Raw genomic sequence first — 288,358 nt, 5'->3', positions numbered from 1 at the left:
TTTCACACATAAACTTATACATAACTTCTATTCTCACATTATCTCCCATTAATGCCTTTCATATGATGTATGTGAGAAAGTTTCAGGGAGACCATTTCCACTACTTTCCAATCATTATCATTACTATTACGCATTTTATTCTATACGAAAAAGAAAATTTATAATGTTAGCCAGAAAGAAATTCGATACTAAAATAAACAATATTCTGAAATGTATTTGAAAGATATATCATTGTTCCAATTTCCATTGTTCAATTTTTATTCTTTCACACGATGCCAAATAGTTTTTCAAAAAAAAAATATGAATATCTCTTTACCGGTAAAGGCATATCCATATTCCTTTCTTGCACGCAATGGTCAATAAGAAATAGTTCTTTAAATTTATGCCTGAGCATGTAAGCTCTAACGAATTCCCATGATTCCTCTTGCCAAAGAACTTAATTCACATTCAATTTATTATTATCGCATATCTTTTTTTTTTTCGCCTGCTCGTAGCACAAGTCACCTGCGCTCGGCAGCTGATATTCTTTGTTCTGTTAGAAAGTGGAGGAAATAAAATGAACTTTTCGTAAAAGGAATTCTTCTTTATTAAAGATAAAAGAAGAATATGCTAATGAATGGCTGGTATTACAGAAGAGAGAGAAATGCATTTCTTGATAATTAATGTAGCATGTGGTGTTCTTACGTATTCCATGGGGAATTTATAAAACCGATATCGAATCATTAAAGTTTATGGTTAATTTTTTTTTAATATTAAAGATTTATAAACAAGTGTGTACTTTCTCTTTTATTTTAAATCTAGATTTATTGAGTTACATTGAAAGTTTGAGTTAAAATATTGTGGTAAATTGCATTTGTTTGCTTTTTTTTTCTATATTTTATTTCCTGAAAACTTTCATTCCTTGTGTAAAATGAAAAAAGCGATACATTAATCGATATTTTATCATGTAAATAACCACTTTCTAGTTATTTGTATTAATTGAAAATATTTATGTAAAATTAAATTTTTATAAGTAGAAATTAAAGTGCTTATTCACAAATGCATATTATACACAGAAGTATTCTTTTGATTTTCTCTTTAAAAGCATGAAATACAATCAAGAAGTTTGAAAAAATTCTCTTTTAATTTAAGGTATACGGCAAGGTTAAAAAGATGCTTTTCCCAGAAAAATGCGAAATTTTTTATGATCTAAAAATAAAGTTCAAACTTCATGGATTCTAAAACAGATTTTGTCTTTAATATAATATGTAAGATAAAACCATAGATACAGTAGTTTCAATAGTATTTTAAGTCCCTCCGAATTCGAAAAACCTATATTAAAAGTTGTCTCTCTATGAACTTGACAGTTCAACAAACTTTCGACTAGACGAATGAAATTCGCTTTATGGTTTTTACGCCAAATTTGTTGATTTTAGTCAAATCTATAACGAAATCAATCTATAGGTAGTATCAGATAATACAAGTGAATATGATAAAATATGTAAAGAGCTAGATTATTAAAATTTGGTACAAACATTTATTATCTAAAGTATAGATTTTTTCAGATAAAGTATAGTAAGTTTCAGATTTTGTGCCAAATTAATCAAAGAATTAAAAGTTAACATTAACATGTATGACTCAAAAACATGCATAATTCAAAAATATAGATTTTTATATAAATGTTTAGTTTAGATATATTAATGTCCCACTTATATGCAACAATACTGTTGTTTTGGGATGGACCTCGTCATTTTAAATTGAAGTCAGATGACGAGGGCGGCACCTGAGATACCACCCCCTCTCCGAGTTTCCACATCATACCAGAGTGGGGGAGTTTGCCCGCGACGGATTTAGCTTGTACCACGGATCTTCGATAGAATCGGGTCTCGAACCTGAAGCCTTACTACTGTAAAATCTCGATCCAATAAAAAGTAGCGTTATGATCAAATTCTTTATTTACAGCTTTATTACATAAATTCACAGTTCATCATCTAGGTTAAATGAGTTCTAGGTTAAATGATTCTTATTCGACACAACAAGGATAGTTCCTCGAATTCTTTCGAAGAAACCTCCCTAGGAAACAGCTAGTCGACTCTTTAGCGTTCTCGCAAACAGGCCGTAGCTCCAGGGATCCACCGAATCTTCTCTGGTGGAATTCTCGTCGGACAATCCGCTCTCTGCCTCCTTCTCCACAATTCTTCTTCTCTTCCAATCTCCTCGCACTTTTATCCTGTTCCCACCCTCATTCACATCGGACCATTTTCCCGGTTATCCAATAGTCGTTCAGCAACTACTTCACTGGTCTACAGTCGACCGTGGGAATGCGTTGGGGAGCCACCCTTCACAATGTAAGGAATGCAGGTTTACATCTGTTTCCAATACAATGCAGGTGGGGTCCCTTATCTGGACTCGCACTAATTGCCCAGATGTTAAGACCCTATACCAAATTTCATATATCTAGCTCAAAGCATTTATTGGTTACTTTTGTTACAGACATGTTAGCAAATGGACAAACAGACAAAATGTGTTTTTCGAATTCAGGAAAGTCTAAAACGATTAGATTTGTCAAAATATAGAGTTTGAATATTTTGATAATTACAATACTTTTTTCTATATCTCGTATACGAAAAAATAAAAAAGTGAAAAATCAAAACATGCAGCCTTTATACACTACTCTAATCTCCCTGTATAGAGCTATCAAAAACTTTTTGTCCTACCTCGATGACATTTGAGAATGTATTTTCATCACTTAAATTGTTCAAAACTTGCTGCAGTATAGTACTATTGAAAACATTGACAAATTCCAATCTTCCAAATAAATTAACCCTTAACTGGGGAGGTGAAATTTTAGGACTTAACTGGGGAGGTACTGTCTACGAGACCGCATTTCATTTACACTCAAATTAAATTTTCTAATAATTGTATTAGTATGAAAAATCGTCAATATATTTTGCAGATATTTTTCTTGATATATAGATATGTTTTCGAAATTTTCCAAAATATGTTATCAATGGAAAATACATTTTCTTTTCAAATTTCATGTTACAATAAATAATATTCTTGAAAAAGCATATTACTTCTTACTTTTCCAATCATATTTATTTTTACAGTATATGAAGGTATATAGAAGACAATATAATGTAAAATTAAACAATTATATGAAAAATTTAAAAAAAAAATGACAATGGGTAAAATTGGCCCTTTTTTTATCGGTTTGCGTGACTTTCATAGCACGGTTTTCTAGAGCATTTTATATATAAAGGTTAAGAATTAGTATAAAAATCAACCTATACATTCTGTATATATATCCCTTGATATATTAATATATTTTTTAAAATACATTATCACTAGAAAAATGAATTATGTTTGAACATACATATCAAAATCAGTTGAATGCGAACTTTCATCGAAAAACTCTTCTGAACAATTATTCTTATCACTAAAATCACTTTCTGCTTCATTTAAAAGTGTCTGGAGCACTGCTTCATAATAGGATCAGTAAACTGGATGATATTTCGGGGGCCAAATTTTAGCGCCATCTGCTAAGCCTTGTTTATCACTGGGACACTAACAGGAAGATGCGGTCTTAGGGACCGCACTCGAAAAAATAACTGAATTATTTTTTAAAACATCCGCTGAAATCGGTTGAAAAAGTGCACGTGTATTCAAGGTCATAAAACAGGAAGCTACAGGGTCAATCCATTCAATTGAGCTAAAAATAGAATAGGGGTGACCGAAAATCCATCGCTAGCGGTCTCACAGACCACACGTCCCCAGTTAAGGGTTAAAACAGATCGATCTCCCAACTCCAACTATTGGTTCGATTTTGTTAATTTCATATTTATCTTACCACCATGCAAATGTACACGCCCACACACAGACACGAATACGCATACACATGCACGCACGCACATATAAGTATACACATACACACGCACGCACGCACAGACACAAACGATAATTTACAAGCACATAACTTCTTTTTTTATAAATGTATGTTTAAAAATAATCAACGTGTGTCTTCCAGATGTTGTGTCATTTCTTTGCCAGTTCAATAATGTTATTTGTATTTCATAAAATAAAAAATATCTCCACATTTACCATTCATCTGCTAAATATAATTTCTTCGCACGCAAATAAAGTCCTGGAAATAATAGCTTTTTTCCCCATTGGCAGATATAACTTTAATGATTTTTCTTAGATTTCTCTAAACCGAAACTTAATACTCTTTTAGTTTATTATTACCATCTTTGTTTTTATCTGCTCGTAGCACGGGTCACCTGCTTACGGCAGTTGATTTTCTTTGTTCCGTTGGAAAATGAAGGCGGTATACAGTGAAACTTTTACATAAAACGGGCCCTATTCTTTGCAAAGATAAAAAGAATATGTTAATGAAAGGCAGCAAGGCCCCATTGTGTAAGGAGGGCTCTTTCTTGATAACAAACAAAGAGGCATTGAGTTGTTGCGAATTCTTGAGGATTTCATAAAACCGATATTGAATCGGTAATCTTTATACTCAGTTATTGAATATTAATCATAGATAAAAAGGTGTTTTATTTTATTTTAATCTGATTTTTAGTCGGATTCATTGAAAGTCTGCATTTGAATATCGGGGAGATTAAATTTTTTCATCGCCTTTTTTCTTTAATACATCATTTTTTCCGAGAGGATTTTCTTTCTTACTGCAAAATAAAAGAGGTGAAAAAGCAAACGACAATGTGATCGATATATCTCCACTATCTGGCAACATAGTTACTTTGTATAAATTAAAAGAACTTATTTAACAAAAACTTTTGTTTACTGCCTTGAACAATACCTGAGATTTTGTACATATTTTTTTTTATATATATAATTTGGTGAATATATTTTGCAAGAAGGATTTATTTTCATGGAATTTATTTTGTTTCATTATAGAAGGTTTATTTAAGAACAAATAATTATTTCTTTTCTTCTTTATCTCTATATTAATAATGAATAAATTTTAAAAAAGAATATTTTTAACATTTAATAAATAAAAAATTAAGCGAGATTTTAGCATTATTCTCAAAAATATATTTGGAAAAAAAGTTTGTTATAACGCCTTATAATTCCTTTTATTAACGACATTTGAATTATCGAAAATATTTTTTTTCTAGAAATTTGGCAGTTTTTTTTAAAAATATGTTTATTTTCTCGCATATGAAGCAATGTGAAAATATTGTAATCACCGAAAAAAACTCATTAGAGAGATTTCGTTCTGTTACTTGCTCTAAGTAAACTCAACTGACTTACTTTAGATTTGCCTCTCCAGTTTCTATTGATTCCGCGACAGGGTAAAGAAGGTTCTGGAAGGATATCGCATCTTCGCTCCTAATCAGAAAATCACCAAAATTCTAATAATAATTTTCATTTTTGTCGTTACATGATCGCCGAAAAAAATAGGTTCTTTGACCCAGCATCCCGTTAGAGCTACCCGTAAAACTCCCTTCCTTAATATAGAACTAACTGCATAGGGAAGCAATGTATACAATTGTCTTAGCGTCCATTCATCATAATATTTATGATGAGTATTTTTTGGGGAGAAGAAAAAAATAAAAATTTTGCGATTCTTAAACAGATCTTTTTTCTAATATTATTAGCCATTACAATTAATTTCGTTATAAAAGTTATAAATCTTTTTCATCACGAAGTTAAGAGATGTCTGTTGATTTACAAATGTATTTTCTTTAGAATAAACTGACAATGAAATATCGAAACATTCATTTTTAAGTATATTCGATTGCTATCCCGATTAATAATATTTCAAACATACCGACTAGGGATTACAATACCAGTATACCGGGATACCGAATACCGGTATTTTGAGCCATTTGTACAATTTTGTAATACCGGTATTCACAAGTTTAAATACCAGTTTTTCGGTATTTACTAGAATTTTTTTAATTGTCTTCACTATATGTTCAGGGATTGCGAACATAGCAAAATAGTATACGGTTTTGTTTTTATGTCTCCCTAACGGGCGAAATTAATTAGCTAATCCAATCCAAAAAGCAATAATCGACTTAAACCTCTAAATTAATTTTTCAGATAGTGAATTCAACTTAATATCCAGAACTGCATCAGCTCTACTTCCAATAAAACTGACTATTGAGGCATTATGTCGGAGAGATTCTAATTTATTAACAGCTAATGCAACAATACACTTCATGTTGCAGTCACTAAAAGAACAGCACACATCACTATCTGAAGAATTATATATTACATTGAAAAATTGCACAGAAGACATGCATACCTAAATAGAAAATGTCTTATGGTATTTACATAATTATAATGATTTTAAAAATGAGAAAGAAGAAAAGAAAAGAACCAATTCAAATCTGATTAAGTTTAGAGTAACTTTTCTTAAATTTTTTATCCACAAACCTATCCACATTCAGAACAATTCGGCTCAAATATCGAAGATTATAATGCATTACTGTCGATAGTGAAAGGGAATTGTCTCTTGAATAAAAATTAGAATTAGCGATAAATAAAAACATTTCAACGAACCAAAATACAATACAGAAATCAGCTATATCCAAAACCATCCGACGAGAAATCGATTTATTTGAAGATGAGGGATTTAGAGGTAAATACTTGGAAAAAGTATATCGCGCATTGCTAACAGTACCATCAACTAGCGTAGATGCCGAAAGAGCGTTTTCGACAGCTGGTCATTTTTACACAAAATTACTTTTCAGGCTTAATGACAGTACAATGGATGCATTATGTTTTTTAAGATCACATTTCAAAAATTTGTAATAGCACCACAGACTAAATAGTGATATTTACACATTTTTTGTGATTTAAATAAATAAGATGTTTCTTTACTTTTTTGTGATTATATACCGTTATAATTTATAAGTTACAAATTATTTTTTGTGATATTTACACTCTCTAACAATACTGGCAAATAAAACAAAGAAACCCCTGTGTTTTCTTTCTTTTTCTAAAATTTCTAATACCGGTATTAAAACCGGTATCCCGGTATTAAGATTTAAAAAATACCGAATACCAGTATTGAAATTTTGGTCCGGTATTGCAAGTAGGAATACTATTCGAATACTATTCCTACTTTCTTTATATATTTCAAACATACCCATTATTATGCAAATATATATTTAACAAACCATAAATTTTACACCACAAGGATCAGAAGCTTTAAATCTTATTAATCTGGTAGACGTCTAATTCGCTAGTATGTATTAATTAATACTCGATTTAATATAAAGACATTGAAAAAGCACCTTCCCAGAATCAATGCGACAATACCGAATTCCAAAACAAGCCTCTCACTCAACTTCAAATTAACTTTGAACCGAAACCACACCACCTTAAATTACATCCCCTAAAGAAGTTTCCTCACATGTAGAAAGTATCTCTTTCATTGGCCCAGCGAAATGGGAAAGACACGCCAAGATTTTAATTCTGGTTCGGTTAATTTTATAATCTGTTTTCGCGCACACAATCCTAAAAGTGAATTCCGTGTTTCTCTAAAACTTAATAAATAGTTTTCGGACTTGTAATGAGAAGAGGTTCCATCCAATTATTGTATATCTGATTTGATGCCGAGAAAAGAGGTATAATTAATTTTCTGAATTAAAGACGGCTCAATGTCTTGCCCGAATTGTGTTGGAAATGGTATTTTAGAACGGTGTTTTAGCAGTTAAATGTATAGGATGAGTTGCCCCAAGAAGTAGTAGAATTTGAACGGGAAGAAAATGTGATTATTCTTTTCGGACAATCAAAATCTCAAACCGATACAAGATTTAATTCAGAAATTGTTACTTGTCGATTCTAACGCCAACTGAAAAGCGCCATGAAAAAATTTTGCCTACTTGGCGATTTCATTCGACAAACTATATAGAATGTGATTCGCACTTTCAAAATTTTTCATAATAAATAATAACGCACTCCTTGAGGATATTTTTATAACTTGGAGCATTTTTTTCTTGCCGCTTTTTGGTCGCCGTTAAAACCGAATGGTACCCAAACATTTATTGCGGTGTTCAAATTGATTGGTTTTGAAAGCAATAGCTCTAGAATAATTATGTCGTTCATTGGCGGGAAAGCAAGTAAAAAATCCTTCTTCCATAGAATTAATCATTGGCTGAACTAATTAAAAGGACTTGGATGAATTACTTAAAGAAAAATGTTAATCTCAGTATGTTAGATGTTGGTGAAATATATTCATAAAACATTGATTGAGGACAAAAAAAAGTCCATCAATGGCTTATGAATGACTGAATATATATTGACTGATTCATATATTGATATGAATGATTGATATATACGAATATGATATTTATGATCATATATAGCCGATTGAAATATTGATGTTTTATATGATTGATTTATGTGATTTTAACATGATAGCATTATTAAATTGTGATGTTTCAAAAGTTTTCAGTTGCTTCTATTTATTTGATAAATGAGTGCCTCTGACTGCCATTTGGTTCACGAGAACTTTGTCTACGTTTAATTTCAATTAAATCTTTTGTGCATGACTTCTTGTTTATGATTGCTCAACAAAATATTTTTAATGTTTCCGATTGGGCTGAAAAGATGTTTTTTTCCAGAAAAATGTGAAAATTCTTTTATGATCTGTAAATAATTAAGTCCAAACTTCATTTATTCTAAAACAAACTTTGTTTTTAATATTATGTAAGACAGAACTATAGATACAGTAGTTTCAATAATACACAACAAATAAAAATGAAATCGGGGACAGTGGTAATTTTAACCGAAAATGAGTAATATATTTTGTTTTTACGCTAAAATTAATATTTCTCCAAAAAATATTATACAACAAAAATACATACATAGTTTGCTTATTTTTCGCATCTCTATTAAAACAGCGTGAAAACTCGTTTTCAACATATTTGGATGAACTAATTTACAAGAACAATATCTAAACTCATTTTCTGAAGAATGAATATTTCACTAAATTGATTTACGGAAAACATGATATCTCAAAATAAATTCTATAAAATTTCCTGAAATTGGGCATGCATGTATTCAAATCCTTTTAGGGTGTGATAGACAGAAGATTTTAAAAGAGCTTCATTTAGACATGCTTTACAGATACTTTAAGTTCAAAAGATAGAAACATTTTGACAAAAAAAAACATTAACTGCAACTTCAAATGCTGATAATTTTTTTTATTTATTAAAAAATAATTTTTTATCTTGCGGTCTGTTACATTTTATGTAGTTTGAGCTATATATAACTGAAAAAAAAATATTTCCAATTTTTTTAATTTACTTTGTTTTTTCTTATACTAAAAATTTTGCTAAAATTTCATCAAATAAGCAGATTTTTTCAAAATCTAAAGGCAGTGAGTGTTTTTTTTTCTAATAGTGACCTTTCAAGTCTGTGTTAGCTATTTGGTGCAATAAAAAATGTGTATGTATCATTTTTTTTTAAAATTCGTCTCCGAACTTAGTCGGATACCTTAAGCATAAAATTGTGGCAGACATTAAAATCATGTTATCTCACACTTGATATGTTTAATACGTGCTTACACTTCTGTAATGGAATTGAATTTAATTTCATTCTATGAAGATAATGGAATCAAATTTCATTTCTTTCTATGAAGATAATGGAATCAAATTTCATTTCATTCTATGAAGACTATGGACTCAAATTTCATTTCATTCTATGAAGACTATGGAATCAAATTTCATTTCATTCTATGAAGACTATGGACTCAAATTTCATTTCATTCTATGAAAATTATGGAATCAAATTTCATTTCATTCTATGAAGACTATGGAATCAAATTTCATTTCATTCTATGAAGATAATGGAATCAAATTTCATTTCTTTCTATGAAGATAAGGGAATCAAATTTCATTTCATTCTACGAAGACTATGGAATCAAATTTCATTTCATTCTATGAAGACTATGGAATCAAATTTCATTTCATTCTATGAAGACTATGGAATCAAATTTCATTTCATTCTATGAAGACTATGGAATCAAATTTTTCATTCTATGAAGATAATGGAATCAAATTTCATTTCATTCTATGAAGACTATGGACTCAAATTTCATTTCATTCTATGAAGACTATGGAATCAAATTTTTCATTCTATGAAGATAATGGAATCAAATTTCATTTCATTCTATGAAGACTATGGACTCAAATTTCATTTCATTCTATGAAGACTATGGACTCAAATTTCATTTCATTCTATGAAAATTATGGAATCAAATTTCATTTCATTCTATGAAGACTATGGAATCAAATTTCATTTCATTCTATGAAGACTATGAACTCAAATTTCATTTCATTCTATGAAAATTATGGAATCAAATTTCATTTCATTCTATGAAGACTATGGAATCAAATTTCATTTCATTCTATGAAGATAATGGAATCAAATTTCATTTCTTTCTATGAAGATAAGGGAATCAAATTTCATTTCATTCTACGAAGACTATGGAATCAAATTTCATTTCATTCTATGAAGACTATGGAATCAAATTTCATTTCATTCTATGAAGACTATGGAATCAAATTTCATTTCATTCTATGAAGACTATGGAATCAAATTTCATTTCATTCTATGAAAATTATGGAATCAAATTTCATTTCATTCTATGAAGACTATGGAATCAAATTTCATTTCATTCTATGAAGATAATGGAATCAAATTTCATTTCTTTCTATGAAGATAAGGGAATCAAATTTCATTTCATTCTACGAAGACTATGGAATCAAATTTCATTTCATTCTACGAAGACTATGGAATCAAATTTCATTTCATTCTATGAAGACTATGGAATCAAATTTCATTTCATTCTATGAAGACTATGGAATCAAATTTTTCATTCTATGAAGATAATGGAATCAAATTTCATTTCTTTCTATGAAGATAATGGAATCAAATTTCATTTCATTCTATGAAGACTATGGACTCAAATTTCATTTCATTCTATGAAAATTATGGAATCAAATTTCATTTCATTCTACGAAGACTATGGAATCAAATTTCATTTCATTCTATGAAGACTATGGAATCAAATTTTTCATTCTATGAAGATAATGGAATCAAATTTCATTTCTTTCTATGAAGATAATGGAATCAAATTTCATTTCATTCTATGAAGACTATGGACTCAAATTTCATTTCATTCTATGAAAATTATGGAATCAAATTTCATTTCATTCTACGAAGACTATGGAATCAAATTTCATTTCATTCTATGAAGACTATGGAATCAAATTTTTCATTCTATGAAGATAATGGAATCAAATTTCATTTCTTTCTATGAAGATAATGGAATCAAATTTCATTTCATTTTATGGGGATAATGGAATCAAATTTCCATTCATTCTATGGAGATAATGGAATCAAATTTCCTTTCATTCTATTAAGATAATAGAATCTAATTTCATTCATTCTATGGGGATAATGGAATCTAATTTCATTCATTCTATGAAGATAATGGAATCAAATTTCATTATCATCATAGTGCTATTAGAAATTCAGTGCCAGAGTTATCTACTTCAAATTGCACGGTTTCTTTTTCAGTAATATATCACTTACTTTTTTTTCATGTAAACTACGCAGATAAAAATAGAGTCCTTCTTCTATAATTTCCAATAATGAAAGATGAATACATGATTAAAGGTTTGGTGAAATAATGAAAAAGGAATCACCTTAACTACAACAATGTTATCCATTGCCAAAAGTTATGCAAATTATATTTCTTTAAAAAAAATTGTCAAATTTCAGGAAATCTTTGTATGTTAATTAAAATATCATTAAAAAGCGATTTTTTTTAAATTTTAAGATGTATAAAAATCAGGTTTTATGCAAAAATAATTTCACGAGTTACTGTAGGTGAATTAAGAAGCCACGTCCTGCAGAGGGCCAATACACATAAATTTCTTATTATTAACTAGTCGACATTAAAGTCATGTTATTTTAATCGTTTTACATATGATCTGCTTATTGAATACATGAACCAAACATCATAACGCTGTTAAATACATAAATATTCAGTTAATTCCTCTTCTAAATTTCGTGATGTTATAACTTCACTTTTTTTTGTCTTGTAAACTGTGTAGATATAAAATAGAATTTTTAGCTTACTGCAATGGCGGTAAATCACGCGATTAAGTACTTAAAGAAATAATGAAACCGATTTGAATTTCACAGCAACAAGATAATCGATTTTTAAAAATTAGGAAATTTAAAAAAAATATTGTCAAAATTCACAAAAATTCGTACGATTATTAAATTAATACTTTATCAATAAATAAATAGTCAACGTTTAAATTTGGAAACGGTGTAAAATCAATATTTGTGCATAAAATTTGGAATTCCATATTCCACTGAAAGTCCGTAGTAACAGCACATCAAATATGACTTCCTGGGTCAAATGTCCTCCCACTAGTGTGGAGCTGAAATTTGGAGAGGTGTCGTCCTCGTCATCTGACCGAGGCTCAAAATTACAAAGTTCATCCCAAAATGACCCACGTGTTTGTTTCCAGACGGGTCGTTAACATAACTAAATTAACTAAACTTCTAATCTTCTATAACTATGTTTATCAGTCACACGTGGTATTCCTGGACTAAATCTTGGCTCATATGACATTTTATCATTTAATACACGACAAATCCTACTTTTAGAGGGATTTCAAAGTTTAGATATTTTCTTAATAGCCTTACTGAACAATTTCAAATTCAGAGTTTTACTCCCTTATTATTTAGCGAGTTGCAAAGCTATAGATACCTTGAAATGCAGGATAAAATTTCTTTTTTCACAACGTATTTATTAAGTTTCGATTAATCGCCATGATTACCGATAACATATATGCATAAAATTGCATTTGTCTGTAAACTTTTGGGTCAAATTATTTCTGTCTTCATTACGCTTTAAAAATTCGCATTAAATATGGGAGGTAGAATTGCTGTTTTGTCAATATAATAGCCACAGCATATCTTTACAGTGAGTTGCATAGAAATACATCATATGTACCAAAAATATAGGCTGGAATACAAGATTTAAAAAACTTTAGGGACAGAGTATTTACTTTCGTTGAGATATGATTTGGTTCATCAAAAGAGGTTCATATAACTATATTATGCTATTAATAAAGTTGGCGTGCGAATGATCGCCAAAGGCGGCTAGTTATATTTTAATTCTCTCTTGCTTGGAGTGCAATAAATGTAGATAAATAAATAAGATATTCTTTTCCATATATCTCATAAATGAAATTTATTCAATTAAAAAACTGAAAGAACTCTACTTGGAGTTGCCAGCATTTTCATCGATTCTTTTCTTAGAGAAGTTTTTATTGAATTCCTTTCTTTAATTTATGCAGCATAAATTATCGAAACAATTTCTTTATATTTAATCTGTTCTTTAATAATTAATTTATTCTCAATAGAAATTATCCAAATAATTTCTTTATATTTAATCTGTTCTTGATAATTAATTTGTTCTGAATTGAATTTATCCAAATAATTTCTTTATATTTACTCTGTTCTTCATAATTAATTTATTCTGAATAGAAATTATCGAAACAGTTTCTTTATATTTAATTTGTTCTTGATAATTAATTTGTTCTGAATAGAATTTATCGAAATAATTTCTTTATATTTAATCTGCCCTTCATAATTAATTTGTTTTGAATAGAAATTATCGAACGAATTTCTTTATATTTACTCTGTTCTAGACCATTAATTTGTTTTGAATAGAAATTATCGAACAAATTTCTTTATATTTACTCTGTTCTAGACCATTAATTTGTTTTGAATAGAAATTATCGAACAAATTTCTTTATATTTACTCTGTTCTAGACCATTAATTTGTTCTGAATAGAAATTATCCAAATAATTTCTTTATATTTACTCTGTTCTTCATATTTAATTTATTCTGAATAGAAATTATCGAAACAATTTCTTTATATTTAATCTGTTCTTGATAATTAATTTATTCTCAATAGAAATTATCGAAATAATTTCTTTATATTTAATCTGTTCTTGATAATTAATTTGTTCTGAATAGAAATTATCGAATGGGTAGATAATGGGTAGATATTAATCAAAATCTCGATTACTTCCTCTCATCTATCCCTTTGTGGAGATACAAAAGCCTCCGCACAACTGATAAAAACAAATAAATACAATGTCCCGAATATTAAATAGCAAGCTTTCAAAGTAAATTATAAACAAGGCAAAAAAAATAACACTTTTTTTTTATCACTCTTTGATATTCAAGAGCTGAAAGCAAACAATACCGATTCGATATCTGTAATATATATTCCTCAAAATTTCGCAGCAATTCAGTGATTTCACATTTATTATGAAATAAAACATTTTCTTCTTCAACAAAGCCTTGCTAGAGAGCATTAGTGCACTCTTATTTCATTTTTATCAAAGTACTAGTAAATAACATGTTCTTTTTAGAGTGAATCCCCCTCCCACCCTCAATATTAATGTGATATTAATTTGCAAGAAAAATAAGATGCGATAGAAAATGAAGCACTGTAAATACAACTTTGAATTTTTTAGGACTGCAGATCGGGTAAGAAATTTGTAAAAATTTATTTCCAATTATGCTTTGAGAGCAAATAGCAGATTGTTTTACAATATGCTATTATATTCAGAATGATGTTTATGAAAAATTCTGTAAAATATTTCAAAATGTTTGCATAAAATATTTTGAAATAAAATATATAGATGAAATCTGCTATCGCAAATTTCATGTTATCATGTGAGAATATTGGTATTTTTTAAGTCATTGTTTGACTTAACTAATTTAAATTATTAACCAGTTAAAACTGGTTACGCATGCTTCAATATTTAGAAAAGCGATGATTTTTTTTTATTATTATTATTATTTTTCCCCTTTCCATCTCTAGATTGTTCGAGCTCCAAACGTTTTTTTACCAGCTAGAAAAATTGAAAATGAAAGTTTAAAAAATTATATTATTTTTATCATTATAATATATACATTTCGATACCTCTTCTCATTGATTCGTATTGTTTCCCATTTTCTTCTTTGAACTTCTTTGAGAGATAACTTCTTACTTCTTATTGGCCAGACAAGAGAATCGGGAACATGGCGGACATTCGCTCCAAGTTGTAACTTTTTGTTTGCGATAAGTCGTCAAATGTGACAACATTCTTTATCATTTTCTAATAACCCTAAAAGCGAAAAATGGATTCCTCAAGAGCGATAAATTGCCAGTTTTCTGCCCGAGCATTTTGTGGTTTCAAAAACCTCAAACCAAAACAACATCATGTTTCCACATGATAAAAACATCTCAGAAACCAAAATATAACAATTAAATTCCAAATTTAAAAATAAATAGAAAAAAATCGAGGTTAAGAGGATGACTAAATAAAGCTGTAAATCGAAAACTTTCTAATTTAGGTATGTATCAAATGTTTTGCTTAAATCTTTGCTGATAGCTTAAGAAATATATTACTTAGGTCCTGAACTAAAAAATAGTCTGTATGTCTATCCAGTCATTAAATACATGGGCTCAACTTTTCAATTTGTTTTTCATAGTTTGAAGCCTTGAAACAACTATAGCTTGTTTATAAATGAATAGGGTGATTATTCTGTAGTTCAAGAACTGCAGAACATATTGTAAAATTATTCTACCAAGTATAACAAAAAATGTTCAATAGCTTTTAATTTATGAAATCTTTTGTGAGAAAATTCTAGAAAAATAAAATGTAGCATTTTAAATATGTAAAATAGAACTAATACGCATCTAATTCAAATATAAAAATCAGAAATTTCCCAAAGAAATAAAATTTAAACCATTTTATAAAAAAATATACTATTAGGAAATTAGTAATATAGAATAAAAAATAGTTGATATTTTCGCAAAAAATCAATTTTTCACCGTAATTACCTATACATTTATTAAACGACAAGTACTGGTAGATATTTTATCAAAAAAATATTTCTAATAAGCATAATATGTTAACTGAAAACGTTTAATGCAAAACTCGTTAAGCTATTTGCAATTGAATTACGCTACAGCTACTAAATTATACGAGTACTTACTTACCTTTAGGATAGAAGCTACTCACTAAGAAACGATTTCTTCTAAATTTTAATTAATAAATTCATTAATTACTGTCGGGGTTTCCGTACCTCATAACTTTCGAATAAAAAATATTACGCAAAAACAGATTGCGTATTCGTAAATTACAACTCAAAGAATTTTATTAATGATATTAAAGTGTAAAGCTTGCACAGTTTGCACTTTGTAGGCATTCAGCTGAAGGCGATTCTTTGAGTTGTACTTTACGAATAGATAATTCTTTGAGTTGTAATTTACGTAATGTAAATTACAACTTACATAAAAAAAATTTTTACGTAATGTATTCATAAATTACAACTGAAAGAATTATGTATTCGTAAATTACAACTCAAAGAATTATGAATACGTAAATTACAACTCAAAGAATTATGTATTCGTAAATTACAACTCAAAGAATTATGAATACGTAAATTACAACTCAAAGAATTATGTATTCGTAAATTACAACTCAAAGAATTATGAATACGCAAATTACAACTCAAAGAATTATGTATTCGTAAAGTACAACTCAAAGAATCGCCTTCAGCTGAATGCCTACAAAGTGCAAATTGTGCAAGCTTTACACTTTAATATCATTAATAAAATTCTTTGAGTTGTAATTTGCGAATACGTAATCTGTTTTTGCGTAATATTTTTTATTCGAAAGTTATGAGGTACGGAAACCCCGACAATAATTAATGAACACCCTGTATATAGGCATATTATTGCATAAAAATACTTCTCCAAAATTTTAAAATTTAAACCAGCGAATGTGGTCTTCCCAAAACTTTCTCCCAAACTTGCCATGCCAGAGAACGCCTTACATGGCATTGGCGTGTAATAGTTAAGAAATATTAACTCTTGATGTGAATTTAGCAATTTTACTGAATCTATCGTGTCATCTCTCGTATGCTATTTGGTGATTAATCCCTGCCATACAGTTAATAGTATCCGAAAATCCAATTTGTGCGTTGGAACAAACATGTATTTCAAAGAATAGAAACAAAAAAAATTGGCACAAAACTGCACTTGTAGTCACAAAATCCCAATGATATATTTCTGAAAGTACAGACGGACACACAATCGACTCGAAATTGGCTTTGGATAAAAAAAAACAGATATATATACTATAGATTTTAAATCCATGTACCGAGTTTACTTCAGTTTAGTTATATTAACGTCCCATTGTAAAGCAACACTAGGGCTTTTTTGGGACGGACCTCGTCATTTTGAACCGTGGTCAGATGACGAGGACGACACCTGAGCTGGCATTCCCCCTCTCCACGCCACACCACACCACACCAGTGGGAGGACGTTTGGCATGACGGATTTAACGTGCAACAGACCCCCTTACACGAACGGTTCTTCGGGGGAATCGGGTCTCGAACCTGAAACCCTACGGCTCACAAGCCGAGCCCTTACCACCAAGCCACCACGGCCACAATTCTGTGTAACGAATCTTATCTATCTAGCTCTCTCTTCGTTTTGTAGTTAATATGTTACCTTATATTCGAACAACGGACATCCACTGAACAGATTTTACTCAAAATTTGAGATAAATCTGCAAACTTCGTGTAAAGATCGTATGCTAAATTTCAAACTCAAATCATCATTTATCTTTGTCATAGACAAACAGACAGAAGGTATTTTTCCAAAAATGGGTTTTTCGAACTCAGGATGGTCTAAAATCATGGAAATACGTTAAAATCTTGAGTTCTAATTTTTTGATTGATTACTATACTTTCTATTAATTCCTTTAGAAAAATAATAGTCAATTAAGTCTATTTATCTAAAGAAATTAATAGTCTGTTAATTTCTTATTTTTCTTTGATATTGTTACGAATCTGTGAGGCGGCTTCCCAGCATAGCTGGTTCCATAGGAGGTCCCAGAGCTTGGTGACCATTTGGCGACTTTGGCGCCAAAATAGATTATACCCGAAACATCGAGAATTTTCCCGATCCGTCCAGTCGGAACGGAGTTACGCCTCGAACGTTCCTGATTGATTGAGAGGCTTCTAGCCCCGCCTACTGAGACCTATAAAAGGAAGCAGCCGCAGCTGCCAGAGTAGTCGTGGCACAATAGTGGTAGAGTAGTCGGAAGCGACCGAGTAGAGTCATCGGTATCGACAGAAAGTAGAGTCGTCGTGAATTGAGCAGTCGTGAACCAGTGGAGTCGACGGTGAAAAACTGGTCTTCCAGGGATAAGCGGAGCAGCGGCGGAGTCAAGCTAGTGCTGAACTAAGCTGTGCGCTACTGTCTGCAGTAGAGAGTCTTGTTGTATCCTGCTGTTGTATGCTGCACGTCTCGGCTGAAGATAATCGTCTTCTGTGCTGTATATAGCTGTCGTCCTTGTGCCGTCCTGTGTGTCTTCGTGTAAATAAACGTCGTTGTTTCATTTTCTACTGCCGCCTGCTGATTGAGTGTTCTCCACACCATATAACTTCCACTATCCAAACGAACCCGGAAATTTCGTAACAATATTAATTTTTTTGACGATTACTATACTTTCTCTATACTCGCATATAATAAAGTAAAAATCAGTGACGCCAATTTTATATGCACGCAATATTTCTATAAATTTTTCAAATTTAGACACAATTGGTGACATTACCGTAAACTCTTGCAATAAACTTTAATGTCATTACTTCACCAAATCTTACAACCACGTGCTTTCTCCAACGTAAATGATTATGACATAAAAAAAATGTGTTTCCTTTGAAATTCATTTTAAATCAGAAATGTATCTTTCGCTTATATTAGACAGATCCTTTTTTTTGGGGGGGGGGGGATGGGCACTAATATAAAAATCGTTACATGCAGAATTTAACGGTTGAATCAAGAAAGTCAGACGAGGGCTAGACAGCCATTAAGTCTAAAGCATTATATGCTACAATGTGTCGGTCTGAAGCTTTAAATTTTCTTTATTTGTTGAATTCTTTAGAAATTCTGTAGGGAAAACGATTAAAGCGATTAGTACGGCTGGATTCTTGAAAATTTATTTTCGAATAATCATATCTTAAGTATTTAATTTCTAACTGCTAAGTATTATAAATTTCTAATTTTTGAGACATCTGCGAATCATAGAGTTATAATGCATGGTTAAAAATGTTTCATAGTGATAGAATTTTAGTAGCAAATATACAAAGAAATATATATATCTAACATCTATTCCTTTCAATGTCCTACTTCTTTTTGGGTCTATTTTTGGACTTGTATATAAAATTCAAAATTTATACTTGCAAAATTTATATAAATTTATCAAACGCATCTTAAATATTTAACTCACATTAATTGATATTTGAAAGTATATCATTCACTTTAGAACAAAGACGAAATTTTTTTTATGAAAAATAATTGCATAAATAAATATAAATAAATAGGAATATGTAAATTGAAAATTCCTAGGTACTATAAATAATTAGGAAACCCAAAAAAACTTATCCCTTATCTTAGCCACTAGTCTGATTTCTTCAGTTTTTATTTTTATATTTTCATTTGGTACTTTTCCGATTCCGAGGGCCGTTGGCGAAAGTTAAATTATTTTCACGAAATCGCCAACAAAAAAAAGTCATAAAAAATCGCCAACAGTTTGGCAGGTTTTTATACAGTCTTCGAAAACTGAAAAGTACCTTTCATTTTGGACTCCTAACTACACCATCGATGGCCACATGCTGTCTTCCAGTCTTCATTATCGAAAAAAATTTGGAAAGCATTATCTCATTGTACATTGTGTATAACCAAAACCCTTATCAGAACCCCCCAGATGTTAATACTATGCCAATTTCGAATATTTTTTTTTTCTTGTGAATCTATAGGGTAATCAGTAAAGTCACCCTATATATTTACAAAAAGTCTTTTAAATTCAACAGATAGCCAGGGAATTAACGTGTACCTACAATAAAGGGACTGTACTGAATTTATTTAGACAGGTCACAACGCCCCTAGCGGCGAAATAAGGAAGTTACGAAAATCCGATAACTTTAAGCGAGCAAATCTTGTGTGTGTACATATATATTTACTTCGTGTATTTCGGAAATGGTTTTAAAGATTCGGGTCAAGTTATGTTGAGATAAGGTTTTGTTTTTTAAGTTCATCTATTTAGGTATCTTTCCTGAAGAAATGCGATTTTACACACAAAAATAACCATTTCTTTTATAACTAACTATTAGAGACTTATTCCATCTGCTCCCGCGCTGACGATGTCATCTAGCGCCATCTGGTAAATTTCTGCTGTACTTACTTTATTGCCATAGGATACCTCAAAAGTTTGATAGTACCTCAAAATTTTGTGAGATGGCCCTAAATGGCATTATCCGAATACGAATACATTCAACTCACATCCAATAGCAACAATGCAAATTTTATGTTAACCAATAAAATTGTCGTACAAGTAAAATAAACGAATTTTGGCAACAAATCAATATTGAATAAGTTTTTTGTTGATTAGACCAAGAAACTCATACTGTTTACTTATAATGTGTATTTGTAGCCAACGTGTGCAATTTAGAATGCCTAGAAAGCCTTTGAGAAAGCATTTTAACATGTTAAACTAATTGCATTCATGGTTTTCTTTTATTTAAATGACCAAAACCCCCGGGGGCACCTCGAAATGACGATGAGATGCTTCCGGCATGGTGGTTGGATCTCGCCACCCTGGAGGGTACACAAATAGGTGGAGGATCTGGCTCCTTCGGGGAGGGTTGTACCATGGCCGGTGATGGCCCTTAGAGCTCAACCGCAGTTCCCGCCAGTGTTGCTGTTGCGGCGGTCGGGTCATTCAGTCATTTTTCCGTGTGCCTACGTGTCGGATCGGAGGTCAGATGTATGACTTATTTAATTGATAAGTTCATATTTTGTCATTTAAATAAGTCATAAAAAAACATTTGGCATCTGTTAGTTTAGGATAAATAAAAATGGAGTGTTACACGATAGGAAAATATGTTAATGCAAGGCTTGACTTACATAAAAAATACATATTTCTTTAAATTGCTATATTTTTATTGAATTGTAAAATACTCAGGATAGAGTTATGTATGAAATAACATAAAAGGCAAATGGCGTCCGTGGCTTTGCTGGCACATACGCACTTTTTTATCGAAATTTTCCATGCCCATTTTGCACAAACATGGCTGATTTCGTTGATGCAGCTTTGAATTTTCTCCTTCAACGTACGCTTGCTTGTGGGCTCATTGGCGTAGTCTTTTGACTTCATAAAAAGAAATCCAATGGCGTTAAATGACACGATCTAAGGGGCCTGTTCTCCAAGTTTTGAACTGTGGCCTCCAGACTCAGTATTTTTGAAATATTGTTTAACAATGAAAACACGTTGTTCTATCGTGTAACGATCCATTTTTATTAACCATAAACTATTAGCTATCAAATGTTTTTTTAATACGTTTGCCAACATTTAAAATGCAGGAATGGTGGCAAATTCAAATCTTGCGTTCATTTTCGAATATACTTTACCATTCGAAGCTTCTTGCAAAAGATGCGTGTCTGCTGTCTCGGAGAACGTAAATCGCTCCGTCACTCAAAAATATTCTATAACACCAAAGTATCGTCTGAAGCTCATCTATTGCCCTTCAAACAAAGTAAAATTGTTTCACAGACGATTTGAAAATGCAAACTAAATAAACCTCCGTAACTATTCAATATTTTTCCTCCCAGAAATTCATCTTTATTTAAGTTACGTCATTAAACTTGTATATCGTCTGCTCTAAATTTATTACGTAAATAAAAAGTTTTTTTAATCATTTTTTTTTTTCAATATTTCTCGGGTCTTTTTTTTTTCGTCTACATTTTATATCTCCAACTTTATATTGAAATAAAAAAATGTTTCTTATATATGTATTTAACTTAACCTTAAAATTTAGTCCATGAATTCAGAGAACACCCTATATGTCATTTAGATGCAGAAAATAAATGTTTTTGTAAAGTGCTTATTTTCGTTGTTTTCATTCAAATTTCGGTAATGAAATTCATACATCGTTAAATAGCTACTCCCAAAATTTTTACTTCTCAACTTTCTATACATAACTCGATTACAAATTTATTTATTTATTTATTATTTCGTAGAAGATGCGGCTGAATTCAAAATTAAGTTGAAAATAAACTGCATATCATTGAATTAACATCAATATGTTTAGAACGTATCTCTCGTTCGTTTCCAATAGAAAAATACGATCGATATTCCCGATTTTCATTCTGATCGAGTTAATTTTGTAATTCTTTTGGCACACAGTCTCTGAAACATATTAAATACTTTTCAGATTTGTAATGAGAAGAGATTCCCTTCAATTATTATGCGTGTCTGAACTGATACATCTAAAAGAAGTATAATTAATTTTCTAAATTAAGAACTGAAATTTTTGTTCCTGTTTCGGACTTAATTCAGAAGTGTATTTTGAGTGACGTATTAACAGTCCTATTTAATACTCGACTATCTAATGAAGTGTAGTAGCAGTTAGAGAAATGCTTAAACAATGCGAAAAATTGAAGAAAAATTGCTTCTCACGTTTAAGATTTTGAAACGATGTAAAGGATTATTCTTAAAATTTAATGAGCTGCTCTATTAAATTGGTCCTGAAAGCAGATTTTTAAAGAATAATCACTTTCTTCTTAAGGACCCAAGAAATTTAAAGAATGTTTGAGAATTCATTTTCCCGTAGAATTAATTATCATCCAAATTAATGAACAAAATTGATTGAGTTATTTCGGATAAAATTATTAATTCACATATGTATGAAGTCTATTTTTCAAAAGGACAGAATAGAAATTTGTTATATTAACTATTTGTTGATATTTAGTTCAATTACATTAAAATGACGTTTTGAAACAACACTAAGGCTATTTTGGAAAGTTGTTATTTAGTGTGAATATAAATTAGGATAATTGTGATCCTATATAAATTGTGTAAGGTTTAATTTAAAGAACTGTGAATGTTAATTTAACCCTTAACTGGGGAGGTGAAATTTTAGGACTTAACTGGGGAGGTGCGGTCTACGAGACCGCTTTTCATTTCACTCAAATTAAATTTTCTAATGAATGTATTAGTATGAAAAACTGCCAATATATTTTGCAGATATTTTTCTTGATATATAGATATGTTTTAGAAATTTTTCAAAATATATTATCATTTAAAAAAGTAAGTGCGTTGGAGCATACATTTTCTTCTCAAATGACATGTTACAATAAATAATATTCTTGAAAAAGCATATTACTTTTTACTTTTTAAATCATATTTATTTTTACAGTATATGAAGGTACGTAGAAAACAATATAATGTAAAATTCAACAATTATATGAAAAATAAAAAATAAATGACAATGGGTAAAATTGACCCTTTTTTATCGGCTTGTGTGACTTTCATAGCACGGTTTTCTAGGAAATTTTAAATATACAGTTTAAGAACTAGTATAAAAATCAACCTATAAATTCTGTATATATATCTCTTGGTATAGTACTATATTTTATAAATTTAAAATACATTATCACTAGAAAAATTAATTATGTTTGAACATACATATCAGAATCAGTTGAATGCGAACTTTCATCGAAAAACTCTTCTGTACAATTTTCCTTATCACTCAAATCACTTTCTGCTTCATTTAAAAGTGTCTGGAGCACTGCTTCATAATGGATGATATTTCGGGGCCCAAGTTTTAGCGCCATCCGCTAAGCCTTGTTTATCACTGTGACACTAACAGGGAGATGCGGTCTTAGAGACAGCGCTCGAAAAAATTACTGAATTATTTTAAAAATCATCTGCTGAAATCCGTTGAAAAAGTGCACGTGTATTCAAGGTCATAAAACTGGAAGCTACAGGGTCAATCCATTCAATTGAACTAAAAATAGAATAGGGGTGAGAGAAAATCCATCGCTAGCGGTCTCACAGACCGCACGTCCCCAGTTAAGGGTTAATACAATGAAACCTCACTGAACGAACATAATATATTCCCAAATTTTACTCGTAATGGAAAAACTTTTTTTCCATAGGAATTCATGTAAAACAGGACAGGTTCATGTAATACCATTCAAAAAAAAAATTCACAACAAATTTACAATAATGCAATTTATTATATATATAATGCATGCTTTTGCTTACAATAAATTGTCCAAAGACATTTGTGTCTGACTATGCTTCAAAATTTGGTGAAAATAAAATACAGCATTATTGTTAAAGAATTTGTAGCGCGCTTAGTTACTGACTTATCAGTCATATTAGTGTGATACTTCTCAACATAAGACAAATAATTTCCCATGTTTTCAATATATTTTTTGTTTAATTGGAAAATTGTTATCCTGTTGCGCCCATTATTTCTTCCTCCCTGAGCAACTCTCCTCCGCAGCTTTTGGCTGTGACACAAAATGCAGCTCCATAAATTTTTCAGCAGTTCTGGTTACGTTCTTATGCCAGCTCATCATTGTAGTTTCTATTCATCATTAACGCCATGCTATTGACCAGAGACAAAATATCGACGATTAAGGATTGAAAGGCATGTACTCAAACCCTTCGGAGTTGCGTTCGTCAACGCTATCCGACCAAAACTTTTTCTATGTAGATATGAGAGTTTTTTTTTTGAAACACGCGCTGAACACTGACTAATGTAGGCCAGCATGTGCTGTCATGATGTTTCCTCGCAATTCTTCTGCGAAACATCGCTTGTTAAGACAGTCATTTTTTTAACATTTGGTTTTGCTCATAATGCTAATCACTTCTTAAGCGAGATTTGACTGTACGTTTGTTATGTGTAACTGGTGTTATCATAACTTGAAGACAATAACTATAGCGTTTCAAAACCATAAAATAATACTGCTTTCTATGCGAATGAAAGCGTTTATTGAATAAACATTTGTGTAGTGAAAAGGAAGAAGAAGCAAACCTTGGGCGTTCGTGAGCCTCAATGACTTTCCCCTTGATTCTGCTCGTAGTGACACAGTTTGGCTTGTTTTGTGACTCGTATTAAATTTGAGAAAACTGAGTATAGGTAACATTGATAAGATAATTTTTAGAATTGTAAAATTATGGAAAAATTCTATTTGTGTTTTAATAATTTGAAAAGATATAACTTAACAACTTCCCTCATTTGAAGTTGCTCAATAATTCAGAAGATATAGCGAAAAAACGCCAAAATTTCCCTTCATTTTTAAATAATAAGAATTCTAATTAAAAGCTCAAAAACTCGTTCCGAATTGCATATTCCCACCCCCAAAATATCCACCAATTGACACCAAATTTCGACACAGATTTCTCATTTTGATAATGCCAAATATCATATTTTATTTATCTAGATCACTGCGTTTTTCGATAATATTTTTTCACAACGAGTTTAGTTTAGTTTAGTTATATTAACGTCCCATTTAAAGCAACACTAGGGCTAATTGGGAACGGATCTCGCAATTTTGAACCTCGGTCAGATGACGAGGACGACACCTGATCTGGCACCCCCCTCTCCACAATACGTCACACCAGCGGGAGGACATTTGGTCATGACGAATTTAACGTGCAACAGACCCCCTTACATGACGGTTCTTCGGTGGAATCGAGACACGAACCTGAAACCCTCCGGTTCCGAAGATGAGACCTTACCACCAGACCACCTCGGTCCTCACAGAGGTACGAATATACAGAAAAGTAAATGAACACATCTTTCTAGGATTTGGTTTTAAATTTAATATACATCTAATATTCTCATAATAAAAACAAAATTGCAAAATATGTCCAATTTATCCTTATATTTATATGTAAAATTTTATCCTTATAAATTTATGCGTTTTTAAGTTTTCATATTCACATGCGCATGGAAAGACAGACAGACCCCCTTTTTGGATCTTCTCTCCAATAGATTTTGCCCAGCTTTTGGCAGAAACCCACAAATTCGTTGTCAGGATTACAAACTAAATTTCATCACTCTAGCTCAGGCTGAGGAAGGAAGTTTTTCATTTTATTCACAGTCAAACAGAAGAGTTCCGAAAGTTGGCTTTTCCTCACTTAAGGAAGTCTGAAACGTGTAGATTCGTCTAATTCGAATGTTTTGAATATTATAATGTTCTCTTTTAATGCACAGGTGGTCGCAGTGGCCTGGTGGTAAGGTCTCGGCTTCGGAACCGGAGGGTTCCAGGTTCAAGACCCGATTCCACCGAAAAACCGTCGTGTAAGGGGGTCTGTTGCACGTTAAATCCGTCCTGACCAAACGTCCTCCCGCTGGTGTGGTGTGGAGACGGGGGTGCCAGCTCAGGTGTCGTCCTCGTCATCTGACCGTGCTTCAAAATTACGAGGTCCGTCCCAAAATAACCCTAGTGTTGCTTCAAACGGGATGTTAATATAGCTAAACTAAACTAAACTTTTAAGGCACAGGGTGATTATAATTAAAGTGACCCTACTCAGACCACCAAAGAACCCATTTTGATACCGCCCAGGGTTCTTTACTAAATGTGTATTCATTCTTTACATGGGTCTAATAGAGAAAAGAAAATTGCATAATATTAATAGTGATAGTTTATATCTTGACTTCTAGATGGCGCTTTTCATGCAAAATGGGAGAAAGAAATTTTCAGGCTTTTTCTTTTTTTATCCTCCTTCGATAAAATTACAAGATTCTAAATTCTTCTAAATCCTTACAAGAATTAACTAAGTTTCTATTAATATGGTTATAGATGATGCATTTAATCGAAAATTAGAGCAATTTCTAATCGCATTAAAAACTTATTCTTAGCTAATGATATGTGACTATGTCCGGGAGGAAATTTTTTGAAAACCGCTCTGAAACAATTAGATTTTTGAATTCTTTGCTTCGTAAAAATTTTAAAAACATGTATGAAAACAAAATATACCAGTTAAATGACAAAAGTTTTTTTTAACCGGGAAAAAGAGCTCTTTATTGGTTAAAAAGCAGTATAAAGCAAAATCTTTTTTCTAGTGGTTCATGAAAAAATTGTTTAAAATTTTTCAGATAGCTTAATAAATATATTACTCAAATGCTGGACTAAAAAAAAAGCTTTGTTTTTAATTACTCTTTAAATATTGGAACTCGACTGATAAACAGCATAGATTTTTCAACTTTCCTTTTTTTCTTTTGTACTGAAAGGAATGGAAACAACTATAGAATATTTTCAAAAGGATAAATTACTTATTCTCTAAATCAGGAGCTGCAGAATATATTGAGAAATTATTTTACCAAACTTAAACAAAAAAAATTATGCATTACATTACAATTTGCAATATTTTTTTTTAAGAAATGCTACAAAAATTTAGATATAGAAAAAACTGCTTTTAAAGATGTAAAATGGCATTTAAACGTATATAAAAATCAATGTGACCTCCTAAAAAATGGACATAGAAAAAAATTCAAACAATTTTATAAAGGAAACTGTTTAAACATTAAAAAACTAAACTTAGAAAATTTCATATTTTTGCAAAGAGAAAAAAATCGACTTTTCAGTGTTATCACTTACCTTAACCCTTTAAAGGGCCATTTTTTTCTAGTTATATTTTGTTACAATATATTTAGGCTTAAAATTAGAATAAGAAAAGGGATTCATTTAGCTTATTAGATAAATTTAATTTGATTCATTAATTAATAATTAAGTAACAAATCAAGACATATCATTTTGTGTGAAATAAAGAACTGAAGCATCTAAGTTTCTGTCTTTCTAAAAAAATTGTCAGAACTTAATGATAACCTACATAAATTCATGCAAAGATTGATAAATTTGGTGGGAAGCATACTTCCCACGGTCTTAGCAAGGGTTAAAATAAAAGGAATTCGAGAATTTTCCTTCACATGTGTCTCTGATAGAACTTAATTTTCGATTCAAAACTTAAACACGAGTAAGAAAACACTCAGATCCCCTTCTGGTCATATATACAGTACACTCCCGTGTATCCGGCCTAATGTGGGGGAAGCATAGGGCGTATAACAAAAACACCGGATAAGCCAGAGTTCTATGAATTCATTTCTTTGCCCACCATACCAAAAGACACACGTTTTTATACCAAAACTCATTGTTATAACACGTATTTTCTCACTTCTTATTGAGTACTAAGCCCTCCATTTATCTCAATGTGAACGCAACTGTGGCCTGGTAAATCATAGAAGTAGTTGCCGGTAACGTGTTGCATTAAAATAGAAAGTTCTGTACTAGTAGTTTATATATGTTTATATACTACACTACAAGAATTTATTAAAGAAAAAGTAAGTTAAAAGACATTGTTACGAATCTGTGATGCGATTTTCCAGCATAGTTGGTTCCATAGGATGTCCCGGAGCTTGGCGACAAACTTGGCGACCATTTCGAGACGAATTTGGAGACTTTGTCGCCAAAATAGATTATACCCGAAACAGCGAGAATTTTCCCGAGCCGTCCAGTAGGAACCGAGTTACGCCTCGAACGTTCCTGATTGGTTGAGAGGTTTCTAGCCCCGCCTCCTGAGACATATAAAAGGAGTGGCCTCCAGCTGCCGAGCAGTGTGAACCAGTGGTGAATTGAGTAGTAGGAAGCGACAGAGAAGAGTAGTCGGGATCGACGGTGGATTGAGTCGCGAACCAGTGGAGTCGAAGAGTAGTCTTAAGCGAAAGAGTAGTCGTCGTAGTCGGAACCGACGATAAAGAACTGGCTTTCTAGAGATTAGCGGAGCAGCGACGGAGTGAAGCTCATGCTGAACTAAGTTGTGTGCTACTGTCGCAGTAGAGTCTGTTGTATGCTGTTGTATGCTGCACGTCTCGGCTGAAGATAATCGTCTTCTGTGCTGTATATAGTTGTTCGTCTTTGTGCTGTCCTGTGTGTCTTCGTGTAAATAAACGTCGTTGTTTTATTTTCTACTGCCACCTGCTGATTGAATGTTCTCCACACCATATAACTTCCACTATCCAAACGAACCAAGGAAATTTCGTAACAATATAAACTGCCCACATTTTAACATGAATTCTGTACACTTCGCTGTGGTATCTTAAAAAAACATTAAGCACAAAGCAAGAAAATTTTACGAATCCTGTGCGTACTGAGGAGTTATAATCAGGAACAGCGACAACAACTGAGGTCCGTTACACACTGACGAAACAATGAATTACGAGCAGAACGCTGCTCCTTTCCTGTCACAACTTGTATTTGCTCACGATACGTAGGAGGACCGTAGCAGACGCTCGCTGCCAATGCCTTGCCAATGTTGCTAATACAATGTCTTGCCTTACTCAAGTAATTACGGAAAAAAAACTATACCGGATAGTATTGAAACCGGATCATCGCGAGCCGGATACTCGGCAGCGCACTGTACTTTAGTAAAAGGAAAAGCATGCTTAAAATGTAATACAACTTCTTAAAGAGTTAATTTGTAATCAAAGATTTTAATTCAACAGCAAGACATTATAATCATTGAATTCTAATATCCCAACTCACTACTTTTTAATCAGCGCTATTATCTCACAAATACTTCGAAAATATTTAAACAGTTCTCTGTAATCCAGAAGAAACTATTCCAGAAGTTTCAATTTCCGGCTTCGATTATCGAAGACATCAGAAAACTTGCCAAAAACGATGTCGATGAACTTAATCGATATTCTCCAGTCTGAAAGCTAACTTCATGTTTCATTCTACGTGAGAAAACCACTTCGGAGCGCATTTAACTGTGGATCTGGTAAAATAGGGATTGCGGGGAAATTCGAAGCACCTGAAACCTTCATAAAAGATAATCGATATCGTTCATCGTTATCCGAACACATCGATATTCCCCCTCCCTCATTTTTTTTTAAATTGAAAGGAATAAATCATCGCTTTGCATCTTTCCTTGCCGATCAAAATGCCAATGGTAGTTTGATTTATGATCGCCAGGTGGCGGTTCACGATGTTTGAATTCGTGCAATGAAAGCTTACATGAGGTTATAGGAAAAGAATTCAAAAGATTTTTTTTTCATAAATATAACCTTAAAAATAATAATGATGAATAAAAAAATAATGCAAAATAAATTCAATAAAAAAAAACGTAGTAGAGTATATTTATAGTTTATTTAATTCAAAATACTGTAATTAATTTGTTAATAATACTTTTGCAAAACGATGTGTTCTTTAATACTGTCTTATCTCTACAAATAATAATTAACAGCAGTAGTCTTCCCAAAACTTTCTCGCATATACTCTAATAAAGGTGTTATCCCAGACAAGGACATAGCATTGGAGTACAGTAGTTACGAAAGATTAACTTTCAGCATGAATTTAGCATTTTTATTGAATCTATCGTGTGATCTTTGGCGAGTTATTTGAATATTAACCCATGACATATAGTTAATAGTATTCTAAAATTTAATGTGTGTTTCAGACACGCTATCTCAACTGATTGAAACAAAAATTGGACACGAAACTACATTTGCTGTCGCAAAATTCCATTTCAAATTTGATATATTTAGGTTATTGCATCTTTGAGTGAACACGTTTATGAATGCTGAGCCCGAAAGGCGGTCAATCCCTTGATGGATTAGTTTCAACATTGGATAAGTGTCTAGATTATAGATGTTAATTCTGTGCATCAAATTTTATATACCTGTCTCCTTTCGTTTTGTAATTATCGGGTAAAATTATATTCGAACGGCCAGACAGACAGACTTCTTCAGAGCGGATATTACTCAAAATTTGATAGAAATCTACAAATTTGGTACAAAGACCTATACCAAATTTTATCCATCTAGACCAAGACGTTTTTGAGTTCTTTGTCCCAGACAGACAGACGGATGGACATTTTCTAAAAAAAAGTATATAATGCAGTAAAAGTATAAGTCCCTATTTTCTCGCTAGAGGGCGTTGTAATCCATCTCAACAAATTTAGTATAAATCTCTTTACTACTTTATTCAAAGGGCTTAATAAAGAACTTTATCGATCACCCTGTATATCAAGAAAATTTTACAAAATATAACTAAATGAATGGGATGATTATTTACAAATTAATGTTTTCATAGTTTTTTCAGCAGGACATTTATTTATTAAACAACATAAAATGCAATTCTTTGTTCAGTTTAGAGTATTTTTAGCAAGAGTTATGTACGTATATCCAACAAATTAAAAGTTAAATGTTGACTGAATTATTATTATTAGACTGAACTGTGTCCATTCTAAATGAGAAGAATTTCAGGTCATTTTCCATTCCATTAATAATTAAGGACTATTATTCAAAAAGTATGAATTTTCATTATTTACTTTTAAAAAATTAAAAAACAAATACCATGTAATAAGCATAGCTAATTTCTGAAAACAAAGAATTTTCCATAAAGTTTTGAAAATATTTAAACAATTCTTCTATTGGAAAAACTATTCGAATAGTTTCAATGTCGACTTCGAATAGCTGATACCAGAAAACTGTGCCAAAAGCGATATCGATGGATTGAATCGATATTCCGCAAACTAAACTTCACCGTGACACTGACGCGTACGATCCAAGTGCGAAAATTCCTTTGCAGCGTATTTAACTACGTGTCTGGTAAAATATGGATCCCGTGAAAGCCGAGGCACCTAAAACCTCCATAATAGGTAATCGATTTCCCCTACCGTTATCTGAACATATCGGAATCCCTTCCCTCATTTTTAAATTTAAGCGAATAAATCATCGCTGTGGCATCAGCTCAATTGCCGATCAAATTGTCAATAAACTTTCTACCTCGTGGTGGTTAGATTCGCAACCACCAGGTAGCGCTTCAAGATGTTTGAACTCACGAGAGTAAGTTCTTATAAAACTATATACATGCAAATTTATCAGATTTATTGGTCGAAGAGAGGAGGCTATACATATTTCATGAGGAAATTTTCGGTACTGCCTTCAGCGTTTGAAATTTTTTTTTAAGATGAAAACAGATTTGTGATAAATCAAATTCAGTTGCCATTCACCAATAATGTAAAAATCTAATATTTGAGAGATTTTTTCATATCTCAAGAAAACGATGGCTATATAAAAAGCAGATGACTTAAAAGGGAAGAGAAATATATAACTTTAAAATGACAATTTTTTCCCCTAATTTTGAGTCGGAATCTATTTGTCGTCGTACGAATCATAATTAAAGTAGCTTCGTTAATTTTCTTATAATTTTATTCGCTTCTGAACTTATTACCATCCTATAAGATTATTATATTCTGAACAGATCTTATAAGGCTTATATTATTTATAGTCAGAAACATATTTTTAAATGACGCATATATTTCATTCAAATTCATAAATATATCCCTCGCTGTAATTCCAAATTTATGCCACATATACTCATTGTGATTTAGTATCTATTTTTAAATCCTTAAATATAGGCATATTTTTAGTCATAAAAATGCTCTGAATGATATTACAGAATAGCTCTATATTTCATTCAAAATATTTTATGTCTGAGTTAAATATAGAGCTGAAAAATTCTGAGACAAAAATTTTTATATAAGCCATTGGTCTTATTAGTCATTTTTAGTAAAATATTTTTGCCACATTAGTATTCAAAGAATATTTTTTCTTTTATGGCCAAAGTTGACCAGCTTATGAGCTTTGAATTTCCATCTTTTTGGCCAAGAAATGGCCATTTCGAAAGAACATGATACATTGACTCGCTGTTTTTCCTGGAAGAAACTATTGAAATGGTACTTAAATTATCTAAAATAATTATATTCAGTTTCATAACTTGGGCCTTTTGAACTCTTTCTTTACTTAAAACATTAGTGTTTAAAAATTATTTTACTAAATATGATTATTAGGGCGAGATATAAAATGATAGAATTTGTAAGTTTCTCAGCAGTTTATTTATTGACTTAAGTAACATATAGTAAAAATCTTTAGAATATTTATCTAACGAAAAGATATGTCTATCTCTATTTAGAAATTAGATATTGTTTTATGGTTAGAGTTACTACCTTATATATTTGTATGACATTTCAAAGCACACCTGTTATTGACTTAATGCTTTGAAAAATTTGTCGCAAACATGGACTGATTCGTTTATTACACTAATATATCATTTTAACCTTTTAATCGGTCGTTCTTATGCATCAGATGGGCATCATTTTATCACTTCTCAAACTTAGAAACTGAAATTACATCATTCAAAGATACAATAGCACGATACAAAAATTACAGAAAATTATAGATATCTCAAAAATTTAGTGGGTTCTTAATTAAGATTGTAATACAGCTCTTTCTAAAAATGGAAAATGTCATCTAATCACTGTATATAATCATCTATCACCGTCTGTGACGCTTAATGGAATTAGAAATATCCCCGCCTTTTTTATCTAAGCCATTATCGGATGCACGAGTCCCAACTTCTATTTGGGCATCTATTGGGTTGGCAACTAAGTAATTGCGGATTTCACTCATAGATGGCTTCAGTTGAATTTTTAGGTTTGCAGACGTAGTACAAATGTAAAACACATTTTGTTATTTGATAGTTGGCAATTCAGCTGTCAATCAGTAAAAAAAGTTTTTTGATCGGTTGCGTAGTTTTCGTTTGGCATTCGTTGAAAAATGGAAAATCAAAAGAAACATTTTCGTCATATTTTGCTTTTTTATTTCCGCAAAGGGAAAAACGCATCGCAAGCTCATAAAAAGCTATGTGCTGTTTATGGTGACGAAGCCTTAAAAGAACGGCAGTGTCAAAATTGGTTTGCCAAATTTCGTTCTGGTGATTTTTCACTCAAAGATGAAAAACGCTCTGGTCGTCCAGTTGAAGTGGATGACGACCTAATCAAAGCAATAATCGATTCGGATTGTCACAGTACAACACGTAAGATTGCAGAGAAGCTTCATGTATCACATACATGCATTGAAAATCACTTAAAACAACTTGGCTATGTTCAAAAACTCGATACATGGGTTCCTCACGAACTGAAAGAAACGCATTTAAAACAACGCATTAACAGCTGCAATTTGCTAAAGAAACCTAATGAAAATTATCCATTTTTAAAACGACTGATAACTGGCGATGAAAAATGGGTTGTTTACAATAATATCAAGTGGAAAAGATAGTGGAGCAGGCCAGGTGAACCAACTCAAACAATATCAAATGCTGATATTCATCAAAAGAAGGTTTTGTTATCAGTTTGGTGGGATTACAAAGGAATTGTCTACTTTGAACTCTTACCACCCAACCGAACGATCCATTCTGATGTCTACATTGAACAACTAACGAAATTAAACAATGCAGTTGTAGAAAAGCGGCCCGAATTGACAAATCGAAAAGGTGTTGTATTCCATCATGACAATGCAAGGCCACACACATCTTTGGTCACTCGGCAAAAACTATTGGAGCTTGGTTGGGATGTTTTGCCACATCCACCCTATAGTCCTGACCTTGCACCATCTGATTAATTTTTGTTTCGATCTTTACAAAACTCCTTGAATGGTAAAAATTTCAATAATGATGATGATGTCAAATCGTAACTGATTCAGTTATTTGCTAATAAAAACCAGAAGTTTTATGAAAGTGGGATTATGATGCTGCCTGAAAGATGGCAAAAGGTCATTGATCAAAATGGGCAATACATTACAGAATAAAATTATTTAGTTCCATGAAAAAATTGTCTTTGATTTTCTAAAAAAAATCCGCAATTACTTAGTTGACAACCCAATAGAATTTAAACAAGTTTTTTTTTCTAATTTAAAGTGACTTATTTGTCGGTGTATAAATACACCTAAGCGTGAAAAAATAAAAAAGACCAATAAGTTGAGTTCTGCAGTTTTTATTATTTATTTATTTTTAGCGAAATGTGAATGCGCGAGGATAGAACCTGGGACCTTGTGGTTCGCAGTCCAGTAACTAAATCAGGATACAAAATCGTTCGCTCTCATAGCGTAGTTGTTAACTGGATTATATGCTATTTATCACAGTACTCATTCGCGGCATGGGAACCAGTACTGTGGTTAATAGCATATAAGCCAGTTAACTCTTCTACCTGAACAATAGTTTTGGTATAATGATTTAGTTACTGGACTACGAACCACAAGGTCCCAGGTTCTATCCTACGCGCATCTCTTACCGCTTCATTGGTGACCTCGGGCAATGACCTTCAACCTTCATACAGCTGTTGTGGCGCCATCTACCCGCAACCAAAGTCGTCAGACTCACTTGACGCAGCAACCACTCACACACACACTCGCTATTAAACTGGGTACCGGCCCATTTAGACAACAGCTAATAACTCAATACATCACCACTCAACAGTAATATCGTTCGTCTCACTTCCGACTCACTGGAGGGAGAGTACTATGGTGAATTGCATATAAGCCAGTTAACTCTTCTACCCGAACGATCGTTTCAGTATAATGGTTTAGTTACTGGACTGCGAACCACAAGGTCCCAGGTTCTATCCTACGCGCATCTCTTACCGCTTCATTGGTGACCTCGGACAATGATCTTCAACCTTCATACAGCTGTTGTGGCGCCATCTACCCGCAACCAAAGTCGTCAGACTCACTTGACGCAGCAACCACTCACACACACACTCGCTATTAAACTGGGTACCGGCCCATTTAGACAACAGCTAATAACTCAATACATCACCACTCAACAGTAATATCGTTCGACTCACTGGAGGGAGAGTACTATGGTGAATAGCATATAAGCCAGTTAACAACTCTTGTACCCGAACGATCGTTTCGGTATAATGGTTTAGTTACTGGACTGCGAACCACAAGGACCCAGGTTCTGTCCTTAGCGGGTCTCTTACCGCTTCATATTCATTATATTCTCCCCTTTCGTAAAAAATTATGGGTAGAGAAATTCACATTAAAGAAAACAAAACTTCTAACATTATTATATAATTATATCTAAAATGTATGAGTGATTTAACTTTGTGGTTCACCCGCAGTTGATACGCCAACTATTTCCTCTGATAATTGGAATAACTGTATAGCGAAATACAATAGAAACTTCACCTCACTCGATTTCAATTCTCTTTGGAGAAATCAATGTCTTCTGACATATCTAATAGAGTAATTCCTTAGCACGGTCCGTTTTGTGTTTAATTCCGTCGTATAAAGTAGAGAATAGCATATGCATTTCGGACATATATTTTTTAATCGATTGAAGGCAAAACTACACAATTCTATAGTTTTGCATCAAAATTCCTGCCTCTAGACATTGTAGAAATGATTCTTTCTTTCAGTAAATCAGAGTTAAAAAGAAAATTTAATTTGAATTAAGTAACTAAGATGCGAAATATTGGAGACACATCGAGAGATTTGTTGATTACTTTCTCGTATACGTAGTTATACAATAAACATAGTAATCGTCAAAAAATTCGAACTCGAACTGAATCTCCACGTTTTAGATCTCCTTGAGTTCGAAAAACCCATTTTTTGAAAATGACCGTACGTCTGTATGACAAAAATAACCATACGCCTTGAGCTAGACGGATGCAATTTGGTATTCGGTCTTTATCTCAAAGTTGCAAATTTCCATCAAATTTTGAGTAAAATCTGTTCAAAAGAAGTCTGTCCTACTGCTCGAATATAAGTTAACAAGATCATTACAAAAGGAAAAGAGCTAGATTGAACTAATTTGGTACACATATTTAACATCTGCAGTATAGATACCTGTAAATTTTTAGCCGAATCCAACTACAGTTGACTGTCTGTCTGTCCGTATTTTGAGAATAAAGTAAATGGGATAATTCGAAAAACCAAATACTTAAATATATCAAATTCAATCAGAAATTTTGTGACTACAGTTGTAGTCCCATGTCAAATTTTTGTTTCATTCTGTTGAAAAAAACGTGTCTAAAGCCCTAATTCGATTTTCGGATGCTATTAACTGCTTGCAATGGATTAATCGCCAAATAACTCGCCAAGGTTGACAAGATAAATTCCATAATTCAAGCCAAAAGTTAATATTTCGCAACTATTGTACGCAAATGTCATGTAAGGCGTTCTCTGGAATGACAAGTTTATTAGATAGTATACGAGAAAGGTTTGGGGAGACCATTAATGCTGTGTTCAATTTGTGTCGAAACAAAAATCATCTGTGAAAAAAAAAATTAGTTTTCTTAGTATCCCAAAACTTACTTTTAATGTAACTCAACAAAAATCCGATTAAAATATAATAAAATATTTTATCCATTATTAATATCCTACAACAGAGTATAAAGATTCTAATTAAATGCCGATTTTATTAGAATTATCGAGAATTCAACGCATCCACATTTAATATCCAAAATATTCTCTTCTGCATTTGAGTCTTGCCGCTTTTCATTAACATATTTCTTATCTTTATTTATCAAAGAAAGGAGTCCATTCCATGCAAAGTTCCGTACTCTATTTTTTCCGCTTTTTAAAAGAACAAAGAAAATCGGCTGTCTTGCACAGGTGACTCGTGCTACGAGCAGAGGGGGGAAAAAGGGAAATACGATAATAATAATAAACTGATCGTAAATTGCGTTTTTTTTTGTTTTTTTTTCTGCTGAAGAAAAATCTAGAAATTTCTTTATAGCTCTTATAACAAGTAGGAAATAAACGACATTATTTACAAACTTGGTTTCATGCCCATTAAAAGCTGTAACTGTAGAAGATTTATTTTGCAGCTATTTTAAACAGAGAATATTATTGTATCGATGAAGTGTGCGGATAATAGTTTAAAAATATTTTTAATGTTACACATTGAATATCTTTTTCCGTACCACAACGAATACCTCTTTCTTACTTAAAAATGTAAATTGTTAAATTTGTAAACATAAACAACTGTGTGTGTGTGTGTGTGTGTGTGTGTGTGTGTGTGTGTGTGTGCGCGCGTGTGCGTGAGTTTAACTTTTCGTGTTTATTTTTACGATTACAGATTTTTATTATATTACATTATTATCGTGTAATATATAATTTCAGTTCACTTTGTGTGAAAAATATTTTAACTTATTTTCAAACATCGCATCTAAATAGATCCTCTCGGGCATCATTCAAGACGATGCTTCATTCCAACGTTTTTATTTATTTATTTTTTAAAACCTACAGAGTGATAAGAAGATGTAGATTACTTGTTCGGTGAAATTCAATTTTAAACAATTACATATGTTTATTTCTCGGAGTAATAAACATAATCCTTGTAATAAGTCAATAATTATGCATCGAATTACTTTTCAGAGCGCAAAAGATTAAGTTCAAAGTCAACACAACGATTATTGTATAACACTTCAATATTTGTTTGTAATTTTTAATACCTTTCTTAAACAGTGCGAATGACATAAATGGAGGTCACATCAGTTTTTGTTTTTCTCAAAAACTTCAGAAAGTGATAAAAAAAATAACTTACGAAAGCAGCGAAGTCCCAGGACGTTGCTAATAACAGCTGCTGAAGATGTTTGTAGTCGATATATTTATATGTCCTGAACTAAGTAGCGTCAGAACCAAACTTCTGAAAGGATTAAATCTTTAAGATTATAGTACTTCGCTTAGAACTAGCATCCAGATCATTTTTTTTTCGAAATCGATAAACTTCTTCGATTAATAATCTTCAATTAATAATTACTTAAAGTTTTTTCCTCGCCCTCCCCCCTAACAAACATATCATTCCCCTTCTTGTCGAATAAAAACTCTGAACGTTCAGTAATATCTTGAACTCCACGTGTGCTCAGAATTTTAGTTTCAGTTTCGTTATATTAATATTTCGTTTGGTAGCAATACGAAATTCAACATATTTAAACCATTGGGTTTTTGAGATATGGCGTTTACATGCTTTGAAAGTACAGACGGACAGACTTTTTATTATTATTATTATTATCTTTGTAACAGACAAACAGACATAAATCCAAGAATGTGTTTTTAGATTTCAGAGAAGTGTAAAATGCGAAAATGTGTCAATATCTCATACTTTTTTTTTGTTATTACAATACATTTTTTATGATCATATACAAGAAAATAAATGTTTTTTAAATGCCAAATTACAGAAAAAAAGTATTTATGATAGTGCAATTGTTGGTAATAGAAGGAATTTTAACAAGGTATGAAAGTCCAGTTTCGTCAACTATATTTTCGAGAACTTTCAGGGAATAACACTAACATCTCGCTTATTTTTTATTACCTAACAAGTTAACAAATATCTCTTAAAAAATCACTCCTATGGACATATTCCCAGTTTCCAAATTTGATAGTTCTAAGTCAAGCAGTCTAGTCTGTATCGCGCCGAAACACATACATGCACACGATTTTTAGTGTAGAGATAATGAAAAGAAATAATAATTTGTTTTTAAAAATATACCTCTGTGATAAAATAAAAAAAAATCCATCAAAATAATTGCTTAGTGCTAAATATACTCACTAAATTATAAAAAGAACTGAACACAATCTCAGGTATTGTTCAAAAGATTCTTTCTTCCATTAAATAAAGATTTTTATTAAATAAGTTCTTTTAATTTATACAGAGTAGCTATGTTGCCAGATAGTGGAGATATATCGATCGCATTATCGTTTGCTTTTTCTCTTCTTTAGCTTTGCAGAAAGGAAAAAGAATCCTCTACGAAAAATGATGTATTAAAAAAAAAAGGCGATGAAAAAATTTAATCTCCCCGATATTTAAATGCAGATTTTCAATGAATCCCGATAAAAATCAGATTAAAATAGAATAAAACACCTTTTATCTATGATTAATATTCAATAACTGAGTATAAAGATTACCGATTCAATATCGGTTTTATGAAATCCTCAAGAATTCGCAACAATTCAATGCCTCTTTTTTTATTATCAAGAAAAAGCTCTCCTTACACAATGGGGCCTTGCTGCCTTTCATTAACATATTCTTTTTATCCTTGTAAAGAATAGGGCCCGTTTTATGTAAAGTTTCGCTTTATACCGCCTTCATTTTCTAAGAGAACAAAGAAAACCAACTGCCGTAAGCAGGTGACTCGTGCTGCGAGCAGATAAAAACAATGTAATAATAAACTGAAAGAGAATTAGATTTTGGTTTAGAGAAATCTAAGGAAAATCACTAAAGTTATATCTGGCAGGGGAAAAAAATTCTATTATTTCCAGATCATGATATGCGTGCAAGAAAAATTATATTTAGCTGATGAAATGATAAATGTGGAAATATTATTAATTTATTTTATGAAATGCAAGTAACATTATTGAACTGGCAAAGAAACGACACAACATCTAGAATACACATGATGATTGTTTTTAAACATACATTCATAAAATGTTTTATGTTTGTAAATGTAAATGGTTGATTGATTGATTGATTGTGTGTGTGTGTGTGTGTGTGTGTGTGTGTGTGTGTGTGTGTGTGTGTGTGTGTGTGTGTGTGTGTGTGTGTGTGTGTGTGTGTGTGTGCATGCGAGTGAGTGTCTGTGCGGGCTTGAGGATATAAATATGAAATACAAACTAACGAAATTGAGCTAGTAGTTGGAGCTGGCTTCATTTAGAAGGTCGGAATTCGTCAATGCTTTCAACAGTACTGAACTGCAGCAAATTTTTCAAAATAGAAGTGATGAAAATAAACTCTCAAACGACATCGAAACAAGACAGAAAATTTTGATAGCTCTGAACAGGCATTATAATTGTGAAAAAACGCTGCATGTTTTAATTGGTGATTTTTTTTAATTTTATTTTCTAGCATAAAAGATATAGAGAAAAGCGAGTTCGCAAATTGTACAGACTAAGTCTATGGCAAAGGATACCGACGTGCTCTGATTGGTTTAAGCCTTGGCATCCTTTTGGCAATGTTTTGCACTCATAATAATCTAGTTTTCGCTTATTTGGCTCAAACCTTGTACCTTTCATTAGTTTTATGGAAGATACGAGGGAATATCAACACGATCTCATTTTTATTAATATAAATATTTTATCTAAATATTACTAGTAATACTACTAATACTAATTATTAATTATAATAAATATTACTAATAATACTAGTAATACAAGTAACTAATGTTGTTTATGCACAGAAGTATAAAAACTATATGAAAGTAATTATTCAACATATGATGCAGCAATTAAATAATTCTTATTTTTCTATTATTTTCGAGCCTTTATTAGTTAATTTATGCAGTCATTGAAACTTGTTGCTGAAAGTTTGTTACTTTCCCATCAACTACATATGGGGAGATGATTACTTAATGCCCAAACCGTATAAATATGTAAGCTTTAACGGAATATGTTATTTCGTAGCTAATTTTTTTAGTTATATCAAAATCATATTAAGAAGAAAAACACACACAAATATTTTTAATAAATTGTAATTTTTATATTTCCCGAATTTAGGTTTCAGGATTTGATATTTTCTGCTGTATATCTGTTCAAGATTAATATTACATGAAAACCGTAAAAAATAGGGGGGGGGGGAGATAAATTCACAAATTTTATTTATTTTTATAAAAACATATTTCGGTATGGCATCTTTTTGACAAAACATTGCCAAAAAGATGCCAAGGCTTAAACCAATCACAGCACGTCGGTATCCTTTGCCATAGACTTAGTCTTAGCAAACTAAGTCTATAGCAAAGACTTACAATTTACAACTCGCTAGAGAAAATATTATAGTCATCAAAAGAATTCGAACTCCAGATTTTGACTAATCTCCGCATTTTAGACTTCCCTCAGTTGGAAACACACATTTTTGGCATTATGTCTGTAAGATAAGTAAGAAACGCTTTGAGCTTAACGGATGAAATTTAAAATACGGTCGTTACACCAAATTCATAGATTTCTATGAAACTTAGTGCAAAATCTATTCAGTGGGTATCAGTCTGTACAACTTTTCGAACTTAATAGGATAACTACAAAACGAAGACAGCTAGATGGATAAAATTCGGTACATAGATTTAAAATCTATAGTGTAAACATCTATTAAATTTTGAGCCAAGTCGAACAAGATATTGATCGTCTGTCTTTCTGTACTTTCAAAAACATGTTAAAGCGATAACTGAAAAATGCAGTGACTTAGATATATCAAATGTGGTATGTTATTTTATAATTCTGTATCAAATTTGTGTTTAAACCGATATGGAAAAAACGCGTCTAAAAACATATTCGTTTTTCCGATATTATTAATCATATTTCAGGAATAAATTGCGAAAAAAACTCTTTAACGGTCGCATGATAGATTCAGTAAAAACCATTAATTCATGCCAAAAGTTAATATTTCGTAACTAATACAAAATGTTCTCTGGTAAAACATCTTTAACTGAAAGTATGCGAGAAAGTTTTGCGGAGACCTCTCCCTTTGGTTCAGAATATAAATTTCAATTTTATATATCAGTCTCTACAGAAGTTATACGTGTGCTCTCGTTTCTACACATCCTAAAGCTTCAACTTTGGAGTGGATTCAAAGATCTGCCAAAATCCTTTTGATTGAGGTTGGAAAAAGAAAGTAAACTTGGGTTGTTCACAATCATTTCCCACATGGAACTGTGGTGAAAGCTTATAAGCCAGATAACAGCTACGAGACATGAGTATTACTTTTGCCTTGGGGTCTTGTTACTCGGCTGCGAACCACAAGGTTCCAGGTTCTATCCTCGCTCATTCCAATTTGCCACATTGGTGACCCGGACGTGATGAACCTTCAACCTTCGTACAGCTGTTGTGGCGCCATCTACCCACAGCAACCCAAAGTCATCAGACTCACTTGGCGCAACCACTCATCCACACACGCTCGCCATAACGCGTGGCGCTTCTCAAATGGGTACAGACGCATTAGACTCAACAACAGCTAAATACATCACCACTCAACAGCCATATCGTTCGTCTCACTGGAGGGAGGGTACTGTGGTGAAAGCTTATAAGCCAGATAACAGCTACGAGTCATGAGTATTACTTTTGTCTAATGGTCTTGTTATTCGGCTGCGAACCACAAGGTCCCAGGTTCTATCCTCGCTCATTCCAATTCGTCACAGAACCAACACTTCACTATTTCTCTCAATGATACCATGCAAAAGAGTGCAATTTAGTTTGCACAAGTAAGATTAGAGCTACTGCTGCACTGCCTAAGCATTTGGAGAAACTGAATGACAATCATCATGATAGCACTGAGGTTGAGTAACAATAGCCATCACCAGCAATGATGTAACCTAACCGTAGAAAGAACGTCTCGTCATTAGAGTAGAGGCAATTCTACTCCACATCTTACATTAGGGAAGCGAGAACCAATCCTCATAAGAGGAATTTCTAACCCTTCATACCTGGTGTGACCCTCCCAATGTAGTAGTTTGAAGCAGTAAGTCAGCCATCTGACTCTTAGACCCGCCACGAAGGCACATGGATTTAAACCATAAAACTGAATGACCGGACCGCCGCAACAACAACATTGGCGGGAACTGTGTTTGAGTCCTAGGGGCCGTCACCGGTCACGGTACAACCATCCCTTAAGGAAGTACGTCCCGTCATCGATGGGAGGAGTCAGATCCCCCACCTATTTGCGTACCCTCCAGGGTGGCGAGATCCAACCACCATGCTGGAAGCATCTCATCCTCATTTCGAGGTGCCCCCTGGTGGGTAGTTTGAAGAAGTAAAAGAGCTAGTATCGTCTGTTCTACACATAACTATTATTACAAAAGGTAATAGTATGCCAGTTCTCTAGAGGATGGCATTAGCTTTACAAACAGCTAATCAAAAAACTGAAACCAATAATAGAAGGGAAGTGGTAATTTCAGAAGATGGCTTAAAAGAAAATGATAGTGAACTAATTGATATTGGTAATTATGACATAACATCAATATCTGAAAAACTGAGATTGATCTAAAAAATATTTTAGTATTTAATAATATTTTTGATGTGTTGAACAATAAATGCAAAAATGAATGTTTTCCGATCTATATTATCATGCAATTCACTACAAAGGATTTCGTTTCGTCTTTTCTTTTGTTAAATCTTAATAGCATATTTTTTCCCTTCAAAATATATAAAGCAAATTCCTGGAATAATAACAAAAATATATTAAAGAAATAAAAAAATATGTGTATAATGACTGGTAATTTTCTTCATCTTAATTCAAGTTTTAGAAGCAAAACTTTGAAACAGAACTGAGAACTTAATTTCAATTAATATGGTAGGTTTTGGAATTCATTTTATTCTGAATTTCAAGCTCGATTTTTGAATAATACTGCAGGTTTTTTAAAAATATTGTTATATTTACTTATTTAAAAAATATATAAATAACATTTCTTACATCTAAGTTGTGCAAAGAGATTAGATTCATTTAGTAGGGGGGGGGGAGGACTGAATATGTTCATTCTCTCCAGTTTTATCATTACTTAATTCCCACTATTGGGCTAAATTTCAAATATATATTTTATTTACGAGAATAGATAAAATTTTACAGTCCATATCAATTTAAGATCATGGATGCCCAGCTTCTATCTTAATAATCCCAATATAGTTAGCTTATAAATAATAAATTTAATATCAAATAAAACTGAATAAAAATAATGAATCTATATCATTTCAAAAATCTTTCAATTTCATATATAAGAGTAATATTCAACAAAAAAAAAATCTATAAATCTAATTGTATCCATACACACATGCGCAAACAAAAACACTCACCATAACAAAGAGATAATTTTTTTTATTAAATGCATCCCTCTAGGGACATGCAAATGTACACTTTTATATAAATTTAAATATAACATTATTACAGATACAATACAGTTATAAAAATTATATTCTTAGAATTTTTACAATCAGCTGCAAAAGTTTAGACATTGTTCTCAAGTATTACAGGAAGAGATAGAATTTTATAATTAAAGCACCATGTTTCATGGCATGTAAATTACTCAGCATTTTGTGTTGCGGAGAAAATAAAAACTGAAAGTTTCATACCATTACACTATATAAACAACTTATAAAATAATCAAAGAAGCTTATAAGATTAATAAACGTTTTGTATTAAAATTATAAAACAGATACTTATGTTCTAATTAAATAATATAAGTACAAAAATTAAAACTATATAGTATTTAATAATTAAAACATAAAATACAGCACAACATTTTAATATTATTAAAAACTCAAATCTATTATCCACATTTAAAATATACAAATATATTATAGAAAAATTTTATTTTTCACAAAACATTTTAATATCATTTATTTGAACATTTATATAAAATAAAATGTTTTATATATATATAAACTCTGATATTGCTTATTTCTATTTAATAATAGTGCAAATTTTCCTTCAAATTTGAAATGAACAAATTTTTACAGTAATCAAAATGAATAATCCAGTGAATTATTTTATATCTTAGAAAAAATATAACCTGATTTTAAATGAAAATATACATTAATCTTTATAATACCAAAATATAATATTCGATTGTCTTTCATACCAAAGTGAAATCAATCATTAATTAATTTTAAATTAACGAAATCAGAAATTAATTATTATTGATTAACATTTATAGTGTTAATATACTTGAATACAAGTTTTCATTATTTCCAAGAACTAAAAATAGTATACTGAAAAAAAAAGTTTATCTATACCTATAATTTCTTGAACATATTTCACTTTCTGTTTGTTACAAATACAAAAAAGTTGATTAATTACAAGAAAAATAAAATATGCTCTTTACGAGTTACAATACTATCTACAATATAAGGCACAGAATGGCATTCTATTTACAAATATCTGTTTTTAATTAAAGTATTATTGTATTAGAAAACATCATACAGGGACAGAGATATGTGATAGAATACGTATATGAAGGAGTTGATTGTTTCATACTCGCATCAAAGAGAGTATATTTTGATTTCAAAAATAATTGTTCGAAAAAGTAAATGTATATTCAAAGCTGTGTAACTCATGTCTCTAAAAATTAACATATTATGAATATTAAATAGCAATTATAATTGAAAATAGTGATTTTCTTTTACCAGCAAGAATTAATAGCATTATGGACATCAAAGAAATACAATCAAACTTATAAATAGCAATGAAATTGTTTTTATCAGCAAAATATCATATATCATTTTGAATATAAAATAAATGCATCAGAACAGCTGTGCTGTGTGTGAAATAAAATGCTTGTTAAAATAAGTCATTCTGAAATCACGGATATTTTTTTTCAAGCCTGATTAAGTCATGCATTCTTCTCTTTTTAGAATGAGAGTTAAAATATTATATAATACTAACAGTTTAACAAAGTATACCTTTTTAATTTGAATGTTTTGGAAATCTTATTTTTTTAATCAACATTTTAAATGTTTAAAAAAATTAGCTCAAAAAATCTTTAAAATATCACATATGTAAAAACTGTTTCAAAAAAATTTAGTTAAGCAATATATCAAAATAATTAAAATTCTTCTGTATTATATTAAACTTCCGCAGATTTATTTCAGTTACTGTATAGTAAATTACAATTCATAATTAAGTATGTTTCTCATTAAAAAAAATTACATTCAAAATTTGGAAATTACAGGAGATAAGAAACAATTATTAAATTATAAACATTACAACAATGAAATTGCTGGGACAATACAAGAAAATTAAAGCATTAATATACCTTTCTGAGAATTTATCTGATATAGATTTTGTTCTCTTCAAAAAACATTCAGTGTTGTGATTCATATATATAAATATCCAAAAAATTTCAATAAAACTTCACTGGTGAATAAATTCTTCACCGAAGCTTCCACTGCTTAAGATATTTAATCATTCATTCATTCATTCATATTCAGAATATAAGAAAGTAAAATATTAACAAAATTAATTTGGATATTTTGTGTTTTAAAAGAATTAGTTAAATGTTCAAAATATTTTAAACATGTAATACATAACAAAACATGAAACTTAAAAAGTATTTAATAAAACAAAACTCATAAAACATGGCTAAAAAGACCGAGTTAACTTCAAGACACAAAAGCACAAAGTAAAACTATTAAAAAAGCACTCAGTCATTTTGTGATTAAAAAAAAAAACTCAGTACAGCTACAATCCTTCAAGAGAGAAATATAAAGTGGGCTATCGAACAGTTTTGAGTTGGCAGTACTTCATATATATCACATTTTCTTATTCTCTGTGGATTTATTGGCTTCACAAAAAGCCCAGGAATAAAATGACATTTCCTCGACAACTTATAAAAAGTTAATGTTCATCACAGCAAGTAAAATGCTAACATCATTCACAATATGGCAGGTTATTAAAATTCCTCATTTAAGTTGAAGTTCCATATTAGCAGCACATGGTATACAACAAATATTTTTGTCCAGTTTGTTGAAGTATAAACTTCTATAAAGAATAGCTGCCTTTTTAATTGCATAGCAAATTTGTTGAAAAGACACACAACCATTGTTGTTGTGTTTTCACCCATACTGATGTAAAGCTCTTTACATGTATTCTTTTTCATGTGTAGGTGCTGGCTCATAACCAGGCTTTTTCCTCTTGAAAAATCCACACTGAAAAGGAAAACAAGTAATGTTAGCTAGTGGATTCTATATTAATCTGGTAATTTATTTTAATTATTATTTTGTAACTCTTCTTAAAAAAGCTAATTTCTGGTTAACTTTTTGAGATGTTCACAACATATAAAGTAAAACTGTAAAATAAATTAATGAAAAATTCAAAATGTAAAAACAGTAAATTGAATTAATCAATGCTTTTCAATCAAACAATATTTAATTCTTATATATAAATAACCCTCCATCAGATGAAATTATAAAATATAAAAATTATAAATACTAAATACAGATTATGAATTACTAAATATCAAGATAAAAATCATAGAACAACTGAAAGGTAAAAGATTATAAATAAGTCTCAAATTATTTTTTGTAATTGCATCTTAACTTTTAAATAATGTAAATTTTTTAAATACCTGAAAGAAGAAAAATAATATTACTGCATTTCTATAAATACAGATTTTTTTAATATAATTTATTTAGCATAAAAATTAAAACTATAGTATAATGTAAAAGTTAAAATCTATACATAAGTATAAACTAAGGTCTATTATCACATATTAACTTTCAAAATCCAAATAAATTTATCACAGAAAGATAGCAATATTTTTTAATATATTGTTACAAACGGAATTTTTTAAATAAATATACCATTCACAAAATAAAATTGAAAAAAAATTGTATTATTTTCAAAAAAATAATAATTCAAAGATGAAAAATGGCAAATAAGCCGAAATATAATTGTTATAGCTTGTTTACTTACAGAAGTCAAATATAATTTTAAATTTCAAACTGCACCAAAATTTGGTGTTATATTTTCTAAGTAATAATCAAATCAAAGTCAGACTCCAATGCAAGTTTTCAGGATGCTTAAGTATAAAGTTATTAGTCAGAAAAATAGTTCAAAAAATGCAGAATTATGCAAAAATAATTTTAATATAAAATCCAATATGGATAAATATTAAGCTATATTTAACACCAATGTTTAAATGAATGATAGTCTAAATTATAATTGACATCATGTAAAAGAAATGACAAGAGCAGCTCCACCTGATTTTTCATGCTATATTAAACAATAAAAAGTTACACTAGCCATGCAATTAAAGTTATTGTGGAATATAATAATAATAAATTTAATTTAAATTTTTCAATATATTGTATCTGGTAATATGTCCCCTTTTATTCCCTATATAAATATCAGATTATTGTTACATATTGTTTCACATTAAAATAACTAGATACAAGTTACAGCCAGATTTTGACAGTCAGTCGGATTCCATTCTTGTAAATGTATTGGTCAGTATTCATTTTTACTAATGAAAAAAAACCATAATGATGAAGTTAATAAAGGTTTTGATGATCAAGATGATTGCAGTGAGAATAAAGAATAAAAATCCTGTAACCCCCCCCCCAAAAAAAATCCTCTAAAAGGTGGCATGGGTGCTATAATAATAAAAATTTGAAGCAAGACTTCATAACAAAATAAAAAAAGCAAATGCCTTTCCATCAATCAGAAAGTTTGGGAAAACATCATATGCTTGTTATATTTTATTTTGCTTACTTAGATTTTGTTCAATTTTTGCAGTTTTTGATATTTCTCGATGAATTACAATTAATAAATAATATTGCAACTAATACATTAAATTATATAGAATTAAATTCTATTTGTTATCTATGGACATATTTTCATAATTCCCTTTTTTATGTCAAGGTTTTTTTAATTACATAACACTGTTTTAATGAATTAATTGCCTCGTGAATGCTATCAGCTTTCAAAATAAAGTTTAATTTAATTTTAAAATAAATGACATAAATAATTCTAATTATCTATTTGTAGCGTAAAATTAAACATGTTTTTAACAAAAATTAACTCGTTATTACACAATTTTTCATAATTAAATTGCATCAGAATGTGTTAAATATCAATAAATATGAAATCAGGTATTTGTGAATGAGATGTAAACACTTATGCAAATGTATGAAACTTCAGAACCATAAGATCAAAAGACAATAAAAATGAACACAAAATTGCTATAATGCTTTAAATGCAGATAATAATTACTACATATAAAGAAAAGAAAGCTGTTGTACATCGAAAAATAAACATTTTTTAAAAATAAGCCCCCCAATACACTTTCTGGTCTGATCTTATTTTCAAGGACACACAGTTTAATATAGATCAAGTTCACCTAATTCTATTTGTTATGTGGGGCTATATTTCCATAATCAGGTGTTCTATTTGTCCTTTTTATGTCAGTTTTTTTCCCATTATATTAGTATTTTTAAATGAACTTTTGTTATTAATGCTGTCAATTTTCAGAATAAAAGCAACGTTAGTTTTAATCGTATTTAAGTGACATGAATGGAATGAGTGCATAAAAAGGAAACTTGAAGTAAGTAAAAAATTAATATTCATACCTTCCACAAAATGATAATGAGTATAATAAGTAAAAGAATTCCAGCACAAGCAGCAAGTATGATGATCCATAAAGCTACTTCCTCAGTTTTCTGATACAAAGCGATATCCGGATATGCTTTTGTTTCAGCCTAAAAGAAATAGGGGAAAAGTTCAAAAATGAAAAAGAATTTTTAATTCTTGTAAAATTAAATGCCTTTAATTCATTGCTAACAATGGATATTAATTGTAATTATTTTTATCACTAATAATCCATTATGAGAACTGTTGACAAGATATTTGCAATATAAACTAAAATTAGTACACCAAAATAATTATCATTTTTTTCTCTTCATATTTAAATGAAATATATGTGCTTATAAGCCTTGATGCTAATATTAATTCCAAATAAATTTAAAGAATAAAATTTGAAACGTAATGCTATTAATAATAAATTCTTTTTAATCAATTGAAATACTTAAATTTAAAAAAACCAATAAAAATGTATTTTCAAAAATCAAATAAAATGTATTGTATTATTAAGATTTTTGGGCATTATATTTAAGCTTAAAGAATAAATATTATTTTAAAAGACCTAATTGTGACCGTGCTAACATTCGTAAAAATGTTTTATAATCATTTTTAGAATAGCCAACTTCAGAATAAAACTGAAAAAAATGTAATCATGTAAAAGTACTGTTTAAAAAAAAAGTTAATTTCATTAAAATGTCATTTAAAAATGAAAAACAAAATTCCCTTCTTAAATACTGTGAAAGGATGCTTAAATCTGCATATAAAAGCAAAAAAATTGACAAAAGCTACGAATTTTAAAGTCACCATTTTGCAATCATTTTGAAAATATTCTGAAAATAAATTTTAGAGCAGAACTGCATTTACCAATAAAAATTAACAAATAATAAAACTGCTTAAATTTGTCAATTACATGTCAAGGAGATTTACAAATGGATTACAAATAGTATAAAAGAAAAATCAAAAACAATTTCTCAAAATATTTTTAAACAGAAAATCTAATGGATTAACTGAGGAATAATTTTTTAACTATTCGTCTTTTATGACTTATTGTTAATGTGATAGATGAATGCAAATACTTATTAAAGATACAACTTCATTAAAATTCACTAATTATCTGATTGAGACCTCAACTAATCAATCTCAAACATATACACACAAACAAACACACTATATATATATATATATATATATATATATATATATATATATATATATATATATATATATATATATATATATATATAACCAATCTAAAGTAAGAAAAAGTTTGAAAACGAAACTAAAATGAAAACGAAACAAAACAGTTTCGAAATCGCAACTAAAATTTATTACCTATTTAAACTAAAACCAAAAAGGAACTTCATAGTATTTAGAGAGCGCAATTGCAGCTACTTCTAAAACACAGATGAATTGATACAAAAGTATTAGAATCAAGTTAATAGGAAAAACAAAAATCAAATAAAAATTAAACCAAAAAAATTATTAAAAAAATATTAAAAAAGAATCCGGCCTGAAGACTTTTTCAAGGGTCACCCTCAGGCAGGGATTCAAATAAAGGGATTTTTTCTGTGAGGACATACAGACATAAACCTAATAATGATTCCTCGTGACCCGAAAATCCCCTGAAATTATGCTCAAGAGATATACCATTTTAACAGAAAGAAAATACAAAATAACAAATTAGAAAAAAACCACAAAGTAAAAATACAATAAAAACAATAACAATAAAAACAAAAACAGCATTAAAATTAAAATTAAAATTAAAAACGAAAAGGCCAGAACATACCAACAGTGAAGGAAACTTTAAACAATCGATTGTGATTTCCTGTTTTTAAAAGTTAACGGTAAATTATGTAAACAGAGGTAGGCACCCAGCGCCATCTATTGAGTGATCCAATATGCAAGTAAAATTGCAAGAAAAAAATGCAAGAAAAAAATAATTAAATATAATTTAATAAACGGGTGGAGATATATTGATGACCTACTTTTGATTAACTTCGACAATACTAATATTATTACTAATTGCTATCCAAAAGATTTAATTCTAAAAGATACAAATATAAATCAACTTGAGGCTACCTTTCTGGATTTAAAAATCGAAATTGCTAATGATAAAACAATAGTTGGTATATACGATAAAAGGGATGATTTCAACTTTAAAATAACAAAACTATGTAACTACCATTCCAATCTAAACTCTAAAATTTTCAAAAATCTAATTTTCTCACAAGTTAACAGGATCAAAAGGGTTTGCAATAATAAAAATTCTTATATTGAAGCATCAAATATCCTCCTTAAAAATTTAATTAAAAATGATTTTCCTAGAAATTACTGTAATGTCAATTTTTTAATTAAACAAGGTATGGTTTGGGATTAATCTTTTGGCTTCAATAAAAATAGAACTTTACTTGCATATTGGATCACTCAATAGATGGCGCTGGGTGCCTACCTCTGTTTACATAATTTACCGTTAACTTTTAAAAACAGGAAATCACAATCGATTGTTTAAAGTTTCCTTCACTGTTGGTATGTTCTGGCCTTTTCGTTTTTAATTTTAATTTTAATTTTAATGCTGTTTTTGTTTTTATTGTTATTGTTTTTATTGTATTTTTACTTTGTGGTTTTTTTTCTAATTTGTTATTTTGTATTTTCTTTCTGTTAAAATGGTATATCTCTTGAGCATAATTTCAGGGGATTTTCGGGTCACGAGGAATCATTATTAGGCTTATGTCTGTATGTCCTCACAGAAAAAATCCCTTTATTTGAATCCCTGTCTGAGGGTGACCCTTGAAAAAGTCTTCAGGCCGGATTCTTTTTTAATATTTTTTTAATAATTTTTTTGGTTTAATTTTTATTTGATTTTTGTTTTTCCTATTAACTTGATTCTAATACTTTTGTATATATATATATATATATATATATAATCCATAAAAATTCATAATTTCTAAAATCAATAATTTAATGAATTAATTGATTTCAAAATAGTTGACTTTTGGATATTATTTAGAAAAATTAAATGTAAGTAAAAAACTACATTTTTCAATACTAAAACATTAATAAAAGAAACTTAAAATAATCTTACTGAAGCATAATCATTTGCCTCATCTGTTTGTCGAATATCCTCTGAAATGCCTCGAATGTGAGCTTTAGAACTGACTGTCACCCAGTCCACAGATGGATAATCCTAAAATAAAAATAACAAATTATTCAAATACTCAAAAAGATTAAAGCAAATTCTATGATATGAAACAGCATTCAAAAGAAATTACGAACCGCAACAAAGGTACTATTCCAAAGTCTAGCCTTAATCCTCACAATGGCTGTACTGCCTCTTTCTATACTTCGGAAGTAACACTCAAACTGAAAGCACTTTGCAGTACCTTTCTCACAATCCTAAAAAAAAATTGACAAAAAGATAACTTCAGAAAACCTCAAAACAGATAGTTGAAATTCAATTTTTATTTCTCAATGTGAAAAGAAATAAATTTATTTAATAACTCAGCAACAACATTTATTGTTAAAAAAAAATTTTAACGTTACATCAAATTTGTTTAAATTTTCTTTCTCTCACAATCATTTTTAAAAATGGAAAATTTTCCATGGACTCATAAAATGCAAAATATAAAAAATGTATGTTAATTCATTAAAAATTGAATAAAATTTAATTGAAAGAGGATGTTCCACCCCTATTTGGATTTGTCTGAAGTATTCATAGATGTCTACATTATAGATGTAGTTATCATCATATATTCAAACAACTACACAGACAGAATTCCTAAGAACGGATTTTGCTCAAAATTTGACAGAAATCTACAAATTTGGCATAAACACCATATACAAAAATTTCATCAAACTAGATTAAAGCATTTTGGAGTTAAATTTGTAGTAGATAGAGGTGAACAAACATAATGTCAAAAATGTGCTTCTCGAAATTGGGTCAGGTATATAATGAGATTTCTTAAAATCTTGATTTTGAAATCTTCTCTATATTTCATTGAAAGTAAAAATTGACCTTACCATTGCTTATTTCAACATGTAAGGTTCACATTTATGTTTAATGTTATTATTTCTGTATTCATAGATACTGTGTGGCAACAGCAGTTTGTTATTATTAGTTTTGCTACTTGTATTTGATATCACACAAGAAATGTTCTTGTCTCTTTAATATTAATTAAATTTTTATTCTGTAAACTGTGCCTTTCCATTCTTAAGATAATACTCTTAGAATATTACCACCTCTTATAAACACAGTCTAAGAATAAGTAATCAAAAGTGTAGATGAAAGTAATGTATTCAATAGAATTCTTTGAACCTGTTATCCTTACTTTTAAACAAACATCAAAACTCATAAATTCAAATGCAGACTTTTTTTGTGTTTATTACCAATAAATATAATCAGGTTGTATTCTCAATTCTACAAATTTAAGAAAAAAAAAATTCCTCCAATATCCAACACATTATTATCAGGGATTAATACATACATACATACACTTATTTAACAGGAAGGAAAAAATTAATAGTCTTAGTGCAAAAAAAACCTTAAAAATGTCAAAACATACTTTTGTATAAATAACTTTGTTTGAGTGTATTGGTATGTTATAGGACTCTTACGACATTAAACCTTGTGTGAGTATAAACATCCAAAGTCATTAAAGGGTTACATGTTTGGCACTATCAATAAATTTTTACAATGAAATTCAAAGCTAAGTTATTTACCAAATTGACAACTTTTACAATTTTGCCTTCCATTCTTAATTCTTGAGGTTCTACTCCTCGTTTTATTCTTTTGCGATAAGAACTGGCTGAAGCTAAACGCAATTCTTCAGGATGCCTCTGAAAAAAGAATAAAAAGAAATGAACAAAAGAAAGTTTCTAATGAATAATGTTTATACACACTTATTTATCAGCATCAATAAATTACATAAAGCAAGTTACTTACTTGAAGTTTTAATGGATTTAACTGAGCAGGATCTAATTCACAATAACCATTGCCAATAATCTGAATAAATAAAAATAAGACATATTTTCATTTGTCACACTTATCATTTTCAATAAAATGACATTCCAGAAAAAAAAATTGAAAGTTTAATTTAGATGTATTGACATGCTGTTTTGAAGTAAAAATTAGAATAATTTCAGAAACAAAAAGAAAAATTGCATTCAAGTGCAATTCCATAGTCTGTGTTAAATTTTATATATATATATATATATATATATATATATATATATATATATATATATATATATATATATATATATATGGTCCAGCACCTGGAGAAGGCAGCAAGGAATTAAGCTTTAAGTGTTTCAATATATATCAGAATCTGAAGAGATTATATGCACATAAATGAACAATATAAAATATAAATTACCTCTGGATTTTCAACAATATATAGCAACCATTTTCCATGTTCATATGTTCCAATAGCTTCATATGGCCAAGACACAACCACTTCAACACCCGTGGCCAACCACGGCCCATGATTAATAATCTATAGATAAACAGTAAATGTAACATAAAAATCGTACTACCATTTAATTAAATAAACTGAAACTTATGAACCAATCATTTTGAAATTAATTAATTAATTTGACCAAAAAATATTTTATTCAAAAATATTGACAGCCATTTTAAATTATGATGAAATAGAATTTTGGAGTTTTTACTTTTTAAATATATATCAATGAAGTAAAAACTTTAATTGCCCTTCTTTTAGAATTAAAGGCAAAAAGGCAAGAATTTGAGAAAGTCAAAATTAAGACCAAAACTCAAATTAACTAAATTTAATTAATAATTAATTGACCAAACTCAATTAATAATTAATTAAAAATAATCAATTTTAAAACTCAAATTAAATCATTTTATAAGATTTTACAACATTTAATTTATGAAATAAAATACAGAAAAAAAAATGATTTTATACAGCATAAAAATTTTATTGCTGAAATAATTTCTATATAATACTATAATAAGCATGAAAACTAGCTTGGTAATATGGTATTAAGGATGACAGATCTCTTAATATCTTTTTCAGAATTGGCAATGATCCATAAAAGACAATAACAAATTTTATTTTATCTTGTAAATAAAAAAGATAAAGAGATTATCTTTTAAATAAAATAAGGAATCAATTTTGGTAAAACGAAATTTATAATATTTGACTAATATTCACCTTTATATTATATTTGTGTGCCAATAAATCAGCATAACACTCTGTCTACTAATTTTTGTAGTGCCAACAAGTGGATAAATAATGTAACCCTTTAGTACATTCTTGAGAGTATTAAAATAAAGAGCAACGGAGATACAGTAAAAGAGTCTGTGTTTAATTTAATTTATATATGTGACTGAGTTTAAAAAATATGCTAATGTGTGCCAAATCAATATTAATAAATAAAAAGCATTTTTCATTTAACAAAGAAATTCTTTAATGTGATATAAATAGATAAATTGCACATTTATGTTAAATTTTAAAAAAATTATTTCACATCAAACATTTTTTAACTATCTATTTATTATTTATTCTTTTGCTACAAAGTTGGCTAATCAATTAAAAATTCAAATATTTACTAAAGAAGTAAAAATTAATCCTTCAAATGCATCCAATTACACTTTTAAATTATCCAAATTTACAAAGAATCCCCCCCCTTATTTTTATAGGGTAACTAATCTGCTTTCTTAAAAATTTCCATTATTGTTTATTCATAAACACAATTATAATATTTGACATCTAAATCCATTGCAACTCAAATAAAAGGAAATATTAAAAATTATTATTCATAAATAATAATTTTAAATAACTAATGTATTTAATATGTAATTATAATGTAATTATATATATATATATAATGTAATTATTATATAACAGATAAAAATTTAAATAAATAATGTATATTCATCTTATTCGACAATATCTCGCTGTTTTTACAGCAGAAAGCCACATTATGCACGGTATTTTATATCATGCAATTGATCATAATTACTTGCAAAATGAAAATTTTTTGTCATTAATGAAATTCTATAAAACCACTAACTTCAGTGAGTGGCAAATTAAGTTGCCATTATATAAAAAGTATGAGTAACTAAGTTAAATTAACCCATTAATGCCCAGCATCTTGAATGAATACAGTTGTATTTCACTTACATGTTAAGCTGTTCCTTTTGTTTTCCATATTGTTCCTTTTTTTTGTTTGCTAACAGGTCATTATGTATTCTCAAATTCCTAAGCAACTTTCAACAGGAAAACACCAACATTTTAATTGATTTTTAAATTTCATTATTTAATTTTTTTAACTTTTTTAAAGTAATGCAAGGAAATTAAAAATTATCTCCCCCCCCCTCCAATACTTTACAGCATTTTTACCATCATTTTACCACAATTTTACATTTATTCTTTTATCTATAAAAAGAAAGGTGCTGATTTTCTACTGCATTTTCACTTATCCTTTTTCAAAAATTATTTAAGTTGATAAATTTTCTATTGCACTCATCACAATTCTAATGTTCGTTAAATGATTTTAAAGAATTATGATGATATATATATACTTTAAATTAATTTAGATGTTAACAAGTTAATAACTCCATTTTGAGGCTAAAAGAGATATTTTGGGACTTTTTACATCATTTCAAACCATGAGCAAGAACTGAGTGAGAAAAAAAACAACATTCTTTCTTCTAAAGTTCCACAACACGCTCGAATTAGAATATGTACAGAGGCAAAATCCCATTAACATAAGTTTCCGAACATTTCCATTGTACAGAAAAAATTACAAATCAAAAGTAAAGACAGGTTATAGCAAAAAACATTACCTCATAAATGTGGACAACTTCATTGCCAACATCATCAACATATACAGGAACTTTACTTGAATCACCACCATAAAATGCTTGTTCAGGTTGAGATGCTCTAGGGGGGAGAAAAAATTAAGTCATTCAAGACAATCAAAGCAAATGATTGCTATTTGCTGAAGTGTTTGCGATATTCACATCATTATGTGTGACAATAAACACACAAATTCAAAGATAATGACATTCTCTGTAAATTATGCAGAATTTCACAGTATCATAGGACTAATCTATTTGGCCTCTAATCAACCTTGCAAAAAGTATTATGTGGATTGTACCAAGATTGATAAGGTAGGGTATAGGTAGAAAGTTGAGGCAATAATGACATTTAAAATAATATGATTTAACAGGTAGATTGGTAGATTTACTGAGTAAAATAGAACTAATGAAAAGTATTCTATGACGGTTTTTAATAAAATAAGCCACAGGCCATAAAATAGATTTCAGTTTCAGTTTTTTTAAAAATATGTACAATAAAAAAATTTCTTCTTTTCAGTTATACATTCAATTTTGTGTATAACTTTTTCATCTATATATTTTATTAAAACATCTTTCGAGAATATGCCACTTATATTATACCTAATTACAAAATGTTCTAAATCTATGTTGGGGATGCAAGAAGGTAGTTTTCCAGTCAGGATCACAGAGGTAAAAAATTAATAACAGTGACACATGCGGTAGGGAAAAGAATGCAAGATCACCTTATTACCCCTTATAAGATAAATTCATCAAGACTTCCTATCCTTTATAGGATAGTCTGTTAGATTTCTAATCACCCTAAAAAAATATCTTGTCTTACTGCAACATGACGTGATGATAGAGATGATTACTGCTAAAGCAAGAGTAAATAACTGACAGAAATTTTCAGATATCATTTTTAATAAATAATTGAAAGGACATGGGGAGGATTTTATTTTCTCTGATAAAATCTTCCATAGGAAAAAAAAAAAATCTTGGAATTTGCTAATCTAAAGGTAAAGAAACGAAAACCAAAATGACATATGGAGGCTGAAAGGCAAGTTAACACAGCAACATAAGAGCTAGTTTTTATCTGAGAATTGAGAAATAAGCAAAAAAGTGGTGAGAAAAAAGATGATTAAACCATTCCATAAATGTATATAAGCATACAATAAAAGCAGAAAAGGAAAGACGCTGCTAAAATTAGAATAAGTCAAACTAATCAATGAATTTGTTTTTGACATTAAGAGTTAATATTTCTATTATTTTTGTGGCACTGTCCATAACTTGTTGTATATTTATGTCATAATTATTCAATAACACTGTAGATTTAAAATTATATTATTGCAATGAACCCTAAGCAAGAACAAATATTTGTATGTTCCATTCTCCATTAAGACAACCAAACAAATGCAAAATAAATAAATAATATTTACCCTCTGATTTCAAGTTCGGCTAACTTAACAATACTTGCTTCAATTACAGTATCATCTCGAGTTTCAGCATTTTCGTCTACACTTGTACTGAAATTGACAAATTCAAACATGAATAAAAATATATAATTTACACTTTTACAAAAATTAATATAAATATAAAAGCATTTTTAAGATTTATTTTTACTTACGTATTTACTTTAACACTCATCTTAAGACTTCTTTCATCCGCAGCAACATCTTTGGGATTAAACCTGATAAGCAGTTCAACCTGAAAATATTTTAATAAATTAGGAGTATATACACTAAATTTCGACAATTTTTTAGTCCAAGCTACTCGAATTGAATAAGCAGTTCCTGAAAACATGACATGAAATTTAATTCAGAACTGGAAGGTCTAAACAATTTAAATATGTTAAAAACTTTTTTTATTTTTATTTTAAAGTACCGAACTCGGCTAACTAAAAAATGCCACATATCTTTTATTGTATGTATAAATAGTCTTGGTTGTTAAAAGTATGGCAATAAAAGAATTTTTAATGTACTTCACAACCATTACAATTGCCAACCATTACAATTGTGATCTTGATATCACAACATTTATCCTACAGGAAAAATCAGGATTAAATATACAAATAGATTTTAATATTACCTCACTAGCTTTCAAAGGGTTTCCAAGTTCACATTTTGTAACTGTTGAATTGAAAGGAACACATTCAATTTGATCACCTTTCTAAGAAAATATAAAATTTTCTAAATTAGAACATATAAAAATTGTAAAAATATTAGAAACAATATGTTTAAACAGGTCAAGAATGTTTTATTATGAAAGCCTTTAGAAAGAGATTTATTGGATTGAAATTTACTCACCACAACTCTCTTTCCCACATAGCTTAGGCTGACAGGATGGAACACATACAACATAGCATCATAAGCAGGCTCTTTGGAATTAGTAACTTTTACAGATAAAGCTAACTGTTTTTCACCCAAATACAAAATAGGTTTGCCTTGTTCGTCTCTATTAAAAAAAATCCCCAAGATAAAGTTCAAATATTAGCATAAAAATAATACATGCAATAAGAAATACACAAAAATATGTATTAATGAATTCTAAAAAATTTGAAATAATGAATATTGTTTTTCTCAATGTGTTTCTATTAATCATCCAATGGCAAGTTATATTTGATTGCCATTTATATCATAGCAATATTTTCAAACAGGCTCAATAACAATTGCAAAGAAGTAAATTGCTATTTATTACTTATAATAGCAATTTACTGCTTTGCAATTATAGAAGCAATAGAAAATTTTACATTTTAGTAAAAATACTTTAAACTTGTTCGACCAATAAGATCTTTTTGGGGTAAAAAAATTTTCTAAACTCTAAAGTTCATAAATAAATAAGGAAATTAAAAATAAAAACAAGTTAAAAACAATTATTAAACATATTTTACCAAATTTTTAAGCTACTATGGCCTTCTAGATTACTTTTAACTTATTAATACTGTAGAATTAAAAAAAATGGCTATGAGGAAGCTCCAATGATCCCATTATCTAGAGATAATTCCCCTTCAGATTGAAATCATAGTTTATAAAAGCTTGATATAAGTTAATCTAAAAGAGGTTAATCTCAAATTTGATTCAATGCTAAATTCACAAGGATTATGTAATCAAGTTTCTTGCTTTGCTATCACATATTTTTATGGTAAGTCTATATACAACATTTTTTTCAGGTTCAACAACACAAATGGCAATCAAATTAATATAACTAAAAAATAATTTTTACTTTCTGATCTGTTTTCTTTTTTCAGTCCCCCTCCCGTTATCCTGTTTCCCGTTTCATTTTCTTAATTAAAGTATACCAAAATAAGATTTTCGAACATTTTTGTTCTGTTAATTGAGTAATATTTTTGGGGTGAGTCTGTTTTTACATTTATATGAACTACCATCTTTTTCTTTAATCACTTTTAAAAATGAATTTAAATGAAATTCAACAAAACTTTTATAAATTAATTAACTTCCTTTAAGATACAATTATGTCCATGATTTCATATATATATATATATATATAAAGTAAAAAGTACAATAAAAAATTTCTTAATATAATTAATTCCAAACAATTAATAAAATTATCCACAATTTATCATACAACAATTAACAATCTCACGGAAATAAAAGTCATTTCTAAAAATTATTACTTTATTTTTACCTTTTTAAATTGATGTCAACAACAACATCTAAGGCACTTTCACAAATATCATTGACTCCACAATCTTTTAAGAATTTTGCCTACAATGAAAATTTCAAATTTAATGGAAAATTCAAATAAATGCATAACAAGTTAAAAAAAGCAAAATATTTCAAAAACATCCCAATTACATAATATTTAAAATTACATTACCTCAAAGATTCTTGAAGCTTCTTTTTGATTCAGAATTGGATACACATTTACATCTGGCAGTACATCACCTGGTATTGGCTGAATTGGATCTTTTTGGATAAGTGAATAGGTCAGTTTAAACTGGACAGGATTTTGTATATCACTCTTATCCTATAAAACATTAATATTATCAAATGAGATGATGCTAAAACTTAAAATTAAAATATCTATAAAATTATTAAAACTTTCTTTTTAATTTTTTTTTTTTTAATTCTCTAACTAAATATTAGTAACAAATTAAAATAAAATGCTTGTTTTGATTTATTTCTATCCCATATACACAATCAAAGCAAAATAAAATCTTTAATCTATTAACCCTTAACTGGGGAGGTGAAAATTTAGGACTTAACTGAGGAGGTGCGGTCTATGAGACCGAATTTCATTTACATTCAAATTAAATTTTCTAATAATTGTATTAATATGAAAAACTGCCAATATATTTTGCAGATATTTTTCTTGATATATAGATATGTTTCAGAAATTTTTCAAAATATATTATCATTGAAAAAAGTAATTGCGGTGAAAGACACGTTTTCTTCTCAAATGACATGTTAAAATAAATAATATTCTTGAAAAAGCATATTACTTTTTACTTTTTAAATCATATTTATTTTTACAGTATATGAAGGTATATAGAAGACAATATAATGTAAAATTCAACAATTATATAAAAAATAAAAAAAAATGACAATGGGTAAAATTGGCCCTTTTTTTATCGTTTGTGTGATTTGTGTGATCATTGACGATTTCTAGGGCATTTTAAACATACAGGTTAAGAAACTAGTATAAAAATCAACCTATAAATTCTGTATATATATCTCTTGGTATATTAATATATTTTATAAAATTTTCAAAATACATTATCACTAGAAAAATTAACTATGTTTGAACATACATATCAAAATCAGTTGAATGCGAACTTTCATCGAAGAGCTCTTCTGTACAATTTTCCTTATCACTAAAATCGCTTTATTCTTCATTTAAAAGTGTCTGGAGCACTGCTTCATAATAGGATCAATAAACTGGATGATATTTTGGGGCCCAAGTTTTAGCACCATCTTCTAAGCCTTGTCTATCACTGGGACACTAACAGGGAGATGCGGTCTTAGAGACCGGGCTCAAAGAGATAACTGAATTATTTTAAAAAGCATCTGCTGAAATCGGTTGAAAAAGTGCACGTGTATTGAAGGTCACGAAACAGGAAGCTACAGGGTCAATCCATTCAATTGAGCTAAAAATAGAATAGGGGTGACAGAAAATCCATCGCTAGTGGTCTCACAGACCACACATCCCCAGTTAAGGGTTAATATATAATTCATGAGATGAAGAAAAAAAATTAAAACAAAATTTTACATCAACTAAATGATGCAAAAAAAATAATAATAATAAATAACAGCAAACTATAGGAGAGGAAAAAAGATTATTATAAAACAAGTTTATTAATTAGTAAATAGATTTTTAAAAAACTGCAAATAGTATTTTACTATTTGGTTTTTGAAACACTTCAAATTTTAAATGGTTTATATTCTGAGATTTAAGGGGGAAAAAACAAAAACATTTAAGTTAAATAGACATAAATGAAATTCAAACTCATTCATACTTTTAAATACACAACTTCTTCAGAACAATGTTTTCTATTGAAAGAGCTGCCCTTCATTGTAACTTCTTTCTCAACTATATTTGGTGTGTCACTGTCCAAAGAAGATTTAAAGCGAACTCTATAATACTTTCTTCCAGTGAAAGTTTCAGCTTCAATTTTGTATTTCAGTTTTAGAGCATCAAATGTTGATAGTGAGGTAGAATTGAACTGAAAGCATGCCTCAAAGGAGAAGCTAAATAAAAGACAAAATACTATATCAATAAAACATCTAATAAAAATGGTTACTTTTCTATTAAAGAAGACCCAGTTACCACTATCATTTGTTCACAAGAAAGTTATCACTAAGATTTAATATAGAAAATAAAAATAATAATTTGAATAACTTAAATATATAATTTGAAGAGTCTTTAATCAATAATAAAAAAGTTCATGCCAATTAATATTGTTAGAATCTTGAATATAAACAAATTGTATCATCAAAAATGTAAAATAATGATTTTTGACCAATCTGTATTTTTTAAACATTCTTGAATACCTTCCTTTTAAAAAAATTGTATATCCTATAAAACAATAACCCACAAGTTAATACATAAATCATGAAATTTGATATGCAGTTTTTAAATGAAAATTGAAGATAGCCATCAAATTTTTTATGGAAATTTTGAAGGGATGTCACCCATGATAACTCAAAAATGAAACAATTTGATAAATGAAATTTGGCATGTGAATTTATATATTAATACTCTAAATGTAGATGTAGATATTAGACTATAAATCCATTAAAGAGGAGCTTGCATGTTTATTTTTCTGTATCCACATATGTAAACACAGTAATTAATAATATAACAAATATAATAAATAAAACTGAATATGTGGTCTTACCATATAAGAAAAACAGAGCTAATAAGAAAATTAATAGTTTTTAAACAAGCACATATCAAAGTAAGCATTCAATTAATTTATGGAAAGTCCAATATAAGACTAAATTCAGACTTAACTTCATGAAGAAATTAAATTTTTTAAAAAAGTTTCAGGTTGTGTAATCAAGCAATAATCAAATTAAAGAGAGAACACTCCTTTGGTTCTAGTAGTAAGAAATAAATAAGTGTTAGCTTTGTTAACACTTATATATTTAACCAATGTTAAATTTGATTACAAATAATTTAGTCTGAATTGAGTCTAATATAGGGTTAGTGTCAGAAAAAAAAAAAGATATACAAGGTGTTTGTTTTAATTGCGATTCAATATCTAAATCCTTATACATGGGCATCCTTATACATCCTTATACTTCCTTTTTGAAAAATGTTTTATATATAAAGAATTATATTTTATAATCTTTGATTCAGTAAAAGTACTGCATATAAGAGCTATGAATTCAAAACTTTTATGCAATCCTCAGCCTTATAAATCAGATTTAGTAAAACATTCTTGACACACCAATATTTTAAATAACAGAATTTCCACTCTTCTGAGATTACAATTGTGTTATGAAGTTTGAATATTATTATTTTAGATAGTTTCATGCCACTTCAATGATTGCCAGTATAAAAATAATCTTTTCCACCGAATTTGTTTTTGTTTTTTTAGGTGACAACTGTTTGGTCTAAAATAATGAAATTTCAAAGCTTTATAACTCTTCTAATTTTGATTGCAGAAGGGTAGAATTATTTTCTTATTATATTTGATATGACAAATAGGACTAAAAGAATGCATAAAAGTTCAAAAACTTTTCAGTAGCACATTTATTTACTGAAACAATGTAAGATATAATTCATCTTATCATTTAAAGAATATATATCTTTAATAAGCTAGAAATTGCTTTGGGGTTAAAATTGGAGTGAACATCTTGTAAGTAAAATATACTGAATGCATAAAAATATACAAATATTGTTTCTGCTTACCAAACACCAGGAGCATTTCTATCTTTTTCACATCCTTTTTTGTCAGGATCAATGCTTGACAATTGACCTTTAACTGAAGTAGCAATATCCAACACAGGACGTGATCTAAGAGTGAAAATATGAAAAATAATAAATAAAATGTATGTAAAATAAAAAAATCTTTGAAAGTTAAGAAATTTAGTTACTTGATATTTGATATAAAAATTCGATTATTCATATTCAAAATTACGATATTTCAGTATTCACTTTTGAAGTATTAAATCAATAAACAAAAAGAAAAACAATACTTAACAAAAAAAATACTGATACTTTCACAAAAACACTATGATAACTAATTAAAAGAAATGATAAACAGCTGCCTAGAATAAATGATTGAGGAAACTGCAGGACAGTTTAATTAAAAATATTATTAACTTAGTTACCAAATAAATATTCTGAACCAAATTAATTATAAAAAAATATTCATATTACTATATGTAATTAATTACTTGTTCCAATATTAATTTAATCATTTAACTTGCTTGATTATCACTTTACAGAACTTTCAAAACAATTTTAATGTTATTTTGTAACATTTACGTTTGAAAAAAACATTTTCAGCAAATTTAATGTTGTTGTTTTTTTCAATCTACTATAAGTGCTTTTATTTATAAGTACAAAAAATCATTAACTAATAGTCGTGATTAATTTGTCAAGAATTTTATAAGTTATTTTTTCATGGTATACTTATTAAAAAATATGCAAAAATATTTCCACAGAGTTATTAAAATAAAAAAATAAATATAACCAATAACATGTCAAATTATAATGCCTTGAAATGTGAAGCTATAATTGACCAATTCTAAAAAAAGGGTCTTCAAAATGTCACTCCCTATGGCCAAAAAGCATCTATATACATACCTGATTAAAACTCTTAAATAGCATTGATCTAATGTTTTTGAAAAGTATAATTTGATATTTGATATCTCTGAAGGGGTAGGGCAATCCTACCCAAATAATACAAATTATTCTGGAACTAAGTCATAAGTTTTACAAGGCATTTTACACTATTGAGACACTGAACAATATAATGAAAATATTGCAAAAGTAGCAAAATCATCAGCTTTGAGCTATTAAAGTATTTTTCCAAAAGAAAGAACAAATTGAAGAAAGCTCTTCAACTCTCTTACCATGAACTGACATAAAAATAAATTCTATTTTGATAAATGATATCACTTTTATAATGCAGAATTAAAATCCAATCTACAGTCCAGATTTCATGAAAAGAAATCCAATTTTCGTTAATTATTTCCAAAAGCAAAGTGAGTATAGGACATTTACAAGTTTTAAAAGGTGAGGCAGGAGTTTAATGACCTCACAAGAATTCTTCTGATTTTGATGGAAAGAATTTATTATTACAAATTCTGAGGATAAATAAGGCAAATTTCACTAAGAATATCTGAAATGAATGAATTGAGCAAAAATACAAATAGATCATTCAGTGACTAATTTCTCAGTTGGAAATAACAGATTAATTTCAAAACTACATGGGATTTCATTAGAATTCACAATTTTGTAAGAAACGTCAGGGGAAAAAAACATATTTCTATCAGGGTGGGTAAAAATGAATTATAACTAAAATCTAAATTTGAGATAATCCTGTAGAAATATAAATTTATATTTTAGAAATTTGTGTTCACAGAATAAAAAAACTTCGAATATTAACAAACCAGTGAAACATTAATTAATTATTGATGTGAAATTTAAAACAACAAATATTTTGTCACAGAACAGAATGACTCAACAGTTTGAAAATAACATAGCAGATAACTGAATCAGCATATGATGAATAAATTAAGTTTTAAATAAATACTATACCTTAACAAAACAACAGAGTTGCTTTCATAACATCCAACCAACAGATCAGGATATCCATTGCCATCCATATCCATTCTTCCATTCAGAGAGTAACCAAAAGTTACTAAATTACTTGCCTTATTGATGTTTTCTGGTTGTATAACCTGCAGGGGAAAAAATCCTTTTAACAAACTGATATTCAAATGCAAATAGTGAAAAAAAAATACAAAACCAAATAAAATATTTAAAATATTATAAAAATCCTTCCTAAGTGTTAAAATTTGTTATTTTCTATAATTCATTATATCGTACACAGAGCAAATAAGCAGTTTCATAAATAACTGGCAACAATAATCAGCGATTTCTCAAGTTGATATTATGGGAAAAATTTACACAATAAATCGTCACACCTGTTTAAAACGCTTAACATATTTAAAAGGCACCATATAGTTTCAAATGGAAGAAAATTATATTCTGTGCAATAAACTCAATATTTAAATGAAAAATTGTTTAATTTCATGAATATTTTTTTTTACAGCACTAAAATGCACGGAACTGTATATTTTAATTCATATAATAAGGATATGGATGCTTGTGATTTTAAATGTCTAACAATGTGGTTTGACATTAAATAAACTTGTATTGAAAACAAATATGGAATTGTGTATAAAGTTTAATTATCATATTGAAAATTATTAAAAACTGTGCAACATATATTATTATATAAGTAAATTATTAATAAATATTTATCAACAAGCAAACTAATCAAAAATTTCACATAATGTACATTTTCAAAATGAAATTGTTGCAATGATATAACAGAAATGCCATTATTTTAAAGTGTATTAATACTAACAATTAGAACTGCAGCCTTTTTTATACAACGTCATAAGCAACTTACTTGAGAGGGCGTAAGTACAAGACCTTCTTCTGATCCTGAATATATGTATACAGCCCCACCACCTTCCTCATAAGGTGCCCCAACAGCAAGATCTAAGAACGTAAACAATAAGACATTAATATCTAACAATTCTTCATAAGTTATATCAATTTGTAAAATCTCAATGGCCTTGATTTCATTTAAGATGTTATTGAATTTAATTAAATAAGCATTGCCTTTATGTATGACAAAAAAAAATCATCAGATTCCAATTATTAACAAAGAAAAAGAGTAGCTGAATATGTTATTAATGGCTGCACTTATAATTCCGTCTAGCTAAAGAGAAATGCCAACGGATTTTAAACAAGTTTTTAGACATAAAAATAGGATATTTTACAAAATTATTTCCAAGAAATTTTTTCATGCACCAGAAATGATAATATCCTATCAATAAGTGCAATTAGTTAATATGGCTTAATAAATATATGAATTCATAAGCTATAGATTTATAAACACTTCTAATTTTGTATAGATTCAATAATTAATTTCTTTCTCTTTTATACATTTCATATATATTTTCATGTATGTATATAATGTATTTCATGCTTGTATTTATATTGTACATGTTGATTATTTCCAATGTATTAAGAAATTTATTTATTCCTTTCCATTTATAATGATTTGCTTTTTCTTGTTTTTCTTTATTGTTACATAATGTTATTTGTATTTAATAATATTACTATCATTATTACCTATTTAATATACCTAAAAATTGTAATATAATAAAAAATTATACATATCACAAAACTATGTTAAAAGCTTCATATATCATGCAAATTACGTTTATAAAAACAAGCAAGCTAGATGGCTAAGGAAGACACAATTTTTACTGCAAACAGACATCACTTTGATGTCTTTGATATTATTAGATCCTTTCCACCTGTCTGTATTTAATGACGAAAAATCCTATTGAGCTTTTTACAAATATTGCGGGAGGCATGAGTAGTGTCAAAATCAACAGACTTTATTGCAAATAGAAACAAAAGGAAATTTTACAAAAAGAAATATCATTGCTTATCATAATCATAAAAACCATAATTTATTTAAATATTCTACAGTAAATTTTAAAAAAATGCAATAAAACAAACATCAAGCACTTTTTCACAAAACAAAAGCATTCTTAAAAATTACTTTGAAAAACAATTTAAAATATTTAAAAATAAGAATTTGCATTCAAAAAATTTAAAAATTATAAATATTCGTTTTAGTAATACAAAAAAATTAGTCTTTTTTTCAAAGCCTTTAATTCATAAATAAGTTTTCTGTCATTTCTCTGTTTTTCAGAAATATTATTTGAATAATTATAGTTTCGCTTGAGTTGGAATTTGTAAATCTGTCAAGCAATTGTCCGAATTTAAAATACAAGAAAAAATATTATACCTGGAAATCCATCTTGATTTAAGTCACCAGCATTCTCAACAGCAAAGCCAAATCGAGATTCTGACTTCCCAGTGATTTTAATAGGCTCTGTATTTTCACTAATACCCTAAAATGAAAAATATTTTTGATTACATCAAATTCTAATTCCATTTAAAAAAAAAAAAAAAAACTCCAATCTCTTGTAATCTTACCTTAGCAGAATTCATATAAATATAAATTGCACCACCCTTGCCTTTGTCAAAATAAAAGGGAGCCCCTACAACAAGATCCAGAAATCTAGAGAGGGAGAAAGTAAATATAGTTTTATTGAGAAAAAAAAATCATGTTTATGATTTTTATGCAAGCAAATTTAATGGTCTAACAAGAATGGCACAAACAAGGTGTATGGCCAGAGAACAAAACTAAACAAAGGGGAAAATAAACAGATTTTCAACAGAAAGTGATAACAAATATGAGTATCATATTTAAGAACAAAGAGGGGGAGTTGATATTTCCTTCGACTGTTATTTTCAATAGATATGCACAATCTTGGAACAAATACATGATCAATTAATTAAAAAAAAACAATTTCAGCAATGCATTTCTTCCAAAATAAAAGTATAATTCATATTTTTGTACCATAAATATTCTTTTATTTACCAATTTATAAGCTAGTTGTGTTAGTAATCATTATATTTTGTTTAAAAAATATTATAAAATGCATTAAAAAATAATTTTGATATTTCTAAAACAATTTTAAATATTAGCCACCTTTTTATCCATCTAATCACATTTTAATCTAACATATTGAAAGAACAGAATTTACTTACAAATTCATATGCATAGAAAATAGAATTCATCGAAGCATACAACTTTTTTAATAAAATACATATTTGAACTGTATAACAAATATAAATATATTACAGAGATAGAATGTATGCAAAAATGTATGGGGGAAAGTTCATACAATATAACTAAAAATGCACAGCTGTTTTATGCAGAAAATGTTTCATTTTTGTAAAGAGAATGAATATTTTTAAAACAAAGTAATACAGGATCACAATTAATTAGACAAATATCTGAAATAAATGTTCTAAATGAAAAAAAAAAGAAGAAAAAAAAAGGTATTAGTATTTACTGTGAGAATTTTTGAAATACACTAAAACTTTTCTTGATTTCTATTTCATAAAATGTATCTAAATTGTAACCATAAATATTAAGCATATTATATAAGTTATTTTTTGTATGTTCTTCATTTCACTGCTTGAAAAAAAATTAATAAAAATAATTACATATAAGCTAAAAAAGTTGTCTTTGAATAAATAGAAGTATAAGATCTGCAATGTTATTTTCACAACTTACTTATATATTTTTGAAAATTTCAACTCATAAATTCACGTACAAATTATAAAAATTAATTTTATAAAAAAAATGTATTAAATTTAATTCATTAATCTATCGAATAAATACAGTAAGAAGAAATAGCAAAATTATCTTTCTACAAAAGGAAGTAAAATAACACATATTCTCACCCATCGCTATTAATATCAATGGAGGTAAGGGAATAACCAAAGGAAGAAGCAAATTTTTCTCCATTTAATATCAGTTGCACTACAAAAGTTACATCAGGCTTATTTTTTGCAAAAAACACAACCTGTCCAGTTCCATTCGATCTTGGGGCGCCTCCTACAAAACTTCGTGCTCCATTGAAAAACACACCGGATGTTACAGACATGCCTAAAATGTATTTAGAGAAAATATTAAAACTGATTTATATTATCACTCCTAACTAACAAAATATTAGAAGCCATTTTTAAAATCTATTTATTGTAATTTATATGGAACAAAATATTTTGACTAATCTGTGCCTTTCAGACTAAGGGTAGGCAGTAGAATGTATTTAAAGAAATTTTTAATTAAAATTGCAGTTTTTAATCAAAAAATAAACAAATATTAATAAAAAAATTTCAAGCAAATAAAAATAAATATTTTACAAATTAAATATAAAAGCAAACAGTTTTAATACTTGACTAGAAACACAAGGCATTTCCATAAGAATCTGCAACTCCAATAGAAGTGGCTTTAAAGAGTCAAACTGTGATATGGTGAACTGACTTCCTATTAGAATCATAAGAAATTCTCATCGATTGAGATTCTTAAAGTTACCAAATAAGAAAATGTTGTAGTTTTCTTAAAATACTTTGAGCATTTAGCGATGTGGGATGCGCGAGGATAGAACCTGGAACCTTGTAACTAAACCACGATACAAAAGCGTACGCTCGTGTAGTGTAGTTGTTAACTGGCTTTATGCTATTCACCACAGTACTCTCCCTCCAGTGAGTCGGAGGTGAGACGAACGATATGGCTGTTGAATGATGTATCGAGTTATTAGCTGTTGTCTAATGGGCCTGTACCCTATTTGAGTAGCGCCAAGCATTATGACGAGCGTGTGTGAGTGAGTGGTAGCTGCGTCAAGTGAGTCTGACAACTTTGGGTTGTTGCGGCTATTTTGTGTTGCTACGTCAAGTGAGTCTGACGACTTTGGTTGCAGGTAGATGGCGCCACAACAGCTGTACGAAGGTTAAGGGTTTATTGTTCAAGGTCACCAATGAAGCGATATGTGAGGCGCGAAGGATAGAATCTGGGATGTTGTGGTTCACAGTCCAGTAACTAAACCATGATAAAAAAGCGTACACTCATGTAACGCAGTTGTTAACTGGCTTATATGCTATTCACCACAAGCACAACAAGCTCATGTTATTATAGTCTGCTGTTCTTTTCAATGCTACATGGTCTTTAAATTTGCTACTACATAACATGCTCTTTAAATTCATAGCTTTCTTTCCTTCTTTCTCAGTCAGTCTTGTGCTTCATTATTTCAAGGCATACTAACTAATGCCCTTTAGTATTTCACCATTTCAGTTACCATAATACTTCAGGAAGATAATTATTACATTATAACAGCTTCTTTTCAATTTAAATAAACAAAAATCATTGGGGGAGGGGGAGAGGAAAAAAGAAAATTATGTTTTTAAGTAGTACTTCAAATATGAATTTACGGTATAATTTTCAAAACTAACAGCACATATATATATAAAAAAATCTCACCTAAATAGCTGTATTTATCTACAGGTGAAGTTTCTTCTAAAAGAGGTCCAAAATACCATCTCTTGTCATCTTTTATTTTAAATGATACAGTATTTGTAAAAATTGTGCCCCTCCATGTAAAAGGGCCAGGTGTGCCAATAACAATAGTATTGTCCTAAAAATGAAAAATAAATTTTTATATTAATAAAGAGAATGCAATAAGAAAAAAGATTGCTCATAAAATTATTTAATGTTTTTTGAATAACAAAATAAATATATCTTTACATTTGCAACTTTCTTGAGTACAGTTATGCTCTTCCTAAAATACATTTGAAAATTTACTAAAAAAATATCTAAATAATTTTTACATAGAACTTCTTTGGGAAAGTTAGTAGTTCATATCTGAAAGGTGTACGTCATCAAAAATGTGTACAATAACAAACAAAAAAAAAATCATTCATTAAAAATATATATATATATATATATGAATACTTCATCACATCTTAATCAAAAGAATAATTTGTATTCATCAATTTAAATGATTTATAAGAATGAGTAATTGGGAGAACACAATAAATTTACATTATAAGAAAACATTAAATTTATATTGTTACAAATCTGTAATTTTGCTACCCGGCCCGAATAGTGTCATCGTAAGAAAGACAATTGTACGATCTGTCCTGTGCATGTTGAGTGGGTGCCGCGTCAATAACCTCGGAGCTTGGCGACAAATTTGGCGAACATTTGGCGGCTTGGCGATGAATTTGGCGAGTTTGGCGACTAAATGGATCATACTGGAAAGTTCGAGAAGCTTCACGATCCATCCAGTAGAAACTAAGATACACCCAGGTATGCCCTGATTGGTCTGAAGATTCGAGCCCCACCTCCCGGAGCTATAAAAGACGGCGGGCACTCTGAAGTTGTGTGGATAGTGAGAAGTCGTGTGTATCGTAAAAAGTTGTGTGTGAGATGGGTCGGAGTCGCCGACAGGTAAAGAAACTGGAGGATTAGACAGCAAGCAAGCTGCTAAACTTACAATTAAATGCGCTGAGTAATTACAATTGAGTGGCGGTATTTGTTGTAGAAGAAAAAATTTTGTAACAATATATTTTTGGCTACATAGCTAAAATACAGATTTGTTTTAGATCCATCTTTAATACACTTGCCTAATAAGGTAGGAGCTTAAATACAAACCACAAACCGAAATTTAATTGGGAAAAAAAAAAAATTTCGAAGATTTTATAGCTTACAGCAACCAACTATTTGCTAGTGATAACTATTTTCATGATTAAAATTTGATTACATTCACCAATGGCATTTGTTCGTGTTAATGTTTGCCAATGTCATATGTTAATACCTAAATATCAAAAGATGGCTGCTTTCCAATACAAAAATCCTCAGAATTTTTGTACATGTACTAGTTGTTTTGTGTGAAGAAAGATGATTACCAAAAGAGAGGAAAATTATTACTCACAAAAATAGAGGAAAGGTGACCGATAGAAGAGGATATGTTTATCTTTATCAATATATAAAAACTTTACAGAAATTTAAAATTTAAAAAAATATAGATCAATTCCAAAAGAAAATTATCACTGGGAAAAGAATAGCTAAAAAAAATCCAAAGGTGATAAATGTAGTTTCTGAAATGAAGAGTAAAAGGGATGCTAGTCTTGAAAAATACCATGAAGTCAACATTAAAAAGTATTATCGGAAGAAAACTAAGGGGAAAAAAATGCAACACAAAATCCAGTTATGAATATCCCTGTCTATTTAAAATTCAATGAAACAATACATCGAATTTTAAAATTCATACACATTCTTTTATTTTTCCCCACATAAAATTTAACAATTAAGCTTACCTCAGTTATCAAACCACTTGTTCCCGCTTGGCAATATCCATACTGTTCATGTGCCTTGTTGACGGGTCGGTTTTGACACGGTTGCCATGTTCTACCAAAATCTCTCAAGTTCTGTTTGAGTGAATAGCAAATGCCCTGACCCCATTGATAATCATCCCCCGCTAAAATGTAACGATGAGCACAAGCCTGAAAATAAAATTTATAAAAATTAATATCAATAAGATATTTAAATCTCTGCAAAGGGATGGCATACGAAAAGATTGAACTAAAGTATGCATGACATATGAACACTTTACTGGGAGTAACTAAATGTCCCAATTAATTCTTGAGCATTAAAGAATACAGTCAAAAAGTAACATTTTATTTTTCTCAAATCATGAATTATTAGATATATAAAACCTACATTTGTTATCTTTTTCATATTTTGTTTTATAATAACTTAAAGAATAACTATATTATGATAAATTACAGAACATTCAAGGAAAACTTGAATGCTGATTGATTCTGTGTAGATTTACATATGATTTCATTAGCTCTCATGTAATCAATATAACTTTAAAATTTCCGACACTATATTCCTTAGAACACTTTAGTGGTAAATGTCGTCCTAATAATCCAAGAATTAACTGAGAACCAAGTGTCTATATCAGAATGTCTCAATGATCAAAATAACTTTTCAACTGTTTGCAAATGAAAATATTAGTATAGTAGTTCCTAAATTAACTTAACTCAATTAAATTAGATTAGCTAAATAAAAAAATTAACAAATAATTGTTCATTAAAAAATTAAATATTTAAAAATCAAAAGTTCAGTAAATTTGTGAAAAGATATAGCAAACAAGTTAATCTTTAAAAAATTTTCAAAAGTATACTTTTTACAATGCCAATGCAATTGTTTCAAATAAGTATGTATACATTTATGTTTTGCTTAAATGCTTTAAATCATTTGCAGTCATATTAAATTTGTTACTTTGAAGCAAATTTCAGCACTTTTCAAAATTTTTTATTTATTTATTGCTTTTTGCTTTTATTTTTAAGTAGCTAAAATATCAATTACTTAACTAATTACATTCATCCTATCCAGATCTAACTGATATTCTATTAGATAAAAAAATTAAAACACAGAAATGTTAAAGAAGGGATAATTGACTGCATAGACTATGCGGTCAAAAATGTCTGAATCCAAATATTCATCTAAGATTAAGCATTAACTAACTTAGATTTCATGTGATTACATGAACATGAACAATTTTTTACAGCAAGGATACTTTTCAATAATGAATAACTAAAGATTAATAATAATTATTATATTTTCATCATATTTTTAGTAAAATAGAAAAATTAGTTTTAAAAAATGAAATCAAATATAAATTAAATCTTTCTAACAAACTTAACAGCAATTAGGGCAGATTTATCTACATCTCAACAAACCGAAAATAAAAGGGCAAATATTAAGACTAATAATTTTTAAAAAAAATTCTACAATAATATCCCCTAAAATTCTGATATCTGAACTAATAAAAAAAGATAAATGTGTTGGCGCTCTACAAACCTATTCCGACCATTTGACTTATTCCAACAATAAGATACATTGTTTTCATAAATTCAAACCATTTTACTTCATTAAATATTTAATCATATGATTTTATTCTATTGTTTGAAAAACTAAAGAAAAAGGGTTATGGTTAATATCTGTATACTTCACATGACAAACAAAAGAGGAAAGTTACGATATCGCAAAATTTGGAAGATAGATTCGTCTATCTATCGTCACATTTATATTTTTAATACATTTATGATGTTATGGGATTGGACTCAATTAGTAAGGTTTACATTCACAATAAACAAATGTCAGTCAATTAAAATAACAGGGCTTTAGTATTTGGCAGTTTGACAGAATCAAGGACAAGAATTTATATACAAGTGATTAAACTAAAATTAAATATTATCAATATTCTTGAGAAATTAGCTAATTGTTTAATTATAATAAAATTATTATTCTGGCAAAACAAAAACCTTAGGTTAGATCTCCTATCAACCAAAGAAAAGTTTAATTAACAAATTTTCTATATAGAACGCTATAAATACTCAAATATTTAAATGCTTTGTTTTTGTGTATATGTGCAACTAAATGAAGAGATATCATTTATATATCTATATTTTGAAGAAATTTGGCAATTCTATATAAATTTTTCAACCTATAAAAATCATATTATAACATTTATAAAAAAAATTTCATTTTCATAGAATCTGTGAATTTAAACCAATTTTCATAGTTAAAAGCAAAATGCATAAAAACTAAGAATAATTTCAAACAGTAAAAAGGCTGCTTTTTAGTAATTTGCAGCTTATATGTATACAAATAATTTTTTTTTATAAATAAACACTAATTTTCATTTATCAAAAGTTGTTTTTTCTCTGACTGCATAAGAAAGTTCTAAAAGCACATTTTAATATTCCTTCTCACCATCACATAGCCTCCTGGTCCTCCACTTGAAACTGTGACACCCAGCCATTGGTCGTCTTTTATTGCTCTACTATTAAGACTATTAAATTCTGGAAAATAAAAGAACAATTGACTTTATTTATTTAAAAGTTATTAAAAACACAAGTTACATCACAAATACAGAAATCACATATATAACAAGAAAATTCTAAAGTTATTGTATCTAAGGAGATTAGTAGAATAATTTTTGATACTCAATGAATGATGAATTGATAAATACATTTTAATAAAACAGAACAATTTACAAATCTACATTTTTTTTTTTTTTTTTTTTTTTGCCAGATTAGAAGATTTTTTTTTTTTTTTAATAATTTAGTCATTTATAAGTATTTCTCATAAATATTGCTATCTATAGAAAAAAAAAATCATGGACTGAAATAACTAAGCTTCAAAACATAATAATGGTTGAATCTAACAAATTAATAATTGAAAAGATTGATTAATAGGTATAAAAAATACTATGAGTTGTTCTTCATGATAATTTATTTATTCTGAAACAAAATGGCATGAAAAAGTAGGGAAGATTTTACCTGTATTTTGATCTATTGGTAGTTGTTTACAATCTACAATATAATCTCTGAAAGTAGACAGGGGACAGCTAAAAACAGCACCAGAACTGTTATAAGAACCACTCCTTGCTTTAGGAGCTCCAATTACAAGCCTACAATAAAAATATAAATATTAGTAAATTATTTTACTACCTACTATAAATCTTTAAAAAACTCACCATCGATTAATGCTAAATAAAAATAATTAAGATGCTTATTAGATAGAACACCAATAATTTACTACTTCTATGTATGATTCATGCAGAAAAGTAGTTTTAATATATGTATTATCTTTCTTTGGAAATTGTCACAGAAATGAATTAAATTTTTAGACAATAATATAAACATTGTAGAAAAAAAAAACATTTTATTCAGTGCTTTTACTATTTATTTTTATATGCACTATATCAAACTTTTATACAGTGCATGCATTTTTGGTGTTTAATAAATAAGTCTAATAGCTTAAGAGTAGCCTATTGAAGTGATACTTGGAAAATGTGTTGCTGTGAAAGAATTTTTTTTAAAAAAATACTTCTCTAAACTATGAACTGTAATAAAAAGAATGTTATTCCATTTTTTATGTTTAAATTATTTAAACAAATTGGTTTGGTTTCCCATTTTTTGTCAAAGTCAAAATGATGTCGAATTCCTGAATACGTAACAAAAAATTTTATTTTTCAAATAAAATCTCATTAAGATTAAAAAATTTTTTACAAACCTTATACAAGGAATTAATCATAAGAAATTATAATCAATTTATTTTAATTTAAACCCCTTTCTAATTTCTTCAATAAAAGAATGAACTTTTGTATCCTCATTACCTAACATTTGAGCATTTTTATAACAATGAATGCTTTAGCTCATTAGTTCATATATATGGACAAATTTCATTAATATGGCACCATCATATTATGTGTGAAATGAATGCCTTTCAACAATAAAGGGAAGCATTTTGAAATAGCAAAATTGAAAAAAAAAGGGGGAGCGGGCTAAGTCATGTAAATAAGAGAAACGTAAACATAGATTCGCATTATTTTCTATTAGTCCATACTATGGTAGATATGTTTTACTAGAATACTCAACATTTGCAAAAAAATAAATAAATATTTTTAAAAAACAAAACGATTATGAAATGTAACCCATTTTTCAAAATATGAAAATTATAATTAAGAATTATTTTCTGCAACGAGAAAAAGAATTTGTTTCGGATTTTATTTGTCAAATGGATCGAAACACACCTACTTCCGCTGTGAAATTATACGTATCAATAAACGTCATCTGTTTTTGTTTATTTCTTGAGTTGGTGATTTTTTTTTTTCCCATAAATGTTTTATCTTACTTCCGATTCTTTATAATAGTTTAAAATTCATTTTTTAAAAGCAAACGAAAACTATTGGCGCTAATCTTTCGAAAATATCATTGCCAGTTTTTAATAAGGGTTTTGAGAAAAGAAATATTTTTTTATTCGAATATTCATTTTGAAATAAACAAATTATTCAAGGAGAGTAGATATAGAAAATAAAACTAATATTATTCAAGAAAATGAATTGTAGTTATAATTCATTTTATTTCAATTATAACTAAAAATAAATTTTCTATACTAAAAGAATGATTTTAATTACACAAGAAACAATCATTTTAGCTCGTGCCGCCATCTCGTGACAAACTTATCAAACAAGTTTGTAAAAAAAAAATCCTAACAAGCGGTAATGGCTCCATCTGTTATTTAGAATATCTTTGAATGATTTCAAAATACATAATTAAATATATGACAATATAATATATAATTGAAATAATCTTTAATAATTATGCTATTCTATTTTATTGAAAAGTGTCTACTAAGAGGTTTAGTTAATACACAAAAGCATGATTGGGCAAATAATCAAATCCCAATATGTGAAGAAATTCTACATTTCAATATTAAAAATAAAATTTTACGAGTAATTACAATAAAATAAGAATAAAGCTATAATAAATATATTATTCATTATGGCTTGTATCTCACGAAATAACTCTCAAATTGTGATAGATGATAACTAAATTAAACAATATATATAAAGATAAAGTTAAAAGAATTAGCCCTTAAACATATGTTTTTAATTGATGTATGGACTGAACAAGCAACAGTTTAACAGAACTTATTCGAACTATATTTAAAAACGTATTGCAAAATAGATCAAGAACTCTCATTTAATTCTGGGTAATCTAAATTTATTATTATTTACAAAAATATAGAATAGATGCAAGAAAATGACAAAGAGCCTAAAAAACCAAGACAAAAAAAAAAGAACGAAGATTTTTATAAAGAAAAGTTCATCATTAATGGATAAACTAGTGAGTTATTTATTGAAAATAAAGAACATTATTTAAACAGTACATAATATCCTACCCCCCTCCAAAGTCAGATTTCGTGGGAAAATCTAATTTTCCCGCCTATTTTTAGATTCTTAAAAGTTTGCAGTTATTTAAAGAAGATTTTAACAGTTTCAATTTTCTCAATTTTTTTAAATTTATTTATTTTCCACATTTGAAATATCGTTGAAAATATTCTGATGAAAATCGTTTCGCGAAATTCTTTTTCACTTAAAAAAAATCTCAAGGGAAAAAAATGATTTAACGTACAGGACTGCCATGAAATAAAGTTTCCGGTTTGAAGACATCTACAGTTAAAACTAATGAGCAGCATGAAAGAAAAATTCATTTGTAGAGTATAAATAGATAGGACATAAATCAAGCGGATGAAAAAAAACTTAGTGCCAAAAGGAGCTGACAAGAGAGTTTTTTTCCGTTTTTGGAATTTATTATTAATCAGTAATTAGAACGAATACTCGAAATATCAGCTATTCAAATTTTCATTAACTGCTCAAAGGATATGAATGACATATGATATGAAACTAACAGAAAATAAGCTTTTATTAATCAACTTTAGGCAATGGTGGATAACTTTACTGGAGGATAATGGTGGTCAACTTTAGGCAACGAGGTAAGTTAGCTGCTTAGGGCCACTGGGTTGAAAGGGGGATGCAAGCATGCCAGTTAAAGAATTTTATTTTTCTAGTTGCCAAATGAATAAGATTGCAAAAATACAAAGTATATCAATTAGGAAACATTAAGATAAAAGTAACACTTTATCAAGTATAATTAGTCAAGTACATAGATATTGTATGCGTGTGTATATGTAGCATTATATTTATCAACTGGTAAGGTATGTGTTTATATGAAAGAGAGGTTCCATTATGTTCCCTTTAAATTATTAGAACCTTTATAAATACCGAAAATCTGCTTCAATAATTTTGTATACAAACGTAGAAGTCGAATTAACTGGTGTCTTGACATATATTTTTTTTAATTTTATTTTTACCAAGTCAATAAAATGCAAAAATGTTATATTAAAATAAAATATACGAACATTGCACTGAAATGTGAAACTAGATCAATTTATTAAAACTTTGCACTCAGAAAAGTGATCTGATGCATGATTATTCACTTAATGTATTTATTGCTCCGAAAATATTAAAAATTTGGCTTTATCCTATTCAATAGTTTTAGCTTTTAGCTGTATCTGCTTTACAAAAAGGAAAAAAAAAAATTATGACCACCTCGTACGTTAATACAACATATTTTAGATAAAACGCGTTTTAATAATATTTTCCATTAAAAAACTTCGATTTTATTTTTTGCAATCCATCTAATCTACTTTCTTGCATTAGTTCTATCACTACGGACTATTATTCGTTAACACAATAACACGACACCAGAAAAATCTAACACCCAATTAATTTTTTTTACAATTTTCCAAAATTATGTTTAAATATCACTTTACTGAAACAGGTCTTTTCAGCGTATTTCCGGAAATAACTCAAATATCTGAGCAAAAAAGCGATTCTTTACGATCAAGACGCAAAAAAATTACTCAACCAATTTAGAGATGCCGCAATATATTCATCACTTTCGTCTTTTCCGGTGACGACTCGTCTACTTCCGCTCGAATGATTAAACATCGCTGCATGAATTCATCTTCACGTAAATATGATTAACATTTCGGATCCAAGTCTTTTTTTTTTTCATTTAATCATTATTACAGATATATATATATAATAATTTTTAGGGTATAATAAGCATTAAAAAGTTAGATTGTCAGAATATTTATTCTATATTATTGACAATTAAACAGTACTATGTTTCATTTTGTATTTACAAATTTGATATAAAATCCATATACAATTTCATCCTGTTAGCTTAAACCGTTTTTTAATTATCGTTTTCACAAGCAGACATAATGTGAAAAAATATTTTTTCGAATCCATGGATGTGTGAAACGTTGAGATTTGTTAAAATATCCAGGTCGAATTTTTTGACGATTATAGTACTTTCTCTTTGGGTACTTCATGCGCAAGAAAATAAAAATGAAAATTAAGATATCTCAATATATCGATATAAGTTTAACTCGAATAAATCCAATAAATAATATAAAACTCGTTTTAAACCTTAAAAAAATCAGTTCCAAGAAAATATCCTGTTATTAATATTCAGAAACTTTTCTTCATTTCGTCAACAATTCTTAATCGGATAATGATAAAAGATAAGATAAAAGACAAAAGAAAAAAGAAATTTATCAAATATGTACGCAGTACCAGTTCATGTAACATAGCTGTGTTAGTCTTGCTATATATTGTTCATTGTCCACTTATGCCTTTTGGCATGATTTTTATTTTTACTTAATTTTCAATAATTTAATTTTTACAAAAATAAAAAATAAAAAAAAATATTTGATTTGTTGCAGCTTCACAAAGAAAGTGCAACAAAGAAATCATTAATTTTTAGCTAATTATAATTAAAAGTTAAACCAAAATAGATTTTTTTCATTTTTCTCCTTTATAAAGATTTATTCATTCATTGCAGAATAATAAGGAATAATAAAGGTAAAAGGTAAATAATTAATTCTTATATCTATTAATGTTACTTTCATATCTATTAAGAAAAAAATTACACAACAAAAACTACAATATTTTGCAATAATTTTTTTCATTTATAACTAATTATATTACATGTATTTCTTACAATCAAATTGTGGGGTAGAAGAAAATAAATTTCTGCAGCCAAAAAGCGCCCTTTTAACATTTTCCAAAAAAAGGAGCACTGCTTTTATGATAGTAACTTCTCTTCACAACAGCAGAACGAATATGTAAAGAAACGATTACATTTCAATACTGCACATGCGCAGAGACAGAAATCTGTACTGCTCCGAATCGCAGTACTCGAAGAATTCTTCTCAGTCTACGAATTAGAGGTATTCTCTTCTCTTCTGTTTTTCCGACTACTGATAAAATGGAAAGTGTTAGATATTGATGGATTTAAATATCGCATACAAAGTTGCATAAATTGATGTTTATATGTATACAGGGCAAAAAGTTGCTGTAATTCCAGATTATAGTTTCACTCACTTCATTTTATAAATTTCAAACTTCAGTTTAAAAAAATTAAGAAAAAATGATAAATGTCACTATATTCTTTTTCACACCTCTACAAAGTAAAATGGCAATAAAAAAATAGTCAATCAAACATTTATATTAACTACTAACCATCAATCAAAAAATAAAAATTGAATAAAACATAAATAGTTTTGGCAATATTAAAAAATATAAGATTTTATTTATTTATTTATTTTGCTAGAAGCGATTTTTGTCTAGAAAGCAATACTTACACATATATAACCTACAAATGCGCAAGCTGCAACAAGATTTTAGCGGTATTCTTTTGATTCCCAAAGAACTAGCTAATTTAATACTTTCTTCCAGTGAATTCTAAATTATATCGTACAGATTTCAATAACGAAAAATGACTCTTAATAGAAAAAATATGCAATTACCTTCATGGGTAACTCCAACATGCGGAGAATCTCACATAAAAAAAAAATGGAATTCTTACGGGCGCTTTCGTTAAGTGTATTATACAAGATTACCGACTTCCTACTTGTTGCTGAGTGGGGGAAAAGATAAAATGAATTCTTTATGTTCAGAAAGAGATTGTTTTAGCTGTCTGAAGAAAATCAGTTCCGTGGTAGATAATCTTAGCGCTTAAGGTTTGTTTCATCACTGTCAACTCAACGAATGATTCATTCTGGAAATGGCATTCTTCAAAGTTGTTCTTAAAGTAGAAGTCGATATTCTTGGAAAACGAACACAAAATTTTAATAAATTATTTTTTTAATATGAAGTTTCGAGTTATGCTTATTACTAGAAGAAATGAAATATTAATTAAAATTATTTTCGTAATTTTAATCATGAAAAATTATTGTAAAAAATGTTTATGAATGTAATTTTTCTAAACGATTTAAAATGATAATTGGTAATGTTAAATTAAAACAATTATCAAAATATTATCTATATGTTTCGTTTTTAAAAAATAAGTTTTATTTGGATTAAATTCAATGGTTTTAAAATAAATTCTACTTCCTAGTTCAATGACAAAAAAAAAAAAAATCTTTAAAAAAATAATGATCTGATCTTTCCGTTATTAACGAACAATTCCAAAAGTTCTGTAGAGAATTTTCAGCTTTATTTACCTAACTAGCCGCCTTTGGCGACCAGCCGGTTCGCCAATCTTGATGTTCGTTTAAATTTTAATAATTAAATATTTTACGCAATTCCTACTTTAATAGCTTCTTCATCAAAATATTTTGAAACTTCAAATTTTGATAGCCATATCATTCACTCATAATATTATAAAGGCCTTCAGTCATAACGTAATATGTATCTCTCTAATTTTCTGTTAGCTCTCGTAGAATTTATGCTTTAAATTAAAGTGGAAAGAATAAATCTGCAATTAATATAATATTTTTTACTGAAACAAAGCATTTTTTTAATAATATGATTACTGATAACAGAGTCACCGAGCCTTTAAACTTTATGGGCACTAAAGAATACCTTTCTTAATTTATGTTATATCTCAAGAATATGTTAACAAAATTTTCTACAGATTCATCATGAACAGATCGATTCATTAACAATGTTTAATTTTAAATGCATCAAACACTAAGAAAATAAAATGAATCGTTTAAAATAATCGGTCGAAAACAGGTTTTAAAAAAACTACTTAAAAAACGATGTACTTAAAACTATAAGCATACACAAAAATATATATAACTAACATAAATACAATTTAATTACAAAAGCATGCAATTAACCTAAAAATAATTTGAATCAAGACACAAGGACACAAGGAAAAAAATTTGGAGCGCCGGCCGTTGATAATATTGTCAACCATCAGAACACAATGCGCATGCGTGAATTTTCTTCGCCAGTTACGTTAACGCAAATGCGTGAATTTTTCTACGCCAGTTGGGGTAACGCTATGCAGATTAGACATTTTTAATTTCCTTTATTCTGTGTTATTTTAATTCAAAAGTACTTCAGAATGAATCTGAAAGATCGATTAATTAACAATGTTTAATTTTAAATGCATCAAACATTAAGAAAATAAACAGAATCGTTTGAAATAATCGGCCGAAAAATGTTAACCTTAGCCTCATTACTGTTGGGAAAAAAACCCGAAGCCTTATTCATTTGGCGTTGGGGAAAATGAAAAAGATTTTTTTGGAGGGAAAGTTAGTTTTTAATTAATAATTAAAATTCTAGTTAAAATTTCAAAAAAAGGGACCCCAGGTGCACATTTCCGACCTCCAAGGTATACACCTACCAAATTTGGTAGCTGTAGGTCAAATGGTCTTTTCTGTAGAGCGCCAACACACACACACATTGAGCTTTATATATAAGTATAGATTAATGGGAATAAATTATTTTGAATTAAATAAAATTTCAATATGAAGCTTTTTAATAGACATCTCGAATTAAACGCATTTTCAAATAAGATCAGAAACGCATTCAAGAAAAATACAAAAAAATGCACATATTTAAAGAATGATAAAAATTCGTAACCCTTTAGAACACGAATGTGCAACATGGTACGCTAATTGACGAAGCTTATGGAAATGGACAAAGTTCATATCAATATATGAAGAAAAATGTTTTTTTTTAAAGGAAGAAGAGATAAAGAAATAGTACAATAAAAAAATTTTAACATTAATTTATTATTTTTCTTTCAAGCTGATAATTTACTTTGTGTATATTATGATGAAATCATTCTGTGCATACTCAACGTTAGGAATCAATGCTTCAGGAGCCAAATAAATAATTTTAAATTATAACAAGAGAGTATGGTCTCCCCAAAATTTTCTCGCATACTCTCTAAAAAGACGCATTTTTGTTTCAGACACGTTTTGCCCAACCAACTAAAACCAAAATTAGACATAGAACTACAATTGCAGTCACAAAATCACATGCCAAATTTGATATATTTAACGCATTGTGTTTTTGAATTATAGCAGTTACATGCTTATGAAAATACACACCAACAGATGGTCAACTCCTAGTTGGATTTGGATACTGTTAATGCTAAATTGGAGTAACGAATTTAATTCATCTACTTCTCTTCGTTTTGCAATTATTGTGTTAACTTACATTCGAACAGCGAACAGCCAGACTTTTTTTGAATAGATTTTACACAAAATTTGAAAATTCTACAAATTTGGTGCAAAAACCGTCTAACAAATTTCATCTGTCTAGCTCCAAATTTTTTTGATTATCTTTGTCACAGACAAGACTGACATAATGCCCAAAAATGTGTATTTTGAACTCAAGGAGTTCTAAAACGCGGAGATTCGTCAAAATTTCGAATTCGAATTTGTATTGAAGACCATACTATCTTTATATTTCATATACGATAAAGTAATAATTAAAACTAAATCAAAATACCATTTAACACAAATTATTTCCTTGAACAAAATAAAAAAAGAGAGAGTTCTGAAGATCAAATTCGGAATAAATCTAAGATTAACACACAAAAACCAGGATTGTTCCAGCTAGTCCAGGATATCAAGTAATTTTCGATAAAAGGAAACAATTTACGGCAAAAGATCGTAGTATAAACTTATTATCGTGACAGAGATATTGCGATCGAAACTCAGCTGTTCGAAAAAAAATAACCAAAAGGGAATTCAGTATTTTCGAACATAGGGCGGAGAATACGACTTTGCAACATACCAATCAACAGCGCGTGGGAGGAGTTAAAGGGATATCAAATAACAATCAAAATATCGTGAAGAAAGTGTTCACTCTAAGTTCAGCTGAAAACCTATAATTTTATACCAGTAATGTCTTCATTTCATACCAAACATAAATCTACTAGAATTTGAATCTCCATATTTAGGTGTGTAATGTCTTTATTACTCAGTTGAAATGTGCGGTAAGATAACAAAATATAAAAAGTAGAACATTCCTATTTATGACATATAAAATTTATCAAAACTTTATCTGCCTCCACTTGTTTACAGTTTGGCGATCAGAGCAAAACAAGTTTTCAGTGGTATGCAAGTAAACCTTTTTACATGATTATTAATGCAAATGATATGACTGTGGTTTAATGTCCACGGCGTCCTTTGGATTTTGAAATCTGAACACAAATATGAAAAACGATCCATAATTTTTAAAAATAAGTTGATAAATAACTAACATTTATAAGTAGGTAGGGTAGTTGATATCAAAATAAAAGTAAATAGATTAACTAGATTTATTTTCTAAAGAAAATACACCTTGGTTGAGTTCGCATGCATTATTTTTTCAAAAGAATTCTTATTTAAATCTTGAATTATATTTAGTCAGATAGGTAAATGAAAGTTCTGATAATACTCTAATAAAGTTGAGATTAAATGAAAAAAAAAGCAGAAAAATTTCGATGTATATTTGAAATAATTTGCAGTATAAGAGAAATAACAAATTGGTCAACTTTTTTTTAAAGTGTTGTCGCATATAAAAACGTCAAAAAGGAATTTTCAAATATGAATCAAGTATACAGTAATTGTAAGTCCTTGACTAGTAAACAACTCCTATATTTTAACATTTTGCTCAGAATTCAAATAAAATATCCTGATTTTTTGCTAATAAACAAATAATTTACATTAATTAACTAAAATAAAATTTAGAAAAACTTTAAATTATATCTAAAGTTGTATGAAAGTCATTATGACTATGCATGTTTCATATATCTTCCATAACAACTGTTTTCAACCAAACTATGCTTACTAATTATTAGATTTAAAAGAGAGAATATTATCAACTCTTCAAAATGCAGAAATTAATTAAATATTTAATTAATTAGAAATTAATTTTTTTTCTGCAGTAACTTCAGAGCAAAATATCCCACAAGATTAGATCTTATTTTAATACCATTTAAGAATGTAAAATCTAATTTTATTTCGATGATATTTATTTCATTTCCTTGCAGTTGTTCCATTAATTTTTATTATGTTTCAATATTTAATAAATAACTGAATACAATGCAGACGATTTTGAAATAACGAAATTTATAAGCACTCCGAAACTACAGATAATGATAAAATTTTGAACTAATCTAACTTTTTTTATATATATTTGTCTTTTTTTTATAGATATTGTTGGCAACAATTTTTAATGTTTTTTTTTATTGGTTTTAAAAGAATTCTAAAGTTTATTTCATTACACTATTAAAAACTACTGCTGTTAAAAGAAAGTTGCAGACAATAAAAGCATTTTTTATATTATAATATCTTACACAAAAGTAATTTTTACATTGAAAATTTTACACATAGAAGTATATATCGAGTGTATCATGTAATATAGAATATAGTCCCCATAATTTATAACATAATGTTAGCACAGTATATGATTTTTTTGAAAATTTATGCTATAATTAAGTTTGTACACATTTAAGGGAATATAAAATGAGCAAACATCCCGAAATAATTGAGATAATCTAGTTTTTAACTTTTTATCCCATCGTGGCTCGTCGCTCGACCCTCAGCCACAACCTCCCTCATTAATGTTGAAAAAATCAGATAATTTGAGCTACCAAACCACCTGGTAATATTTTACCAAACGAGAAATTTTAATCCAAAATTTGTTTTGGAACCAGATACAGATTGTACAATAGTTTTATAATCTAAAAATATATATATATATAAACTATAGAAGCTATTGAGTTTTTCTAAAAACCACTACTGTTCACAATGCCACCTTGCACTGGTTGACAACATTTTCACGCCTAGTTCTCCATGTTTACACTAGACTTACACTCTCAGGGCATAAATCGCGAAATCTTCAGACACCTCACCCACCAACGCACTGATTTAGTGACTTTGTAGCGCTGCCGTCCTTTTTTTAGGAGACTCGAGACCAGTCTCCGAGCTTTTTCGAAGGCACCTCAGGTTTTTATGGGCTGCTAGACTTCCGTGGAGGTGTTACGATTGCTATTATCATTGGCTCCGTGCCCGATCAGGCGTTCAGGAGGCAAAGTGAGCCTTTTTTGTAGATGCTTCTTTTGACAATGGTGAGAACTAATGGATACTGAAAGACAGGGAATGCTGTCTTCACCAGACCTGATATCAAACTAATAGGAACAGAAAAGCACCGCTTGTATTCCTTTGATTAAATAAAACCACGCATAAATGACATAATGAAAAACAGAAATTTTAATAAACAAATTTTGATATCCCGGTGTCTCTCCGGATTAAAATACTTCCATATCTAATATCTGTAATGTACAGGGTGATTCATAAAGTTTTCTCTTAATTACCAAAAATTACTAAGAAAGAACCAGGAATATAATACGGTAACATTTTTTTATCGTTGAACAGTAGTGTTAGTATATATATTTTTTAAGTCCAATTAATGCTGAAATAATGATTTTACATTTGATTATTATATTAAAAAATGGTGTCAACGATGGAAAAAGTTCAATGCGTTCTACGGTTTCATGCATTTAAATTGGTAATTACTGTTTAATGTCAATTTTGGCTTATATAAAGGACAGAAACATTTGCAACGACAATTGAAGAAATCAATACAATTAATTACAGATGCTCTATCTAGAGTGATAGTCAAAGTGAAGAACAATACGTGGCTAAAGCAAGATTACAGTCTTGCCTTTCTTCGAGCTACTTTCTTCACATTGGAAATTACTGATATATGTGGACATATTTAAAATTATATATAAATAGAATAGGTCTATTTAAAAATGTTTCAAAAATATACGGGAACAAACATACAACATATTGCAATTTTTTATAAAAGTTTTTGATAATCAGAAAAAGATTGTGTGTCCACTCTATATATGTAGTTTTTATATAAAATATTATAATACACAAAAACTTTTATCGACTTTTTGATAATTAAAATGAGAACATCAAAAAAACAAAAAAAAACAGACGATTTTTTAAAAATCGCCGATAATTAATTTTCTTCTTAAGTTATTAGAATTTGTTATAAAAGTACTTCAAATTTTGTTCACAAATATTACATAAGAAAGATTTAAATGAATGTTTCTGGCAACTGATAAAATTATTAAATTTATCATTGATTAAAAATATGAATTTAAACAAAGCAAATAGTTGTTTCTGATTTAAAATGTTAAGCATCTGCTTTAAAATTTTTCATTTAGTACTATCTTAACATAAAATCATTAAAAAATATCATCCAATGATATTTTGAAAAAATAAAACAGAAGTATCAGTAAAATAAAGATAGAGTAATTCGTAATTTCACCGTTTCCTAGCAACGGAGAATCTTTAAACTTTCTTATTTCAAAATCGTCATTATATATTCAATTGCCTATTAAATTTTGAAAAATAAAAATTGTAGGGGAAATATGCTCGGAGATGAAACTGCTATTATTAAAAAATAAAATTTTAAAGAGTTATAAGCCTTACGTGAAACTTGCTATATGATATACTATAAATTTTATATCGTACAATTTACAATAATTATATTTTGAAATCATTAAAGCATTTTTGTGAGAAAAGACGTCATGGCAGGAAACAACAATTCTTCATATTTTAGATGAACAAGTTTAACATATAACTATAATATCACAAGAAATTTTGTGCTTGAAAAACCTTATAACTTTAAACAAGCAATTCTTGTGTGTATATAAAGTGTATCTCGGAAACAGCTCTAATGATTTGAATCAAATTTTACATTTATATAAGGAATTGCTTTTTAAGTTCATCTATATAGGCGTTTTTCTTGAAAAAACGCAATTTAATACAAAAAAAAAATTTTAATAACTAAATATTATTATGTGGCTATACATGACCTGCATAAGCGTACCAGAAACAGAGTAGTGGTTAGGCTTAGGACTCGCATGCATTTTTCTCATGTTCGATCCCGCGTTTGCAATTCAATTAGAGTTCTATTTTAATTTTTAAACACAAATAATAAATTTTTATGAGCTCAGTCTCTCAGATATTAATAATAAAAAAGGAAATTCCTAAATTAAATAAGGAAATAGATATTATGTATTGAATTTTTATAGAAAAATCATACACCCGTGAATTTTGAGTTCTTAATTTTTATGGTATAACAGTTTACAATAGCAGAAACCATATAAAAAGATACATTTAATAGTTTCATTTCTATAATTAGAAGCCCTATAAAATTCCGTATCAGAAAATCACCAATAAAAAACACTTTTAATCTGAATATTTTTTAATATTAGAACAAATAAAAGAATCACAGCCATAAATAAATGGAAAGAATAAAAATAAAATTTTTTAATAAAAGAGAAATTCTTAAAATATAAATTACAATTTTTAGCTGATTCCTTTTATAAAAAAATCAATTCTAAAGTTAGCTAAACGTTATCATATAGTTTACAATTCATTGCATTTGAATGAACCACTTTCCTCTTAATAGTAAACAGCGCTTTATGTATGTTAAGGTTAAGCAATAAAAAAAACCTGTTAGTTCTTTACGTAAATTCATGGTTTCTTAACCACATTACGTAACTCAGCGACGAACATATGATTCACAGTTGACTTACTTTCTCAAAAAAGCACACAACTTTTTTGTCTTTGTTTGATTCAGCTTAGAAACCTTACATATTTCAATCAACGTAACCCATATTACTAAATCTTGTAAATACACGCTCAAGAAAAATTTAGTCACACACGAAATTTAGAACACAAAATTATGTTGGTAAACAAATAATTTTGTTTCATTTTAAGAGCCAGCGAACGAAAAAAATTAAAAAAAAAAAAATCATTTCGACGTAATGTAAGAACAAAAAAGAAAGCAAAAAAAAAGAACCGTTGAATTGTGACAAGCACCTGTGACAGTTTTTCATGAGAACGAACTCGAATACAACCATTTACTTCACGAATAAATGAAAGACAGAATTGCTGGATAGATCGTATTTTTAAACAGAAATAAAAAATAAAGAAAATGGAATAAAAAATAAAAAAGAGCGGGAAAATGTGAGACCACATGCTGGCTTCAATAACAATCAGTAGGACAGTGATGTCAAGTTCGATTTTTTTATTTCTACTATGTTTGGCTAAGGCACCATGCCAACTTTACTTCCGCATATTAAGTTCAAAGAAAAGAACTGAATGGATTTCGTTTTTATTCTTTTTTATAGAATATTTTTTTTAAAAAAAAGAGATTATCGTTTGCGGAGAATAAAAATATTGAAAGACGAATCCCCGCAAAAAGATAATAAGGGAATCGCCATCCTATAAAAAAATAATCATTTCAACAGCAGGGTTATGGGAGAGAAAATTGAATCAACCAAAAAAAAAAAAAAATGCAGATAAAAAAAATTCAAAATAAGTGGTTTTATAGCAAATTAGAATCGTTCAGAATGTGGAGATTCGTCAAAAATATTTTTTTATTTATTTATTTATTTATTTTTTTTTGACGATTGCACAATTTTTTCTGTTTTTCGTATACGAGATAGTAAAAACACATAATTTCAAGCTACTTTCAGCTATTAAGCTACTAAAACACAATATGATTTTGTAATTCCAACGTCACATTAAAAATTTCATTCCAGAATCAATTAAAAGTTGAATACATTCTAAAGTCGATGATACCAAATTCATAAATATAGAATTCAAAACTAGCTGGGTTCTAAAGTATATCATAAAAATGTAACAGATTTTGGCTTTTTATACATAGAATTACATTTCTCAAAATATATAACTCTCCTATGCATTATGAAATTGAATTATTGATATATGAAACGAAATGCGAAAAAACACTATTAAAACAATAAATGGATAAAACATAATTTAATTACATTTTTTACACCGTTCTTTTAAATAAAAATTATTGGCAGACGATTACTATTACCCGTAGACAAAGTCCTTGATATTAGGCAATTTAAAACATAATCTACTTTAAATTCTCTAAATGCTATAAATAAAAAACTATTCATATAAAAAATCAATACCTTTTTACAATAATCTAAAAAAAATCGTTAAAGCACCATAAAAAAATTAAACCGATTTAAATGTTATAAAGAAAAAAAAATTCCTAAATATTCATCGAAAATGAATTATGAATACAATAAAATTTTGAATTTAACATAATATTTCTTTACGATCTTTACTTTACGATTTTGTTAACCTACGAAATTCTGATAATAAAATATCTTTTTCAACGTTTTGGTACATTTATAAAAACAGTTAATGTGATTAAAGGGTGTCATTTTATTACTTTCTCGTGTACGAAGTATAGAGAAAGTATTGTAACCGTCAACAAATTCGAACCCGAGATGTTGACGAACTGCACGTTTTAGATCTCCATGAGTTCAAAGAACACATTTTTAGAAAATGTTCGTCTATCTGTCTGTGGCAAGAATAACAAAAGAATGCATTGAGCTAGATTGTTGAAATTTGGAATAGGGTCCTTATACCAAATTTGTATATTTCTATCATATTTTGAGCGAAGTCCATTCACAAGAAATGTCTGCTTCACTGCCCGAGTATAGGATAACACCAGAACTACAAAACGAAGAGATCCAGTTGGAAAAAAATTGATACAAAGCTTTAACATCTAAATGGTAGATATGTAGCACATTTGGAAGTAAATCCGTCTATATTTTTCAAAAGCATTTAAAAGTGATTATTTAAAAATGCAATGATGTAAATATTAAAATTTAATATGTGGTTTTGTCACTACAATTGGAGTTCTATATCCAATTTTAGTTTCAATCGATTGGGAGGGGGAGCGTTTGAAACAGAAATTCGATTTTCGGTTCTATTAACAGCAAATCCAGGAATAAATCGTTAAGGATGAGAGGACAAATTCAGTAAAAGTGCTAATTTCACATCAAAGATCAATATTTTGAATCTATTCTTCACCAATTACAAGCTAGACATGAATGGCCTTACATAAGGTCCTAAATTTTATGCAAGGTGAAAGAAATAACACCTTATTAGAGAATATGCGAGAAAGTTTTCAGGAGACAACTCCCGCTGATATTTTAATTGTTATTATATTAAAAGAATTCCTCTCTTCTTCTTTTTAAATAATTAGTTTCGAGAATTCTATGTTTTACTTCTCTCTTTTTCTTCTTTTTTGTCATTTCGAGATACTTACTGAGGGCGCACCCCACAATTTTAGAATTTGCAGACATCATCAGCTTTCTTTTTTGAAAATGTATTTACTTTTTATTAGTCACAGTACAAAACCACAACGAAACCACTGAATGAAGTCATCATCGGCACTCCCTAACCCCTCCCCCCCCGCAAACAAACAGATCCAAAACAACCCATTAAATCACATTTAACCATCCCATTTATTCTGCTCCACAGAAAGTACCAAAACCCCCTTTAACTTACGGCCCATATGGGCATCTCCCCCCAGTTAGGACACATAAACACTTGAGATTCAAGCAGGGAAGATGAGGATCTTTCAGGAAGTGAAAGTTCGACGGAAAAAGAACATTAGTGCCTCCACTAAATCACCTCCACAACGCAGGAAGATTCTATTTATATAATCGAGAAAAATATGCATCAATTTCTGGTGTTCCATAAATGTAGGGATCTCTAGTTCGCGGGCGCCGAGTGCGATTTTCTGCTGGATTAGTCCAAGCTATTCTGACATCAATGACACTGCTTACCTATACACATAAACAAGCAGACGGAAGGACGAATTTTGTGTTGTTTTTGCAGAGATCTGGTGTAGATCTAAGCTTATGTGTTGGCGTATGGTTTCTTGGTGGGGTTCGTGGTCGGTGCTTTGACTGCTATATTTATTTCGTTGAACGGAATAGTTGGAAAACGGAACATGGAATTCGTTATAAATGGACCATTGTAAATGTGCCAGTGTTACGTTGATTTCAATGGCGAAAGATGGCGCTCTTGGAAAAATAAATTTGTCATTGTTATAAATTATAAAAATAATTCGTTTAATTTCTCCTTATAATATCGTTAGTTGATTTAAAAGGATAATTAGAAATGATAAAGAAGTAACTCAGTACTTAGATTTAAATTAGTATTAGAATAAAGAAGTACTCAGATTTTTATTTCATACACTTTTTATATTTATGCTTTTTATATTTATTTCGCTTTCTAGTATATGAAGTATAGGGAAAAGATTATAATTGTCAAAATTCGAAAAATATAATTTTTCTATCAATCTTTGACAAACATAACTCTAAAACACAAAACGTATACGAAAAATGATAGACGGATAAAATTTGGTATACAGACTTTGCACCATTTGTGGATTTCTATCAAATTTTGAGAAGAAGCAGCTCAGAGGAAGTAAACGAATGACGATTACAATGCAGCAATCATCAAAATAAAAATGGCGGAAAAGTCGCCATTTCACATTCATTAAATTTTTTGTGTAAGAATTGTACCACCAGTATAGTTAAATGTGAAATAAGTGGTAAAAATATTACAGTTTCTAAAATTATGTTGCAGATATCACTAAATACACAATGCGCTAGAATATCATGACGAACGATGAAAAGATACACAAAAGCAAATAGCTGAGATGGAGCAAGAAGATAATAAATCTAGTTAGAACAACATGACCTCCTTTCAAGACTGTTTATTCAATGAATTCCAATGGGATTTCTTAGAGTAAGATAGGACCTTTAGAAAATAGTCACTTTTTTAAAAACCCCAAAAACATTTGAACAAAGAGATACCATCCAGAAAAACAACACTATACATCATTATACTAGCCTTACATCAGTCAGAACGATTCTACAAATGTCAATTCAACATTTTTCTGGCCCAATCTAAACGAATTAAAGAGAAAAAGAATTCGTAAAATCTGCTAAGAAAGCAATACGATACGATTTGAAAGCCTACTCGGACTGATATACCGAACACAAATAAGACGGTTAATTGAGTTCTAAGATTGGCTGCACTTCGCGAAGAATTTCCACAATTAAAGATCTTTAAAAAAAACCCGAAGTTCATCCAATAGCAACAATTAACATTCTATACCAAGTTTAGATAGGATTAGAAATAAATATCCAAGTAGCATGTTCCGCTATTGGAGAGATTAAGTAGACATTTATTGGTTCTTAGTTCAGTCAGGACGAATCTATAAATCGCAATGTAACTACCTTTTAATCCAATACAGAGCAGTTAGAGAGACGAACAATTCGTAGAATTTTCTATAAAAAGCTACCGTTCATTTCAAGATCTCTAGACAAGCACTTTTCGATGATTGTACTTCGCTAAGGACGTCTTCCCCGTGATCTGGGCGTCCTGGGTTCGAGTCCCGGTTTGGGCATGGTTGTTCTCCCGTTGTTCTATCTGTGAGATGTGTGAATGTGCCCTCCTGTAAAAAGGGGTTGTGCAAGCGAATGAGTGATGCGTGAGTAGCAAAGTCGTACTCTTGGCCCTAGTTGGAGCTACTATAAAAACAAAAGACGCTCCCCCACAGGCTTAAAATCGCTGTCTTCGTAACAGCGGGCTTGTCCATGGCAAGTGCCATAAGAAACGACAACAACAAACTTTGCTAAGAAATGGTATTCAGCAAGATAAGCAGTTATTGAGTCTCCTAATTCGGCGAATAAGCTGCGTTCATCCTATTGCTAAAGTAAATAAACATCTCCTCTTTTCATCTTTCCTCTCACCCCTTTTTTGGTGAAATAGACGCCTCCTGACGCATGCACAAAAGCCAGGAGGAAATCCGAATCCGAGAATGAATAGGATATAATATGTTTACAAAACCTCTATTGAAGCCTATTTGAAGAAAGATACTGAGCACGGTTAATTTAGTTCTGAAGTTTGATAAGTTTCACAAAGAATATACACAAAATTCTAAAACAAGCAGGGCTGGTCTCCCTAAAACTTTCTCGTATACTTTCTATTAAATGTCATGCTAGAGATTGGTTTAAAATAATAAAGAATTAAATTAGCGAGACTAGTTTCCTCAGAGTTTTCTAGCTTACTCTCTTATAAAGTTATCACCCCAGAGAGCACCTTACATGGTATTGGCCTACAATAGTTACGAAATATTAGCTTTTGGCGTGAATTTAGCATTTTTATTGAATCTACTGTGACATTGTTGGCGAAATATTTGGCATTTAATCCCTAGCATACGTTATTAGTATCCAACAATTGAATTCGAAATTTAGACACGCTTTTATTAACCGATTGAAACGAAAATTTGACACAAAACTGCACTTGTAGTCACAAAATCCCGTACCAAATTTGATATACTTAAGTCTTTGCGTCTTTGAATTATCGCGTTTACATGCTTCTGAAAGTACAGACCGACAGACAGTCAACTCGTGATTGGATTTGGCTCAATATTTGACAGGTGTTTACACTATAAATGTTGAATTTGTGTACGGAATTTTATGTATCTGGTTTTCTTCACTTTATATATATATGTGTGTGTGTGTGCGTGCGCGTATAAAGTTATAACTTCGAATGTAACTTACCGTGTTTATATTCGAACAGCGGGACCGACAGACATATTTTGCTCAAAATTTGATAGAAATCTGCAAATTTTGTGTAAAGACCATATGCTAAACTGCAACAATCTAGCTCAAAGCCCTTTTTAGTTATCTTTGTCATAGACAGATAGACGGATATTTTCCAAAATGTTTTTCGATCTCAAGGTGGTTTAAAACGTGGAGATATATCAAAACCTTGAGTTGAAAGTTTTTGACGATTACTATACTTTTTGTATACTACATATATTAGAAAGTAAAAACCTAGTGAAATGGATCGAATAACAATCATTATTACTTTAATACAATCGTCTTTGTATGTATCTTAATTTTTAAACCAAATTTAAAACCAGTATAACCAGGAAAGAAAGAAAAGAAGGAAAAAAAAGAGAGAAAAAAACACCTTTATTGCCATGAAAAATTGTACTCATGGTTTTAATATAATATGCGCGAACTAAGCAAAGACAAGCGAAAATAATACCACCAAAATTTAAACAACGATAGAATTTCACAACATGGCAACAGCATAGGCAATAAGTTTGGAAAACCTCCAGGACCTCATCGGGATTAAAAACGGAATTATTCCCCTGAAGAACAGACTACAAAACACGCACACGCGCTCCAAGGCGCCTATTAAGCAATAAAAAAGAGATGAGGACAGCGGTGATCTCTCTAAAAAAGCACCGGGCAAAACGCACCTTTTTAGCGGAGGGACCTCATTTAATCGTCCTCCAGTATCATTAAGTGGGATCCCAGAACGCAAAAGGTTGCGGGCACCGCCCAAATACCGCAGGAGGCAAAGTTAAGCAGCTCAAAGGGAGTCCTTGTTAGTTAAATTTGCTTAAACTAGGAAACCGCAGGGTGTCTCTAGGTGGAAAGATTCGCTTTCTTTAGACAAACCATCGCCTGATTTCAGTTAATGCCTTCTCGGTGGGTTTTGGTGAAATTTATAAGACATATCGCATGTTATGTTGTTAAAAATCTGGATTTGAAATTTACAGAAAAGTTATCTTGGATATTTTACATAATGAATATAATTACAAAATACAGATATTACATAATGAGCATAGTTACATAATACAGTTATTTAAAAATGACTTAGTTGTAGAATAGTTATTACAGAATGGACATAGTTACACAGAATACAGTTATTAAGAATCGACTTAGTTACAGAATACAGTTATTACATAATGGACATGGTTACAGACTACAGTTATTACAGAATGACTTAGTTACAGAATACAGTTATTACATAATGGACTTAGTTACAGAATACAGTTATTACAGAATGGACATAGTTACAGAATAGTTATTACAGAATGGACATAGTTACAGAATACAGTTATTACAGAATGATTTACTTACAGAATACAGTTATTACAGAATGGACATAGTTACAGAATAGTTATTACAGAATGGACATAGTTACAGAATACAGTTATTACAGAATGATTTACTTACAGAATACAGTTATTACAGAATGGACTTAGTTACAGAATACAGTTATTACAGAATGATTTACTTACAGAATACAGTTATTACAGAATGACTTACTTACAGAATAGTTATTACAGAATGGACATAGTTACACAGAATACAGTTATTACATAATAGACATGGTTACAGAATACAGTTATTACAGAATGGACATAGTTACACAGAATACAATTGTTACATAATGGACATGGTTACAGAATACAGTTATTACAGAATGACTTAGTTACAGAATACAGTTATTACAGAATGGACATAGTTACAGAATAGTTATTACAGAATGGACATGGATTACAGAATGACTTACTTACAGAATAGTTATTACAGAATGGACATAGTTACACAGAATACAGTTATTAGATAATAGACATGGTTACAGAATACAGTTATTACAGAATGGACATAGTTACAGAATAGTTATTACAGAATGGACATGGATTACAGAATGACTTACTTACAGAATAGTTATTACAGAATGGACATAGTTACACAGAATACAGTTATTAGATAATAGACATGGTTACAGAATACAGTTATTACAGAATGGACATAGTTACACAGAATACAATTGTTACATAATGGACATGGTTACAGAATACAGTTATTACAGAATGACTTAGTTACAGAATACAGTTATTACAGAATGGACATAGTTACAGAATAGTTATTACAGAATGGACATGGTTACAGAATAGACATATCGTTTCCGCAAATATCCGTGCTTAGTATCTTCTCAAATTATCTTGTCCATCTGTATTGATGAGCTTGCCAGAAAATTGCATTGCATTATGCAAATAATAGAATAAGATATTTACATTATTTTTTTTTACGAAATTAATTATATAAATTCCTAGTCAATCCACAACCAATATTTTGTAATATGAATTTTGAGTTATATGCCCATTTTTAAAATCAGTTTCGAAATCCCGGTAGTAGAATACAAAAATCATCTTTAAGAAAATCAGATAAGTCGTCATTTCCAAGTGTCCAGAATACAGGATTAACCTTAAGATACAATAACACGCGACAGGGGGGAAAGTAGATATAAATGTCGCAGATGTCATTCTTACGAGGTTCACAGAGATCACACATTAAAGCGCTTATGTCACTTTTCAAAAAGAAATATCATAAAGTGGGGAAAAAATGATGCCATTCCCTGGATGTCACTTACCTTCATTACGAGCTTGCGCAGTGGTCCCATGGCAGAATCCGGATTTAGAATGAGGGGGGGGGTTGTGGATTCGAGATAAGATTCCATAAAAACTCATTGCTCAAAGAATCAAGCCCAAAACAATGTTGAATTTCGAAGTTAGTGAATTAAATTTACCATCTGAATTTTCATACACACGCTTTCACCATGTGATCCGGCGTCATGCAAAATTTTCAAAAACTGACAATGCTGAAAAACTGGCAAAACAGGATGCAGTTACATTTATATCTTTTTTAACGAGCACCTCTCATACGGAGTGATTCGCATACCAAGCAAAACAAAATGTAAAAAAAGTACTCTTTTAATGAGCGATGTTTTGCAAAACGAGTGAAGAAGAGACACGGCGATATCATAACCTGAAATGATTTGAATGAATCTCTATTGAGTATTTGTTTGAAGAGAAACCTTATATATACATGGAAGAAATTTTGGTCGGTTTGCATGGTCGAACGAGACTCCGAGGGGGGTTGAGCAAAGATCTGGAACTTCAATAGAAGAAAGTGCATCACTAGCCATGATTATGGAGCTAGAGGTGCATAACAACAACATCGATGATCTGCTAGAAAAACGTATCCAGGAATTACCTAAAAGTTGTAAAGAATATAAGGAAATTGTATTCTTTTTTTCTTTTCTTTTCTTTCTTTTTTTCCATAAATCAGGCTTCAGAATTTTTTTAAAAAAATAGTTCCAACAATATACAGAGAAATGTATTAATACATGCAATGTTTTTTTTCACAACCTGATCTTGGATACTGATTAGATCAACCTCCTGGCTCTTTTTTTTTTTTCTTTCCCAAATTCAAATCTATTTCAGATAATTGATAACAAAAATCAAAATTCTGTGCAAATAAATTACACTAAAAATAAAATTTTAAAAAAATCTTTGGACACCATTTTAAAATTCATGAAAAATAAATAATTTATTCTTTCCAAGTTAATTCTTTTTTTATGAAATCTGCGATTATATTTATTTATTAATTTCTACTCTGAAAATCTGAAAAAAAGGGGGAGAAAGACCCCCTTGTAATTTTACAGGAAACTATGACGGTTATTTAAGATTATTTCCAAATGGGCCCCGCGCCTCCTAAAGCTGGCCCTAGTCACCCAGGAAAAAGTTCAAGAAGCCCTGGGCAGCATAATCACCTCCTTAAAATAGAAGCCGAGACTGTTATTATCATTAAAGACTGTGAAATATATCAAGATAAAAATCATAACACGTCATATTTTCATAGGATCCTGCCTGTCAACAGGGTCGAGATCCTATCAGGACCAAAAAGGTGGGGAGGGAGGGGGTGCAGTGAAATTAGGTGGGATGGAGAACTCCCTGCTGGAACGAATCTAGATTTTATGATCGTGCTCTAACAGCAACTCCACCCCGGTGATACGGGATAAAAGATAATGTTCTACGCGCACTCTCAAACGCGTGCCGACAGACCCTCTTAATAGTGTATCTGTTGAGAGACTCTAAGGACAGAAAGACTCTGTCGGTTCTTTCTCGCCTTGCGTTCATCCGAACAAATAAAAGCTGCGAGTTCAGTCGCGAAAAGGAAGAATAATTAAATAAATAGAATAGAACTTCTTGTAAAAGAAGATAAGTGTAATCGAGAAAGGATGTAAGGCTGATTTGCAAATGAACTGAGGTCACATATCCTTAATGTTGTTAAAAGCCCTTAATAAAATTCAAGTAGCATCTAGAGTAAATATTAGCTCAAACTTAGCTGCCTAACCCTTTGCACTAGGAAAAGTAATTCGATGCATAATTATTCACCTAAATACAAGAACTGATATACTGCTCCGAAAAATAAATGCACATAATTGTGTTACGTTGAATTCCCCCGAAAAATGTATTTACTTCTTCTTACCATTCTGTAAGTATTTTTAATAAAATATACCCAAGGGGGGGACATTTCAGAAACAAGGCATGGTGGTTGGTTCTCGCAACCCTGGTGAATACAGAAATGTTGGGGGTCGGTTACCTCCTATCGATGACGGGCCGTAGTTTCTACGGGAAAGGTTGTACCGTGGGTGGTCATGGCCTTTAGGACTCAACAATAGTTCCCGCCAATGTTGTTGTCCCGATCGTCCAGCCATTCAGATTTTTTCGTATGCCTTTGGCCGGTTACGGTTAACAATTAAAACAAATAAATAAATAAAACATCAAAATGACGCAATATCCTCAATGGGGGAAATCTGAGGATAACCATCTGAGTGCAAAGAGTTAAATTTCCTGTTAATCACTCAAAATAAAATAAAGGAAATTATGGCTATTTTTTACCTTCTTAATGAACAGAAAATGTATAACACAGTTAAAACAACACGGCTTTACTGTCTGACATTTTACCATTATCATAGACATAAAATTATATCTAAAGGATTTAACTGAAATTAAATATAAACAATATTTTCGGAACCAGGCAGGTCGCCAAAGGCAACTAGTTTTAAATAAAATTAAATCAAGCTTTTTCTTTAGATAATTATACTGGAACTCAAACAAAACATCACAATTAACATCAACGAACTCATTTAAATCCATGACCGATTTTACTGACTTTTACCGGTCTGGGAAAAACAAGTGTCTTTAACCTTATAAGGTGCGATGCGAATCAACGGTTACGATTGACATCTCATAATTCATCTGAGAAGATGATTGCCGGTTTGTCAGCAATGATGAACAAGCAGAAAATGTTGGGAGATGGCAGCGGCTTGTTTCAACTGAAGACCCGAACGATATTCAAAGGATGATTTTATTTGAGGATTGTGCGTTCCAGTAGCCTTCACCTAAAGAACAGGTGCTAACTTATTCTTAAGCAAACGAGGCCACACCCTGGGACCGACGCCACGAAAAACACTGACTTCTCCTTCGGTAAATATAAGATTAGGAACTGCGGTTACAGTTAGTTGCTCGGAGCATGGTAATTTCAAGTTTGTCATTTTTGCGATTAGTTCCTTATTTAAGGAAAAATTTAAGGAAAAAAAAAGAAGCCTTAAAAAATCATACGAGTGACAAATTTATGATTTTTTTTAGTAATGTTATTTTTTTTTGTTTGATCTTTCTAAATGCATTTTTGATTTAAAAAACAAATTAAAATAATACGTGTTTTTTTTTAATTTCTTTTATATTTTTCTGCAAACAACCATTTTTTTCTGGTATTAACTTTTTCTCCTCTTAAAAAATTATACAGCAAGAATAAATTTCAGGTACAAAATTTAAATTTTCAGACAATATAATATTTTAATTTAAATGAATATTTAATAGCTCAAGCGTAACTTCTAATCTAATGTAAAAAATAGCTCACTCAGTTAAGATAGTTTCATTTAAAACGTATATGATTCAAAATTTAAATTCGAATTTTTTAAAAAAATGAATATAATTTATATACTTAGTTTTGACTTGAATTAAATAAACTTAATATGCCAATCATATTGTTAAAAATGAAAATGTTTCAAGGAAATGTGCTTTTTGATACTTTTTGGTCTTGTTATTATATCATGAGTAATAGCTAAAAAGAAATATATGAAAAAATTATGACACCTCGTTTGTTTGTAATAATACTGAATAAACGACAACTCAAATAGAGACTTTAATAAATGGAATTTGCTTTCATTTGTTTAATTTTAAATTTTATAACAATATAATTTATACTTCAATCTGGTAAATAATTGTTTTGATTATTTTGCTTATGTAAATATATTTCAATTTTTAAACTAATGCATGAGGTAAAAAAAAATTGTCTTAAAATATTCCACTGAATTAAAGTTACTTAACATCAAAGTTAATGACTCCGAATAAAAAGATGTCCCAGACTAATTCAAATCTGAATAATATGTCTCAAACTATATCATTTTTCTACTTTTAATTAAATAATTCTTATCGTGTTTTTTTGAAAAAGCTTTAATTTGGTTTAATTTTTAGGAATTAGCTACTGGGGGGAAAAAATTCCTTTTTTTAACTTTTTAACAAAACATAGTATTTAAAAACCACAAATTTAGAAATATTTTTCAGAACTCCTAGGGTATTCTAAATTGAAGTTAGAAAATCCGTTTGCTTTGTTTCATTTATCTTTGAATTATGATGGAATCAATTTTCTATTCACTTTCATTTTAAATAAAACAATTAAAAACCAACCAGAACAAATGGTACTGATTCGAATTTTTTTACGAGCATGTTCTGAACCTTTAGAGTAAAAACATTAAGCTAGAACTCTTTTTTTTTTTTTTTTTTCCGATTCCAAATTTCTAAGATATAAACGCTGATATAATAATTTTTTCAAATGCTTTAAAGAAAACAATATATATTTCTTAAATCTGTTCTTTTATGGATTTTTAATCTCTTGAATTTGCAAACATTTCATTTAAATCAAGTCATTTAAAATGGAAGAATCAAATAACCAAATAAAAGTTTTAAAATCTACTGAAGTTATGCGGGATTCTTCCCGAATACTTTTCATAAATTAAAGAAAAATAAACAAAACAACCTATGTTTTATAAGATAAATTAAAAATCGTTCAAAGAAATAACGAATTGACTTTTGAATGATTTGAAACAACAAAATGGCAACAGAACAGAAAATCTCTTACTATACATGAAATATGCTTCGTACAAACGAACGATATTATCCTTTCTCGCTTTTCTAAGTAAAATAAATGAGTATGTCACCGAAACCTTGATAAGATATGTGTTAAAATTTACTAACCGGAAACACACGAAACAACCCTCACTTTTCTCAAATCGAAACCAGCACCTCCACCGGCGGCAACATGACGAAGAAGCAACCAAAAATAAAAAAACCAAATCATTTTGGAGTAAGAAACATGGAACGTGACAACCAGTTCGGGTAAAGAGAGGAAGGAGTGGGTGAAAAAAAGAACATGGACGCCCTGAAAAATATCGTCTGCGTAAAAATGTCATTTTTTCAACCATATTCGTGCTTCCAACTAAATCATTAAAAATTTATTGCATCTAGTTTTGGAGAAAATAATCTTTTGGTGAAATTTCGTTTGTGATATAAAGAAACAGATATCGCTTACGATTTGATTTTTGTCACAGAATGCAGCATTCCAAAGGCGGCACCGAGCCGTGGGCTATTTGTGGTCGCAAAGAGATAAAAGAAGTAATATTATTCTTTCTTTTCACCGGCTGTAGTTTTCCTGGGGATTGCTCAACCTGAACTTTCGCAGAACCGCAGATTTTAAGCCACAAAGGAAAGGAGGGGTTAGTTGTTGCCATTAAAAAGTTAGATGGATGTTAAAGACTAAAAATAATTCCATTCCGAGGGCACCAAAGAGCAGAACCTGCGCAGAATCTAGATTTCGAATGTGGGCGATTTGTGTAAAGAAATGAAACCATTACCTAATTCCTAAAACACTCAACAGAACAAATTAAATTTCGGACTAGATAAAACTAAATGAGATTCCTACAGGTGTTTTATATCGCTGTACAATATGAAAGGAATACTAATGGTGAAATAGTATTCGCTATTTAATACAATGTAATTTCAAATGAGAAAAGTTTATTAAATTGAATTGTTACATTATACAATATAATGAGAAACTTAATTAAATCTCTTCAGAAAATAATTCACATAAAGAATACTGCTATCATTTGAATTGCAATCCACAATTAAAAATTAAAACAGCCTATGTATTTTACATTTGGAACATTACTAAAAATGGTTCTAAGACACTTAAGTCCGCAATCGTTATCAAAAACACATTTTTACATTCATTTAATTGAATTTCTAAACAAAAAATAATTGCATCACATAACTAATAACGTTCTATGATACAGAAGTTCGCAATCGTTTTTTTAAATTTGTTTGTATTCGTTTCAATCATTCTAATATCATTTCTTATTTTTACACCAAATGCAGGCCAAATAAAGCTTTCATTAGATTCTACGAATCTTAAATCATAACAAAATATGGGGTAAAACGCAATTAAAGTATATTTTCTCCACAAATAAACAGCAATTAGCAAATGACGTTATCATGAGTGATTTATATTTTAATTGCTTTTCATATATAACTGGTATATAGGAACCTGAAAATTCATCTCTTTATAGCCATTTTCCCCTTGGTTTCATCAAAAATCATTTCTTTATAGCCATTGGTTTTAAGACAAAAGATGAAATTAATTTATCAGATCCATCAAATGATTAAAAGCTGTAATAAGCAAATTCATATTCAGCTACAAATCACACACACATACATATTATACATACATTATATATATATATATATATATATATATATATATATATATATATATATATATATATATATATATATATATATATAATTATAACATATTTACATATTATACATACATATATAAACACATATTTTATTAAAGTCTACCATGAAATTAGTTCTGAAATATTAAATAAGATTTTAATTCTAGTAACAGAATTTCAAAAAATAGAATTATGAGTTTTATGAAATTATGAGTTTTATTTCTAAGAGTTTATAAAATAATATATTGCATAATGTTATGAAAACAAGTAATCAGAATTCAATATATCAGAATTCAATTTTCCTCCACAGTTTATATTATAACCCATAAATAATACTATTTCAAGAGTAAGTTTAAAAAATGCATATAACATAGTTAAAGATACAGTGAACTTTTGATTTCATTTATACTTAAAGTTTACTATACTGGATTCTAAGGTTTCATTTATCAGCAAGTTAAGATTTATTATAGGGTTATCTATCCTTAACAGATATTGATTTTAAAAAATGTAATTAAAAATTACGTTTATTCGAATTACAAAAACTCAAATTATTAAAAAAAGCGATATTATTGATGATATTATTTATTTCAACAAATAATATCATCAGTAATATAGTTGAAATTATGTCAATAAAATTTTAAATGCTAATCGTATTCTGAAAACACATTGATACTTTTTCTCAAAATTGAAAGACCATACTTCATTTAAATCAAAATTAGAAAACGTCATTTTCAACCCACTTCCTTTGAAACATTGTAAATTCTGAATTACTAAAAAAGATTCACGACTATAAATGCAGACATGAAACAAGTTTGGTACAGTGGTTTGTTATTGGTTGGTCCGAAAGTTCAGACCTTGACCACTGGAGAGAAATGTGACGCAGCTTAGCGGCTAAGAAAGTATAAAGCAGAAAAAAAAGACAAATAAAAAAATATAAAAAATCTGCGACATTTTAATAGTTCAGAAAGGGGCCTTCCTAATTTTGGGAGTGATATTGGAACCTAAACTAAAGAATTGATTGGACAAAGTTAAAGTTATGATAATGTAATCGTTATTAAATCTCGAAAAGAATTGAAAGCCATTGCAACTAAGATGTTGAAGTGTCTTTAAACTTGAACCTCATTGAACAGAAAATAATTAATTTTTAACATGCAGATCACTGAAATTATATATATATATATATATATATATATATATATATATATATATATATATATATATATATATATATATATATATATATATATATTTGAACTCTATTTGAACTAAGAAAACAAAGAAAAATCTAACATGGAAAAAAGAAATTTAAAGTTGTAATAAACAATTGTATTTCATTTGCTATCATAATTAAAGTTTAAATTCTTTCCTAAAAGATTAAAAGTACAATTTTGAAATTTTGACATAATGACTAGAAATGTAAAAATAATGAAATAAAAATCGATATATTAGCTATTTTTGGGGGTACTATGTTTCCTATATTTTTAAAATTAAAACACTTTCAAACAGGTTACAGTCGATTTTTTTAATACAGAAATGAACCCATAAAATAATAGTTTAGATATATCAAAGAATATTAACTGTGATATACATTATCTAAAAACATTCGAAAATATTTGACAATTTTTATACCGGAAAAAAAATTTAAAGAATCATTTGAAAATTTATTGACATCAAAAAGTAACTGGCTAAATTTCTGAAATCAAAAATTTCATATAATAATAAACAATGCACATTCAATTTTTTGTACAGAAAAAAAATACAATCTTCGTGGCCAGAAGCATAAAATGAGAATAGTATCTTATCAAAATCCATCTAAAATCTCAGAATATCATCTGAAAATCAACTCAAAAATTAGAACTAAAAAAGATCATCCTTTCACTCAGCTTGTAACCACTTTCTAATCTTTCAAAAATAAACAAAATGAACACAACTTATGACATTATTAAATCTCATTCATGACCAACAACATAAGCTGCAACCGAAATCTGAATCTAAAGAGCAAGAAAAGAATCAACACCTCTTCTTCAATCAGAGAGAACGCCTCCTCCATATTAGTTAACTCTTCAATTATTCATGCGGCTTGCCACTTGCTGCCCCCAGGGCTACATATGGAATCGTTCGAAGTTGGCGTCAGACAGGTCAGAATACGTAACGAATTGCGAGAAATACTCGAGCTACGTTTTATGTCCACATATGGAATTAGCTCACTTGTCTGCTGCTGCTGTCAGATATTTTTTTTTTTTTTAATATCGCTGTTATTATTCTCTACATTACTTGTAACCGCCGTGGAAGAAAAGTGGCAAAACATGGCGGAGTTCTTGTTCTCTCTCTTTTTTTTTTTTTTTTGAACTCTATTCTGATCTGGCGACAACAAAGGCGTTAATCAGCTGTTCTTAACGATGGAGCAGGTGATACTTTTCGTGTTCGTTTGGAAATTCTGTGTAAATTCTTCATTACGGTTGCCAAAATTTGAGTGACATATATGCTTGTTCGGTCCATAAAGCAGAATCAGATTTTTTTTTTTTTTTTTTTTCACTTTTGGGAAAGCTGTAATTATTTAAACGTGGACTAGCTGTAAATATGTATATATTCCAATTCCTAGATTTCTGTGATAAAAGTATTATTTAAACATTCTTTTTATTTATTTTCTTCTAATATTATAATAACAAAGGCACTAATCAGTGGTTCTTGACAACGTCATAATGAATTCTAATATTACAGATTAAGATCCGAAAGAAGATTATTCTTTTTAAATAAGTCTGTGTTTGGCTTGCATGTCGTCTGTGAACAAAATTAAAACTCTCACTTTCCTTTGAACTTTGTAATAAACGAAGTATATATAGAGATAATAATCTAATCGTTAAAAAAACTGACTCCGCATTCTAGAACTCTTTGAATTTGGAGAAAAAATCATAGAACTCTTTGAATTTGGAGAAAAAATCATATTTCGAATTCTCTATATTTCGATAATTCAAAAACGAAACACACTGAAAAGTTAGATAAAAATCTACGAGGGTTTTACAACGAAATTATAGATATACATCAAATTTTGAATGAAATTCATCAAGGAACAATCTGTTATAATAATATGACTAATAGTAAGAAAAGTAATTAGATATAAATGCGATAAATTTTTAAATCATGCTAAGCAGCTATGTTTTTTTAAAACTTAGGAATGCGTTTTTTTCTGTTGTTTATCACTAATAAATTAATTTGAAATTAATATCCTAACAAAGCAAATTAACCAGTGATATTCTAAGACTTAACACTGATGTGGGTAACCATTTGAACAGTGTAATATGAAATTTTTATAACAAAAAAGAGTAGAGGTGGTTTTTTTTAAAAAAAGATTCTAACAATCTTGAAAGATATTAAAATCAAAATAAAGCCAAAATTTGTTACAATTTTAAAATTGATACAACCAAATGCTTTAAAAGAAAGACATTTTTTTTTAAAAAAAATTTAGTTTTAAAGGAATGGTAACTCTTGTTTGGTTGTATAACCAATGAGAATATTTATTTTTTGGAAACAGATAATTAATCATGGCACTTTTTTTGCATGTAAAAATAATAATAGTTCAAGCATCTTATGGTATTCCAGTTTACATCAATATAAATAATGAGCTTTTCAAATCTTTCACATACATACAGTAATTAATTAAAACCTGGTTATTTTCTAACTTTTCTATAACAAGTCTTATAAACACTTGCAAAAAGTGTTGCCATTTGTTTGGAATATTTTTTATTCCTTTCAGTGGTTCTATTGAATCGAATAAGCAGCTTATTATAATCAAGAACATTTTTATTAATATACAAGTTCTAATTTTCAAAACAGTCCCACATGAATACATTTCACATACTGCTTTATTATATCGTGATCATTATGCTTACAATCCAGTATAAAAAAGTTAAAGAAACGCTCCATGGAAGATTAAAATAAAAAAAAAAAGTCATAAAATGAGTTCTCGGAAGTTTTGATTGGCAGATAGCGAAATCAAGGAGTGTCAATGAGGATATGACTGTTTGGTCTAGGTGCTCAATTGAGAAAATTGCTTCCTGTCAGTTTTTTATAGTTGTTACTGTAAGCATAGTTTAATTCAACCTCAACTGGGTGTGAAAATGGTTGATAAGAACAACACGAATTTAAATCTAGGATGGATTAATCTGCATCTACACAGAACATTAAAATAATTTCAACCAAAATTACAAATAAATCCATTTATAAAGTCTAACCTAAAATATCTGTAAATATGAATTAAGTTCATTTCAGAAAGTTTTTTAGATGTTCTTAATAAAAATAAATTATAATATACGAATTGAAAAGGCATGATTAACATAGTGGATTATTTTTTAACAATTTTTGATTATTTCAAATTACTATCCCCATTATTAGGATTTCTTCAACGAGATAGACATGTTTCAAATGAGGTCGCGAAATGTAAGTTTTTATTGTAGCAAGAATTTTATTAATTTATGAGTCATTTATTTATTAATTTATGAGTAAAATAGTATCTACGTACGTTAAAAAAGTTCAATGAAATATCGGCACACATAAAGAAATTTCCACGCCGTATATTTCTTTTTAACTAAAAAAAAAGTTAATACTTTTCTAATTGAACATTTATTTTCCGGATTGTTATAAAATTACACGTTAAAATTAAAAACAGTGAAATCTTTATAGGACAAAACGGTCTAAAAAAAGAGAATTTACATGATTTGTTTCATACCATTTACCTTCCAATCTTATACTTCATTTTTTCTTTTTCTTTCTTTTAAAAGAGCTGGGGAAGTATAAAACTGAATACATCAAAGTAAAATAATGTAAAATGATTTAAACCATGAGGAAAAACATAAAACATTTGTTTCTTTTTTCCAATTTAAAATTGCAGCAGCTTTTGTAATCTTATTTATTTCCCATTGACAGATTTTTTTTATGATTTTCAGGAGAAAGTCAGCATTATAAACACAAGTCGAATCAACGTTTTATTATTATTATATTATGAATGGTCTATCACAATCAAAATAGAGAGAATTTCAAACGACGGGAATTGAAATGCTAAGATTTGAAACAGGATCAATTCTGCTTCAATGACACTTAATATCATATCCTTTTAAAATCAATATCCATTAAACGACTTGCTTTTCTTTCTCGTTCTGTTCAGAACAATTCATTTTTTATTTGATTCATAGTTTTAATGATAAATTTTATCTTTCTTCTAACTTTTATTAAAAATTCAATTAATTCTTTCGGTTTTCTTTTTTAATTCTCAACTCTTAGAAATTTATTAATTATTTAAAATTTGTCTCAGAACAATTCATTTTTTATTTGATTCATAGTTTTAATGATAAATTTTATCTTTCTTCTAACTTTCATTAAAAATTCAATTAATTCTTTCGGTGTTTATTTTAATTCTCAACTCTTTGAAATTTATTCATTATTGTTTCCTGTGTACAAAAGATAATTATTTAAAATTTGTCTCAGAACAATTCATTTTTTATTTGATTCATAGTTTTAATGATAAATTTTATTTTTCTTCTAACTTTCATTAAAAATTCAATTAATTCTTTCGGTGTTTATTTTAATTCTCAACTCTTTGAAATTTATTCATTATTGTTTCCTGTGTACAAAAGATAATTATTTAAAATTTGTCTCAGAACAATTCATTTTTTATTTGATTCATAGTTTTAATGATAAATTTTATCTTTCTTCTAACTTTCATTAAAAATTCAATTAATTCTTTCGGTGTTTATTTTAATTCTCAACTCTTTGAAATTTATTCATTATTGTTTCCTGTGTACAAAAGATAATTATTTAAAATTTGTCTCAGAACAATTCATTTTTTATTTGATTCATAGTTTTAATGATAAATTTTATCTTTCTTCTAACTTTCATTAAAAATTCAATTAATTCTTTCGGTGTTTATTTTAATTCTCAACTCTTTGAAATTTATTCATTATTGTTTCCTGTGTACAAAAGATAATTATTTAAAATTTGTCTCAGAACAATTCATTTTTTATTTGATTCATAGTTTTAATGAAAAATTTTATCTTTTTTCTAAGTTTCATTAAAAATTCAATTAATTCTTTCGGTTTTTTAAATTCTCAACTTATTGAAATATATTTTCAATATTGTTTCCTGTGTACAAAAGACAATTATTTAAAATCTGTTTCATTCAAAATATTTTTGTTTTCTTTGAATGAGTAACATTAAATTCCTGTGTGTTTAGTGTTTTTTTAGATTTATTTTTATTTATAATAGTTAGTATGTTATTTAGTATTTATAATAGTTAATAGTTACCAAAAAATATGTTCGTCGATGCTTTGTAGAACCTTTTTATGCCCGAAAGAGCACATTCCATATCACGATGTAGGTTTATTTTTCTTCAGATTTTCCATGTCGCTACTCATAATAATTCAAGTCAAGTCTTTTCTAATCTCTATTAACTGAAGTCAAGTTTAAACTAAGAACATTTCTATATGACAATTATCTTTCTCTTTTTTATTATAACAGTGAATAAACGAACAATAATCTTAACACGTTTAAGAGAAATGTAAATACAGTTTCATAGTACAACATAAAATATTAGTTGGGTAACATATAATCAGCATTTGCTACTAGTCCCCACTTTTGTCGATGAGTTAGTTCAACGGGAATATGGAATGATATGTATTTTATTTAATCTCATATGAATAACTTGATGTTCATGATTCACTCAACAAAAGAAGGATTTGCATTATAAAATCTATCCCCAGTGGTAAGTGATTGGGTAATCTATTTCATAATTGCAAGCTGCCTTTTACGGTGATGTAAACTTACTTTCTGATTCCTTATGTAAACTGTTCAGATAATTAGCAGAATTTTCCTTCCTTAGCTTAAATGTTTGATGAAACAATGAAAATGGTTTGAATTTCATGGCAATAATATAATCTAGTGTTGAAAATTATGCAAAAGATATTTTTAAAAAATTTTCAGAATTCAAGGGAAAAATTGCATGGCAATTATATTTTTTACAATTTTAAAATGGAGGGAAAACTCAAATTTGTGGTGTAGTTGTTTTTGGAACTTTGTTAACTAACCAAAACTGAAATGTTTAAAAAATTCGTGAAACATATTCACGAAATCTTGAAAAACCAAAGCATCATGTGAATACAAAACTGAATGCGTTTTAAATAACGGTGTGGCGTGTATTAAGTGACATGTTGGACTCATTAATAAGGAATATTCTATAGTGAGTACGACAGGAACTAGAATACCATATAGTCATTTGTCGTATCACTGCAGAGGGCACACATAGAACAGATATAGAAGAAATAATTGTAGTTTCATAATAAATTCGATTTATCAAAATAAATTCATTACATTAATCATAATTATGCTTTATTTTATTCCATTCATTATAAATCGCCCTGTATTTTCTCCATGCTAAAATGCAATTCGACTAGATTAATATTCTATTAATATACAAAATAGTTGAGGGGAAAATGCGCCCCCTTTTTCCATTTTTAATGATACCATTAGAAAGAGCTACCGACATCATTACGCTCGTATTCTAAAACGTGTTAAAGAACCATTAACACTGCCACTTTGTCGAATCTCTCTTCTTTCGAAAAAATAAAACAGCAACTCGCAGAGTAATGCCCCATCATGAAAATGAAACATTAGACGCTCAGCTGCCGAAAGTTGGCGCGCACAGGTGTGTGAATTGAATAAATGATAAATAAAATAAATGAAAACGGGGAATCATTGTCAAGTCGGTTGGCCATAACCCAGGAAATGAAGCAGATTATTAGCGCGGGATGAAAATAGACTGCGGCAATGTGGGAGGTTTTTGGGCGAAAAAAAATAAAAAGAGAAAGAGATTAGAAGTGAAGGGAAGATACTCTGACAGAAAAGGATGAACGTGTAATTCCGTGGAAGAAAATTCATTCATCATTTTCTCTTAGTTCTGGTGTCTTTGAAACTAGCAAAAAAGGAGTAGGGAATTTATGTTCTTTTGTTTTTGAGTGGTGTTGCTGATTTGTGTCAGTCAAACCTAATTTGTCACAGGATCTCGTGGGGGATTGAATAGATGAGAGAAGGTTAAAAGAGGATTTTAGTTGACTGTGACAAAGAACATTTAATTTTAGTATTGTGAATAGTACATTAACAAATATAAATAATTCAAGTGAACATCGGTTTATTTTTTAAGATAATAAATCAAATAAATAAATTTTAATATGAATAAAATCATCAAGCAACTGAGCCGAATTCAACCACATTTTTATGCTTATTATTTAAGACATTGTGAGATACTGTCAATTTTTCGAAAAGCAATAATTAATTAAAAATTCAATTTATTAGAAATTAACCGAGTTTCGCAGTAATTTCGGGGCATATCTAAAAATCCAGAATCTTACCAGATTAATAACTATTTAATTTCTTTTTCCAGCGACTATTTCTGAAATGATTATTATTTTTTCAATATTTAACAAATATTTGAATAATCGCAGACGATTTTGAGATAAGGAAATTTGTTGATACTCCGCTGCTGGCAACAGTAATACTTTGAGCAACTCCAGCTATATTTTACGATATTTCTGATTAATTTTTAAAAATATTTCCGGGCATTATTTTTTCCTATATCCGCATAATCTGTTTCTCTCTTTTTAATAAATTTCTCAAAATCAATTTCATGCATAACCTGAAGTAATATTTTTAAAGAACATGAATATATATAATGAACTGTTGGCAGAACACATTAACAGAATTCTAGGTGAGAGCCAAAGAAACATTTAAATGCAGACAATTGGAATTTATATAAAAAAAACCTACTGAATCAGTTTGTTTTTATGTGTTTCAATATTGGAAAATAAATTATTTAATTAATTATCTTCAAATTTTAATTAAAATCTTTCTAATATTTCAATACTTATAAACAAAATTTGAACGACTTATATAGCAAATATTAATTATTTATGCAGATTAGCTACTGGTGGTTTTAAAAAATCGTCTGGTTCAATTATATTCTCATTCTAACAAAAAAAAATGTTTTATAAAAAGGATCTTGTGTAGTACAATACTTTGCATAAAAGTAGTTTCTTTAAAAAAATAATAAATGGGAAAATATTTTAAATCCAAGCAGTATGTCAGCTAATTATTAAATAATTTCTCACAAACATTTATTTTCTTATGATAAGATTGATAAAGATATATTGTTTGCTTTACGTAGTGGAATCAGTTATCATTTCAAGTCTTTTTTACTTTTTCACAAATTATATGTAAGAGAAAGTATTATAATTTGCGAAATATTTATACACATTTTTTGATATACCTCAATGTTTTAGTTATTTTTAAGTCTGGGACAAACATTTTTTGGAATTATATCTAAATCATGTAAAATGGATGAAAGATGGCTTATAGATTTCGCATCAAACTGTCAATTATTATGAAATTCTGAACTAACCCATCTATAAGAAACCTGTGCCCATCCTTGAGCAGGTGTGCACTAAAATTATTGATATATATTAAAAAATGCAGAAATTATATAAATGAAATCTGATATTTAATTCAAAATTGTATATTTATATAACATTTTTGGATAAATCGGTCGTAGAGAAAAATCCAAAATGCAAATTTCTTACCCCTTTTTAAACTACGAAGCTAAACTTTAAATGCATTCTTAAGTATACATTAAATTCGAACAGAGTGCATACCGATTGCTTAAATTCCATCTTATTCGCAACCTTTTTTTAACAGAAAGTTAACAAAAATAAGAAAATTCAAATAACAGAATCAGTTAAGTAACTCATTGCATAAAAATAGTTATTTTAATGCAATGGCAAACTCGACTGAGAAGTTTTTTCAGGTCCAATCTTGTGGCTTAAGCCTTGGATACCAAAACTACTTTCTCTTACTAATTTGACTAAATATCGTTGACTTTTGTTTATCAATTGCACTTGAGATTTGCGTTTCCTGGATTCTATGTTTGACATCCTGCCAAAAGACCTACTTAAATGCAATCAGAAACATAAACTTCCGCTCATTCAAGCATTCATTTTAGCTAAATATTTTGTATTTCGCTTTTAACAGCGTGGTTTGAGCCATTGGTTTGGCATTTCTTTATTTTCTTTAACCTTGCTAAGTATTGAAAGAAAAATTAAACAATTAAGAATTCTGACAATTTAGGAATTTCTTTCGAAGTTTTGAGATTTGAATAGAACCAAAAGAATAAATTGACACAGTAGGCAATTTCCTATGGGCAAAGAGACTTCGAGATATTTTTTTTTCCAACACTTTGAAAATTATTTAATTTAATTATAAAGGTTGTGAAATCGAATCTATCCAAATTAAAATCAAGTATTATTTAAATTTCAGAATATTATTTCAGTAACATTCACAATTTTTAAGTTTTATATTACAAAATGTGAATACCACGAGAGCTCAGATTTGTATTTTCAGTTTCTCATATAAGAGTCATGTGCTTCGTGGACCTTGAATAAGACAGAGAACGCTTTGCATAGCATTGGCGTACAATAGTTAATCTTAAATGTGAATTTAGAATTTTTACTGAATCTATCCTGCAATTCTTGGCGTATTTTTTGGCGATAAATCCCTGGTAAGTATCCGAAAAATCGAATTTGTGTTTTAGACGAGTTTTTCCCAGTCGATTGAAATCAAAATTTGAAACGAAACTATACTTGTAGTCAAAAAGTCAAATACCAAATTTGATATATTTAAGTTATTGCGTTTTTTAGTTATCACGTTTACATCTTTCTGAAAGTACAGACAGACAGACGTTCAATTTCTAGTTGGATATGGCTCCAAATTTAATAAATGTCCACACTATAGATGTTGAGTTTGGGTACCGAATTTTACTTACATAGCTCCTTCTATTTTGTAGTTATTGAGTGAACTTATATTCGAACATCTGGAAAGACAGACCTCCTTTGAATGGATGTTGCTCAAAATTCCTACAAACTAAGTGTAAACACAGCATACCAAATTTCGTCCGTCTTTCGTCCGGTCTAAAACGTGGAAATTCATCAAAATCTTGAGTCTGAATTACTTTGCCTTCTCTGTACTAAATATACGACAAGACCAAAAATCTCGGCATACTTTTCACAAATTGTTGTTTGTTTCTTATGGCACTTGCCACTGACAAGCCCGCTGTTACGAAGACAGCGATTTAAGCCTGAGGGGGAACGTCTCTTATTTTTTATAGCAGCGCCAACTAGGGCCAAGAGTACGACTTTGCTACTCACGCATCACTCATTCGCTTGCACAACCCCTTTTTACAGGAGGGCACATTCACACATCTCACAGATAGAACAACAGGAAGAACAACCATGCCCAAACCGGGACTCGAACCCGGGACGCCCAGATCACGGGGAAGACGCACTACCCCTATGCCAGGACGCCGGCTCTATTTTGTAGTTATTGAGTTAACTTATATTCGAACATCTGGACAGACAGACCTCCTTTGAAAGGATTTTGATCAAAATTCGATAGAAACTTACAAATTAAGTGTAAACACCGCATACCAAATTTCATCAGCCTTGCTTAAAGTGTTTATGAGTTATCTATCTCACAAACAAATAGATAGATAGAGTGTTTTTCAAACTGAGGGAGGTCTAAAACATGGAAATTAATCAAAATCTTGAGTTCGAATTTTTTTATGATTACTATGCCTTCTCTGTACTATATATAGGAGAAGGTCAAAAAGCTCGGCATATTTTTCACAAATAAAATTAAGGATCATAGTATAGAGTTCTTTTTGTATTCTAATCCTGATGATGCCACAGAAAGAAAAAAAATCATAGTGATGAAGCATCTAATAACGAAACGAAGACAAAGAAATCAAATAAACAAATAAACAGAGGCGAAATTCGGGCAGTGAAAGATCAGTCACGGTCCCACGTCCCCGCCTTCAATTATCTGCTGATCAGAGCACCGCGTTCGGTCTCACAAATTGATGATTATCATGTTCCAAATTATAAATTATGTTCCTAATATGGACGCCGTTGTTTTAGCGTCACGCACAATGGATCATGAATCAGAACTCTCCGTGACCCTTCCGCTCTTTCTCAGCTACTGGGAGAAAAAAAAAATGAGTTAACTTTCAAACCCATGCAGATGTTTCGGAACGTAAGTTTTTCCTTGGTGAGAACGTGCAATTTTTATTTATTTATTTTTCATTTTCCCAACTTTACGCCTCTTTTGTTTTGAAATATGGAAAATAAAATTTAAGAAGCTTGATTTTCTAAACTTCAATTCGAAATTCTGATTGAAAAATGGTGGAAATAATGGAAATTTCCAAAAACAATTGAGAAACAAAAAATAAATTCAGATAATTGTAAAATAAAATAAATTCAAAAATATTTAATAAAATTTTAAAAAATTAAAAAGCATTTAACTAACGTTTTAAAAATTAAAAAAAAATATTAAAATAATTTTTTTAAAAAAATTCAAATAGTTAAATATCTATTGGTTAAATAGCCTCAATAACAACCATTATGATGCCAATAAATAAATAATATATTTCTTCATAAGGCTGATTGATCCAAATTAATTGCAATCGAACGTGCACGTTTTATTTATTTATTTATCGTTTTTTCCAACTTTTCGTCTTTTTTGTTTTGAAATATGGAAAATAAAATTAAGAAGCTTGATTTTCTAAACTTCAATTCGAAATTCTGATTGAAAAATGGTGGAAATAATGGAAATTTCCAAAAACAATTGAAAAACAAAAAATAAATTCAGATAATTGTAAAATAAAATAAATTCAAAAATATTTAATAAAATTTTAAAAAAATTAAAAAGCATTTAACTAACGTTTTAAAAATTAAAAAAAAAATATTAAAATAATTTTTAAAAAAAAATTCAAATAGTTAAATATCTATTGGTTAAATAGCCTCAATAACAACCATTATGATGCCAATAAATAAATAATATATTTCTTCATAAGGCTGATTGATCAAAATTAATTGCAATCGAACGTGCACGTTTTATTTATTTATTTATCGTTTTTTCCAACTTTTCGTCTTTTTTGTTTTAAAATACGGAAAAAAAAAATTAAAAACTTAATTTTCTAAACTTTAATTCGAAATTCTGATTGAAAAATGGTAGAAATAATGGAAATTTCCAAAAACAATTGAAAAACAAAAAATAAATTCAGATAATTGTAAAATAAAATAAATTCAAAAATATTTAATAAAATTTTAAAAAATTAAAAAGCATTTAACTAACGTTTTAAAAATTAAAAAAAAATATTAAAATAATTTTTTTAAAAAATTCAAATAGTTAAATATCTATTGGTTAAATAGACTCAATAACAACCATTATGATGCCAATAAATAAATAATATATTTCTTCATAAGGTTGATTGATCCAAATTAATTGCAATCGAACGTGCACGTTTTATTTATTTATTTATCGTTTTTTCCAACTTTTCGTCTTTTTTGTTTTCAAATATAGAAAATAAAATTAAGAAGCTTGATTTTCTAAACTTCAATTCGAAATTCTGATTGAAAAATGGTGGAAATAATGGAAATTTCCAAAAACAATTGAAAAACAAAAAATAAATTCAGATAATTGTAAAATAAAATAAATTCAAAAATATGTAATAAAATTTTAAAAAATTAAAAAGCATTTAACTAAAGTTTTAAAAATTAAAAAAAAAATATTAAAATATTTTTTTTTAAAAATTCAAATAGTTAAATATCTATTGGTTAAATAGACTCAATAACAACCATTATGATGCCAATAAATAAATAATATATTTCTTCATAAGGCTGATTGATCCAAATTAATTGCAATCGAACGTGCACGTTTTATTTATTTATTTATCGTTTTTTCCAACTTTTCGTCTTTTTTGTTTTGAAATATGGAAAATAAAATTAAGAAGCTTGATTTTCTAAACTTCAATTCGAAATTCTGATTGAAAAATGGTGGAAATAATGGAAATTTCCAAAAACAATTGAAAAACAAAAAATAAATTCAGAAAATTGTAAAATAAAATAAATTCAAAAATATTTAATAAAATTTTAAAAATTAAAAAGCACTTAACTAGCGTTTTAAAAATTAAAAAATATTAAAATAATTTTAAAAAAATTCAAAATAGTTAAATATCTATTGGTTAAATAGCCTCAATAACAACCATTTTGATGCCAATAAATAATATATTTCTTCATAAGGCTGATTGATCCAAATTAATTGCAATCGAACGTGCACGTTTTATTTATTTATTTATTTATCGTTTTTTCCAACTTTTCATCTTTTTTGTTTTGAAATATGGAAAATAAAATTTAAAAACTTGATTTTCTATGCTTTAATCCGAGATTCTGATTGCAAAGTGGTGGAAGTATTGGAAATTTCCAAAATTAATTGATAAACAAAAAAATAAATTCGGAACATTGTAAAATAAAAAAAATAAAATAAATTCAAAAATATGAAATAAAATTTTAAAAAAGAAAACACTTGAATAAAGTTTTAAAAAAATATATAAATTTAATTTTTATTGGTCAAATAACAAGAATAATAATTATTACGACACCAATAAATAAATATGTCTTCATTAGACTGATTGATCCAAGTTGATTGCAGTCGGGCGATTTATTCCACACATAATAAAATTTGGAAATAAAAGAATTTTTCACATGCTAAAGGATTAAAAGTGTCGAATGTTTTAAATGCCTAGCAAGAAAATGTTTAGAATGAAAATTCTTTAAAAATTACTGTTCCGTCTTTATTATTTGAGATGTCTTTTCCCCTTTCTAACTAGTTGCTATGGAAACCAGCGCATGCGCAGTTTTTCTAGAACTTTGATACGTTTATTATTATCATTAGCCATTCAGATTTGTAATATCTAATTACAGATGTAACGGTGAATATCTTTGTGTTCTTGTTGCTCGTGTTCGTCAACAAATGTCATTCTGTGTTTAATTACATCGTTGATTCTGAAGAGTTTGAAAACAGATTTTAGATGTTAGATCATAGATAATTAAAACCACTGAACCACATAATATATTTAAGAATGATACGACTGCATTTAGAATTATTTGATGAAAGATCTGACGTCATAGACATCAACAATTACTTTTTCTAAAAATTAAAAGGGCTAAAAATATTAAAAGTCAAAAGCGAAAATGTTGAGAATAAAATTTCTTGAAATGCTAAATTTTTAAAGATTAAATTTATTGAGAACTCTCAATGTTAAATGTTTTACGACGAAAATTTTGTGAATAAGAATACTTATGGAACTAACTTGTATAAAGATTAAATCGATTAAGAAGTCTAAATTTTTTCTACGTCCATAGGCCAAAAGCAAAAATGTTAGGGAATCGGGGGGGGGAGGGGGGCATAAGAACGTTTTTTTAATGATCTCGTTGAATTATTTAGAAAATTTGCAAGCACTTTTTACATTTACCATATTATAAATATTTTAATTTGAAAAATAATTTTAGAATTTTATCATTTTTCAATTTTATCCTGATATTTAATCTGTTTATTATTGAACAGATTAATAAGTAAAAAGCGAAGCAATCTGTAATATTTAAAATTCTAATCCAGGACAATTTTTCAACCAGAGCTAAACAGTTAAGAATCGGAATCGATCTTGTTAATTCACTTTGAACTATAGATAAATAATTAGATACTTCTTACTTCTAAAGTAATTAAGTAATTAGATAATTACGTTTAAAATAAATAAGTAATTACATTAATTACTCCTAAAGTAATCAGTAATTAAATTATTAATTCACTGTTAGAAAAAATTACATACATTTTTTAAATGTTAAGCTGTCTAAAACAAAATAAATTGAAAATGAAATGAAATTACTTTTAAAGACAGGTCATTTCCGTGAAATGAAAATAATTAACAACAAATGGCATGAGCTTAACATCATGAAATAATTAATTTTTAATAATTAATTATTTTATGATTTATAACAATATTTATTTGATTGTTTATTTATTTTTGCTATTATCCTTTATAACCCTTTTCTTATTCACTTAAATACGACACGTTGAATACACACTTGTAGAAAATACTGGATTTAAAGTTCAGAAAGTCTAATGACTTTCGTAGAAAAGATTATAATGTTTTTTTTTTTTTTTTTTTTTTTGAATGAAGAAACTTTTTGGCTATTATGCATAACGCCATCACTCAAGCAGCTTCTTACCTACATATTAAATAAAAAAAATAAAAAAAATACAAACAGTTGCTTTGTACACGACAAATTGGAACAAACTACTACGGTAGCTGTTGCATTCATTCATAAAATTCAACAAGTTACTCTAAGTAACAAAATACCCACCATCGACTGGAACATGCAAATTTTACAACCCCAAATTTATTTCTCAGACAAATAGAACGCAGCAGTACGAAACACTGAGCAACTGCAAGCTTAATTGTTCCCGCATGTCAAGAACTAGACACTTGGAAGCAGAGTCAGCAAAAATCGCCTGCTCTGATCTCCCCTCAGCCCCCATCTGTTTTTCGCTGACAGACTCTTTAGCACGACGTGGTGACGTTATGTGCTAATTCGAGCATTCGAACGTTATGGAAGAGAGAGCGCAAGGGCAGTGCACACGTGGTAAATCAGTCGCATTTTTTTTCTCTTTCGTTCGCTCGCTCAAGTGGATGGAGTAATCCCACTTTTAAGATCACTGACATAACTGAGATTTTTCTGCTACAGAATCCTCCTCCCCCTTCCTTTCCTATTTGACTAAAAGTTTGATTGCAAGAAAACTGGTCCTAAGATGGCCTCATAATCTCTTTTAAGCGGGAGTTGTCGTTTTCAATATGGTTTGACATAACGAGTGCAGTATAAAGTAGCCAAGAGTGACTCTTAAAATTCCTTATATTTTTGACTGCATCCCTCAATTTTCCCCATCTATTTCATTCACTTTAGTTTAGTTTAGTTATATTAACGTCCCGTTTCAAAGCAACACTAGGGATATCCAGGGACGGACCTCGTAATTTTGAGCCCCTGTCAGATGACGAGGACGACACTTGAGCTGGTACTTCCCCCTCTCCAAACTTCCACACCACACAAGCGGGAGGACGTTTAGCCCCGACGGATTTAATGTGTTTTCTTTGCTTAAGAAATTTATAGGTTTTTAGAAAAAAAATTTACATTTTTTTTACTGGTATGCTTCATTCATTAACGAAATTTTGAAATAAAAATGTCATCATTTTGATTTTTCTTTGTTTTAATAATTTGTTGTCTAAGTAATGAGTAAAATTGGAAAGTATATATTTTTTCTGATATTTTAATATATTTTTAAAAAAATTCATATATGTCTGTCAACATTTTAATGACATTTTATGGATTTTCAATAATTTTCTAAAACAATTTTAAATATAACTTTTTTTCGGAATGCTTACTGTAGCGCTAGTAGGTAATTTCTAATTCTATAATCAATAAATTAATTCTATAATTAATAAATCTATAAATTCTATAATCAATTAAAATTCTATAATCAATAAATTAATTCTATAATTAATAAATCAATAAATTTTATTAAAAACAGGAGAAGATATGATACAAACAATCACAATTCGGGATTATCTTGGCTTTATCATTCTGAATGTAAGATAGCTTTATTTAAACAAATAATTATATTTTATCTCACGTCCTGAATCGAAGATTTAAAACGTACGTGAAAGGAAAGTAATTCCAAATACGATACTAAATAACTTTTCTTTCAACAAAAAAATCAACAAGAACATAAAAAAAAACTTTAAAAAAAAGTAGAAATAAAAAAAAGGTGCAGTGAGAAAAGAAAAGTTGTATTAGCCGCATGACAAAACTACTTTTAAACAAAGTTGATGTTCTGAGCAAACCGACGAAAGCATTAAGAACAAACCGAAAACACAGAATTCCTTTGTTCCCACCGTTGCGAAGTGTCATAATAAGGAATTTCATTGCCATCTCAAACTCCTATCTCATCCGAGGAAATCGTTTGGAGTGGCCACCTGACAATAATGATGCCATTTAAGTGCTCCAAACTTCTTGGCGAAAAAAGCTAGCTTATGGGTTAGACGGATATATTTATGACAGAAAAAAAAAAAGAAGTATCCAAGTGTTTATTTTTTTATGATGTATCATAGCAGCTATTTCTAGATGTGGATTAAAGAATACGTTCTACAAACCTAGAATGTTAACGGAAATTGGAAGGTAGCTTTTAATGAGGATCGTAAATTTGCTTCACCAATATTTCTGGATTGTGAGTTGTTCACGTAGAATCAAAGAAACGTAGATAATAAATCAGCAGTTTATTACTTTGTTATTTATTGCCATGGTACGAGATTATTTCGTTCAAAGAATGTTCATCAGATTAGAAAACTTCGCAGAATAAAAAAAAAAGTTGATTTGTGACTAAGTAGCAATTTCTAAATTCTTGACTCCCATTACACCACCAAAGAGAAGAAAAAAATTAATAAAGTTAAGCCATATTCAGCAATAGTCAAAAAATATAGTACATTTCCGAGTATCCGGTTCGAGACTATCCGGCCTAGTTTTTCAAAAACTAAAAACTGTAAGTTTGGACTCGTATCTCAGGATTACTTTGTCACATCTGTGCAATCATCAACCAGTGAAAAATAAAATCAGTTAGAGTCCATTTTCTTATGAATTAGGCCTACGATTAATGTTTTGTTTATGTTTCCTGCATTTAAGTTCGGCATTATAGAATTTATGTTAAAATGCGAACAGTTTATATGCTTTAATTTACTTTTTCTTTAATAAGTTCTTGAAACCTGCAGTACAGAATATAAACTATCAGTACAGAGTCTTCCATTTTAACTCGACACGTTATATCAACGATTTCTATGATTCACCGGCCGCGTTCACATTGTATGTGGCTTGAGATAAATGGAGGTCTTAGTACTCAATAAGAAGTGAGAAAATACGTATTATAACAGTGAGTTTTGGCATAAAAACTTAGTCTTCTGGTATTGGTAGGCAAAGAAATTAGTTTATAGAACTCCGACCTATTTGGCTTTATCCGGCCTGCCCTTCCACCACATTAGGCCGGATACTCGGGAGTTACAGTACATATCAACATTCTCTGAAGCTTAACATACATAAATAAATAAAATATATTAAATTAATAAAATACTAAATTTATTAAATTCGTAACCTCGCTCATTGAAAATATTTAATTAATTTTTTAAAAATTAAATGGAACGGTAACAATTTATATAAAAAAATTATTCTTTAAATTACACATTCAAAAATGGCAAACGGAAAAGTTACAAAAATGTAATTAATTTGAAAATAACATATTAATATTGAAATTTATTAACTAATACGAAAAATTGATAAATGGTTTCTTTTTACAAAAATAACAAGGTTTAAAATGGTCGTTCAGTAAATAGTTATCATCCATTATGAATTCAAATGAAAATACATTTCTTTATGAATACGAATTCTTTACGAATTTCTTTACGAACTACTTTTTCTCCCTCTCTCTCTCTCTAGCTTTAGTTTGAAAACGATAAATAATCAGAAGGATTTTTTCCTTATTTCCTTTCTTCAATGAAACGATTTTTTTTTTTTTTTTGCTTTTTTTGTAAGAATTTATTTCAGTGAGCAAAAGCTCAGTTTTACCTCATAATCAAACGCAAATAATTAATTTTCCTCATAAATGAATAAATTTGAACGTCAAAACATGTTCGGATAAACTATTACAGTCAGCTAGCTGGTTTTGTTTCGAAAGTAATGAAAAAGGTCAAGGTTCTTTAAGAGGAAAAACTCGGATTTTTATACATTTCTGTTGTCGACTAACCAAATATCAAATCGAGAAGTTCTATGGATTTCCGAAACAAATAATAAAATATTTTATATTAATTTTTGATTGTTTGTTATTTAGATGCCGTTGAATTTCATTAGGTATATTTGCTAAATCAAATGTTTGCAAGGGCAAAGTAGTAAAATGCAATTTCATACTTCGTCACAATTAAAGGGAAAATGCAAATGCGCATGATATACGGAGGGTAAAAAAAGTATTAGCAATTGCATCTTAATGGGCGTATTTAAAATAATGCATTCCTAATCGCAAATTAAAGTTAAATTATATATTAGACTGCATTTTGTTAGGAATTTACTTTAAAATTTATTTATTTGTACTATGAGTTTACCTACTAAGAATAAAAATAGGCAAAACGAATGTAAAAAAAAAAAGTATTGGCAAAGTGCCAAGAATTGTCGTATTGAAAGCACGTGATTTTAGGAAAGAATATTTTCCTAAAATCATGTTGATCTGTTGATTAGACGATCTGTTGAACTTCTGAGTCGTTTTTATTCAACGCTGGTTAAAATGTCTACAAAATCGAAAGATTTGGATGTGAGTATAAAAAACAACATTATCCGTCTTAGAAATTATGGCTTAACATATCGCGAAATTGGAAATCGACTGCAAATTAGTTTATTCACTGTCAGAAGTGTCGTCAAAAAGTTTCATGAAACAGGATCAACAGAGAATAAGGTCAGAACTGGGCGGCTTCGAATATTTTCCAAAAGGGAAAAGCTTGACATTATCAGAGAAATAAAAAAGAACCCAAAAATAAGTACGTCTCAGTTGGCCCAACAAGTGGCAAATACTTCTCAAAAAATATTTAGTGTCCAGACAATTCGAAATGTTTTACATGAAAGTGGCTATTATGGAAGAGCAGCTAGAAAGAAGCCTTTCATTTCTGAAAAAAAACAGGAAACTTAGACTGGACTTCTCAAAAACTAATATTGGTCGTCCAGACGAATTTTGGAATAAAGTCATATTTTCGGATGAATCGAAATTCAATATTTTTGGAAGTGATAGAAGACGATATGTATGGAGAAAGCCGAATTTTGAATTTGAAACACGAAATGTAACAGCTACTGTGAAACACGGAGGGGGGAGCGTCTTGGTGAGGAGCTGTATGGCAGCGAATGGAGTCTGTAATTTGCATTTTATTGAAGGTAAAATGACAGCACTTACGTACATCGAAATATTGCGCTATAATTTAAAGGCGAGTGCTCAAAAACTTGGGTTGAAAACGTCGTTTGTGTTTCAGCAAGACAACGACTCCTAGCATACAGCGTATAAAACACGGGAATGGTTACTCGACAATGCACCTCGCCAGTTACAAACACCACCTCAGTCTCCGGACCTTAACCCAATCGAAAATGTATGGCACCAATTGGATTTAGTTGTCAGGAAACACAAAATATCATCTAAAGAGAATCTGAAAAGTATACTCCTCCAAGAATGGCAAAATATGCACAGTGATACCAGGAAAACGTTGGTTTTGTCAATGAAGAATAGATTACAAGCAATCATTAAGGTATGCATACAAAGTATTGAATATGACCTGTATTTATCTACACTTAGCTGTTTCATTTTGCCAATACTTTTTTGACAAGCTTATTGCCGTTTTTGCTCCATTTTATTTTTGAAAACCTTATTAAAATGAAACTTTCATTTTATTTTGATTTTTTACTGTCTTTATATTTCATTATATTATGCTTAAATTATCAGATATTTTCTGAGTTAAATATTATGTTTTGATATAAGAAATTTCCAATATTTTTTTTACCCACTGTAAATCAATAACTGCATGTTATACAGTATGATAGTGGAATATGTGCATATCTCCTTCCATTTTATGTTCGCTATGACGTGGTTCTGACTGACCCAGCGGGGGGGGGGGAGCAAAAAAATATTTATTTGGGTTTTAGCTGTTCTAATGCAAACATGGAACACGACTGCTGTAGGGGCACATTTTTTTGATTTTCTACTAAATAATCATGAGGTATCAAAGTGTTTCGTCATAGAGATGCTTTTTTCTCTTTCCAGCTGTGGTTGTCATGGAAACCGGCACGTGCGCGTTTTTTCTAGAACTTTAATATGTTTTTTTTTTCCTTAGTTATTCAGATTTTTAATGCCTAATTAAAGATGTAACGGTGAATATTTTCGTATTCGTGTTTGTCAATAGATGCTAGTCTGTATTCAATGATGTATTTGATTCTTGAGAGTTAAAAAATAGATTTTAGATCATAAATAATTAAAATCGCTGAACCACATAATAGATTTTGAACGGCGCGATTGCATTTAGAATTATTTGGTGAAAACTCTGGCGCCATAGACATCAATACTAAGTATGAACTGAAAAAAATTCGATAGAAAAATTACAGGTCAATATCATTTATCTTATTATTTTCTTTTCGACATAAAGTCTTTCCAACATACCAATTTACAAATTCATTAGTAAACATAAAAAATAAAAGGGAAATAATAAATTTTAATGTAAAATTCACTGAAAAATATTATAAATTCTAAGAATTATAAAATACCTTATATTAGGATTATTTCAAAAATACTCGCGGAATGGAGCATTCAGAAGTAATGTGAAAATCGTATCAAATGAATTAGACGAAAATTAATTGCGTTGTTTTCTCTACTCCCTAATTTGATGACATTTTCTAAAATTGTTGTTGCACTAACTTAATTCTGCAGATGTTCATTTGAAATATCCAAAGATTACTAAATTTGGGATGTTTTTTACATTGCCATTTCATTTCATTTCAAGTAATTTTTATTTCGGTTTATAAAGTTAATAAAAGATTTGATGTTAGATTATAAACTGAAAATATAATAATTCGATTCGCAAACGGATATAAATAAAAACTGATAAAAAATTTTTAAATTAAAATTTTATAATGTAAGGGCTATTAATATAATACAAAAAACATGCAGCAAAAATTAAACAACTATTTCAAACAGAAAAAGAATTGTTCTTATTGTTGTTTAAATTGAGAAAGCCCATTTTATATGTAGCAGACTGTATTAATTTCGTTTAAAATAGTATTTCAGATTATAGTTTAAAAATAAGTAGTACATAATTGAGCAATTTCTGTTTCTGTAGAGAAAAACTTATCTTTTATTTAAAATTAAAACGTTTTAATCTAGGTCTTTTTTAAATATTTTTGCGAAAAGTATTTGCCATTTTGTATAACGCCTTGAAACGTTTCTGAAAACATGTAAAACGTTTAAATAAAATAGTTGTTCCCTATTTTGCCAAAGAATTTAATGGAATGCATGAAATTATTTCCTCGCTAGTAACATTTTCATTTCTTTCCTCATTTTATAAATATCGCGAAAACTCCAACAGAACAGTAAACCACAAAAATAGTATTTCGCGTACATAAAATTCGCTAAATCTACAACATATAATTTGCACCAAAAAAGCCACTTTGGAGCCGAAAAGGAGTAATAAAATCCTGCAACTAATTGACTATATCAACAACCTTGATTTTCATACAGTAAAAATTCTAAAAAAAGTTTTTTGATGCGTCATCAAATTCTACGTCGAATTCCGCATAAAATTCTTTCTTCTATGATACGCTTCATTACGAGTAGACATTCGTAATTACATGTAGCTTCTCTGATTACATCAGAACAGGTGGTTTAATAAGAATCTATGCAAACAAGAACAGCTGCTAATAACTGAAATTCTGTGCAGTGAATAGGAATACTAGAGGACATTACATTCTGTTCAATTCAAATGAGAAATTAAAAGATAAAACATTACTCGAAACGTTGAATGATTGTTTTTATAATATTAACACAAAAATTGATAAGTTCTTAAGCAGATTTTAAATTTTAGATGAAATAAGGATGGATAACTCTGCACTGTGATTCTTTGTCCAAGATTAAATAACGAATTTTAATGCAAAATAATATCCTGGATAATAATGTCAAATTTAATTCAAAAGTAAATAGCTTTTATAAAAATAATGTAGAATAAATATACAAAGATGCTAAAATCTAAAAATCTGTTAAAGGAACTTAAATTTCAAAGAAGTATTTTAACATAAAAAAAAATATAAATAATTGACTAATTATTAGTTTTATTTAGCAAAAAAAAAAAAAAAAAACCCGCGGCATTGGCCAATTTAAAACGATCTCAATATTCTCTCTAATAAAGGTATTATCCAAGATAACACCTTGCATGCTATTGACGTAAAATAGTAAAGAAATATTTTTTGGCGAGAATGTAGCATTTTTACTGAATCTATCGGGTTATCCTAGGTGATTTTTTTGAGAATTAATTTCTAGCAAGAGGTTAAAAGAATATGAAATTCGAATTCGGGTTTCAGACCCGTTCTTCCCAACTGATGGAAGCAAAAATTTTCCCCAAAAACTACACTTGTAATAAAAATTTTAACAAAAATCATTTTTTTTTGTTGAGATTTTAGTTTGAAATGTAACATTAGGGGCGATAGGCTCCCAACGATCACTTATCTAGGAATCATTAGTTTTCAAATGATATAAAAGTTGACGACAGCAGATCAGTAGTTAGGGCTGTGAGATTGGTTCTTTGATTTTCCAATAATTTTAAATATATAGATACTTTTTAGTTTTTAAACATATTTAGTAACTCATTTCTGTAAATATATGGGATCTCGTAATTAACTTTTTCTGAAATTCCTTACCAGATTACTATAAAATGGTAACAAAATTGAACTAAAATTAATTACCTAAGAATTAAATACTATTAAAATATTGAATTGTCGTCAGAAAGATACAATTTTTGTAACTCTAAAGCACCTGACACTGAGTAAAAAATTTATAACTAAATACACTGTCATAAAAAATGAGGGAAAAAAATATGTTTTCTCGCAATTTCAATATATTCAAAAATATGCAAAATAAATATGCATTCTTGATATAAAAAAATTAAATTAACCTTCAGACAGTAAATTTATTTGTTTTCTCTACGAATTCATCAACTTTCCTCGTCGATTTTTGCTGTCAATTTTAGTGTATATTTAATTTAACCTTAAAGCCGTGCCTCTAACCTTATGCTGTCCCATTACAGTACAAAATAATTCAATTGAATGCATTACCGAGTAAGTTTCACAACCACCAGCACGTGAAGAACAATAAAAACGTGCCTCCCTTCAAAGAAAGGCAAGCGAACAAACAAACATGGTAGAATTTTTATCAGCACCTCACCCGGGGACGTCGCGAACAATAAGATAAGTCGCCACTTTTCGCGTAAACCACGTACACTAAGCAAACGAAGTTATCTCCCGGCCTTATCGTCTTGAATTTTATGGGCAGATGAGAAAAATTTGAAAGATAGTCACACTTTTCTATATTTACCGGTTACTTCTGGGAAGCATCTTGTCGTGAAGTTGCTTTACGACGCATGCGTAGGTGATAATGGAAATCTTCGAAAAGTGTGTGGGGTGGTGGAGGGAGTGGTGACTATGAGGTGAATGATTTTCAGTCCTTTGGGGGTAATAAAATAATAACAGAAATAAAATTTTAAAAAAACCGAAAAAATGTGCTAAAATTTCAGAAAAAAAAATGTTTGTCGAAAAAGAAAGAAGATAATGCGCTTATTCTTCGTACAAAAAATAAAATATTCTTAAAATTAACCCTTTCGCCATCCTCTCCTTTGATACGGCACTCCACCCCAACACCGTGCACGAAGCACATAATCGCCATCCTCTCCTGTCCGCGAAAACGTCTTGCAAGCGGTCTTCTGTTTTTCGACGCATCAGAATAAACAAAAATAAAAACTCAAATAAGTAAACATTTACAAAGCGTTTTAAACGTTTAAAAGTTTTAAAATGCAAAAGAATGCTTGAAGCGTTGCGGCCGCCCTAAAGAAGTTTCACTTGAATGTGCCTGACGCGTTACGGATGACGAAGAGGTTAAAGAAATATATGCAATTATTTTTTTTAATCGGACCAAGATGGTATCAAAGCAAAGTCTAAGCTTCATGATTGGAGAGCCATGGATCCAAAATTCAAACCTATGGAAGAACCGATGCATATATGAACTAGATGCGCAATGCCGACGTCCTGGTCTAGGAGTAGCGCGTCTTCCCCGTGATCTGGGTGTCCCGCGTTCGAGTCCTGGTTCGGGTATGGTTATTCTTTACCCTGTGTTCTATCTGTGAAAGAGCCCCCCCCCCCCCAACTGTAAAGCCGCATTCCTACGATCTGTGTATCTGCAGACATGGCACACTTTCTCCTGTGTTCTCTTCTCTTGCTGTTTTCCGGGGTTCTTTGATGTCTTTGGACGCGATCCGGAGTTTCCAGCAAATTGTCGGTAAACTGGACAGACATCAAAGAACCCCGGAAAAGCGCAAGAGATGGGAAACAGGGGAAATTGTGCCGTTCAGCAGACGCACAGGTCGTATGAACGCGGCGGATAGATACGTCATTACTGGCCGCTTGATTCCCCCCATACAGTCAATTTTAATTTCCCCAATTTTATTCTTCAATTAATTTGTCCACTTTGAATGCATAGCTAATCAATCAGATCTCTCTACAGTTATCCTATAATTTAAAATAATATTTTCATTTTGTGTAATAAGATGAAGTTCATCCAAGTTGGTTGACAGTATTAAATTAATATTCTTAGCATCATGTGTGTGGGGGGGGGGAGGTATGTGATGGTTCCTCCACTTAAATGTTCAGAGCTTCAAGAAACGACGCTACGGCATTTTTAACAAGAACAAGAGTACATTTATTTTATACAACAAGAACCAAGAAGTTGAAGTAGCTCTTTCGAGCTGCGAAAGAAATATTAAGTTTTTGCCGGGCAAATTGCATAGTGGGTAGTGAAATAGCAGTACAATTTTTTTTTATTTACAGTATGGGGTCTTACATACACTATTATGATTCAATAAACAGTAATTTTCTGTAATTACAAAATTATTGATTTGTTGTTTTTTATTTAAAAAATCAATTAACTGCTTCTTTTTTCATATTAAAACGTTTTTTAAACTGCGATTGATTTTTAACTACATTCCCGGCTAAACAATTGAGCTTACTGTCGTGATTTTTCTCATAATAATTTTTAATCAGCAAAATATACCATCGTTAAAAATTCAACATAATTTTATACCCACGCGCATGACGTGCCGGAAAGTAAACAAAAACACTGCAAAACTCCAAATGCTGAACAATGCTATTACCCTTATTACATTATTAATCAAAGAGAAAAACAGAAAATAATCTAATCTTCAACCACGATCCAGCCACCCCCCTAGTGGTTCCCAACAGCCTACCACAATCGCCCAATGGCTTGTGAAGCATAAAAGGTGCGATTCGACCGCTCAACTCTCAAGGGGTCCCCAGCCATCAATCCACCTAATGGACAGGAATGCAATTTGTTATTTTCTAAATTTACGGAGAATAATTTATTCCTTGTAGGACCACCAGCCCTGCTAGGGCACACGCCCAGGCAGCAGACAAGCTGAGCATAAAACTTTATCGACGCAACTTTCTACTCGTGTTAGGGGTCGGCGCAGTTTTTTTTTTTAACTGACAGTTTTACGATAAGGTCATTTGGACAGTTCAAGCCATAAATGTGGCTAACCACTAAGTATGGGTGAGTTATATTTGAGGCTAAATTTGGTAGAAAATAGCTTAGTTTTGATTTACATCAGAGATCCTTAAATCATAGTGCCTGCCTAGAGTGAGAACTGTGGAATGGCTATGATTAGAACAAGAGAGACATCTAAAACCAGACTATATGATTATCAATAAAAATTATGGACAAAATATTAAATGTAATTAAATTCTTCCGAAAAAATTTCGGTTAATTGAATTTCAGAGCAAAACAATAAACAAGTCGACACGAATGGTCTCTCGACAATTTTCACAAACTCTCTAATAAAGGTGTTCCGTTCCCATTGTATGAAATAGTGGACCTTAGGCAAGGTCATTAACGCCATTAGTACTCATATTTTTATTTTCAAAGCCCAGCATATGTAACGATTTGTGTTTTATCGTATCGTAATGATAAGTAAATATATATTTTTGACACCTTTTTGCCGACCAATTGAAACAAAAATTTGTAATTTCATTTATTTGTGAAGTTGGATTTTTAAGTCACCTCGTTTATACGTATACGAATGTACAGACCGACAGACAATCAACCCCCTCCTTCACGGATTTCGTTCAAAATGTAATATGGATCAATATATTAGATGATAAAACTGTGCAGTAAATGTTAATGATTTAGCCTTTTGTGTTTTGTAATGTTTACTTGCACTAAGAACACATGTGACAAACTTCTGCGATTCGATTTCCTTCAAAATTTGATAGGTCTATAAAACACACCTAACCAATTTTATCTGTCTAACTCAAAAGACGTTCTTCAGTTATCATGTTCACAGAGAGACAGACAGACATTATTCCAAAAATATGTTTTTTCGAACTCAAAGATTCTAAAACGCAAAGATTCGCCAAAAACTCGAGGTCCGAATTTTTTCAGTTTTCAATTTGTAAAAAAAAAAAAAAAAATGATTTGTTAAAAATTAAATTTAGAACAATTTATTATTAGAATATGAAATAGCTAAATAGATCAAAACAACACTTCTTTATTTACGAATTACAATTCTGCTCTTTAAACTGGAAGGAAAACGATTAACAGGAAATCAAAAGACTAATTATATTCTTGCAACAAGAACGTTTCAACACTCTTTTCAGAACAAAGATCAAACCATCACGAACAACATGGAGAGAGCAATATGATACCATTACTAAACTGCTCCATTCACAAACAAACTCGCTACAAAGCAGACATTACAAAGAAGTGCGTAACTGTAACTTTATTTCAGTAATCTTATCCGAATCGCCAATGAAACTGAAATTCTGATAAGAATTCTCATACATTATGCATAAACGGGAAAGCAGGCGACTTTAGATACACAATCGGAACTGTTGACCGCTTCTAGAGGATATTGACAGCAGTTTTGACAACTCAGAATGGCAATTGGAATGAATGACGGGGAAATAAATTCGCCCTCAGTTCGATCTGATTCCTAGTATCGTCTGCTAAACGGAAGAAGGAGGGGTCCTAAAATTACAGTTAGGGACCCAAAAAGGGAGGGTAGCAGATGGTAAAAAGGGATATTAAGGTCTGAGGACAAGTAGAGAGAGGATGTGGTGAATAAAATTTTGTCCTGCTCCGGTCCATTCTTTTGGATTTTTTTTATTTTTTATTCCCTAAATAGAAATGCTTTCTACTTTTATTCATTACTTTCTAAGTAGCATTATGGGAAAATTGCACTTTTTTTTTTTTTTTGAACGGAGAAAAAAATATATAACTTAATATTACGTTAAAGATTTTCGAGTGAAATCCAGTTTAAAGACCTTTCATTACGCATATATATTGGAATCTTTCTCCTTTCTCATCAAATGTTACGACTACCTGCTGACAATGGTTTAACAAAATTAAGTTTCGTCATATTGCTTTTTTTTTCCTGAAGAAATTTATATGTAAAATTACAGTTATTTATGTATGGAAGTTCATTTTCAAAAATTAAGTATTATTAAAGTGCCCTGATTACTTAAATATATCAATACAACAAGCTGTAAATATTAAGGTGGGTATATTCAATCTAGAAAAACAAATAAATAAATGGACACTTTATTTTGATACTAATAGGAGCTTAAGTATAACAAACTAATAATAATCAAGGGAATTATATTAGTGAACTGCAATTATGTATCAAAAATGGTAGTCATATTTTGTGTATTGATAAGAAATAGAATAAGCCAACAACCCTGAATTTTTTTTTTTTTTTTTTTTTTTTTTTTTTTGTCGTGTGACTATTTTAAGCCAAATTTTTCGCAGTAACATCCGAGGGTAAAGACCCCTGAGCACCCGAGGGCGGAATTCTGACTTCTAGCTCAAATGAAGATAGCACACACACACTCGCTTGCACACCCCCTTTTTACAAGGGGGCTCATTCACACACCTCAGAGAGAGAACACAAGGAAGAGAACAACCTCGAACCCGGGACGCCTACATCACGGGGAAGACGCCCTACCCCTAGGCCAGTTCGCCGACTGCTTATTTCTATATTTATACCAATAACTATATGCGTGCCTATCAAGCCGCTACAAATTTAAATATAAATATATGTATTCTCATTAATATTTATTCGAATGGCCAAAATGACCCCTTCGGTAAAATCAAGAGATATATTTAAACTGATTCTAATTTAACACCTTTTATAGATATTTTATGAAATAAAATTTCATATTTAAAAATTATACAATTAATTTCATTGAGTTATTTTAATATAATCAGATACAAGGAAACGTGTATCACGACATTTAGTTGAGATACAGTACATTGCCGAGTATACGGTCTATTGTGGTGGAAAGTCTGGCCGGATAACAAAGAAAAAAAAACTGGATAGGCCGGAGTTTATGAATTCATTTCTTTGTCCACCAATAACAGAAGGTCAAAACTCACCAAATTCATTATTTTATACCCAAACGCACAGTTATAATATTGTTACGAATCTGTAATGCTGCTTCCCATTCCTGCATAGTTGGTTCCACCATCGGAAAGAATGTTTTAGTCATCTGTACTGGACGGAGTCCAGTGTCGCGTCGGAGGTTCCAGAGCTTGGCGACCATTTGGTGACTTGGCGACGAATTTGGCGACAAAATAGATTATACCTGAAACATCGAGAATTTTCCCGACCCGTCCAGTAGGAACCGAGATACGCCTCGAACGTTCCTGATTGGTTGAGAGGCGTCTAATCCCGCCTCCTGAAACCTATAAAAGGAAGCGGCCGCAGCTGCTAGGACAGAGTAGTCGGAACCGACGGTAAGGAGCTGGCCTTCCAGAGATAAGCGGAACAGCGACGAAGTGAAGCTAGTGCTGAACTAAGCTGTGTGCTACTGTCTGTAGTAGAGTCTGTTGTATGCTGCTGTGTATGCTGTTTTATGCTGTACGTCTCGGCTGAAGATAATCGTCTTCTGTGCTGTATATAGTTGTCGTCTTTGTGCTGTCCTGTGTGTCTTCGTGTAAATAAACGTCGTTGTTTTATTTTCTACTGCCGCCTGGTGATTGAGCGTTCTTCACACCATATAACCCCCACTATCCAAACGAACCCCGGAAATTTCGTAACAATATTTTCTCACTTTTTATTGTGTACTAAGCCCTGCATTTATCTTAATGTGAACGCAGCAGCGGCCCGGTGACTCACAGAAACAATTGCCGGAACGTGTCGAGTTAAAATAGAAGGTTCTGTACTGGTGGTTTATGTATATTTATATGATGCACTGCACGTTTCAAGAATTTAAGAAAAAAAATAAGTTAAAGAATGTAAATTGTTTACATTTTAACATAAATTCTGTAATGCCAAATTTAATTACAGGAAACATAAACAAAACAGTAAAAATCGTAGGTCTAATTCTTAAGAAAAAACCGATTCTGTCTCAAACCGATTTTTTTTTTCACTGATAAATGATTACACAGATATGAAAAGGTAACCCCAAGTAAAAGTCCTTAATAGATGACTTAATAAACGCCTTGCCTTCCTCATTTAATTACGATGAAAGTGAACTAGGCCGGATAATACGGAAGTCGGATAGTCGAGAACCGAGTACTCGGAAGTATACTGTACTGCCATTCATATCTTTCAACGAACTGTTACGTTGATTTGTCAGAAAAATAAAAATATGTCCTAATGAAAATTTTCACACCCACCGGTAACACACAGCATTCGAAGGTTACGCCACCACGCATGGAATACACATTTGGCCACCCCCGCGACTGTCCTCCCCTTAACAAAAGACCGAACCAATCAAGCAATAATTTACGGTCACCGCATCAATCGGAAGCGGCCGCCGGGGAATCTCAAACCCCAGCGGTCATTACCGGACAACAGTTGCAGGACGAAGTCAATTCATCCCCGAAGAGTGCGAATTTCTTTCGGGGGAGGTTGTTAAGGGACGCCCCAATCGATAGGGGTCGTTACTCATCCGAAGAAGGGGGCTGCGCTCTTGTACCGGGACGGGTCCACGTCATGCTAAATTTCCGGAGTGACGAGAAGTTTTGATGTCCTGTTTGCGGAGATGGTGCTTCAGATGTGATGGATGTTCCCCGAGTTTGTTTTTTAGCAATATATTGTAATGTGACACAATTAGTATAGAAACAGGAGAGAAAACAAAAGTCTCTCTTTCTCTTTATATATATGTGTGTGTGTAATGATATTTTAAAATCTAATTTAAACTTAATTAATATCCAGATTTTTATCTTAATTTAACATATTAACTTAATTCTAAAATATTCTGTTATTTCCTGATCCAATTCCACCTTTTTTTATTTAATTAATGCTACACCAGCTCTGTAAAACTACTTTAATCAGCCTTTTCAGAGGCTCCGAGAGAAGCGATAAAAATCTGTCATGCTTTACAAATCCTTTTAAAAATACCTATCCTTCCCTTTCCGATGTCTACACGTGTCGGAGAAATCCCTATCAGAATCTCACGGTATAAAATCACTGGGGGGAAAATTTCGGTCTCTTTCGCTCTTCTCTTCTGTCGTGCATTCACGCATCTCTTCGTTTCTTTCTTCTACATAATTTATGCCTCTTAGAATGGAATAATTTATGTTCAAGCAAAAAGCGATGAGGTACGTCAATCTACAGCGCGACGCAAGATCGAAGAGAGGAAAGAGTGAATGATTATATACTGTGAGATTCTGATTGAGATTTCTTTACACGTATCGATTTAGGTAAAGGAATTATAGGGATCTTTTACAAGAATATGTTTAAATCGATAAATTTTTATCCCTTCTTTGAGAACCGCTGATTTAAGCATTTTTACAGAGCTTTTGTAGCTTTAATTAATTTAAAAAAAAAGTGGAATTGGATCAGGAAATAAGAGACAATTTTAAAATGAAGATAATATGGGTTAAATTAAGATAAAAATTAGGGATTTAATTAAAAGTATCTGATTAGGTTCGAAGACGAATTTTTAAAAAATGATACATAAACATTTTTTATTGTACCAAATAGCTAAAACAGACTTGAAAATTCAATATTAGAAGGGGGGGGGGGAATACTCTCATTAGCTTTAGTTTTCGAAAAAAGAAAAAAAAAAAGCTTATTTAACGGAAATTTTCAATGCTATTAAAAAAAATAAGTTAAAAAATAATTGAAATATTTTATTTTTATTTCACCTATATATAGCTTAAACTATATCAAACATAACAGACCACAAGATAAAAATAATTTTAATAAATAAAAATTTCATAAGCATTTGAAATTGCCGTTAATGTTTTTTTTTTTTTTTTTTTTTTTTTTTTTTTGTTAAAATTTGTCTACGTTTTGAACTTAAAGTGTCTGTAAAACATGTCTAAATGAAGTTACCTTAAAATCCGCAGCATATCACATCCTCAAAGGTTTTGGATATATGCATACTAAATTTCATGAAATTTTATTGAATTGATTTTGAGATATCATGTTTACATCAAAAAGTGAGCAAATGAGTAGTACTTATTTCTGAGTTTACATCAGAAAGTGAGTTTAGATGTTGTACTTGGACACTTTTACGTTAGTCGGTCGCAAGCGAAAAATCGCCAAATAATATAGAATTCTGCCAACTTTCTTATGCCAAATTCGCGTCTGGTTCACAATTGGCGACATTTGAGCGCGGCTAACGGAAAAGTACCTGTACTTGTAAATTAGTTCATCCAAATGGACTGGAAACAAATGTAATTTCTACACTTTTTTAACACAAATGTCAATAATAAGCAAACTACAGCTGTGTATGTAGAGAGTTAACCCTTTCACCGTCCTCGCCTGTCCGCGAAAATTTCTGTTTTACCTCTGCTTTTCGCCGCATTAAAACAAACAAAAATAATAACTCAAACAAATAGATATTTACAAAGCGTTTTAAACGTTTTAAAATGTAGAACGCTTGAAGCTCGTTACGGCCGCCCTGCAGATTGGTTTGGTTTGGTTATATTAACGTCTCGTTTGTAGCAAAACTAGGGCTATTTTGGGACGGACCTCGTCATTTTGAACCGCGGTCAGATGACGAGGACGACACCTGAGCTGGCAACCCCCTCTCCACACCACACCACACCAGCGGGAGGACGTTTGGTTATGACGGATTTAACGTGCAAGAGACCCCCTTACACGACGGTTCTTCGGTGGAATCGGCTCACGAACCTGAAACCCTCCGGTTCCGAAGCCGAGACCTTACCACCAGGCCACCACGGCTCGGGCACCCTGCAGGAGTTTCACTTGAAAGCGCTAGACGCGTTCCGGTAGACGAAGAGGACATTATAAACATATCAAGTATTATTTTGGATAATTTTACGGTAAAAATAAAATAAATCCCTCATTTTCAATTAAAAATACCAAATTCTAATTTCATCTTTATTTATTGTGTATTAATGAAATCACTGTATCTACACTTCTATCTTACATATATTTTTTAAAAAGTCTGTTTTAGAATCTACGAAGCTTGGACTTTATTTTCAGATCATAAAAAGAATTTCGAATTTTTCTGGAAAAAGCATTTTTAGAACCTAGTCGGATACCTTAAATTTAAATTATATTAAGAGATATCATTACATACATACATACACACACACACACACACACACACACACACACACACACATGCATATATATATGTAATGATATTTTAAACACTAATTTCAATTTAATTAATTTCCAAGGTTTTATCTTCATTTAGCCCATAGTAACTTCATTCTAAAATATTCTCTTATTTCGTGATCTAATTCCACTTTCTGCATTTAATTAATTCAAGAGAAGCTTTGTAAAATTGCTGAATCGGCTAAAAGCCTAACTTTCCCACACTCCGCGTGAAGGGCTAGAAAAATGTCCAATAAGCACATTATGTTTTAAAAGATCCCTGCGTTTCCCCTGCCTTGTCGACGCGTGTAGTGAAATCCCTATCGAAATCTTAATAATATATTAGCACTGTAAAGAAATATTTTCCCTATCAAAATCTCAGGTTATATAAGAGCAGAAATAAAATGTCCAAGAGCTTTTTCCTCATTTTCCTTTCGGTGTCGTTCTGTGTTGTGTGTTGCTCGTCGCTCATCGCTTGTACATATGCCTGCTTCTTCAAAATTAAATAAAGCGACGTCATGAAATCAAAAGTCTCTTCACTGTCTTCGAAACTGCATTCTGCTTCACATAATATATATAACAATTTTCGGAATCCTGTCGGCTCTTTAATATGTAACATTATTTTATGTGAAGTAGGATGCAGTTTGAAGACAATGAAGATATTTTTAACATTTTTAAATTCTTTTTAATCCATCGGGAAAGCATAATTATTTACAAGAAGGCGCGGACATCGCACGTCCGCCAAAAAGCGTTGCAAAAGCAGAAGTAGGGAAGAAGGGCGAAATAAATTATCCCTCGCCTTATATAACCTTAGATTTTGATAGGGAAAATATTTCTACACAGTGCTAATATATTAAGATTCTGATAGGGATTTCTGACGCATGTCAATCACGTGTAAGGGAAACACAGGGATCTTTTAAGAAAGAATGTGCTTACTGGACATTTTTACCCCTTCACGCCGAGCGTGTGAAAAGTATCGGCGTTTAGCCAATTCAGCAATTTTATAAAGCTTCTCTTGAATGAATTAAGTAGAGAAAGTGGAATAGGATCACGAAATAAGAGAATGAACTTAATATGGGCTAAATTAAGATAAAATCTTGGAAATTAATTAAATTGAAATTAAAAGTTTAAAATATCATTACATATATATATATATATATATATATATATATATATATATATATATATATATATATATATATATATATATATATATATATATATATATATATATATATGTAATATTATTTGTTGTGAAGTATGATGCAGTTTGAAGACAATGAAGATACTTTTAATTTTGTGACGTCGTTTTATTTCATTTTGAAGCAGCAAGCATATGTACAAGCGACGAGCACACAGAACGACACAGAAAGGAATGAGGAAAAAACTCTTGGACATTTTATCCCTGGTCTTATATAACCTATGATTTTGATAGGGAAAATATTTCTTCACAGTGCTAATGTATTATGAGATTTCGATAGGGATTTTCATTACACGGGTGGACAAGGTAGGGGAAACACAGGGAGATTTTAAAAAAGAATTTGCTTGATCAGCGGTATGTTATCTCTTCACGCGTAGTGTGGGAAAGTTAGATTTTAGCTGATTCAACAATTTAACAAAGCTTCTCTTGAATTAATTAAGTAGAGACAGTGGAATTAGATCACGAAATAAGAGAATATTTTAGAATGAAGTTACTATGGGCTAAATTAAGATGAAGTTACTATGAAAATTAATTAAATTGAAATTAAAGTTAAAATATCTTTATATATATATATATATATATATATATATATATATATATATATATATATATATATATATATATATATATATATATATATATATATCAAAAATAATGTAAAATAACAGTAGTGCATATACCAAATTTTGAGAAATCCTGTATTTCAAACTATCAAAGCCTCTAACCAATTCTTTTTTTCGGGGAGAGGGAGGATTATTACCATTACTTTGTGACGAAGTGACCATTTCCTTTCATTGAGCATTGATTGCCTTAAATACCGTCCCCGCTTCTGAGTCAGGGCGGAAACAAGGAGGGGGTGGGCTGCTCAAACACTCCCTTTCACCCCGTCTATCACGCAAAATGGACCCTCTGATTTACCCAAATGGTGTAAATGAGTGAACGTGTCAAAAAAGGAAAGATGACTAGGCATATCAGGCTTCCAAAAGTAATTTTTTTGCATTTCTTTAATTATTCTTTTTGAAAAATAGCCAAGTTGTCATTATAGGACAATACTACTTGACTGCACAAGACATGTATCATCGCTCAGTTATATAAATCTTGATAAGATTTTAGTTCATATATTTATAATATTTTATGATCCTAAGCATAAGTAAATGATGTATAAGATAATGATTAAATAACAGAAAAGTATCTTCGACACCAGTTTTCTTTTCAAGAATAATCATTTAATGAACAAAACGCTCATATAAGGAACACCGAAAATGTAAATGTGATCTCTCCTGGTGCTCATGGCCTTTTCCAAAGTACATTAATTTTAGTGGAGGAGGGGGATGACACTTTTTAGAGATCATGCGAGAAAGTTTTTGAGAAATTATTAATCGTAAGAAAAACCGTTGTAAGATCTGTCCTGTGCGTGCTGAGCTTGGCGATCATTTGGAGACTTGGCAACGAATTTGGCGAGTCTTACGATGACACTAGTCGTGCTGGTAAGCAAAATTACAGGTTTGTAACAATATATTGAAAGTATTGTAATCGTTGAAAAATTCTAACTCGAGACTTTGATGAATCTCTAAATTTCAGACCTCCTTGAGTTCAAAAAACACATTTTTGGCATTATGTCTGTTAGTCTGTCCATCCGTTTGCGACAAAGATAACTCAAAAACACCTTGAGTTAGACAGACGGAATGTGGTATATAATCTTTCCACCACATCTGCAGATTTTTAACAAATTTTGAACAAAATCTATTCAGAGAAAGTCCAACTGTTCGCATATTAGTTAATACATTAACTCCAAAACGAACAGAGCTAGATGGATAAAATGCAGTACACAGATATAATATCTATATTGTAGACATCTATTCAAATTCTGAACAAAATCCAACAAGAGTTTGAACGTCTGTCTGTCTGTACTTCCAGAAGCATGTCAGCGCGATAACTCAAAAACGCAGTGACTTAAATGATCAAATTTTGGTATATGATTTTGCAACTTCAAGTATTGTTTTGCATCAAATGTTTGTTTCAGTGGGTAGGGCAGAACGCGTGCAAATTCCAAAATCAATTTTAGGATACTATTAACCCCATGTCAAGAATTAATCGCCGAATGAATCACCCGATAGATTCAGTAAAAACGCTGGCTTCATATCAAAGTTTAATATTTCGTAATATTAAATAATATTTATAATTTATAATAAATTAATTTTACGTAATATAATTTAATATTTCGTAATATTCGCAATTTTGGTTCTTTGTCAATTTATTTATTTTTGAAAAACATGTCTAAAACACTAATTCAACTTTATTAAAGAATGCGAGAGAAAGTTTTCGGGAGACCACACCCGTTGTGGGAATTTTGTTGTTGTTGTTGTTGGTATTGTTATAAAGCATGAATAAACAGATAGTGATTTCATTTTTAAAAGTCCAGATTCAAAACTGCAAGAAAAAAAGAAAGAAAAAAAAGTGTGGGGGGGACCCATTTAAATTTTTCTTGATGTATATATTTCTTATACATGAAAATAAAAAGGTCATATTTGAAAGTGCAGCGTACCCATCTGTCAGGTAAGTTAAAAAAGCAGCTCCAAATAACAAAGTACCTAAAACGAATTCCATAAAAAAAAAAAAAAATGGCCAATTTCTATTATCAGATGCAGGAAAGGCGCGTAATACCACTCAACATGATGGATCCGAAACGTAAGAAGGTGAATCCTGACAAGAATTCAGGGGTCAGACGCGGAAGGTGAGATAAAACGTTATCTGTAATGAAGTCATGCCCGCTATCTTCCAGTCCACTCGAAATGGTGCTTCAGGTGGAAAAAATGATAAAAGGCATCCGCTCTTTGTTCAGGAAATGTATGTTGCTCATTTTTTAAGAATATGTCAAAAAAGCATGCAAGCTAGTGGGAGTGGTTTCTACAAAACTTTCTCGCATTACTCTCTAATAAACGTGTCATGCCAGAGAACGACTTTAAGACACTTTCATACAACAATTACGTTAGACTACGCACTTGTCAAAAGGAAAAAAGAAAAAAAAAAGGAAAAGGAAAAAAGAAAAGAAAAGAAGAAGCACATTCTGAATTGCAACAAATTTAGGGGGAAAAAAACAACAACTTAAGATTAATATTCTGAAATTTTAAACGATATTTTAAATTAATATCAATAAGTTCGAATACAATAATCTTGTAAATCAAATAAAACATAAATTTATGTTAGCACACAAGAACACTGTACTTAAGATTAATGTTTTGAAATTTTAAATGTTATTTTATATCAATATCAATAAATTCGAATGCAACGATCTTGCAATTTAAATAAAAACACAATTATTTTTTTAGTAGATAAAAATATTGTACCAAAAATTTTTCTCCTCTCAAAAAAATAAATAATAATAAGCTCTTGAAAATACTACATATGCGAAAGCTCACACAAAGGGACAAAATGAAATATTAAAATTGAAAGTAAATTTTTTTAAGGAATGTTAAATTTTCTCTAATTTAAAATGACAAAAAAAAAATTAGAGAAACTATTGAAAATTTTGAAAAATATCAGACTTTTTAGTTTAATTCCTTCTGGTACAAATAATTATTTATGATAAAGAAAATTTTTTAAATAATTTTAAAATACTTCATATCTATTTTTTTTCATTTATTATCTATTCGTATTCAAAGCATGCTATCCTCTAGGTCTCATCAAATCCTTATCTGTTTTAATTAAAAGTGGCAGGCAGTAGTGAAAAGCACGTTATTCCGATGAGATCAAATTATATGAAAGACCCAGTAAAGAAGAAATAAAAATATTTTACAACCGAATTGATATTCCAAGAAATTTATTTTCTAAGGGCATATATAAAAACTAACTCGTAAACGAATTAAAAATATTGCAAAAATAAATCTTTTGTGTTGAGTATTTATTTGTATTTTAAACCAAAATTGTACAGAAAACAGCGAAATATACAAATATCTAATCGTTTACGTTTCTGGCATTATGTCCATGAATATTCAGAAAGATTTATTTATTTAGGTCGGAAAGAAATTTCCAGCAAAATAAAGTCAGAAGAATATACATACAAACAACAAAATTTGTTATTGTTTGTTAAACAATACTAATGACATTCGTAGAAATTTATCGTTTGCTTTTCTGATAAAAGACATTCTCGCAAGTTAACGGGATAAAGCGTATTTATTCCGCTGAAAGATATATTGGATTGATGCCAGATTCACAGAAAATGATTGATTCATATATTTATTAATCGTTTGCTAACATAATCTGTTTTTGAAAGTCTTACGAATTGAAAAGAATTTAAATAATAACAACATTTTTTTAAAAAGTCTATTTTCGTAATCATGCCATTATAATGTTATCACTACAATTAAAAGCTATAATATTAATTGCATGTAAGTACTTTATTACATAATTTTGAACACAATATTTTCATTTAAACTCTTTTTACTTTTTGGACTAGAAAATATTTCTGCATCTACAACTGGATTATATAAATTAATAAAAATAGTCAACTAAAACTAGCCTACATGTAACTAATATTCCTGGATCACGCCTTTTATTTCGTTGAAAAAGTTTTCGAAATTTTAAAACAATCACATTTGAAAAGGCACTTTTGTTAGTTGTGTTCTTCGCCATTTTTTCTAAAAATGCAGTATTTAATATTAAATATTGAATGAAAGTTATCAAAGAATTTAGTAAATATCTAATTTATACTATTTAGCTGATACATACAATAATCCTATCAAATTAAATCGCTTTGATTTTCATAAGATTCCATCTATCATTTTAACTACCATATTTGGTATGCTAATTTTTACAGAAAATATTCATTTGTAGTTTAAACAGATAGAACGAAAAAACAGAACAGAAAAAACGTAGTTATGTCAAAAAAATGTTAACAAAGTATTTAATCCAATAATAAAGGCAATAAAAAAATTCTAACTTGTTTTTGAAAAAAAAATGAAAAAAAAAATTACGAATTGAATTGTACATTTTGAAATTTTATGGTACAATTGTTACATCAAAATACTGATAACTGTTCCTTTTCTAAAATTTCTTACTTTTTCATGAACTTAATTACTTATTCATTTTATATTAATTTAAAATCAGTGTTTTAAATCTTATTGCAATAACTAAATTCCTTTCTGTTTATTTACAGATTATATAATAGTTATTAAACCTGTCAAATAACTTTTTAAAATTTTATTGCCATTTTCAGTATAAAATTTGTCATTTTCTCTCATTTTTACATTTATTTCTATTGTGGTCCTGTGATTTTCAAATTATTCACACTCTGTAGCAATTCAACAATATTATTAAAAGAAAAAATATTAATAAATTATAATGAATTTTATGGCCATAAATATCATCATGATTTCATAGCCATCATAATTTAACTTTAAGCTTTAATACTGTAGCTCAAAATAAATTTTAACTCTTTCTAACGAGTCTGAAAACAGAATTTCTAGGTGGTCAACTCATTTATGACTTGAAAAACCATTATAACCTAATTATTATTAGTTTACCTAATTATTGTTAAAAATATTTTTAAAAATATAAAGAATTTTATGGTTAATCTTGCTCTTAAATTTCATAATCATCAAAATGTATCATCATTTTGTCATCATAATTTAACATCAGTCATCATAGTTTAAGCTTTAATACCTGGTATTGAATAATTTTTAACAACCTTTCCATCGATTCAGAAAACACCAAACCTTAATGATCAACTCATTTATGACTTGAAAGCCACTAAAATTTTAGTTAAAAGTTCAATACCTAATTATTATTAGTTTACATACTTATTATTAGAAAAATTATTTTAAAAAAATTATAATGAATTATATGAAAAACGTATCCTTAAAATCACCATGATTTAAGTGCCATCATAATTTGAGATTTAATCGCTTAGCACTGAATAATTTTTGCATCGATTTTGAAAATACCAATCCTGCATAGTCAATACGATTTATGATTATGCAGTCATTATAATTTTAGTTAAAAGTTCAATACCTAATTATTATTAGTTTACATATTTATTATTAGGAAAATTATCTTAAAAAATTATAATGAATTGTACGAAAAATTTACCCTTAAATATCACCATGATTTCAGTGCCGTCATAATTTGAGCTTTAATAGCTTGGCACTGAATAATTACTGCATCGATTTTGAAAATACCAATCCTATATAGTGAATACGATTTATAATTATATAGTCATTATAATTTTAGTTAAATGTTCGATACCTAATTATTATTAGTTTACTTAATCAATATTAGTAAAATTATTTTTAAAAATTATAATAAAATTTATGAATGATCTTGCCCTTAAATATCATCATGATTTCACAGCCACCATAATTAAAGTTTGAGCTTTCATTAGTTAGCACCGAATAATTTTTCCATCGATTCTGAAAATACCAAATCGCAGATGTTCAACACGATTTATGATTTGATAATCATATAATTAATTAAAAGTTTCAATACCTAATTATTTTTTACCGTCTTTTAATCCATTCAGAAATTACCACTCCTCCCAAAAACGGACAGCATGATCTACAATGTAATCGAATGACAGGAAAGAATACTATTTTGAAACCAAATATTCCCCAACATTTTGCATACATATTGCAGCCGCATAAAAGATATTTTCATCCCAGCCTCCTTGATCGACAACACATGGGACAGATGATGACATCACCATAACTACGTCATCAACTTTGAAAGCGATGACACATGACAGCGCACAAAAAATCGAGCATTTATCATCCAAAAGCAATTTTTTTTTTTCTTCTGTCTCGAGCAGTATATTTCAGGCACGAGCTGCTGTTTTGTCTACAGCCGGCGCAATCACACGCAAAGCGGGAACAACAGCCTATCATTGCGTGAGAGAAAAAACAATTATGAGAAGCATTTTCTTAAGGTTGTTCTGGCGAATATTTATATATAGTGGATAATTGCTAACGAATATAATCCGTTAAAAAAACGACCCATATTAAGAATTGTTCGTTAACGGGCCATAAGCTTTTTCATAAAAATCTACGATGAATCAATGATCGATTAATTATACAATCTTACAAAAAGAATGCATATTAAGAATTGTTCGTTAACGGATCATAGGAGTTTCCATAAAAAAATCTGCAATGAATCAATGATCAATTAATTATACTATTTTACAAAGAGAATGCATATTGAATGCATATTGAGAATTGTTAGTTAACGGATCATAAGCTTTTTCATAAAAATCTACACTGAATCAGTGATCAATTAATTATACAAATTTACAAAAAGAATGCAGATTAAGAATTGTTCGTTAACGGATCATAAGAGTTTCCATAAAAAATCTGCAATGAATCAATGATCAATAATTAATTAGCAATTAATCAATGATCAATTTTACAAAAAAATGCATATTAAGAATTGTTCGTTAGCAGATCATAAGATTTTCCATAAAAAATCTGCAATGAATCAATGATCAATTAATTACACAATTATCACAAAGAGAATGCATTTTAAGAATTGTTAGTTAACGGATCATACGCTTTTCCATTAAAATCTACAATGAATAAATGATCGATTAATCATACAATTTTACAAATAGGATAAAAGCTGATTTCGAATATGATATCCTAAAAAAAAAATTCATACCTGAAAATATGGTGAAATTTCAACAATACCAGCGATATTTTCGTAGAGGACAAATGTTACAGCAAAATTTACACATAGTGGATGGTTGTTAAAGAATATAATCCGTTAAAAGATGCATATTAAGAATTGTTCATTAACAAATCATAAGCTTTTCCATAAAAGTCTACAATGAATAAATGGTCGAGCAATTATGCAATTTTACAAGTAGCATGATGGACGATGAACGAATATGATAGCCAAAGAAAAATATACGTTTTTGAAAGCATGTAGACATTTCAACAATATCTGCACTATTTCCGTAAAAGACAAATGTTTCAACAAAATTTATACATGGTGGACAATTGTTAACGAATATATCCGTTAAAAGGCAATGCATATTAAGAATTGCTCGTTAACGGATCGTAAGTTTTACCATTAAAATTAACAATGAATCAATGATCGATTAATTATACAATTTTATAAATAGGATAAAAGCCGATGTCGAATATGATATCCTAAAAAAAAAATTCATACCTGAAAATATGGTGAAATTTCAACAATACCTGCGATATTTCAGTAGAGGACAAATGTTTCAACAAAATTTTTACATAGTGGATGATTGTTAACAAATATAATTCGTTAAAAGACGTTGCTTGTTACGAATTGATCGTAAATGAAACATAAGTTTTCCCATAAAAATCTATAATGAATCAATAATAGATTAATTATAGAATTTTACAAAAAGGATTATGGCCGATAACGAATATGATATAATAAGAAAAATATTTACTTCTGAAAATATGGGGAAATTTCAAAAATACCTATGATATTTCCATAGAGGGCTGAGGTTTGAACAAAATTTATATGTAGTGGATGATTGTTAACGAATATACTCCGTTATAAGATGTAGCTTGTTAACGAACTGTTCGTTGATGGATCGTAAGCTTTTCCATAAAAAAAAAATTCTTTCATTTCTTTAGATTGAAATTGTTTAAATGTACATGTAATAAAAATTAAATGCTTGAATTAAACTAATTAAATAAAAAATAGAAAGATTTAATGGCAACATTATGAAAAACGATCAGCTTAATAATTTCCAGAAGCTGCGTGTTTTTTGGTTCTTAATATGTTTTTTGTAAAAAATGAACCTTGTTATCTACGGATTGAAAAGAATTTGAAAATATTAACACAGATGAAAATGAATCTACCTTTTTCTTCTAACTTGCCAAGAAGAATTTTTTTTAATGCCTCAACTTAAAAAGTAATAAAATCGACTTAAAAAGCGCTTACAAGAATGAAGAAAGCAGAAATTAATTAAATAGTACAAAAAAATACCTATGAACACAGTGATTATCATCTTGATTATGAAACTTTTCACAGATGTCATTTCTAATCTTCGATATCGCTTCCATTTCCGATACTATCTGTTCCCATGGCGAGTTCACTGCTACACTTATCAACCTTTTGTTGGACTACGTTTATTTTATCTTTCCGACAGTCCCACAAGTATATTAAAAACTATATACTTCTATAAATTTTACACACAGCATAATTTAGCAAAAATTTTAGTTAAATGAACTGAAATATTACATTTTCAATAAGCGGCAATGCAATTTAGATACGACTTGCAATATTAAAGCTTGCAAATAACAATGGCTCTAATGTATAACAAATGAATTAAATAAATTTCCTGAAATTCAAGAACAAAAAAAAAGAAGAAAAAAACTTAAACACTAAATGAAAAAAAAATTATACTGTAAAAGAAAATCAATAATTATATTATCAAATTAAACTGTTTTCCAAACGTAAAAGAACTGTTCTTAAAGCTATTAGAAGTAAAAATAAATTAAATAATTTTTTGAAACTAAAGGAAACAAATAAAAGTTCTAACGAAAGAATAAGTATTTATATTATTAAAGAAAATAATATAATTATGAAGGAACAATCATAAACAGATTAATAACAAAAGATAAATTCTAAATAATATTGCGAACAGGAAATGCAATATGCATTTGAATTTCAAATTTAAAATACGAGATACTTTTAATCTACTCATATCAGCCTGAATCCATTTCGCATTGTAATCGAATGTAATATATAAAAATTGATTTTTGTTTGTTTGTATTTTATGCGCTGTCGTACTTTTCATCTGATTGCGATAAAAGCATTCGAACTTATTGCTTTGAACCTAGAAAATCCATGTTTATCACATGGCCAGTTGCATGTTGGATACTCACGAGTCGGACAGCCAAGAAATTTATTTGTTTTTTCTGAAAACGAAAAGCAAAAAATATTGTCTACCTTTAAGTTCACTTAAACAATAAAGTAAAAATAATAATAATAAATAAATATTATTTATAATTCACTTTATATATCATTCAATTTCTATAAATGTATTCATTGTCGACAAGAAAATAAACATTCTTTCTCTCATTCGTAATTAAACAAGATAGCTGTTCCAAATTTTAAACGATACTTCCAAAATTATTTCTTCTTCGACAAGCAACGTGCCGGGTACCATATAGTTTATAAATAAAATGAGAAATATCTGATGTGGAAGGCAAATGTAGAGCCAAATCATAAAATAATTTGCCTTGGTGCTGTATTTCAGAAGAAGTGTGTGTGGGGGGGGATAGCAATTCCTTCGATACAGCCACGATGACGTTTTTTCCACTTAACAATTTCAATCCCCTTGTTATAACTCAAAAAGGGCGCGAGTTCGCAAGCTTCAAAGAGAAATCCCCAAATCCATTTAATTCCTCTTCAGCTCCATCGGATATCGTCTGAAGCCTCATCGTTCGCAAACGATCCTCGAAGTAAGAGAGGCGGCTCCATCCACCCCAAAGGGAGAAGTCAAGTGTCACAGGAACGTGAAATGGTCTTTGACGTTCCATGCAACTCGTGTGCAAACGAAGTGGTACGGATCTCGCTCCTCAACAATCAATCATGGGGCTAAACAGCGTGCTAGGCACAGGGCCAAGTCGCTCGAAAATCGCATGAGAGCAAAATCGTTTGGTGTTCGTTGAGAGGGAATGGATGCTTTAAGAATTGCAGCCGTGGCCTTTTCAGTCGTGCGGATTTGATGGAGTGGTAGAAAGGGTTGTTCCGAGTAGATGTGTCAGTTTTGAAGGCAACTATTAAGACTTTTGAAGACTTCCTGACAAGAATCGTAAGAGGGCAGTGTAAAAAGGGAAGCAAAAGAACTCTTTATTTTTTTTCATGCACGAAGATTAATGCAATAAAATATTGTAAATATTAAAAAAATAACACAATTTCTATCGCAAACTTTTGTACAATTTCCAAATTTTTACACTCTCCAGAGTTCGACAAAAAAAAAGGGGGGGGGGACGGGTATGTAAGTTTGATGGCATGACAAACCGATAATTCAAAATATGCACAGCATAAATAAAATTAAACCTGTAATTAAAAACGTACAACATAAAAAATTTCAAGCTAAACCCACTAATTAACAGAACACAATAATATTTACACACACACGCACGCACACATAAAGTGAAATTTGCACATCTGAATAAATATTAATATATGAATTTTGCAACAAATTTGCAGATTTGTATCTAATTTTGGATTGCATCGTTCAAAGAGCAATTATTTCTCTATCCATGTAAATATAAATACAATAATAACGTAAAAATATGCATAAACGAAATTTGGTATATTATCTCAATACCTGTTGTTGTTGTTTCTTATGGCACTTGCCACAGACAAGCCCGCTGTTCGAAGACAGCCGATTTAAGCCTGAGGGGGAGCGTCTCTTGTTTCTATAGTAGGCCAACTAGGGCCAAGAGTACGACTTTGCTACTCACGCATCACTCATTCGCTTCCACAAACCCTTTTTACAGGAGGGCACATTCACACATCTCACAGATTGAACAACGGAAGAACAACCATGCTCAAACCAGGACTCGAACCCAGGACGCCCAGATCACGGGGCAGACGCTCTACCCCTATGCCAGGACGCCGGCATCTCAATACCTAAATGCCATACATCTGTGTCATATAGGACTGAATAGATCAAAGGTGAAAACTCCAAATTATTAGATACTTTTCACCACACTACGAAGCTAATTACAAAACGGACCATATTATTGTGTAAACATACTTAAACCAGTCAGAATGGATTCTCAAAACTTCTTTACATATTCTTGAATAAACGAATTACTCAAAACAAAGTTTTGCAAGGCACTAATGTACAATAATTACGAAATATTAAACTTTGGCGTGAATTTAACATTTTAACAAAATTTATCATGATCTTTCGCGAGTTTTTTGGCGTTTAATTTCTGTTATGCCGTAAATAATATCCCAAAATTAAATTTGTGCTATACAAGCGTTTCTTCCAACCGATTGCAACACAAATTTGACACAGAACTAAACTTGTAATAACAATATCACATACCAAATTTGATATATTTAATTCATTGCGTTTTTTGAGCTACCGCGTCTGCATGTTTCTGAAATTACAGACCGACAGACAGTCAATCCTCTCTTTGGATTTGACCCAAAATGTGATAGGTGTCTACTACCCTTATAAATATTAAATCCGCGTATTGGATTTTATTCATATAACTCCATTCCGTTTTGAAGTTATCACATTAACTTAAATTCGAACAACCGGACAGACAGACTTTCGAACAACAAGACAGACAGACTTTCTCTAAATATATTTTGATCAAAATTTGATAGAAATCTACAAATTTGGTGAAGATACCATATGCCAAATTTCATCCGACTAGTTCAAAGCATTTTCGACATATCTTTGTCACAGACAGATAGACAGACGTTTACCGTGTTTTTAAGATTCAGGGAGGTCTAATATGTGGAGTTCGTCAAAATCTCGAGTTCGAATTTTTTAATGATTACAATACTTTCTTAATATTTCGTATACGACAAAATAAAAAATAGATAAGTATACGTCAACTTTATTATTTTGTAGTTTTGATACGTTATTTATTTTGATTGATATTGGAGTAAATTTTAACACTATGTTTAACCATGAGTTGGCATATACTCATTTCTCCCTAGGAGTCAAAATGAACCCATTCGGTTCAGTTCAGTTATATTAACGTCCCGTTTAAAGCCACACTAGGGCTACTTTGGGAAGGACCTCGTCATTTTGAACCTCGGCCAGATGACGAGGACGACACCTGAGCTGGCACCCCCCCCCCCTCTCTTCACACCAGCGGGAGGACGTTTGGTCAGACCCCCTTACACGACGGTTCTTCGATAAAATCGGGTCTCGAACCCTCCGGTCCCAAAGCCAAGACCTTACCACCAGGCCACGGCGGCCCGAACCCATTCGGTATTTAATTAGAAAAAATATAAATTGACTAATCTATTATAAAGTAGAAAAAAAAAACCGTTTATATTTTCAATATATTTGTTGAGGTTTGGTGTGATCAAAAGGTAGTTCCTCTGTGTTTAATTCAAAAAAAAAATGTTTATTTTTTAATCTAAGTCTTCAAGATCTATTCTTCATCAAAAACACTGACTCACACGTCTTCTTACTAACGACCTAAAATAGCTTCTATCTGACTGTCTTTCGGCTTCTTGTTTCTTATATATACACACCTTTTACTAACATATACTTACTTCTATGATGATGTCGAGTCCGCATTACCACGGAAAGGGTGCAGTAGCTTCTGAGGGCAAAGACCCCTGAGCACCCTTCAAGCTCATATGAAGATAAAACTCACACATTGGCTTGCGCAACCCCTTTTTACAGGGGGCACATTCACACCTCACAGATAGAATACAGATGAAGAACAACGATGCCCGAACTGGGATTCAAACCCGGGACGCCCCGATTGCGGGAAAGATGCGCTACCCCTATGCAAGGACGCAGGCTGCTTACTTCTATATTTATACAAATAACTATGTGCGTGCCTATCAAGCTGTTACATATTTAAATATAAATATATGTATTCTCAACAATATTTATTCGAATGGTCAAAAAGACCCCTTCTGTAAAAGTAGGTGTACTACATATATACATTCCTCCGAAGCTAAGATAAATAAATAATAATAAGATTTGCGATTATATGTCTTATAAATGTAAGTACAAAGTAATTAAACTATTCTCAAAAAATACGGCAATAATTTTCTTAAAGATAATTAACGAAAAGTTTTCTCAGAGGGGTCGAAATAACCCCTTTGTAGTATTTTAATTATGCGTTTTAATATAAACAATTTATTAAATAAAAATGCACATCCAATTCACTTTGTTTTAATTTTTGTTGTAAAATTTGCAATAGTGGCACAGATCTTCGATTAATAAGCTTTATTTGATTTTACTTATGAGCCCGATATATATTTGACACTAAATAAACTATTAAAATCTTTCAGCTTCATTCAATTAAAGCTACGAAAACACTCATAAGACCGGAACTGAGCACGAAATAAGCCATTTTTGTTTCGTAATGTTACTTTTAATAATAAAAACAGGCACCCATCTGCGCAACGTGTGACATCGAAATTTTCCGCAAAGTAGGACGGTCGGAGCTCGTTTAAAGTGTTTCCCGTTTTAGCCGATGATAATACAAATAAATACTGTCCCTGAACCTCTTGACTCAGTAGCTGATTCAGCTACTACCTAAAAGCTTTAAAAGGCATCGTAAAGTTGGGACGCAAAAATTCTTAGAGGCCTCCTGTCACAGACTAGAGGTCTATTGTTATTATAACGTCGATTCTGAAAAAGAGGAACGAAATCGATCAGTTTTAGTTTTATTATTTTTTTACTTTTTTCCATTAAGCCAATTTAACCGTACTGGTTATGGTTAGAAAATCCAGTACGGATTAATTTTCTCGTGGAATACTGGGGAAGGAAATACATATGTATTGGCATTTTCACCAACATATTTTAAATTCGGTAATTTCATTTCCATATTTAATATCCATACTAAAATTTGAGTTTTATATTTTCATTATTTCATTTTAAAAATTAATCTTTGTTAATAATTATCATATCTTAATGAAGAATATTCGCTCCGCTAAAATAAAATTTCATCAAATTAGTTTAGATAAAATTATACAAATAAGAATAATTTAGATGATAAAATCTGGCAATTTCATTAATACATTGATATACGAATTTACTAATTAGATGACACATTCCTAATTAGATGACACATCCTAATTAGATGACACATTCTATTTTGCACATTTATAGAATACCTTTCTATAAATATCCAAAATTAACAAAATTTTAATAAATAAAAAATGTCCAATTTCTATAAATGTTTATATTTAAAAAAAAATTTATAAATAAAAAAATTATTCTTATTATAATATAAAGGGCATTTGAGATAATGAAGCCTTTCTAAGTGACTTTTTCATTTTTCATAACTTAATTTTGTTTCTTAAATGCAGACTTAAAATTAAACATTTAGTAAATCGATTTGCTTGTCAGACACATCATTATATACGAAGATGTTCAAATTAACCAAACGATTAAAAAATTGATTTTTTTGTAGTTAATCGCAATGTATAATTAAGTTTCAAACGATATAATAATTCTATTGCTCGTGAAATATAATTTTGAAACAAGACTACGGAAATTCTGCAATGTTGATGCAAAGGTTATTCGGTTTATTTTTATAAAACGTAAAACTTCATATTTTTAAGATTCACACAGAATAAGACTTTAAGATCGGATAATTTTTTTTAAACATGCACGAATTTATGTTTAGAATTCTTGAGTTTTAATTTTACATAATAATTATTGTTCTTTCTTTTTTTTTATTAGTTTGTCCGTAGGAAGTGTAAAAATAATGAAAACTGCTAGAATTAATTACGGAACAAAAAATATTTAGAAAAATTAAAATAACCTCAGAATGTAAATCGTGTTTTTTAAAAAAAAGAAGAAAGAAAGGGGGAAAAAAATGAAACATCCGTAAAGGATAGTCGTTACGCATTTGCTTGTTGCAACTTTAAAATTCCAGATTTGGAATTTGAAATTCAATTATAACAGAATGATTCAGTTTGTATTTATTTTTCAGATTATTCTCCAGATCAAAATTCAACTGCTTTTTATTACTTGTATGTTATCACTTCATTGAACATTGAAACAAGTTATTGTTGTCTGCTACAAAATCGCCACATCTGATTATTATTTTATTACTAGCATTAGAATTTTAAAATTATTTTTAGAGGAAAATATTAATTACAAAAACTAAACAAAAAATTTACAAACACTATTTTTTTTAAAACTCCGAGTTCCAAATATATATCGTATATTTTCCTATATTTCTAGATAAAAAATCTTCACTTCTGAAAATACCAATATCGCTACTTAAAACTAAAAATTAAACAAATCATAAAAAATATAAAATTCAACCCTTAAAAACTATTTTAAAACACCTTTAGAGTAAAATCACTACTAAACATTTTTTTTTATCTTAGAAGAAGGGAGACAGACATTACATAGTATAGAAAATTACATGTATACATGTATAGAAAAATACATAGAAATTGTACCGAAAAAATTTAAGAATTCGAATTCGAAAGCATTGAGATTTTCTATTTAAATTTTTATTCAAAATTCTAACGGCAAAGTTCTAAACAATGCCAATAAAATTTTAAGAAATCAACCTTATTTGATTGAAATAATTCTGCATTCCATAATTACTAAACAGTCGAGGCAATTATATTTTAAAAATATCTTCAATTTAATTCCATCTTTAATCGAATTCCCTAAAACGTTTCCTTCACATTTTTACTAGCCTATTTTAGAACTTTGAAAAGGGTGTCAATGACTACTGCCTACGATTCTCAAAACCTACGTGTATTGTTAATTTATTCTCAAGACCAAAACCCACACTCAGAAAAATTTCAACAAAAAGAATAGTTCAACATATGGCGGAAATATGCAGATAAATTTACATCCACCAAATGAATATTTTTTTTAAAAAAAATTGTTTCTCATCAATTGAAACAAGGCAGAGAATTTCCGTGCGAAACATAAATAAATATTTCGAAAATGCGTAAATAACTGGGTGTAATAACATCTGTCGTAAGCATATCAACCAGTTCTTATTCACCCCCCCCCTCTCTTAGTGCGTGATTGATTTCGAACCAATACGTCATTTCTGTTTTAAGTTGGGATATTTTTGACACCTGTTCTTGGAATTGAATTCGATGATTGATTTTCCACGAATATTCAATTACATTAAATGTTATTTTATGAACGGTCACGAAAATAATCGCGTTAGATTTCATGAATTCGAATATTTTTAATATAATCAAGTTATTGTCAAAACGAATTTTGAGGATGAAAAAAAAATTTGATTAGATCAAACATGTCAAAATAATATTGGATGAAAGTGGGAATAAATTTAAAACTAATGTAGAAAAACTGAAAGACTTTCTGAAAAAAAAAATCGAATAAAAATATTCATAGAATTTTATTATTTGCTTTTTCTTCCAAAATAAAAACTATATGTTATATTTATATTTTATTAAAGGATATTTGCTTATCTAAATTAAATGATGAAATAAGAATAAAGTATTTGATAATTTCTGACAGTTCTATTATTTCATATAAACCAAACGATAAAAAAAATACATTTTTGATCATTAATCATAACATGTAATTAAATATCAAACGAAAAGAAATTTTAATGTTCATAAAATATAATTTCGAAATGATAATGGCAATAACAAAATAAAAAGTTCTTAATTATTTTTCAATGGAATTGAGCATTTAAATAATCACGGAAGTTAATTTTCAAATATGTAAAAGAAATAATTGCAACACATAAGACAATTATTTAATAATTAAGTCTTCTTTCTTCTCCTAAATGCAAAATCTTATTTGAAAGAAAGCAATATAATAAAGATAAAAGTTAAACATTGTATTAAATTAAGAATAGTAAAATGGTACAGATAATTAAGTAACAAATAAACATTAATATTTCAAATTACACTAATATTATGATTTTGAAAATAATATAGGTGTACTATATTTATTTAATGAATTAATTTTTTTAAATTTGGGTGAAAAGTCGTTAATAAACAATTAAGATTCTATTTTTTTTTCTTAAACAATACTATTATTGTATCTTAAATCAATAATTAATGTATTAACTATTTAATAATTGATTTAACGCAATCAATAATTATAAGTTATATTGTTTTAACTTTTAAAAAACGCTAAAATGATATACCAATCAAGAAATTTTAAAGTAATATTTTAAGTAAAGTTTTATTTGTTTCTTAAACTGCGTAAGTTGTCATGGCAGGAAATTCAAATAAAAAAATAAGTTTGATTTTGAATATATATATATATATATATATATATATATATATATGTAAACATAATTTTGCAGATGGCTGAAAAGAAGTAACTTTTGAATTTTAACTTCGATTTATTTCACCGCGAATGTCATAATTTGTACAAGAGAGAAATTATGATAAAACTACGTCCGTTTACATCGTGATGCAAGATCAAAGTGGCAGAAATTTTTCCCTTCATTGAATTTTTATGAAATTTTGATAGGCATTTCTTTGACAGGTGTCAACTTAGGCAGAGGAATCATAGGTATCATTGAAAGAATGCCGTAGGCGTTAATGATTTTTATTCCTTCGCTCGAGGCGTGCAATTCAGCAACTTTTTAGAAAGCGAGTTAGAAATAATTAAATAAAAAAAGTGGAATTTGAATCAGAAAATAAGAGAAAATTTTAAAATAAAGTAACATGTACTAATTTAAGAAAAAAGGGAAATTAATTAGGATTTAAATTAAATTAAGATATAAATACTATTAAAATACTCAAAAATTCTAAATTTATTCTAAAGGAAGGGTGCTCATTACGTCAATGATTAAAAAATAAATATTATCTTCAGGAAGAAATTTTTTTATCCAATATATTTATCCATAATTTTTAATTAATGATTAATTGTAATGACTGATTACAAATCAATCATTACAGTGGGGAAGAAAACCCTTCCATTTTACAGATATACAAGCCATGAAATATAATATAAAAAAAATTAAAATAACGAGCATATTGTCTTCTGGCCTTGGTATGACCTTCAAATAATTTTTAAGACATGCTTTAATACGATGAATAATAGGACAAAAGTATGCTTTAACTAGTTTTTAATAATTCATGGGAAAAAAAATCCTCTTAACTTCAAACATATAATTCACAATACGAAAACTCTCTCAAACGAGTTTCAAACGGCGGGCTAATTGCCTGCTTTAGAATTCAAATCCATCATTAAAAACACTTTTCAATTATATTCCAAAAGAGATTAAAATCATCCCACTCAGGGAACGTGTAATTTCATCTGTCTTTGATGAAATCACCGACAGTTACAGCAATATCGTGCGCCATTCGAAAAAGCGACATACAACTTCCTAAAACGATCGTACCACTAAACAAATGAGCTATTATGGTTTTGGCACAAACAACTAATAAGGACACCGAAAAAGAAAAGTCCCCGACATCGAAAACTTGACTTGAAAGGAAATATGTGCATTTCAAATGTTTGGGGAAAGGAAGTCTGAAACAGGCATCGAAGAAGAAAAATAAAGTGTGGGGTGGGGTGGAGAAATTAAATAAATAGACCGGCATATCTCAGTATATAATTTAACTTTTGCTAAGAACCTAACTTTTAAATTTTTATGAACTTCAAGGTTTTATATTTCTTTAACACGTTGATTGCCACGTGACTCTAGGGTGGTTCACACCTGCTATCAAATTGTAACGAATCATTTATCTAATTATATCACCCCCTTCTCCTCCCTCTCTATTATAGTTAAGAAATGGCAACGAAGGGGTCGTCTAATTAGAAAGATAGTCTGAATATCAGGGATGTTTATCGTCAGCGAATGTGTTACGGTCAGCCAGCTTCAATTTCCAAAAATCTGTAGGGGGGGGGTAATTTGATATATATATGTGGTGATATTATTAAATCTAAATTAAAATCTAATTAATTTCCAAAGTTTATCTTAAATCTTATTATATTTTATCATAATTTTATCTTAATTATGTCCATATTAACTTCATTCTAAAATGTTCTCTTATTTCCTGATCTTATTCCACTTTTTCTTATATAATTAATCGAGTTCTGTAAAAAAGTTGTTCACAAGCTACAAGTCTGCCAACCTAAACCAATTCTTCCAAAAGATACCTATATTTCCCTATCCCAAATCGACACGTGTACAGAAATTTCCATTAGAATATCATTGTATACTCACCGGGGATAAATATTTCTGCCCTTTTTCACTCTTTTCACTTAACGCTCTTGTATTGTGATGTAGATTGATGTACCTCCTCGCTTCAGGCTTGTTCATATATTATGCCTCCCGGGATGGAATAAAGCGAAGTTAAAAATTTATAGTGTCTTCTCTCTCTTAGCCGAAGAGAGAGAAGGCACTTTGAATTTTAAATTTCGCTCTCTCTCTCTCTTTGTGTATATATATATATATATATATATATATATATAAACTCTAATTTCAATTTAATTAATTTTCATAGTAACTTCATCTTAATTTAGCCCATAGTAACTTCATTCTAAAATATTCTCTTATTTCGTGATCCAATTCCACTGTCTCTACTTAATTAATTCAAGAGAAGCTTTGTTAAATGGTTGAATCAGCTAAAATCTAACTTTCCCACACTACGCGCGAAGAGATAACATACCGCTGATCAAGCAAATTCTTTTTTTAAATCTCCCTGTGTTCCCCCTACCTTGTCCACCCGTGTAATGAAAATCCCTATCGAAATCTCATAATACATTAGCACTGTGAAGAAAGAATTTTCCCTATCAAAATCATAGGTTATATAAGACCAGGGATAAAATGTCCAAGAGCTTTTTCCTCATTCCGTTTCTGTGTCACTCTGTGTGCGCATCGCTTGTACATATGCTTGCTTCTTCATAATGAAATAAAACGACGTCACAAAATTAAAAGTATCTTCATTGTCTTCAAACTGCATCATGCTTCACAACAAATAATATTACATATTAAAAAGCCGACAGGATTTCGAAAAGTATTATATATATATATATATATATATATATATATATATATATATATATATATATATATATATATATATATATATATATATATATATATATATATATATATATATATATATAATGGCATTTTAAATATAATTTAAAACAGTTAATTTCCTAATTTTTATCTTAAATTAGCCCATATTAACTTCATTTTAAAATGTTCTTTTATTTCCTGATCCAATTCCACTTTTCTATTTAATTAATTCAACACGCCCTCTATAAAACTGCTGTTTTCAACATTTTCTCATGCTCCGAGTGAAGGGATAAAATTCCTAATATTTACAACATTCTTTTAAAGATACCTAAATTTCCCTTTCCTAAATCTACACGTGTAAAAAAAAATTCCCTGTAAATATCTCATAGTAAAATCACTGAATGGAAAAATTTTGGTCTCTTCTGCTCTTGTGTCGCGATGTAGATTGATGTATTTCTTACCGCTTATTCTTTGTACGTAAATTATGTCTTTCGTGATAAAATAAATCGAAGTTTTAAAATTTTCCAAAGTTTATTCCATTCCGACAAGCAAATGCTACAATGTATTTACATATATAGAAAGCAATCTAGATAGATAAAATTTGGCACGTTTTCTTTACACCCAAAACTGTGTATCTGTATCATATACTGGATGAAATGTTCCAATGGAAAGTCAATCTGCATGTGTATGGATATGGTAAAGCATATAAACAACTAGCAAGACGACTGAAAACTGGTACACGGGTCTTTCAAGTGTACGCTCAAAGAATACGATGCTTTACACGCACAATTTTTTTATATAAATTAAATAAACAAATACAACTTAATACATATTTCTTGGTTTTGAAACAATGGCGACTGATTTTCAACCACAGACGATAACATTTGTTGAATTGAGGAAAAACAAGAAACGGAGAGCCAATCGAGGGGAAATAATAAAGTTGCATTAAAAACGTCAATGTCATCTCCTATCAAAATATGCATGTTTAATATCCTATGATTTTAATATCTCAGTAGCTTCCTCATGTAACATTTTTATAACGGCTAAAACCATTTAAGACATAATATTTCACCTGAGTCGCACAAGCGGAGTTTGTAATTTAAAGTTTCAGCTAGTTTTGAAGTTTTGTACTGATTCATAATTTTTCTTGTCGATTTGATAAACCACCGATGTGTAAAGCAGTAATTATTGTCTGGTACTGGTATTTGCCAAGTAGGTACTGGTGTTTTCTCCAGTACTCGCTTAAGCCATCGATGTAGATGAGTATTGGAGCAACGGACTAGTGAACTAGAAACTGCACAAGTGACTTTTAACCCTTTATTTACTAAATTATGTTGCCATCAATTTTTCAACTTCATTTTTGAACTAGTAGTTAAGTTTTCTTGCAGAATAATCCCAGGGAACCCAAGAAAAATATTTTAATTAATAGAAATATCTTAATTAATTTAATTATTAATTAAATATTCTTAATTCCTACTTTTAGCTTATATTAACTTCTTTCTATTTGGGTTACATTCTCCGAGTTCTTTAGAATACCATCAGCAAAAATTGTAATATTATGAAGATATAAGCCAGATTTAAATGGTACTTTTAAGTACCGTCAGTAAATAAAGGGTTAAAATATGTTATAGAAATGCATCTAATGCAATTTATTAGCTGATTTTGACTAGAGGTACCATTAATAAAAGATATAATCGCACCCGCATACGAAATGCCTGTTCTCAATACCCCAATCTTTCAGAAGCTTGTTAGTCGCATTTATTTTGCTTCCTATTCTGAGCTTTTTCTTAAAATTATTATTTTTTAATATAGTATCAGAGAAGCATGAACAGTAAATGAAAAAAAAAAAAGACATCAAAGTTACTTGAAGTTAGGATGAAATATAAAAAAAAAATTATACTGAAAAAAATTGCAGCCATTTGGCCTCTATGACTGAAACTTAAACAGACATTAGTGAATCTATAAATTATTAAAACAATATTTTTTAAAAATTCATCCCAAAATAGTTTTCAATCGAAGGGTTTGTGCAATAAACCAACCTTAAGACACACATTTTCTCAAATGACTATGTCGAAAAAGTGTTCGACCAATCGAAGAGTTCATAAATTCTACGAAAAGTAGCGATGCAACCAATAAAGCAACTAATCGCGCCATTAATTCTTTTTGGCGTATAAAGTCATTACAGTAGCCATAGTTTTTTTTTAATGCCCAAACGTTGAGTCATATAACACATAAACAGAAAATTTTTGGGCGATAAAAGCAACATTTTGAAAGTGTCTTTCTTATATGGAATTAATTACACGAAAGAGTTAATAGAGGCAGTGAAGATGATGATCTCGATGTCGAAAAGCAAAATATATGAAATGTTAAAACTTACGAGAATGAAGTTCGAAAACATTTTCCTTTTAGGAAGAACGGGGGGGGGGGATTGAAGAGGGGTGAAGGTAAGCGACAAAGAAAATGGCTTTCTTATATGGAATTAATTATATGAAAGAGTTAATAGAGGTAGTGAAGATGATGATCTCAATGTCGAAAAGCAAAATATATGAAACTTTAAACCTTAAGAGAATGAAGTTCGAAAACATTTTCCTTTTAGAAAGATGGGGGGGGGAGGTTTTAAAGAGGGGTGAAGGTAAGAGACAAATAGAAAATGGCTTTCTTATATGGAATTAATTATATGAAAGAGTTAATAGAAGTAGTGAAGATGATGATCTCGATGTCGAAAAGCAAAATATATGAAACTTTAAACCTTAAGAGATTGCAGTTCGAAAACATTTTCCTTTTAGAAAGATGGGGGGGGGGGAAGGTTTTAAACAGGGGTGAAGGTAAGAGACAAATAGAAAATGGCTTTCTTATATGGAATTAATTATATGAAAGAGTTAATAGAGGTAGTGAAGATGATGATCTCGATGTCGAAAAGCAAAATATATGAAACTTTAAAACTTAAGAGAATGAAGTTCGAAAACATTTTCCTTTTAGAAAGATGGGGGGGGGTTTAAAGAGGGGTGAAGGTAAGAGACAAATAGAAAATGGCTTTCTTATATGGAATTAATTATATGAAAGAGTTAATAGAGGTAGTGAAGATGATGATCTCGATGTCGAAAAGCAAAATATATGAAACTTTAAACCTTAAGAGAATGAAGTTCGAAAACATTTTCCTTTTAGAAAGATGGGGGGGGGGAAGGTTTTAAACAGGGGTGAAGGTAAGAGACAAATAGAAAATGGCTTTCTTATATGGAATTAATTATATGAAAGAGTTAATAGAGGTAGTGAAGATGATGATCTCGATGTCGAAAAGCAAAATATATGAAACTTTAAAACTTAAGAGAATGAAGTTCGAAAACATTTTCCTTTTAGAAAGATGGGGGGGGGAGGTTTTAAAGAGGGGTGAAGGTAAGAGACAAATAGAAAATGGCTTTCTTATATGGAATTAATTATATGAAAGAGTTAATAGAGGTAGTGAAGATGATGATCTCGATGTCGAAAAGCAAAATATATGAAACTTTAAACCTTAAGAGAATGAAGTTCGAAAACATTTATCTTTTAGAAAGATGGGGGGGGGGAGGTTTTAAAGAGGGGTGAAGGTAAGAGACAAATAGAAAATGGCTTTCTTATATGGAATTAATTATATGAAAGAGTTAATAGAGGTAGTGAAGATGATGATCTCGATGTCGAAAAGCAAAATATATGAAACGTTACGAGAATGAAGTTCGAAAGCATTTTCCTTTTAGGAAAAGGGGGGAGGGAAAGAAGAGGAGTGAAGGTAAGCGACAAATAGAAAATTGTTTTCTTATATGGAATTATATGAAAGAGTTAATAGAGGTAGTGAAAATGATGATCTCGATGTCGAAAAGCAAAATATATGAAACTTTAAAACTTAAGAGAATGAAGTTCGAAAACATTTTCCTTTTAGAAAGATGGGGGGGGAGGTTTTAAAGAGGGGTGAAGGTAAGAGACAAATAGAAAATGGCTTTCTTATATGGAATTACACGAAAGAGTTAATAGAGGTAGTGAAAATGATGATCTCGATGTCGAAAAGCAAAATATATGAAACTTTAAAACTTAAGAGAATGAAGTTCGAAAACATTTTCCTTTAAGGAAGAAAAGGGGGGGGGGAGAAGGGGGAGGTGAAGGTAAGCAGAGTTAGTCGTCGGCACAACCTTTCTCGGATGAATATTCTACTAGACGGGAGCACTAGTTTTTTTTCCTGAAGCAATCTTTGAGCATTTATGTTACTTGGAAGTGTTGGGTGTCGTTGTGTGATGGCATGTTGTCCCACTCTGCATGCATCGTCGACCCCTCCTCCAATCCCCCCCCCCTTCCAGTCGTAAAATATTCCCCACAGGTCTGAAAATCGGTGCACCGCTTAAAAACCTCTGCACCTTTTAGGGTTGCCAGCCAAAGTGAAACAAAAAAGAACAAAAAGGTTCGAAATTGTTCTGTTTTGGGAAGGGGCAGTAATCCCCCTCAAGCGATATTGAATGTGGGCAAACACATTGTGTTTGATTTTGTTGAGGCTGATCGAAGTGAAGTCAGTTGAGTTTGTTTATTTGTTTCGCAGGTGTCTGTCGGCTAAGGAGTGAATCATAAAGAATTACGTTCGAAACTATATATAAAAATGTTTGATAACCGTTGCACCGTAATCAGGAGTTCAAGTTTTCTTCCTTAGAAAATAACCAGTGAAATGAGCATCACAGTAATATTTTAAGAACTGAATATTATATAAATATTGTGGAATAATCAGCAGAACTCTGATTATAATATACTGATACAAAAATTATTCAGAAAAATTTTTGAATACTATACAAAAATTCAAAAAAAAAAAAAATGGAAATGACATGAAATCAACATTCATAAAGAGAAAAAATTTTAACATTCATGAAATAAAATTATAATTACAAATATATATCATTAAATAAAAAATAATATATATTATTATTATTGTATAAAGATTATAAAATAAAAGGATTTTTTAGAAAAGATGTAGGTTTTTTAAAGGGTGCAGTTTTTTTTTAAAGATAACAAAGTAATTTAGATTTAAGTCAAGACAAATTTTATATTTGAACAAAAATTTGTGAAAATATGCTTAATACCAGCATCTGTGACTAAAACTTATTTAAAAAAACTTGTATAGTTTTATTTTATATTAATATAATATCTTTTATAACAGTTCATTAACCGTATTAATAACATAAAAAACGATTTTAAAACAGGATTTATAATAAAAAAAGTAAATAAAAAATAAATGCGAAAAAAAAACCATTGAAGTTTTAAAATATAATTACTTTCTTCCCTATTTATATAAATCCAAGGTTATTAATAAAATGTTTTATAAAACCTTTTAACAATATGAATTAGAAAGAATACAGTTTCTTAAATATATATCTAATTTAATCAAATGAACACCAATAAAAAGGGTTATTTTGCGACGAGTTTCAACATGGTCAGATAACGAGAACGATGACTCGACAACTTTCTGCATAAACTTCCAAACTATGCAAACTAAAAGACATTTAAATAATGACGTGCACCAGGGTTCGTAAGATAGCAGATCTTACTAGAAATCGGCCACTTAAAAGAAAAAATCAATGTAAACTTTTAAACTCCAAATATATGTCTTGAAAGTGCAATTTGTTTCATGTTAATTTTGGAAATATATTTCATCAAGTATTTCTGAAACTTGATCTACAAAAATAGTAAATAAATAAAAATAAATATTAATTAATTAATAAAATATATAAGCAAATATTTAGCTTTAAAAAAGATAATACTTTAAAAAAGGCTTTTCAAACTTAAGTAAAATCTGAATAAGTCATCCTGTTTGTGTTTCTTCAATATTCATAAACAGAAATAGTTAAAAAAAAACCATTTTGAATTAGAAAATATCATTAAAATATGCAAGTTTTCCCCCCTTTTTCCTTAATTTATAGTTTTATTTCGTTATTATTTCCTTTTACTTATATATTTTCTACCACCGAAGTAACAACAATTTTTTTTTCTGGTGAAAATAAAATCGCGAAAATGTTTTACTTCCGAAAAGGGATGACGCATGGAAAAAAAGTCCCAGAAAATTGCCTTTCACCCTTTCGATTCTAACTGGTAATTATGTTCTGCAAATTCGATTTTATTTCTTAATAAATACATAAATCCCAATTTTACATGGAGGATTGTACAAAGAGCCGCTTCTACTTGGGGTATAAAATTTTAAAAATGCAAACATCGAGTCGAAAGGGTTACACATTTTCTTACTGAACTGAATAATAATTTTAAACATTTTTCAAATTTATTTTCACTTTTCATATTTATTATTTTAAAATTTTGTTTAGTTATCAGAAATAGAATTTCATAAGAAAGTTGATTCAATCGTTCTTTATTATTTATTTCTCTATTTGTCATTTTAAAAAAATTTTTTAAATAAACATTGGGTTTTATTCATTTTGTGACTGATAAGACTGCGAGTCATCTGTTCCAAGACATTTGAGGTTTGTTTTGCCAGTATTGTTTGAAATATTTAATGAAAATTATTATTACGTGACAGCAAGTAATTAAATAGCATTGGATGGTGAATTGGTGATGAAAAGGGAAAAGTAAAGCTTTAATTAAAACCAAATTAACAGCAGACGAGTTTAAAACAATATTATTTATTAATTTTTAGACAAATGTTGGTGGCAACACTAATGAATAGCATTCCCGTTGGTTTATTTTTTTCCAGTAACGGACATTTTTCGTTCCTAGGCTAGCAATTCTCTGAATATCTAAGCAATACATGTGTTAAGCCTGAATTGTTTTTTTTTGTTTTGTTTTTTTAATATAATGGGCGTCCAGATATCAGATGAAATAAAAATGCGAAGAAAGATCGAGCGAGAATCTTGCAATTTAAAAAGAAAAGTTGAACGTGAAGCTGTTAAATTGGTGGTAAAATGTGAAAAATTAATTCAATATTTAGAAATTAGAGATATGAATGAATATTTTTCTCACAGTGGGACTTGAAGTTTTGAATCGGCAGTAGACCAATTGGCAAATGTATGCTCTCATCTTGGGAAGATTAGGCTTTCAACATTGAACGAATGGCCAGGGGAGTTCAAAAACTTGCTAACTGGAACTGGACAACATCGGGGTTGACGAGCGAAAGCGAGCAAAGAGAAAATCTCCCTATCATATATATATATATATATATGATATTTTAAAATCTAATTTGAATCCTTATTAATTTCCTTTTATCTTAACTTAACCATATGAACATTCTAAAATTCTCTCTTATTTCCAGATCTAATTCCACCTTTTTTATTTAATTAATGCAACAGAAGCTCTGTAAAATTTCTGAAATCGACAAGTTCCCACACTCCGAGTGGAGGGATAAAAATCTGTTGATTGAAACACATTCTTTTAAAAGATCCCTATAATTCCCTGACCTAAATCGACACATGTAAAGAAACTCCTATCAGAATTTCACACTATATAACCATGAGGATAAATATTTCGCTCGCTCTTTTCTGTTTTCGCTCTTGTGTTGTGAAGTAGACTTACCTTGTCGCTTCTTACTCGTACATAAATTATGCCTCCCGGGATGGAATAAAGCGAAGTTCAAAATTCGAAAGTTCCTCTCTGCTCGCTATATATACTATATAGAGATATGAAGCACTAAAAATCAACGACGGACAATGCTTCAAGACAATGCATCTCTTATATGAATAGCTAAAATTTCGTGATAACTCATTAGATTGAATGCAAAAAGTGAATACTGGTGAAGTAGCTCATATTTATTCACAATCATTTTTAATGATCTGAAAATTCCAAAAAATAAATAAAATTTAAAAAATAAAAATTCATTATCTGGCAGGGCATTAAATTATTATTCAAATTAAACTTTTGCTGTGTTTTTTTTTTCTGCGTGCATTTTAAACATAGAATAAAATAAAAATAAATGTTCAAGAATTATTTTTAGATTTATTAAATATTTGCTTTTTATGCTATTTGCATCATATCCACCACTGAATGCAAAAATAAGCGATAAAACCTGCAGCCTTGCAACCCACCCAGGTGCGAGTCCCCAAGGCGGGAGATTCGTAGTGGGCGTGGATCGAGCCCCTCAACTGAGGTCAAAAAGGTTAAGAGCAGGGGGGGAAAAAAACTGGGAATGGGAGGGTTCCAGCAACATACCTTACACTTCCCCGGCCTTTTATTTTCGACAGAAAACAAACCCGCACGAATTCTGTACTGCAACACAACCAGGAGGGAGGAAAGAAATTCCGATCTTGTTCACTTTATTTAGACAGAATGAATACATTTTACTCACACGTGGAAACAAAGAATAGCAACTGTATAAACTGCGAAAATAAATGTATCGCAAAACGATAATATCGTTTGCTTCCAGTTTTCGTTTGTTGTAATTGAGTTACCGTTTGCTTCTTCTTTCGTGTACTATATAGAGTTGCTTTTTGTTTGTTTATTTCAAAAAGAATTGGATATAGCAAAATAACGTACAGTCGCGTTTATGATAATAAAATGTTTTAATATTTATGAAGTATTTTCATATCAGTGGCATTATTATTTTAACCCCAGCGTTCTTGGAGTTAGTAGATAGGAATCAATTTCAAGTATAAGTTTTCATCACGCACCTTCACTAATGAATTTGAACTTTTAACTAAATTCCCTCTTTTCCGAATAATATTGGGAATTTAAAAAAAAGAACGTCACATCCTCATTGGAATTTTTATGTTTATTTACTAAAGTGTATTGGTGGAATATTTTTTTATTATTATTTCAACCCTTTTTTTTATATTTTTATGCCGTGCAGTTACAGAATAGCTGGTTAAATCTTAAATGTCTCTCAAAACAGAAAATAATGTGTCTGACTATTTATATATTTAAAATAAATAATGAAATAATAATAATAATTTGTAGTAATAAGATGCATTTCATAATAGAAAAACAGAAGTTCCTTGACTTAATCAGTACTATCAAAAGGGTGGGCGAAAAGCAGTTCACTGAAGGCGGCTGGCAAGTACTTTAAAAATCAGCATATTCGGTTTTCTCGTATATTTTTATAATATGGCGTTTTTTATACTTAACTTTGTCATGCAGTGAAAAGCATCGAGCTTTCATTTTGATGCAGAATCTCTTATCAATGATTGAATTCGCTCCAAATTTGGTGCTGACCTCCAATTTTGGAGTAAAGGTAATTTGTTAAAATTCAGTCTTCGGGCTTGTTGTGACTTTGATCTTCCGCTTTCACACATGTATGAATACATTGAATGAAAGACATACAAAGAATTCGATCCAAAATTCTACACAGATCTTACGATAAAACCAGGAGCCATCCATCTAGTTCATCACATTTTTGAATTAACGAATTCGCATACGTTCGAATACGTCATTTTATTAAATCTCAATTCATTCGCAAACATTGGCACGGCAAAGTACGTTATCTACACGATGCCAAACATCAATTATACATCGATTTCGGTGCTGGAGTTGATTGAAATTTTCCAAGTGCAGAGATCTATTTAAAGAAGAATTGGGACTTTGGTATCGATATTAAGACATCGAAATTATTTACAAATCATGAATTCATAGAAGACAAATCATCATGTAATAATTAGACTAAATTAAAGTGATTTTTCATAACACAAACTAATTTAAGAGATACCGAAAAAGAAAGTGAGGTTATTCCATCTTTTTTTATCCCTATGAGCCCTGACCGCCCGATATGTCCCTGTTCGACAGCGGCCTGATCAGGCGCTTTGGAGCGGTTAAACGAGTTTAAATGAGATAAATACCTTTCACCCCCTAAATTCATTTAACCGTTCCAAAGCGCCTGAGTCAGGCCCTTGTCGGACAGGGCGATATCGGGCGTTCAGGGCTCATAGGATTAAATGCTTTCTTTTCCATTAAACCTTCGAACTTATTTTATTAATCAAAATCTAGTAACAAAACGTTGAATGGAATTAATTCGATTCCAGTGTTCTTGAAACTCAACGATAATTAGTGCACCATAAAAGGATTAAAGATTTTTGTTCTTATTTTTAAAACATTACCTGCAAGAAGAGACGGTATATAAAATAAGAAATATATAATTCGCATTGAAGATATGCGATAAAGGCTCGATTTTTGTCACCTTCATGATAGTTAATTTTTCATTTTAAAATTTAACCAACGCTTTTATTATTATGTAGAAATATAGTATATCTATCAATTTTTTTTAAAATTATTACTTTTAAGATACATTTTTATCAGAAATACTAAATTTGTTATTAAAAATTTTGTTTATTGGAGTTATTTATTATCCGACAACATTTATACAACGTTTTACATAAGTCTCTTGAAAAACTCATAAACGACGTTTTATTATACAGGGTGTTTATAAAGTCCCGGACCCATTTTGATGTTTAATAACTCATAAAATAATAAAGATATAAACACACTTATGGCATTTATTGATGGAATAACTCATATATTTTCCTTTTCAGGTTTGAATATTTTTACTTTAGTAAATATCGTCTGCGCGTGTGGTTAATTTCAGATAATTTCATTTTCCAGTCTAAATATCTGTACTTTTCTAAATACTGTCTGCTTATTAATTGCATTTTTCTCTCTTTTGTTTTTGTCAACTATTGCAATGTTATGTTTACTTTTGATGTGTTTGTTCTATGTAGTACTTTTGTATGTGATGTTTTATTCGAGCGGATATTAAGGAGAATGCATACACCACAAGAGAAAGCACAGATTTTATGGTGGTTCATAGAAATGAAATCGATAGTGCAAGCACAGAGAAATTTCAGAAGAATTTACCAAAAAGATCCTCCATCCAAAAACAGCACCTTGCGGTGGAAAAAGAATTTTCTAGAAATTGGAAGTATCGAAGATAAGAAACGTTCCAGACGTTCTTGCACAAGTGATTTTGATGTTGAGCGTGTCAGAGAGACATTTTTACACAATCCTAGAATATCTGTGAGATCAGCGGCAACAGAATTGGATATGCCAATTTCGACGGTGTACAAGGTTATTAAGAAAAAATTAAGACTGCATGCATACAAAGTTCAAATTGTTCAAGTTTTGGAACCGAACGATAGACCTAGGAGGATGGCCTTTGCAACAGATATGCTAAGGAGGATAGGAGATGCTGCTGATTTTCTGAAGAGCATAATGTTCTCCGATGAAGCATCCTTTCATGTTTCTGGCATTGTTAATCGCCATAAAGTGCGCAAATGGCTCTGTGGATGCCGACATGCTTGTCGCTACCTGGCGTGAAATTGACTATCGACTTGATATTCTCCGTGCGACGAAGGGGGCACACGTGGAAGTTCATTGACAAGGGTCATGAAACTTTTTGAGTCTATTTAACCATTTATGTTATTAATTTAAATCTATCTTTATTATTTTATGAGTTATTAAACATCAAAATGGGTCCGGGACTTTATAAACACCCTGTATATTCTTTTGTGTCCAATAACTGGGGTGTAGTGGATTTAATTACCTCATTTTTCCACAAGCGGATTATAACTCAAAAGATAAATTGCATCATAATTAAGGTTGAAATTTCGAGCTAGCAAACAAACACACATGATAAAAAGCTATATTAAGGAACGCCTATTATGTTTTAAACAAAACCTAACAATATTCTTTTCAAAACTTGACCTCAACCTCACGCGGGGAGCCTAACCTTTTACTTTCGAACGAATTAAGTAAACATCATAGTGTCTTCCATAAAAATAAAGAAATAAAGGACAATTAGAAGATCTCCCATCATCTCGGGGGGGGGGAGTACACTTATTATTTATCTGTCCCCCAAAACACGCCTGGACCATCCACAAAAATCAAAAACACCGCCAACAAGAGTGGCACCAGAGTCTTGCCTTAGTATTTATCATTTCAATCCAACTGCTTCAAGCAATCCATAGAGCTCATGAGCCCACCAGCTTCGTAATCGTTTGGCCTCCCTCTCGAAAAACGAATGGTTTCCGAAATGTCTTATCTGAAGGTCGGGAGCCTTCTTCTTCTTGCGTACAGCCGACCACCCCGCCACCACTGAACGTAGCAGTATCGACAGGATTTCACCGGCGACTCGGTGCTGTCGTCTTTTGAAGATCTACCGACGATTTCCAGGGATGGCGGGGAGATATTTTTTTGTTCTTTTCGCAGGCAGGTATGTGGTGAGTTCGTGGGTGACCGGCAGCAATGCGATCTGGAGCTGTGTTGACAGGTGGGTGAAGATAGTGAGGTGTTGACTTCGTGGATTGGGAAATTGTTTTAAGGTAACAAAACGAACCCAATTACAACGATCATAAGTAAAACGAACTAAATTTCTTGACTTGTTATATTTACTTTCTGATACAAAACACAAGTTTCACTTTCTCTTACATGAAATACAATGGGCTTAATGAGCATACGTTTAATGAGGATAATTTGTCATGGATAGCTTCATAGATACTTACTCAAATCCCTCGGAGTCACTTTCAACAACGCTATCTGCCCCAAAATTTCTTTCAGTAGATTTAAGGACTATCTTCAAGCAAGAGTTTAATACAGATTGATACAAGTTAATTCGGGATGTGACGTCATAATGTGTCCGTTCTGCGAAACATCGTTCGTTAAACGAGTAACTTTATTTACATTTTGTTTTGCTCAATGTGCGACTCGATATGCGATGCGCTCGCTATACAAGATTTGACTGTATACAATAGGACGGCCTTGGAACGGATGAATTATTTCAGTGTCTGAGTGATAATTATTATTATTATAGATGCAGTCTATGTTACTGAGTGCCGATACGTACATCCACAAACACTTCCAGTTACAAGTATAAATAACTTGTATCTATACACCCGAAATTTTTTTAAGTTTGTTCCATTCCTTTAGAATCACCCAGCAAAGAACAAGAAAAGAAATAGTAAGGTTAATGAACTGGTTAATAAGAAATGATAGAATTTTTAAAAATTATTATAAGCAAAGTAGTTAAAAGTTCATAAATTAAACAAGCTGACGATTTCATTGGACAAAGAACAAAGAAACCGGAAACCACATCCACCCACTCCAGACGCCGTAGTATCACGTCCCCCGACATCATCATAAATATGTACCTGCCTCTAAATATAACATTACCGAGGAGCATCTTAAAAGCTCCACTATCTAAACTGCAGGCCTGACAAGACCTTAGTCGTCGTACGCGTTAAACAAAAGTGTAGTAATTGCAGCATTAGTGTCAAAGACTGTTGTCAAAGCCATCGCCTTATCAATTCCAGTTCTGTGAGATTTAAAGTAAGGGGAGGTGTGGGAGTGGGGGAGCTTCGAAACGTGCTTTAATTCTTCAGGATCGCTGGATCACTGCTTTTGATAAGGTCACAAAAAAGCGGGCCTGAAGTGTCCCTCTCATGCACGTTTTTCGAACAAAAAGTGTCCCTCCATCCACTTGAAAATATTCCCTTTGTGTGCGTGCGGAGATCAACTCATCTTTCAGAGCAGGGCGCGTTCCAGAATAATTGTTTTGTTCGGGATAAGCTTCGCGTTTAAGTTAAGGCACGAGCAGTTTGCTGGTACAGAGCGGGAAGTTTTGTGCTTTCCAAGAGCTTTTAAGAGCTTTTTTTTCCCCTGTTTGAAAAAAGATTTTATACGGGTTGTTAGTTTTTGGGATTGAGTCAGGGGTTTCGCAAAGTTCAGCAAAAATTGAATTATCTTGCTTTTTTTCTTTCTCCCCCCCCCTTCTCTACAGCGATGATAGAGATTTCATTCTTTCATCGCTTTTAATAATTAAACAACTGTTTAAATTAGCTGTAATATCAAAATTTTGGGATAAAAATGTTTTCCTGAAAGGAAATAAAAATAAAAGAAGAAGAATTATAAAGTTGTAGCTTGTTTCGTTTGTCTGGATTGATTGCGTTAACTGTTGCATTACATTCCTTACATATCATGTAATTTACAGAAAAAAATGCCAGTTAAGAAAACATGATTTCAACAACAACAACAAAAAAATGTTTTGGATTTAATGTCCGAAGACAGCAATTTTTTTTGTTCTCTCATGTATGAAATATAGAAAGAGTACTGTAATTGTCAAAAAATTCGAACTCGAAATTAATTTCGACGAATCTCCACGTTTGAGACTTCTCCGAGTTCAAAAAACACTTTTTGGCATTATGTCTGTCTGACTGTGAACAAGATAACTCTTAAGCATTTTACACTAGATGGATGAAATTCAGTATATAAAATTGCATACTAAATATGTAAATTTCTATCAAATTTTGAACAAAATCTATTCACATGGAGTTTATCAGCCCGGCCTTTTGAGTATAAGTAAACTCAATAAATACAAAAAAACAAACAAAAAAAAAATGTGTGAAAAGGTTTACCGTCTGTCCGTCTGTAATTTCGCATGCATATAAATGAGATTATTCACAAACGAAGTGATTTAAATCAAAGAAATTCGGTATCTGATATTGCAATTAAAACTATAAGTTTTGCGTCAAATTTTGGTTTAGACTGCATATTAGGTTTTTCTGAATTTTTATATTAATCGCATCTCAGCGCCTAATCGCCAAAGATTGCACATTAATAGCTGTTTCATAACTATTGTTTGCCAATATCATGTAGTTAATAGTACACAAGTTCATTTATTACAAAGTATGCGAGAAAATTTCCGAGAGACTGCACCAGCTGCTTTATTAAAATTTTAATGCCAAAAAATTGGTTTCAATTTCATTATAATAATTAATTGGTACAAATTATATTTAAAATTTATTTAAAATAATTTACAAAGTTAATGAAAAATTGCATGGCAATAGTTAAAAAATCATTTATGTACTTTTAATATTCACTGACAATATTTTAAAAAAGCATTTAAAAATTATATTAAAAAATCTAAGCATTTTAAAGGATAATAAATGCAACACATAAAGATTGATTTATATAAAATCTATCTCGCAAAGTTGAAGAGAGATGGATAGTTTCGATTTGCCCGAATTGACAAGACAGTCAAGGATTCACACTTTTTTGTTCAGATAGTAAATATCTTTCCTATTCTTCTATAATTCACACTTAAACAAATACTTAACAAATTAATTAAATCAAAAATTAAAAAAATAATTAGATTAAATTTTTTTAAAATTATTTAAAGGACTTTTTGCTGTTGTTGGCCAGCTTTTATCATATAAAATGTGGCTACAATATTTTAGCAAATCATGGCAATTCATTATAGTAATTCCTTCAAATATTATTAATTTCCATTATCATTATATTCACATTATAATTAATGTTATTGGTAAAGTCAATGGCGCAAGATTTTATCATATTAAACATGGTCACAATATTTTAGCAAATCATGGCAATTCATTATCGTAATTTTTTCAAATATTATTAATTTCCATTATCATTATATTCACATTATAATTAATGTTATTGGTAAAGTCAATGGCGCCAGATTTTATCATATTAAACATGGTCACAATATTTTAGCAAATCATGGCAATTCATTATCGTAATTCCTTCAAATATTATTAATTTCCATTATCATTATATTCACATTATAATTAATGTTATTGGTAAAGTCAATGGCGCCAGATTTTATCATATTAAACATGGTCACAATATTTTAGCAAATCATGGCAATTCATTATCGTAATTCCTTCAAATATTATTAATTTCCATTATCATTATATTCACATTATAATTAATGTTATTGGTAAAGTCAATGGCGCAAGATTTTATCATATTAAACATGGTCACAATATTTTAGCAAATCATGGCAATTCATTATCGTAATTCCTTCAAATATTATTAATTTCCATTATCATTATATTCACATTATAATTAATGTTATTGTTAAAGTCAATGGCGCCAGATTTTATCATATTAAATATGGTCACAATATTTTAGCAAATCATGGCAATTCATAATCGTAATTCCTTCAAATATTATTAATTTCCATTATCATTAAATTCACAATGTTACTGGGAAAGTCAATGGTGCTGTGAAGAACAACCAAAAGAGTAAAAAATATCTGGCAGCCATTTATGCAATATTTAACATCGTTAGACAATATTAACATTATTTAACATTTTTAAAGACAGAAATCCATGTAGAAGGGAAAGGGGGGGGGGAAGCTTATACAAGGGGAATCAGGCAATATGGCTTCGCCATAGGGTAAAATGACCAGCGTCACTTAGCATAAAAAGTCCACATCCCTTCCCCCCCTGGGTTACCATTAATTTCCAGCCTAATACACAGGAATAGTCTCCCCAAAACTTTCCCGCATACATTTTGTTGAACTCGTGGCACCAGAGAACATCTTACATAGTACTGGCATACAATACTTACGAAATAATTTTTGGTGTGAATTTAGCATTTCTACTGAATCTATCGTGCGAACTTTGGTCAGTTATTTTGAGATTAATTTCTGACAAGCGTTAATAACATCCAATAACCAATTTGTGTTTTAGACAGCTTTTCCCAACCAATTGAAACGCCAGCGTCCTGTCATAGGGGGTAGTGCGTCTTCTCCGTGATCTGGGCGTCCTGGGTTCGAGTCCCGGTTTGGGCATGGTTGTTCTTCCGTTGTTCTATCTGTGAGATGTGCGAATGTGCCCTCCTGTAAAAAGGGGTTGTGCAAGCGAATAAGTGATGCGTGAGTAGCAAAGTCGTACTCTTGGCCCTAGTTGGCGCTACTATAAAAACAAGAGACGCTTTCCCACCGGCTTAAATCGCTGTCTTCGTAACAGCGGGCTTGTCCATGGCAAGTGCCATAAGAAGCAACAACAACAACCAATTGAAACAAGTATTTGACACAAAGCTGCACTTGCATCACAAACTTTCATACCAAATTTGATATACTTAAGTCATTGCAGTTTTGAACGATCGTGTTTACATTATTCTGAAAGTACAGACCGACAGACAGTTCAACCCTCCATTGGATTTGGATTTAAGATGTTAAATCTATGTACCGAATTTTATCTATCTAACTCACTTTGTTTTGTAATGATCATGTTGAACAACTGGGCAGACGGACTTTCTCTGAACAGATTTTACACAAAATTTGACATAAGTCAACAAATTTGGTATAAAGACCGTATGCCATATTTTATCCGCCAAATTCAAAGCATTTTTGAGTTATCTTTGTCACACACAGACTGACATTTTCCAAAAATGTGTTTTTCGAACTCAGATAGGTCAAAAACGTTCGAATTTTTTAAAAAGATTATTACTCTCATCATATTACATATACGAGGAAGTACAAACTAGAATGTTTCGTATTGAGGAGTGGTGTAGGTTGTAAAGATCTGATAAAGCCTTTAGTCAAGCTGATGAAAATAAGGATCTGTATTAAAATGAAGAAACCTGACATCAAAAGCCCAGCCGACATACGTCAAGCACGTATTTATCAGACCACAACAAATGACAGACGAATCCTCCCACTATTTATTGTAGTAAATACCCACTAAAGATGCCTTAATAGCTAATGGAGGGAGGACATTGTAAAGTACTCCCCCTCCCCCCACATAAAGCCAGGTAAGGATGACGGTAATTTGAGACCATTTGCGGAGGCAGCTGTTAAAGGTATAGAATTTCCGAACGCGAATGCATGTGGTAGACGGTAGCGGGGTATTGAAAATTATGTTTTATACAGATGTCCGTATCGTCCAGACAGCTGAATCTTTATCATTGGGAGTTCGGTGTGATTTTGCTGCAAACGATTTTCCAGTTTTTAGGAATATTATGACGGAGAATCATACATTTCTCTTCTGTACCAGTTTGAAAATATTTTTAAACATTAATGATTATGTGTATTAACATATTCCATAAAGAACGAATGCAGTCGGAATTTAAATTTATGTCCTCATTAAAAAAATTACAGTACACTCCCGATTATCCGCGGAATTGGGTGGCGCGGCCGCCGCGGATAACAAAAATCGCGGAAAAAGCTAAAAACGGGTATAGCAAAAGAGAAAACAGTCATTCCAACTTTGAAAAATCGTTTTATGTACAATAAAACGTAAAATAAACAGCAGGTAATGTTTAACTAATGCTTAATATTTTAGTATATCACTCAAAACGAACCTAAAATGCATTTTGTGAATGAAAACAGAAAAGTGGTTTGTACTTATGAGAGGTGTCAGGGATACACAGAAAAATGAATACATATGTACTGTTTTAATACTGTAATGTATTATGTAATTACAAAATCATAACTGTAAAACTGCACCTTTTTGAAAAAATCAGTCAAAAAAAAAAAAAAAAAAAAAAACTATACGGCAGGCGCGGATAACCCGCCCGCGGACAATCGGGAGTCTACTGTACTCCGAAAATGCATGATTTTTTGTATTTTTATAAAAAAAAATATGCGTCTTGAATAGCTGCATATAATTTAGGAAAATTATTATTTTTTAATTATTTTCTTTTAAGAAATTTAAAAAAAATTAAAGTGTGCCAAAGGGCTACATTATGAATTAACCAATATCCCAGTTACAGGAATCACATTATTAACAATTTTTCAATAAAAATAAAAGTCCCTTTTTACCAAAACATTTTCTACGTTGAAAAAAAAATATTTTGATAGTATTGTTAATGTAATTAATTATACATATTGGTATTTTCAAAAATCTACCATAAATCGGTCCTTTCTAAAATGTTTATCAAAAAGCAATTAAGAAAGAAATTCTGAACACTCACTTTTGCTTTTTGGAATAGTCATGTGAAGCTTGTAAATGGAAATGACTCGATTACTCGATGCATTGTGGGTTTAAATTACATCATTAAACATATTCACATTAATAAAGAAAATCAGGTGTATACAACAAAATATTAATTGAATTTAAGAGAAAAAATAAAATCTAAATGCTTTTATCTGAAACATTTTGATAGCAGCTTTTTTATTATTAACTTTTTTCGTGTTCTTTTGAAGATGACAAAAGCATTCTGATTGCACAATTATTTATTTCTAAGCAAACGATTTTTATCAAATAACTTTTCATCTAGAATTATACGCGAATAAAATATTTATTATTATTTAAAATATTAATATAATTATTTATTTGCAAGCAAACGATTTTTAACAAATAACTTTTCTTCTAGAGTTATCAAAAATATTAGTCCATAAAAATGTAAACTGATAACAAGCATTAAATATAAACAGTCTAAAAATAGAAGATTCATTTATATTAAACTTTAAAAGGCATCCAACTTTTTAAAATCTAGTGAAATTTTTATCATACTGTATGGTGTATATAAACTTCAAATAAATAAACTTTTTCTTTATTTAATAACCCATAAATATAATATGTATATTAAAACTAGGGTGAGCATATTCTACAAAAAGCAATACTTTTTTTTAATTTTTAAAAATGAAACCTAATTTATCTTGTATATTATTATAATAATCCATTAATAGTTATTAAATATTCTGAAAGTCTGCGAAAATGATCTATTAATTTATTTAAACTTTTGATTAGCAAAATAAGTATCTGTAATAATTTAATGTTCGTTTGCTGAATAATATCGACATTCTTTCAACATAAATAAATTTTATTAACAATTTTCAATCGACACTTTTGCAAAATGATTTTACCGATAATTTCCATATTCAAATACTGGTTGAAGTGATATAAAATATAGAAACAATTTGATGCAATAGCTTACGTATAGCTATATTTATCAATTAAAAAGTGTTAAAAAGAAGCAATGAAGCCAAAATTTTACAGATAAATAAAAAAGATATAGAGAGAAAAACTCTTAAATAACTCTATGAATAAACAACTTAAAATACTACTTTCGACTTTCATATCGCAGTCCCTGACTCTTATAAGAGGGAAGGAGAAAAAAAATGTAAAAGAATAATTGCAATGTCCATTCTTATATCAAGCAGACTTTAATCCTATTTGACGAACTATAATAACTCGATTAATCCTTTACAAGTTATTTAACATCTTTCAAATAAATAATAATAAAAAACATGAATAAATATAAAGCGTTGGCAGATAACATTTTAATTCAAACACAACCACCTGTGTTTACAGTCTTCATCTTTACACTTTGCCTCAGGTGTGCCTTTTAATCTTTGTGTACTGTGGACACGTCCATTATATGGCAGGAGGGGTAAGGAGGACAGTAAACTTAAAGGATAAATGAAAGAGTGAGTACGTAGTTTCCATTCAGCACCTTTTTACTAGTGTTTTATTTCTTGGAATAAAACGCCCCCATTGTTGTAGAATGAGAAATTTGCGGAGGAAGTAGACATCGTTTCGACAAGTGGGTTGAGATGTGACAATCTAGAAATTAAGAATTTTACACATGGTGCAATAATTTCCAAATAAACGGGGACAAGGTCTATTTTTATTTATTTATTTATTATGCAGTACTTAATTAAAGTATAAAGATAAATTAGAAATATTTTTCCCCAGAAAATCACCAAAATTAAACATACAAACGATTTAATAAAAATAAATATTTATCGTCTGAAATTTCTGAACATATATCTTTTATTCCAACTCTCAGTATTGCCAAAATCAGAAAGAAAAAACGATTCAATAAATAAAGAAATATTGAAGATATGCCTGTAGTAACATTTGAAAAGTCCTTAAACTAAAACGGAGTTAAAGACGCCTAATTTTCATACAAACTTGGGAATAATATCAAATAGGTTAAATCAAGATTTTTTTAAAAAAATTATTATTTATCCCCTTTTTAAGAAGGTATGAAAATGTTGAGAAATATCACGAAAGAAAAATATTCTTATAGAGGACTATCCAAATTTTACAAAAAGTAATGATTCAATATAAAAATAAATAATCGTTTGGCCTCATTGGAATTGTCCAAAAAAGAATTATTCAAAGTAATAGCAGAAGAATAAAAGAATGGCGCTAAATATTTTCGTGCTTTTTATAATTATTTGTATTTAGAGATAAGTGAAGTTAATATTCATGTTCACAGTATATAAGTCACATGTACAGCATGAATTTATGTTTCAAAACTATTGAAAAAAAATTTACATAACATCATCATGCAGCGCTGTTTAAATTGATAAATGACATTCGTTAAGTGATAAAACAATTGCAATGAATTAAGTATTGCTATCGCATGAATGTTTAAAATATAAGACTGTAATATTTTACAGAATTTATTTATTTATTTATTAATGGTCAAATATTCTGAAGTGAAATTTTCAATATTTTTAAAATGCTTCGAAAATAAACATGAATCAATTTATGCAACAGAAGAAAAATAATCGAAAAAATTTGTGATTTCTATTATTATTTTTCCATTAAATAGTCCACAGTTTAATGTCTAAAAATTTCTTAAAGATTGAAAATTATTTATAATTTGGAATTTTGAATTAAAAGTCGAATTAATTTTATATATCAATTAACAACTGGATACGCAAACGATAAATAGAGGTTTCTAACCATTCTAAATATAAACGAACCTCTGTCTTCCAATTCGGATTCTGAATTACTTAGAAGACAGAAATTTTGGAACATGATAAATTTTGAGAGTGAAAGAGAGAGAGAGAGAGAGAAATTTTGCGATTTCTTTGAAGGAACGGAAAAAACTATATTAGAACAGTGTCAGAACAAAACACTTTTATAAAATTACTAAAATATCAAGAAAAATATGTCAAATAGACACATAAATTTTTTTTCATCAAAAGCTAATATATTAATTTTTATTCCAAATCATTTTAAAAGCATCTAAACCACGACGGATATTTCTTTGCTTGGTTGCACAGTATACGTATTAATATGCAAATATAAAGACAGGAAACTTAAGTATATTGGAAACAAAAAGAAAATAAAAGTTCAAAACCAATATTAGAATTTTATTCCAATTTTAACGTACAAATACTTGCTTTCTAACTGTAGTTTTCCAAACATAAAAAATTTCGATGTGAGAAAAGAACAAAATTTGCAAGCGTTCTATTTATAAAAAATATCAAAAAAAATCAGTTTAAATTTATTTGCAAATCGTGAAAAAAAAATGTAACGAGAAATAATAAATCCATGCCTCATGACATGAGATCGTTCTCTAAAATATTTTATAAAAAAGCTTTTACTCAATAAATTAGCAACACTAATCAATTTTGATATTTTTTTTTTGCCTCAACAAATTTAATTACGTATAAGATAAAAAGAAATCGAAAAGAAAACAGTTTGAATAATTAAAAAAATGTATTTTATGAATTATTATTCTGCGGTGTAATAAGTTATAAAATTATTTACGTTTTTAAACGTTCTAATGATAAATAAGTAACAAAAATAAGTTTAAAAAATTTTTCCTTCGAAATTTTAGCCATTTTCTAAAGCAAGACAAGTTTGTTGTTATTGTCTTATCAAACTCGAAACTTTCACAACATAATATCTCCGTTTCAACTTAGTACCAATACACGAAAGAGGAGATAAAAGCATTTAAAGTTAGAATGATATTTGCTTTGGGACGAACTTTGTTCTATTTTCTCAACGCATAGTAACGTCTACAAGAAATTCGACGCAAGCATATTTCATAAAGTAATGTAATACACTGAGAATACCACATTTTGGAAACTGAATTATGAATCATATTTACTTTTACACAATCCAGTCTGGAGCATAATTTATACAAAATAAAATACGGAGGAAAACTACTTCTCAAGAATTTAAATATTAAATTTCCAAATTGAAATAAAATAAAACAGACTAATATTACCGAATATTTTAAGCAATGGAAATTAAATACTGCAGTTGTAAAGAGTTGTAATCATTTTGAGGTAACATTGTTTTCTCATTTAGTATAAGAACCCAAATATAAGTTGGTGTTCGGATGTTTAATATTATGCTATTTTTAATTGAAGAATAATTTAATAATCTGTGTAAAATAAAAGACAACAAAGCGATTCTAATGAAAAGTAAAAGTAGAAAATAATTTCACCAGAAAAAAATAGTTCAAAATTCCTACAACATTCTAAACTTATTTCTTACAACGATAATTGTAAAAAAAAAGCCTTAAAAAAACCTTTAAGAAATCTTTATTGACGTTAGATCAATATTAAATTAAAAAGCATCGAATTATAAATATTCATCATAGGTTAGAACAGAGATATCGAATGAGAACATCAACTAGAGGGCACCAAACTATACAAATTTCGTAAATGACGAAAGCGTATTAAAAGAAAAAAATACTTATCCGGAATACCATAAGCTGATTTGTATATATTCGTAAGATAATTTAAAGATATTATCTCTCTTGAATATTTAGTAAAAGAAAATATAAAAAGGTTAAATGTGAATTTAAATATTGAAAGACATCATTGACATAAAAATGATATAAATTCAATAACATATTTAATTTTATTAAATAGAATAGTGCTAATCTTTAAAAGATAAGTAACAGAAAAACATAGATAAAAATTTATAAAATTCTTAAAAAATTTTTTTAATTTATTATTTCAGCATTTCAACATTTCATTTACTAGATTAACATGGTTTAGAAATGTCATATGCATATAGAAAAAAATTGAAAGATATGTGGATTATATTCTTACAACTGTGTTCTATTTTATTTAGTTCATTTATTTTTTAAACCGAAACATTAGATTACTATTATAAAACCCACATAGCGAAATTCAAATATAATTAATTAGCTATAATTCCTGTAATACTGAAATATTTATTAAATCTGATGTCGCAGTATACTATTGATAATTTATTATCTTTTCGTTTCACACCATCAACTGGATAGAAAGCTGATAATATATGAATACCAAAGTGTATCAAAGATGGCAAAAAGAAATTATCAAGGTTTGCTTTACATGAAAAGAATGGAAAAATTATACATTACTTATCATAACAAAATAACCTTATCTACAAAAGAATCTTTTAAAAATATATCAGAAACAAGATAAGAAACATTTTTCTATTAGCAAACAATAGATTTATTATATTTGTTATTAACGTTATGTTCCGTTCAAATGTTTGATTTGACCCCAAACATTTTTAACACAGCTGTCATAACAATCCGAAAGCAGTAGCACACCTGTGAAATAAAACACCATTTTCATTGATAATAAAACTAATCGAAAAATTAGGAACTTACACACTTGTCCTTTCACCATTCTCTTGAATAATTTGGTGTTGAGCAACTGAATATCCAAAATAAGATCCTAGAGGTCCCTCTTTGATGACCGGCAAACGAGTCTCTAAATTAAAACACAATCCATATTCGAAAAGATACAAAGTCACAGTTAGCAATAGTACTTTATGGCTGGATATTAGAACCGGCATTTTGATTCACTGTGTCCGTAACTGACTTTTTATTTAATGGAATAAATAAATGTTGACGGAATCAACCATTGCACGTGCGTTCAGGTGAGGAGGATGAAATGGGTGAGAATCAGTTCTACACGTTTCGGAGCTCGAGAAAGAATGAATGGTCATCGCACGTCGAGAGTTGTTGTTGTGACTGCCACCACACGATGGCGCTCGCGTCGTTTCGCCGGTGGAGCTTGAAATCGGTGAATGGAGTGGGTTGTCACACACAAAGGTGTGCTTTTTGGAAAAGATTGATAGAGGAAGGCTGAAAGGGAACGGGTTTGGAAGGTATTTGGACATGACTAACTCCCCCAAAATTGAGGGGGCGAGGTAATAGATTTCGATGCAGGAAAACCGCATACAATCAAAACTAAAAATTAAAAGTTTAAAATTAACTATGATTCGAAAATTAATATATACAATGCGGAATAATCATAATTACATTATATTTTTGTATTTTTAACCGAATAATGTATAACTTGAAATATACATTTTTTTCACAAATGTATATAATTTATTTAATTATATATTTTCATTTTGAAATAAATAATAAAAATGGCTATGGCTTAAAAAAAATGTTATTACATTTTGGAAATCAACTAAAGTATTTTAGATTAATGAAAAACGATTTCCTTGAGAAATTTGGCTGTTTCGCGCTTTCATTTTTTCTAATGTATCGATAATTTTTACTATATTATCTATATGATTATCTATATACAGGGTGTTTATAAAGTCCCGGACCCATTTTGATGTTTAATAACTCATAAAATAATAAAGATATAAACAAACTTATGGCATTTATTGATGGAATAACTCATATATTTTCCTTTTCAGGTGTGAATATTTTTACTTTTGTAAATATCGTCTGCGCGTGTGGTTAATTTCAGATAATTTCATTTTCCAGTCTAAATATCTGTACTTTTCTAAATATCGTCTGCTTATTAATTGCATTTTTCTCTCTTTTGTTTTTGGCAACTATTGCAATGTTATGTTTACTTTTGATGTGTTTGTTCTATGTAGTACTTTTGTATGTGATGTTTTATTCGAGCGGATATTAAGGAGAATGCATACACCACAAGAGAAAGCACAAATTTTATGGTGGTTCATAGAAATGAAATCGATAGTGCAAGCACAGAGAAATTTCAGAAGAATTTACCAAAAAGATCCTCCATCCAAAAACAGCATCTTGCGGTGGAAAAAGAATTTTCTAGAAATTGGAAGTATCGAAGATAAGAAACGTTCCAGACGTTCTTGCACAAGTGATTTTGATGTTGAGCGTGTCAGAGAGACATTTTTACACAATCCTAGAATATCTGTGAGATCAGCGGCAACAGAATTGGATATGCCAATTTCGACGGTGTACAAGGTTATTAAGAAAAAATTAAGACTGCATGCATACAAAGTTCAAATTGTTCAAGTTTTGGAACCGAACGATAGACCTAGGAGGATGGCCTTTGCAACAGATATGCTAAGGAGGATAGAAGAAGCTGCTGATTTTCTGAAGAGCATAATGTTCTCCGATGAAGCATCCTTTCATGTTTCTGGCATTGTTAATCGCCATAATGTGCGCAATAGGCTCTGTGGATGCCGACATGCTTGTCGCTACCTGGCGTGAAATTGACTATCGACTTGATATTCTCCGTGCGACGAAGTGGGCACACGTGGAAGTTCATTGACAAGGGTCATGAAACTTTTTGAGTCTATTTAACCATTTATGTTATTAATTTAAATCTATCTTTATTATTTTATGAATTATTAAACATCAAAATGGGTCCGGGACTTTATAAACACCCTGTATTATTTACTATATTATCTATATGAATTATAGACAAAGTATTATAAGTGTTAAAAAATTCAAGATTTTAGCTAATTTCCACGTTTCAGACTTCTTCGAGTTAGAAAAACAAAGTTTTGGCATTACATCTGTCTCTGTGTGATACAGATAACTCAAAAACACTGTGAGCTAGACATATGAAATTTGGAACACGCTCTTTATATCACATTTGCAGATTTTTATTAAATATTAAGCAAAATCCATTCAGAAGAAGTTTGTCTTCAGTGGTTGTGCGAATATAATTTAATACGATTACTACAAAACAAAGAAAGCTAGAAGGAAAAAATTCGGCGCATGAATTTAACATTTATAGTATAGATGCCTTGCAAATTTTAAATCAAATTCAACCAAAACTGTATAAATTAATAAGATACCAAATATAAATTAATACAATAACTACAAAACGAAGAGTGCTAGATAGATAAAATTCGGCGAACCTATTTATCATTTATAATATATATACCTAACAAATTCTGAGCCAAATCCAACCAATTTTGACCGTCTGTCAGTCTGTCCTTTCAGAAACACGTTGGTGCAATAACTCAAAAATTCAAAGTCTTAAATATATCAAATTTGGTATGTAATTGTGTGATGCTAATATAGTTCTGTGCCAAATTTTAATTTCAGTTTTTACAGAAAAAACGAGTCTAAAACACAAATTTGATTTTGGATGTTATTAAACGCATGCCATGGGACTAATAACCAAAAAATATGCCAAGAATTACACGATAAATTTACTAAAAATGCTAAATTCACGCCGAAGGTAAATGCTTTGTAATTTTTGAGGGCCAACACCATGCAACGCATTCTCTGCCTTACCCATGGTCTGCAATTTTTATAAATACTGCTGTGGTGACGCTTTATAAGCCAGATAACAACGACGAGACAAGAGTAATTACTTTTGCCTTATGGTCATGTTACTCGGCTACGAACCCAAAGGTTGCGAGTTTAATCCTCGCTTATAACCAAAGTGTAACACTGCCTTTATTATTGTTTTGGGGCGACCGCTTCCGTTGATTTAATTTGATACCTAATGCGTTCTAAAACTTCTTGTACGTATATATAAAGGTCTTCTTCAAACAAGCGCTCAATACAGATAGATAAAAAAAATATATATTTAAAAATTTTTTGTTCGTTATACGAATCACTCATTATAAGAGGTTTGATTGTTTTTTCACAGATTGGTTAAAGGAGAAAGAAATGCTGGAAAAAAGCATATTTGGGGTTTTGGTAAATTCCGGGGGAGGGAAATAAAAAGAGAGATAGAGAGTCCTTTGTGTGTGTGTGCGCGTGTGTGCTAAACAAAAGTTTTGTTATAAAGGGAAGTCAATCATCTGACTCTCCGACCCGCCACTAAGGCACACGGATTTAAACCATAAAACTGAATGACCGGACCGCCGCAACAGCAACATTGGCGGGAACTGTGGTTGAGTCCTAAGGGGCGTCACCGGCCACGATACCACCCTCCCCGAAGGAAGTACGTCCCGTCATCGATGGGAGGAGTCAGATCCCCCACCTATTTCTGTACCCTCCAGGGTGGCGAGATCCAACCACCATGCCGGAAGCATCTCATCCTCATTTCGAGATGCCCCCCGGGGAGTTGTTATAAAGGGAAAGATGAGCCAATTCTATTTGGCGTAAAATATTTCCAAATGCATTATTTTCTAGTCACAAATATGAATGCCATAATTTTTAAGAAATCATTCGACATTATTCAAGAACTGGAAATAACACACGCTTTTTTAATGTTTCAAATAATATTCACCAATAGATTGAAAAAGATCTTCTTAAATATTGTAAATTTTAAAACGGAATTACCATTAAAAATTGAACAAAGAAACCTTTCTCGAGATAGAAAAAAAAAAAAAAATATTATTTGATATCTACCATTAAACAACAATTAAAAAACATCGATTTTCTTGAATTTTAATTTCCTTGAATTAGCTACGAAAACATGAAAAAAATGATATAGCTAATGTATTTGCAATAAGATACATAAAAAAAAAATTGAAACGGAATTCACGTCTTGTAACTTGTTGCTTATCGAATTATATAATTTATAAGGCTTTGAAGCAATTAATTTTATTTGTTAACGATTTATTTGTATGATTATATACTGCAATAATTTAAATGTTTATCACTTTCATGTATTCACAATTATTATAAATTTCATGTATTCGTAATTCATGTATTAAAAAAATAATCATTTATTTATTTTTCACTAGCCACCTTTGGCGACCAACCGGTTCGCCAATCTTAATGCACGTTAAAATTTTAATAATTAAATATTTTATGAAACTCCCATTTTTATTGCTTATTCATTAAAATATTTTAAAACTTCTAATTTTAATAGTCATATAATTCACTCATAATATTATAAAGGCCTTCAGCCATAACGTAATATGTATCTCTCTAATTTTCTGTTAGCTCCCGTAGAATTTATGATTTAAATTAAAGTGAAAATGATTAAACTGCAATAAATAGAATTTTTTTTTTTTTTTTTTTACTGAAACGAAGCATTTTTTTTAAAATATGAGAACTGAAAACAGAGTCGCTGAGTATTTAAACTTTATAGGCACTAAAGAATATATTTCTTAATTTATATAATATCTCAAGGAGTTTTCAACAAAATTTTCTTAGATTCATCATGAGCAGATCGATTAATTAACAATGTTTAGTTTTAAATGCATCAAACAATAAAAAAAAGAAGAATTGTTTGAAATAATTTGTCGAAAACATATTAAGCCTTCAAAACCAAGTCCGTATCCGTGGTCAACAATCAGAACACAATGCGCATGCATGAATTTTCAACGCCAATTATGGTAACGCAAATGCTGGAATTTTCTACTCCAGTTGGGTAACGCTATGCGGATTAGAAATTTTTAATTTCCTTTATTCTGTTTTATTTTAATTCAAAAGTACTTCAGAATGAATCTGAAAGATCGATTCATTAACAATGTTTAACTTTAAATGCATCAAACCTTAAGAAAATAAACAGAATTCTTTGAAATAATCGGCCGAAAATTTCTTAAGCCTATCCTCTTTAGCATGGGAAAAAACTGAAACCTTACTCATTTGGCGGTGGGGAAAATGAAGATATTTGTCGGGAAAGATAGTTTTTAATTAATAATTAAAATTCTAATTAAAAATTCAAAAAAGGGACCCTAGGTGCACATTCCCGACCTCCAAGGTATGCATGTGCCAAATTTGGTAGCTGTAGGTCGAACGGTCTGGCCTGTAGAGCGCCAACACACACACACACACATTGAGCTTTATATAAGTATAGATAGATAAATAGATAGATCGTGTTTGCGTATTTTTTCAAGGAATTAAGTGATTTGTATACATTTTACTTTATATTTTTTTAAGAATGAAATCAGTGAGATGCATATTTGCTTTATATTTTTTTAATATACATAAAATTTTAGCTTGAATATCCGTCCAAAGCTCTTTATTTGAGCTCTTAAATCATCAAATTTTTTGAGCAAATTTGGTGAAAATTCATCCAAAAAAAAAAAAAAAAAAAAAAAAACTTTTGATGCGATTTTATAAAATATTTTATTTTAAACAAATTTGAAAAATGTCTTAAAGAAACCTTTTAGAATCGTCTTCAGTTATCTCTAGTAATATTGAAAGCGAATGCATGTTTTTCTTGTTCGACTATCCATTGGCGAGTTACGGCGCAAACTGTTTTATTAATGTTGCCAAATTTGGCCAAAAGAGGATGAGAATCGGCGCCACAAACAGATTTTTGATATAAATTCATTTAAAATTTTAATTAAAAATTGAGTCAAATTTTGTTAAGTGTTTTTGTGTGATATCTGATGAAAAGATTATTGCAGTGAAATAATTTTCACTCCATCTTAGCATTCAAAACCACATCTTTCCTATAATATATAGGGTTCAAGTTTTGTTCACTATTTTCTTATTTTTATCAGTTTTTAAAGTTATTTTAAAATAGATTTTTATCAGTAATTTCATAGGTGTAATGTAAGTCTGATTTTTAATCCCTTGTTCGTCTGCAGTTTTAAAAAAAAATACAGCTAAAGTGGTTTTCCCAAAACTTTCTCGCATACTTTCCAATAAGCTTGTCATGCCAGAAAACGCCTTGCATGACACTGGCGTACACAATAGTTATAAAATATTAACTTTTTTTTTTCTGAATTTATCATATGATCCTTGGTGAAAGCTTTGGCGATTTATCCCTGCTATATCATTATTAGTATCCGAAAATCGAATTTCTGTTTTAAATGCTTTTATTCCCAACCTGTTGAAACCAAAATTTGTCACAGAACTACAGGGTGTTCATTAATTATTGTCGGGGTTTCCGTACATCATAACTTTCGAATAAAAAATATTACGCAAAAACCGATTACGTATTCGTAAATTACAACTCAAAGAATTTTACGTGGAAACAATGCAATCTTAGCGCATTTGCAGTCTGGGTAATTATGACGTCATAAATAAAAGCGATCGTGCAAGAAAAAGCAATGTGTGTATTGTGGTTTTTCGAAACTAAATCAGTCATAACTACTCAACGTCACTTCAGGATCACGTACAAGAAAGATTCTCCTTCGAATAATTCTATCAGACGCTGGTTAACACAATTTCAGGAAACTGGTAGCGTTCTACACCGAAAGGGAGCGGGAAGACCGAGCACCAGATATAACACCGCTGGACTTCTTTCTATGGGAGTTTGTCAAGAACATTGTGTACAAGACCCCTGTGCCCTCCCTTGATGAACTGAAGCGCAGAATTGTTACTGCGATTCAAAAAGTTACCGCACAAATGCTGGAGAACATGTGGAGGGAAATCGAATTTCGTCTCGATGTGCTACGAGCTACGAAGGGCAGCCATGTGTAAATTCATTAATATTTTTAATATCATTAATAAAATTCTTTGAGTTGTAATTTACGAATACGTAATCGGCTTTTGCGTAATATTTTTTATTCGAAAGTTATGAGGTACAGAAACCCCGACAATAATTAATGAACACCCTGTATAACTGCAGCCACAAAGTCATATTTAATGCTACGTTTAAGTCTTGCATTTTTGAGTTATTCGCGTTTACGTGCTTCTGAAAGTGCAGATCGCCGGACCCTCAATCCCTAGATGGATTTGTCTCAAGGGTTTTTGAATGTCAACAACATAGCTGTTAAATCTGTCTGCCAAATTTTATTACAGTATAGTATCCCTCGTATCCAGTTCACGACTATCCGGCTTCCGTACTATCCGGCCTAGTTTTCTTTTATCGTAATTAAATGAGGAAGAAAAGGCGTCTATTAAGTCATCTATTAAGGACTTTTTCAAAACCTAAAAACTGTTTTTTTGTTATTTTAATGTATGTATGGTTTATGTTTTCTGCATTTACGTTGGGCATTACAGAATTTATGTTAACAATTTATATCCGTTAACCTATTTTTTCTCTTATAAATTCTTGAAACGTACATATACATAACATAAACATATATAACCTGCCAGTACAGAGCCTTCTGTTTTAACTCGACCCGTTACCGGCAGTTGCTTCTATGATTCAAAGGACCCCAGCTACGTTTACATTAGGATAAATGGAGGCTAAGTACTCGAATTATGGTGTAAAAACTTTGTCTTCTGGTGTTGGTGGGAAAAGAAATAAACTCATAGAACTCCGGCCTATACGGCCTTTTGTTATCCGGTCTGCCCGTCCACCACATTAGGCCGGACACTCGGGAGTGTACTGTATCAGTGAATTGTTTCTTCGTTTCTAGTTACAGTGTTAAATTATATTCGAAAAGACGAACCGACAGACTTCTGAAGAGATTTTGCTGAAAAGTTGGCTGAAATCCCGTAATTTGGTGTAAAAACCACATATTAAATTTCATCCGTCTAGCTCGAAGGATTTTTGAGCTATCTCTGCCACAGACAGGCAGATAGACAGACGTCCAGACATACATACATTTTCTAAAAATGACTGTTTCGAATTCAGAGAGGTCGAAATCGAGGAGAATCTTCGGAGATTTTACTTTATTCTTAAGCCATGAAAAGTTAGTTAGTGATTTTATAGCTTAAGATTATTAGAGTTTTAAACCTCTCTTTTTCGTACGGTTTTAAAGAAAAGCAATATGCGTTTCCTGATTGGATTTGACGGTTATATTCATTAAGTGTATATGAATTATTCAGGCTTAATCACCTTTAGCGACAGCTGATTCGCTGGGAGTAATGCTCTATAAAATTTTCAATTAAATATTTATGTACCTTGGTCTCTTAATAGCTTCCACAGCAAAATATTTTTAAGTTTCAAGTTTTGATTGTCATATAACTGATAGTATTATAGAAACCTTACGATATTCAATGTATTGTAATATACATCTCTCTAATTTTTTGCCACTCCCTATAAGATTAAAATTTGAATTTGAAATAGAAGAGATAAAACTTTAATACATACATTTTTTTTTTGAAACACAACAATATCTTTTAAAATTATGGGTAATAATATGATTGCAGAAAATCGAATCCTTCAAGCATTAGAATCTTATGTGTACCATAGAAATTTTTTTTTAATAATTTACAGTTACACAAAAATTATTTAATACAAATTTCTCTGATTCATCTTGAAATTCTGTTTTACCTTTAAAAAAATTAAATTTCGGCAAATAATAATTTATTTTATTTCATTCAATAAATGCTCTTTGGGAACACATATGATGCCTAAATTTTATATAGTGCTTTGACTTTATAAATCAGGAGTGGGCAGACTTTTCCACGGTACGGGCTACTTCTAATTTTTTCAAGGTATTGTAGTCCACCCAGTGGCGTAGGTGTGTCGAGCGAAATAAAAAAGGTCTGCAGCATTTATTACAATTTAATAATAAGTACGGAATATGTACTTACGTACATAACTACAAACATAATAATAATTGCCACAAATATAATAACAGATGTCGCATTTAATTTCAAACAATTTAAAATACTCTAAAAAATAAATCATTTTCATCAAAAATATAGTTTTTGTATTTATAATTAGTATGTGACTTAGTCTGTATACTATCCGCCAGTCTTGAATATGTCGGGATATAATTATTAAATGTTAATCTTGCAATGGATTCTAAGAGATCGTCTATGAGACGGTAAATCATAGACTCTCCAAACTGCCCGAAATCACACGGATAAGAACAGAATGACCGAACCGTCGCATCATCACCACTGGCGAGAACTGTGGTTGAGTCCTAGGGGCCATCACCAGCTACGGTACAACCCTTTCCTAAGGAAGTACGTCTCGTCATCGATGGGAAGTGTCAGACCTCCACCTTTTCATGTACCCACAGGGGTGGGGAGAACCAACCACTGTCTTCTCATCCTCAATTACGAGGTCCCCCCCCCCCTAGGGACAGAGACGGGAACGATATGCTATCTTAATTATATTCATGGTTGAAAATGTAGATTCACACAGTTTAGGTAAAACCAAATAACGAAGTTAAATGATACGCATCTTTTTTTAAAATTAGGATACTTTATTTCGTCCATTAGATTCCAAAAGTTATTCTTAGGTTCACAATTAGGTGCTTTTAAAATTATCCCATTTTGAAGGAAAAAATTTTATTTTCTTCAAGTGATAAAGATAATGTATAATTTATATTTTCAGTTATTCCTTCCATATCAACATTGCCAAATGGGTAAAACATGGATATAACAATTGGTTCTCTTAGTATGCGCTTCTTAGGTCTCTATAACGGCGGTCACTCTAAAATGCCTTGGTGGTATACCGGACTGTCGGATCGACTTAATGCCCAACTCTGTTATAAATCATATTCAGTAAAATTATCTTGACAATCTAATATTTCAATTTTCTGCAATCAAGGCTGACCGAGCTATCAAGCTTTCAATGTCATTATTTTGGAACAATCAATAATTCCAGTATTTTATACAATTAGTCTCTAGAAAAATTAAAGCGCTGATTGGCTATTTTTGTTTTCAAGATGGTCGGTGGAGAGGTCTAAACCTATCAAATTTTCAGACAAATCCAACAAGGGATTCACTGCCTGCTGATCTGCACTTTCAGAAACACGTAAACGCTATAATTCAAAGGCTTAATAACTTAAATAGTTTCGTGTATATATATATATATATATATATATATATATATATATATATATATATATATATATATATATATATATATATATATATATATATATATATATATATATATATATATATATATATATATATATATATAAGCATTATTTTATGTGAAGCAGAATGCAGTTTGAAGACAGTGAAGATACTTTTGATTTCGTGACGTCGTTTTTATTTCATTTTGAAGAAGCAGGCATATGTATAAGCGATGAGCACACACAACGAGACAGAAAAGAAATGAGGAAAAAACTCTTGGACATTTTATCCCTGGTCTTATATAACCTATGATTTTGATAGGGAAAATATTCCTTTACAGTGCTAATATATTATGAGATTTCGAGAGGGATTTTCGTTACACGCGTTGAAGAGGCAGGGGAAACACAGGGAGAATTTGTAACGTCAGCGGTATTTTGTCTCTTCACGCGGAGTGTGGGAAAGTTAGACTTTTAGTTGATTCAGCAATTTAACAAAGCTTCTCTTGAATTAATTACGTGCAGACAGTGGAATTGGATCACGAAATAAGAGAATATTTTAGAATGAAGTTACTATGGGCTAAATTAAGATAATATCTTGGAAATTAATTAAATTGAAATTAAAAGTTTAAAATATCATTACACACACACACACACACACACACACACACACACACACACACACACACACACACACACACACACACACATATATTCTCTGTAGTTAGTTCTATGTCAAATTTTGTATCAATCGGTTGGTGGATAAAACGTTTAAAATACAAATTCGGTTTTCAGATACTAATAACGACATGCCAGGGATTAATCCCCGCCAAAACTCGCCAAGGCTGACACGATAGATTCAGTAAAAATATTAAATTGACGACAGAGGTTAAGATTGCGTAATTATTGGACGCCAGAATCATGCAAGGTCTTAACCAAGTTTCATGATTTTAGGGAGGGGGAGAGAGAGGGTGGGATGGAAAATAACACCTCAATTTGAGGGTATGCGAAAATATTTTGGAAATATGTTAGGATATATAGAGTCCAATCTGCTGGTTTAGAAAATTAAAATATTCTATATTATTACCTTCTCGTATACTTAGTACAGAGAAAGTATACTGAGAACTCAAGATTTTGACGAGTCTAAAAGCGTTATACCTCTCTGAGTTCGAAAAACACATTTTTAGAAAATTTCCGTCTGTCTGTGACAAAAATAACTCAAAAACGCTTTGAGCTAGACGAATGAAATTTGGTATACAGTCTTTGTACCAAATTTGTAGATTTCTCTCAAGTTTTGAGCTAAATCCGTTCAGAGGAAATCTGCCTGTCCGGCTATTCGAATACAAGTTAACACAATAACAAAAAAGCGGGGAGAGAGATGTATAAAATTCGGTATACAGATTTAACATCTTTTGTGTAGATACTTATAAAAGTTTAATCCAAATTCAACAAAGGGTTGAGCATCTGTTTGTATGTATTTTCCGAAACATATAAACGTGATATCTCAAAAAAGCACCGACTTAAATATGTTATATTTGGTATGTGATTTTGAGTCTGCAAGTGTATTTTTATATCAAATGAATGTTTTAATCGGTTTGGAAAAATGTGTCTAAAATACAAATTCGATTTTTGGATACTGCATACCAGAGAGTAAGCGCCATAAAACTCACCAAAGTTGACACGATAGATTTATTAAAAATGCTAAATTCTGGGAAAATGTTTGTAATTCTTAACTATTTTATGTCAATAGTATGCAAGGCATACTCTGGGACAGCACCTTTATTATAGTATGCGAGAAAATTTCCGGGACACCACTTCCGCTGTTTAATTTCTGAGACTACACTATTAAAAACTGTGGTGATAGCCGAGTACCATCATTGGTTGGCTCTCCTTACGTCATTTGTGACGTAAATCACCGAGTTATGACTGAAACCGTATTATTATTATAGGCTAAGAAACATTTTTTTTTGACAAGTTATACGTTTGTTTAAATAATATTTGCGCTGGATAACCTAAAAGACTCTTTCCACCATGTTAGAATAAATTAGGAAAAATATCAAGATTCTTTCTCTTTGATTCTCAAAATAATACAGCTTAAAAAATTACATTATCTGGAATTCTCTGAATGAAGTGTGCACATTTTTTTTATCTGTGTAAAAACATTTGTATGTTTTATTAAATGTTTTTAATTATATTCTTAAAAGCTGTCTCCATTTTTATACCGATAATTATGGAATATTTGTTTCATAAGCTTTCTTTATAATAGAAAAAGTTTGCAATATACATGCTAATTGTAATAAGATAAATTATGCGAAATTTTTTACAGAAATATTTCCATATTATGATTTCGAGTAGTAAAGATTTCATTATACTTAACATTTTACTTCTCTTTTTTAAAAATTTCCCTTGTAGAAATGATGACGGGGAATGAAAAAGCAACCCAACTTTATTTTGACTAAAAAGCAATCTCTAATTCTGTATTAGTCCTATAGATGGCGCCATCAAACATTTAGTAGCGTTTATTTTTTCCCCCCTTCCAAAGTAAAAATGAAGTTTCAGAGCAAAACAATCGAACCGAATTAAGATTTTGTATTGATATTAAAAGAATAAAGAAGAAAATTGAAAGTAATAGAATACTGATAATATTATAACAGCAATTTCTTTTTTCAGAAAACATTTTTAAGGTACCGTTTTTTCTACACAACGACATAATTTTTAATATTTTGTTAAATTGTAATATTTTCCATATTTGTTAATATTTTGCATATAAACATATAGAATCAGACTTAGATATTTACATATTTTTTAAAAATAAATTTTCCTCCTTTCTCTTAAAAGACAAAATCATTTTTTTAAAAATTACTAAGCAATTTGTAGTTCTGTAACAGAAACAGAGATGGCGGCACGGTAATGATTTTATTTCTTCGACTTTTTAAATCTAAAATAAGAGAAATTTTAACGCAATAGAATTCGATTAAAATTCTACATATATTTTTTGTTAACTTTTTTTTAACCAAATGACGAAATGAATGCATAACAAAATAGTATATAGTTGTTAACAGAATAATAAAAATTTACTTGCAATGAGATAATTCATTGCAAATGATAAAATATAAATCGCTGTATAAAGAGACTCAAACATATCCACGGCCAGGATCAAAGTAAGATTAGACATAAGAACGATAGCTACTTACTGTACAACATTGTATCGTCTATATTTTTTCAAAACATTATTTCTACCAAATTTTCTTCGAAATTTTAAAAATCCAGATTATAATTTTAGCACTAGAACGAATATCGTCTCCGACATTAATGCCAGCTAATTTTTATAATTTATTTAGTCTTTAGATCATAAAAGCACTCAGATTAAAGTCTCATGTCTTGTATGTCAGATATTTCATAATGAAGTGCATCCCTACATGGAAGCACTGTGTACATTAAATGAGATCTCTGCGCATGTCTGCAATGATTCGTTTTAGTATAGCATTTTATTGGATTTATTTTATTTCTAAAGGAATAATAAATATTTTATTAAAATTTATAAGATTCTATAAAATATCTCAAGAATTTGAATGAAAAAATAAGTTTCTGAAAATGTTGCAATGAAACAGAATTATGAAAAAGGATTGAACTACGATGGGGGATCGGAACTGAGACAACTGGATGGGTGAGCAGAGATCTGTCCTCATTTCTTTACGGGATGCAGAGAAGCTCTCAATTTAAAGTCGCATGTCACGTATGCCAGATATTTTATAGTCACAAACTTTTAAACTCATTGAATTATACTTTTGAATCATTTGTTTAAATCACTATACTCAGAATTAAAAATAATTGCAATTAGAATACAAAATAAGTAAAGTTTATTTGCAAATTTATGACAAATACAACATTGATTACATGGTCATTGTAACATTAAAAAGTTAAATAAGTATAAATTTAAACCAGAAACTTAAACCAGAAGTATAAAATATAAACAAAATTTGCTTTTGTTACTTCACTTTAAAAAATTCATAACAAATTTTTTAAACCTTTATTTGCATACTAATTAGGAATTAATTTAAATTTCCTACTTTAGTATTTGTAATAAAAATTATAAATTTAAAACTAGCATCGTAGAATAAGCTTGATCTCAAATTCACTTCCAGATCCATTCTCATATAGAATCAAAATTTAATTACATTATTTAACGGATAATTAATTTCTGAAAAATTTACAACAATGTATTAATAAACAGAAAACTATATAAAATTTTAAAATGCTAGCATTTCAGGAAGAAATGAAGCATCTTTTACAAAGTTCCATCATTATAAACATAATACAAATCAGGATAAGTAAAAGTGGTCCATAAAATCAAAGCAATTTTTACATTAAATTATCCACTTAAGACATGTCGAGAAATTGAAATAATATCGACAACATATTTAGATGAATTTCTGCATTAGTAACGCCAAACGATTTTATTCAATTATTTTAATTTTTAAAAATTATTTCATAGAGAATGAATGATCCTTTTAAATATATTTATCTAATATATATAATTCAAATTTTTATTAAAAATATAAAGATTAAATAAATGCAATATACAAATATATATAATATTATAATATTTTTTAAATATATCATAAGAAGCAAAACATTTAATGATTAAAATATTTTAAGAGCTCAATAAGATTTATCAATAACGAAAAGGAGCTTAAAAATATTCTGTGTCTGAGCTACTATCAACTAACTGCATTCATTCAACATTTTTCTAGAAATAAAGAGATATTTTATTCATGAAGAACACTTTCACATAATTTTTCTGTAACTTACACAAGTTGAATTAAGTCTCACTTTTGATTAACCCTTCAAAGGGCCATCTTTTCTAGGTCATATTATGTTAAAATACTTTTAGGCTTGAAATTAGAATAAAAAATGGGATTCATTTAGCTTATTTAGATAAATTTAATTTGGTTAATAATTAACAAATCAAGACTCATCATTTTGTGTGAGATAAAAAACTGAAGCCTCTAAGTTTCTGCCTTACTAAAAAAAATGTGTCAGAACTTATGACAACCTACATCATTTCATACAAAGATTGATAAATTTGGTGGGAAGCATACTTCCCACGGCCTTAGAAAGGGTTAAAACATTAACATGGTGATAAAATAATGCTTTCTGAAATTGAAAAGATTCTTCATTGGTTGGACAAGGGAACCAATTTAAAATTTTCAACCCTCCCCCCCCCCAAAAAAAAAAGAAAGCAAAAATTAGAATGAAACTATATGCTATTAAATACTTTTTTTTTTTTTTTTTTTTTTTTTACAAATGCTAGGATAGCTGGACAATGTTAGAAGTTTAGTTTTAAGGTTTAAAGTATTAAAATAAGAATTTATTCAGAAATTTAAAAAAATGGACTTTGATTTTTTTTAATTGATACAATTAGCGATTAAATCTAGTATATTTATACAGATTACATAGAAAATTTTTCTAAAATGTACAGTTTAAATTTGATGAAATGTGAGTTACATTAATTATATACTATAAAATAACTCTTATAAACGAAAAAAAAAAAAAAATACGAAAAGGTATTGCAGTAGATATTGAAGCTCAAATTTGAAACGCATTCAGAAGTATTTTTAGGAAGAATGTCTAGCCAATTCGCAAACGCCAGCGGCATAATCCATTGTTATGACAGAAGACATTGAGTACGTATAATACAGGTCGAGTTTAAAGCTTACATTACTTAAATAGATCTAATAAAACAACTTGCTTACTGTTGTCTTAATCCCGACACGTGATTTCCAAATCAATAATAAACATGGAACTAGCTTTATCCAATTATGCACTGTAATCCGAACTACCTGTCATCTGAACATTCACAGATTAAGAATTCTAGTAGCGTCTAATAGTCAGAGGTATGAAAATGGGTTAAATAATTATTGCATTCACAATATTAAGCATTCATGAGATTTCGATACATTAAATGATTAACCTTTTAAATATAAAGTTTGAATTAATAAAAACTCATTGTTGTTGTTTCTTATGGCACTTGCCATAGGCAAGCCCGCTGTTCGAAGACAGCGGATTTAAGCCTGGGGGGGCGAGCGCCTCTTGTTTCTATAGCAACGCCATCTAGGGGCAAGAAAACGACTTAGCTACACACACGTCACAACCCTTTTTACGAGGGGGACTTCATTCACGCATTTCATTCACTCAACCACAGATCGTAATTTAGACCTGAATCAGAGAACGATCACCCCTGATCCAGTACCCCCAGTGGTATTACTCTCGACATGGAGAACTTTGTGACCCCAACAGATTTAACGCGCGTCAGCCACCAAGCACGCGGGGAATTTTCGGCCGGCGGGGTTCGAACTCGCAACCTAAGGGACGCGAATTCGACGCTCTATCAACTTATGACTTCAATAAGCACGGCAAAAATTTTTAAAGAATAAATCGAATGTACAAACACCGATAATGTCATTCCATTCTTTTTTTTTCTTTTAATCCGCAGGTTAAGAATATTACATGAAATGGAATCGCCATTCCCAGAGTTATGTCAGAAGAGCAAGAACAAAGGTTGGAAGAGAAACAGCAAACTTTATTCAAAGAATTCTGATTTTGTTGTATGATTGGGACAGCGCTTGCGTTGCTATGCCGGGGCAAGGCTTTGAATTTCTAATTAGTATGGATATCATTTTGTATCTTTAATCAAAGGTGCTAGATACTTATTCTTTGATACAGTTAATGTATAAATGTGTAAATATCGAATGATATAAGATTCAATTTTATGCGTTAATACATTATGAAAACACGAAAGAAAAAGGATCCAAAATTTGACAAAAATGCATTTTATTATTAGAACTACACAAAAATCCAGTACAAAAGACAATTTTACAAAAAGAGGCTATAATTTATACTTCATACGAAACTAAACATTCATTTATAAGTATTTAAACATTTTAAGCTCACATTCTTAAAACAGCAATTCGAAAAAAGGTTTAAAGTTATAAATTTCCATAATAAACATACAATTACGCAACATAAAGCAAAATGAGAATACTTTTAGAAATTGCTCCAAAACATACATTAAAATTCAGTTTAATGAGAAGCGGCAAAAGTATCAACATGAAAAAACAATTTAAGGCTGGGTGATGTAAAGAAGCAAAATTAAACATGGTTCTGCTCAAGTGTAATGCACGAATCTTGTGATTATAGATTTACGCCATTATCACTTCATATTAAATTAAATGTCTTTAAGGGGCGAAATATTAATTCGACTTCACCTGCAAATTATTTACTCGAAAAAGCGATGGTGATCCCTATTCCAAGCGGAAAAAATTTAAAAAGAAGCAATTCGTGCCAGTAAGCCGGAAGACAAGTGCAGATTCTTTCCGTCGGACATGAGCAGAAAGAATAAGAAATTCTATCCATCACTGCCATCTTCTACTTCAATTTCGTAAGGCTTGGGCTCCGAAGATTGGTTGAGTTGCGTTTTATGGCGCAAGAGCCAAATTTGACTAAACTGCGCCAAACACTAGATATATACATTCTTCATATTTTTTGTGATAATAACCAGTTCAGTAAAAGAAAATTTTAAAGTCTGAAAGAACAGAACTTAAATGAGTTTAAATATTTACATCTTTAAGGAACTTAAAAAGGTTTGGATGGGGATTTTTTCCAATCAGTTGGCTTAAGGTAGCGCCATTTGTTCCAAATCGGTTGAGTCTATATGTATTAAAATTTTGACACTATTAAAATATGTCGCACTGAAAGAATGCATTGACAATGAGAGCAAATAGGTGCAGGCTCTGAGCAAAGCAAATGTTTATGCGTAAGTTTTATATGACCGATTCTAAGGCGAGTCAATATGACATCTTGTTTCCTGCATAAATTAGATGTGTTGAAGCGACCGATAAAAGGGCAAAACGTGTGTAATTTATTTGTGAGCTGCTCGTCCCAATTACTTTGCCATTTTTTTATTGATCCAATTCCTAACAGCGTGTAAAGCATCTTTCAGTGGGACAAAGTTTTCCACCGTGAGCGTAGCCGTTTTAGATGCCTGGTCAGCTACCTCATTACCCACAATACCTGCATGGCCGGGGCCCCGAAGAGTGAAATAATTTAACTGAATTGAAGAGACCTCGTCAATCAAGATTAGCTTCGTTTGCTCTTGAAACTAAAGTTGAAAATCCATTTTTATGCATTATGTCTGAGCAACTGAAAGCTTCGAATCTGAAACTTATTTCGATGAAGCAATTTGAATTATTGTTCCATCTTCAATAGTAAGGAAGTTATGGGGCGAATTAAATTTTAATCCTCTCACTACCACCATCTCTTATGAGCTGGAAGACAATTTATGACCACGGCACCTTTCTCACAACTTATCTTCAGCCAGTTCGAATCCAATCGAAATTACTCTTAAAATTTATATGAAACTTCACCTACATAAAAATAGGGGTGATGTTAGATTGTACAAGGGCCATAATAGGGAGATTAACATAAATTTTAAATCATGCCATCAGAACTACTTAAATAGGATATGCTATTTTTAATCGATTTGAACAGAATTCGAGAAGACGATGAGCTAGATCAAATAAAAATAGGTTGCAATCTTGATACTGAAATTACAAATTTCTAATAAAATTTGGGAAAACACAAGTATGCCTCGTCTGCGCCTTTGTGAAAATGACAGCTGGAAGCTTAGACAAGTGAGATTTGGTATAAGTTTTTACTATCAGAAATTTGTTAAAGCAGTTACTTGAAATGCTAAAGAATTTTCAATTATTTGAAATTTATAGATATACTTCTACAGTTCCATTCTAATTCTATTAAAAACTATTGACAAGTAGATGATTTGTAAGTTAACACAATATAAAAAAAATAGATGAATCAGCTGAATAGAAAGTGTTAGGATTTTGCAATAAAGACCACATGTTTCCCAAAGTTTCGTTCAAAGAGAAGTGATCGAAAATGTAAATTAGGTTCTCTTCACTGCATAATGAAGTTAACCAAAGCACCCCATTTTGAGGAAATGTAGATAATTTAAGAAAATGTTGTCCCCAAGATAAGATTCGATTAAAGAAGCAACCGAAGAATGATAACTAGAACATAATTGATACTCTAGCCTAATGCACTAATGAGATCATGAAATTAGACTAATGTACTATTCTGGATTAATGAGTTATACAAGAGCTCGAAGCCCTCCGAAGCAAAACATTGACCAAATATGCAACAAAGTTTGTAAGAAATATCTCCATTTCGCTACTGGTAACAAATTTCACAAAAGATACTTGGATTAAGTTTCTAAAATTAAGATTCTTGTAAAGATTAGACAAAATTGAAAATCAAGCATTAAAGAGTAATTAAGATTTAAAGATTCTATGTTTAGATTATGATGGAAGTGCGTTTTCAGAAGAAATTTCTCTGGTTATTCGATTCTGAACACAAACGAGATAAAAAAAGAATTGCAAATTTTCCGAAATTTTAAAAACAGGATTTTTGGAAATTCTAAATTTTTGTATAGTTCTTGTAATTTCCTTCCCATTTTGAGCTTAGAAAGCTGGATGGTGCTTTAAATTTTGACAACAGGTTAAAAATATTTCAGTTAAGCTACGTGAACTACGGATTTTAGTGTAAGAAACTTGGAAGTGTACGTATTTTTTTTTTATACATCTTCTAATTGCAACTCAAAATGTTCAATCGATGTTCTTGAATCCGTTATAAATTCGACGGATTGAAAGATATTTAAAGAATGCTTCATTCAATGCGTACGATAACTGCATTTTTCACCACATCTTTCAAAATTTTCTCTGCAAAAAAGTTCATAGGCTACAAAAAGCATAAAAAGCCGCCAAAAATATTTCAACCGAGAATCAACAATATAGCTTCGGAGAATCTCAGCCAGAGAGAATATCAGCGATTTCGCCAAATGAAAATGATTCGTGTTGTATAAACAGTGAATCGCATCCAATCCAAAATTTTAGTCTAATCGGAGGATATTGATTGAAAAAAAATTTCAAAAGAACATTTTACAAAATCCGTGAAAATTTACTAATAGAGAGCGTATTTTAAGCAATGAAATTGGAATTTGGTTGTATCTAGATTCAGGACTTTATTTGTAAGAGCCGATCAATGAACGAATGTTATAAGATATATTAATCCAAGCAATAAGCTGTGAAATTTTTCCCCCGTCTCGGGAGGAATCAAATGATAGACGCTCAATGAAATTTGGCAACTATACTGGAATCTCGGATGTGTCAGGCTGGTATGGGAATATAGAAAAAAAATCACTGGAGATGGTATCATTGAAATGCGAAGTGTACTAGCCTTTAAGCAGAAAAAAAATTTTCTGCATACAAAATTCCCCTTAAAAGTTAGAAATGCATAGCGCATACAAAAATGATGAACATGCAACGATCGAATACAACAGGGAGAAACTTAAATGATAGCGTTTCGCAGAAGTACGAAACCAAGTTAGTTGAACCAAGCATTTGATATTCGGAATGGCAACAAATCTTTATTCGGTTCTTAGTTATGATCCTTTCCTCCACAAATGAGGGAATGATTTATTTTGAACAAGGTTATCTTCAGACATTGAAGGTAAAAAGACGAAAGCCGGGATTTGATAAATCAGCAGTAACATGCTCTGCATCAAGAACAAGTTGATTCTGCAGTTCCATCAATGCTTCAGTCGATTTGGAAATTGCAGTTGGAGCACAGGAAGAATGCAAGCACATGACATGGAAGAGCACTTGCAACACTCAACTTTATTTTGATTGGGTTGTAACTTTTGTTCCAATCTAAGTAGAATATTGCATTTATAAACTCAGAATGATCCAACTGCTAGCAAAACAACTTCGTAAATCGAGTTAAGCACTGATACATAGAGAAATATTCGAACAATAGCAATAGTTCTCGTACCGTTACTCAGAAATACAGTTATACATGAATTTTTGTTCGAAGATTGCAGTTCTCACGATTTCTTTCCAAAATACGTCAAGATATATGCGGAATATAAGATAAATTGAAAAGTCAAAGAAAAATAAGACTAAGGATGCCAAAGTTTAGAGAATCGGGAGAAATCTCGAACGAAGCGGATAAATACAATTTAAATCCACGGAAAAATATCTTGTTTGAAGAAACTATTTACTACACAAGAACAGTCGAAACCGATTAGAAAATTGAATCTAAATTCGAATATCAAGAGGAAAGTTCTAGATACTGGGTAAAGCCGGAAAAATGCTTGCATTATTGTGACACAAAACCCTACTTAGGCATAGTTTATCCTACAAAAGTTCTCAATGTTTTTCTACGAATTAAATGAAATTCGGAATAAACTCTAATTTTAAAAAATTTCAAAAAGTTCAAAATTTCTTAAAATGCCCGAATCCAACAATCTAAAAACGAATAACGCTTTCTTAACTAGAAGTTCATTTAATGATTCGCGAATAGAGCTAAGCAAAAAGTTTTAGAGGAAAAGGAAGCCAACTTTCAATCACAATCACTCACTGACACACACACACACACACACACACACACACACACACACACACACCGAGGGAGGACCAACGAAAAGCCACACACACACACACACACACACCGAGGGAGGACCAACGAAAAGCCACACACACCGAGGGAGGACCAACGAAAAGCCACACACACCGAGGGAGGACCAACGAAAAGCCACACACACACACCGAGGGAGGACCAACGAAAAGCCACACACACACACCGAGGGAGGACCAACGAAAAGCCACACACACACACCGAGAGAGGACCAACGAAAAGCCACACACACACACCGAGAGAGGACCAACGAAAAGCCACACACACACACCGAGAGAGGACAACGAAAAGCCACACACACACACCGAGGGAGGACCAACGAAAAGCCACACACACACACCGAGGGAGGACCAACGAAAAGCCACACACACACACACCGAGGGAGGACCAACGAAAAGCCACACACACACACACCGAGGGAGGACCAACGAAAAGCCACACACACACACACCGAGGGAGGACCAACGAAAAGCCACACACACACACACACACCGAGGGAGGACCAACGAAAAGCCACACACACACACACACCGAGGGAGGACCAACGAAAAGCCACACACACACCGAGGGAGGACCAACGAAAAGCCACACACACACACCGAGGGAGGACCAACGAAAAGCCACACACACACACCGAGAGAGGACCAACGAAAAGCCACACACACACACCGAGAGAGGACCAACGAAAAGCCACACACACCGAGAGAGGACCAACGAAAAGCCACACACACCGAGAGAGGACCAACGAAAAGCCACACACACCGAGGGAGGACAACGAAAAGCCACACACACCGAGGGAGGACAACGAAAAGCCACACACACCGAGGGAGGACAACGAAAAGCCACACACACCGAGGGAGGACAACGAAAAGCCACACACACCGAGGGAGGACAACGAAAAGCCACACACACCGAGGGAGGACAACGAAAAGCCACACACACCGAGGGAGGACAACGAAAAGCCACACACACCGAGGGAGGACAACGAAAAGCCACACACACCGAGGGAGGACAACGAAAAGCCACACACACACACCGAGGGAGGACAACGAAAAGCCACACACACACACACCGAGGGAGACAACGAAAAGCCACACACACACACCGAGGGAGGATCAACGAAAAGCCACACACACACACACACACACACACCGAGGGAGGATCAACGAAAAGCCACACACACACACACCGAGGGAAGTCAACGAAAAGCCACACACACACCGAGGGAAGTCAACGAAAAGCCACACACACACCGAGGGAGGACAACGAAAAGCCACACACACACACCGAGGGAGGACAACGAAAAGCCACACACACACCGAGGGAGGACAACGAAAAGCCACACACACACACACCGAGGGAGGACAACGAAATGCCACACACACACCGAGGGAGGTCAACGAAATGCCACACACCCGCACACAAACACAAACACACAGGAGGGGGCGGAAAGACACACAAACATACTGGAGGAGGCGAAACGCATCATTTCCGGGCTGGTTCTGAGAATCTAAGTGAAATACGAGTTTCAAATTCCTAGAATATATTATAAATTTAGACAACCACATTTCCATTTAAAATCAAAGTGTTTCTGTGTTCATTTTAACGATGATTATATTATGTTTAAAGTATCAATGTATAGCCTAGCAAGATTTTGGTGTACACGGCAATTAAAATAACGAGAGATTTTCACCTTTTGGAACTAAATATGGAAATGACCATAACTTCCGAATCAAAACATTAATGCCCGATTATTACATTAATAATTACGAAACATTAATGGCATTAATGTCCGAAGAAACGATGGCAAATTCTCAGCGTCTCAACTTTATTAAAAAGTGCATAATAAATTAATAACATCAATACTGATAAAAGTGAAACATCTTCTCTTCCGCTTTAAAGTTGTTCATCTTAAAATCAAGACTCGCAATTGACATTTACCACTCAACTTTGATTATCAAGAAGGAAATCTTGAAAAGGCTACCCAAAATGGAAGATTTCAGATAATGTTAAAAAATAAAATTTTGGTAAATTTTTAATATTTGAGCGTTTTTGAGTAACCACAGGTTTAATTAAGAAAATTCTGGCCTTAAATAATTGACGATGTTTGCGATTTCCGATAACATAGTTGAAAATGGAAATATTAGTTATAATATTCGTTCTTCACTTTTTCAAAGACTGCTTTTTTTTTTTTTACTTATTAGAGCTAAAGACTTCTTTATCTCGATTGTTACAGAAAAAAAGATTTGACACGGGTTTTGATTTAATTTTCAGCCTATACCAGAAATTTAGCTTTAGTCACAGAACAGCAAATTACGTTAATGCATTGAGCTGAGATCGATTTTATTCGAACAATGAGGTCTGCCTTTTGTGATATATATTCAATATACTATTCTGTTTCGGAGCAGTGCAGTTTCAAAGCAATTGAGCTATTGGTCCAGTGAGAAAGCCGATAAGAGCACATATTGAGTGGATCCTTGCTCCGAGATATTTCTAATTATGCGATGCCTTGGATTCTAGATTGCATCGCATTCAATGCTAACTTGCCTGAAACCTCAAACTCTTGGGTAGAGTCGAACTCTTATAGCATGAATGAATTTATGTGTTTAGCACAACGGTTCGACATTTCTGGAAACGTACTTGAATCAGTGTTAGAGATGGACAAAATAAAAACGTATAACCTCATTTTTTATTAAAATGATTCTGAAAAGTCAGAAGCATTGGCAAATGGAAAATCCATTTCGTCATTATTAATGCTCGATTTCTATTAAAAAAGAGAGTTGATTAGGGCCAAATAATTCCGATTGAAAGAAAAAAAAAAGACTGAATTGAAGCAAAGTTTTGCAAGATTCTTTCATTTTATTTAGATTAAACGGTTCCCAGAAAATCCATGGCTAGGTTCCATTATGCAGCCACAATCTAAGAAGTCCTTCAAAAAACCAATATAGTATTACGAGGAAGGCACAAAACAGACTACGATATAAAAGAACCAAGATTCATTTTTTTAAGTGAAGGTAGTTTAAAAAATGGAGACATCAAAAATCGATTTTAACCCCCTTTTGAAATAGCTATTTATAAGGATCTAAGCCATTTTCAAAATAAAGATGCAACGACAAGCAAGATTAAAATGCAATTTAGTAATTTATTTTGTTGCGGAAATGGTAGTTGCATTGTAGATTAAGAAATATCAACTACAATTATTATACTATGAGGCTCCAGTGAAGTACTGTATATCCAAATCTTGCCAAAATTCATTTGGAGCAATCAAAACAAGCAATAAGTTTATAATTAAGATAAAGTCAACTGAAGGAATTGCATGAAATTGAAATAATGTTTATCAGCTTTCTTATATTTTATTTTAACAAACAATTCATTATATGAAACTCAAGCCCTTAGGGCATTTTAATAAATATTGTTACGAAATTTCCGGGGTTCGTTTGGATAGTGGGAGTTGTATGGTGTGGAGAACGCTCAATCAGCAGGCGGCAGTAGAAAATAAAACAACGACGTTTATTTACACGAAGGCAGGACAGGACAGCACAGCACAAAGACGACAACTATATACAGTACAGAAGACGATTATCTTCAGCCGAGACGTGCAGCATACAACAGCACGCACAGCAGCATACAAAAGTATACACAGCAGCTCTACACCGTCGCTGCTCCGCGAGTCCCTGGAAGACGAGTTCTTCAGCGTCGCTTCCGACTACTCTTCGACTCCACTGGTCTACGACTCAATTCACCGTCCGTTCACCACTACTGGGTCAAGACTCCAATTCACCACTGGTTCACCACTCCTCTGCTCTGCCGCTTCCGACTTCTCAATTCACCGCTCCCGGTTCACGACTGCCCGGCAGCTGCGGCTGCTTCCTTTTATAGGTCTCAGGAGGCGGGACTAGACGCCTCTCAACCAATCAGGAACGTTCGAGGCGTACTCCGTTCCTACTCGACGGATCGGGAAAATTCGATGTTTCGGGTATAATCTATTTTGGCGCCAAAGTCGCCAAATTCGTCGCCAAGCTCCGGAACCTCCTATGGAACTGACTATGCTGGGAAGCCGCCTAACATGTTCGTAACAATATATTAAGCTATTGATTATTCCATTTTAAAATCCTAATTTCTCATTTATGGATATTTAAATGAAAATAAATGTTCTATGAATGCACATTTTTTTAAATTCCGAAAACCATGTTTTGTTTTATAATTAAAATTGAACAGTTTCTTTTACGAAATATCACCCAGCCTGTACAGTCAAATTATTTACTTTAAATTCAGTATGATGAACAAGATACAAAATGCAAAATATTCCACACTTAACACATTTGAAAGTTCAGATTAGATAAACATGTTTACACTGACTGCAAGGCATTTTGTTAACTTATCAACTTAAAAGCAAGCATATTGAACAATTCAAAATAAATATTAGGGCAATGCTGCATATAAACTTAGTGCAATTTATGTAAATTACAATTCATTTCGAAAAATACAAGAAATATAAATATTTCTTTACCTACACAACATTTCCTTTTCCATCCTTTTATTGACTGCAATCCTTGTTTACAATCACTATTTTTGAAGGTGCATGCCGCTAAATCATAACTGAAGACATTTAAATTTGAATATTATTCTTCATCTCCATTTGAAATCAAAGTTTGATACAGATTTAAAAACATTTTCAACTATATAATATTTAATGACTTAAAATTTAGATTCTTTGGTTAAATTAAGTTTTTATTGATTTCAGCCTAAAATTAAGTATCAATTTTACTTTTAACTAGAAAAACTGAGAAAGTTTGAGACAAAAATTGATTTTTTTTTCTATCAAATTTTAAAAACACGTTAGGTAACAAAGGATTCATTGACAGGAAAGAATTAAGAAGTTTGAAAAAATCAATTACTAGTTATAAAATGTCAATGGTCTATAGAATAATCGCAATTATGCGTAGCCCATGAATTTAATATGCTTAAACTAGAGTGATTTATGCATTAAACTGAAATTTTTAAAGTACTAGATCACAATTTGACGAAATTGAGGCCACACACCTTTGTAAATCAAGATGCATAACCTTGGAGTAGTTCAACCATTTCAATCTTAAAATTGAATGTTTTACATATTCTTAACTAAACGAGTCTTTAGAGAAAGTCAGATTTTTCAATAAAAGTGCAAGAAATCATTTCAACTATTTTTATTATTTAACGTTTGCAAACAGAAAAAATTCAATTTTTCGGTCCTATGTCGTACGACAAATCTATAAGAAAATCATTAATTCGGAATTTGTGAGAGTGTTTGGATTATTTTTGAATATATAGAAATTGCAATAGAAACAAAGGAAGCAAAAATGATAGGTAGCATACAGGATATTTGCTTATGCAATATTATACTTTCTTATTGCAAGCATACGCCGGCGTCTTGGCCTAGAGGTAGAGCGCCTTCCACGTTATCTGGTCGTCCCGGGTTTGAGTCCTGGTTCGGGCCTGCTTGTTCTCTACCCTGCGTTCTATCTATGAAGTGTGTGAAAGAGACCCCTTGTAAAAAGAGGTTGTGCAAGCGATTGCGTGAGTGTCATCTTCGTATGAGCTAAAGTCAGACTTCTGCCCTCGGGTGCTCAAGGGTCCTTACCCTCAGAAACTACTGCACCCCTCTTTCCCCGATCTCTTGGACTTGGTTTGAATTGGAATTCAATCCAAGAGGGGGTAAGCAAAAACAACATACTCAAGCATACGACAACCAAACCATTTAAACAAATCTTAAATGCAGCCAGTTATATCAAGAACACAGAATTCAACTCCAATCACTTCGAATGGAAGTCATTTAATAACGAAATTTCCACTATTGGAAGGAAGCTTCATAAATAGTGAAATTCTAAATTGTTCCCTCTACAAGACAGATTAATCAACTGTTCTAAAACAAAAATAGAGAAACTCAACCAGCTATCCTAAATATTATATTCCTTTTAAAGTTGCGGCAATTCTCTTCAATTTATTATATTGGGAGCTTTAAATTTCAGACTTGGCTTTAATATATCGACTCAAATATTACTGAAAACAATTCATAGATAAAATTTTGGGTTCTTGATTACCTCTTCGATTCCTCAGTTGACCAATTTATCAATTTTTTTTTCTCGCTTTGAGACATTCATGTGCAAAATATACAATTCATGCACGATAAAGTATTTTTGAACAATATATTAGAAATTTTGTTTTGTATTGTGGTCAGCTGGAGTTTACATAGCATGGACTGCAATGATTTCTCTTTGAGAGTCTCGATCGTATTGTTTCTGCCTTCTAGAAGTGTGCCTTTTTTTAAATACAATTCTATAATAATTATACGTATCTGTAAAAACACTCATGAAACTTCAGGAAAGAATCAACACAAGTTATGAAAATTAAAAGATACTCGGATAAATCGGAAGTCAAATGTCTGTACAATATCAAGTATTTATTGTACTCTAACCATGAATATTCAGAAAATGTTCAAATATACACAAAATCCCTATCAATGCACAATATTCAACCTATGCAACAATAGGATATACACAATATCCGCAATTATACGCATTCGGTTTCTATTCTCGGCAAGTAAGTATTAAACTTCATTTTAATTCGTCTAGGAAGTTATTAAAATTTAAATCTACAGTTTATATACAGAAACGAGATGATGCTTCGCAATATTTAAAGTTAATTTTTAAGATTTAATCCGAAATAAAAAGTAAAGGTTCGATGAAATGCTTTACCTCCCCCTGAACATATTCAGATATCCCCCCATCATTCTAAATTTGAAAGTATACGTTAAGCTTCTTTATAAAAATACGCCGGTTAATGGAAGTAAGTTGTTAATTTGTAAGATTATTAAATTTTAAGACGGGTTTCCGCAAATTCCCTCCCTCTCACCAGCCGGCTGGCACCTAACCCACTTTTGGAATTATGATTAGACGATTTGAGCTACTCTTATCCCCCTCCCCCCCCGCATTCGTAACCCTCCCGCCTCTCATTTCGCGCCTAATTAAATTACCTTTATAAAGAAGCTTAGCATGATACTTCAAATATCAGAATATGGAAGAAATCTGCAGATTAAAGCCTATACGTGTAAATAAAATTTTCAGAATCGTTAATTACCTCCAATATTTAAAGTTAATAATTGGATGATTAATCTTCGCTTATATTAACATTCGAACTGTTAAATTTAAAACCGAAGGACTATTACTAGTTAAAATTTTCGCATACAAGTCTTAAATACTAAGTGTGAAACAAATTTTCAAAACATAACTTATTTCTCTGACAATTATCTAGAAATTTAAGGACTGGTGAATTCAGCGGAAAACCTATAACGTGTCATTTAAATATCTTCTCAATATTCATGTTTAGAACCGACTTCCTTGCTGAATCAGTACGATCAAATTTTGATTCTTAATCGAACTCGGGAATAGAATACTTTTTTTATATCTTCACGTCTATAGAAATTCTTATTTAAATACTATATTTTTAATAATTATATTTACAATGTTTTTCTTACAACTCTAAGATAAAATAAACTGGATTATAAATATATCAATTTTTACAAGAATTTATTTTTTCTTCAACATTTGCTTTACTTTTTATTTTACTATATTGGTATTTATGTATAATTTAGCACCGATTTAAGTTTTGTACTTGCATTAAAATGATTTTAATTTTCTGATAACGAAGTTTTACTTTCAGTTCTGATCCACTTATTAGTATTAACCAAGTTAATGTTGAAATTTGCATTAGAAACTAAAATGCATGTTCTTTTACTCAATTATAGACAAAGTGTTCGCAATATCAAAATATATATGGAATCTTATTGCAACAATTTCAAAATCATGCGCTCTATAGTCGTAATTTTTTCCTAATGCTTCTCTATTTCAAGCAAATGGAAGGATGCTCTTTTGATCCTTTCTGGAACGTTTTGCAATCTTCAGCGTACAGGCAATTCAGCATCCTTCATTAGAGTTGGCACTCAATGCAAATGATTTTCCGATGTCCACCTAAAAGCAACTTGGCATTCCAATTCCGTCGTTGGTATTCCATTTCCGACGACTGATACAACTGAATTACAGACATATTTCAAAATTGTGTTTTGATATGTAAAGAAAAATTGAGAAATCAAGATTTTTAAAAGCACATATTGAAAATTAAGATTCTGCAACTTTTAAATGTTTTACATGCCTTAATTTGCCAAGATATTTAAACAAGCAAAACCAATCTTGGGGTTTAGATCAGTTGTATTAACGTCCCGTTTTAAAGTAACATTAGGGCTATTTTGGGAAGGACCTCGTAATTTTGAACAGCGATCAGATGACGTGGAGGACACCTGAGCGGTCACCTCCCTCTCTAAACTTCCACACCACACCAACGGTTAGGAACCGACGGATTTGACGTGCAACAGATCCTCTTACACGACGGTTTTTCAGTGGAATCGGGTCTCGAATCTGAAACTCTCCGGTCCCAAAGACGAGACTTGACACCAGGCCACCGATGCTCAACCAATTTTTGGGAAGGGGGTGGACAGAATGACATTTTATGTACAAGAGTAGGTGTCAGTTTAGCTAAGGTAAACAAAAATTCAAAATAAAACCAAATCAGAAATTCCAAGTAGAAATAATATCGCAAAAATCTTTAAAAATGGAAGGAAATTAAAAATTCCACAAGAAATATTCCTAAAGCAGAGCTGGGAAACAATCCAGTTGCAAGTAAATTTGTAAAGCACAATTTATGAATTCGGGATAAAAATATTTATAAGAAAAATTTGGGCGTGATACCTCACTCATCAAGTCCTTCAGGTCTAAAGCAATAGTTTAGAGAATTTGAATGGGCTTAGTTAAAATCAGTGCATAAAAATACGGCCAACAGTTGGAGTTGTATTTCCGATTGTACACATAGTTGCTAGATCTCCAGACAGCCATACATGCTCGTGTAGCATTACTGAAACGAATATGAATATGTTGATTTAACACCAAATCGCAGAGAAGGGAAAAATCGACCACAATGAAATAACGGACTTGATTCGTTGCAATTTATTTGAAAATTCTTCAACCGCCATTTATCAAGGATGTGATGTTTCATGGAATTGCGAATGTAGGCAAAAGGAACAGAAGCTTCTGTAGCGATTTGTAATGAGCGAGGATAGAACCTGGGACCTTGTGGTTTGCAGTCAAGTAACATGACCATGATACAAAAGCAATTGCTCTGGTAGCGTAGCTGTTAACTGGCTTATAAGCTCATACTACTTAATGTGCTTCATTATTACAGAAATAAGAAATTTAATATGAAAATTTATTCTTCCATGATGGAACTGAACGCTAATGAAGACAAAAGTTGGATTTAATATTTTCAACTTAGCGATGCTCATATTGTCGCTATAATTCCCGAGTTTCTGATACCAACTAAAATGTGAGGTAGTGTTGAAGCAATAGCAAATTGAACAAAAAGGCAGAAAGACTGGCTGCAAATGGAATCAATCATACCAGAAACTACATGTCGAAGGACATTTGAATCGTCTATAAAAACTATTGTGGTCAGAACACGGATAGCTATGGTAAAAAATTGATTTGTTTCTGGATGCGTGTCATTTTATTGAATTTAAATGGATTGCGATGTCAGTCAAAGGAAAAAAATACTATCCAAAGCAAATGCTGGCGAGAAGTATTACTCTGGACTTGCAAACCAAAGACATGAAAGCATTATGCTTTGGATGCGACCGAGGAATTCTATGTGCAGGATGATTTACATATCGAGATATCAAAGTAGTTTGACACAATTTTAAGGTAATCGATAACTTAATGTCTCAAAGAGTTAATTTTTGGGTATTTTAAACGTTCATATTGAAAATCTAGTTTGTATCATTTGATCTAGGGCATGGTGAACTACTCCAATAATGCACAAAATACTTAAGCTAAAGGCGATTCTAATGAACATCAATGCAGGCAAGCCTTGATAATATCTTACCAATTCCTCTTGATTGGAAAGGAAAGCAAAGCTTCTAGTTTTAAATATACATTTTCACCTTCAATCTAACCGGTAACTCATCATAAACAAAGATGTTACAATCGCAGCTCCATGGTTTAATCAGTGAAAGAAGGTCTGTTTCAAGAGGTTCTAGAAAAACTTATTTAGCTTTGCGAAAGTATAAATTATAGAGCTGATAAACGCTTAACAAAGTAACATTTCATCCTCAATATTGTGAAATACTTACATCTATTGTCCATGCATCGATGCAAAGATGATCAACTATAGAGGCAATACTTTGTTTTTGTTTTTAGACAGTTCAAAGTGAAAAAATGCATCCAAAATATAGATTAGGGATATTTTAATTACTCTTTTCATGACTCAATCATGAATTCTGGAAATAAATGGTCTTATTTTTCAGCAAGTGCATTCTTATCTTAGCAGTGGGTCAGGGATTCTTCGACAGGCCAGTGTACTTTGATCTGTGCACCAAGAACTTTTGAAGCTTGATTGAACGTTTCGAAGCTTCTTCGGAACATTAGAATGAGAGGAATGACGACTACCTGTAAAGGAGAAAAAATATTAGGAAAAGGAAAATGATCCAAAATGACGCAATAGAAAAATGATCCAATGTTATTGTTTCAAAAAAATCAGCTTGACTATAAGCAAATATTGCAATATTTATTAGTTTCCTAAACTTTGCAAATAAACCAATATAAATATCCATTGTTGAAAAAGTAATTTTTAAACATTCTCCACAAGCTTCATAAGAGAAAACAAATGAACAAATCAAGCACAACTTCATAAGCATAACAAATCAATATTCCAAAATACCGAATATTATAAAGTCTTATTTAAATTAGCTAAATTATAGAACGCCCCGTTTTAAAGCAAGATTAGGGCTATTTTGGAACGGACCTCTTAATTTTGAACCGCTATCAGATGATGAGGACGATACCCGAGTTGGCACCCCCTCCCCAAACTTCCACACCACACCAGTGAAAGGACGTTCGATCCTGATGGATTTAATGTGCACCAGACCTGCTTACACTACGGTTCTTCGATGGAATCTGGTCACGAACCTGAAACCCTTTAGTTCCGAAGCCGAGACCTCACCACCAGGCCCCCACGGCCCCACCTTATTTAAATACAGTCGGAATTCCAAATAATACCAAGCCCATAAACCATTGTTTTTTTTAAAGATATATTACACAATTTGCCTTCAGAAATGCCTTTTCATTTAGTTTTCTTATATGCTGCTGATTTCCAGTGGGCAATTATAGAAAAGTAAACAAGTCTATTTGAGGTCCATTGGTTTTATTAATGCTGGTAGCCAAGTCTAAGTTAATTTGTAGAATGAAATAAAACAATTTGAATAAATGGGAAAGATACAATACAGCATCAGTTTTTTTTTTTTGTCAAGTAATGCCGGACTGCAAAAGGTTAATCCTCACTTACATTCTGGAAATAGTTTAACTTTTAATTCAGTCTACTCAACTAGAATGTCTATTTGCTTAGTTCCAGGTGTGATGGCACTTGGCGCGATTTTTTTTTTTTTTTTTTTTTTGCTTTTAATGATATTTAAAACCGCGCCAATTGCGGTATCCAAACGAATTTTGAATTTCTGCTGGAGAACGCTTTCTCGCGCAATTTGCGCATGTAAAGATGTTAAGTAGTCAGAATATTTTTACCATGTTACCTATTTTAGGAAAGAATGGTATACGAGAAAGGGTTTTATTCTATCACCGGCTTTAACAAGCTGTTGAATAAATTATAATTAAAATTAATAATAGTCATTAATTAAAATCCCATATTATAGAAATTCGAATTTTAAAGGGGGCCGGGACCCATTTTGAAAATTTTTTTATTAATTTAAAATTTTGAAATTTTTTGTACTGATCAACCATTTTATTAATAAGCAAAATCACAACACAAAAGTTTTCAAAATTTTTTTTTAAACTTAAAATTTAAATTTTTTTAAAAAAAGTGACGTTGTTTTAAATTGATATAACTCAAAATATTTTTGATCAATTATCAAAATTTTTTCATTAAATCAAACACATATATTCTTTCATTTTGATTCGGCAATTTAAAAAATATTAATTTAAAAAAAATTTAAAAAAATTTGAATGAATTTTAAAAAAATCTTTGGTACTTTTTTAAAAAAAATTCATATCTTGGAAAGTAAATTTTTTTAAAAAATTTGCTGAATCAAAATTAAAGTAAACAGTGAAAAGTATGCGTTTCAAATTTCAGACCTCTATCTTTATATGATCTGGACTTATATCAATTTGATCACAACAAATAATGAAAAATCGCAACATGGTTAAAAATGCGTTTCGAGTTTAAAAATAAAATTTATAAGAATTAAAACTATTTAAATACCTTTAAAAGCTTCCAGATGCATAAGAGACTCCTCCCTTCCTCACAAGTGTTTGGTTTAATTAAAAATTTATTTCCAAAAAAATCAAAAATTACGCTAAAACAATGCCAAGAAATGTCTGTTTACATTTAAAGAGATGAAGTTGCCATGGCAACGCCTTTTTGACAGTTGGAATTTCAAAGCAGTGGTCAACAAAAATTATGATATCTCTCGTTCTAATTAAGATAGAAACATGATTTGAATGTTATTTTAAGCAGAAAAGCATGCAGGTGTTTTTCAGTTAATTTTCGAAAATTTGACGATTTATGTGTCCCGGACCACCTTAAACATTGTAACGACCTCCAAGACCTATATAGATGCTACCAGAAACCTCAAAAGGATAAGTTATATGAACACATTTAATGTGCAGGAAAAATCAAAGACAATTTGATATGCCTCTTTTATATTTATACATTTTATCAGACAATCTTTCTGAAACATCAGCTAGAATGTTAATTCATCTTTTAAAAGGAAAGATTCGAATAGTAATCATAGCCAACTGGATCCACTTTTATCAAGTCGTTACAGAAATATACTAGTATCTGTAAACTGTATATGAATGCAATGAAACTTGCATGAAAATGTAATAAGTTTTACATGGACTTGAAACCTGTTGTCCCTCAAATGGGAGTGATTAAACATCTGCATGGGGGATGAACAAAATGTACATCTATCGGCTCATGCTCAGTGCAAAAGATATTTAAACTGGCAGAGGGCGCCGTGTCTGTCTGACACAAGTGTCATATGTTCTGTTAAATAAGAGTAGCTCTTGCGTTTGAACAGAGAAGTGGGAAAATAAAAAGGAAACGGGTGTTTTTTTTAACTGAGCTATCAATATTATAAAACATTTATACATTTTATAATATACGGTCATGAATAGGAATGGTATGACCAAAACTTTAATAGATGCACTTGTGGGCCTTGAACTGCATATCATTGATGGATAATAGTTAAGAACATTACATGCATGCAAAAATACAGACTGATACAGTCCAAAAATAACACATTTGGCACCAAGTTTGAGGCAGATATGCATTTAAGATTTTAAATCTGTACCAAATTTCAGCCATTTAGTTTATTTCAATTAACACGAGAACTGGGGACCCACAGGACTTTGTAAAGACCACGGGACTTTGTAAAGACCACGTACAAAATTTCACCCGTCCAGCCCAAACAGTTTGTGTTATCGTGTCCATAGAGACAATACAAAAAGTGTTTAGACTCTGATCTAAAATGCGTGAACAAATTAAAATATCGAGTTCAGATTTTTTGGGGTGATTATACTGTTTCTTTATATACGAAAATGTAAATAATTTTAAAATTATATTTTGTATGTGCGCATATAAAAACATTTTATAGAATCGAAACCCTAAATCTGGGCGAATCTTGAAATTTTATACTTACACAGATTTACTTATCTTTGTCCAATTCTATCCTAAATAATCCAATCATTTTCTTCCTCAGTTGTAATTGCTGAACATCGGCTTGAAAGTTTTCCAGAACCATTCTATAGTTCCAGAGCAACTGTAAAGTCTGTAGACTCTGTACGGCTTTTAAATTCATTCCGTACCTGCAAAATATATATATAAAGAAATATATAGATTTGTAAAATAAAGTTTATTTAAAATTATGGCATTACTTTCTGAAATCGAAAAAAAAAAAAAAAATCAAAAATATAAGTAATAAAAATTTATTTTTATAGCATTCTGTGAAGAAATAAACTGAAAAATTGCAATTTAATGCATAATTATTCCAAAATTTGAATATATACTTATTTTTATATTATTTGTCCTATAATTAGGTTTTCAAATATATTAAATCAAAGATTAAACTTTCATGAGGAAAATCTATATATATTAGATGCAGTCACAGGGCAGATGTTAGAAAATATATTCTGTGAAAATATGGGAAGGCTGGCAAGTTTGATAACATATATAGATGCTGTATTCCACAAAAGATATAAACTTCGGTTGGGTTTTAACAAACAGAATTTGAAAAATTCAACCATCTTAATAGAATAACAGAAATATCCTTCAGTTTACAGCAAGAAAACTCGATCCGCGATCACAGGAATTCATTCCACTGATTCACTACAATTCTCGCGCTTTATTATCTTCATGGCAGTATTGAATGTTCTAAAACGCTGGAACTCGATAGAAATATCGTCATAATTTGGAAATACCACGAGTTAATAGTAAGCAAGTGCAAGAAGCAGAAGTCGAATTTTCCAAATGAAGTAGGCTATGAAAGTCTTTAGCGGAGCATAAATTAATGACTACGTTAGTTGACTATTTTTAGTTTCGACAAGACAGGACTAAACTAACAGTTACATTTTATAACTAAGCAGAACTATATTGTGAAAACGTGAAAGTTCTGTATACTAATAAATATCAACAAGAGATCGATTTTTAAAAATAGTTAGAATTTTAAGTGAAAAATCTGATATTTGAAAAATGGACGAATTAGAATTCTCCACAAAAACTAATTTAAATATGCAAAATCGGATCCCCAATTCTATTGAATTCAATATTGGGGTTTTAAGAAAATATTAGCAGGTAAGGCAAATTAAACGAAAAAAAGTATTTTAAAAATATATATAAGTTTAGAAATCAAGCTTCAAATTTCTATAGTAATCGTATTTTTCCTAAACCATGTACGTCTAATCACAGCAATATAAAGCTGATTTTGCTGAAATTGTAGAAGAAAATTTTTTATTGGAAGTCATTACTTATAATAAAAATGCGTGCGTGTGGAAAACCAATCAATAGTAGAACTGCACATATACAGATTAGACCGTTTAACCTAGAGCAACCAAGCCTGGCTCATGCACTTGAGGGCAAAGAAGTGCACCTGGGATCGAATCTTTTGAAATTTTTGAAATTAAAAGTTAAGCTTGCGTTTAACCACGAACATTCCGAAAATATTATAGTACAAACGATTTTTACATAATGTAAAATTCAAAATTTCTTTTCATTGATACCCTTTTTTCAACGTATAGTTTGGTTTGATTTAGTTATATTAACGTCCCGTTTGAAGCAATACTTGGGCTATTTTGGGACGGACCTCATTTTGAACCGCGGTCAGATGACGAGGACGACACCTGAGCTGGCACCCACCCCCTCTCCACACCACACCAGCGGGAGGACGTTTGGTCAGGATGGATTTAATGTGCAACAGACCCCCTTACACGACGGTTCTTCGGTGGATGGATGGATATTGGATTTTTATGGCGCAAGAGCCAAAACTGGCTATGCTGCGGGTTCTTCGGTGGAATCGGGTCTCAAACCTGAAACTCTACGGCTCACAAGCCGAGACCTTACCACCAGGCCACCGCGGCCTTTTTCAGCGTATAAATTAAGCTTTATTTTTAATAAAAAAACTGGAATGTGGGAGATAAAAATTAAAAATTAACTGACAATTTCTCATCGATCCTCGACAATTTTGGAAAATATTACAGCTTAAAAATGGTTTTTATATCATTTTAAAGAGGTAAAAAATGTATCTTTTCAATGCTACCAATATTTTAACTTAATTTATAAATAAATTAAATCATATTTTCCAACAATTTCACACAAAATAAAAGCTTGACTTACACAAGCACATACGCAGGCATAGGAACAATTGGCGTTATCTAAAGCGTTGTCATCAATTTATATTATAAGATTGAATTCTTACGGCAAATTAAATGTAGAAAATTTTTTAGTCTATGACCTTATAAAATGAAACAAAGGGAGCACGGTATTTCTATAAAAAAAAATTCTTTTCTGTGATCTTTCAATATATTTTGATGAATGATCCAATAATTCTGCGTTAATTACGGCAATTATAAATAAAGAATTTCCAATCTAATTGGGGTCAAATAGATTATTTTTTAGCAATTAGTATTGGGGATATACTACTAATAAAGAAAATGGTTAATTGAAATAAAGTCGCATATCCTGGAGAATAAAGAATTATATATTTCACAGACGCTTGGTCCTATGAATCGTGTTAAGTCACACTTACTACCCCTAAAGTCACACTTACTACCCCTAAAGTCACACTTACTACCCCTAAAGTCACACTTACTACCCCTAAAGTCACACTTACTACCCCTAAAGTCACACTTACTACCCCTAAAGTCACACTTACTACCCCTAAAGTCACACTTACTACCCCTAAAGTCACACTTACTACCCCTAAAGTCACACTTACTACCCCTAAAGTCACACTTACTACCCCTAAAGTCACACTTACTACCCCTAAAGTCACACTTACTACCCCTAAAGTCACACTTACTACCCCTAAAGTCACACTTACTACCCCTAAAGTCACACTTACTACCCCTAAAGTCACACTTACTACCCCTAAAGTCACACTTACTACCCCTAAAGTCACACTTACTACCCCTAAAGTCACACTTACTACCCCTAAAGTCACACTTTAAACAAAAAGTTAGGCTTATTCTATTGCGTTGAAAACTGAATGAGTTATGAAAATTAGAATATTACTATCTTATAAAAATGTGCGATTTAAACCATTCTATTGATCTCTTCAAAGATACGCCAATCAGAACTCGGCATTTTTTCATGATTGATCTGTAAAATTACGAGATTTTCTTAGAAAGTGATATTTATGGTTTCATGACTCCGATTTGGACGCAGAAGATTTTTTTTTGTTTAAATTTTTTTTATTTAAATGTTGGGGTTACAAGAATATTTCACTGGAGACATTTTTTTGGGATTAAAAGATTGTAAAATTTAATTTTCTAGAAGTACCTTTATTGACTGATGTAAAATATGTATATCACTTAAAAACATCAGAAAATGGAACTAAAAACTAAATTTTATGAAGACTGAATTTATACTCAATTCTTTAGACTATTGCATAAATTATGAAAATATTATGAAGTGCTTATAAACCTTCAGTACTGAACTTTTCTGTCTATTCATTTTTTATTTTTTCGTATACGAGACAATACCCCCTACAGTACGTACAATACCCCCTACAGTACGTACAATACCCCCTACAGTACGTACAATACCCCCTACAGTACGTACAATACCCCCTACAGTACGTACAATACCCCCTACAGTACGTACAATACCCCCTACAGTACGTACAATACCCCCTACAGTACGTACAATACCCCCTACAGTACGTACAATACCCCCTACAGTACGTACAATACCCCCTACAGTACGTACAATACCCCCTACAGTACGTACAATACCCCCTACAGTACGTACAATACCCCCTACAGTACGTACAATACCCCCTACAGTACGTACAATACCCCCTACAGTACGTACAATACCCCCTACAGTACGTACAATACCCCCTACAGTACGTACAATACCCCCTACAGTACGTACAATACCCCCTACAGTACGTACAATACCCCCTACAGTACGTACAATACCCCCTACAGTACGTACAATACCCCCTACAGTACAATACCCCCTACAGTACAATACCCCCTACAGTACAATACCCCCTACAGTACAATACCCCCTACAGTACAATACCCCCTACAGTACAATACCCCCTACAGTACAATACCCCCTACAGTACAATACCCCCTACAGTACAATACCCCCTACAGTACAATACCCCCTACAGTACAATACCCCCTACAGTACAATACCCCCTACAGTACAATACCCCCTACAGTACAATACCCCCTACAGTACAATACCCCCTACAGTACAATACCCCCTACAGTACAATACCCCCTACAGTACAATACCCCCTACAGTACAATACCCCCTACAGTACAATACCCCCTACAGTACAATACCCCCTACAGTACAATACCCCCTACAGTACAATACCCCCTACAGTACAATACCCCCTACAGTAGTCAAAAAAATTTGAGCTCGAGATTTCAATTAGTCTTCAAGTTTTAGATCTCCCCGAGTTCAATAATTTTTTTGAAGAATGTTTATCAGCCTGCCTGCCTGCAACAAACAATTCAAAAACTTGAGCTAGGAAATTGAAATTTGGTATACGGATCAAATTTGCAGATTTTGCATCAAACTTGTAGATATCTGTCCTATTTTGAGTGAAATCTGTTCAGAGGAAGCCCTTTTGTCCGGCCGTTTGAATATAAGGTAATACCACAGCTACAAAATGAAGAAAGCTGGATAAAATTCGGTTATACAAATTTAACTTCTACAGTATAGACAACTAAAATTTTGTGCCAAATCCAACTACAGATTGTCTGTCAGTCTGTTCTTTCAGAAAGTTAACGCTATACTACAGGACTGCAATGACTTAAATATATCAAGTATGGTACGGGAATTTGACTACAAGGGCAGTTTGGTGCGGAATTTGTTTCAATCGGTTAAGAAGAAAAATTTTTTGTATAAGACATTTGATTTTTGGAAATTATTAACACATACCAGGAATTAATCAAATAACTTGGCAAGTACTACACGATATATTCAGTTAAATTGCTGAATTCATGCCAAAAATCAACACTTCGTAACTATTGAATGCCAGTGCCATTTAAGACGTTCTCACATGACAAATTATGCGAGAAAGTTTTGTGGAGACTATTCCTATTTAACTATACAGGTTAAAACTGTTTTGCAATAAAAACGTTTGTAATAATTGAATTATTATTTTCAGCTCAGATTTTATGGATGCTGACAGAAAATTAGAGAAATACATCGTACAACGAACAGAATGAGGCAAGGCTCTTGTAATAGTGTGAGCTATACGACTATCAAAATTTGAAGCCAATTTTTATCAAATATTTATAAAGAAACTAAATTACAGAAAATAATTTAATCGAAATTTTTAGCAAGTTTTCATCTCGGCCAACTACCTGATGTACAAACGCAGCTTATTTAAAGTAAAATAAAGCAGGAAGATGCATTTTTTAACATTGAAAAATGACCAACTTTAGAAAATTTTTGGAGCTGAGCATGTTTTTTTCTTTTGAAGCACATTTATTATGATCTTTTTTTTGAACCGAGAATTTAAGCCTTTTTGTTTGTCACAAATTTGAAATAAACTAGATTTTATTTTCTTTGCGACATTTTAAAAAGCCCTTTTATTAATAAAACTTAGTACACGCATTTTCAAGCCATAGAAAATTGGCGATTTCCGATTATCATTATGTCTTAATTTATTCGGTGTTTTTCTACTCACAAATTGAAATTCTGGCATTTAAAGTGACTTTCTCCATGAAGATACATGGAATTTGCTCACATCACTTTAAAAATACTTAGACAAATTTTCTTTCGAAAATATTTAGCTACAAAAAAAAATTACGTTTCGATATTATCTGCTAGTCTTCGCATTGATGAATTTTACACCTATCTCGGTGGACTGGGATTGATAAGCGAAAGCTTTTTCCAGTCATGTCTTTAAAGCAAATATTGCCTACTTTGCTGAAATATTCGAGGGTTTTACTGAAAACATGCAAGAATAATATTCTCGAAACCTTTTTGTGTGCTCTTATAAATGTTAACTTCCACACCACACATCCAGTAGGACTTGGGCAAAGCAACGGTTGCTAAGTTTTTATTTTCAGAGTTGCTCAACTGCGATTTGTGCATTGTATTATATTGAGAGAAATTTAATATGGGATACGGGATCTTTACCCAAACTATATTTATTCAATCGATCTTTACCAAAACTAGTACCTCCGGGGGCACCTCGAAATGAGGATGAGATGCTTCCGGCATGGTGACTGGATCTCGCCAAGCTGGAGGGTACAGAAATTGGTGGGGGATCCGACTCCTCCCATCGATGACGGGACGTACTTCCTGCGGGGAGGATTGTACCGTGGCCGGTGATGGCCCTTAGGACTCAACCACAGTTCCTGCCAGTGTTGCTGTTGCGGCGGTCCGGTTACTCAGTTTTATGGTTTAAATCCGTGTGCCTTCGTAGCGGGTCTGAGTGTCAGATGGTTGACTTGCCAAAACTAGTTTTGATGCAGCCACAATTTTTAATAACTATCGCATATTAGATTTCATTTAAATCGCTGCATTCATGATTGGTTTGGTTTGGTTATATTAACGTCCCGTTTGAAGCAACACTAGGGCTATTTTGGGACGGACCTCGTCATTTTGAACAGCGGTCAGAGGACGAGGACGATACCTGAGCTGGCACCCCCTCTCCACACCACACCAGCGGGAGGACGTTTGGTCATGTGCAACTGATTTAATGTGCAACTGACCTAATTACACGACGGTTCTTCGGTGGAATCGAGTCACGAACCTGAAAACCTCCGGTTCCGAAGCCGAGACCTTACCACCAGGCCACCGCGGCCCCTCGCTGCATTCATGAAGCACTGCATTTACACGCATCCATGTACAGGCTGACATACAGTCAATCCAATGCCAGATATGATTTAAAGTTTTTTTTAAAAGATCTCCATTTAATATATTAATCTGTAAGCTACATTTTATCGTCTTGCTGCAGTGCTTTCACAAGTCAAAGTGATAATTACAAAGTGCATTTGAACAACCAGACAGTCCGAATAGAATCATTTCGGATAGAAATTCACAGATTAGAGAAAATTATGCATGAATACGAAGTTGTTTTACCTAGTAAGGGAGGGTCAAAATTTGAAGATTCTTTCAAATATAAGATAATCAAATAGACGATTGTGACATTCTCTTATATAAGAAAGAAAATGCAATTCTATTATATGCTTCTGGCTTAGTTAACACACATTAGAACCTCTGCCTGAGTCTCTGTCGACTATGGTATACACAGGATCTAAAGTGGATTTTCCATAATTTAAGAATATTTCTCACTTAATTTCAAATTTATGTCCTTTGATTTACTTATGCTTTTTTCCAGTCTCTCGCGAGAGCTAAGTCTTGCATTAATCCGACAGAAATTGCAAAATTCATTAGTTTAGGTAGTTCTATAACTATCTTTCCAGAAAAGTTCGGTCTAGAGTGTATGAAAGTTTGAAATCTATTCAGATGCCACTTTGACAAAAAGTATTGCCAGCATGCTCAGCTAGTTGCCGATTGTGACTCGACAAGAAAGCTTCAAAATAGATTTAAAGACTTTTTTCACAACAATGATGGAACGTATTACAAACGATTCGACTCATTTCAAACACTGTCACATGCATATAAATAGACATGTTTGTTTTGCATCTGATGAAGTCAAAGATTGAGACCATAGCTTTCCGCTGCTACGACTCGGACATCTTATAGATGTCAAATATGACAGGGTTTTGACTTAACATACAGGCGGGTGGTTAAAAAAATATGATCTTTCATGCCTTCCAACTCATGAATTTCAGAACTTCTAAAAATATCCTTTTATTCCTAACAGTAAAATTCAGAAAAATCACCTGGAAACATGAATTGAAGGTGCAACCTTTAGTTTTCCAATTTTACGTTTGTCAAAATTTACTCTTAATTAACACAAAGAATTTATACTCGCACTGAAATATATCAATTTTAATATGCACAAATACAACAATTCAGATAGTTGAAATACAGGGTCCTACAACATCCTACAACGCAAACGGATGAACGGATTGCAACGAAATTTGGCATGTAGGCTATACACGAGATGCGCTCACGGAATTTTCAAAAAGGTTTAGTTCTAAAATGTCCACTAGAGGGAGTCTTTTACAGAAAAACAAAATTTAACACAATAAACGACCAAAACGGAATACAGAAACAATATTAATCCAGAGCAAGAATTACGAGTAATAAAATGTAAAACCGGGAAAAGCTATCAGTTCTAATGAAAAAATATCGAGATTTGCATGTTTGCTAAGATGAAGCTTTATGCAAAACAGGTTAGGGTAAGAAACATTTGCAGTCTTTATGTTTTATGTCGATGTTTCCGGCTGTAATGATGGCGGTATCTTGTTGCAACAGTTGCGACGTTGAATGGCTTAAAGAACTCCATAACGTTTCGTGTGAGAAGCATCACAATTGATCAGTTGCGATCTGCTGTCGAACACACAGTCCATCGACTTGAAATTTTGCAGGTGAATGACTACTTCCATGGAGCACTTTTCCCTACATCGTCCTGGACACGATTAACAACTGTTCCTCTTGTGCAATATCGTTCTAATCTGTTCTTGTTTCTGTAAACTGAACCGTTTTTTTCTCTCAAACAGCGCACTGTTATTTTTTCCTTACTTTTACTTAATGTGGTTCGATGACAAGGCGATCAGAAACTATTCGATAAATGTCGATATCGCTTCTGTATTCCGTTTCGGTAGTTTATTGTATTAAATTTAATGTTTTTTTCCTGAAAAGGTACGCTCTGGTGTACGTTTTGGAACTAAAAATATTTTCGAAATTCCTTGAGCGCATCTCATCTGTATACCAAATTTCGCTGCAATTCGTTCACCCGTTTGTGTTGTAGGATGCTGTTTACAAGGGAAGTTTAATCATAACCATCTTGTATATACTAAACTTTAAATGTAAATAAATGTCTTCAGAAAAACGCATGCATATTCTCTAATAAAGGTATCTCAGAAAACCTTACAATAGTTACGAAATAATCTTTGGTGTGAATTCAGCATTTTACTCAATCTATAGTGCGAAATTTGGCGAGTTTTTTGGCGATTAATCCCTGGCATACGATTAATATTATCCAAAAATGGAATTTGTTTATATACACGCTTTCTCAGTGGATTGAAACAAATTTTATGCAAAGCTGCTCTTGTAATAACAAAAGTTCACGCTAAATTTGATATATTAAAGTCATTTCACTTTTGAGCTTTCGCGCTTACATATTTCTGAAAATACAGACCGACAGACAGTCAACCCGTTGTAAGTTTTGGTTCAAAATTTGATGAGTGTCTATAGATGCTAAACTTAGGTACCTAATTTTATCTAGCTCTTCCCCATTAAGTTATTTTGTCAATTTAGATTTGAACAGCTTGACATACAGACTTCCTCAAAACAGATTTTACTCAACATTTGATAGAAATCTGCAAATTTGGTTTAAAATTATACAAAATTTAAACTGTCTAGCTCAAAGCGTTTCTGAATTATCTTTGTCACAGAAGATTTTTCCAAAAATTGTTTTTCGACCTCGGAGAGGTTTAGAGCGTGGAAATTTTTCAAAATCTCAAGTTTGATTTTTTTTTTTTGACGATTACAATACTTTCTCCTGATATCCTGAGAAAGTTATAATTGACCTCTTAAAAGTTTATATTAATTGTGAAATGGTGTATAATTGGTTTTTGCATACTATGTTCCGGAGTTTAAATTTTGATTTTTATTAACAATCCACTTTTTTAAACATTTTTAGCGAGCCTCTACTATTGAGATAACGGCTAGTTTTATACCTGCAGATTCCCTAGTGAATCCTGGAGATGATTTTACACAATTTTAAATCGAACATTGTGTGACAGTTTGCAAATAGTATAGCGACTTAAACATGTTAAAATGAAAAAGAAAATACTCAAGAATTAGCATTTCAACAAAATTTTGACACGCAGATAAAATGCACTAAATATTTTATATTTTTTTATTTAATTAATTTCTTTTACAGATAAGAGATTTCTTAAAACAGCTGATCTAGAAACATTTTAACACCAGAAAATATATAAAACCTACTTTTCAAGATAATGCATAAATTCCCGAGTTGCATAAATCTGACTTATTAAGAGACATTGTTTAGCAAAATTATGCATTGAAAATGGATCTTATATTTCGAATTCTAAATTTTGTAATCAAAATGAAATTATTAACATACCGTGTAAACGAAGAAGCCGTCCTTGATATTCCAGTACTTCACTCCATTTCTGTGGAACAAGAACACGAAAAATATTCGCTGTCTTTCATTTCGCTGAAAGCATGTTTCTTTGCACTTCATAATTTAGAAAGGATCCAGTTCAGTCATCGAGAAATCGTATTGTGTTTGCCATGACTAGAAAAAAAAAAAAGATTTAAAAATTTGATTAAATAAGAATTCTAACACACACACGCGTGCGCAAACATAATATACATAAATACAGTTTTACATATAGACATATACATAAATACAGTTTTTAGAAAAATATTGCTGAAATCCATATTTAAAATTATTTATTAAAATCAGAAATGAATATATTCTCTGGGAATTTAATTCGTATCGTTTAAAAGCTTGTTTCTTTTTCACTTTTAAAATGTGGTGTAACATTAGCGTCTCTGTGATAATACACTTCAAATTTATCGATGCTTTAAATTTATAAGCCGCTAAAGCTTCGAATAGTTTTAATTAAAAAAAGCATTTTAATACTTTCTTAATACTTATTAGGTAAGAAGCAATTCAGGTGACAGGTTTGGGTACTCTGCATTCAATGAAATTCCCTCAGAGCGTTGCATTTTACGACCGTTGATTTTTATATCATGCAAGCGATAAACAAATATGCCATCTTAAAAACATTAAGAATGCAAATTCATATGCTAAATGCTATGAATACAAAATCTCACCGAGTTCAATTTCAGAACTATCGAGGAGAGAGTTGAAATCTTATTGCAAACAACACATGTTTTCGCTGACACATAATTAGACTTCCGCCATCTTCCATAAGCTTATATCGGTTTACTTTTCGTAAAAACTACGATGCTTCAAATTTTATATTTCTCCAATGCTCTGCCAATTTATAACTTCGCAACATTAACCTAGTAGGTACCAAAGGGATAAAAAAAAAGATTATACCTATTTTCTGCTTTTAATTTCTCCCGAACGGCCTACTTTCACGGATTTAAAAACTTATGGACAGAACTAGAGTCTATTTATATTAGTTATTTGGTAATCTCAAAAAAATATATTAATCGCAAATAATAAATAAACGGGTAACAAATATTTATGAATCATTTTTCATTTTAATATCGTTTAATAGCTTAACATTTGCCTTGGATTTAATAGCATTTGCTTATTTTATATTACTGAAATAGTTCTAGGATTATACAGAAGGGAATGTATAAATCATATTTGTATTAAGATGACAAGTCCTATACTTGGATTACTATCAGCTCTTGTGTTATTTAAGGTTTTGAACCCAATACGGATGTTAAACCACAACCATGCAGCTGAAGTTCCCGAACTTCTATAGTTCTTTATAATTATGTCATTTGTCACAGAGATTATAATACCAATAAACAGAAGGCCTTGGTGGCCTGATGATAAGGTCTCGGCTTGTGAGCCGTAGGGTTTCAGGTTCGAGACCCGATTCCACCGAAGAGCCGTCGTGTAAGGGTGTCTGTTGCATGTTAAATCCTATATGCCAAACGTCCTCCTGCTGATGTGGTGTGGAGCGGGGGGTCTCAGCTCAGGTGTCATCCTCGTTATCTGACCGCGGTTCAAAATGGCGAGGTCATTCCAAAATAGCCCTAGTGTTGCTTAACAGTGGGATTTAATATAACTAGACTAAAATAAACAGGAGAAAAATCTAAATTTTAAATCTAGTATTTAATTTAAAAATTGAAAATCAAGTCTAGATTTTTAAAAATAATGTATAGTTTACAAGACAGGACCATTATTTAGATTTGGACTAGTAATTAAATATTTGGACAGTAAATTCGACAACTTATATTACAATTACAATGTTGGCATTATTGTCTGCAAAATATTTCAACAAAAAAGTAATTCTTTTATGTAAAAAGTAAGTATTTTAAAGCAAGTTGCAAAACATGCTATTACATTTCCACACAGAAAATTTATTTGAATACTTACACATAATTTTTACCATAAAACATAGTTTTATAGAAAATACTACAATGATTTAAATCTAGTTTCGCCGACGCCCTGGCATAGGGGTAGCACGTCTTTCCCATGATCTGGGCGTCACGTGTTCGAGTCTTGGTTCGGACATGGATACGCCTCTTCTGTGTTCTGTCAGTGAGTTGTGTGAATTTTTCCCCATGTAAAAAGCGTTTGTGCAAGCGAATATGACGCATGAAGACAAGAGTGCGATCTAATCCGTACTCTTGGCCCTAGTTGTCGCTATTGAAAAAACAAGAGACGCTCACTTGACTTAAATCGCTGACAGATCTGTCAGCGGGCTTGTAAAGTCCTAAATAACAAGAAACCTACTTTTTCGAAGATGAGAATATGTCATCTTTTCAACTGAATGACCACGAGGAATGAATATCGAATTTCAAAATAAAACGTAATTTCAGGTTATATTTTGTTTCTGTACCTACAATAGAGTACATATGTACATTTATTTTCATATTATAGATTAAATTCTTGTGTTCTATTTAGAATTTTTATAATCTGTTTGAATGAAAATAATTTTGGCAAATAGGTATCCGACTTCAATTTAACCGATGAAACGTAATCGTGTACTGTTCCTCTTTTTGCATAAAAAGTAATACAATAACGCAAACATTATCCTTTTAAGAAAATCTATGACGTTCTTGTCTAAATGCTAAAGATGTTTCTTTAAAATAGGAAGTGTATATAGTACAGTGTAAGTGTTGCCCTAAAGAATAACTACAATCATACATCGCTTCACGATCACTTCATCATAAAGAATGATTCTCATAGAAAGAAAAAAAAATTAATTAAATTATTCTTAGGAAGCAATGCTTCGCAAAAGGAGTGACGAGTAGATTTTATGACTTTACAATCAGAATTTCCCTGCATTTCGGATATCAGCCCCAGTCTTTATTTTTTCCATGGAAGTATCTTTGGCCGGACAGCGTTGTCGAACGCGATTTCGAGTGGTTTGAGAAAGTAGCAAGATTATGTCTCTAACTAAGATTATGGGACTAGAGGTGGGATATCAATGAATGAGTGCATAGCTAGAACCACCGAAGAACATATGGAACTTCATTCTATGCCCCACTAAAAGGCTGCGAATGAGACTTGATGAGGGGAGGAGCGAATAATGGATTCAATAGAGCCCAGTGTAATTAGAGAGATGCTGAAGGAATGGGAAACTATTATATCGTAAGTTAAGAAGTATCACTTTACCAAGGTAACGGTCAGGATAGCCTGGTTGGTAGGGAGTTGGATTCGTGTCCCTTGGGTTGTGAAGCCCGCCGGCCGAAGACTCTCCGTGTGTGTGTGTGATTGTTGACGCAAGCTTAAATCTGACGTGGCCACGAAGTCCACCAAGTCGAATGAATACCGTGGGGATACTGGATCAGAGGTGATCGTTCTGCTGATTCATGTCTAAATAACGATCTACGGTTGAGTGAAGGAAATCTGCTCCGTAAAAAGAGCTGTGACGCATGTGTAGCTAAGACGTACTCTTGGCTAAGACGTACATATGGAGCACCTGAAAAACAAGAGACGCTCTCTCGGCTTAAAATCGCAGACTTCACCAGCGGTTGTCCGTGAAAAGTGCCATAAGAAACAAGAACAACACCTTAGCAAGGTTGTAGCTATGCGGACTACAATTCACTTAACGATAACGCAGTGTCTCATTTAATGTCAAATTTTGAAGAATAGACTAAAGCAAATGTCTTTAGAAAAGTTTCTTGTAGAAAATAATGCATTATAAATTTATTTGAATGTTTTTTCGGATGGAACGAACATATTGTTCTATTTTACATAGATTCCAACGAAAATAAAATATTTCGAAGAAGGAATATTTCACATTAAGGGTTGTAGTTATTTCTTATGGCACTTTCATTGACAAGCCCACTGACGAAATCAGCGATTTTAAGCTGAGAGAGCGTCTCTTGCTTTTCAGTAGCACCATCTAGGGCCAGGAGTATGCCTATACCATCATTTCTTGTCATTATAATACTTATTCTCGATTTTTGATAAATATAGCCATTTTATATAAATGTTTAAAGCTTCTTTTTTTTTCTGAAATTCTACTATCATTGGGTTGAAATTCTTCTAAAATGATGTAAAAGAAGAATATGTGTTAGGCTTGTTACATCCGAGTAGCCTCTTTGCCGTTGCTGCCGTCTGACAGAACGTTGTCCGAGGAACACCACGTGGAGGTGGGCTACCATCGTTCCTCGCCCCCCCCTTCTCCGACCCCTGCAGAGGAAACTTGGTATGCTTGTTGTTGGTTATCATTAGAGTATTAAAGAATGTGATAATAAATTTTTTTCTCATCTATTATGGCTTATTTAATTTGGGTATGTTCTTTTTTAAAAAAGAAAAACCTGAAAATGACTCTTTATAATACGATGACAATGAGTACTTGGGTTATCGATTTTCTAACACTGAATCTGGAGCTATAACTTTCTCTCGTTTAACATATTCCATTATTTATTTTCAAACAGCGTTTTGGTCTTCGCATCTATTTGGTTAAAATATTTTTTTAAACCGAATTATGCTCGCCGTTCGAGAAACGAATAAAATTTACAGAAAATAAGAATGAGGGAAATATTTTATAAGATGCTATGTCTAAAGCACTTCCTAAAAATAAAAGAAATATAAGATTTTATAAATTGACAATACCAGATTCAATTTCTTATTTTTAGAAAAGAAAATGTCATGTATTATAAATATGCATAAAATAGATGGGAAAATTTAGGCTAATAATTTGTTTCAAGTTACTGGTGTATTCTTTCATTTCTTCTTCCTTCATTTCGTAGGTTTTTTTTTTTTTTTTTGCACGGACTTAGGGTAAAAAAGAATTATTTAAAGAAAAAACATCTGTTTGAAAGAATCAAATTCAAGAACTCTTTTCTTGAATATGCTCTTGAAAAGAATAATTTCTATTTAAAAAAAAGGGGGAAAAAGCTTCTGAATGTATTAAACTCAAGACCACATCTTCCTTTTTATTGATTCTATTTCCAAACGTCATTGCAAGAAATCGTGCACACAATTATGAAAAATTAAGAGGAGGAAAAAAAAAAAAAAACCTTTCGCAAAACCAAAATTTTTGTTGATAAATGTAATACAAATCGAAACTTTTTAAATGCGGAAATGTTAATTAATTGTCACATTACTTTGTGGATAGATTTTAAATAGCTTCGTAAAATAAAGTTATCATAGTATATCGATACATGAGAACAGAGAATTTGTTTATACCCGAGTTTTCTAATATAAAAAAAATATGATAAAAATATTTCTGACTTCGTTGACTTAAAAATATTGTTTATATTTATATGAATAAGTTTATTTGGCAAATAGAAATGGAATAAATATATATTAACAAAATCTGTATAAAACTGTATTTAGTGCCGATGATTAATTGCTTGTTAAATAATTACTGTTATGTAGATGTATATTATTAATGTTAATATTTTAATCTTATTAAACTTACTATTGATAAATATAATGAAATTCATAGGAAAGGACATTATGAGCAATATCAAGCTTCCTCTGCAAAACAGCAATTATGAAAGCTGATTTTGTAATTTAAAATTACAAAATCATTTAAATGACCGCGACTACGCGTGTAATAGTTATTAGTCTAACAGCATAACAAAAATTCCTCATTCCCGTTTTTTTTTTTTTTTTTTTTTGAGCAGTGGTTTATTTGCGCATTGTATTATTATAAAAGTATGCTGAATAGATGCTTGTTGAATTGGTGAAATTGTGGATGGTAATTGTATTGCTGGTGCCTGAATAATGGATTGGCCAGATGGTACAATCATGGATGGTCATTCATATGATGGTGCTTGGGAGAAGGATTGGTCAGATAGTACAATCATTGGTGGTCACTCATATGCTGGTGCTGGGACGATGGATTAGTCAGATGGTACAATCATTTATAGTTGCTCAGACATGTGTGATGAATTGGTTAGATGGTACAATATTTGCGGTCATTTATATTCTGGTGCATGGACAATGGATTGGTGAGATGGCACAAACATGGATGGTCATTCATACGCTGCTATAATGGATGATGGATGATTGAAGAGATGGTACAATAATAGGTGGTCACTCATATGATGGTGCATGGACGAGGGATTGTTCAGATTTTATAGTAATTTGTAGCCATTAAAATGATTGTACATGGGCAAGTGATTGGTCAGATGGCCCAGTCAAGGGTGGTCATTTATTTGCTGGCGCATGGGTGATGGATTGGTCAGATGACACAATCACTGATGGTCATTCACCTGCTGGTACATAGGCAATAGATTGTTCAGATGGTAGATGGATTGGACAGATGATACAATCACTGATGGTCATTCACCTGCTGGTACATAGGCAATAGATTGTTCAGATGGTAGAATCATTGGTGGTCAATCATATGCTCATGCATGGGCGATGGATTGCTCAGATGGCATAATCATGGATGGTCATTCATATGCTAGTGCATGGCCGATGGATTGTTCAGATGTGACAATCATTGGTAGTCATTAATATGATGGTGCATGGACAATTGATTGGTCAGATGATACAATCATTGATGGTTATTTATATACTGGTGCAAGAACGAATGATTAGTCAGATGGTATAATTATTGATGATCATTCACATGCTCACGCATGGACGATGGATTGCACAGATGGTAGAATCATTGGTGGTCATTCATATGCTAGTGCATGGGCGATGGATTGCACAGATGGTAGAATCATTGATGGTCATTCATATCTTAGTGCATGGACAATGGATTGCTCAGATGATACAAGCATTGATGGTCATTTCTATGCTAGTGCATAGATGATAGATCGGTCAGATGGTACAAGCATGACGACCATTCATATGTTGGTGTCTGGAAGATGGATAGGTCAGATGGCAAATCATTGGTGGTCATTCATATGATGGTGCATGGGATTTACCCATATGAACAGTCATTGGTGCTCATATAGTGATGCTCAAAACATGGACTGGTCAATGGAGAACAAGACTGAAATGAAACTCACCGAAAAAGACGAAAAATAGGAATTGGAAAGAAACAGAAAACCAAAAACAGATCCTGAAATAACACCGAGAAGAAAATGAACAGAGAAATAAGAAGGAATGCGAAAGAAAATCAACAAAATGGACTCAGAAAAGATGCGAAACGAAAAGAAAGGAATAAAAAATGAAATATTCAAATGGACAATACGTTTTTGATTCTGGGTTAAGACAAAAGAACGAAAAGTAAATGGAACATTATTGGAAACTTGCCAAAGTGAAATAAAGTGATCGAAGCGAAGTGGAGATCTTTGGATGGAGAGAGAAGACAATGCCTGTAGAAGAAAAATGAAGTATTGAAGTATGAAAATCTGAAAATTAAATTTAAAAAGTAAGAAGTAATATAATTATGAAAGTCAAATAAAATGCATTAATAAACCTAAATATTATATTTAAAATTACTCTTAATTATTAAAACTTAAAATATAAATAGGCTTAAATCTACGATCTTAATGTTTTAAATTTTGATTCCCATAGCCAAATGAGTTGCTGCAATCACATGTATACAGATATATTGATAGCCAAAAAGATTGCAACATTGAAATTTAGAAGCTTATAATCTAAACTTAATCTCTACCTTAACTACTTAAATTATCTAAAATTTATCAAATGTAAAAATATGGCCTGTTGATCGTTATTTCTTGCATGAAGCTATCCATCGGGGGTTAGCACTTCTCCTACAAAAGAACAGAAAAAAATTGTTAATTTAAATAAATCAACTGTCATTGAGACTTAAATGTAAGACTAAACTAAATTAAAGTGTTACTAAAACTTAGGAATTAAATTCAAATAAGGATTTACTACTTTATGCAATTAATATAAAATCAACGAGAAAAGAATAAACGAAATTAAATTTTTCAAAGTAGTTATTTCTAATCACATTTTTAATTAGTTTTCTTTCTTAACACTGTAAACATCAAGTCACTAATGTTTTACTAGTCTCAAAGACTCAACCTTCCATGTTTTTATTCTGATCTGAACGAAAGAACAGTCTTTGAAATGTTTTAAATTTCCTTTTGACATGGAATGGAATTTTTAATAATAATTCAGTGCTATTTAATAGCCACATTTTCGACAGTTTCGCCAACCGTTAGGAGGACTGCCATCTTAAAGGGTTCCAAACAAAAGAATTCCAAAGTAAATTATCTGTATTTCAAAATTTGGCTGAAATAGCCTTTCTCAGTTTTACAGAAATGAAGACTGTTTCCAGGGAGCACAGCCTGCTGCATAACATTGTGCAATATTGTTAGACATTATATGATATTAATCAATATTCCACAATATTATACAATATTGCGAATATTGATGAATGTCATACAATATTGTACAATATTTTTGTTACTAGGGTTAGAAATATTGTGCAATATTGTTAGACATTATATGATATTAATCAATATTCCACAATATTATACAATATTGCGAATATTGATGAATGTCATACAATATTGTACCATATTTGTGTTACTAGGGTTAGAAATATTGTGCAATATTGTAAGACATTATATGATATTAATCAATATTCCACAATATTATACAATATTGCGAATATTGATGAATGTCATACAATATTGTACAATATTTTTGTTACTAGGGTTAGAAATATTGTGCAATATTGTTAGACATTATATGATATTAATCAATATTCCACAATATTATACAATATTGCGAATATTGATGAATGTCATACAATATTGTACAATATTTTTGTTACTAGGGTTAGAAATATTGTGCAATATTGTTAGACATTATATGATATTAATCAATATTCCACAATATTATACAATATTGCGAATATTGATGAATGTCATACAATATTGTACAATATTTTTGTTACTAGGGTTAGAAATATTGTGCAATATTGTTAGACATTATATGATAATAATCAATATTCCACAATATTATACAATATTGCGAATATTGATGAATGTCATACAATATTGTACAATATTTGTGTTACTAGGGTTAGAAATTATAGACATGAATAGAAATTATACCCCATCCAAAACGCTTGTATACAGTTACATTGATTACTTTCTGATGGCTGATTGAAATGTATAGATTGAATAAGTTGCGTGCACTTACATTTTTTTAAATGAGAACGTGCCTCACCCACCGACCCTCGGCGGCATCGAAGACGCGGAACTCCTTCGCAGGGTACAGCTCCGGAATCTATAAAAAATCAAGAAACATTTTAATATACTTTTAGCTCTGTATCGGGGAGTTAGTCAATGCATGCTTAATATCAAAATGTTTAGTAAACGGGAAACACCAAAAACATTTATCTGTGAAGAAAAATCAGCTTAAAATTTCATTACATTTGTGCCAAGTATTTACATTAATAAATTGTTTCATAAAATTAATTGATGTAACTGCAATATTTTTTCTGTAATCAGCCTTTAAAAGAAATTGGTGATTTAATTCCTTTTTTAATCTATGCTATACGATAAAAACTGAATCTAATCTCGCAGTTTGGTTTATTCGAAGTTTTCTTAATTTTCTCTCCTCCCCCTACTGTATTCATGGTAGTTATAACCAAGTTTCTAGAGCTCCCAACCATTCATTTTTACTCTTTTAGTGACGGCCATTGGCAGCAGAAGATTTACTAGTAGGTCACTGGGCTAAAATCCCGTTCTGACGGCCTGTTGCCTTTACAGATATGATCGTAAATCTACCAACTAACTGATTCTATAAACACCCTCGCCTGTATACGTCTGTCAGGAGCTTCCTACAAATTGTCATTAAAATGAATATACGTCAAAGAACCCCAGAAAACCATAAGTGAGGGGAAAGAGGGCAAAATGTGCCAGTCTGGAGATGTGCACAGACCGTCGGAACAGAGCTTCAGAAGGTATCATAAGCAGTTGGTTAAAAAATTTCTATAAGCCATGTTGCCAAGTCAATAAATTTGAAAAAAAAATTATAAATTCTATGAATCATGAAATATTAGGTTAATATTATATCTTCTACAGTAGACTCCCGATTATCCGCGCCTGCCGCACTAAGTTTTTTTTTTGCTTCCAAAGAGAAATGCTTCCAAAGCAAGAAGCAAACGCAAATGACTGATTTCTTCAAAAAGGTGTAGTTTTACAGTTATGCTTTTGTAATTACATAATACATTACAGTATTAAAACAGTACAAATGTATTACTTTTTCCGTGTATCCTTGACGCCTCTCGTAAGTACAAAGCACTTTTCTGTTTTCATTAACAAAATGCATTTTAGGTTAGTTTTGAGTGATATACTAAAATATTAAGCGTTCGTTAAACATTTCCTGCTGTTTAATTTACGTTTTATTATACATAAAACGATTTTTCAAAGTTGGAATGACTGTTTTCTCTTTTGCTATACCCGTTTTTAGCTTTTTTCGGATTATCCGCGATTTTTGTTATCCGCGGCGGCCGCGCCACCCAATCCCGCGGATAATCGGGAGTGTACTGTAATTTTGAATTTGTAGTATACACTGAAATACCATTACAAAACTGCAGCTGAAGAAGAAAACTGCATCATTTTCAAGGTGTTTTAATTCATATCCCGTCAATTTATAAAAAGAATGAAGAATTTAAATTAGGTATTTTCAAATAATATAAACCTTTGTTTCAAACCATGCATACAACGATAACAATTATTTGTTTAGATCTGTGTTATTTTCACTTGTAACACTCTCTAATAATGCCAGCGCGCCAAACAAGCGCCAACCTCCTCGCCAATCCAAAGTACGGCAGTACGATGCTGGTTGCAAACACTGTGAGCTTGTAAAACCTACCGACCTCGAGAATAAATTTTGGTATTGGCTAAATGTAGAATTGTTGTTGTGTAATTGTAAGTGAAATGTTTTGTATAATTGGTTGTCTATTAAATTCTTTTGAATTGTTAGAACCCGTTTTCATGCATTGCTCTTACACACTTTCGAAACACTTTGCTTAAAAGAAAGAAGGGGAGAAACAAATCTAATTTCCCTGTCTAAATCGTAAACACTAAGAAAGTATTATATCGACTACATTTTTCTTTCAAATTAAAAAAACGGAAAGAATATTTAATTTTCTTCCAAGTATTTGAATTGTTTTTCATGCAAACACTCTCAAGTAAAATTTGTTTCAGGCATTAACATTCAGGGTAACGAATGGATTTAAAAAAATGACTACTGAATTATTAAAACGGAAGTACTTAAATAGATAAACACTTACCTGCAAAATCTTTATTGCAAAACATAAGATAAATTACAATAATAATATCAATGCAATAGAGATAAGCTCTATATAAAATTTTATAGATCTGTGGGTTAGTTGATCCTGAAATAGGTTCCAGAAGAATCTGTAAAAAGTCTTTCAAGAAAAACATATGCAGAAATTTATAGCATTAAATTTTATTGATATCATAATTATACATTGTGTATGGTACACAACGCACTCCCAGAGCCCGCACTTTTTTGAACGCTCTAGAAGCAAGCTTAGCAAGAAATAGGATGCATATATGCACATTTTGAATTTGCATTATGTTTACATAAAATATTCATAAATATTGCTATATATTTTATACATGTATGTATTATATAAGATTTTTTTACATTTTAACTCTTATTTATTTTACAGACTTGAATAATGCTTTAGAGACTGATATTTGGTAAAGCATATTCCCCTGTGCAATGGTGTTCGGCACGATTTGCAACGGTATTCTTTTTAGGACATTAAGGACCGCTCACGAATTTTCTCGTGTTTTTCTTTCCCATCTATTATCTCTCACGAATTTTCTTGTGTTGCGTGTCCCGTTTGTTGTTGCTTCATAAATAACAAAGTTATGATGATTTTGGAACATACAAGTTTGCTTCAATACGTGCTATCCTAGGCATATGTCGTACATATTTCTTTGTTGTCCTTGATATATTAAATATTTGCCTCTGGTTGGTTATGCATCGATTTAACCGAAGAAACATGGAACTGAGATATCGCGTGACCCGGCGACATCGTCAGGCCTGCTAGAAACGAGAAATCTCGTGATCCGTACGCAATGTGTTAACATATTGTTACTAAATTTCCGGGGTTCTTTTGGATAGTGGGGGTTATATGGTGTGAAGAACGCTCAATCAGCAGGCGGCAGTATAAAATAAAACAACGACGTTTATTTACACGAAGACACACAGAACAGCACAAAGACGACAACTATATACAGCAAAGAAGACGATTATCTTCAGCCGAAACGTTCAGCAACAACAGCAGCATACACAGCAACCTATAACAAGACTGTCTACTGCAGACAGTAGCGCACAGCTTAGTTCAGCACTAGCATGACTACATCGCTGCTCCGCTTATCCCTGAAAGACCAGTTCTTCACCGTCGCTTTCGACTACTGTCCGACTCCACTGGTCCAAGACTACTCAATTCATCACTGGTTCACAACTACTCTGGAAGACTCGTTCTTCTCCGTCGATCCCGACGACTCTACTCTGTCGCTTCCGATTACTCTACCGCTACTGGGTCACCACTACTCGGCAGCGGCAAGACTGCTTCCTTTTATAGGCATCAGGAGGCGGGGCTAGAAGCCTCTCAACCAATCAGGAACGTTCGAGGCGTATCTCCGTTCCTACTGGACGGTTCGGGAAAATTCTCGATGTTTCGGGTATAATCTATTTTGGCGCCAATGTCACCAAATTAGTCGCCAAGTTGCCAAATGGTCGCCAAGCTCTGGGACCTCCTATGGAACTGACTATGCTGGGAAGCCGCCTCACAGATTCGTAACAACATGCTCATGTTTCCCAGCTGTGTTTTTTTATTATTAAACTGAGTCCGCCTTTTCATCAGAATTCAGAAAGTTGTGCTATTACATTTGTTTTAAGATTGAAATTCTTGTGTTGGACTGTTCCCCCAAATGACTTTTCTGTAAAAGGTATAGTGCTATATTGTCTTTTTATGTTTAACAATTAGGAAAATCGAACTTGTTATTAGCATCCTGAAAAATGACTATTTTTTATGACTAATTATGATTATAAAAAAATCTTGAATTAATGGTATTGATTGTAATGCTGAGCAAAGTAATTTTTTTATGCACTCTCTTCTAAAATAATCTGTGCACTTTTTTGGAAACACATAAAAACTAATAACTGGGGAAACATGATCCATTTGGGGAATTGGATTTCGTCTGGAAAAGTTAAAAACTTCAGAATCTTGTAATAATTTCAGATGGTAGCAATTCTGTCAAATCTTATTGCGTTGTCTTCTCACGATCGATTTGTTTGAAGCACCTTTTGGGATTCTATCTTCTATTTTATTTGTGTGAACACAGTTAATAAGCCATTAATAGCCCCAAGGGTTAATTAAATAGTGATTTAAAATTGAGTAAATTTTGGATGTTTTTAAGATATATCTTTCGAAAATATTACATCAAAAATAATTTTGAAATTTAAAAAAAAATCCATTTCGAATATTATTTATATTATTTTCAGACAATTTTTCTGTAATTTAATGTTTTTAAATGCTTCTTTCTCAAATTCAATTTTTTAGACAAATTTTAAAAAAAATGCTTTTATTGTTACGAAGAATTCAAATCATTCAGTCAACAAAATCACTGAATTGTGTGGTTTTTATCAATGTTAAAATCAATATCAAAAATTGCTTTTTTTAGTCGTTAACTCTACATCCTCTTTTATTCACTTCTCAATTTGCGCGAAGGATAATTTGTAGGAAACTGAATTCCATTTGGTTTATATTTTTCAAGATTAGGACATAATAAAATGGGATTTAGAACAACTGGGTTTCAATTCAGTAGTTTAACAGCTAGAAAATAAAATATTCCGGGCGAACAACTTGGTGTTAAAGTCGGCAATGACTCATTGAAATAATATTAATTAAAACTTTTTTTTTTCTTTAACGCTGTTTAATCTTCAATCTCTCAACATCTTGATATAAAAGATTCAGCAACATCAGATATACTGTTAGTTGTGAATAAAATTGTATTTTGATCTATTAGATGAAATTCTTGTCTTTAAATTAATTTCGTGTACTTAGGATAAACAAAAATAAAATAATAATTAAACCACGCAATTTTGCAACACACATCTTTATTAGTTTTGTTTCAAGTCGGCTCAACAGAACCTTAATCTTTTTCAGAAAGCTTCCCATATTTTTCTAAGTTTCTATTCACTTATTTCTATAAATACATTTCATAAAATTTTTTGGGGAGTTTTGCATGCTTTATTTCATACTCGTTTAATATTTTATGGGCGTTTTTAATGTAATCAAATTCATTGTTTTGTATCGCCTCTTTTACCGCGTTACGATTAAGTTATCAAACTTTTTAAAACATTGCTGCTTTTATTTGGTATTTTTGTATCTGCTACTTTTTAACAAATTTTCTCTTCATTTTTTTAACATTTCTATTAAATACTCTTATACAGAAACATTTGCATGTAAAAAATTTCATTTCCAACACCCATGCATTGGATTTATTGTTTTTGAATTTTAAAAATTTACATGTGTTAGCATTGTTTTAGCTCAATGTACCCAAATCTAAATTTTACATTGTAGTAGTTGCATTACTCTATCTTTTCTTTTGGATCATAGATGGCGATACCTGATAGGGTATACATCCCATAGTGCTTTGCGATTGTAAATATAATGAGATGAGATTATGTTCTTTTAAGGTGTGTGAGCGTTAATGCCTTGTCTTGTCTTTCGTGTTTGTGTTTGCTTTGTGTGAAATGTGATCATTAAAAAAATGTTCTCGAAAATATGCGCCCTGTTGCTTCCGCTACACAGATCAAAATGAAATTTAAAAAAGGGAACTTTTTAGAAAGAGTTTCTAAATTGGATGAAGGATACAAACTTCCATTAACTTAAAATCGTAAATATTGTAGTTTTATTTATTTTCTGTATAATTACTCTAATAGAATCGTTTCCCTTTTGATTAGAAAATGACGTGACTAAATCATATGTATAGATAATTTGCATAGTTCTAAATTAATGAACAACAATATAAAATTACTTACCACCCGAAACTTGTGCTGGTTGTTGTCGAAGTCCGCGAACGACGGCTGGACGTAGACGCCCTCCTCCTCCCGCGCCTGCTCCCGCAAGCGTCGGTAGCAGCACCTGAAAAACATTTGAAAGAGACGATATCAGTATTCATGGACATGAAGAAGAAAAAAGGAAAGCAAATTAACTGAAAAAATTGGAAACGAGATGTTTGCTTATTTCTTTCTAAATTTTGTGATATCTACAGATATAACAAGGTTGAGCTCTCAGGTTGGTTCTGAATGTTCGTATAAATGTTGTACAAAATAAATAAAATAATACCTTTCTTATTTTTTTGAAATTTATAACTATAGCGTAAGATCTGACTTAAAAATAATGACCGTTCATTATTTTACCGTTCGCCTAATGGGGCAATTCCATCTTTTTTTTTTCTTTCAACTTAAATGGCTTTTTGCAAATTTTGTGGTCATCATCCAAAATTGCTGATATCTGGAACTGGACATCATTGACAGGATTTTTGCATTCTTGGCGAGAAACAAATCGTTATTCTCATGTCTTATCCAACATAAAATCCATTAATAGTTTAATAGAATAGATTGCTTTATTATTTTATATTTCACATTCTGAAATCTAACAGGGTTCAGTATTTCAAGCGACAAGGTAAAAAATGAGTATAAATGCATGCAAAGAAATTTTATGATTTTTATTCATAGCGTAACTTTTAAAGAATTTGAATTCATTTGATTATTATGAAAATAATAACGTTTTGAAATATCCTCTTAAAATTTATTTCTGATAACATCTTTATTATTTTAATTATTATTTAATTGATATGCCTTCTAAAGCGCGCGTTCGCAAATTGTACAGACTAAGTATATGGCAAAGAATACCGACGTGCTCTGATTGGTTTAAGCCTTGGCATCTTTTTGGCAATGTTTTGCACTCATAATAGTCTAGTTTTCGCTTATTTGGCTCAAACCTTGTTCCTTTCATTAGTTTTATGGAAGAAACGAGTGAATATCAACAAGATCTAATTTTTATTAATATAATTGTTTTCTCTAAATATTAGTAGTAATACTACTAATACTAATTAATAATCATAATAATAAATATTACTAATAATACTAGTATTTATTTTTGTAAAAATATATTTCGGTATGGCATCTTTTTGGCAAAACATTGCCAAAAGGATGCCAAAGCTTAAACCAATCAGAGCACGTCGGTATCCATTGCCATAGACTTAGTCTGTACAATTTGCGAATTCGCCCTTCTAAAGCGTAAATATTTCTTCCTTTCCCAAGTCTTTCGATGAGGGGGACAAAATCTCACATTACATGCATAATCTTAAATAATGGAATATGCAGTTGAATTGCTTTATGATAAATGGTGTATGGTGTCTGTTAGATTCAAAACGGAAATGTCCTAAGTTAGTGCTTCTTTGTTTAAGGAATTATGAAACTGCGAATCATAAATAGCGCATGCTACAGATATTTTCAAAGATTGAAAAATAAACATTGTTTGAAAAAGAGATGGTGATCTGAAGCACGTTCCTAAAATTGTTCTAAATATCTCTACGGCTTTCATTTAATTTCAATTTTACTGATTTTTACACATTTATTTATGTATATAAATCTTTTGATTTATCTTTATGAATTTTTATTTTGTACATAAAATTCTTTTCAAACATAGTAACTTCCTGGATTAAATTATTCCGCAATGTGGAATCATTTAGTTGCTTGAAAGAAGAAAACGAAAACATAGGAGCGTTTCACCATTCAGGAATTGGATAAAATTGGAATTTATCATATTATAGAGTAAAGGACTGTTTTACCAAATCCAAAATTAAAATATAAACTACTAAATGAGAGAGAAATAAGTGAACAGAAGTTAAAATAAGTATGAGAAAAGGCTAAATCCACAATTTCTTCTCTTTTGAATCTATCGCCAATATGGCAACCCAAAAAATCAAGCAGGATATTAAAATGTTAATAGCTAATCTTGATGGTAAATATTGCTTGATATGTATATCAAAAAGGTTCTTGAATTTAAAGCTTGAAAGAAATTCAAGGATCGGTCACCCAATTCGGTATGATCAGAATTTAAACCCCTGCTTGGCGCAATTTTCAAAAATCGCCAAATCGCCAGCAGCTGTCTAGCGCAATGTTTTGCAAAATATTCAAAAGCGAGGGAGCAGATGTGCAATCATAGCGCATAATAAAGGCGAAAGATAATAGGTTTGCCAGTCTAGAGGTTGCCAGCTTTGGCGCGTTATCGCAACTTGGCGAAGAAGAGGGTTAAACTCCGGTTCACCCAATTCCAGGTATATAAAAGCTATTAAAAGCAGCTGATCTTCACTGGAAATGAATTATTTACATCAGCAGTTGATGTCTTGTCAATTTTGAATCTTGGCATTGAAAGCTTTTCATCTTTTGGGAATATTAAGATAGATAAATTATTAGAATTTAACCTCAGGATAAAGAGGCTAGGTAAAATAAAACATTAGTAACTCGTTTCTCTGGGGATAACAGCTTTTGTCGCTATATCTCTCACTGTTTATATTCAAGTTCGTTTCTCTGCAAGCAGTCAAAATTAGGCCAAATTTCTTCGCCATCTTAGGTGGCTGCTAGAAATGGTAACCAAAATTCAAGATTAATGTTCATTCGATTAATGACTTAAGATTGATATTCGTCCGCCACAGTTGAATTTTTTAAATCGATTTTTAGTTAAATATACTAATGACGATTTTATATTGCAACTCGAAAAGCCATTTACTACCATATCTTGTAACCAGCCAAAATGGCGAACTTTTGGTGAGTTGTTGGAATATTGGCACGATTTTCCTGTCTTGATACTGGACACTAAACTATTTGAACTAGTACTATTTGAAAAAATAAAAAAAATAAAAAGTTTTGCGACAGGGTATTATTCTTAAGTGAAACCGGTGATAATGGGTTGTAATTTGTGCATTCTAGTTTCTGGAAACTAACTGGATGGAACAATTTGTATGAAATTCCTTTTTAGTGGAACGATATGCTGAATGAAAAATTTTAGAGTATGTGAAATATTTACTGCTTTTTCTTCTAGAAAATATAAAACATGCACTGTTGTTATGGTGCCTTAAGACAAAGGTAGTAATTTGTTTTTTTCGATTCTAATCAATATTTTGAGTCAATATCTCGATGAAGTAATCTTTAAAACTACAAATAAAGATACAAGTTTCCTTCTACCAATTAAAATTATGCATCTAAAACGTTTTATAAGAGTTTATCGCGTCGTAATATCTGTTGAAGAAAAATTAAATTTTACTTACCCGCATTTCTACAAGTATCAAAACAACACAGAAATATGAAGAAAAAAAATGTTAAATCAGCTCTACTAAGAAAGAAACAGTACATTTGAGTATATCTCAGTGGATTAATGATAACAATTCTTGTCAGTTGTGGCGGCGACAAAAAAGCGCCAATAAAAAATTTCGCCAATTTGGCGAATTTAATTGTCAAACTATATATCATGTGATTCGCACGTTCAAAACTTTTCATAATAAACAATAATGCACTTGATTATATTTTTATAATTTGGCGAATTTTTTTCTTGGCCCTTTTTGGTCACCGTTAAAACCAAATTGTTCTATAATGATTTTAAAAAAAAACCCGGATTGTTTGAATTTCGCAATAGACAAGTTCCTTAAATACACCAGATTGATTTAAAGTCCAAAATTTCAAATGTTTTGAAATACTTTTCAGAAAATAAGATGAATTTTCACCATCTTTATTAAAACCTATTGGATTTATTAAACAAGTCTCAAAATCAAACTTAATGAAATTAATTGAAAATAATTGACATTGGCAGAAAATTTATAATTCAATAGAAATGTATCAAAAATCATTAGAGAAAAATAAATGTTTCGAATATATCGTTTTTTATATCCTTAAAATATTATTTTTTTCAAGTAAATCTTTAAATGGGCGTTTGGATTTTGAGACAGAAATGATTATCATAGTATAGAAAGATTTTTTTGACTTTTTGAGATCCAAAGTTGAAATATTAAGAAAATCAATTTCATGTACACGATTATTTTACAAAATCAATACTTTCAAGATAAAAATGTATCTTTTTTTTAATATGTGTTGATGCTATTAAAGTTTGTGTTTCAAAACCACTGTTTAAATGATATGAAATGACATCTTTAGTATCAATAAAGTAACTTAATTATGCATATATATATTCCTGTTTTTCCCATTTTAGTGGGTTTAAAATCTATTAATTGTTTGATCCTTAGATTCTTAAGCAAAACGAATTTTATATGCAAGAAAAGGGTACTTGTCTGTTGTAACGGCGACCAAACAGCGGCAAGAAAAAATTTCACTAATTTGGCAGTTTTAATCGTCAAATTATAGTATGTGATTCGCACGTTCAAAAGTTTTCATAATAAATAATAATGCACTTGAGTATATTTTTATAATTTGGCGAAATTTCTTCTTGGCGCATTTTGGTCGCCTTTAAAACCGCCAAAAAAATCCTTTAAGCATTTGAACTTTGGTGATTTTTTTGGTAGCTAATAGGTGGCATACATTGAATACACAAGTATCAATATTTTAAAATGTCTGCCTAATTTTTAAATATCTGCCTTTTTTTTATTTTCTTGTATGCTCTAAGAAATTTAGGCTATTGGAATGAATTTGAAAGATGGACTTTCATAAGCTAAACATTAATTGAATTAGAAAAGTAGGTTATTTTTTTTTCCATTAACAACGACAAAGACCCTTACAATACATTAATTTATAAATTTGGTTATTTTTTTATGAACGTGAAAATTCAGAATTGCTCTCAAATGCGCCAGGTTTTGTAATTTTCCCCAAATTAATGATTACTTCGCCAATAGCAATTGTAAACATCACTTCGGTCTGTCTTACAAATCTAATTTTGGAGAGTTTGCTAGGTATTTGAGGAGTTATTCTTGACAGAATTCAGTTTGAAGAAACTATCACGTTCTCAATCTAATCTGATTCTTAATTTGATTTTATCAGTACTTTTGATATATTATTTGCGTAATTTTTTCATTATTTATTTATTTTCCTGAGGTGTCATTTGGTCTTTTAAATGATCCGTTGAAGGATCTTAAAGACTTATTGCATGGTAATAAAGCTATGTTCCATCATCCAAAAGTAGAATCCTTATTTTAAATTGTATTATAATTAAAAAATTTGAAGAAGAATGGAACGAATTTGTACTCCAAATGGCCATTAGCAACATAATATGAGAAAAAAAAAATGTGGTTGATTTATTCAGTAATTTTGTTATGACCTATCGAACTGTCATCTTGTCAACGCAACGTAAGTTGCATTTTTAATCATGTTTGCAGTGAAATAGCTTGGTGTAGCTAATAGCAAGAATTTCAATTTCAATTTAAAATTTTGAAAGTAAATAACATGTTTTGTATTATCTTTGTAGCATCAAAATATTATTAATAGGACAATACATTGTATATAATAAGGCCGTTGGCGACATTTAAATCATTTTCGCCAAATCGTCATAAAAAAAAAGTCGTAAAAAAATTGCTAACGAAAAAAATCGTAAAAATATCACCAACAGTTTGGCGATTTTTTAAGGCCCTTGGAAAACGTAAAAGTACCATAAGTAATTTAAATTTTCTATCTATGACGACAAATGAACACAATGAGCTCGCACATGAAACAAATTGCAAATACGATCTTTCTCATTTCTCAAGCTATTTCTGAATTTTTTTTATAGAATATCAGAGTCATTTTTCTCAACAGTTATGCTTACTAACTAGATATGATTACATAACAAAAAAATTATCTTAGTTTCTTTAATTACAGAAATGTCTTCGTTTCTATTTATTAAATCGTTATAGAATATTAAGTTCAGCATTTGTGTATTTCATAATAAGGACACTCCAGTGCCAATTTTCATTTTTCCAATCAAAATTACGTAATGAAATTAAAATTGCAACAAAATATTTCCAAGAAGTAAAAAAATAGGTAATCTTCGGTTAGCTGGGTGCAAGCGAAAGGTCGCCAAATAATTTAGCCTATTGCCAAAATTTCAAAAAACTTTGCCAAGACTTGCGCCAACTTGCATACAAACTAAATTCTAAACCCTTTTTGGCGACATTTTCTGGAGCGCAAGTCTAAATTATTTGGCCACTAAATCGGGATAAAAATCCATATAATTATCAATTTTTAATTCGGGAAATAGAGTTTTACTTAAAAACCATCTCTTACAATCTGGGAATACAGTTTTACTTTACCATCTCTTACAACCGCCAACGATGGCCGATTTTTTTGTGAGTTTTTAAATAGTTGGCACTATTTATCTTGATTCTTAGAAACCGGATACTCTTCTTACATCTTAATTATAAATATTTGACTATGCATTAAATTTATTAAATTCTGAAAAAACTGAATAAAAATTTGGCACTCATATATGATCGAAAAGCTCGCAGTTTATTGCATGAAATTATTATTTGGCAGTTATTTTCAAACTAAAATAATTGACCAGAATGAAAAACAGCGAACTTATAGAGACCTGCTTATCTATTTCAGCAGTAAAGCCACGTCGAACTCTTGTCAATATAATAACATTAAGAATTTTACTTTTTGGCATTTTATGTCTTCGTAGAGTGAATGTAATAGTATTTTGCATTTCTCTCCGCTATCTTCCATCAAGCACAATAAGAACTCGGAAATGAGTATTTAAATTAAGTATGTCATATATCAAAAATAAAATTTGGTTGAAATGAACCTGTAGATATTTCTTTGTGTCAGAAACAATCGCCAAATCATCGATACCATTTTTTTTTTGTATGATATTGGCGACTTGGCAGTTTTGGCGTATGCTCAGTGAAAGACGTTATCCATCTTCTCTTGGCGATGTTTTAATTTGGCGAGTTCAGGATTTAAAAAACCGAAGCTCAACGGTTATTGCGATCTTTCCGTTAAACGGTTTTATTTTTGCTTTTAAAGTGCTAAGCATCAGTTTCTTATAAAAGTATATGGATGAATATATTTATTTAGCTTACGCAATATCTGAATCAGTTATCAATAGAAATGCGTATCCTGAAGATGAATTGCACATAATAATTTTAAAATGATAGTAAGAAAATGTTTAGAAATTCATAGTATAATCTAAACGCAAGTTTTATTCAAGATAAACAGTAAATAATGTACAATTAAAATACATTTCATAAGACAAAGATTTAAAAATGTGAAATCACGGACTTACAGCTTCATACGGAACCAGTTCAACGCCATCTCTATTTCTATCTGAAAAAAAGTATAATTAAAGAAAATATCAACAGTTCACAAATATAATACAGTATATGAATGAAAAATTGTCAAAATGTCACTTTTCAACAAGTTTTGTCAAAGCAAATGCAGCTCTCGTAAAGTTGGTCAGCACAGAAAGCAAAAAAATCCAATATGGCTGCCTGAATAGTGAAAAAGAAGCTTCTAGATCAAAATACGTCATACGTGACGTCATCATTTTAACTGATTGACTTGATTTATATTGGTTAGATTTAACGACTGCATTTTTGAAAATATCCACTGTTATGAACAATGTCTACTGACAATAAAATAACAGTTTCTTTTAAAATTTGGAAGTATCTATAAAATAATTCAGTTCCTACTATTAGATCACACTCTCCCTATATATATATATATATATGTATATATATATATATATTTATATATCTTCTTCAAATTCAGATACATTTTTTAACTTGTAGTGGATGACACTTGATGTTAATACAGTTTTTTTCAAATATAATAAATTTGTCCAGTAATTTCTATTTGGTCGTGGTCGTCAAATCCATCGCCATGTCGCCAAATGGTCGCCAAGTGTGTCACCAAGCTCTATTTTGCTACTTAATATTGTCATTCTGTCATATGTATATGCATATTTCTATTAATTTTAATTATTTAATAAAAAGTAACTAAAATAATTTTTTTTGACCTAAGTAGGAATTGACTTTAACTTAAAAAAAGCACAAAAAATTCCTAAGTAAATTTCTGCCAGATAATTTTAATAAAAGTCACAGTTTGATACGAAACGGAATGAATGGAAATTTGGTGTGTGTGAGGGGGGGAGGGAGTGTTAAAAAACTCAGTGTATATGTGTAATTTTTATATTTAAAATGGAATATACAGGGTGTTTATAAAGTCCCGGACCCATTTTGATGTTTAATAACTCATAAATAATAAAGATAGATTTAAATTAATATAATAAAGGGTTAAATAGACTCAAAAAGTTTCATGGCCCTTGTCAATGAACTTCCACGTGTGCCCCCTTCGTCGCACGGAGAATATCAAGTCGATAGTCAATTTCACGCCAGGTAGCGACAAGCATGTCGGCATCCACAGAGCCATTTGCGCACTTTATGGCGATTAACAATGCCAGAAACATGAAAGGATGCTTCATCGGAGAACATTATGCTCTTCAGAAAATCAGCAGCATCTTCTATCCTCCTTAGCATATCTGTTGCAAAGGCCATCCTCCTAGGCCTATCGTTCGGTTCCAAAACTTGAACAATTTGAACTTTGTATGCATGCAGTCTTAATTTTTTCTTAATAACCTTGTACACCGTCGAAATTGTGATATCCAATTCTGTTGCCGCTGATCTCACAGATATTCTAGGATTGTGTAAAAATGTCTCTCTGACACACTGAACAAAATCACTTGTGCAAGGACGTCTGGAACGTTTCTTATCTTCGATACTTCCAATTTCTAGAAAATTCTTTTTCCACCGCAAGATGCTGTTTTTGGATGGAGGATCTTTTTGGTAAATTCTTCTGAAATTTCTCTGTGCTTGCACTATCGATTTCATTTCTATGAACCACCATAAAATCTGTGCTTTCTCTTGTAGTGTATGCATTCTCCTTAATATCCGCTAGAATAAAACATCACATACAAAAGTACTACATAGAAGAAACACATCAAAAGTAAACATAACATTGCAATAGTTGCCAAAAACAAAAGAGAGAAAAATGCAATTAATAAGTAGACAATATTTAGAAAAGTACAGATATTTAGACTGGAAAATGAAATTATCTGAAATTAACCACACGCGCAGACGATATTTACAAAAGTAAAAATATTCAAACCTGAAAAGGAAAATATATGAGTTATTCCATCAATAAATGCCATAAGTTTGTTTATATCTTTATTATTTTACGAGTTATTAAACATCAAAATGGGTCCGGGACTTTATAAACACTCTGTATATATATATATAATATTTGCGTTTCGAAAAAACATGAATAAATTGTTACAAAAAATTATACTTTCGAAGTCTTTTAAACTTGATAATTCAAATCACACTTATATCTTGTCCATGACATCTTTTAAAATTCTTATTGCCTTTGATACTTTTTGAAAAATCATCCATTTCATTTTGAAATCATTTCAATTCTTCCGGAATATTGTCCAGTTTTCTCTGCAATGTATTATGGGTAATGTCTGATTTTTTTTTCTTTTCTTTGGATATCATCATCTCTGGAGGAAGTGTAGAATTAGATGTTGATCATTTACTCATTGTCTGTTTTTTTTTTTAATCTTTTTAATTCTTGTCTAAAATCGAATCTGTAGTGAGAGGGACATACAATTTTGTCATCATTTCATTTAATCGATTCCGGTACCACTTTATAAAAATTTTTGCGTAGATTTCGTAGATGGAGTTAATCCTAAATCTGACAGATGGCAAATATTGAGCCTTGCGGCAGAAAAAAATCAACCTAAATCTGATCATTTTGGTGCAAAGATTCTAATTTAATCTAATGATCTAAATTTCTAATTTCTCCCTTCTTGCATTTCTGAATCCTCATATTCCCAGACTAACTAAAAGAAAGTATAGAGGGAAACGGGCATTCAACCCTAGGTTTAAAATTTGCTCCAGATCTCCTGTTCGGTTGATGAGGAGACGTAATAAATTAAATTTATCCAGTTATTTGTGATTTTAATTATCGTGTTCACATATACATGGGCGGGCAAACCATTTAAAATCCTTCAAGTAATGATTAAAATCTCCAGTTCTGATGTTAAACCACGCAACACATTTCAGCCATCTAGCTTCTTCCGTTTTAAGTAAGCTTGGTTGCAGGCTGTCAGAACTTTGTAGGATTCAATTAAAAATCAGTTTCAGTAATACAATTATCTTCATGAAATCATAAACCAGATGTCATACAACTAGTCCGTTGAGTTTTTAAGTAATCACATTTACATTGTGGTGAAAGCTTATAAGGCAGTTAACAGCTATGGTGCACGAGCAATTGCTTTTGCATCGTGGTCGTGTTACTGGACTGCGAACCATAAGGTCCCAGGTTCCATTCTCGCTCATCTTAATCCGCCACAACAGTTTCATTTACGGGCAAGTAGATTTTTCTCTTCTGAATTATGTATTTCGAAGTTGGAAATTTCGAGCTTTTTGGACAAAATCTGTCTACCATATCTCATCTTTCTAGGCAGCCTGAAAATGTTCAGACCAATAGACAATCGACTCTTTGAACGGTTGGATTAAAATCTAGTTCCAAGTTTCCTATTACTAAGTTTTGTTATTCCTATTACTTCCATTTGCTAAATTTCATCCACTTAGACTGCCCCTCTTTTGGGTAATTATCTTCACGCTTACATGAACAGACGGACAAGTAACGAATTCCTTTTAACGATTTCCTTCCAAAATTTGAATGAGATTGTGGTGAAAGGTTATAAGCAAGTTAACAACTACGTTACCCGAGCAATTGCTTTTGTATTATGGTTATGTTACTGGGCTGCGAGCAACAAGGTCCCAGGTTCTATTCTTCGCGCATCGCAAACTCACCACATTGATGACCTCGGACGATGAACCTTCAACCTTCGTACAACTGTTGTAGCGCCATCTACTGGCAGCAACCCAAAGTCGTCAGACTCACTTACCGCCATCTACCCGCATCACTCACCCACACACGTTCCCCGTAACGTTTGGCGCCACTTCAATGGGTACAGGCGCATTAGAATCAACAGCTAAAACATCACCACTCAACAGCCATATCGTTCGTCTCACCTCCGACTCACTGGAGGGAGAGTCTGTGGTGAAAGCTTGTAAGCCAGTTAACAACCACGCTACCCAAGCATCTGCCTTTGTATCATGGTCATGTTATCGGCTGCGAACCACAATGTCTCAGGTTCTATCCTCGCTCATCACAATCCGCCACATTGGTGACCTCGGACGATGAACCTTCAACCTTCGTACAGCTGCTGTGGCGTCATCTACCCACAGCAAACCAAAGTGATCAGATTCACTTGACGCAGCAAACCAAAGTAGTCAGTTTCACTTGACGCAGCAAAACCAAAGTTACTGGACAACGAAGCAGAAGGTCTCAGGTTCTATCCTCGCTTATCACAATCCACCACAAATTCTAAAAATCTAGTAAAACACACGCTTACCAAATTTCATTCGTTTAGCTCAATTATCACAATTTTGTGTTATCATGTTCACAGACTAAAATGACTGTGATAGTTCCCAAATCGTGACTTTCTGAATCAGGAGGCTCTGAAATGTGGAACTTCATCAAAATTTTAAAGTGAAATTCTTTTACTATTGTAATTTTTTCTCGTTTCATACTGCGTACATTAAGTAAAATCTAATTGCTTTTCTATAGAATCTAATACTTCTTCAGCCACTAAAGTCGAAGGACCCCAACAAAACATTTGCAAAATCTTGTGAGATTAATTATTATTTTGATTTAATTTCTCATACTCATTATTAATCAGCGGGAGTGGTATTTTCAGAACTTTCTCGTATGATCTCTGTTAAAGGTGTTAATTCAGAGAATACCTTACAAGGCATTGACTTACAATAGTTACGAAATGCTAATGTTTGGCGAGAATTAGCATTTTCACTGAATCTATTGTCTGAACCTTGGAGAAATTTTTGGTGGTAAATAGTAACCGAACATCCAATTTGTGTTTCAGACGAGATTTTCTCTACCGATTAAAAGAAACATTTGTCACAGAGCTAGCTATACGTAATCAAAAAATCACAAACTAAATTTCATATATTTAAAGTCGTTACGTTTTTGAGTTATCTCGCTGACATGTTTTCTGAAAGCACAGACCAGGTGATCAATCCTTTGTTCAGTTTGGCTCAAAATTTATTATCTGTACTATAGATGTTAAATTTATGTACAGAATGTTATCCATCATGTTCTCATCATATTGCAATTTTCGTGCTAATTTCTATTCCAATAACCAGATACACAGACTACCTCTGAATAGGTGTTGCGCTTTTATTCATTATTAAGACCGTATGGAAACTGACACATTTTATTCAAAAGTTAGTCTAAAATATTCTATCATCAATAGATGGCGCCCCGATTTTTCTTTAAAATTAAAATTTCATTTATTGCTCATGAATAAACCGTTGCAGCTGTGCGAACTGTTCATTATAAAGAGTAATACGCGAACCATGTAAACGTGCATCACAGTCTAAAAGATTTATTATAAATTTGTGAGTGTGAAGATTTATTATTATAATTTTTTTGATTTTCAATATAATTTAATTTTGTGCTATCATTTAAATTAAAAATGCAATACATTCGAATAAATTTTAATGAAAGTTTTATTACATTTTAGAACATTATTCGTACAATAATCCCAATCAAATATTTTTTTACTGGAATTGTAAATTTCTGTCAGGCTATGATTAATTGTCTGTCAGGCTATGAATTCTTATTCATGCTAACATTATAAACGCATCATGACAGAAAAATGAATTTTGACTCTCAGTTTTGATAGTAAAATAGTAGGTATGTTACAAATTTGTAATTCAATCAGTTAAAAGAATGTGAACTAAAATATTCAATCAATTGTCTTCACCTAATGACAAAGATAAATACAAAATGCATTGAAACGTGGAAATATATGAGAAAATCAAGTACTCCAAATTTATACATGAGAATTCAAAAAGAGCTGATTCATAAATTTTTTCTGAAGTGTTATACTTGCTATAAATCTGACATAGACTCTAAATAACACGTAAATTATGAGTAGATGAAGTTTTAGGTAGATTTAGTTTTTAGAGGCATTATTTTTAAAGGCAATTATAGAAACTGACACATTGTATTTAAAAAAATAGTCTATTAAATTATAATGTTAATAGAGGTGCCACGATATTTTAAACTAAATTACCTATCATTTATTGCTCATGGGTAGACTGTTGCAGAAACTTTTTTAAATTAATTTTTATCACATAAAATTTTACGATCCTAAAACTGTGAGATCCTGTATAGAGTTGTGGTTTGTTGCTTACAAAAATCAAGCTTCTGTTGCTTATAAAAATATTTGGAATATTTCATTTGAAATTTAAATTTTCATAAAATTGATTTTCTTAAATTTAAAATATGTACACCATTCTATTTAATTTTTTAAAAAGTTAATGGGCTCTGAAATATAATCAATGTAAGAAAACTAAATAATAAATTTAGAAAAATGTTTCTTTTTAAATATTACAATTTATCACCTTCAATGAACATTTGAAATGAATTTGAAATTAAGTTATTGAGATTTTTAGAGGCTGCTTGTTGCTAAATAATCAAAATATTTGAAATATAAATATTTCTTTTATGATAGTTGTGTAATAGTAGAACTAAGTTGATGAAGTTTAGCGGTTTTTATTTAAACATTCTTTAATTTTTTATTTTTTTGGAAAATTTCAATTAATATCAATCAGGGGAAAAAATTAAGCATGAAATTTTAGACCAGATTTTCATTTATGCAAGAATATTTTATTTATTTTGTTTCATCAAATGTAATAAAGGAAAAATTGCATCTAATGAAAAAAAAAACCAATGAAAATGCTTCGTTTTATCATGCAAAACATATCAATTTACGGGGGGGGGGAGAGAAATGGGAAAGTGCTTACTTCCTGTTGCAGCAAATAGAAACTAACATATTTTATTTAAAAAATTAGTCTATTAAATTATAATGTTAATAGATGGCGCCACGATATTTTTAACTAAAGTAACTATCATTTATTGCTCATGGGTAGACTGTTGCAGGTCAGAAATTAATTAATTATAAAGAAATATTTATTTAAAAAGTGGTGCAACAAAAACTATCGCATTCATTGCCAAGGAAGGAGGAAATGTCAAAATGAAATGGCATAGGCAAATCAAATTGCATGTTTGCGTTAGCGGGTTCATCGGAAATATTTAGGAAACGACTGTTCGTAAGATAAAACAGGTTTTCGTTGACATAATTCCATATTCACAAATATAAAAAAACTCAGTCGCAATGGTCAATGCTTTCAATTTCAACCTATATGGGGGGGGGAAGTAAGATGTTTTTTGACAGTCGGAAGTCAAGGACGCTGGAAGACGTGTCATTACAACTCGGACATGGGAGTGGATAAAAAAGAAAAAGATAAAACTGAAGCATCAATTTTCAGAACTTCAATAAAGGATGATTAATTTGAAAATAATTGCTCAGCTTTAAAAAGATATTATATGAAGTTTCCAAAAAAAAAAGTAGATTTTTTTTTCTCGATTAGTTAAATGAATCAGATATTATCAATTGAGGTAAAACGGAGACATTGATTTAATTTTCACATCCTTTTTCTCATATTCTGATACAACATTTTTAGGAAAGGTTTCACTTCCCCCTTCCGCCCTTTGTTCTATTAATGCGGATAAATATAAAAATACTTATAAATATGGTAATAAAAATAACACATAGATAAGAGCACATAGACAGACGACATCTTTTTTTGATTAAGAGTTGTTCAAAAAATGTTACAGATATTGTTCTGAATTTGTTTTCAGATATCTGTTCATGTGCAACATGCTATTTAGAGACATATGAATCACATTCATTGAATATTCACTTATATGAACATTCACTAAAATGCATTTATGTTCTTTATAATTGAAAGGTTTTTCATGCAACTTCATGATTAAAACGTATTCCATGAATCTTTAAAGAAAATTTCTGCAATTCTTTATCTTTATTTGTATGTTTTCTAAGCTATTCTAACTAAAATATATCATCAAATAATTCAATAAGAATATAACGATTAATGGACTCTCGCTGTCTTTGGAAGACAATTCTATTACATTGCTTATTAGGCTTAAGTATTCACATTCTTTTAAAATTTGAAAACATTTCATCTACTTTATCAATGGCCTATTTGCTGGTACATCGGTTAATGCATTTTATAGCAACATCGAATATTCAAACTCATTCTATGAAATTCCATTTCGTGTCATACAATAATTTATTTGAGGCATAACATTTCTATCTACAAATAAAAAATAAATATCCAGAAGATGAAGTTCGCACTTAAGGGGTGTTTGCACTCGTCTAGTTATAAGACGGTCATACGGCAGCGCCTGCATAGAAAAGCTGAAAAATGCTGTTCGGTCCATGGCAAGTACTTGTCCTGACAGGACAACAACATGCCGCTGCTCTGTATTTTTTTTTCATACTGCGCATGAGTTTGTACAATTTGGCGGTTTTTTTTTGGCGTGAAAAATTGGATCATTTATCATCGATTAATTCCGACATTTTTTTCTCATTGTTCTTTCTGATACGCGGTTGCGATTTTTGCCATTTTTTTCCTATAATTTTCTAAATTTAGATATGTTGACCCTATTTTTTTTACCATGTTTCTTTGTGTAAATACTCAGTGTTTTAATACGATACGCTGTGTGTGTGGGGGGGGGAATTCAGGGGCGCCAAAACGGCAATTTATAGCCAAGCATGGAATGCCTGAATCTATCTTATGAATTTTTGGCAAACATAAATGAGTCCCTTAGTGTGCATGCATTGTCTTACTGGCCGTCTTATAACTAGCCGAGTATAAACTCACCTTTATAATCCATAAAATAGTAGTTTTATCAAATATAATTAAAAATTTCGTCAGAATTTCAAAAAAAAAAAACAAAAAACAAACATAAATAACAAACAGTACATGAAATGGTGAAGATAATTTCAAAGGTAATTCTCTGTCTAATTAAAGATAAATGTTTGTATGTGTAGGCACTCTACGAGTGGTAATTAATAAATGGTATTCCTTGCTTCACTTAGATTATTTTCCTGATTAAATGCGTATGGCGAATACCAAATGTTTAGAAATTAGTTTCTGGTGCCCGATTTTGAAAGACCTTTATCTTACACTTATCTTTCTTAGAAAATGTATTTCATGCTTGTTCCATTTCTTACAGACACATACGGACAATTACATTTTCTTAAGTTTAGTTTGCAGTAAGAGTTAACTTGATCTCTTAATTTTATCATTTGCCATTGGATGGCAATACGTTGATAAAAGCTAATTTTTCACTTGCATGCATAACGTGCTCGTACAGGTTAAATTTTATTTTCATTTTTTACGCAATAAACTGTTAAAAAATATGGTTTAAAATATTTGTTTTAAAAATTTATTAGAAATGGAAATTTTATGTTAACCCTTTCTAGGGCCGTGGGAAGTATGCTTCCCACCAAATTTATCAATCTTTGTATGAAATTATGTAGGTTGGCATAAGTTCTGACACATTTTTTTAGTAAGTCAGAAACTTAGATGCTTTTATTCTTTATCTCAGACAAAATGATGTGTCTTGATTTGTTACTTAATTATTAATTAATCAAATTAATTAATGAATCAAATTAAATTTATCTAATAAGCTAAATGAATCCCTTTTTCTTATTCTAATTTCAAGCCTAAAAATATTTTAACATAATAGTATGACTAGAAAAAAATGGCCCTTTAAAGGGTTAAAGAAATTGGCATTACTGAAACGATAATTTTTAGAATTTTAAGAGGATTTATAAATATTTTCTTGCTGCACTGTTTTCGGATATTGTCGCAGGAAAACGCAAAAATGTCACTTAATTTTTTGAAATTAAAATTTATAAAACTTTCTCCTAGGTAAACCCCCCCTTTGCCTGGAAATGCGGTACCGTAAAGCCTGTAGAGCGAAAGCATGCACGCAAGAACACACTGGTGCACGGCCATACGTCTAGGCCAAACATCATCCCGCTGTTTGGAAATGGGGGTGCCAGCTCAAGTATCGTTCTCGTCTTCTGACCGCGATTCAAAATGACGAGGTCCATTATAAAATAACCATAATGTTACTTTAAAATGGGGCGTTAATATAACTAAGCTAAAACACACACAAACACACATTGAACTTTATTTATAAGTAGTTGCTTCAGATTCAGCTGGTTCGCTAGGAATATTGGCTATAATTCAATTGCATATAATTCATTTGGAATCAGATAAGTCGTTTAGATACATTTTCATGTCCATTATTCCGTGAAATCATCTGATATAAAGTGTTATTTTAATTGTGTTGCGTATGTTCTGTTTATTCTGTACATGAATCTTTCTAATGGAGATCCGTTCAGTGATATCATAGCGATATTAAAAACATAAATGTCCAGTCCATTCATTTTCTAAGTTTCACGTTAATTGAACCTTTTTTTTTATTCTTATTGTAAACAACACAGACTTTAAGAAGAACCCTTCTTCTTTAGCTTCCAACAATGAAAAAAAAAAAAAAATCGGGACGTATTTTGTGCTTGACGTGTGGTGAAAGCTTATAAGCCAGTTAACAGCTACGCTATCCCGAGCAATTGCTTTTGTATCATGGTCATGTTACTCGGCTACGAACCACAAGGTCCCAGGTTCTATCCTCGCTCATCACAATCCGCCACATTGGTGACCTCGGACGATGAACTTTCAACCTTCGTACAGCTGCTGTGGCGCCATATACCCACAGCAAACCAAAGTGATCAGATTCACTTGACGCAGCAACAGCATCAGCAACCACACACGCTCTATAAATTTGATGTAACGTTCGTATACCAAATTTCATCCATCTAGTTCAAAATGCTTTTGAGTCATATTTGTCGCAGACATACAGACATGATGCCAAAAATGTGTTTTTCGACCCCAAGGTGGAGATTCGTCGACATCTCGAGGTGCAAAATTTTTGATGATTATAAATCTTTCTCTTTCTATACTTTGCACACGAGAAAGTAGAAATAGCATTTTCATACTAATAAGAGCAAGAACGGCGAAAGGAACAAATACATTTGACTTATCATTTATTATGCGGTCGTCGCGCAAAAACATTCCACCTGCTCTTCCCAATTATCTTCTCATGTATCTTCAGGAAGTGCGGCGAAACGTCAATCATTCATTTACTACTACTACACCGTGCAACAGCTCCATCGCTTCAGTAAAGAGACTTCAAAAAAGTTATTTCGTCATCTGCAATGAAAGATGAAGCATATTTTTTTGTGCGAGTTTTTTCGTCTGTTCTTGTTATTGCATCTACTGAAAAACAGACACATTATTGTAATTTTTAATTAATCAATACCTAATTAAGGACATCATTTCATTGATAAAAAAATTTCATATTGAGATGATTAGGTAGGGGACGAAAACAATTATGTTTTGTTTTGGGAATTATTTAACCTTGCTATGTTCGTTTAGTTTTTGTTTCCTGTCATGACGAGGTAACGGATTGGAGAATATAAATATACAGAATTTTTGGTAGAGGTTGCTTCGCACACTTTTTTAGATTCACATTTAAAAATTGAATTAAAGAAGACGAATCTGAAAAAGACAAATCAAATATGTAGTTTTTGTTTTTGAAAATGACTAGTTTCTCTGTTGCGTAAATAGCTAAGCAGTAATATTATACGTGGTAGACGGTGGCGCAAATAATTAAACAGTTATAATGTGTTTGTGAAGCAGTGTCATAAATAGTTAAGCAGTAGAATATGCATTTATTAAACAGTGGCGAAATTAGTTAAGCAGTCGGAATGTGCTTAGTTAATCATGGCATAAATAATTAAGCAGCAGTAATGTACTTGGTAAACAGTGGCATAAATAGTTAAGCAACAAAATATGTGCTTAGTTAATCATGGCATAAATAATTAAGCAGCAGTAATGTACTTGGTAAACAGTGACATAAATAGTTAAGCAGCAGTAATGTACTTGGTAAACAGTGGCGCAAATAGTTAAGCAGCAGAATATGTGCTTAGTTAATCATGGCATAAGTAATTAAGCAGCAGTAATGTATTTGGTAAACAGTGGCATAAGTAATTAAGCAGCAGTAATGTACTTGATAAACAGGGGCATAAATAGTTAAGCAGCAAGATATGTGCTTAGTTAATCATGGCATAAGTAATTAAGCAGCAATAACGTATTTGGTAAACAGAGGCATAAATAGTTAAGCAGCAGTAATGTATTTCGTAAGTAGTGGCATAAGTAATTAAGCAGCAGAATATGTACGTGGTAAACAGTTGCGTAAATAGTTAAACAGTAACAATGCACTTGTTAATTCTGTTCAAAATTTTACTTCCTGAAAAGAAAAATAATAATTTTCTCTATACTTAAAATTAAAAAAAAAATAATGATATGATGAAAAGTGAAAGTAAAACGAATGGTGAGAGCGCGGATCGAACCTACGACCACTTTTTCGCAGGCTGACACTCGGACCACTAGGCCACATACGATCCGTTGGGAGGTCGAATTTAAAGCCACATGTTTATTTATTTATTTTCATTCTATAATGGTGCAAATCCATGCACGAAAGCCATGTATGTGTATAAGAGAAGGAATAAGTCTGCGCATGCCCAGAATCTCGGACCGAACTGAGACTTTAATTTGTACAATTTCTTTATTTTGGAAGTATTTTTAAATATAATATTGAAATGTTTGTAAACTCTGGTTAAACTTTTATTCTTGAAAAGAAAAATAATAATTTTCTCTATACTTAAAATTAAAAAAAATAAATAATAATATGATGAAAAGTGAAAGTAAAACGAATGGTGAGAGCGCGGATCGAACCTACGACCACTTGTTCGCAGGCTGACACTCGGAACACTAGGCAACATACGATCCGTTGGGAGGTTGAATTTAAAGCCACATGTTTATTTATTTATTTTCATTCTATAACGGTGCAAATCCATGCATGAAAGCCATGTGTATAAGAGAAGGAATGAGTCTGCGCATGCCCAGAGTCTCTGACCGAACTGAGACTTTTGTTTGTACAATTTCTTTATTTTGGAAGTATTTTTATATATAATATTGAAATCTTTGTTAATTCTGTTCAAAATTTTACTTCCTGAAAAGAAAAATAATAATTTTTTCTATACTTAAAATTTAAAAAAATAATAATAATATGAAGAAAAGTAAAACAAAAAAATACGCCGAGAGAGAGGATCGAACCTGCCACCACTTGTTCGCAGTCTGGCACTCGGACCACTAGGCAACATACGATCCGTTGGGAGGTCGAATTTAAAGCCACATGTTTATTTATTTATTTTCATTCTATAATGGTGCAAATCCATGCAGGAAAGCCATGTTTATAAGAGAAGGAATGAGTCTGCGCATGCCCATAGTCTCGGACCGAACTGAGACTTTTATTTGTACAATTTCTTTATTTTTCAAGTATTTTTATATATAATATTGAAATCTTTGTTAATTCTGTTCAAAATTTTACTTCCTGAAAAGAAAAATAATAATTTTCTCTATACTTAAAATTTAAAAAAATAATAATAATATGAAGAAAAGTAAAACTAAAACAAATGCTGAGAGAGAGGTTCGAACCTGCGATCACTTGTTCGCAGGCTGGCAATCGGACCACTAGGCAACATACGATCCGTTGGGAGGTCGAATTTAAAGCCACATGTTTATTTATTTATTTTCATTCTATAATGATGCAAATCCATGCATGAAAGCCATGTGTATAAGAGAAGGAATGAGTCTGCGCATGCCCAGAGTCTCGGACCGAACTAAGACTTTTATTTGTACAATTTCTTTATTTTGGAAGTATTTTTATATATAATATAGAAATCTTTGTTAATTCTGTTCAAAATTTTACTTCCGTAAGAGAAAAATAATAATTTTCTCTATACTTAAAATTAAAAAAAAATTAATAATATGATGAAAAGTGAAAGTAAAACGAATGGTGAGAGCGCGGATCGAACCTACGACCACTTGTTCGCAGGCTGACACTCGGACCACTAGGCAACATACGATCCGTTGGGAGGTCGAATTTAAAGCCACATGTTTATTTATTTATTTTCATTCTATAATGGGGCAAATCCATGCATGAAAGCCATGTGTATAAGAGAAGGAATGAGTCTGCGCATGCCCAGAGTCTCGGACGAACTGAGACTTTTATTTGTACAATTTCTTTATTTTGGAAGTATTTTTATATATAATATTGAAATCTTTGTTAATTCTGTTCAAAATTTTACTTCCTGAAAAGAAAAATAATAATTTTCTCTGTACTTAAAATTTAAAAAAATAATAATAATATGAAGAAAAGTAAAACTAAAACAAATGCCGAGAGAGAGGTTCGAACCTACGACCACTTGTTCGCAGGCTGGCACTCGGACCACTAGGCAACATACGATCCGTTGGGAGGTCGAATTTAAAGCCACATGTTTATTTATTTATTTTCATTTTATAATGGTGCAAATCCATGCATGAAAGCCATGTGTATAAGAGAAGGAATGAGTCTGCGCATGAGCAGAGTCTCTGACCGAACAGAGACTTTGTTTGTACAATTTCTTTATTTTGGAAGTATTTTTAAATATAATATTGAAATGTTTGGAAACTCTGGTTAAACCTTTATTCTTGAAAAGAAAAATAATTATTTTCTCTATACTTAAAATTAAAAAAAAAATAATAATATGAAAAAAAGTAAAACTAAAACGAATTCCGAGAGAGAGGATCGAACCTACGACCACTCGTTCGCAGGCTGGCACTCGGACCACTAGGCAACATACGACCCGTTGGGAGGTCGAATTTAAAGCCACATGTTTATTTATTTATTTTCATTCTATAATTGTGCAAATATATGCATGAAAGCCATGTGTATAAGAGAAGAAATGAGTCTGCGCATGCCCAGAGTCTCTGACCGAACTGAAACTTTTATTTGTACAATTTCTTTATTTTGGAAGTATTTTTATATATAATATTGAAATCTTTGTTAATTCTGTTCAAAATTTTACTTCCTGAAAAGAAAAATAATAATTTTCTCTGTACTTAAAATTTAAAAAAATAATAATAATATGAAGAAAAGTAAAACTAAAACAAATGCTGAGAGAGAGGTTCGAACCTGCGATCACTTGTTCGCAGGCTGGCAATCGGACCACTAGGCAACATACGATCCGTTGGGAGGTCGAATTTAAAGCCACATGTTTATTTATTTATTTTCATTCTATAATGATGCAAATCCATGCATGAAAGCCATGTGTATAAGAGAAGGAATGAGTCTGCGCATGCCCAGAGTCTCGGACCGAACTAAGACTTTTATTTGTACAATTTCTTTATTTTGGAAGTATTTTTATATACAATATAGAAATCTTTGTTAATTCTGTTCAAAATTTTACTTCCGTAAGAGAAAAATAATAATTTTCTCTATACTTAAAATTAAAAAAAAAAAATAATAATATGATGAAAAGTGAAAGTAAAACGAATGGTGAGAGCGCGGATCGAACCTACGACCACTCGTTCGCAGGCTGGCACTCGGACCACTAGGCAACATACGACCCGTTGGGAGGTCGAATTTAAAGCCACATGTTTATTTATTTATTTTCATTCTATAATGGTGCAAATATATGCATGAAAGCCATGTGTATAAGAGAAGGAATGAGTCTGCGCATGCCCAGAGTCTCTGACCGAACTGAAACTTTTATTTGTACAATTTCTTTATTTTGGAAGTATTTTTATATATAATATTGAAATCTTTGTTAATTCTGTTCAAAATTTTACTTCCTCAAAAGAAAAATAATAATTTTTTCTATACTTAAAATTTAAAATAATAATAATAATATGAAGAAAAGTAAAACAAAAACAAATGCCGAGAGAGAGGATCGAACCTGCGACCACTTGTTCGCAGTCTGGCACTCGGACCACTAGGCAACATACGATCCGTTGGGAGGTCGAATTTAAAGCCACATGTTTATTTATTTATTTTCATTCTATAATGGTGCAAATCCATGCATGAAAGCCATGTGTATAAGAGAAGGAATGAGTCTGCGCATGCCCAGAGTCTCTGACCGAACAGAGACTTTTGTTTGTACAATTTCTTTATTTTGGAAGTATTTTTAAATATAATATTGAAATGTTTGTAAACTGTGGTTAAACTTTTATTCTTGAAAAGAAAAATAATAATTTTCTCTATACTTAAAATTAAAAATAATAATAATATTAAGAAAAGTAAAACTAAAACGAATGGCGAGAGAGAGGATCGAACCTACGACCACTTGTTCGCAGGCTGACACTCGGACCACTAGGCAACATACGATCCGTTGGGAGGTCGAATTTAAAGCCACATGTTTATTTATTTATTTTCATTCTATAATGGGGCAAATCCATGCATGAAAGCCATGTGTATAAGAGAAGGAATGAGTCTGCGCATGCCCAGAGTCTCGGACGAACTGAGACTTTTATTTGTACAATTTCTTTATTTTGGAAGTATTTTTATATATAATATTGAAATCTTTGTTAATTCTGTTCAAAATTTTACTTCCTGAAAAGAAAAATAATAATTTTCTCTGTACTTAAAATTTAAAAAAATAATAATAATATGAAGAAAAGTAAAACTAAAACAAATGCCGAGAGAGAGGTTCGAACCTACGACCACTTGTTCGCAGGCTGGCACTCGGACCACTAGGCAACATACGACCCGTTGGGAGGTCGAATTTAAAGCCACATGTTTATTTATTTATTTTCATTTTATAATGGTGCAAATCCATGCATGAAAGCCATGTGTATAAGAGAAGGAATGAGTCTGCGCATGAGCAGAGTCTCTGACCGAACAGAGACTTTGTTTGTACAATTTCTTTATTTTGGAAGTATTTTTAAATATAATATTGAAATGTTTGAAAACTCTGGTTAAACCTTTATTCTTGAAAAGAAAAATAATAATTTTCTCTATACTTAAAATTAAAAAAAAAAAAAATAATTATATGAAAAAAAGTAAAACTAAAACGAATTCCGAGAGAGAGGATCGAACCTACGACCACTCGTTCGCAGGCTGGCACTCGGACCACTAGGCAACATACGACCCGTTGGGAGGTCGAATTTAAAGCCACATGTTTATTTATTTATTTTCATTCTATAATGGTGCAAATATATGCATGAAAGCCATGTGTATAAGAGAAGGAATGAGTCTGCGCATGCCCAGAGTCTCTGACCGAACTGAGACTTTTATTTGTACAATTTCTTTATTTTGGAAGTATTTTTATATATAATATTGAAATCTTTGTTAATTCTGTTCAAAATTTTACTTCCTGAAAAGAAAAATAATAATTTTCTCTGTACTTAAAATTTAAAAAAATAATAATAATATGAAGAAAAGTAAAACTAAAACAAATGCCGAGAGAGAGGTTCGAACCTGCGACCACTTGTTCGCAGTCTGGCACTCGGACAACTAGGCAACATACGATCCGTTGGGAGGTCGAATTTAAAGCCACATGTTTATTTATTTATTTTCATTCTATAATGGTGCAAATCCATGCATGAAAGCCATGTGTATAAGAGAAGGAATGAGTCTGCGCATGCCCAGAGTCTCTGACCGAACAGAGACTTTTGTTTGTACAATTTCTTTATTTTGGAAGTATTTTTAAATATTATATTGAAATGTTTGTAAACTCTGGTTAAACTTTTATTCTTGAAAAGAAAAATAATAATTTTCTCTATACTTAAAATTTAAAAAAATAATAATAATATGAAGAAAAGTAAAACTAAAACAAATGCCGAGAGAGAGGTTCGAACCTGCGACCACTTGTTCGCAGTCTGGCACTCGGACAACTAGGCAACATACGATCCGTTGGGAGGTCGAATTTAAAGCCACATGTTTATTTATTTATTTTCATTCTATAATGGTGCAAATCCATGCATGAAAGCCATGTGTATAAGAGAAGGAATGAGTCTGCGCATGCCCAGAGTCTCTGACCGAACTGAGAATTTTGTTTGTACAATTTCTTTATTTTGGAAGTATTTTTAAATATAATATTGAAATGTTTGTAAACTGTGGTTAAACTTTTATTCTTGAAAAGAAAAATAATAATTTTCTCTATACTTAAAATTAAAAATAATAATAATATTAAGAAAAGTAAAACTAAAACGAATGCCGAGAGAGAGGATCGAACCTACGACCACTTGTTCGCAGGCTGACACTCGGACCACTAGGCAACATACGATCCGTTGGGAGGACGAATTTAAAGCCACATGTTTATTTATTTATTTTCATTCTATAATGGTGCAAATAAATGCATGAAAGAAATGTGTATAAGAGAAGGAATGAGTCTGCGCAGGCCCAGAGTCTCTGACCGAACTGAGACTTTTATTTGTACAATTTCTTTATTTTGGAAGTATTTTTAAATATAATATTGAAATGTTTGTAAACTGTGGTTAAACTTTTATTCTTGAAAAGAAAAAAAATAATTTTCTTTATACTTAAAATTAAAAAACATAATAATAATATGAAAAAAAGTAAAACTAAAACGAATGCCGAGAGAGAGGATCGAACCTACGACCACTCGTTCGCAGGCTGGCACTCGGACCACTAGGCAACATACGACCCTTTGGGAGGTCGAATTTAAAGCCACATGTTTATTTATTTATTTTCATTCTATAATGGTGCAAATATATGCATGAAAGCCATGTGTATAAGAGAAGGAATGAGTCTGCGCATGCCCAGAGTCTCTGACCGAACTGAGACTTTTATTTGTACAATTTCTTTATTTTGGAAGTATTTTTATATATAATACTGAAATCTTTGTTAATTCTGTTCAAAATTTTACTTCCTGAAAAGAAAAATAATAATTTTCTCTATACTTAAAATTAAAAAAAAAAATAATAATATGATGAGGAAAAGTGAAAGTAAAACGAATGGTGAGAGCGCGGATCGAACCTACGACCACTTGTTCGCAGGCTGACACTCGGACCACTAGGCAACATACGATCCGTTGGGAGGTCGAATTTAAAGCCACATGTTTATTTATATATTTTCATTCTATAATGGTGCAAATCCATGCATGAAAGCCATGTGTATAAGAGAAGGAATGAGTCTGCGCATGCCCAGAGTCTCTGACCGAACTGAGACTTTTATTTGTACAATTTCTTTATTTTGGAAGTATTTTTAAATATAATATTGAAATGTTTGTAAACTGTGGTTAAACTTTTATTCTTGAAAAGAAAAATAATAATTTTCTCTATACTTAAAATTAAAAAAAATAATAATAATATGAAGAAAAGTAAAACTAAAACGAATGCCGAGAGAGAGGATCTAACCTACGACCACTCGTTCGCAGGCTGACACTCGGACCACTAGGCAACATACGATCCGTTGGGAGGTCGAATTTAAAGCCACATGTTTATTTATTTATTTTCATTCTATAATGGTGCAAATCCATGCATGAAAGCCATGTGTATAAGAGAAGGAATGAGTCTGCGCATGCCCAGAGTCTCTGACCGAACTGAGACTTTTATTTGTACAATTTCTTTATTTTGGAAGTATTTTTATATATAATATTGAAATCTTTGTTAATTCTGTTCTAAATTTTACTTCCTGAAAAGAAAAATAATAATTTTCTCTATACTTAAAATTAAAAAAAAAATAATAATATGATGATGAAAAGTGAAAGTAAAGCGAATGGTGAGAGCGCGGATCGAACCTACGACCACTTGTTCGCAGGCTGACACTCGGACCACTAGGCAACATACGATCCTTTAGGAGGTCGAATTTAAAGCCACATGTTTATTTATTTATTTTCATTCTATAATGGTGCAAATCCATGCATGAAAGCCATGTGTATAAGAGAAGGAATGAGTCTGCGCATGCCCAGAGTCTCTGACCGAACAGAGACTTTTTTTGTACAATTAATTTATTTTGGAAGTATTTTTAAATAGAAATGTTTGTAAACTCTGGTTAAACTTTTATTCTTGAAAAGAAAAATAATAATTTTCTCTATACTTAAAATTAAAAAAAAAATAATAATATTAAGAAAAGTAAAACTAAAACGAATGCCGAGAGAGAGGATCGAACCTACGACCACTTGTTCGCAGGCTGACACTCGGACCACTAGGCAACATACGATCCGTTGTGAGGTCGAATTTAAAGCCACATGTTTATTTATTTATTTTCATTCTATAATGGTGCAAATCCATGCATGAAAGCCATGTGTATAAGAGAAGGAATGAGTCTGCGCATGCCCAGAGTCTCGGACCGAACAGAGACTTTTGTTTGTACAATTTCTTTATTTCGGAAGTATTTTTAAATATAATATTGAAATGTTTGTAAACTGTGGTTAAACTTTTATTCTTGAAAAGAAAAATAATAATTTTCTCTATACTTAAAATTAAAAAAAATAATAATAATATGAAGAAAAGTAAAACTAAAACGAATGCCGAGAGAGAGTATCCAACCTACGACCACTCGTTCGCAGGCTGACACTCGGACCACTAGGAGACATACGATCCGTTGGGAGGTCGAATTTAAAGCCACATGTTTATTTATTTATTTTCATTCTATAATGGTGCAAATCCATGCATGAAAGCCATGTGTATAAGAGAAGGAATGAGTCTGCGCATGCCCAGAGTCTCTGACCGAACTGAGACTTTTATTTGTACAATTTCTTTATTTTGGAAGTATTTTTAAATATAATATTGAAATGTTTGTAAACTGTGGTTAAACTTTTATTCTTGAAAAGAAAAATAATAATTTTCTCTATACTTAAAATTAAAAAAATAATAATAATATGAAAAAAAGTAAAACTAAAACGAATGCCGAGAGAGAGGATCGAACCTACGACCACTCGTTCGCAGGCTGGCACTCTGACCACTAGGCAACATACGATCCGTTGGGAGGTCGAATTTAAAGCCACATGTTTATTTATTTATTTTCATTCTATAATGGTGCAAATATATGCATGAAAGCCATGTGTATAAGAGAAGGAATGAGTCTGCGCATGCCCAGAGTCTCTGACCGAACTGAGACTTTTGTTTGTACAATTTCTTTATTTTGGAAGTATTTTTAAATATAATATTGAAATGTTTGTAAACTGTGGTTAAACTTTTATTCTTGAAAAGAAAAATAATAATTTTCTCTATACTTAAAATTAAAAAAAATAATAATAATATGAAGAAAAGTAAAACTAAAACGAATGCCGAGAGAGAGGATCTAACCTACGACCACTCGTTCGCAGGCTGACACTCGGACCACTAGGCAACATACGATCCGTTGGGAGGTCGAATTTAAAGCCACATGTTTATTTATTTATTTTCATTCTATAATGGTGCAAATCCATGCATGAAAGCCATGTGTATAAGAGAAGGAATGAGTCTGCGCATGCCCAGAGTCTCTGACCGAACTGAGACTTTTATTTGTACAATTTCTTTATTTTGGAAGTATTTTTATATATAATATTGAAATCTTTGTTAATTCTGTTCTAAATTTTACTTCCTGAAAAGAAAAATAATAATTTTCTCTATACTTAAAATTAAAAAAAAATAATAATATGATGATGAAAAGTGAAAGTAAAGCGAATGGTGAGAGCGCGGATCGAACCTACGACCACTTGTTCGCAGGCTGACACTCGGACCACTAGGCAACATACGATCCTTTAGGAGGTCGAATTTAAAGCCACATGTTTATTTATTTATTTTCATTCTATAATGGTGCAAATCCATGCATGAAAGCCATGTGTATAAGAGAAGGAATGAGTCTGCGCATGCCCAGAGTCTCTGACCGAACAGAGACTTTTTTTGTACAATTAGTTTATTTTGGAAGTATTTTTAAATAGAAATGTTTGTAAACTCTGGTTAAACTTTTATTCTTGAAAAGAAAAATAATAATTTTCTCTATACTTAAAATTAAAAAAAAAAAATAATAATATTAAGAAAAGTAAAACTAAAACGAATGCCGAGAGAGAGGATCGAACCTACGACCACTTGTTCGCAGGCTGACACTCGGACCACTAGGCAACATACGATCCGTTGTGAGGTCGAATTTAAAGCCACATGTTTATTTATTTATTTTCATTCTATAATGGTGCAAATCCATGCATGAAAGCCATGTGTATAAGAGAAGGAATGAGTCTGCGAATGCCCAGAGTCTCGGACCGAACAGAGACTTTTGTTTGTACAATTTCTTTATTTCGGAAGTATTTTTAAATATAATATTGAAATGTTTGTAAACTGTGGTTAAACTTTTATTCTTGAAAAGAAAAATAATAATTTTCTCTATACTTAAAATTAAAAAAAATAATAATAATATGAAGAAAAGTAAAACTAAAACGAATGCCGAGAGAGAGTATCCAACCTACGACCACTCGTTTGCAGGCTGACACTCGGACCACTAGGAGACATACGATCCGTTGGGATGTCGAATTTAAAGCCACATGTTTATTTATTTATTTTCATTCTATAATGGTGCAAATATATGCATGAAAGCCATGTGTATAAGAGAAGGAATGAGTCTGCGCATGCCCAGAGTCTCTGACCGAACTGAGACTTTTGTTTGTACAATTTCTTTATTTTGGAAGTATTTTTAAATATAATATTGAAATGTTTGTAAACTGTGGTTAAACTTTTATTCTTGAAAAGAAAACTAATAATTTTCTCTATACTTAAAATTAAAAAAAAATAATAATAATATGAAGAAAAGTAAAACTAAAACGAATGCCGAGAGAGAGGATCTAACCTACGACCACTCGTTCGCAGGCTGACACTCGGACCACTAGGCAACATACGATCCGTTGGGAGGTCGAATTTAAAGCCACATGTTTATTTATTTATTTTCATTCTATAATGGTGCAAATCCATGCATGAAAGCCATGTGTATAAGAGAAGGAATGAGTCTGCGCATGCCCAGAGTCTCTGACCGAACTGAGACTTTTATTTGTACAATTTCTTTATTTTGGAAGTATTTTTATATATAATATTGAAATCTTTGTTAATTCTGTTCTAAATTTTACTTCCTGAAAAGAAAAATAATAATTTTCTCTATACTTAAAATTAAAAAAAAAATAATAATATGATGATGAAAAGTGAAAGTAAAGCGAATGGTGAGAGCGCGGATCGAACCTACGACCACTTGTTCGCAGGCTGACACTCGGACCACTAGGCAACATACGATCCTTTAGGAGGTCGAATTTAAAGCCACATGTTTATTTATTTATTTTCATTCTATAATGGTGCAAATCCATGCATGAAAGCCATGTGTATAAGAGAAGGAATGAGTCTGCGCATGCCCAGAGTCTCTGACCGAACAGAGACTTTTTTTGTACAATTAGTTTATTTTGGAAGTATTTTTAAATAGAAATGTTTGTAAACTCTGGTTAAACTTTTATTCTTGAAAAGAAAAATAATAATTTTCTCTATACTTAAAATTAAAAAAAAAATAATAATATTAAGAAAAGTAAAACTAAAACGAATGCCGAGAGAGAGGATCGAACCTACGACCACTTGTTCGCAGGCTGACACTCGGACCACTAGGCAACATACGATCCGTTGTGAGGTCGAATTTAAAGCCACATGTTTATTTATTTATTTTCATTCTATAATGGTGCAAATCCATGCATGAAAGCCATGTGTATAAGAGAAGGAATGAGTCTGCGCATGCCCAGAGTCTCGGACCGAACAGAGACTTTTGTTTGTACAATTTCTTTATTTCGGAAGTATTTTTAAATATAATATTGAAATGTTTGTAAACTGTGGTTAAACTTTTATTCTTGAAAAGAAAAATAATAATTTTCTCTATACTTAAAATTAAAAAAAATAATAATAATATGAAGAAAAGTAAAACTAAAACGAATGCCGAGAGAGAGTATCCAACCTACGACCACTCGTTCGCAGGCTGACACTCGGACCACTAGGAGACATACGATCCGTTGGGAGGTCGAATTTAAAGCCACATGTTTATTTATTTATTTTCATTCTATAATGGTGCAAATCCATGCATGAAAGCCATGTGTATAAGAGAAGGAATGAGTCTGCGCATGCCCAGAGTCTCTGACCGAACTGAGACTTTTGTTTGTACAATTTCTTTATTTTGGAAGTATTTTTAAATACAATATTGAAATGTTTGTAAACTGTGGTTAAACTTTTATTCTTGAAAAGAAAAATAATAATTTTCTCTATACTTAAAATTAAAAAAAATAATAATAATATGAAGAAAAGTAAAACTAAAACGAATGCCGAGAGAGAGGATCTAACCTACGACCACTCGTTCGCAGGCTGGCACTCGGACCACTAGGCAACATACGATCCGTTGGGAGGTCGAATTTAAAGCCACATGTTTATTTATTTATTTTCATTCTATAATGGTGCAAATCCATGCATGAAAGCCATGTGTATAAGAGAAGGAATGAGTCTGCGCATGCCCAGAGTCTCTGACCGAACTGAGACTTTTATTTGTACAATTTCTTTATTTTGGAAGTATTTTTATATATAATATTGAAATCTTTGTTAATTCTGTTCTAAATTTTACTTCCTGAAAAGAAAAATAATAATTTTCTCTATACTTAAAATTAAAAAAAAATAATAATATGATGATGAAAAGTGAAAGTAAAGCGAATGGTGAGAGCGCGGATCGAACCTACGACCACTTGTTCGCAGGCTGACACTCGGACCACTAGGCAACATACGATCCTTTAGGAGGTCGAATTTAAAGCCAAATGTTTATTTATTTATTTTCATTCTATAATGGTGCAAATCCATGCATGAAAGCCATGTGTATAAGAGAAGGAATGAGTCTGCGCATGCCCAGAGTCTCTGACCGAACAGAGACTTTTTTTGTACAATTAGTTTATTTTGGAAGTATTTTTAAATAGAAATGTTTGTAAACTCTGGTTAAACTTTTATTCTTGAAAAGAAAAATAATAATTTTCTCTATACTTAAAATTAAAAAAAAAAAATAATAATATTAAGAAAAGTAAAACTAAAACGAATGCCGAGAGAGAGGATCGAACCTACGACCACTTGTTCGCAGGCTGACACTCGGACCACTAGGCAACATACGATCCGTTGTGAGGTCGAATTTAAAGCCACATGTTTATTTATTTATTTTCATTCTATAATGGTGCAAATCCATGCATGAAAGCCATGTGTATAAGAGAAGGAATGAGTCTGCGAATGCCCAGAGTCTCGGACCGAACAGAGACTTTTGTTTGTACAATTTCTTTATTTCGGAAGTATTTTTAAATATAATATTGAAATGTTTGTAAACTGTGGTTAAACTTTTATTCTTGAAAAGAAAAATAATAATTTTCTCTATACTTAAAATTAAAAAAAATAATAATAATATGAAGAAAAGTAAAACTAAAACGAATGCCGAGAGAGAGTATCCAACCTACGACCACTCGTTTGCAGGCTGACACTCGGACCACTAGGAGACATACGATCCGTTGGGAGGTCGAATTTATAGCCACATGTTTATTTATTTATTTTCATTCTATAATGGTGCAAATCCATGCATGAAAGCCATGTGTATAAGAGAAGGAATGAGTCTGCGCATGCCCAGAGTCTCTGACCGAACTGAGACTTTTATTTGTACAATTTCTTTATTTTGGAAGTATTTTTATATATAATATTGAAATCTTTGTTAATTCTGTTCTAAATTTTACTTCCTGAAAAGAAAAATAATAATTTTCTCTATACTTAAAATTAAAAAAATAATAATATGATGATGATCAAAAGTGAAAGTAAAGCGAATGGTGAGAGCGCGGATCGAACCTACGACCACTTGTTCGCAGGCTGACACTCGGACCACTAGGCAACATACGATCTGTTGGGAGGTCGAATTTAAAGCCACATGTTTATTTATTTATTTTCATTCTATAATGGTGCAAATCCATGCATGAAAGCCATGTGTATAAGAGAAGGAATGAGTCTGCGCATGCCCAGAGTCTCTGACCGAACAGAGACTTTTGTTTGTACAATTTCTTTATTTTGGAAGTATTTTTAAATATAATATTGAAATGTTTGTAAACTGTGGTTAAACTTTTATTCTTGAAAAGAAAAATAATAATTTTCTCTATACTTAAAATTAAAAAAAATAATAATAATATGAAGAAAAGTAAAATTAAAACGAATGCCGAGAGAGAGGATCGAACCTACGACCACTTGTTCGCAGGCTGACACTCGGACCACTAGGCAACATACGATCCGTTGGGAGGTCGAATTTAAAGCCACATGTTTATTTATTTATTTTGATTCTATAATGGTGCAAATCCATGCATGAAAGCCATGTGTATAAGAGAAGGAAGGAGTCTGCGCATGCCCAGAGTCTCTGACCGAACAGAGACTTTTGTTTGTACAATTTCTTTATTTTGGAAGTATTTTTAAATAGAAATGTTTGTAAACTCTGGTTAAACTTTTATTCTTGAAAAGAAAAATAATAATTTTCTCTATACTTAAAATTAAAAAAAAATAATAATATTAAGAAAAGTCAAACTAAAATGACTGCCGAGAGAGAGGATCGAACCTACGACCACTTGTTCGCAGGCTGACACTCTTACCACTAGGCAACATACGATCCGTTGGGAGGTCGAATTTAAAGGCACATGTTTATTTATTTATTTTCATTCTATAATGGTGCAAATCCATGCATGAAAGCCATGTGTATAAGAGAAGGAATAAGTCTGCGCATGCCCAGAGTCTCTGACCGAACAGAGACTTTTGTTTGTACAATTTCTTTATTTTGGAAGTATTTTTAAATATAATATTGAAATGTTTGTAAAATCTGGTTAAATTTTATTCTTGAAAAGAAAAATAATAATTTTCTCTATACTTAAAATTAAAAAAAAATAATAATATGAAAAAAAGTAAAACTAAAACGAATGCTGAGAGAGAGGATCGAACCTACGACCACCCGTTCGCAGGCTGGCACTCGGACCACTAGGCAACATACGATCCGTTGGGAGGTCGAATTTAAAGCCACATGTTTATTTATTTATTTTCATTCTATAATGGTGCAAATATATGCATGAAAGCCATGTGTATAAGAGAAGGAATGAGTCTGCGCATGCCCAGAGTCTCTGACCGAACTGAGACTTTTGTTTGTACAATTTCTTTATTTTGGAAGTATTTTTAAATATAATATTGAAATGTTTGTAAACTGTGGTAAAACTTTTATTCTTGAAAAGAAAAATAAAATTTTCTCTATACTTAAAATTAAAAATAATAATAATAATATGAAGAAAAGTAAAACGAATGCCGAGAGAGAGGATCGAACCTACGACCACTCGTTCGCAGGCTGACACTCGGACCACTAGGCAACATACGATCCGTTGGGAGGTCGAATTTAAAGCCACATGTTTATTTATTTATTTTCATTCTATAATGGTGCAAATCCATGCATGAAAGCCATGTGTATAAGAGAAGGAATGAGTCTGCGCATGCCCAGAGTCTCTGACCGAACTGAGACTTTTATTTGTACAATTTCTTTATTTTGGAAGTATTTTTATATATAATATTGAAATCTTTGTTAATTCTGTTCTAAATTTTACTTCCTGAAAAGAAAAATAATAATTTTCTCTATACTTAAAATTAAAAAAAAAATAATAATATGATGATGAAAAGTGAAAGTAAGGCGAATGGTGAGAGCGCGGATCGAACCTACGACCACTTGTTCGCAGGCTGACACTCGGACCACTAGGCAACATACGATCCGTTAGGAGGCCGAATTTAAAGCCACATGTTTATTTATTTATTTTCATTCTATAATGGTGCAAATCCATGCATGAAAGCCATGTGTATAAGAGAAGGAATGAGTCTGCGCATGCCCAGAGTCTCGGACAGAAAAGAGACTTTTTTTTGTACAATAATTTATTTTGGAAGTATTTTTAAATAGAAATGTTTGTAAACTCTGGTTTAAACTTTTATTCTTGAAAAGAAAAATAATAATTTTCTCTATACTTAAAATTAAAAAAAAAAATAATAATATTAAGAAAAGTAAAACTAAAACGAATGCCGAGAGAGAGGATCGAACCTACGACCACTTGTTCGCAGGCTGACACTCGGACCACTAGGCAACATACCATCCGTTGGGAGGTCGAATTTAAAGCCACATGTTTATTTATTTATTTTCATTCTATAATGGTGCAAATCCATGCAGGAAAGCCATGTTTATAAGAGAAGGAATGAGTCTGCGCATGCCCATAGTCTCGGACCGAACTGAGACTTTTATTTGTACAATTTCTTTATTTTTCAAGTATTTTTATATATAATATTGAAATCTTTGTTAATTCTGTTCAAAATTTTACTTCCTGAAAAGAAAAATAATAATTTTCTCTATACTTAAAATTTAAAAAAATAATAATAATATGAAGAAAAGTAAAACTAAAACAAATGCTGAGAGAGAGGTTCGAACCTGCGATCACTTGTTCGCAGGCTGGCAATCGGACCACTAGGCAACATACGATCCCTTGGGACGTCGAATTTAAAGCCACATGTTTATTTATTTATTTTCATTCTATAATGATGCAAATCCATGCATGAAAGCCATGTGTATAAGAGAAGGAATGAGTCTGCGCATGCCCAGAGTCTCGGACCGAACTAAGACTTTTATTTGTACAATTTCTTTATTTTGGAAGTATTTTTATATATAATATTGAAATCTTTGTTAATTCTGTTCAAAATTTTACTTCCTGAAAAGAAAAATAATAATTTTCTCTGTACTTAAAATTTAAAATAATAATAATAATATGAAGAAAAGTAAAACTAAAACAAATGCCGAGAGAGAGGTTCGAACCTACGACCACTTGTTCGCAGGCTGGCACTCGGACCACTAGGCAACATACGATCCGTTGGGAGGTCGAATTTAAAGCCACATGTTTATTTATTTATTTTCATTTTATAATGGTGCAAATCCATGCATGAAAGCCATGTGTATAAGAGAAGGAATGAGTCTGCGCATGAGCAGAGTCTCTGACCGAACAGAGACTTTGTTTGTACAATTTCTTTATTTTGGAAGTATTTTTAAATATAATATTGAAATGTTTGGAAACTCTGGTTAAACCTTTATTCTTGAAAAGAAAAATAATAATTTTCTCTATACTTAAAATTAAAAAAAAAATAATAATATGAAAAAAAGTAAAACTAAAACGAATTCCGAGAGAGAGGATCGAACCTACGACCACTCGTTCGCAGGCTGGCACTCGGACCACTAGGCAACATACGACCCGTTGGGAGGTCGAATTTAAAGCCACATGTTTATTTATTTATTTTCATTCTATAATGGTGCAAATATATGCATGAAAGCCATGTGTATAAGAGAAGGAATGAGTCTGCGCATGCCCAGAGTCTCTGACCGAACTGAAACTTTTATTTGTACAATTTCTTTATTTTGGAAGTATTTTTATATATAATATTGAAATCTTTGTTAATTCTGTTCAAAATTTTACTTCCTGAAAAGAAAAATAATAATTTTCTCTGTACTTAAAATTTAAAAAAATAATAATAATATGAAGAAAAGTAAAACTAAAACAAATGCCGAGAGAGAGGTTCGAACCTACGACCACTTGTTCGCAGGCTGACACTCGGAACACTAGGCAACATACGATCCGTTGGGAGGTCGAATTTAAAGCCACATGTTTATTTATTTATTTTCATTCTATAATGGTGCAAATCCATGCATGAAAGCCATGTGTATAAGAGAAGGAATGAGTCTGCGCATGCCCAGAGTCTCTGACCGAACTGAGACTTTTATTTGTACAATTTCTTTATTTTGGAAGTATTTTTATATATAATATTGAAATCTTTGTTAATTCTGTTCAAAATTTTACTTCCTCAAAAGAAAAATAATAATTTTTTCTATACTTAAAATTTAAAATAATAATAATAATATGAAGAAAAGTAAAACAAAAACAAATGCCGAGAGAGACGATCGAACCTGCGACCACTTGTTCGCAGTCTGGCACTCGGACCACTAGGCAACATACGATCCGTTGGGAGGTCGAATTTAAAGCCACATGTTTATTTATTTATTTTCATTCTATAATGGTGCAAATCCATGCATGAAAGCCATGTGTATAAGAGAAGGAATGAGTCTGCGCATGCCCAGAGTCTCTGACCGAACAGAGACTTTTGTTTGTACAATTTCTTTATTTTGGAAGTATTTTTAAATATTATATTGAAATGTTTGTAAACTCTGGTTAAACTTTTATTCTTGAAAAGAAAAATAATAATTTTCTCTATACTTAAAATTAAAAATAATAATAATAATATGAAAAAAAGTAAAACTAAAACGAATGCCGAGAGTGAGGATCGAACCTACGACCACTCGTTCGCAGGCTGGCACTCGGACCACTAGGCAACATACGATCCGTTGGGAGGTTGAATTTAAAGCCACATGTTTATTTATTTATTTTCATTCCATAATGGTGCAAATATATGCATGAAAGCCATGTGTATAAGAGAAGGAATGAGTCTGCGCATGCCCAGAGTCTCGGACCGAACTGAGAATTTTGTTTGTACAATTTCTTTATTTTGGAAGTATTTTCAAATATAATATTGAAATGTTTGTAAACTGTGGTTAAACTTTTATTCTTGAAAAGAAAAATAATAATTTTCTCTATACTTAAAATTAAAAATAATAATAATATTAAGAAAAGTAAAACTAAAACGAATGCCGAGAGAGAGGATCGAACCTACGACCACTTGTTCGCAGGCTGACACTCGGACCACTAGGCAACATACGATCCGTTGGGAGGTCGAATTTAAAGCCACATGTTTATTTATTTATTTTCATTCTATAATGGGGCAAATCCATGCATGAAAGCCATGTGTATAAGAGAAGGAATGAGTCTGCGCATGCCCAGAGTCTCGGACGAACTGAGACTTTTATTTGTACAATTTCTTTATTTTGGAAGTATTTTTATATATAATATTGAAATCTTTGTTAATTCTGTTCAAAATTTTACTTCCTGAAAAGAAAAATAATAATTTTCTCTGTACTTAAAATTTAAAAAAATAATAATAATATGAAGAAAAGTAAAACTAAAACAAATGCCGAGAGAGAGGTTCGAACCTACGACCACTTGTTCGCAGGCTGGCACTCGGACCACTAGGCAACATACGATCCGTTGGGAGGTCGAATTTAAAGCCACATGTTTATTTATTTATTTTCATTTTATAATGGTGCAAATCCATGCATGAAAGCCATGTGTATAAGAGAAGGAATGAGTCGGCGCATGAGCAGAGTCTCTGACCGAACAGAGACTTTGTTTGTACAATTTCTTTATTTTGGAAGTATTTTTAAATATAATATTGAAATGTTTGGAAACTCTGGTTAAACCTTTATTCTTGAAAAGAAAAATAATAATTTTCTCTATACTTAAAATTAAAAAAAAAATAATAATATGAAAAAAAGTAAAACTAAAACGAATTCCGAGAGAGAGGATCGAACCTACGACCACTCGTTCGCAGGCTGGCACTCGGACCACTAGGCAACATACGACCCGTTGGGAGGTCGAATTTAAAGCCACATGTTTATTTATTTATTTTCATTCTATAATGGTGCAAATATATGCATGAAAGCCATGTGTATAAGAGAAGGAATGAGTCTGCGCATGCCCAGAGTCTCTGACCGAACTGAAACTTTTATTTGTACAATTTCTTTATTTTGGAAGTATTTTTATATATAATATTGAAATCTTTGTTAATTATGTTCAAAATTTTACTTCCTGAAAAGAAAAATAATAATTTTCTCTGTACTTAAAATTTAAAAAAAAAATAATAATATGAAGAAAAGTAAAACTAAAACAAATGCCGAGAGAGAGGTTCGAACCTACGACCACTTGTTCGCAGGCTGACACTCGGAACACTAGGCAACATACGATCCGTTGGGAGGTCGAATTTAAAGCCACATGTTTATTTATTTATTTTCATTCTATAATGGTGCAAATCCATGCATGAAAGCCATGTGTATAAGAGAAGGAATGAGTCTGCGCATGCCCAGAGTCTCTGACCGAACTGAGACTTTTATTTGTACAATTTCTTTATTTTGGAAGTATTTTTATATATAATATTGAAATCTTTGTTAATTCTGTTCAAAATTTTACTTCCTCAAAAGAAAAATAATAATTTTTTCTATACTTAAAATTTAAAATAATAATAATAATATGAAGAAAAGTAAAACAAAAACAAATGCCGAGAGAGACGATCGAACCTGCGACCACTTGTTCGCAGTCTGGCACTCGGACCACTAGGCAACATACGATCCGTTGGGAGGTCGAATTTAAAGCCACATGTTTATTTATTTATTTTCATTCTATAATGGTGCAAATCCATGCATGAAAGCCATGTGTATAAGAGAAGGAATGAGTCTGCGCATGCCCAGAGTCTCAGACCGAACAGAGACTTTTGTTTGTACAATTTCTTTATTTTGGAAGTATTTTTAAATATTATATTGAAATGTTTGTAAACTCTGGTTAAACTTTTATTCTTGAAAAGAAAAATAATAATTTTCTCTATACTTAAAATTAAAAATAATAATAATAATATGAAAAAAAGTAAAACTAAAACGAATGCCGAGAGTGAGGATCGAACCTACGACCACTCGTTCGCAGGCTGGCACTCGGACCACTAGGCAACATACGATCCGTTGGGAGGTCGAATTTAAAGCCACATGTTTATTTATTTATTTTCATTCCATAATGGTGCAAATATATGCATGAAAGCCATGTGTATAAGAGAAGGAATGAGTCTGCGCATGCCCAGAGTCTCTGACCGAACTGAGAATTTTGTTTGTACAATTTCTTTATTTTGGAAGTATTTTTAAATATAATATTGAAATGTTTGTAAACTGTGGTTAAACTTTTATTCTTGAAAAGAAAAATAATAATTTTCTCTATACTTAAAATTAAAAATAATAATAATATTAAGAAAAGTAAAACTAAAACGAATGCCGAGAGAGAGGATCGAACCTACGACCACTTGTTCGCAGGCTGACACTCGGACCACTAGGCAACATACGATCCGTTGGGAGGTCGAATTTAAAGCCACATGTTTATTTATTTATTTTCTTTCTATAATGGGGCAAATCCATGCATGAAAGCCATGTGTATAAGAGAAGGAATGAGTCTGCGCATGCCCAGAGTCTCGGACGAACTGAGACTTTTATTTGTACAATTTCTTTATTTTGGAAGTATTTTTATATATAATATTGAAATCTTTGTTAATTCTGTTCAAAATTTTACTTCCTGAAAAGAAAAATAATAATTTTCTCTGTACTTAAAATTTAAAAAAATAATAATAATATGAAGAAAAGTAAAACTAAAACAAATGCCGAGAGAGAGGTTCGAACCTACGACCACTTGTTCGCAGGCTGGCACTCGGACCACTAGGCAACATACGATCCGTTGGGAGGTCGAATTTAAAGCCACATGTTTATTTATTTATTTTCATTTTATAATGGTGCAAATCCATGCATGAAAGCCATGTGTATAAGAGAAGGAATGAGTCTGCGCATGAGCAGAGTCTCTGACCGAACAGAGACTTTGTTTGTACAATTTCTTTATTTTGGAAGTATTTTTAAATATAATATTGAAATGTTTGGAAACTCTAGTTAAACCTTTATTCTTGAAAAGAAAAATAATAATTTTCTCTATACTTAAAATTAAAAAAAATAAAATAATAATATGAAAAAAAGTAAAACTAAAACGAATTCCGAGAGAGAGGATCGAACCTACGACCACTCGTTCGCAGGCTGGCACTCGGACCACTAGGCAACATACGACCCGTTGGGAGGTCGAATTTAAAGCCACATGTTTATTTATTTATTTTCATTCTATAATGGTGCAAATATATGCATGAAAGCCATGTGTATAAGAGAAGGAATGAGTCTGCGCATGCCCAGAGTCTCTGACCGAACTGAGACTTTTATTTGTACAATTTCTTTATTTTGGAAGTATTTTTATATATAATATTGAAATCTTTGTTAATTCTGTTCAAAATTTTACTTCCTGAAAAGAAAAATAATAATTTTCTCTGTACTTAAAATTTAAAAAAATAATAATAATATGAAGAAAAGTAAAACTAAAACAAATGCCGAGAGAGAGGTTCGAACCTACGACCACTTGTTCGCAGGCTGACACTCGGACCACTAGGCAACATACGATCCGTTGGGAGGTCGAATTTAAAGCCACATTTTTATTTATTTATTTTCATTCTATAATGGTGCAAATCCATGCATGAAAGCCATGTGTATAAGAGAAGGAATGAGTCTGCGCATGCCCAGAGTCTCTGACCGAACTGAGACTTTTATTTGTACAATTTCTTTATTTTGGAAGTATTTTTATATATAATATTGAAATCTTTGTTAATTCTGTTCAAAATTTTACTTCCTCAAAAGAAAAATAATAATTTTTTCTATACTTAAAATTTAAAATAATAATAATAATATGAAGAAAAGTA

At 30.8% G+C, this 288,358-nt stretch overlaps 1 protein-coding gene and 1 long non-coding RNA gene across 2 annotated transcripts; both read right to left on the bottom strand.

Moving 5' to 3' along the window:
• Positions 1 to 45,379: 45,379 nt before the first annotated feature.
• On the bottom strand, positions 45,380 to 186,473 carry LOC129957162 (integrin alpha-PS1-like). Its single transcript, XM_056069339.1, has 26 exons — positions 186,147 to 186,473; positions 77,104 to 77,234; positions 76,535 to 76,623; positions 74,068 to 74,253; positions 72,230 to 72,383; positions 70,654 to 70,858; positions 69,334 to 69,418; positions 69,143 to 69,248; positions 67,724 to 67,815; positions 66,844 to 66,986; positions 64,987 to 65,091; positions 63,086 to 63,317; positions 61,447 to 61,596; positions 61,255 to 61,334; positions 59,916 to 60,063; positions 59,698 to 59,778; positions 59,237 to 59,316; positions 59,049 to 59,135; positions 57,619 to 57,715; positions 55,181 to 55,300; positions 54,748 to 54,807; positions 54,525 to 54,641; positions 53,082 to 53,201; positions 52,891 to 52,992; positions 49,799 to 49,927; positions 45,380 to 47,377 (listed from the first exon to the last, which is right to left on the bottom strand). The coding sequence occupies exons 1-26, from the start codon at positions 186,332 to 186,334 to the stop codon at positions 47,309 to 47,311; spliced, it is 3,156 nt and encodes a 1,051-aa protein (XP_055925314.1). The 5' UTR covers positions 186,335 to 186,473; the 3' UTR covers positions 45,380 to 47,308.
• Positions 186,474 to 217,859: 31,386 nt separating this feature from the next.
• Positions 217,860 to 232,761, bottom strand: LOC129957442 (uncharacterized). Its single transcript, XR_008782765.1, has 4 exons — positions 232,622 to 232,761; positions 231,903 to 232,076; positions 221,625 to 221,790; positions 217,860 to 218,361 (listed from the first exon to the last, which is right to left on the bottom strand). It is a non-coding gene; the product is annotated as an uncharacterized LOC129957442 (long non-coding RNA).
• Between the last annotated feature and the right edge of the window lie 55,597 nt (positions 232,762 to 288,358).

This window comes from Argiope bruennichi, chromosome 11 (genome assembly GCF_947563725.1).
Source record: "Argiope bruennichi chromosome 11, qqArgBrue1.1, whole genome shotgun sequence".
Taxonomy (NCBI): domain Eukaryota; kingdom Metazoa; phylum Arthropoda; class Arachnida; order Araneae; family Araneidae; genus Argiope; species Argiope bruennichi.
The sequence above is the reverse complement of the archived record's forward strand: the minus strand, read 5'-3'. Positions and strand labels throughout refer to the sequence as shown.

Coding starts and splice junctions, on each gene's coding strand:
- LOC129957162 (XM_056069339.1), bottom strand. CDS start 186,334: ATGCCGGTTCTAATATCCAGCCATAAAGTACTATTGCTAACTGTGACT. Junction 57,716..59,048: donor GCCGAACTTGAAATCAGAGG/GTAAATATTATT, acceptor TCTCCCCCCTAG/AGCATCTCAACCTGAACAAG. Junction 47,378..49,798: donor TCATTATCATTTTGTGGAAG/GTATGAATATTA, acceptor TTTCCTTTTCAG/TGTGGATTTTTCAAGAGGAA.